The sequence below is a fragment of the Tenrec ecaudatus genome, chromosome 1 (assembly GCF_050624435.1).
Source record: "Tenrec ecaudatus isolate mTenEca1 chromosome 1, mTenEca1.hap1, whole genome shotgun sequence".
Taxonomy (NCBI): domain Eukaryota; kingdom Metazoa; phylum Chordata; class Mammalia; order Afrosoricida; family Tenrecidae; genus Tenrec; species Tenrec ecaudatus.
This window is the reverse complement of record NC_134530.1, coordinates 35,135,636-35,419,234: the sequence shown is the minus strand read 5'-3', so window position 1 is coordinate 35,419,234 and position 283,599 is coordinate 35,135,636. Positions and strand designations below refer to the sequence as shown.

The window sequence follows — 283,599 nt, the reverse complement described above, 5'->3', positions numbered from 1 at the left end:
TTCAGCATACCGGTCAAGTTCATCCACATTAGGAGTCGTTTTGCAGATCCATCATTATGCTTAGCAGGGCAGAGGACTCCATCGTGTGCATGAACCAGAGTTGGTCTCTCTAGTCTTCCACCAAGAGGCACTTAGGCTGTCCCCATCTTTTGCTGTTGTGCATAGCGCTGCAATGATCAGGGCTGAGCACGCATCGATTCCTGTTGTGGCTTTTCTTTCTCTCGGCTATACACCAAGTAGAGGGTTGCTGGGTCAGATGGTCTGAGATGTCTCACACTTAAAGAAAGCACCGTGCCTTTTCCACAGTGGTTACACCAGTTACAGTCTGTGTCAGTCCGGGTTGACCATAGACACGCATATGTGTACAAGAAAGAGCTTTATATAAAAGAGTAATTGTATATTAAGAAAACATCCCAGCCCTGTCCAGGTCAAGTCCATAAGTCTAATATTAGCCCATATGTTTGATACCAGTTTGTAAATTCCTCGTCTGACTCACACAACACATGCAATAACACCAAATGCAGAAAGATCGCAGGCCAGTGGGTGGAAAGTCTTGCGGATCCAGTGGTGGACCCCACAGAAGGAGCTCTCCAGGTCTTTTTCCTCGTCTGTCTTAGTCTGGAAGCCCCACTGAAGCCGGTTGGACATCACGGTAAGACACCAGCTCCCGTCACATAGAGCAAGGGTTGTGTCACAGAAGGCAGGGTTGTACAGGAGGCGCATTGTCTGGGCATAGACCATTGGAAAATCCCAGAATTCTACCACTGAACACCATGCCTCCCTAGATATGTACTTATCCCTATTTTATAGGTGCGAAAACTGAGGCTTGGAAGGAGAAGTGACATCACCTTGGAAGTCCAGCAGAGTGGGAATTTGGACCCCAGCTGCCTAGTTCCAAAGTACATGATCCTCCCATCCCTACGGCCTCATAGGAGGCTGCAGAGAAGGCTCCCGGGAGAGGGCCCAGCGGCCATTATAGCCGCCTCCCCTCCCACACTGTCTGGAGTCTTCTGGAGAGAGAAGGAGCCAGTGAGACTGAGGGCGGATGTCTGTTCTTCCTTCCCCCGCGAGACCGCCGGTCCATAGCCAAGGGTCTGAGCATGCGCAGTCAATCGGGTCACTAACTAATGATCCCCCCTGGGAAGCGCAGGTCTTTTCATAAGACAGGCATGCTGACCTCTCCGCTCTCCCTCTGCCTTCCTGCCTGCTGGGACTCTGTGCCTGTATCCAGGGGGTCCCATGTGAGCCACCGAACCTCAAGAGCTGTCGGTGCCCTGCCGTGTTTCTACTGACCTTGGATGCATAAGACTGCACCCACCTGCCTGGATCTCCCTGCGCTCTGCTCCTCCTTTCTGCATCATGGCCCGCAACTTAGTGACTCCGAGGAGCGCTCCAGCTAGCAGTAATCCCCCCTCTCCCCCACCCTGATGGGGCTGGGCGGCTCTCTTGGCATCAGATGACTTCTGGATAGAAAGCTCTTTCTTGTACCTGGAAAGGGCCACTGGCTTCCTTTCTCCAGGCCACTCCTACTTTCACCACTCAGTTCTCAGCCCATGCCCTCAGATTTTGCCTCAGGTCACAGTTCCATGCAGTGGCCCTTGGTTTGGGGTGTAAACTGGGTGCTCCCTCCTCTCAGGACACCCTCATTCCGCTGTCTCCGGGGTGGTTGGGTCTCCTAGTCTACCAAGACCCAGACGCACACCAAAGCTAGTGTTCAAATAGAGTGTGCTTTTGCCTCTGCAGACGGCGTGGCTTTGTTCCAGAACTCTAGGGACCTCTGGGTCATTCTGTTGAGGCTTTGCCATGAACTCCTCACAGCATCCTTTCCCATCACAGATACGGCTGCTTGCAAAGTGTCCACGAGGTCACCCGACCCAAGCAGCCGGACTCATCGCTCACTGCCTGGATCTCCTGCAGAGGCCTTCCCTACTCTGGCCCCCTCCAAAGCTGCCAATCTTCCACGCCGCTTGGTAAAATAGGCTAGCGTCTCCAGTGTGGGGGACACTGTCTCAAAAACTCCCAAAGGCCTATCAGATGTTGTGTTTCCTTGTGCGCGGAAGGGGCAAGGTGCGATAGTTTGTCACTTGTCACTTTGCCAGGGATGTCCTGGCAGGCTTCAACCACGGGGCACCTATGAAGGTCACCGATCCCCTGAGTTAATGGCAACTCGTGGGGAACAGGGGTGTCGGTGTGGACCTGGGCTCCGTGGGGCTTTCGGTGGTGGTTGAAGGTGCTGACTGTTTGCACTGACCAGTGACTCCTCTCTCGCCCGCAGTCCCTACCTTGTAAAGCATGAGCAAAGGAAAGCTCAAGGTCATCTTAAAAAGGTGGGAAAGAACAAAAACACCAATGTGGATGTCAGAAGAGACTCAGAACCTTGCTGTTGAACACAGAATAGCTAAAGCTAATGAAAGAAGTGTGCTTTGTACGCCTATTTTGCACATGTTATCAGGGCAGACCAGTCCCTGGAAAAGGTCATCGTGCTTGCGAAAGCAGAGGGTCAACAGAAAAGAGGAACACTTTCAGTGAGACCACCCAACATGGTGGCTGCAACAAGGGGTTCCAACATGGCAGTTGTGGGGATGGCTCAGGGCTGGGCAGTTGTGCGTTCTGCTGTACGCAGGGCTGTTCTGAGTAGGGATTGACTCGATGGTACCTGTGTGAGTCCGGATGGACGAGAGAAGCAAATCCAGGGAGACTCATGCATATAAAGGAAGAACTTTCTATACAAGACCAATTGAATATTAAGAAAACAGCCCAGTCCGGTCCGGATCAAGTCATAAGTCTGATATTAGCCCATATGCCCGATACCAATCTATAAATTCCTTTTCGGATTCGCGAAACACATGCTATTATGCCAATTGCAGGAAAATCACAGGCCAATGAGTGGAAAGTCTTGTGGGGATCCAGTGGCAGTAGAGGCATCTCAGCACTGCAGGAGTCTCCATGTGGCGCCTTCAGCTCCAGGGCGCTAGAGTAGCTCCATGTGTCTTGTCTGCAGGAATGTCTCCCAGGGAATGAGCGTGTGTCCTGCTTCCAGTCAGCTATTTAGCTCCTTAGCACCTCCAAATAAGGTCATCAAGCTGTGAACTGATTGACAGGCTAAACTCCACCCCTTCACTCTGAAGTCTCAAATAGACAATAGATTATGTAACTACCACAGACCACCCCTTGTCAATTTGACACTTTCATACAACTGTTTAGCCATATATAACTTTCAAACAAACAATAATAAAACCATATCTGTATCTAACAGGATAAAACTAAAATGCATACTATTCAATATGTTCCCCCTCATTTTAACATAATATCCTATAAGTGAACAAAACAAAAATGTCCCGTGTCTACAATTCCAGTTAACACCTACCTACACCTCAATCCTCCAGCACCTATGAAAGTTTGTAAGCCAACCACTTCATGCCTTTATCCCCTCAATTTGGGGTATCCAATTTCTATTCTGCCCACTTACATCAACACAGTGCTCTGAGGAGACAATCATATTCTTTGACATGAAGAATCTTCATTCCAGTTGGAACCTTGTGAAATCCACAACCATAAGCAAAATCTGGACAGGCCATCCATAAAGTCAACAGCAGTATGCAGCAGTTCACAGGCTCAATAATCTTCTCTTCATCTGGTCAAGTGCTGGTCAACTCAATGTGGGCTGCCTCGCTTAGCCTCCTCACGGTGTCCATAGGTCGCCTCACCTTTACACCATGGGTCCCTTTCACAAATTCTCAACCACCCTAGCCCCTTGGCCTAGGTCATGAACTTTAGACCAGCCAACCTGCTCTCATCTTCTCTTTTCCTTATAAATCAAGTCCACAGGTGTCAGTGGCCAGACTCTACCTGTCTTTTTGTTGCTGCATTTCTCCCACTTCCACTCAATAAGCGGATCCAAGCGGTCACCTAGCAAGCATTTCAGCTTGCCCACAGGCGCTCTTAAATGTTCAGTCCTAGAGAGTTTTCTTCATGGTTCCAGATTTTTTCCAGCTTCTGACAAAATCCACTAGTTCAAGATTCAAAAACCCAAAAAGTTCCTTTTTCTTCAATCTGTCAACAGCCCCCAGGCAAGTCTCTTGGAATGCAAATGTCCTGAGTACTCCAAAGCACTGGGTGGGGCTTATCTTTTCAGAGTCTTCCTTGCAGGCATGTTCTAAAGCCATTCCTGTTCCTGGAGTCCATGTGTCTCTCTCATTTTAAAAAAAATCATTTTATTAGGATCTTGTACAACTCTTATCACAATCCATACATCCATCGTGTCAAGCACATTTGTACATTTGTTCCCCTATCATTCTCAAGTCATTTGCTTTCTGCATGATCCCTTGGTATCAGCTCCTTATTTTTCCCCTCTTCCCCTGACCCCACCACCCCATCTTATCTCTTATCTCTACCAGTGTACACGCTCGGGTCTACCCCGCAGTGAAAGACAGTGCTGGGGTCATGATAGTGGGGGGTGAGGTAGCCTCAAAGAACCAGAGGAATGTTGTGTTTTATCAGTGATACACTGTGCCGTGGTTGACTCATCCCTTCCTTGTGACCCTTCCATGAGGGGATGTCCTATTGTCTACAGATGGGCTTGGGGTCTCTGCTCCAACCTGGTTCTTAACAACATGGTTTTTTTGTTGGTTGGTTTGGGTCTTCTGATGCCTGTTACCAGATCCCTTCAACACCTCATCATTGCACAGGCTGGTGTGCTTCATCCATGGGCCTTGTTGCTTCTGAGCTAGATGGCTGCTTGTTTAACTTCAATCCTTTAAGACCCCAGATGCTCTATCTTTTGATAGCCAGGCACCATCTGCTTTCTTCGTCACATTTGCTTATACATCCACTTTGTCTTCAGTGATCGTGCCAGGAGGGTGAGCATCACAGAATGCCAGGTTGTTAGAACAAACTGTTGAGGCAGAACTTGAGCAGAGGCCCAGTGTTATGACAGAGGGTGGGGAAGTTGATGTCTGCCTGAGATAGCACTGTAACTATCTAGTGTTATCTATCTTAAGCAAATGCAAATTGCTCCTAAACCAACCTTCCTGTAGAAGTGAAGTGGGAGACTTGGCTGACCCTCCTGTGCAGAGATGCAACAGGTTGCACAGCAGCTGCAATGGAGGTTAATCAATGCCCCCTCGGTTGCATCTCTGCAGGTTGACTCGCCTTGAGGCAGTCACCTGGGGCTTTGTAGGAGCCACACCGGTGAAGTGAATGAGGGGCAGCTGGGGGCCACCACCCAGGCTTCTTAGGTCTTCCCGGGTGGCGCTGCCATTCTTCCTGGGTTGTAATTTTGTCTGTTTGGTTTTATTTGTTGTTGTTTTTTTTCACTTGGCCAGGGCAGGTGGTTCAAAGTCTTCCAATCGGCCTTCTCTACCACTGCAGCTCTCAGCCTGCGGGCCCAGCAAAAATGTGGGCGTTCTGCCAGCTAGCTATGCCCATTCCAGTTATGTATTCCAGAACCAGGGACCTGAGTGGGTTCATGGGCCCAGTGCACACAGGGTGGGCCAGCGTGGGCCAGGATTCTGTTTGCTTTCTTGTCCCCATCTACCCATGCACAATGAAACGCAGACCTTCAGTATCAATATCTTCTTAGACCCTGTGTCCAATCGCCTTTAAAATGTCCAGTTTTCCCTCTTTCCTTAGAGTCCATTTACCCAAGTAAATAGCCATAGGTCCCTTTACAGAAGAACTAGCATCGTCCTGTTACTATCTACCTTGATGTTACAGCATCCTTCCTCCGGGTAATTCAGCCTCCCCTTTATTGAAGAGGTTCTGGGTCTGAGCAATTTCCAGCTCAAGTCTGGAAACTCATGGCCTTTGCTGGAGGCAGCTGCTCCTGTGTTCTGGTCATTCATCCTCGATGCCTTTTGATTCTGTAATTATGTACCGCTCTTCTTGACTGCCCATCTGTCTTGCCCCTAGGAATGCGGTGTGTGGGACCCATCAGTAGAGTTCCCTGTGGGTCAGGCTACCTACTTACCAGTCGGACCTTGTTGCTCAGCACAATAATTTCGCCTGCTTTTCTGATGTCTCCCCCCGCGGCCTTTGTTGCTGTCCGGGAGCCCCGTTCCCTAACCGGTTCTCCCACCATCGAGGGAAGGCACCACTGAGCTTCTCAGCCATGTTGCTCCCCTTCTCCCCAGTGCACGTCCTGCCGTTTTCATAAGCAGACTTGCCCTAGCCCTTCCCAAGGCACACAGCCAGCCAGAGCGTCTCCTGCCTTTACATGATCTCTCCATGCCTCGCAGTCTTCTGACTCCTTCCTCCACCACCTGCCACGACAGTTCTATTTCACTTCCTGGGGGACTGGGGGACAGGGGGCATCGCTTGTCCCAAGCTCCCGAGAGTCCTCCTAACAAGGGGTTAGCCCCATCTCCCTGGGTCCTTTGTAGGATGTGAAACCCTATCCCTAGGAGGCTGCTCTCTTGATTCATGGATTCCTTACCTCATCTCGTGCCCCATCCCCTTTGATCTCAGCACCTGAAGATCTAAGGCCCTGTCTCCTCTTCTGATTTCCGCCAGTGCTCATTGGCTAGATCCTGCCATTGCTTCGGCAGATGTCTCCTTTGTTCCCTGGATTCTGGTGTAACTTGACCTTGGTTACTAGGCAGTGGGTAGAACGTGAGATGGAGGCAGTGCCTAAGGCAGGCATGTGCCTAGCCAGCCAGAAGGCTCTGCATCATCTTCAATCAAAGGGTGGAGGTGCTTGCCTCTAATAAGGAAATGTGGGCCACTCGTTCAGACGGAAGAAGGCGTAAGAGAATTTACAGATGCAAGATTCTCAAGTGCATCCACCCACACGGCCCCATTCCATATATCATCCCTTAACATCCCATAGACAATACATGAACATCCCACACCTAGCCTTGACCTTGGGGTAGCAAACTTGCCAGAGTTGCAAATTACACTTCTTCCAGAGCTCCACTGAGAATTCAGTCCTGGGCCTTGGCACAGAACCCTGTCTGTGCTCCAGCTGCAGGAAACGAGGGGCTCCTGGTCTCTGCTGCCAGTGCGGGCTGCTGGATCTCCCCATGAACTTAGAAATCCCTGACACCTCACCTTCTGCTCTCCATGGTCTTTCTTCTCTGCAGTGGTGCCCCCCGCCCCGCCCCCAGCAATAGCTTCTTGCCTCCACGGCCCTTAGAATGCCTACTTCCCCCAAACCTCTCAATGCTGTCGCCACCAACGCATTCGTTCCTGCCGATTGTCCGCTCCGGCTCGCCACCAGCAAGAAGTTTTTAACAATGGCACTGCTATGGCTGACCAGCTTCTCTGGGGACTGTGCCTGCCACGATTTACGAGGCCCCATTGCCCAATCCCGTTTTAAAGTCCCCTTCCTCGGACTTCTTCCAGCAGAACCTGCCTCCAGTCAGAACTCAGAGGGAGAAATGTCTGGGAAGGAAGATAGGGGCTGGGTCCAGGTTGTCACTGTGGGGGTGGAAGGGGCTGCAGACCACACTCCCTGACATTGTCAGAGGGGATGACACCAAAATGGCCCAGGCTCCCCCGCAGAAGCTAGAGAACCAGTGTTACAGGGGGAGGGGGCCACCAAACAGTGCCTCACTTGAATTGATATCACCCATCACCCAGTGATCAGATCCCTCCCCTCCCCCATCACCCACCATCAGGGAGCTGACCTGCCATGGTGCTGTCCATTGGACAGAGAGGCACAGGGGGTTTGGGGGGGGGCTCCTCATTGGCTGCTGGGGGAGGAGGGGAAGCTATGGGTAGCTGAGGGGCGGCCCTGCATGGGGCTGCATGAGACCAGGCTTCTCAGCCCACCAGCAGAGGTTCGATGGCCAATCTTGGCCCAGAGGTGGAGGGGAGTGAGTTATCACGTGAGTGAGCGATCACGAGTCATCCCAGCACGTGACACCCCCCTAACGCCATCACTCATCAAAGTCGTCTCTGAGTGGCAAGCCTGCAGGCCCTTGGACTGTCCAGAAAAGGAGCCAGCAAGCTGTCACTGACCCCACCTGCTTTGTCCCAGGCACCCTGTGAGGTTTGGGGGTCTGGCCGCAGCTTACCCCCTGTGGCAGTTATCTCCTGTCAGCTTGTGAAGGGTTGGAGTCTAGCCTGACAATCAGGTCATGGCCAAACAATGCCTCTGTGTGGGCATGGCCTTCGCCTGAGGATTCTGGGAACTCCCGTCTCCCTCCCTGGGACACAATCTCTGCTTCTTCGTGCTGAGAAACCACATGGAGCTATGCTGATGGAGCCACAGCCCTGGAGCTGGAGGAGCCACGTGGAGACCCTTGCCAGTGCTGAGATGCTTCCACCACCACCAAAGCTTTCCACCCACTGGCCTGTGATCTTCCATTACATGTGTTGCTTGAGTCTGAAGAGGGATTTATGGACTGGTATCAGACATATGATCTAATATCAGGCTTATGAACTTGATCTGGACGGGGCTGGGCTGGTTTCTTAATACACAATCACTCTTCATATAAAGCTCTTTCTTACACATATATGGGTGTCTATGAATTTGTTTTACTTTTCAACCCAGACTAGCACACCCCCCTAGGGTGCATTGCAATGAGGCTGCAGGCTTTCCAGAAGAAGCCAGCCCAGGCTCCCTTGGCTAGGTGTGGGAGGGAGGTCCTAATTGTCTCCCTCCAGAGCCTGGGGCCCCAGACCCTGCTGCTCCCTATTGCCTCGCCACAAAGATTCTTGATCCACACTAGTTTGCTACCAGCTCTGAGAAGCCCTGCACAAAGAAACTGGATTCCCCGCAGGGAACCGGTGTGTCCCCACCGTGCTTCCAAATTTCAAGATGGTGGTGTGGTTCAAAGAGCAAACCCAGAGGCAGGGTGACATGCCAAGCTGGATACTTACCATCTGGGTCCCCAGGGTACAGAGATCATGTGGGGAGAGATGGGCACACGGCAGGGACGTTTGCCGGCTATGGGAATGAACTCGGCTTGGCAAGAATGAACGTTCTGTCTGTGAAGGGAGTGAGCACTGGGCCTGCCAAGAGCAAGCGCGGGTCCCTAAGACAACAAGCCTGGTAACGGTCTCCACAGCCTGAGTGGACATCCGGAGCATTTGACAACGCCTCCACCGCAGAAGTAAGCGGAGATAAACCCCAAAGCACCCTGAACTGTGGCCTCAGATAAACGAGAAAGAATTATGTGGGAGACCCAAGGAGGAAGTCACTGACTAATGAGAACACGGCTGGACCATCTGTGGGGCTGCAGCCCCCACCCCTTTGAATGATTCCCGAAACAGAAGCATCTTCCCCCTAGACAGACGCCTCTCTCAACTTGAGAGGGGACCCACTGCATTTATGTTGAAGGTGTCTCTGTGCTTAAATAAAACTTTAAGTTTTTATTTGTACATATTTAAGCACATATGTACAAATGTGCTTGACACAATGGATGGATTGTGATAAGAGCTGTAAGAGCCCTCAATAAAATGATTTAGAAACAAAACACAACAAAAAAAAACCCTTTGACTTAACTCTGCTGTGGTGGGGAGGGCGTTGCGGGGGTGGGGGGCTGGGGCTTATCTCTGGCTCCTTACAAATCACATGAGTAGAGCTTGCTTGTCCCCCCCATGGTGCTCTCAGCTTCCGACCATGTGGGGCTAACGTGAGGGTTACAATACCCCCACCCCACACATACCCCAGAGGCAATGCCATCCGAACTTGGCAAGCTGCCACCTTTCAGGGACTGGACTGCTCAGTGTGGCTGATGTCTTAGGCATCGGATGACCGGGAGCTCAGAGTGAAGCGAGTCTCTCATCTCCTGCATCCCGAGGCTGGAAGCACGGCTGTCCCTGGTCTGCCAGCAGCCAGACCCTGCGCATCTGTTCCCATCTCTGGTCCCTCACTCACCCCCAGCGGTGCAGCCAGGAAGGTTGGCTTCTGCAGGCTTCCCGGGCTCCGGGACCTTATCGTGGTGGCTGCTGACAGTTTGATTACCGGAGACCTTCAGAGCAGTCTTGGTTAGGAACATGATTTATAACCAAATTACAGGGGATTCTACTGCAAGGAGGGCGGGGCGGGGTGGAGCTGTTGGCTGGAGGTGGGGGAAGAGGGAGAAGTGGAATGGAAGGTTCCCAAGCCTCATAGCCCTAGCTCCCCCACAGGGGGCTGGGAGACTGCAGACGGCTTGGGGGTGAATCTTGAGTTCTGACTCTTCTTGGCTGTGTGACCTTGGACAAGGGACACTGGGCTCTGTCTTCCATCTGTAAAATGGGGTGATCACAGTGACACCAGCCGCAGAGGGCCGTGTTGGTGTTTACATGAAGTCATGTGTCTCACCAGCCGTAGAGAGACTGTGGATCGTCCTGAGAAGGATGGATCCCGTGGTGGTTGTTAGTTAGGTGGTGGTGGTGATCAACTCCGTGCCGACTCGTGGCCACCCTGTGCACAACAGAACAAAGCACGGCCTGGTCCTGTGCCGTCCTCACACCTGGTGGCATGCGTGAGCCCTTGGTGCTGCGGCTGCTCGTGGTTTCCAGTGTCTGGCGGTGTTCGGCTGCCCTGCCCGGGGTTTTCCGAGGTGAAGTCCTCCGAAGTGGGCAGCTCGTTCCCTCTTGGGAGTCGTTTTTCGTCTGAAGGCTCTGCTGAAACCTTGTGCGCCTCGGGTGACCCTGCTGGCATTTGAAAAACGGGTGGCCTGGCCTCCAGCAGCACGGAACACACAAGTCACCACCGTGTGACGCACGGACGGACAAGTGAGGACAGTGAAGCTTCGTCTTGGTCGCTTTGGCGACATCATCAGGGAAGCCCGGTCACTGGAAAAGGATATTATGTTTGATAAAGTCACAGGTGGTGGAAATGACGGAAGCCCTCGCTGAGATGGACGGGCACACTCTGGAGCTCCGACTACCAATGGCCCAGCAGACTGGGCCGGATGGCGCTGCTGGACCCGACGGCGCCTGGGCTCGGCGTGTATCAGAACCGACTGCGTGACAGCTAAGGACAGTAACAAACGCCCTGCCATCGAGTCCATTCCAACTCACGGCCACCCTATAGGACAGGGTAGAATGTCCCTGTGGGTGTCCAAGCCTGTAGCTCTTTACAGGAGTAGAAAGCCCCATCTTTCTCACATGGAGCAGCTGGTGGTTTTGAACTGCTGACCTTGCAGGTAGCTGCCCAATTCGTAACTACTACGCCACCCCCTCCAACAGCATACATGTAAGGTGCTCGGCACGGGCCCTGGGCCAGGACACCATGTTCCTCGCTGACTCAATAAACGGGCATCATTATGACTCATTGAAAAGGCAAGGAAGCAGGGAGCACCAGGGACCATCCGGCTGCCCCTTCCCGTCTGTCCTTCCGCCTGGGTGTTTGGTGATGGGTCTCTGTGGTGGAAAGGAGGCTTTCCAGCAAACACAGGATCCATTCTGCTCAGTCAGCACAAATTGCTTGAGGATCATTTTGAAAGTCACCCTGCCCTGACGCCGGGGGCCCGCAAGCCCTGTCATCCCTGCTGCCATCTGTGGGCTAGGGCGTTCACCTCTTGCTGAAGCCTGGATTTGCACCCCAGCTCTGACCGCCTCTTGTGGAGGCCCAGCTTCTGCCCTTGGCCATAGAGGAACACCTGGGTAAGTGAGGCAGGGTGGCCGTGACCCCAATCACTGCCCTGGATGGAGGTAATGAGTCTTCCGCTGAGGGGACAGGAGTAGAACTGGAAGTGATTGCACCGGATCTTGAGGGTGGACTAGCAGACAGGACTAGCAGACAGGGTAGAAAGAGCTCAGAGCACCCCCTAACAGACAGTTGTGGGACGGGAGGGAAGCAGAAAGCACAGGAGGGGTGATGCATGGGGGCTGCTGCTGGCAGCTCTTGTACAGGGAAAACCTTGCTGAGACAGCCCAGGCTGACACACCTGTGCTGCCACGAGGCAGGGTGCAGGCGATGCCAGGTGCGTGAATACAGGCACACAGTCTCTCTCTCTCTCTATCTCTCTCTCTCTCTCTGTCACACACACACACACGTTTTCTCCACCCTCTCTCACTCCACCCCCACCCTACACTCCTATCCTGCTCCCCCTGGCATCCCCATGTGGCTGCCCACAGCCACCCACCCATACTTCCAATGTCCCCCGCACACTCATCCTCTTCGCCTTTGCCCTCACCCTCTCCTCCCACATTTACACAGACGCATGCATACACCCACTCCCATACGCACACGCACACCCACATCACCCAATCACAAAACAGACTCACTGCCACCGAGCCCATTCCAACTCACGGTGACCCTATCGGACAGGGCGGAACTGCCCCTGTGGGATTCCGAGGCTGTAAGTTTTATGGGAGTAGACAGCCTCATCTTGCCCCCGGGGAGCAGACAATGGTTTTGAACTTCAGCCCAAAGGTATAGTCCACCACACCGCCAGGATTCCTTTGCACGCACTCATGCATAACCAAATGTGTGCGCACGCGCACACACACACACTGTTACTTAGCCAAAGATGCGTCTATCACATCCTCTTCTCTAAAATCCTTCTATGTTGTTGCTGTTAGGGGTCTGCAGGTTTGTTCTGACCCACAGCAACCCCATCATGACAGAGTGAAACCCTCACAATGTGTATGTTTGAGCCCACTGTTGTGGCCACTGTGTCAGTCTATCTCCTGAACAGTCTTCAACTTGTTCACTGCCCTGCTCCTTTACCAAGCATAATATCCTTCTCCGGGGACTGGCCTCTCCTCATTCCATGCCCAAAGTACCCAAGACACGGTCTCCCCATCCTCTGTTCTAAGGTGCATCCTGGCTATACTTCTTCCGAGACAGATTTATTTCTCCTGGCGGTCCACAGTACTTTCAATGTCCTTTCCCAAGGCCGTCAGTCAAAGGCGTCATTTCTTTTGCTGTCTTCCTTGTTCGTGGCCCAGCTTCCACAGGCACATATTGTTGTTAGGAGCTGTCACGGCCCTTCCAACTTTTGCAGCCCTCTGCACAACAGAACAAAACGCTGCCCGGTCCTGCTCCGTTCGAGCCCATTGGTACAGCCACCTGTCGATCCTTCTCATTAAAGGCCTTCTGCTTTGTCACTGCCCCTCTACTTTACCAAGCATGATGTCCTTCTCCAGGGGCTGGTCTCCCTGATAACGGCTCAAAGTACATGAAACAGGGGCTCAGAGCCCTCACTCCTCAGGAGCATGCGGGCCTGGACGTCTTCCAAGACAGAGTTGTTTGTTCTTTTGGCAGTCCACAGTACTTCCAGTCTGCTGCACCGGCACCGTAATTCAAATGCATCCATTCTCCTCGGTCTTCCTTATTCAATATGCAACGTTCACATGCAAATGAAGCAACTGAAAAGATGCTGGTGCCAGCTGGGCACATCGTAGTCCTCAAAGTGAACCCTTACTCTTCGACATCTTAAAGAGGTCGCGGGCAGCAGATTGTCCGATGCAATGTGCCATTTGATTTCTCGACAGCTGCTGCTAAGAGCACTGATTTTGGATTCCAGCAAGTCTTTTCTCCACCTGTCATTACGTTGTCGACGTGGTCCCATGGTGACAATTCTGGCTCTCTTTTCCGTGCGTTGTAACCCATCGCAAAGGCTGCAGCCCTCAATCTGTCTCTCGATCTTCATCAGCAATTGCTTCAAGTCCTCCTCGCTTTCAGCCAGCAAGGTGGTGTCATCTACATATTCCAAGTTAATAAGCTTTCCGCCTATCCTGGCACCTCGGTCTCCCTCATCCAGGCCAGCTGCCCGGATTATTTACTCAGCACACACGTGGACCACGTATGGGGGAACGATACACCTCTGACACATACTTTTCCTACTTTAAACCACACCGTAGTCCCGTGTTCTGTTTCAGTGGCTGCATCCTTTGGTCTACGTGCCCCTTTGGCATAAGCGCAATGGAGTGGCCTCAGTTCCTGCTCTTCCCAATGTTCTCGCTTGTTTGTTGAGCTCCACACAGTCAAGTGCGTTTGCACAGTCAATGAAACACAAGCAAACATCTTCCGGGCACTCTCTGCTTTCGGCCAAGCACCATCTGACGTCCGCAAAGACAGCCCTCACGCCACGTCGTCTTCTGGACCCAGCTCCTGTCCATGCACAGCTGCATGATTTTCAGCAAAATTTTACTTGCCTGGGACACTAATTATCTTGTTTGATCATTATTACATTCTGTTGGGTCCCCTCCTTGCTTTGGAAGGGGCTCAAAAGTGCATCTCTGCCAATCATTCTATGACCAGGCCTGATTGGTCATCTCTCCCTCCTGGGTCTTTGGAAGCTTGATCTGGCTGGAAGCCAGGGACTCTGTTTTATTATTAATATTATTTTAATCACAGGAAGCTAGCAGGATGGCCTTAAGACTGAGCCCCCCTGGGCAGTGTGGCCGTGACCCCCATCTATGCCAGTGGTCCCTCGTTGGCCCCTCACTTGGCTGTCCAGAACCTGCCCCATTCATGACCTGTGAATCCAGCTAATCAGTCAGTAACCCTGCCAGGGAGGTGTTACGGTGCCCAGATGACTGAGACTCAGGATAGCTCACTCAGGGCCACTCAGCAGGTTGGCCTGGCGCTGGCCCTCAAACCAGCTCACTCCTGCTCCATTGCTCCTTCCATTCCTACGGCCTCGTGGGAGGCTGCAGGGAAGGCTCCCGGGAGAGGGACCAGCGGCCATTATAGGCGCCTCCCCTCCCACACTGTCTGGAGTCTTCTGGAGAGAGACGGAGCCAGTGAGACTGAGGGCAGATGTCTGTTCTTCCCTCCCCCGCGAGACCGCCGTTCCATAGCCAAGGGTCTGAATATGCGCAGTCAGAACTAGGCAGCTGGGGTCCAAATCCCCACTCTCTGCTGGACTTCCAGGGTGATGTCACTTCTCCTTCCAAGCCTCAGTTTTCGCGCATCTATAAAATAGGGATAAGTACATATCTAGGGAGGCATGGTATTCAGTGGTAGAATTCTGGGATTTTCCAATGGTCTATGCCCAGACAATGCACCTCCTGTACAACCCTGCCTTCTGTGACACAACCCTTGCTCTATGTGACGGGAGCTGGTGTCTTACCGTGATGTCCAACCGGCTTCAGTGGGGCTTCCAGACTAAGACAGACGAGGAAAAAGACCTGGAGAGCTACTTCTGGTTTGACTAGAGAAAAAAATTCATAGACACTCATATGTGTGTAAGAGAGAACTTTATCTCAAAGAGCAATTGTACATTAAGAAAACATCCCAGCCCAGTCCGGATCGAGTCTACACACCTGATATTACCCCATACGTTGATACTAGTCCATAAATTCCTCTTCAGACTCAAGCAGCCATGCAATGACGCCGAATGCAAGAAGATCACAGGCTAGTGGGTGGAAAGTCGTGTGGTCCAGTGGTGGTGGAAGCATCTCAGCACTGGCGTGGGTCTCCATGTGGCTCCTCCAGCTCCAGGGTTCTGGCTCTATCCGCATAGCTCCATGTGGCTTGTCAACAGGAACGTCTTGCAGGGAGTTGAAGCAGAGAGAGAGTGTGTATCTGGCCTCCAGTGAGCTATTTATCTCCTTTGTGCCTCCAAATGAGGATATCAAGCTATGAACTGATTGACAGGCTAGACTCCACCTCTCCGCAGTTGACAGGAAATTATGTAACTGCCACAAATCTATTTTAAAATCATTTTATTGGGGGCTCGTACAACCCTTATCACAATCTATACATCCATTCATGTGTCAAGCACATTTGTCCATTTGTTGCCATCATCAGTCTCAAAACATTTGCTTTCTACTGGAGCCCTTGTTATCAGCTCCTCATTTTCCCCCCTCTCTCCTTCACAAACCCTTGATAATTTATCAATTATTATTTTTTCATGCCTTACACTGTCCAATGTCTCCCTTCACCCATTTTTCTGTTGTCTGTCCCCCAGGGAGAGGGTTATATGTAGATCGTTGTGATCGGTTCCCCCTTTCTTCCCCCTACCCTCCTGGTATCTCTACTCTCATTATTGGTCCTGAGAGGTTTATCTGTCCTGGATTCCCTGTGTTTCCAGCTCTTATCTGTACCAGTGCACATCCTCTGGTCTAGCCAGATTTGTAAGGTAAAATTGAGATCATGATAGTGGGGGAGGGGGGAGGAAGCACTAAAGAACTAGAGGAAAGTTGCATGTTTCATCTTTGCTACACTGCACCCTGATTGGCTCGTCTCTTCCTTTTGACCCTTCTGTGAGGGGATATCCGATTGTTTACAGATGGGCTTTGTGTCTCCACTCCACACTCCCCCTCCTTCACAACGATATGATTTTTTTGTTCTTTGATGCATGATCCCTGATCCTATCAACACCTCGTGATCACACAGGCTGGTGTGTTTCTTCCATGTGTAACTGCCACAACTTTTTCAAAAAACAACCAATGATGACCTCATGGGTCACAATGGTGCGTGGGCCACCACGAGTCACCGAGAACAAATCAAGACCTCGCTGTGGGTTTCTTTGCTGACACAGGGCGCTAACACCCTGCTCGGCTCAGGAAAGCTGCTCAGCACACAGTCGCTATTATTAAACACATTAACAAAAGGAGTGATCACACTACCTGCTTACAATCCTTTCCAAATCTCCGAATTAAAAAATAAAACCAGCATTCATTAGCTCATGCCCAAATCCTCATCCTTACATTTTATATGGAAGCAGGAATAGTACACATGAATAAATGAAGAGCCACATCCGCCCTGAATGCCGATTTCCCTCTGAAACCCCACTGAGTTGACTAGAAGTTTAATAATGAAAGAAAAGCTGCCTTAGCAGGCCTCTTCCTCCTCCAGACGTGACCCTGGTGCCCCGATAACTGTGCCCACTTCCTCTCCAGCCCCGAGCCCGGCAGCCGTGGATACTGGCAGCCGTGACCTCTGTTCGGAACACACAAGTCCCGCTTCACAGAGGATGACTCGCCCAGCTTGCGTCCCTATTTTTATGCTGAGTCCCAACTTCATGTCATCACATCAAATTAAGAACTTCATTTTGGGCACGCCTTTGAGCCACGTGCTTCTCTTCCTCACCCACTCCCCAAATGCCAGGGACGATGCCCGCTCCCTCCGCCAACACCTGGTCTGCTTTCTGCTGCTAGCTCCTTCCAGCCCTCAACGAAGACTCCCACCAAGAACCTTCCTGGGTTGTTTTGTTGTTGTTGTTTAGTGTTTTCAAAATATTTCACAGAGGTCAGCTGCCCCCTGGCTAATTTTTAAGCCTAATGGAATCAGAAGAAAGGAACGTGTTAAAGGATGCAGAAATGGCTCCTATGTTAAAGACATGCAGAAATGGCTCCTATGTTAAAGACATGCAGAAATGGCTCCTATGTTAAAGACATGCAGAAATGGGTCCTATGTTAAAGACATGCAGAAATGGCTCCTATGTTAAACACATGCAGAAATGGCTCCTAAGTTAAACACATGCGGAAATGGCTCCTAAGTTAAACACATGCAGAAATGGCTCCTAAGTTAAAGACATGCGGAAATGGCTCCTATGTTAAAGACATGCGGAAATGGCTCCTATGTTAAACACATGCAGAAATGGCTCCTATGTTAAACACATGCAGAAATGGCTCCTATGTTAAACACATGTAAAATGGCTCCAAAGGGACTTCACCAACTGTGGGCGGCCATAGACAGCAAAGTGCAGTTGAAGACCTGCAGTTCCCAGTCCGACGCATGGAACCAAGCAGCTGCTATCACCGATCCCCAGCCGCATTTCCCCACAAACTAGAGTCTTGGATAATCCAAGCAATGTGTCAGCCGGGGGCTCTGAAAGCATTCTGTGCAAAGTCTTGCTGCCCTTGAAATGCCCTCTAGCTCAGCGCCCTTCTTCCTGCCCTCTTCTGCCAACATGACTAGGCCCCTTTGGCCTGTCTTTGAAGTGCCTGCTGTGTTGGCCACGTCCTCGTGCCGTAGCCACCAACTTGATGCAGAGGACGTCTGCTTCAGCCCCACCCACCCCAGTTGCTTGTTAGGTGCCATCAAGTCAGTTCCGACCCATAGCAACCGTACACACAACAGAACGAAACACTGCCCGGTCCTGTGCCCTCCTCACCATGGTTCCTGTGCCCATTGATGCAGACCTGGTGTCGATCCATCTCATCAGTGGCCCTCCTCTATTTTGCTATCCCTACACTTTAAACAGGTTATTCTTCTCCAGGGACTGGTCTCGCCTGACAACATGTCCAAGGTATGTGCGATGAAGTCGTGCCATCCTTACCTCTAAGGAGCACTTGGGCCTTACTTCTTCCAACACAGATTGGTTTGTCCTGTTAGCTGCCCGTGGTGCTTTCTTCTCCAGCACCACAGTTCAAAGGCATTGATTCTCCTACGGTCTTCCTTATTCAGTGTCCAACTTTCACATGCAGAGGAGGCGATGGAGAAGACCCTGGCTTTTTTCAATACTCTAAAGAGGTCTTCTGCAGCAGACTTACTGGATGCAATACGTCTTTTGATCTCTTGACTGCTGCTTCCACAAGCATTGATTGTGGATCCAAGTAAGACAAAGTCCTTGACAACTTCATCCTTTTCTCCATTGATCATGATGTTGCCTGTTACAGGTCCAGTCGTGAGGATTCTGGTCTTCCGTACATTGAGTTGGAATCCCGACAGAAGGCTACAATCCTTCATTTTCATCAGCACGTGCTTCAGGCCCTCCTCACTTCCAGCACTCAGGGTTGGGTCATCTGCATGCCACAGGTTGTTAATAAGCCTTCCTCCGATCCCGATGCCACACTCTTCTTCATCGAATCCAGCTTCTCTGATGATGTGCTCAGCATGCAGGGCTTACTTTGTGTAAATGTTTGATGACTGACCAAGTCAAGGAATGAATTAAGTCACTGAAACAAGGAATGGTAGGTAACTCAAGTCATGTGAGCATTACACCAATTAGATGTAATGCTCATGAGCCCAGCTGCCTGAGTTGATATCCTGGATCTACTAGCTACTGGGCTGTGTGGCCTTGGACAAGTCACTTAACTTCTCTGTGCCTCACTGATGAAATGTGCAATAACAATTATACTTGCACTCAGGCTATTTATCAGTGTGTTGGTCCTGGTAGGCAAGAGAAACAAATCCATAGAAACTCATATGTGTATAAGAGAGAGTTTTATATAAAGAGTAATTGTACATTAAGAAAGCATTCCAACCCAGTCCAGTCCAAGCCCATAAGTCCGATATTAGCCCATATGTCCGATACCAATCTATAGTCCTCTTCAGACTCACGAAACACATGCAATGATGCCAAATGTAAGACAATCACAGGCCAGTGGATAGAAAGTCTTTGGATCCATGGCATTGTAAGCATCTCAGTGCTGGCAGGGGTCTCTCTGTGGCTCCTCCAGTTCCCAGGACATGGGGTCTATCAGCATAGTATGATGTATCTTGTCAGTAGAGAGTCTCCAAGGGAGTGAGCTGAGAGAAAGAGAGACAGATAGAGATAGAGAGAGAGTGACTGTCTCCTGACTCCAAGGAAGAAATCCAAGAATTCCCAGAATCCTCAGGAGAAGGCCATGCCCACACAGAGGCCTCATTGGCTATGATCCAATTGACAGACTAGACTCCACTCCTTCACTCTTAATCCTCTCAAATCCCAAATTGACACCATATTATATAACTACCACAGTCTGTTTTTGCTGCATTAAAAACAACAACAATTCAAAATCTCCGTGTTGACTTGGATGAAGGCAACAAGAGGGAGGGGAGCAAAGATGTATAGCAGCAAGGCATTGGGAGGTTTGCAAGAGTTAACGGCAACAGAGGAAAAAGCTGTTATCTACACCATCCTGCAATCGGCAGGATCTACAGGCAGACGCTTGGACAGAAACAAACGCTGAGCAGGTGTGGGAGGGAGTGTGGGAGTCTGCTTATGAATCTTGAGAGATTTGACAGAGGATCTCTGTATGTGTGTGTTACCCTTCGCTACAAATATAACCATGACCATGTGGAGTGTACAGGAGGCAAAGTACTTCGCACATATGATCTATTGAGTGGCTAGGCCCCGGGGTTCAAGGCCATCATCTGGGGGGACACCAGAGTTCAATGGCATGACACGTTCACATCCTGCTGCGCTGAGCAGTGACTGGGATCTTCAAAACTCATGGGCAGCCAGCTAAGGTTCAACTATGGGCCTGTCCCCATCCAGAGGAAGAAGAATGCCGAAAACCAAAAGGCATTCGGGAATATTTCGTCCAACTAATGGACCACGCAGACACCGACCTGCATCCATGACTCTCAGACTGGAACAAGGCAGTGCTCTGAAAAGAACCACGTTCAGAGATCCCGGATGGAGTGGGAGAAGACTGTGGCACAAATCCCAAAATCATGAAAGAGACCTGGCGTCCTGGTTCAACTGAGACTGGGGAAAGCCCCAAGACTAAGGCCCTTAGTCCCTCCACCCACCTTTGTGTTAGAATCGTCAACCAAAGACCAAAAGGGGAGTATTACTCAAGGACAGAGGAGACAGGGAAACAGGAAGCCCAGGGAAGACGCGGTCAGTGAGAAAGTGAGGGCATCCAGGAATCAGACCCATGGCCCCCGTTGTGGGTTTCCGAGACTGTAACTGTTTACAGGAGTAGAGAGCCCAGCCTTTCTCTCGAGGAGCTGCCGGTGGTTTTGAACTGCCAACCATGCGGATTAAAGCCCAACACCTAACCACTACATGACCAGGACCCCAACGGATGAGTTGGGTGAAAAATGTATATGAACTAAATGTTGAGTGTAAAGCCTGCTCTGTAAACCTTCACCTAATTCACAATGAAAAGTTAAAAAAGAAAAGTACAACACGAAGATGAATAGGAGCGCTAGCAGAGCTGAGTGTTACGCACCAGGCCATTTCTCCGAAGGTTGGTGGTTTGAATCCACCAGCCACTCAGGGAAAGAAAGATGAGACATCTGCTTCTGTAAATCCTCTGGTAGTCTTTGGACTTTCAGCCAAAATCCAACTGACCTTAGCAGTGATATCCGTCCTCCCAGGTCCCCTTCGGAATCAGACTTTAATTGCCGGCAGTCCCTTGTTGACCGCCTGCTGCCACCATTTTCCATCATCTTCAGCGTTACACGTGCAATATCCAGGATGCTGCTCGGTCGTCTCCACGTGGCCTTTCCTTGGGGTGAGCACACATCTGGATCTCTTCCCGTCATTTGGCCAGGGAGCTGTCCTTCAGATGTCTTCACGTAGACATGTTGGTGCTTGTAGAAATATCCCACTGGGTAATGTTGTCCGTTCCTGGAGCCTTGATTTTGGACAAGGCCTTCAGTGCAGCTTGGATTCCTACCTTCAATACCCTCGGTGGCTGCTCACGAACCTCCGGAGAAGACCGGACACTGAGCAGTTCTTTTGGGGGCGGTGACTCCTGTGTACCCCTTCCACATTCATTCTTCCTCTTCTCTCGATACAAACGGCACCATTCACTAGTTTGTCCGCGGAATCCTTTGAAACGGCAGCTCGGGTTTGAATTCCGCCCGCGCCCCGCTTGGCTCCTTCCACTTGAGCTATCCAAGGATGTCCTTCGCGTTTGGTTTCAAACCCCAGGTCTCTGCACGTTTCATGATCCGGCGTTGCTGTGTCTTTGCCAGCAGCCTTTGGAGTTTTCTGCCCCGCTCTCTCACTGCGTTGTTCCTTGCATTTGGTTTAGCTGCTCTGTGTTCAAGAACAGGTTTCTGATACCCATTTGGTCTTTTCTTTCTTTTCTGTTTGTCTGTCTGTCTGTTTGTTTAATGACTTTTTTAATTCCTCTGGTAAGGTGCCCTGGATGCCACCTTACACCTTGTCTTCTCTTCAGTCGTTAGTGCTCCATGAGTCAATTCTACTCCCGAGGTGGTCTATAAATTCAGGTGTGATACACTCAAGGTCGTACTGTGGCTCTCACAGACCTGTTTTAATCTTCTTCAGCCTCCACTTGAACTTGCCTACGGGCCATGGATGGTGCCGTATTCAGCCCTGGCCTTCTGGTGACGGATAATATTGAGCAGCTCCGTCATCTGGTTCCACGGACACGTCAATCTGACTCCTGTGTACTTCACACAGTTGTGTCCCCGTGTCCCATCTCCATTCGTGCTATGAAGTCTGGGTTCGGCGCATAGCAAGCTGTACCACGCAGTTGTTGTTGCTGGGGGGCACTGAGGGGATGGCCACGCACGGAGAGTCAGGTGAGAGAATCGAACTTCCCCATAAGGTTTGCTAGGCTTTCATTTACAGTCGCTTCCTATGCCAGTGAAGACTGGACACGGAAGAAGGCAGACCAGAAGAGGCCGGGTGCCTTTGACGAACACTGAAAGTGCCACGGGCTGTCAGAACGAGCACGTCTGTCCTCGCAGAAGTCGAGCTAAAACATTCCTTCCTTTGAAGAGAGGCTGGTGAGACCGCGTTTCACGACCTTTGGACACGTTCTTGGGAGAGACCAGTCCCTGGAAAAGGAGATGGTGCTTGGTGAAGTCGAGGGTCCGCTGGACAGAGAAAGTCCTTCAATGAGGCGAGCCCACCGACACCTTGCCTCACGTGCTGTGGACACGCTGTCGGGAGAGGCCGGGCCCTGGGGCAGGACGCCGTGCTTGGTAAGCAGAGGGCGGTGAGGAAGAGGAAGGTCCTCGAGGAGGTGGACGGACACAGTGGCTGCCGCCGTGGGCTCAAACACGACAACTGTGAGGACAGCCGCCGCCTGGACTACGCATCCTTTATGATCTGTGCAGGGTCATTCGGAATGGAAACTGGCTCGGTGGCATCTTGCCGACAACAACCATCTTTACCGAAGCAGACCACCAACTCTTTCTCGGGTGGAGTCAACGGGTAGGTTCAGAGTGCCAATGTTTTTATTTGCTCCTGCCTACTGCACAGTTTGCACTTCGATTATGATATTACCCTTCAGCTAAAACGCCGACTTGACAGGTGTCACGTGTGCCAAGCGTATCACGCGCAGTTCATGGTACAGCAAGGATATCTTCGTTAAAGTGTTTCCCAATGCAATTCGTTTGTTAGTTAGTGGATTTCCTTGATTATAAAAGCAAAACAAACAAACAAAAAAAACCACAGTCCCCAAAGGCAATATAGCATCCTGGAAGCAAAAACAAAACAAACACCGTAGAGTAAAAGATGGTGAGAGGCCGGGGCTGTGGATTAGCTCCTGCACAGTACTCAGCGGACGCTCGTTTCTTACTTTTGACACACGAGCCATGCTTGTGGACGACACGCACATTAGGGGGACCTGGATGGAGGCCAAGTAGGAACTCTCTGCCCTGTCTTTGCAGCTTTTCTCAAAGTGTAAAATCGCTCAAAACCGACTGACGCCCGTTACCGCTCTCCTCTGCCCAACCCGAGAGTGGGAACTTCGCAGCTCCTGAAAATCACCTTCATTTCCAGAGCCCATGGGCGCATTTTATTTTTAAATTTCACGCCCAAGGTCAGGGGCACATGATACCACTTTAGAGAAAACAAGAGGCTCAAAGTTGCCTGCACCCCTGCGGGTCCCAGGCGACAACCTTCCACCAGGTGGTGCTGGCAGCTGCCCTGTCCAGTATGGTGGCCGCCAGCCCCCATGTGCCCACTGGATGGCTGAAATGTGGCTGGCAGAGTGGCACACACAGACATCCACGACGTAGAAAGCGGAATGCACCCTATCTTGTCCATTCGTATGGCGATCACGTGATACACAACTACTCTTTTGGATAGATTGGTTAAATAAAAAGTGTTCTGAAAGTGCATTTACATTGTTTCTATATGCTGTTTCTATTCCCATGTTCCACGTGGCCGCTAGGAAACTTCCTCATGACATCCTAGGCTCACATGATATTTCCAGTAGACAGAGCTGAGGTAGAGGAGAGAGGTGTGGGAAGGGCCAGAGGAGGGTCCCGCCAGGAATACTGGAAAGCAGGTGGGAGTCAGGCTCAAGCTCAAAGGAGCGGAGGAATCTAGGGCAGCCGGTATTTGAACCAGGCCCCGCTTAGTGACGTCAGAGGCGAGCCATGTTCACAGAAAAGGCGTGGGATTTACACAGGCTGCTTCATGCAAATCTAACCTTTCTACCTGCCAAACAGTCGGACTTTGTTGATGACGGCCAGGCTGCCTAAATCAGAGCGCCTTGACAAGCCAGAGCATCCCGAGTCAGCCACCAACGCCCTGGAGAGGAGGCTGCCCCAGATGAAGTCTCCCCATGGAAGGACTGGACTCTAGCCTGGTCTGCTCAGAAGCAGCAGACCATTGGGTGCCCAGGCTGCCCACCAGGAGCTTGCTCTCCCTTTCCCTTCTGTCTGGGAGGCCACCTCCCCTAAAAGGACATGGCCACTGCTATCCAAGAGGTCAAAACCCAAAGGGAAGGGGAAGGTGTCCATTTGGCAAGCATTCATGTGTATAGTCCCAGGGAAGGCTTCTGATTGGCCCAGATTAGGTCACATGCCCTTTCCTGACCCAATCCCTGGGACCTGGCCTGGATCACATGACCACAGGCTAAAGTGACAGGCAATCCTTCCAGAAACATGTGGAATGAGGGAGAAGTCAGTGAAGAGCAATCCTCTGAAAGACTATTGGAGGAGAAGGTATTGTCAGAACCAGAGGATTGGGGGGCTGGGGGGCTGGGGGTCGGTGAAAATCACAGATTACCCTCCACCCTTCTTCTGCTGTTGGGTCCACTCTGACCCATGGCGGCCCCATGTGGTACAGAGTAGGACTGCTGGGTGGGCAGCCCTGGGACGCACACCCCTTCTGTGGACCCAGCATCCACCGTAGCGTCCATGCACTGCATTCTCTTCACCCCTGCTTCCCAAGTGGACCACCAACACCCAGCGCCTGTCACCGCAGGATGCAAACTAAGACACAACCAGGTGCCAGGGGATGCACAGGTGGAAGAGCACATGGTCCCTGTCCTTGATCCAGCCAAGTATAAACATGCTGCAGAAAGACCCCCCCCCCACTGGGCAGCCAGCACTTCAAGGGGCTTCCAGAACCCTCCCCAATTCACCCCAACCCCTTGTGCGCACCTTGCTCCATGTCCTGCGCCTCCGGGGTGATTCCCTAGCCATGGACACACCGGCCTGGCCTCTGCAAGACCCTGCTGAAGCCTGGGAGGTGGGAGGTGGGGGAGGGGGTACCTGGCAAGGGGCCACTGCCAAAGCCACACTTGCAGGGACAGAGTCATTTCCCATTCCCCACTAATTGCTTTCCACAGCCTGGCCTGGTCCTCCCTCAGCCCCTCCCTTTCCCCTCCCCTTCTCCTTTCTCAGCCTCCCAAGGACAAGGACACAGAGATAGAGCCCCCCTGGGCCCAGCTTGTCGCTTGCAAAATGAGTTTCTGAAATGTAATCCCGGAGGCGACAGGTGGACTATGGTGGACATGGCCCCCAGGGGACCTCGGCACTCTGGTCTGGTTGAGAGGGCTCACTGGCTGAGAAACAAGTTCCAACGGGCCCCCCCACCCCCTCCACCTCTACCCTCCCACACAGTCCCTGTTCCCCTCATTCACGTCCTCCTTCCCTCGTTCTTTCACTCTGTCCTGCAATCGCTCGGTCAGTGTGGCCAAGATATGTGTGCCGTGTAAGCACTTGGCTGCTCACCAAAAGGTCACTGGTTCGAACCCACCAGCTGCTCCACAGGAGAAAGGCCTGGTGATCGCTCCTGTTAGGATCATGGCCTAGGAAGACCTCCGCCGGGGCACACCCTGCTACTCTGTGATATGGGGTTGCTCTGCGTCACAAACACCCACCTCCACTCCAAACGCACTTCCTCCTCCCTGTTTCCCAGGCCCCCCCGCCCCCCCCCCCCCCCCCGCCATCAGGCAGGCCCACGTGACTCGTTCTGGCCAAAAGGCAATGAGCAGACATACCGCGGTCACGTCCAGGTGGAAGCATGTGAAGGTCAGGGCGCAGCCCTCCCACCCCTCACCCCCACTGTGGTGACCGCCCAGGGCTCTTTTCCAGACGCTGCAGCTACCAGAGACTGGAACCTCAGCCGGGCGTCTGTCTTTCGATCTAAGCCACCCGGGAGAGAGACACCAGGCTTCGTTCTCTGAAGTCTACATCCACAAGCAATGCCTGTGGGTTGTGCTTGGCTGTTAGGCCAAAGGTTGCCGGTTTCCAAGCCTCCCAGTGGCTCCGTGGCAGAAAGTCTTGGCGAGCTGCCTCTGTGAAGATTTCCACAGTGGAGTTCTACTGTGCAGCACGTGGGGCCGTCAGAGATCAGGATCGGTTCACTGGGCAATGGATTTGTCTGTTGGGGTCTATTGGGTCTGGGGTCTGAGGCTGTGTGTTCCTGCACTGTCACTCCGTGGCCCCGGCTAATCCCCATACACTGGCTGCTCATCGCATCCCCATGCTCACGCATGCACTCGCCCCTCTCCCTTCTCTCTGCTCACACCCTGTGAAGTGACATCGTCTGTGGTCCAGTTGAGACTTCAGAGTGAGGGGGTGGAGTTTAGCCTGTCAATCAGGTCGCAGCTTGATGATCCCATTTGGAGGCGCTAAGGAGAGAAATAGCTCGATGGAGGCGGGACACACACTCACTCCCCGTGAGACATTCCTGTGGAGAAAACACAAGGAGCTATGCAGCCAGAGCCTTCGAACTGGAGGAACCACACGGAGACCCACACCAGCACGAAGATGTTTCCACTGCCGCTGGATCCATAAGACTTTCCACCACTGGCCTGTCCTCTTCCTACACTCGGTGCCATTACATGTATTGCATGTGTCTGAAGAGGAAGTTACAGACTGGTACTGGACATGTGGGCTAATATCACACTCATGGACTTGATCTCACTGGGCTGGGATGTTTTCTCAATATTCAATTGCTCTTGTAGATAAAGCTTTTTTTAAAGAAAAATCTGTGTGTGTGTGTGTGTGTGTGTACCTCTTTTATAGTTTTTTAAAAATCATTTTATTGGGGGCTCATACAGCTCTTACCAAAATCCATACATACATCAATTGTGTAAAGCACTTTTGTACATTCATTGCCCTCATCATTCTCAAAACATTTGCTCTCCACATAAGCCCCTGGCATCGGGTCCTCATTTTTTCTCCTCCCTCCCCGCTCCCCTCTCCCTCATGAATCGTAGGAAATTTATAAATTATTATTTTGTTAGATCTTGCACTTTCCGACATCTCCCTTCACCCACTTTTCTGTTGCCCATTCCCCAGGGAGGAGGTTATATGTAGATCTTTGTAATCGGTTCCCCTTTTCCACCCCACCCTCCCCACCCCTCGCCCGCTCACCACTGGTCCTGAAGGGATCATCTGCCCTGGATTCCGTGTCTCCAGTTCTTATCTGTACCCATGGATATGCTCCACTCCACACTCCCCCTCATTCACAATGATTTGATTTTTTGTTCTGATGATGCCTGATACCTGATTCCTTCGGCACCTCGTGATCGCACAGGCTGGTGTGCTTCTTCCATGTGGGCTTTGTTGCTTCTGAGCTAGATGGCCACTGTTTACCTGCCATCATCATTTTCAAAGCATTTTCTTTCTACTTGAGCCCTTGGTGTCAGCTCATTTTTCCCTCCCTCCCCCATCCTCCCCCCTCATGATCCCTTGATAATTTATAAGTTATTATTTCATGCCTTACACTGACCAATGTCTCCCTTCACCCACTTTTCTGTTGTCCCTCCCCCAGAAAGGGGGTAGATCATTGCAATCAGTTCCCCTTCTCTCGCCCCCACCTTCCTCTTACCCTCCTGGTATCAGTACTCTCAATATTGGCCCTGAGGGATTTATCTGTCCTGGATTCCCTATGTTTCCAGCTCTTATCTGTATCCATGTATACACTCTGGTCTAGCCAGGCTTGTAAGGTATACTTGTTATCATGATAATGGGGAGGAAGCATTAAAGAACTAGAGGAAAGTTGTATATTTCATCAGTGCTATACTGCACCCTGACTGGCTCAGCTCTTTCTTGTGACCCTTCTGTAAGGGGATGTCCTACTGTCTACAGATGGGCTTTGGGTCTCCACTCTGCACTCCCCTTCACTCACATTGATATGATTTTTTGTTCTGGGTCTTTCATGCCTGAAACCTGTTCCCACTGACACTTCATGATCACACAGGCTGGTGTGCTTCTTCCATGTGGACTTTGTTACTTCTCAGCTAGATGGTCGCTTGTTTATCTTCAAGTCTTTAAGACCCCAGACGCTATATCTTTTGATAGCTGGGCACCATCAGCTTTCTTCACCACATTTGCTATGCACCCATTTTGTCTTCAGGGATCTTGTCAGGAAGGTGAGCACCACGAATTGCAGGGTTATTAGAAGTGTCTTTGCATTGAGGGAGGACTTATGTGGAGGCCCAATGTCCATCTGCTACCTTGATACTTAACATATAAATATATGTACATAGATCTATTTCCCTATCATTATGTATAAGTATATTTACATAATTACATGTCTGTATTTAGACCTCTATAAATTCCCTTTGCCTCCTAGTTCTTTCCTCTATTTCCTTTTACTTTCCTCTTGTCCCCCTATCATATTTGGCCTTCATTCAGGTTTCAGTAATTCTTCTCAGTTACATTGCCCTTGATCAAGCCCTACCAGGTATCCTACTCCCTCCTTGTCCTCAATTTTAGATTATTTGTTCCCTTGTCCCTGGGTTTGTTTCCACCCACTTCCTTTACCCACATCCCCTCTTTCATGTTCCCCCCACCCCCCAGAACCATCAACCCTGTTGTTCTCTCCTCCCAGATTGTTTATCCCACCTATCTTATCTAGATAGATATGCAGAGCCAATAATACACACTATAACAAGGCAGAGCAAAACAAAACAACAATTGGAAAAAAAAGAAAAGCCTATAAATAGCTCCAGGTCTGTTTGTTGACCTTTAGAAGTGTTTTCTGGGTGATTCTGATGGGGTGTCATGCCCTGGGCCCAAAATCTATTTTTGCTATTCCCCAGGGACTTCACTGCTCTGCTCCCCTTGCTGCTCTGTTGCATGTCCTTAGTGTTTCCCTCGGTGTGCTGGGGTCAGATCGGACACAGTTCAAACACTGTGCCTACAGTGTTGTCCCTTGTAGGATCAGTGAGGGACATCTTGGTTCGTGGTGGGGCTGGCCCTATGGTCCTCTGTGCATTGGCTGCTCTGAGCAGGAATATCAGATTCCTCTGGGCTTGGTGGGCCAGGATGCACTTCACTCTCTCCTTCCCTCTTGGTTTGCTCCTGTGTGCTCTGATCAGACTCGCCCTCTCCCTGAGCTGTAGGTTTAGTGCTGGCCTCTGTAGTGCATTCTTCTGGGAGGGGAGGTGGGGGGTGTCCACGCAGTTAGGATTGAGATCAGCCCCTGGTAAAGCTCTTTCTTATACACATATGAGTATCCCTGAATTTGTTTCTCGAATCTATGCAGACTAACACATACTCCTTCCCCTCAGCCCAAGAAGCAGCCCCTATCTTCCTATGCCCCAACGCCTTCCCCAAGATGTGTTGGGTTACTACATTGGGCTGGTTGATGCTCATAGTTTCTGGAATCGTTCTGAGACCCACAGAGATTGGGGTATTGCCTGAGTGCATGAGTGTAGACAGGGCAACCTTAGCAACTACTCAGGATGCCATTGATGCCTCAGAAGAAAGCTCAAGACAGGGCATTGCATGTGAGCTGAGGTGTGGAAGGAGGGGCAGCTACAGAGCTCCCCAGCTCAAAGAGCCCACAGAAGCCCCTGTGTCCCCCAGCCCCCTGCCACACACGGGCCCCAGGGTTTCTTGAATCAACTCAAGCGTCCATGGTTAGGAGTCAGTGCCCCATAGTCCCACTACACCGCCAGCCTCCCGCTGTCAAGGGAGCCAGGCTTCCATTGAGAGGGCATCTCTGGGAAACAGGAATGTCAAGGCAGACTCTCGGGAACCCAACCAGAGCCCTGCACCGCAAAAAAAGGCATAATTTCTTAAGCATCTCCTATGTGCCAAGCCTGAATAGACTTGTCTTAAGAAAAACACAAGACAGAAGACCCGGGCCTTGCTCAGGAAGCTGACGAGTCAGCTGAGAGGGATTGAGGATCAGGGCCACAAGACGGGATTAGTGAGTGACCACACAATGAGAGATTGGCTTCTGACCTCAAGGTTGGTGCTTTGAACTCTCCCAGTGGCACTAAAGAAAGACCTGGTCATCTGCTTCTATGAGAATCATAGCCAACAAGACCCTTGCAGACAGACACACTTGCAGGGCACGTCTGCTCTGTAACACACCAGACTGCCACGTGTGGAATGGACTTGAGGCAATAGGCTGGGTTGGGAGAAATCCATACCTAAGGTGGATTGAATTGCATCCTCCCAAACTATGTGTCAACTTGGCTAGACCATGAATCTCCGTGGGATGTAATCACCCTGCAGTTTGTGACTTGATGTCAATACTCACGTCTACGATGTAAACGAGGCAGGATACAACCTGCAGGATTAACATGGGAGCAGAGATGACAGGGCCCTCCCTCCACCAGAAAGAAGAGCCGGGGGCAGAGCGCATCTTTTGGATCCAGGGTCCCTGCACTAGGAACCGCTGAGACTCAGTGGAAGGTCAATGTCAGGACACATGGTGATCTCCAAGGACGTGGAGAACCACTAGACTAGCACCCTGCTTCGGACTTCCGTCTTCTAAACAGCGAGAGTAGTTTTCTGTCTCTCGCGGACTCTGAGAGTGCTGTATCTGTTACAGCAGCTCTGGATTCCTCAGGCAACCCCAGAGTAAGGGAGCAGATTCAAAAAGGCATCTTTTGCCATAACGGATAGACAGAGTCGAATCCAGCACCTGCTTTGAAGTAGGTGCTTCAGGTGTTACCGTGGTTGCTGTCAGAGGACAGTGAGTCTGTCCTGACTTCAGCGGCCCCCTGTACAACCGACCGGCCGACATGTCACCCAACCCTGCCTGAGGCCATGGCGGCAGCCACTGTGTCCCTCCATCTCCTGGAGGACCTTCCTCTTCCTCACCGCCCCTCTGCTTTACCAAGCACGACGTCCTTCCCCAGGGCCTGGCCTCTGCCAACAACTTGTCCAAAGTATGTGAGACAAAGTCTGGCTGTGCTTGCCTCTGAGGAGCTTTGTGGCAGTACGCCTTCCAGACAACGTGCTTCATGGTGCTGGTGCTTGGCTTCCCCACCCCCACCCACCCTGTTCTCAGTCCTGCCCCCTTTCACTGTGCTTCCCAGACACTCACCCTGGTGAAGGGCAGCTAAAAGAACCAGGTACCAGAGACACTTTCACCACTTTACCCAGACTGCACCGCTGGCTAAAATCCCCCGCCCCGCCCTCTACCCTTTGCTGAGCTGACTCCTCCTCCCTAGCTAGGGCTCACCTGTGCCAGAGAGCCTGCCTGGCCCTCCATTCTCCTCAAGGCTGGCCCTGACCAGCATATGGCTGCCCCTCAGCAATGTCTAGTCCAGGGCTCGGCGCATTGACGGTGCTCCCCAGCGTTTCCGAAAGGCATCCACAGCTGCCAGGGAGCATGAATGTGTGAATAAACAATAGACAAAGGGTCCATTCTGACTCTGAAATTTCAGGCCTTGGAGATTGTGTGTTGGGGGGTTGGGGGTGCTGCTAGAAGCCAGTGCCTAAGAGGAGCGCGTCACCCAGGTTCCACCCCTCTGTGTCTGGAATTTCCGTGTCCACCCTGATATCCCGTCCTACTGCCAGATCGCGCACGGGACCATGTGCTCTGGTTCAGGTTCATAAACACCAGTCCCTGGGCTTGTAGGTAAATGAGCCTGATCGTGGCCTGCACCCCTGCAGCCAGCGCCTCTCAGAAGCCAGGAAATAACGCAGTGGGCGGAGAGAAGAGGGCAATATTAGGGGGGTCCCTGGGGTGGGGGAGACCTGCCCCCTCCCATCCATAGTTAACCAAGAAGCCATTAGGAGGCAGCTGGGACTTGTAGCATGCCCACTAACACCATGTGGTAAGGCTGTGTGGCGCTGTAGATTGTGCAGGGGAAATTAGCCACCTGCGTAACACCAGATACCTGCATGATCTGAGGGGCTTGGTGGAACAGCAATGCGCTCAGCCACACCACCCCCACTCCAGACAGGAAGGCTCCCAGCTCAGGGGAAGCCCCACCCCAGCCCCACCAGCCTCACCTTCCAAGAGGAAGCCAGTCTACCCCTCTTCTTGGAATGGGTGCTGGGCTATCTCTATAAATAGAACCGGCGGCCCTTTCCCTGGGGCTCACCCCTCCATCCCTTGCCACAGGTTCTGTTCACACCTCTGTCTCGTAGTCCCTGCATATTGATGTGTGTCTGTCCCCCTCACTGGCTTGCAAGTCCTTTGCTGTAAGAACCAAATCTTAATCACCGGTATGCCAGGAGTTTGGTCATCAAAGATGGATGATGGATGGATGGATGGACGGACAGATGGATGAAAGAGACCTGCCAGGAGACACACCACAGTCACAGCTAACAGTAGTGAGCTGACTGTGCACAGCTTCATCCTCTTCACAGACATTTTTCTCACCACATCCCTCCACCAACCCTATGAATTACATAACCATAAGCCCCCTTGTGGTAAGGAGACCGAGGGACAAACACAGTCAAGCAACTTGCTGGACATCACCCAGGCAGAAAGTGCCGAGGTGGGAAGTCAAAGCTAAGCAGCGTGACTGACTCTGGCTTCCAAACTCTTACCCGCTCTGCCCTATAACCCCTTAGTAGATGCACTGCGTATTCTCTGAGCCTCAGTTTACCCGTTCACAAAATGAGGAGGGTAGCACCCACCGGGATACTGCGGCTGCCCGGATTGTCTTTCTGGGTACTCTGCCACCTGCCTGTGATGTCAAGCTCTTGGCAGCTCCCCACCCTGCCAGAGACTCCTCACCTTTTCACCCCACCCCACTCATCTTCTCCAGAGCAGACTAGCACAGGTTTCCTTTGCTGTTCTCCTCGCCCTCCCTGGGACACAGCCCCTGCACATGCGGGAGGCTATTCAACCTGCCTGCCCAGCTTCCGAGGGCCAGCTGGGGTCCTCTCAGCGCCAGCACCCCTCCCGGGTGCCTTTTCTCCCCGCTTGCCTCCCTTGAACTCCACAGGCCAGAGGGTGCAATGCGGCCAACTCATGGCTCGGCCATCAGCAGCAGATGGTCTCACCAGCTGTGGGAGCAGCTCGGCCCCTGCACACTGACCTCGGTGCCGGGAGAACCCAACGACTCGGAGCCCAGAGCCCAAGCTCCCCCGTCTCTGACCACATGGGGTGCCGAGGGTGGATGGACTCTGACAGCCTTTCTGGAGAGGGAGGGTTGAGCAGGCAGGGGGTTTCCGGGAAGCTTCATTGCACCTAAGTGAGTGAAAACTCTCAGATGGGTCTCAGCCGTTCTGCTAGCATCGACCCAGTGGGAAGGAGAGAGATTCAGGCCGCCATTGAAATACATGGGGATCGTGGCAGGACCTTGGTCAGGGAGAAGCAGAGAGAATGGGGCATTTATTTGGAAGTGAGAGAAGGTGCTATGGAAAGAGGGAGAGAGACAAGGGGCGCCGGCAGGCTGAAGGGAGAAAGGAGAAGCCAGGAATTGGGGGGTGGGGGGCAGCAGAGATCACCAGGATGGTGCTCTCGACACACCTGGAGTCAAAGTCAAGGATGGCGGGGGACACGGGCAGGGGTTAGGGAGCCTCGGAGGCAGGCAGTTAACTGTGAGGCCAGCACGGTGCCCTAGACTCCTGCTCTCCAAAAAGAAACAGCCGAGACCTGGGGAATGAAGAGCCCTGCTAATTGGCCGTTTTGTTTTTTATGTATTTTCATTAGCGAGATAAAATAACAACTAATCATGGAACTGTCTCCTTGTTTGGGAAATAAACACTCATTAACCACCTGAGTATCATCAGCTGCAGCCTGAGGTCCTGCACCTCTGCCCAGGCCCACAACAGTAGGTTGCCTGGCCAGCCTCCTGAGCTCACACCCCACTCCAGGGGTCAGGGGCAGAAGGGGAAGTGTCAAGGGGTTCTGGCCTGCCTAGGGGTGGGAAAAGTCTGGAGAGGGGGTTGGCGGGCCAGCGAGAGTAACATCCTGAGGTCCCAGGGTGCCCGCGGCCGCCTCAGAAGTCAGCACCAGTCTGGAAAGGACTCCATCATTTCTCTCCTAACCCAGCAGACCCCTCATTCCCAGTCCCCTCGGACAGGCAACTTGAGACAGATGCCTTGCAAGGGGGACAGTGGGAGGGAAGTCGGGTCGCCATGGTGACCCCATCCACTCATCTCTCCCAGGACTGAGAGGGGGAAGGGCTGAGGAGGTTTGGTTGGTGGGGAAGTGGGGCAAGGGAGCCCGGTTACCCAGGCAACTCCCTGGAGGTCCTAGCCAAGGGCTCAGCTTCCACAGGTGGGGGCTGGGTTGTCATGGAGACTCCCTGGCAGCATCGCCAAGGCAGGAGGGCACTGGGCAGAGGAGGCAAAAGGGCGAAGGAGCGTCTTAGAATAATATGGGTGCCAGAGTGGCAGCTCGGGGAAAAGAAGGCTTCCAGAAGACAGCACACCCTCCTCTTACCCCGTCCCCTCCCTCACCCAGCATCCCGCCCAGGCTCCTGGTCCTGCCTATAGAGATTTGTGGGCAGCCTGCTCCCAGCCAGGGATGGTGGCTCTGCCTCTCCATCCCTGGCCCTTCCTTCTCAAGGATGCTGATCGGTTCAGGCAGAGAGCCTACCCAAGGGTAGCCATGACGACCAGCCAAGCCTTTCGTCTCCATGGTGACAAGCCCCAAAGTTATTTTTATTTATTTATTGGGAATTTCAAAGGATTCCTCGCCCCCTTGCTCAGGCCTGGCATTCCAGAGACCGAGGTGGGACCATCATCCTGAGAAGTAGGATCAGGTGGAGGGTGCTGAGCGACAGCGGAAAGGCGCCCGTGCCAGGCTCCTTGAGGCTGCGGAGGCAGAGGCTGGCTTGGCCAAACGAGTCCTTCTCGCCTCTCTCAGCCTGCCAAATGCCTGGGGAGGCTCTCAAGAGCCACTTGGCAGCCATCAACCTCTCTTGGGAGGGAGGTTCTGAGTGTAGCTTCAGGGGGAGGATGAATTGATTGAGGCCTATCCTGCTACCTTCTAAAACACCCTCGATGGAACTTCCAGAAACCAGCAGAGCCCAACAGAATAAAATCCGGGAGAAATAAGACCATGCCAGGTAAAGGGGTGGGGGAGGAAAGGAGAGGCGATGAAAGCACGCATGCTGCAAAGACCTGGTAAAGAGAGAACCTAACCAAACCTATTGCCATCGAGTCTGCTCCAACACAGAGCGGCCCTGTAGAGCAGAGAACTGCCCCACAGGGGCACCAAGGCTGCAGTCTAAGGGAGCCGACTGCCACCTCTTTCTCCCGTGCACGGGGTAGCCAGTGTGTTTGAACCCAGTGATCTTGTGGTTCACCCATCGAGCACCTGTGCCACCAGACTCCTTAATGAGTGAAAGAGGATACAAGTCTGAGCTTCCCAGGAGCCACAGCAAAGAAGGGAACAAGATTGCTAGAGGCCGTCATGCAGAAAGCAATGGCTCTGGAGAGTGTTGGCTACGGGGAGACTGTGAGGGCACGTTCCCAAGTGCTGTGACATTCTCCCTGCCAGCGTCGGACCCCAGGCTTTTCCTTTCAATGCCTGCCAGCCCTGCCTGGTTGGTTTTCTTTTTCTCCAAAAAGGCCATTCCTGAACCCAGGCCGTGAGACATGGTGCAATTCAACCAAACCCGAAGCACCTCAGAGGCCCACATGGGCTCAGTCTAGAAGATTCAGTGGAGATCAGGAAGGGACCCACCTGGCATGGCCGCGTGGCACCATCTAAAACTCCCACGGGGATGCTTCAAGTTCCAAGTTGGAGCAGGCCGTCCCCAGGTAAGGCTTCACCCACAAGAAATTCATCATTTCCGGGAGTAAAATGTCCTGAGCTGGAGTGGCTCTGGGCTGGTGAATTCTGACATCGTCCAGGACCCAGGACCTACGTGGGCTTTCCTCAGAGTGATCAGCAGAGTCTCAGTCACCACAGGGGGTTATGTCCTAGAGTGGAAGTAGATTCGTCATCCGGTCTCTCCTTAACAAAACTGTCCCCAAAGCCCCCCTCCCCCCGGCACGCATCCCCTCCTATGTCATTATCCAATATAGATCACCTGCGTGAGATCAATTCAGGACAAGGGGGGCACGCTGGGCACAGCTGGTCAGATGGAATGGTGTTGTTAGTCTCAGGGCAAGAGGGAGGAAGAACCCAGAACATCGTGAGGAGGGAGGGAGGAGGTGGGTTTAAGATGAACCCTTCAGCCAGGCCCCCCAGAGGTGTGTGAGTGGGCCTGGAAATGTGAAAACTGGCTCCTGGGAGAAGCTGATAAGTGAGTGGGGTGATCAGGACCGAGAAAGGGGTACAGGCAAGCAGGGATGCAAAGCCCCACAGCCTCCCCCTTTGAAGCGCTCAGAAGCTATGCCGGTGTGGCACCGGGCTGCGAAGACAAAGGTCAGGGTTCAAAGCCACCAGCTGCTCTGCAGGAGAACGATGTGGCAGGCTGTTTCTGGACAGACTGAAGGCCTGGAAACCCCATGAGGAAGTTCGGCCCTGTCCTGTAGGATTGGCATCAAGTGGGTGAGGAAAGGCAAAGGGGCTGTATCCAGAACTAAGGGGTCTGCGAACACTGGCTCCTGGAGGCCACCACAGGGGCGGAGGCGAGGCCCCAGCCCCTAGAGGATGAGCCCACATCGAGGATGAAAGCGGCACACGGGGTAACCAGGCAACCCTTGGTGCCCACCTCAAAATGTGCTCCACAGTTATGGTCTCTTCCTCCCCACTGGCAGGAAGGACAGCTGGCCTTTCTTGTTCGTCTGCCCCCAACTCCCCCGTACCACGCCGGCCCATGGTCGCAGTTGGCTGCCAGCAGATTGGCCCCAGGCTCAATGGACAGCATGAAGCCCAGTCCTGCATCCTGCCCACCATCAGCCTGCCCAGGGACACGCCAGCCAGAGTGTCTCCTGCAGGAGGCAGTCCACCCTCAGCCCACCCCAGAGCTTCCAGGAGGCATCTCTCTCTGTCTCACCCACACTGGGAGTGGCCCCTCGGCAAGCCCCAGCAGGCCGAGCCCACCAGGTAGAGCCCCTACTCAAGCACAGAAGGGGGGTGGGGGTGGGGGCGGGGCAGGGCTTCTCAGGAACAAAATGTACCCATGGGAAATGACTGTACCCTGCCATTCTTTAAAAGGTGTCAATTAATTCATCGTGAAAACCTCCCAAACGCTCTTACAGACATCACCCCATGTTCCTCTCCCCACCACCCCAGGAAGGGGCAGCAGTGTGTCAGCCTCCCCTTGAGAGAGCCCAGAAGTCAGACCCCCTAGTGCCAGGTCCCCAGTGCCGGGGTCCCCAGGGAGCAGGGTCAGCATGGGCTCGCTTGTGCTTGCCGACTAGTCACGAGGGAAAAATTCCCAGTTTTCATCACATCAAAGATTCTCCTTCTGGCTCGGGCTGGCATCTGTCTCTCTCCCAGCCCCCCAGCCCCTGCCTACAGCATCAGAGCCTCTTTCCAGGTTTCTAACTCACAACAGGGGCAGCAGGGCCAGTAAGAAATGTAAACACAGGCTCGCTTGTGATCCACATGGAAGCTGTTCACTACAGATTAGTAAGTAAAGTACAAGGAAGCCCATACCTACCTTGCCTACTGGGTACTCTGCCCATGCTGCTTCTCTTCAGCACCCTGGCTCCATGCGGTCCCAGGGACACCTCATTCCTGGTTCTGACCCCCCTGGGTCATCATCCCTTGGGCCTGCCTCTTCCATCTGCCTTCCCCATCTGCCTCAGCCTGTCTCGTCCATCTGCTCCTCACGCGGGACTGTGAGCTCACAGAAGAAAAAGTGCTTGGGGGAGAGTCATCAGGGGCTTCTTCCTTCCCCTCTGAGTACAGGAGAGGATTGGAGCCCCCTACCCACATGGAGTTAGGGGAGGTCAGGCACTGCTTTGGTTCATGGAATGAGAGTAGAAGTGGTACCTGTCACTCCAGAGTGGAAGCTTGAAGAGGAGGGGGGGTGATAGCAACATTCAAGGCTGTGGATGCTCCAATGGCCTGCCTGTGACACCGAGCAGAGCCCCACACAGACCCGTAAGAACAAGAAATGGGCCTTGGTAGAATATGTTACTGAAATCAGGGGGATGCTTGTTACTGCCGAATAACCTGCCATATCCTGACTGATCCAGTGTGGCACAGAGGGTAGGTAGGTGGCTAGGTAGGTAAGTAACTAAGTGGTGGGTAGGTAGGTGGGGAGGTAAGTAGTGGGGAGGTAGGTAGGTGGGGAGGTAGATAGGGAGATAGGTGGGTAGGGAGGTAAGTGGGTAAGTGGAGGGGTAGGTAAATAGGTAGGGAGGTAGAGAGGTAGGGAGGTAGTGGGTGGGTGAGTGGATAGATAGGTGGGCGGGTGGGTAGGTGGATAAATGGGTAGTTAGGTGGGTGGGTGGGTGGGTAGGTAAGCAAGTAGGTGGGTAGGTAGGTAAGTTGGGTAGATTGGTGGATGGGTAGGTAGGTGGGTAGGTAGGTGAGTAGGTCGGTAGGTGGGTGGGTAGTTAGGTATGTAAGTTGGGTACATGGGTGGGTGGGTAGGTAGACAGGTAAGTAGGTGGGTGGATGGGTAGGTGGGTAGGTTGGTAGATAGGTAAGTAGGTGGGTGGGTAGGTAGATAGGTAGGTAAGTAGGTGGGTGGGTAGTTAGGTATGTAAGTTGGGTACATGGGTGGGTGGGTAGGTAGACAGGTAAGTAGGTGGGTGGATGGGTAGGTGGGTAGGTTGGTAGATAGGTAAGTAGGTGGGTGGGTAGGTAGATAGGTAGGTAAGTAGGTGGGTGGTAGGTAGGTAAGTAGGTGGGTGGGTAGGTAGGTAAGTAGGTGGCTGGGTAGGTAGACAGGTAAGTAGGTGGCTGGGTGAGTAGGTGGGTAGGTAGGTAAGTAGGTGGGTGGGTAGGTAGACAGGTAAGTAGGTGAGTGGATGGTATGTAACTAAGTGGTGGGTAGGTGAGTAGGTAGGTGGGGGTGTAAGTAGGTAAGTAGGTGGGTGGGTAGGTAGGCAAGTAGATGAGTGGGTAGGTAGGTAAGTAGGTGGGTGGGTAGGTAGCCAGATAGGTAAGTAGGTGAGTGGATGGGTAGGTGGGTAGGTAGGTAAGTAGGTGGGTGGGTAGGTAGATAGGTAGGTAGGTAGGTAAGAGAAAGAAAGAGGCCATCCAGTTGACTCCAATTTATGGTGACATCATGAAAAACAGGGCAAAACTCTACCTGGTCTCACATCCTCCTAAAAATCACCACCCCATTGGAGTCCCCAATTGTGGTTGTGTGCCACGCAGCCCACTGGCATTCTCCTCACCCTCCTGGGCTCTCTACCTCGCCCAATCTAACCTCCTTCTCTAAGACTCAGGAGGTGGCCAAAGCAGGAAAGCTTGACGCTATTCTGTTGCAATACATCCAATTCTTGTTGGCTCATTTTTGGAAGTAGATCACCAGACCTTTCTTCCTAGTCTCTCAGGCTGGAAGCTCTGCTGAAACCTGTTCACCATGCGTGGCCCTGCTGGTGTTGAAAATACTAGTGGTGCAGTCTCCAGCATTGCAGCCCCATGCAAGCCACCATAGCACGACGAGCAGACGGCGGGTGGTGGTGGCACTGAGGACTTGATGATCCACGGTTGCCGAGGGGAAGAAGGCTGGAAGGACAGAGACATCACCTGCTGGAGCCCCTCTGAGGAGACCGATGGGACAGACAGGTCCACCAGGGTCCCAGCAATGCCCTCCAGAAACCCATGAAACCAAAAAGAGAAACCCAAGCTCAGCACTCTTGGGTAGATTCCAACTCACTGCGACCCCTGGAGTGGCAGGGAGGAAGTATGTGTTCCACAGGCGATGGGCCGGAATGCTCGTGGGAGGGGGTCGCTGGGCCTCTGGGCCCTGGCCTTACCAGGTGAGCTCAAATCATCGACTTTGCAGTTAGGACCAGATGCAAATAGCTAATAGGATCCAGGGGCCCAGAAACATATTAAGTCAGTGGAGTTCTACAGCTCAAACACTGCCCTCACTCTCTCCCCTACACACACAGACACACACACTCATACATGCTTCAGGATTCAGAGACCCAGCACGGGCCAAGAACAACCTGGATTTGCCGGGCCCAGGACCCCCGCCCCAGTCATGGAGGGGGCGGCCAGGCAGTAGAGGGCTATTTCCCCTCCATTGGAAGACTTTTTCAGGCAAATGAATAATTCATTGTAAATGACTTTGAGATGAGTCGAGTCTCCATGTTGCCACCCGATTATATGTACCATAAAAAGCAATGGCAATAATTTATCTCCTTTCTCTCACGGGGTGGGCCGTGGGGACGGGGAGGAAACACTCATGCCTGGCATGGCACTATGAATCATTCCTCTTAGCAGTTCAGCTGCAAACCGCTGACATTTTCACTGATTTTGCATTAAATAATCCCTGCCTTGATCTGGAAGCAGAGGGAGGGCCTGCCTTCCCGTTCTGAGGGCCAAGAGGCCATCAGGTGGGCCGGGAGGAGTGCTGGGGGTGGAGGGAAGAAGAGGTGGGTCGTTTGGCTTCATTAGTTACCCCTGAGTGTATCTTCACCACCACCACCACACCACCCCCCCGCCTCTTTGCTTCAGGGACTGAGCCTGCGGTCTAAGTGCAAGTGACACCTCTCACCTGAGCCATTTCAGCAGCACGGGCTGCAGTGGGAGACACACAGGGGGACCGGATGACCCTGGACCCCTCCCCAGCCTGTGTAACTCACAGGGCGCAGCAGCCTCCTTCAGAAGGATCTGACTCTTGGTCCTGGAAAAACCCCAAGAACGCCACAGCCACGGTGGCTCCCTTCTCCCTCCCAAGGATAGCAAAATGACAGGGGCAGGATGGGGTGCCCATCTTGCAGATGGGAAACTGAATCCCAGAAGGAAAGGCAATTATAAGATGAAATGCACCAAGAAATGCACAGTTTCCCCCAAATCCATACCAAACTTTCTCTCTACATTCAAATGGCCTTTCCTATTCATACATAAAGAGCATAGACGTAGCCCAGAGGCATTTGGGAGGGGCATACACAGTATGTATGTCATCATTGTGAACCACCCTGTCAGTGGTGATCCATTTCCCAGGTCCCACCCAGACCCACCACCATGTATGTCACCACCTCCAAGCCAGTTGAGCTCTTAAGAAGCTCCCTGAATAAGAGGGTGGGTTGTGTGGTGGTTGTGTGTGCGTATGGATGTGCGCATGTGTGTAAGAGTGTAAAACTAGAAACAAGCCAGGTAGCCTTCAACAGATGAAGAGTTAAATCCGTAGTGGGGCACCCATACTAAGGAGTTGTTGTTGTTGAGTGCCGTCCAGTCAGTTTGGATTCACAGAGACTCGCTCTACAACAGAGCAAAACACTGCTCCGTCCCCACCACCCTCACCATTGGTCTTTTGTTGCAGCCACTGGGTCGACCCCGTGTATCAAGGGCCTTCTTCGTCTTTGTCCAACTTCCTCCTTCCTTTGCTTTACCAACGCCATGGAGCACGGCTCAGCCATAAAAGGAATGACCTATGGTTACACACAACTTGGATTAATCTTCAGGGAAATATCCTGAAAGATTTTGTACTGCATACTCCCACCTAAATAACATTCTGGAAAGGGTAGAATTGAATAGAAGGAAGCAGATGATCAAGCACCGATGGTACTGAAGGAAGAGGTCCATACTGCACTGAAGGCATTAGCCAAAACCAAGGCTCCCAGAATTGATGGAACATCCATTGAAATGTTTCATCAAACTGGGACAACAGCACTGGAAGCCCTCCTTAGACTATGCCAAGGAATTTACAAAACCAGCCCCCTGGAAGAGATTCATACTGGTGCTGATTCTGAAGAAAGACGATCCCACAGATTGCAGAAATTGTCCAATAGCATCAAAGTCTTGCTGATGAAAATTCAACAATGGTTGCAGAAGTACATAGACAGACCCCTGTCAGAAATTCAAGTCCGAAGAGGATGTGGAACAAGGGGTATCGTGGCTGAGATCAGATAGATATGGCTGAACACAGAGAATCCCCACCCCACCCCCCAAAATGTAAGGATCATAGCAAACTATTGATAACATTTCAAAGAATGGGATTCTAGAAAACTAAGTTGTATTCAAGGAACCCTGTTGACACTGTAGGCTAGCCATTGGACTGTTGACTACAAGATCCATGGTTCAAACCCACCTGCTACTCAGAGAGAGAGGAGAGAAAGGGGAGAGAGAGAGAGAGAGAGAGAGAGAGAGAGAGAGAGAGAGAGAGAGAGAGAGAGAGACAGAGAGAGACAGAGAGAGAGAGAGAGAGATGAAGCTCCTGCAACTCCTGCAAAGACTCACAGTCTCAGAACACCTATCTGGTTAGAATGGACCAGACGGCAGTGCTGGGTTCATTGTGCTCGTGCAGAACCTCTACAGAAATCAAGAGGCAGCCATTTGACCAGGACAAGGAGGTGCTGTATGATTTAAAATCAGGAAAGGTGTGTGTCCTGATGATATCCTTTCACCATACTTGTTCAATCTGTCTACTGAGCAAATCATCTGGTCCCTGGACTGTGAAGAAGGACGTGGCCGCGAGATTAGAAGAAGCTCATTAACAACCTGCGACATGCAGATGACACAGCCTTGCTTGCTGAAAGCTCTTACTGATGAAGATCAAAGACTAAAGCCTGCCTGTGGATTTACAACTCAGTGGAAAGAAAACTCCAAACCTCACAACTAGGCCAATGACGAGAAACGATTGAAGTTGTCAAGGACTTCATTTTACCTGGATCCACAGCCAACACTCACCGAAGCGGCAGTCAAGAAATCCAACGACATACTGCATGGGTCACATTTGCTGCACAGGACTCATTTAAAGGGTTAAGGAGCAAAGGTGTCACTTTGAGGACTAAGGGTCCCCTGACCCATGCCATGGTATTTTCAATCACCTCTTATACACATGAAAGCTGGGCAGTGAATTGGGAAGACCAGAGGCGAACTGATGGCTTTGAATTATGGTGCTGGAGAAGAACAGTGAAAGTACCATAGACCGTCAGAGTGCAAACAAATCTGTCTTGGGGGAAGTACAACCAGAATGCAAGGACGGCGAGTTGTCTTCTCATATACTTTGGCTATGTTATCCGGGTGGACTCGTGCCTGGAAAAAGACCTCAGGCTTGGTAATGTGTCAGTGGAAAAGAGGACGACTCGGTGATGCATTGACACAGAGGCTGCGACGATGGCTGAAACACGGCAACTGACGATGGCACAGGACTGGCAGTGTACGGGAAGGTCGCTGTGAGTAGAAACTGACTTGGCAACACCTAAAAATTCAACAACACGTGCACATGCCTGCATATAAAAGAGGCAAAGCCCACATCAGACTGGTGGATTATCCAATGCCAGCCCCCTGGTTGTGATATGATACTACAGTTTTGCGGCATGTTAACCTTGGGGGAACCTGTGTGGAGGAAAAGGGGGCTCCCTCTGCACGAATTCTTACAGCTGCACGTGAATCTCTAATGATCTCAAAATAAAAGGTTTAATGAAAAAGCGAACTTTCTCTGGTGCTTCAGTTCAACAGTGGATGTGATTATGCATTCCTGTTTTCATTCAACTTTAGCGCACATGAACCTTTGATGTCCAGTCAATACAGAGCGCACACTCCCCCCTTTCGGTGACCTAGGAGAAGATGCGCCCTCTTTCTGGTGTGCTGCTTGCCAAATCCAGACAATTCCCTGATTGCAAAGCAAGGGGAAGGGCGTAGCAACTCTACAACTTTGAGCAGGTTGCTTAACCTCGCTAAGCATCTCTGTAAAAGGGCACTTTAATCGCACCTGCTTTGAAGGGTGGTTGTCAAGATTGGAGCTAATGAGTGTGAAGGGCCGGAACGTAGCGGTTACTCACTGGCAGACACTGTCACCCAGATTTGATGAGTGGGGAAGGGTTGGGTGCACAGGAAAGGACTGGACCTTGAGTCCCAGGCCTCCACTCCCCTTGGGTGCCACCCGGCCTTCATCTTGCCGAATCCAGAAGACTGAGAAACAGACTGTGTGGCACAGGGCACGGGGCACACAGTTGATTCAAGGCTTTCAGTGTCTCTGTAAGACCTGCTGCATATCTAATGGGGAAAACACACACACTCACTGCCATCGAGTCAATACTGACTCGTAATGACCTCATAGGATGGCAGAACTGCCCTGTGAGTTTCTAAGACTGTTTGTGGGAGTAAAAGGCCCTTCTTCCTCCCAAGGAGCTGTTGGTGGTTTCAAACTGCTGACCTTATGAATTGCAGCCCGCTGCATAACCACGACACCAAGGCTCTTCAGCACAGGAGCGACTCCATAAAAGTTTTGCACTTGTTCTTCCTGTTTCCTGCTGCTAACCTGGCCCCAGACTCATGGTAACCCCAGACACAGACTCGTGGAACCCCAGACACAGGAATGAGATGCTGCCTGGCCCTGCACTGCTTGCACTCTCAGTCCCAGCCCGGATGTACACACCCAGGGTTTTGTCACTGGCCGCCTTTAGGAAGTGCATTGTCAAGACTGTCTTCCTGGTTCATCTTAGTGTGTTTGGCATCATAACCACATGAAATGCACCACTGGCAGATAAAGGGTGGCTCTACTGGGGTGCACTGGCCAAGACTAGAAACCAGGGCTCCTGCATGGAGGGAGTCTTACTGGTGGGGCTGAATGCTGTATCTGTTAGAGGTCCTTGAGTAGGTTCTGACCTGCAGCAACCCTACGGACAACATACAACCCTACATACAACATACAACCCTACGGACAACATACAACCCTACATACCACATACAACCCAACATACAACAGAACAAAGACCAGCCCGGGCCTGCGCCATCATTGCTCTCTTTGCGGCCATCGTGGCACCAACCAGTGAGTCTGCCCATCTCCTAGAGGGTCTCCCTCTTTCTTCCCAACCCTCTACTTTGCCCAACATGATGTCCCTCTCTTGTGCGTAGGGCTTCCTTCTGTGCACAGAGTCACTATGGGTCGGAACCAACCCAATGGTTTAGCCCAGTGGTTCTCAACCTGTGGGTCATGACCCCTTTGGGGGTCAAACAATCCTTTCACGGGAGTCACCTGATTCATAGCAGTAGCAAAATGAGAGGGATGAAGTAGCAAGGAAAATAATTTTATGGTTGGGGGTCACCACCACATGAGTATTAAAAGGGTGAAGGCATGAGGAAGGTTGAGAACCACTGGTTTAACCACAACCAGCACTGACCCCTCGTGATAACATACCCAGCATGAGTGGAAGGGGGTCTTCTGGCTGGGCATCATCCAAGACAGATGTGCTGTCCTCTGGGAGCCCGTGAGGTAGACAATGCCATGACTCAAGGGCATCAATTCTCCTTCCCGCTCGCTTCGTCATCTTCCAGCTTTCACGTGTGAGAGGCCATTGAAGGCGCCATGACTGAGCCAGGCACAGCTTACTCCTCCAGGTGACAGCGGTGCTTTCTTAACACTTGAAGGAGGTCTCTTTTGCTTATTTTTTTTCTGGTTGTAATTTTTTTTTTAATGAAGGCGGTCTCTTGCAGCAGATTTCCCCAAGACAGTATGTCCTTTGGTTTCTTGTCTGCGGCTTGCACACACACCGGGGATGACTCCAAGGAAAAGGAAAGCTTCGACAACTTCAGTGTCTTCCCACGTATCGTGGTACTGCTTATTCCTGTCCACCCAGAACCTCCGAATGGGGCCTTATCTTAAAAGAGGGTCTTTACAGATGTGATTAGTTAGGTTGAAGTCATGCTGGAGGCCCGGCAGCCCAAACTCCAACGATTGATGTCTTCAGGAGAGGGCTGCCTCAAGACAGAAGGTGCAAGACCCATGAATCTGGACCTGGGTTCTCTAGAGACACAGTGCCAGGGAGGTGTGTGTTGGGGGGGGGGGCAGGGGGAGCAGAGGGGAGATGCAAAAAGAGAGAGAGCCTTATCTGGAGGAAAGAGCCCACAGGGTTGTAGAGATCGGCAAGTCTTAAGTCAGTGGTGGGACTCACATAGTTAATTCACATAGTTGCAGGGGCTGGCAAACCCACGGGCAGCAGGGCAGGCAGCAGAGTGTTGGCACACAGACTGCACAGGTGGATGGATCTCAAGTACCAGAGGTCAGATGACGGTGCGCTCGATGCAAAATGCAGAGCAAAGACAGCCTGACATAGTCCAGAATGCCTACAAATAGCGGAGCAGGCCATGCCCCTGAGGAGGAAACGTCTTTACAGCTGATTGGCTGATCACACTAGATTACTTCGTGGGGATGTGTACACCATTAAATAATTTCCAGACCCCTGAGACTCACACCCCAGCCAAGCCGACACACAACCATCCCACTCTTGAGGCAGAGATTGGACTGATCAGCCTGCAAACTAAGGGATGTCAAGGACTGCCGGCAGCCACAAGAAGCTTGGCGAGACGCATAAACCAGAGTCTCCCTCTGAGCCTCCAAAAGGAACCGGCCCTGCTGACACCTTGATTTCAGACTTGTAGCCTCCAGAAATGTGAGAGAATAAATCCCTGCTATTTCAAGCCACCAAATGTGTGGTAATTTGTTACAGTGGCCCTAGGACAGTCATACACCATCTTGAATCAGACACCCGTGTACACAAGCCAACAGCCCCAGTGGTGAGGCTGGACAGAATTAACTAGGGCGGTGCTTTCCCCAGCGCAGGACGAACACAACGCACGGCCTTCTCTTTGCCCACTGCGGACTTCGGGCAGAGTCTGCAACCCACTAGCCCGGTGCCTGAGGGTGGTGACCCCTCTCTAGGAATGCAAATAAGAACGCACACACACTGACACACCTCCACACATAGGCACACATGCCCATAACCCTGTACACACCCACGCTCACACACACACACACACACATTACATGCACATGCACACCCATACACATGCAAGCATGAGCTTTGCACATCTGTATACATACACGGGCACACACACATTCCCATGCCACCACGACACCGCCGTTCAATGAAGACTCAGATTCGCGGTCAGGGGCATGGGTTTGAGCACCAAGGTCGATGCCCACATTAATGCCAGCCCCTTGCGGAGCCCATGCCCTCACCTGGGCCAGCAGAGGGAAGCAGGAGGCACAGCTGGCAGGCAAGCCCTTTCATTATGCATGAAGCTTTCACTACTTCACGTATAAATAATCGACGACTGCAAAGTGTGGCTGGCACCACAGTGGAATATTCATGAGCCACGTTTGTGGGGTTTGCAGAGGCCGCCTAGGCCCCAGATGTGCATGCACATGCACACACACACACGCACACACACACACACACATCCTCATCAGAAATCTGTCAGCTGGGACTCGTCCATGGATGGAGATGATGGTTTAGACACGCTCCTCACTCAAGTCTGCTCGCTGGGGCGGAGGGCCGAGCTGGTTGTGGGGACAGGAGGCAGTCCCCCAATGAGGGAGATGTGACATTCCTGGGCTTGAGTCGCCCTGGTATTCAATCAGACACACCACCTGGTAGGGGCCAGTAATGCCCCCCGCTATCCCCACTGGCCTCCTGTAACCCTGGCCGGCCCTGCCTGGCTTGGTCAGTGTGCGGACAGGAAATCCTTTCAGCGGCTGATGGTAACTGCTGTCCTCTCTGTGTTGAGGACTTGCACTGTCCCTCCGTTTCCTCTCTGGCCGTCCAGACCTCCCGCAGTCTCAGGACTCCAAGGGGCAGAGGTGGACGGGAGCAGCATGGCACCCAGGCCCTGCCAGACTGGCCCTTCTTTATCCCTGCCACCCCCACTCTGCCTCCTTGCCACGTTGAGGCTCCTTGTTGTTCTCAGGGCTCACTCTCTCCCTCCAGGCCTTGCGCCTCTTCTTTGTGCTGGTGCCTTTTCTTGAAGCACTCTTCCTTGCACGGCTGCCTGCTCCCCCTTCAGGCCGATGGATGTGCCCCTGTGGTAGTTGCATAATCTCTGTCAACTTGAGGGTATGATGAGTAAAAGTCTGTCATTCAGAGCAGAGTCCATGATCCTCCTGTGAGGGCGTGGCCTTCTCCTGAGGATTCTGGAAGCTTCCTCTCTAGTGATTCTGCCATCAGAAGAGGCAGGCCACACCCTCTCTCTCTGCTCCACCTTCCTGATGACAAGCCACGTGGAGCCACGCTGATGGCAGCCAGAGTCCTGGAGATGCGTCCACTGCCATTGGATCCACAAGACTCTGCACCCACCAGCCTGTGCTCTTCCTGCTTTCTGCATCATTGTGAGTCTGAAGAGGAAGCTAAGGACTAGTATTGGACATATGGGCTAATATTGGACTTATGGACTTGCTCTGGACTGGGCAGGGATGTTTCCTCACTGTTCAATTGCTCTTGGATATAAAGCTCTCTTGCACACACATGAGTGTCTCTGAAGTTGTTTCTTTAGTCAACGCAGACTGACACAGCCCCCTTCTCTGGAGAGTCTTTCCAGCCCTGAGTGGACCACTCCCAGGCCCCTGTCACAGCTCACAGTCCATCATGTTGATGATGTCCTCGCTAATCTCATCCCCCGCCCCCACACACTCACACTGGACTGTAAGATCTGGTGTCCAGCCTCCTTCAGTGTGGATCCAGGCTCTGCCATATAGTGGCTGTGTGTTCTCGGGTAAGCGACTTAACCTCTCTGTGCCTGGAGTTCTTATTCTGCAGATCTGGAATGCTTATCCTAGAACTGACTCCACAGGGCTGCCAATGAGGGTCTCATATAGCAATTCACTAGCGTGCTTGGCCTAGCGCCTGCCAGAGCCCACCATCCCTACTCCATGGTTCCAGCATCTCCAAAGCCCTGGACGCTTTTAAAACCCAACTGGTAGCAAAACTTGAACGGAACTGACCTTGGAGCTCCTTATAAACCAGCAAACAGACCCACTGCCATCGAGTCCGTGAGTGACCCCACGGGACGCAGTCGCGCGGCTTCTTGGGGTCTCTGAGCAGGCAACCTCATCCCCCCCACCCCACCACCACCAGAGCAACTGGGATGTTCGAACAGCCAGCCTGGGGTGAGCAGTCCAACGCCTCACCCACTGTGCCACCACGGCGCTGTTGTTGTTGTTGTAGTTGCTGGGTGCTGTCAGGTCAGCTCTGACACCTAGCGATCCTCGGTACCACAGAAGGCCACACCACCCGGTCCTGCGCCCCCCCCCGCCCCCCCACTGGTTGTTCCATTTGAGCCCTTTGTGGCAGCCGGGTGTCAGTCCATCTCGTCAAGAGTCTTCCCCTCATTCACTTCCTCTCGACTTCACTGTGTCCTTACAGTCTTCATTTATCCCGCTTCGGAACGATCCATGGGAATCGTGCTACAGAAATATTCATGTCACAGTGTTCCATAATGCATAATCGACCTGTGTAAACGCCGGCAAACGTGGAAATCTGAAGTGCAGCTGGCCCCGGAGGCTTCCCTCTCCTCTCCCTCCTCGCGGCTCTGCTTCTGTCCCCCTGCTCCTCTGTCAGATCGCCATCCAGCTGGCCCCCATGCTCCATGGCTCATCCGCATGCACGAGCAAGGAAAGGTCTTGCTAATAGGAGCCACCTCCATCTCCAGCTCATTAAACAGCCGGGACCCTGATCTGCCTTCACCCGTCTCAAGCCTGATCCTTGTCAGGCAGCTGGGACTCACCCCACCGAAGATTCAGCCCCAGCCACTCTGAGCACCCAGGCCAGAGAAAGCAGAGCACTAGAGACTGCAAAGTTGAGTCCATTTCTAAGTCAGGCAGAGAAGCCCAACCAGGATTCAGAGATTAGCGCCCCAAGTCCAGCAACAGCTACCCCAAGTCCAGCCTCATGTGGCAACACCATGTACAACTGAGAGAGCTGTCGTCTGCTCCTGCCCCGTCCCCGCGATCGGTTACAGACTGGACCATTGTGACCCATGGGATGTTGTGAAAGAGATCACCAGGCCCGGGCGCTCCACCTGCACCTGTTCAGCCTCAGTGCCCACAAAAGCCTCCACTGACAGTTGGGTGGTGGTTGCAGATGAGGTGCAGTGACCCTGGATCTCCCACATGCTCTAGTGCTGAACCCCTAATGCCTCATTGCTATTTCCTGCCCCTTAGGAAAGGGTCCCCAGGACAGCCGCCCTGCAGCAAAAATGACAAATATGTTTCCATTTATGAACCAACCCCGATGGACTTCCCAGTCATCTGAATTTGCATCTGAGCTCAGCGTGAAGGAGCCCTGTGATTGATTAGTGATGTCTGCCGTGGCTGTGGCCTGGAAGATGATGGCACGCCTGCCATGTGTTCACTTCCCTGGCATTTGTGATACACTGACAACGGCCCTTTAGGGAAGGGGCCTATAGTTATGTCACTCTGGAACTGAGAGCTGTGTGTGTGTGTGTGTGTGTGTGTGCGTGCATGATTTTGAAAGAGCTAAATTAACAATGCTGCCCATAAATGGATGGTCAGCTCCACTTTTCCTTCTGCACCATATGGGCCACGTGACCTCCATCAAGCGCAGACCCTCCCTAGAGCCTCATGCCGTATTTACAAAATGGAGATGCAGCTGCCAGTTGGGGCAAGGTTGCATATGTTAAATTTCTCCCTCTACTTTCAACAACAAAGGATTTTTTTTTCATTAAAAAGCCATACCAGCTCTCTGCGGACCAGAAACAAGCGATGTCCGCCAGAGGCGGCGCCTCAGACTTGCTGGTCTCCAGGTTTTGCGCAGGAACCGATACAGCAGGGGATCGATGCCACCATGATGCTGAGAATCTAAGGGCCTCCCTTGCAGGTGGCTTCCACTCCCCAAATCCCTCGAGAACACCCCATCTACTCAGGGCAAGGATGGAGTACTTAAAGCAGACTGTGGGGGTGTCTCTCCTACTGCCTGCCGCCTCACCTCCTCAAACAACCCCAGGGCCATGGCGCACACAGTTTCCTCTGCCTGCCTGCTCTTGCCTGCATGTTCTGCCGCTCACCCCCTCACCTCCTGCAGGTTCAAATACTACCTGCGCCAAAAGGCCTGTGCTGACCACCTTGTAGGAAATACCCTCCCCACCCGCCCTGCCCCCCACTCCCACTGCTTTTCATCCTCCTGTTGTACTTTGTTCAGGGCACAGTACACACAGCTGTGTCTTGCCGAGCCCCAGTCGGACCATTAGCCCCGTGAGGACAGAAACAGCAAAGCCTGCATGTGGTGAATGCTTCCAGGAACAAAGCGTTGAATGGGTGCGTGAGGACTAGCCATTCAGTCCAATGAAGGAGAAGACCACGTTCAGAACGGATGCGTGCTTCAGGAGAAGGTGCTCTGCCCAGCACTGTGCAGGGCCATGGAAGCCAAGGTCGTGTCAACCTCACCGCAAACCACTCACAAAGGACCAACCCCATTTCACAGAGGAAGGCCAGCAAGGCTGGGGGCTTTCTCAAGGTCACAGGTCCCTTCTTTGTAACCTCTTTGCTCCAGAGCCAGCCAGCCTGGAGTCAGCTCTGCCGGCAAACAACACAAAAGCATCTTCATTGACTGTGTGGAATGGTGCAATCCATCTCTTTGTCTCCAGGCAGCACCACAGCAAAGCCACCACAGAGGATCCACCCAAATCAACGATCTCCTTGGCAAGGAATTTCACCATTCCCTGTGTCTCCCCTTTCCATTGCTAATCCTCACCACAGGCAGTTCTTCTTGCAGCCTAACCTAACTCCGTCTTGCTGCTCATTCGTCTAGTTTCTTCTTGTCCCATCCTGCAGTGGCCAACATGTGTAGTATAACAGGTCTCACTGAGTGGGTGAAGGCTTTGAGCCCCCCACCCCTGCCCCCCATTCACTGCAAACCCTAGAACCCAGCACACTGAGACGGGTGCTGTGCCAGCACTTTGTCGAGTGCTCCTCTCCCAGGGCCCTGCCTGGCTACAGTGATTTATGGGCCCTGTCAATCTGCAGGCTAAGCTGCAGAGACAGCTGGAGAGGCAACAGGCGCAGGCGGAGCCGGCCATCAGTCCCGGTGGCTGAGGCAGGAGGGGAGGTCAGGCGTGGGGCTGACTTGGGACAGGGAGTCGAGACCCAGACACCCTAGATGACAGAGTGGCAGAAACTCAGATAGGCCTGGCCCACTGGGTCAGCGAGGCCACTGGCCACGGGCCAGCAGCTGGGGGGCAGAGTGGAGACAAACGAAGAGCAAAGCGGGAGGAGGGCGGAAGAGAGGCGGAGAGCTCACTTTGTAAAATTCCACCTCAGGACTTTCTGATTCTCTTTATTCAGGAGACAAAGGCGAGATGCAGATGACAGACGGGAGAGACGCTTAGCGGGTTTGTTTTTCAGCAGCTGCTCCGAGGCCCCGGTGAAATCACAAATTAGCACACCTTCCCCACCAGCACGGAGCCTGCAGGCATGGCTGGCTTGCCAGGCGCTTCTCGCCATCTCTATCTCTGGCCCCGTGGCGGGCTCCCCCGCCCCCTTGCTTCTGGGCCTCTCTCCCCGCTTGAATCTTTCTAGGTTGGTACTCTGTGGCCCTGCCTCCCTCTCTGGCTGCTGGGTCACCCAGTCCGCCCCTTGGTGCTCATCTGTCTGGCGGCCCCCATGGCACCATCTAGCCTCAGGATGTCTTTCTAGGGCATCTCCCCGGGCCTCCCTCTCACGTGGCCATAACCCCCCCCACCACCACCACCACCATCTCTCAACTGGCAATGGGCTTCAGTCTCTCATATCCACTGCTGCTGCGGTCGGTCCAGGTGGCCAACAGAGCAGGAGAGGGGGCTCTGCTGTGGGAGGTCCTGCGGCTCCAGAGGAAGCTGGGCGTCGCTCAGACACTCCCGTAGCTAGGGGAGACGGACGGGCAGGCAGCAGGTCCCTGTCTCTGGAGTGGATGTGATGTTCCACTCAGGCCACGCGGAAGGCTCGGGCACGTGCACACACTCACTCTCACACACATGCGTGCGCAGGTTCACAAACAGAAGCACAAACGCCCATCTCTCCCCGGGCACCCAGGAACCAGCTCCCCAACCCTGACTCCCTACAGCAGAGAACTACCTCACAGAGCACTGGGAACACTGCGGGAGGGGGAAGGTACCCCTGCGCGTGCCCACTGCCCACAGGAGGAGGATGGGGGTCCTGGGGTGAAGCCCACTCGCCCGACAGAGGTGCCAGACCCAGCCCAGCAGATGGTGACGGAGAGGGCAGTGGCTTTCTGGACCAGCGGCTTTCTGCTGGAGGAAAGGGGTGAAGACACCTTCTCCATACCCCCTGTCAAACCAGAAGCCCATCCCCATCTCCCAGCAGGGATTCAGGGCCAAGCCACCAGCCCATCTGTTCCCAGACTTCTGCAATCTCTGTCTCCCTCTTTCTGTGTCTCCTCCTTGATTTATGAGATTAGAGGTGAAGATTTCTTCTCATTTAACTCACTTTGAAGCTGATTCAAGTTGTTTCAACAATAAATCCATCTCAATAAAAAGCCAAGGTTCCACCTGCTCCCAGGCGTGGCGGCTCCTGGGACTGTGTGCAGGCAGGAGAGGTGGCACGCCCCTAGGAGCCGGTGTGGAGATGGTAGGGCCTCCTCGGGGGCCTGACTGGAGGAGCACCGTGGCTGGAGCTAGTTGCTGGAAAGCACGCTGGCTCCGGGCAACCCCCCTGTGTGACAGCGTAGATGAGTCTTCAAGGCTGGGGCTTTCTGGAAGCAGATGGTCAGGGCTGCCTCCTGAGGCGACTCTGGATGGGTGTGTCTCTTGGGCTAGCAGTTGAATCATGCATAATCATTTGTGTCACCCAGAGACTCCCAGTGCACCCTTGGGGAGCAATGTGCATGCACTATGCCCAGAAGCCTCATACCTGTTGCCATCAATCCGATTCCAACTCATGGCGACCCCACTGCTCCCGAGAAGAACCGCTCCACACGGTTGCCTTGGCTGCAATCTTTACAGAAGCAGATCACCAGGACTTTCTTCCGTGCTACCTCCCAGTGAGTTCGAACCACCAACTTCTAGGTGAGTAGTCAAGGGTCAACTGCTTGAACCACCCTATAGGTACATACAGTATCGGGCAGTGTCATGGCTTACACATTAGGCTTCCAGGTCTATGGTTCAAACCCACCAGGTGCTCTGTGGGGGAAAGGTGAGGCTGTCTGTTTCCATAGACGTTGTCTCAGGACTCTACGTAGGGTTGCGATTGTCTCAGTAGCAGGTGAGGTTTTCTTTAATAGTATACTTGTATCATGCACAGATAGCATGCATACAGAATTATACCACAGATACACGTATGTATACTGTGCGTGCACGAGAATGCATTATGCAGGTGCTGCACCTGTATTCACCAGACCAGGAGTCCCTGACTTACAATGCTATCCGGTTACAGTGAACCAGACTAACACACATCTGGGTTTGGGGTTCTTTGTGTTTGTCTGTGTTACCGTCCTGTTATTAGTACCGCTGATGTTATCATTCGCCCATGTCCACTAGTAGATGTTCCACGCTATTGCTTTTTAAATAAACTGATCATAAAAGGCAATAGCAATGAGAGGCTTTTTAAAAGCAGGTGTTCGACTTTGGTCAGAACCAGCCTCGCTTCCCGGCCATCTCATTGTCGAGCATTTCACACTTAGAACAACAGCAAACATGGACCCGCGTGCTATTTGTCACATGAACAATGAACAGTGGGCAGTAGTGAGGGCCACGTCGCCAAGGGGAGCAGCACCGGCTGCGACGTGTCAACGCGGCTGTGGGAACAAAGCCGGCCGGGCACGCATGTCACGACGTAGTCCTCCTCCATGTGGTGATAGAAGGTGGTCCCCCCCGAGCCTGCAGGGGGCCGTTTTTCACATCACCAGCCTGGTCTTTGGAACACAGCCATGTGGATCAGTGAGGAATGGGTGTGGATGTGCCGTCTAGACACGGTATGAACTATGGGGCTGGCCCTGATACGCTCCATTCACACCCCTTCACAAAAGGGTTCACTCTGTCTTTCCAAAGACCACCACTCCAGAGAGATGCAGTTTCTCAATGCCCACCTGCCCACAGCCTCCAAAACTACCGAGGAAGCCCGAAGTCCCCTGGGCCACCAGAGGAGACCGCCTAGCCTACCCCTGGCTCATAGACCAAGCAACCAGCTCCCCTACTCCACTGCTCGCTCACCCCTTCCCAAACTCACAGCCTTCGGGGCTAGGTAGGAGGACTGGTCCAGGGACACCCACGAAGCCCACTCCTGCATCAGGCCAGTCCTGCTGCGCCAAGAGCGCTGCCTGATGCAGTCTAAAAAGGAAGAGAAGCATGGCCACATCTGAACTTGGGAATGAATTCAGGGATCCATTAGTCTTGTCTGACACGAGTAGACCTAGACATTGATCGGCTGCGCTTCACACCTGTTATCTCGAGTAGATTTCTCGCGCTACTCCCTCCATTTGCAAGAACAGGCTCGGAGAGGACAATGGAGGAGATCATGAGGGCTACAGCTGCCTTTCAGCCACACGGTCGACACCCGCCCCCCATACACACACACACACACACACACACACACACACACACGACCCTGACCGAAACGAAGCTGGGGCTACCACTCTGCCTGCTGGCCTTCTTGGGACTGCTCCGGCTGTGCCTGCTCTATCCAGGGGAAGGGAGGACCGCACAGGCTCCTTGTGCCCCACCCAGGCCCCGCTCTGCCTTCTGCCCAATTTTCTTCCTTTGCGGGGTGACTTTTTCTTTCCTTGTGAATCGATGTTTAGAGCCCGTGGTTGAATTCTCTCTTACGTCAAAGGGCGGCCTGCAGAGCCCGGCCTCAGATGGTTCCAGACCCGCACCTCTGCCTACACCCCCACCCAGCTCCATCACCTAGAAGTGCACCCGCCCAAAACTACTCACTGCCATAGGGGCCATTGTGACCCTAACGACCCCAAGGATGCCCCTTCTTGGGGGCCAAGACTGTAAAATCTCCACAGGAGTAAAAGCCTCATCTTTCTCCGGCATGCCCCCTCAGAACCTCCTAACCAGATGGGGGAGGGGGTCTAGGGGCCCAGGCCACTCATCGCTCCAACACCATGTGGCTGTGACCTCACACAGGTCGTTTGACATCTCGGAACCTCCCTTCCCAGCCAATCAGGAGGCTTCCACCTTGTGAGGGTATAAAGACAAACATCATCCAGTGCTGGAGGCCAGGGATTTGCTTAGGAAATGGTGGCCCGGGCCTCCCAGGAAACCTCCCAGAGTTGGGGGAGGCATGGAAGGGGAAGCTGGGGGCCTCAGAGCAGAACTCTCAACCACAGGAAGGGCCTGAGAGCTGCCAGTCCTAACTCATCGCTGGAAGGAGCCGGCTGAGACAGTTCCCAAGTACTCTCTGTACTCTCTGAGCCTCAGTACCACCAGCCTAACTAAGGCTGCAAGGTGTGATAGTTCGCTGCTCCAACCTCACAGACGGCAGTGCAGTATGGCCCAGATAGGAACCCACTAATGCGATCCTGGACCAGCCCTCACCCGGTTCTTTCAGGGGCCCCACCAGCGAGGGAGGGCTGCCTGGGCTTTGGAGATGAGGGCAGGGCTGAGTGCACTGGGGAGGGGAACTTACCCCACCCTTACCCCACCCCTTCATGGAAGTTTGGATGTGTCCGGCGATGAGGCTGAAGCAGGAAGCTGAGTCCCACAGCCTCGCAGTTCGAGGACAGAGACCCAGCTGGAGGTCAGCACCCAGGGAGGCAGGCCAGGGAGAGGGGGAGACTCTGGTGGAGCTCCAAGCAGGCTGCAGAGAGGGAAGATAGGACTGGGTTACCAGGGACACCTCGGAGGTCCTGGGGGGTGAGTAGAGAGGGTGTGAAATTGTCCCCACCTTCCCCACTGGCAGTTACAAGGAGCCTCCAATCTGCCGACAACAGAAGTGTCTCGGGAGGTGACAGGGTGATATGTTCTTCCTAAAAATCATGGTGACAAAGATTCTTTTCTTAGAGGGAGAGAGAACAGCCCACTCTGCCCCCCACCGGCAGCTCCATCTTCTTCTGGAAACTCCACCTGCCACCTGCTCTGGGCCAGGGTTAAGCCTGGAAGCTCAGGCACTCCGCTCTGAGTTAGGCCTTCCTACCCAGGTCCTGGATGTCCCCAGCCACCCCACCCCACCTCCAGCATCTTCCTGTTTCCCCCTCCCCTTCTCCTCCCCCACTCTCATACTCACCTAGATGTGGGGGGCGATATCTCTGAAACTAACAGGGGCAGTTCTGTCCTGTCCTATAAGGTCACTGTGAGTCAGCATCGACTCCATGGCAGAGAGCTTGGTTTGGGGTTTTGCTCCCTGAATTCAAAGCCCTGGTGGCGTAGTGGTTTATGAGTTGGGCTGCTAATTGCAAGATCAGCAGTTCAAACCCACCAGCCACTCAATGGGAAAACGATGAGGCTTCTTGCTCCCGGAAAGAGCTACAGCCTTGGAAACCAACAAGGGCAGGTCTGCTCTGTCCTCTAGGGTCGCTAGGAGCAGGCATCCAGTCGGCGACAGTGAGTTTGGATTTGGGTTTTGAGGCCCTGAATTCCCACCCCAGAAGACAGAAACCAAGAGGAGTTTGGAGACAGGCCTTCTAGCCCACCCCAGCTCGGGGGCCCAGATTGTTCTCTGCAGGCGGCCAGGCCAGCAGAGGACTGCACTGGCTGATCCGGGCGGGGGTCCTGAGCTGGGGCAGAACTCTCCAGGGAGGGGGCCATCCGCAGGGAGGGCCCAGGAACAGCCACAGCCCATTTACATGCCCAGGCCTAATACAAAGTGGCATTCCCGTCCTCTAGAAAATATGGTGTCATTTCCCCATCCGAGCCAGGCCCGGCTCCCCTGCGCTGCCTGGCATGTGCTATTGCTGTTATTAATGGGGAGCTACATCCCAGGGCAGCCGCCCGCACAGGGACATCCATCTCTCTCCACAGCAGCCATCACTCCTTTGGCTCTGCTCCCCCCCACCCCGTATTCACCCCCTACCCCCCCGCAGCCCTCAGCTTTCCCCTCCTCCCCACACTGGCAGGCCCAGGTCTTACAGGTAAGGGCTGGCCAAGGCTTTCAGAAGGGGCAGAAGGGAGCTGAGCTCTCCAACAGGGATGCCAGGGGTGAAGAAGTATCTCCCCTAGGAGATTCACTCATTCTCTCATTCATTCATTTATTCAGCCAGCAAGCAAGCATTTATTAAACACCTACGACTCACTGGCAGTGAGTTTGGTTTGGTTTTTGTTTGTGGTTTTTTTTTAATGGTAGCCGAAGGAGCCCTGGTGGCAGGGTGGGTTACATGCTGGCCTGCTAACCACAGGGTCAGCCCTTTGAAATGGCCAGCTGCTCCCCAGGAGAAGGGTGAGCCTTTCTACTCCCATAAAGAGTTACAACCTCAGAAATCCACAGGGGGAACTTCTACTCCATCTTAGAGGGTCACCCTAAGTCAGCATTGACTCGATGGCAGGGAGCTCTTTATGAGAGACAGGCAGGGCTGGTGGCGCCGTGGAGAAGCACTCAGCGGAAAGGTTGGTGGTTCAAACCCACCAGCCACTGGGAGGTTGGCTGCTTTCATCGGTCTGACGGGGTTGGGAAGCATCTGGGGCAGTCGGGCTCTGCCCCACATGGTTGCTATGAGTCAGAATCTACTCAATGACCACCAGTTTGGGTTTGGGGTGGTAGGTGCCACTGGCAGCGCCATATTCCACTGCTATGGGGTCCATGCCAACGCACAGCGAGTCTATAGAGGGCTTCCAAGACTTTGTAAGTCTTTGTGGGAGCCGACAGTTTCATCTGCTCCCACAGAGCAGATGGTGGGTTTGAACTGCCAGCCTTGTGGCGAGCAGTCCAACCCTTACCCAACGCACCACCAGGGCTCCGCACTGGTGCCACACCCAAAACCAAACTCACTGCCCTCGAGTCCATTCGGAGTCCTCTTGATCCTACAGCACAGGATGGGACTGTCCCTGTGGGTTTCGAAGACGGCAACTCTTTCCAGGAGTAGAGAGCCTCCTCATCTTCCGCCCTCAGAACAGTGGGTGGTCTCGAACTGCAGCCCAACGCATACCAACCACGCCCAAACGGGTGTTGAACGAGGGACTCATTCTCTTCTGGAGGGAGATGGTCGCTTCCTCATGCCTGAAGCCATTGGGGGGTAGCATTCTCCAGTCATGCAGGAGAGCCGGGTCTGATTCCCAGCCAATGCACCTCCTGGGCAGCCATCAGTCAGTGGAGGCTGTGTGTTGCTATGACCCTGAACAAGTTTCCGCAGAGCTTCCAGACTAAGACAAGGAAGACAGGGCTGGCAATCAACTTCCAAAAAGCATCCAGTGAGAACCCAATGGACCAAACAGCCGGGTCTCCACCAATCAAGAGGTGGTGCAGGACCGGGCAGCATTTGGCTCCATGGTGCACAGTTCCGCCACAGTCAGGGGCCAAGTTGAAGGCAGCCCTAGCATCAGCAATTGGGACACCAACTCTGGGTTCCAGAGTCAGCCCTGTGAAGAAGTCAACATTCTTGCCCTCCGGGAGCCGACCTTCTAATGGGGGTGACAGATGGGACATGAATCAGCTACAAATACTAAACCAGATCAGTGTAGGTTTCAGACCTACGAGTCCTAAACCAGATCAGTGTAGGTTTCAGACCTACGAGTCCTAAACCAGATCAGTGTAGGTTTCTGGAAGAAGTCAAGTGAAGCAAGCTAACAGCACGCTCAGAAAGAGCAGAGAAGGTGGGGGGGGCATGTGGTTGGGGGCACAGTGGGGAGAGGTGGAAGAGGCTGCATAGGACACCTCAAGAGTTGATACTGGGGGGTGCCATTGATTGAAGGTGCAAAGCAGTGCTCTGCCTGGACACGGGATGGAAGGCAGAAGCAGGCCTTGGCTGAGCAGGTAAGAGTGCTGAGGACGGCACAGTGGGGTGGGGGCGGGGATAACACCCTTGTCCCCACAGATGCAGTGGGACCTCCTGCTCCCACCTCTCCCAGCAAGGAGAGGGATGTTATTCCGGGAGCAACCCACCTGGGGGCGCGGCATCTTCCCCGGCTCTTTCTCACTGCCAGCAAGAGCATGAAAACCTGGTGGGAGGGACCTGCATGGTAGCCAGCGGCCAGGCCTCCAGCTCAGGGGACACCCCACCTCTGCCTCCCCCCACCCATCCCCGCATCCTGATGGGGCGCACAGAGCCACCGGCTGTGCTGGTAGGGCAGCGGGTAAGGCACTTGGCGCGTGCAATCAGCCGGCTGGGGTCCGGTCCAGCTCCATCAGATGCACGCTGCGGAACCCTGAGGAAATGACTTCGCCCTCGGAGCCTGTTCACTTGATTAAGTCCTTCATTGACTCTGCAAATATTTAGTGAGCTCCTGGCCCTCCACGAGGAGTCCTGGTGGGTATGGATTTACCGCCTCAGAAACCCCAGAGCGCTTGTCTGCGCTACAGGGTCCGCGAGCGGCGCATTGGACTCAGGGCCAGTGGACAGGGAGGCCTTCCCTGGGGACTCCGAGGTGAGCCCTCCTGAAGAATGTGCAGTCCCGGGGAGGGGGACGGACGACGAGTGGGCACACAGGTGAGCCGCATGTCGGGACCCGAGCTGGGAAGCGGCGGCAAGAGGAGGGGCTCTCAGGGAAGGTGGTTATAAGTCTTTGAGTGAGTTAATGGTCCCAAGGCCCATTCAGCACTGGCTAGCCAGCACCTGTGAATTGCTGCGACCCAGGACCCAGGAGGGATGAGCATTATTGGACTTCCTCAAAAGACATGGAACGACTTTGCAAGAAGCAAACACAAGAAACCCCAGTGTGGAGAAGAAATAGAGCGTGACATTTAGGCCCCGCTGAAAAGCTGAGCCACTGTCAAGAGCCAACAGATGATCTGAAGAGCCACCCCAGAAAGTCTGGAGGACCCCGCTAAGACCAGAGTGACCTCAAGGAGCCGGCTGAACTATCGCTATAAACCCGGGTAGAGACACTGACCTTCAGACACACCCACTCCTGCTCTCTCCAGCTCTACCCAGGTGAGCACACCGACGAAGGCCATGCTTACTGGGACGATGACGCTGAAATAATCATGTGGCGTGTTGCCCCTGTACCTGGTATTTGTCTGAAATGATATTATCGTTTGAGTTTAAATTAGGATTGTTAGATTGTGTGACGTGTGTTTGCAGTGAATAAACCGAGCATTCAAAAATGTCAAAGAGCGTTTACTAATTATTGATGGCGCAGGCAGGGGTGAGGGTCTCCAGGCCCCAAGCCAGTGCCCACTTCCTCCCTTCTCCCCCATCAGAACCTAAGAAGAGACCCTCTCCTGGAGAAGCTGGAATAGCCCACTCTGCTTCCAGAAGGGGGAGGAGGAAAGTGGACTCTGAGCCCCTCCTCCATGAACTGCCCCCACCACTTCCCCCAGGGTGGAACTAGGTGGGCCTGTCTCACCACCAGCACCTCATCTTCCTGGGCTCCAGCCATGCTGGCTACCGCTGGGCACCCCGGCTGACCGCCTCCAGGACCACCCTGGGGACAGGTGGAGGGAGCTGCCAAGCACCTGCTGGGTGAGAGCCGGCTCCTCCTCCTCCTTTCTCCCCTCCACTGCTCTTTGCTGCCACTGGTCAAGGCAGTTTATGAGCTTCGACCACCCTGCCCTTCTCCTGGCCCAGGGGGAGTTGGGGCATCTTTCAGGGGTGGGGCAGTTGGAGCCAGAGGGGGGTAGTTCAATGCTAGTGTGATCTGGCCCTTCTCCCTGGACATCCTGCCCACCGCCCAGAGAGCAGACATCACATCGAGGTCAGCCTCCAGTCCTAAGGGGCTCCTCCCACCTTCTCAGGACACTGGGCTCCCAGACCCAGCCCAGCTTCCACCCCGCTCTACCTCTATGGCTTTGCTCCTGTGGACAGGAGAGAGGAGGTACGCTGACTCTTCAAAGCCACTCAACCCATCCTTGTCTGTTGCCCACTGGAGGCCCTATGCTTCTGCTGCTTTCTCCCTGTTTCAGAAGAATCTGTGAATCCAGCACTCCCTGCCAGCCTGATGACCAGGTAGCTGGTGTGGGCCCTGCCCCTTCTGCCCCTCGCCCTGCTTTGTCCCCCGCGTGCCGCTGGCCTGCCAGCCCCTACACACCTGGAAGGTGGGTGGATGAGGGCATGCAAAGAAGAGGCACTGGTGGATTGGGTGGGGCTCCCCATCTACCCACGGTCCCTAAGATCCCCCAGATGACTTCTCCTCCGATCCCAGCAAGGTGAGGGACAGTGCCGGGACCGAGCAGGACAGCACACAGGAAACCCAGGCCTCCTGCTGCTCCTCTGACTTCTCGTAAGAAGTTAATAAAATTGCAGGCGAGGATGACCCATAGGACATGATTTACTCAGGCTGGGGAAAAGCTTTCAATAAGGTCCCTCCATAAAAGGCCATTAAGGGAGTGAAATAACCACAGGCTAAGGGGCAAGTGTTATGGATTCCAGAGTGGTTTAGGCAGAGGAATTAAAGAGGCATTCGGAGCCAGTGATGTTATTAATAACACAGTGGCCACCGGGAAAGGCTTTTCATCTTGCCAGGCTCGCAGACACTCGCTGCTCAGCTTGCCGGCCACCAGAAGCGGCTCCACCACACTTGCCAGTTGGGCTGGGGTCTTGGATCCTGGGAGTCCCTGGAGGATCCTGAGGACACACTTTCTAGAGCTGGAAGCAGGGTCTCCAGGGAGGAGAGCCACCCCCCGGTGGGGGTAGGGGTAGGGGACCAGTGGCAAGAGCCTCCTCCTCGCCCGTGCCATCTTGGGGCACTTCTTACCCTGAGGGCTCAGGCAAAGAGTGTGCCTCAAGGAGAGGCTGCTCCCCACCTCTCACCAGGATCCTTTGGAGCCTGAACTCAGGTCTGTAGAAGCCTGGCCCTTACCGCCGTCTTCCACAGTGCACCTCCCTCCCCCAGCTTGGTGACAGAGCATCAATCTCTCAATGTCTATATGGTCCCACCCCTCATTCCAAGTCTGGTGTGAGTGACCGCTCCCCTGTGACCAACCTTTCCGGCCTGGCTTCGCCTGTCTGAGCCCCTCCTCCACGTCCTACGTTATGTCATGCAGACAAGGACACTGGGTTGGGCTGGGTGGACTAGAGAAACAAATCCAAGGACACTCGTGTGTATAAGAAAAAGGTTGTGCACTGGAACAGATAGGAACTGGAAACACAGGGAATCCAGGGCCGATGATCCCTTCAGGACCAGTGCTGAGAGTGGCGATACCTGGAGGGTGGAGGGAGGTTGGGGTGGAAAGGGGGAACCGATTATGAGGATCTACATATAACCTCCTCCCTGGGGGATGGACAACAGAAAAGTGGGTGAAGGGAGATGTCGGACAGTATAAGATATGATAAAATAATAACTTATAAATTATCAAGAGTTCTTGAGGGAGGAGGGAGCAGGGAGGGAGGGGGTAAATGAGCTGATATTAAGGGCTCAAGTAGGAAGCAAGTATTTTGCGAATGATGATGGCAACAAATGTACAAAAAATATGGTTGACACAATGGATGGATGTATGGATTGTGATAAGAGTTGTATGAGCCCCCAATAAAATGGGTTTTTTTTAAAGAAGAATGAGGGTTTTTTAAATCAAAGAGTAGCTGTGTATTAAGAAAACATGACAGTCCAGTCCAGATCAAGTCTAGAAATCTGATATTAGCCCATAAGTCTGATAGTAGTCCATAAATCACTCTTCAGCCTCGCGCAGTCACATGCAACGATACAGGCCGGTGGGTGCAAAGTCCTGTGGATACAATGGTGGTAGATTCATCTCCAGGGCTCTGGCTGCCATCAGCTTGGCTCTGTGTGGTTTGTCTAAAGGAAGGTGAAGCACAGAGAGAGGAAGTTCCCAGAATCCTGATGAGAAGGCCACGCCCACAAGGAGGCATCATCAGGCCATGACCGGATTGACAGGCTAGACTCCACCCTACACTTATTCATCAAGTCGACATGAAATTGTGTAACGGCCACAGATCCCACCTTGGCTAGGTTCCACCCTAGTTCATCCAAACCTAGGTGCTGGGTCACCCACTCTACCTCACACTCTGCTTTGGGTCTTCCTAGACACCTGGGCTCCCTGAGTTAGTGCGGGACCCTGGACCCAGAGCCCCTGGACAACCACTTCTGTGTCTGCATTCCTGGCCAGGGACGCCTGGCAGCTTGTCATCGGCCCCCTCCCACCGCCCTCACCCCCAGGCTCTGTCCTGCCCTCTAAGTTCTCTTTGCCAGAATTTATCTCTCCTGATGAAATTAGCATGACTTTTCAATGTTTTCACACTCTCAAATAGTTCCTTAAATGTGCATATTAACTGGCGAAATGACTTGCCTTGCTACTTCACCCAGCCTCACATTAATCTCTGCACAAGCCCATTTCACTTAGTATGCCATCCCCTCGGCTCAGCCTCGGGAACCCAGGGGAATTTCTGAACAGTGTCTGGTGCCAAAGATTTGGCCTTTCCAAGAGCCAGGTGCCACCTGAATGATCCCTGAACTTGGCCACCACAGGCAAGGAGAGGCATGGGGTGAGAGACCCCCAAGGGGGGAGCAGCCCACCTTGGCTGCCCCATCTGGAGTGGCTAAAAGTAATCACAGGTATCTAGAGCCAAACCCAGGGCTGTCAAGTGGGTTCTCATTCCCAGGGACCCCGGAGGAGCCAAGTGGGACTGCTCCACAAGGTGCCACGGCTGTAAGTCTGGATGGAAGCAGATTGGCACCTCCTCCTCAGGGACAAGGGCTGCTGGGTTCCAACCCCAACCATGCACCGACCAGGGTTCCACAGCAGCAGGTCCCTAAGCCAAGAGTCACCCTATGGCGACACAAATGGTTTGCACTTGACCACTAACCTCAGAGTTGGGTGTTCAAACCCCACGCAGAGGTAGCAACGAAGAAGAGGCCTGGTGGTGTTTACCTTATGGTGACAGGCAAGACAGCCCTCTGGAGCAGTCCTGCTCTCCCGTGTGGCGTTTGCCCTCAACCAGAATCGACTCAGAGTCCCAGCAGCTTCCCCTTGGACGGGTGACTCCCAGTCCTGCCAGGGAGGGAGCTCATTCTGTGAGAACAGAAGCAATGAGCTTAAGCTGAAGCTAGGAGCTGAACCCCAGGCATTGTGGTCTCCAAAGCCCACGTCCATGGTCACCGCTTCACTCTCCCCAGTGAGCGGCTAGCAGAAGGAAGGTGAAGGGCAGAGTGGCCTACTAGCTGTGTGGCCTTCATCAAGGGCAGTTGGGAGATAGAAGAGTGGGTCTTTTGAGTACACCATGTGTTTTCATCTCCATGCCATCCTCAAACCACTGCTCTATCAGGGAGATGCCACCACCTCCACCGACAAGATGCCAACAGTGACTGTGGCCATTACATACTCTGTTGCCAAGGTGAGACTTAAGAGTGAAGGGTTGGAGTTCAGCCTGTCAATCAGGTCTCAAGTTGACTTCATTTGGAGGCACTAAGGAGATAAATAGCTTGCTGAAGGTGGGACACAGCTCACTCCCTGGGAGACATTCCAACTGACAAGACACATGGAGCTACGCTAGCGCCCTGAACTGGAGGAGCCAAGTGGAGACCCCTGCCAGTGCCGAGATGCTTCCACTGCCACTGGATCCACAAGACTGTCCACCCACTGACCTGTGATCTCCCTGCATTCGGCATCACTGCATGTGTTTTGTGAGTCTGCAGAGGACTTTAGAGCTTGGGATGGGACATATGAGCTAATATTGGACTTATGGACTTGATCTGGACTGGGATGGGATATTTTCTCAATATCCAATTGCTCTTTATACAAAGCCCTTCTTATACACATGAGTCTCCCTGGAGTTGTTTCTCTAGTCTTCCCGGACTAACCCAGGGAGGCGCAGAGCTGTTATGCAATTTGCCCAAGAACGTCAGTCCAGCTTCTGACTGTAAGGAGAGCTCGGTTCTGCTCAGAGACACCGGGTTGCCGCGAGTCAGAACCTGCTCCACAGTTAACTGTTTGGGTGTGTGTTTTGTTGTCCCATAATGACGGGAAAACCAACCAACTAACCAACCCCGTGGCCATTGAGCCCACTCTGATCCACAGCCACTCTGGAGGACAGGGCAGACCTGCCGCTGCGGGTTTCCAAAGCTGCACATCTTTACGGAGTGATTTCAAACTCCCCAAGGGCTTTCACCGCAGCGCCATGTGGCCTCCCAACTGTGAGCAGCTCATCCCTTTTTGCCTGGAGTTCAAGGTGACCTTCTGGACCAGACTGCACCTTGACCCCTAGTACGGCCTCTTCGTGTTTGGCCCCCAGCCAGTCTCTAGGTGGTGAGAGCCAAGGTCACCTGGCACCTGGGAGTTCCACCAGGGCTGGGGCTCCTCACTGATCAAATGGGGTACCCTCTCAGAAGTGGCCTGCCTGCTGAGGCTGAATCAACAGTTCAGGTCCTGGTATCCTCTTCCCCACCAGGCCAGGTGACCCACAAACGCCTCCTTCCACGCCCCCCAGTGTTGGGTGGGTGTTCTAGCCTGCCATCGGGATGGACTGAAAGGGTGCCTGGGGCACAGTCCTCTGTCCACCCCCTTCCCCGGGGATCTGTGGACGACTGTCCCCCTGCTGTTCCTCTTGTGAGTGCTCAGCCCAGCTCTGACTCCCAAGGACCGCCTGCCGCCTGAGTTGGTCCCCTACCTGCCTGTTTTACAGCCCTCTAGGCGAGAGGGAGGCAGATGTCCACCGTGGGCAAGATGCGGGGTGGGCGAGTGTGTGGCCGGACAGAACCTGGTCATTGCTCTCTCAACGGGATAGAGCAGTTTGGGGCCTCCCTGATGTGGTTTACCAGACAATGACAACCTTTAATGTCCCCTCAGTGATAATCTCCTTTATCTTCATACAATCTTTTCCTGCTGAACTCTTCAGAGACCCAATGGAGACTAGTTTCAATGGAGGGATTTTTTTATTATTATTATTACGACTTGATACTGTGATTACTGTCAAACTCTCCATCTTGGTGGAGGGGAAATTAATAAGTTTTTTCTGAAGCACAGGGCATGGGCACTGCATACTGATGCAGCCGCCAGCTCTCTCACAGCGAGAGGCAATTAACAGCCAGGCGTCTCACCAGGCGGGCATCCGACAGGTGGATTCTGGTGCACCCCCCTGATGAAGGTAGCTCTCTCCAGCCCAGATAGACTGAGCCAGAATCTCATTGGAAGATTGGGGTGCAGAGCGTCAGCATGGGGCTGAGCTGGAATGGACCCTTGGGAAGCCGGGGTCCTCACATCCGGGGGAGCCGGTCATGAGGTGCCAGTGTCTCTAGTCAGAGCTGGGCATCCCGGGAGGTTTGGGAGCCCAGCCTGTTTCGGTCCCAGCTGCGTGTCTCAGGTCATACGAACAAGAAGAGATGGTTGCCAGATCTTTCCCGACATCCCAGAAGGAGGAATTGAGGCTGAAAAGCAGGGAGCCTGCCTGAGTCACAGAGAGCTAGTGGCAGGGCGGGACGGTCTCCCTCATGTGTCTTTGCCTTGTTCTAATTGTGTTGCAGGTGGGACCCCTCACCCCACAGGGAGAGTGAGTAGAGCCATAACCGCCCCTCCAAACCTGCTCTCTGCTCCCGGAAGCTCGGGCTGGGCTTGGTGGCAAAGGTCTCCCTTGGACAACGTGCCAGCTGCTGCCTACTTGGGTGAGTGTGGCAGAACACACACACCCTCATCCGGCCATGCCATCCAGCCTGCCAAGCTTGTCATAGCTTCCCCAGGAGACAGTAGGCTAAGGCGAGGCATGGGCAACAGGGTGTGGAGGCACAGGCAACAGTGGCAGAGGACCAGAGACCTGCAGGTGGTTCCAGGTGGAACACGGCTCCAAGTTTGTCCCTGAGAGGAGATTCCTCCCTGGGGCCTCCCCCAGCTACACGGAAGGGAGTCGTGTGGACAAAGAGGCACAGATCTGGTTAGACACCAGGAAGACTCCGTCCCAGGGATGGTCTGCCCCTCTCGGGGTCACAGAAAGAGCCAAAGGGAACTCAGTGGGAGGCTTAGAGCTGTCCCCGGAGCTCGGAGCCCGGCTTCCCTGGCTGGGGGCAACATGCCCTGGTCTTGTCGCCTTTGCTCCAGTGGCCAGGGTGGTGGATTCCGATCTTCTGGGCTCAATTTCCGGCCACACGGTGCTGTGTGAGCCTCCGTCTCTCTGCTGTGGAACACAGGCACGGGGCAACTTGTCATCTCTGGGCACCACCTGAGAGAAGACGGAGGCTCATGAGATGTGGGGAGAAAGAAGCACCAAGATACAAAGGCAGCGTCATCCTGTGATAAGGACTGAGGCTCACAGAACGGGGCAGTGAGGCGCGCGTTCATTCAATTCATTCATTCACAAAAGATTGGCAGAGTGCCTGGGAAGGTGGTTGCCTGGTGGGTGCTCTCCTTCCAGAGGGGTACGGTAACCATGAGACGGAGAATCAAACAATGACTTCCTCCCCAGGTGAACACTACAAGGGTGTGAGAGAGTGATGGGGGGGAGCATAGGGGGAGGTCGTGGGGGGCGGTGTCCAGAGGTGACAGAGGGTCTGTTCAACAAAGACTTTTCAGCCCATGGGAGAGAGGAACCCTGGTGTGCAGGGATGAAGCAAAGCACTCAACCCTCAAGGTTGGTGGTCTGAACTCCAGAGTCACTCCAGGGGAGAGAAGACATGCCCTGACCCCGAGCCTGTAAAGACAGCAACCTGGGAGGCCTCCAGATCAGTGCTACCCTGTCCTGTAGGGTCGCCCTGAGTCAGAGCACAATGACAGCTGTTACTGCAGATAACCAAAGCATGCTCGGATATTGGGGGGTGGGGATGGACAAAATGGTCCCTCCCTCCAAATGCTTACCTGCAATGCATGACTCTTCCTTCAGGGCACCCAAAGGAGTGGCAAGGCCAGAGGGAGGGACCTGGGGAGAACGGAAGAGGGAACCGACGTCTCCCTTCCCTGTCCAGTGGCAGCCCCACAGCCTCTCCAGCAGGGAAGGGGTACTCGCCCGCCTCCTCTTGCCACCAGGGAGGCAGCAGATGAGAGACGGGCCCCAAACTGGCCTGGCAATGCGGAGGCAGGGACCTGGTCTCTAGGGAGTCAAAGCCACCAGTGGGAAGGCAGCAAGAGCTTGGTTGAGTTCCAGAGGGGTGGAGGGCGGGGTGGGGGGAGGGAGCAGACACTGGGCTGAGCTCTGGCAGCACTGTGATGACATATTCCTCTTTCAGAGTAAATGATGCCCATTAATCACTGTAATTAGCGGAGCTACCCAGCAGGCCTTTGGCCAGGCGATTAATCTATTACCACCAGGGACCGAGTGACCTCCTCACAGCTGGTGGGCACAGGAAGACTTGAGGCTAGTTGCCAGGCTCATCAGGAAAAGGATGGAGGATGGAGACAAGGGGACTCTGGGTCAGCGAGAAGCCACTGGCCTCTCCGAGTGTCTCCCTCTGACTCAAGACTTCCTTGTTTTTGTTACATGCCACCACGTCCATTCTGATGCATAGTGACCTGCAGGACCACAGAGAATGCCCGGAGGGTCTCCTGGGCTGTGATCCCTTATGGCCTTTGGTCCTGTGGAGCCACCGGTTGCGCTGGAACCACCAAACTTTCCGCTGGCAGCCATGTGCTTGATGGTGGTGCCACCGAAGCTCCTGGCAATCTTTGGCTGGCCTGGATGGAGCCTTGCTCACCTTGCTTACACCTTCAGCTGGAGCATTAAAACGGCGGTTCTCAACCTGTGGGTCATGACCCCTTCGGGGGATCGAACGACCCTTTCGCAGGGGTCACCCAATTCATCACAATAGCAAAATGACAGTAATGAAGTAGCAACAAAAATGTTATGGTTGGAGGGTCACCACCACGTGAGGAACTGTATGAAAGGGTCACAGCATGAAGCAGGTTGAGAACCGCTGATCTAGAGGAAGGCCCGGTGCATCCTGGGCACTGGGGGAGCATGTGTTGAATGGATGAAAAATGCATGGCCCGTCTCTGGGCATTTAGTATATAATGAAGAAACAAAATACAGAAGGAAGAAGTCCGGGCTGTACTAAAAGCATTACACAAAACAAGACTCCAGGAAGGGACAGAACACAATGAAGCGTTCCAACAAGCTGAAGGCGCATGCACTGTAAGCACTTACTCTTCTAGGCCAAGAAATGTGGAAGACAGCTACTCGGCCAACTGACTGGAAGATCCATATTTGTACCCGTTCTCAAAAAAGGTGATCCAACAGAATCCACACCCTATAGAACACTGTCGTCGATACCACGTGCAAGTAAAAGGTTGCTGAAGATCATTCAACAATGGTCGCAATAGTACATGGACAGGGAGCTGCCAGAAAGTCAGGCTGGATTCAGAAGAGGATGTGGAGCAAGGGATAGCATTGCTGATATCAGGTGGGTCTTGGCTGAAAGTAGAGAATAACAGAAAGATGTTTACTTGTGCTTCATTGACTAGGCAAAAACATTCAACCGTGTGGCTCATAACAAACTATGGCTAGCCTTGAAAAGCATGGGCCTTCCAGAACCCTGCATTGTGCTCATGCAGAAGCTGTACAGGTCCAAAGGGCAAGCGTACAAATGGTTTAAAATCGGGAAAGGTGCGCTTCAGGGCCCTATCCTCTCACCACACTCATTCAATCTGCAGGCTGAGCAGCTGGCTATAGGAAGAAGAATGCGACATCAGGATTGGAGGAAGGCTTCGTGACAACCTGTGATATGCAGGTGACACATCCCTGCTTGCTGAAAGGGAGGAGGACTTGAAACACTGGCTGATGAAGATCAAGGACTGCAGCCTTCAGTCTGGCTCACAACTTCATGTATAAAAACAAACAAAGAACACAAATTCCTCACAATCGGATCAGTAAGTAATGGCATGATAAACAGCGAAACGACAGAAGTTGTCTCATCTTGCTTGGATCTGCAATCAATGACCATGGAAGCAGCAGTCCAGAAATCAAATGACACACTGCACTGGGCAAATCTACTGCACAACGCCTCTTTAAAGTGTTGAAAAGAAAGGGTGTTACTTTGAGAACTAAGGTGCGCTTGACCCAAGCCGTGGTATTTTCAATTGCCTCATAGGCATGTGAAAGCTAGACATTGAAGAGGGAAGACTCAGTGTGTTTGAATTATGGCACTGGTAAAGAACCTTGAAAGTGCCATGGACTGCCAAAGAATGAGCCAATCTGTCTTAGAGGAAGTACAAGCAGAAGGTGTGTTAGTCTGGGTACATTAGAGAAACAAGTCCACAGAAACTCATATGTATAAGAGAGAGTTTTATATAAAGGTTAAGAGCACATCAAGAAAACATCCCAACCCAGTGGTGTCCAAACCCACAAGTCCAACATTAACCCATATGTCCGACACCAATCCACAAAGTCCTCCTCCATCTCACAAAACACATTCAGTGATGCCAACTATAGGAGGAAAGCCAAATCAGTGAGCATGTAAGCATCTCAGCACTGGCAGGGGTCTCCACACGGCTGCTCCAGCACCCAGGGCTGCACTGGAGTTGGTCCATGTGGCTTCTCCTAGGGGATGTCTTGCAGGAAGTGAGCCTTGTCAGCTGAAGCAGAGAACTGGCTAAAGCAGCTGCACCCTGGTCGACCATCAGAGATCAAGAGATAAGAGAACTGGAAAAGTGAGGCACACTGAGCCATTTAATCTTTCTGCCCTTCAATTAACCCCACATGTGTTTATCAGCCATTGGCACAATAAGCTCACTAACTCAGAAGGCTTCTTAGAAATGAGGATGGCAAGACTTCGTCTCACATACTTTGGACATGTGATCAGGAGAGACCAGTGCCTGGCAAAGAACATCATGCTTGGTATTGTATAGAGTCAAAGAAGAGGAAGATCCTTAACCGGATGGATTGACACTGGCTGTAACGACAGGCTCAAATATAAGAACGGACTATGAGGATGTCACAGGACCTGGCATGATCCTGTTCTGTGGTACGTAGGGTTATTATGCATCAGAGCCAACTCTGACAACACCTAACCATAATAACAACCGGCCGGTGCTGCCCTGTACCCGGGCACAGAGCTGGTCAGTGAGCTAGGTTTATTACAGTGTCCACTGAGCCTCTGGCGGCACCCCAACTGCCAACATGCGCAGGCCCTTCCCTGCCGACCATGAGAAGAGAAGAAAGGACAGGTAGTGAATGCTGCCAAGGGAGAGACCAACGAACAGGAAATGTCCTGATGCTATCATCCGATCCCAGTGTTACCCTTAAGCTACTGACATTGAATGACTCACTTATGACTGACATGTCCTGATTAAGGTAGATAGTCAAATCATGGTCCTGTGGTTCCTGAATCCTTTCCAAAATTCACTGTCATTGAATTGACTCTGATTCATAGCGATCCTATAGGACAGGGTAGAGCTGTCCCTGTGGGTCTGCAAGATGTTAAATCTTCACAGGGGAAGACAGCCTCATCTTTCTCCCTTGAAGTAGCTGGTGGGTTTGAGCCACTGGCCTCAGGATGAACAGCTCAGTGTGACGTCCACTTCCAGGACTCCCTTAGGTACCTGTACACAATCCCTCTATACCCTAACGCTCCCATCAGCATGAAGGACTTCAAACTACAAATAACACTGTGGGTTCCACGAACCAGGAGCCCTGATGGGGTAGTAGGTTGCAAATCAGACTGCTGACCTCCAGAGCAGCAGTTCAAAACCACCATCTGCTCCATGGAAGAAAAATGAGACTTTCTGCTCCTGTAAAGATTTGTAGTCTCAGAGAAGTTATAGGGACACTGTGAGTCAGAATCTCCTCTAGTGCTGGGAGTTGGGTTTCCCCCCCCCCCCCGGAACTGGGCTGTAAGTCTGAATACCTGGAGCAGACTTCAGCTTCTTGGCCACAGATGCTTGTCCCCTGTAGCACAGGACCTGCCCGTGCGTACTAGCTCTGTCTCTCACAGTTCCTGTGAGGTGGGCAGCTACTTAACCCCACTGGGTTTTACCTTCATCATCTGCAAAATGGGGGTGAGGGGCTGTACCATAGGCATGTGATGAGAATTCAGTTATTTAAGATGTGTAAAGCCCATGAATAATACTTCCAACTCAGACCAAACGCACTCCCATAGAGCCGATTCAGGCTCCTAGTGATCTGTAGGACAGAGTAGAACTGCTCCTGTGGGTTTCCTGGGCTATCCATCTTTATAGGAGCACAAAGCCTCATCTTTCTCCCTCAGAGCCGCTGGTGGATTTGAACTGCCAAACATCTGGTAGGCAGTCCAGAGCCTATAAGCCATTCTGCCATTCTCGAGTAGCAGCTAGTGCGTGACAAATAAGCACAAGAAAGAAACATCAGCTTGTGGTGTTGTTAGTGTGTGCTGTGCAAAAGGAGCTATGGGGGGTTCGGAGGGAGAATTCTCACCTTGAATGCAGGAGACCCAGGCTCCGTTCCCACTCACCACCTCCCGAACAGCCACCACCTGACTGTCAGTAGAGACCTGTGTGTTCCTATGATGCGGAACAGACTTCAGCTGAGCTTCCAACTTAAGTTCAACTAGGAAGAAAGGCTTGGTGATCTACTTGTGAAATCCAGCCAATGAAAGTCTGATGGATCCCAACAATCCTGCCTGCAACTGATGAGGAGGATGGCACAGGACTGGGCATCGCTTTATTCCAGTACATGCAGGGTGATCACGGGCCTGGGGCGGACTCCGGGTAGCTAACCACCACCACCCTGGACTAAGTCACTCACCTCGCCTGGGCGATGGGAATCATAATCCCAAGTCCAGAAGGTTAAATAGGAGGGTGGCAGAACTGTGGGCACGGGACCCCCCACACAGTAGGTGCTCACGAAGGGCTAGCTGAACCCAAATCTTCAGCTGCTTTGCGGAAACCTTTGAGCTGGCTTCTCCTCCGGCCAGAGCCAAAGTCAAGACCTGGCTGCACTTCAGCTGAAAGTCCAGCAATGCGGAAATAAATCCTCATGCATATTATTCGAGAGTAAAAGTCCTCCTGGGACCCTTCCTGCTAGGGGCCTTCTCACTGCATAGGCAGCTCGCTCGCTCGGAGATTGCAGCAGCACACCTCTGCTCACTCTCTCTGCGGCTCATCCTCCAGGGGCCAGAGGAGGCGAGAGGGAAGGAAATGGAAAGGTCTGTGCTCTCTAGAGGTGTCTGGAGCCACTGGACGAACATCACCAAGTCCCGAGGCCCCTTCTGCTAAATCAGCAGCCCTCTGCTTAATAGCTCCTCTCAGCTGGGGTGGTGCCTGAGACTGGGGCTGCAGAGCAGAAGGGACTCGCTGAGAAGATCCAGGAGAAGTGGGCAGAGGAGAGCTGGTGTGGCAAGGTCATACAGACACAGGAAGCTCCTGGGGAATTGGAGAGAATGTCTCCCTTGATGGTGTAGTTACACACTCTCGGGTCAACTTGATAAAAGAGTGAAGGGGTGGAGTCTAGTCTGCCAATCCGATCATAGCCTGGTGATCCCTCCTTGTGGGTGTGGCCTTCTCATGAGGATTCTGGGAACTTCCGCTCTTCCTCACGGGAGGTGGGACACACTTTCTCTCTGGCACATATATGTGTGTCAATGAATTTATTTCTCTAGTTAACCCAGATTGACACATTATGGTACCAGGAGTGGGGTACTAGCAAAACCAATCATGAAGATGGAGAGTGGATGCTTGTTTGACCTCTAACTTAGGGTAGTGTTTCTTTGGCTAGCTGGAGGTCAGATAGGCCCACACTGCTTATTCAATTGTTTTCTAGAAAGGACGTGGGAAGTTAAAATTTGATTCTTAGAAGTTGCCTTTGGTTAATCCTCTCTGAAATATCAGAAATGAATGGGACAAATGTAAATTTTGAGCTAAAATGGCTGAGAGAAGGTCTAGATGACTGGCATCAGACCCAAGCCCTGGCTTAATGCAATCAGAGGCCTATGGCCTTATTTTGTATCAATGGAATAGTATGACTGTTTTAAGATTGAGTTTAGGATCTGACTCTACTAGGTTTATATGGTTTTCTTCTGCCTATTGTTATTGATAAAATGATTGATAGAAATGATTATTAGGAAGCATAAATAGAGTTTGTAAGTTCACTGTTTCATGCATCAATTTGAATCTTTAAAAGGGTTAGGTTCTGCCTGCAAAGAAAGCTCTGAACAGATAAGCCCCACCCAGTGCTTTGGAGTACTCAGGACATTTGCCAGACTGAAGAAAAAAAGGAACTCTGGCTTTTTGAATTTTGAGTTAGTGGTTTGTGCCTGAAGCTGGAAAAATTTGAAGCCATAAACTCTCCTCTCTAGGACTGAACGTTAGAGGGAGCCTGTGGGCAAGCTGAAAGGCTTGCTAGGTGACCACCTGGATCCACTTGTTGAGTGAATGTGGGAGGAACGCAGCAATAAAGAGATGGGGGAAAAATTTTTTTTAAAAAGAGAGATGGGTTGAGTCTAGTCACTGACACCTGTGGACCTGGTTTCCAGGGACTAGAAAAGAAGATGAGAGCAGGTTGGATGCTCTGAAGTTCATGACCTAGCTCAAGGGGGCTAGGGTTATTGAGAATTTGTGATTTGTGATGGGGCCAAGGTGATGTGGCAGTGGGCACCCTGAAGGCTAAGCAAGGCAGTGGCCCACTTTTAGTTGATCAGAACCCGACCCGGTGAAGAGAAAAATATTTGAGCCTGTGAATTGGTGCATATTGCTGCTGACTTTCTGGCTAGCCTGTCCTGATTTGACTTTGCTTATGGATGAGGATTCATAAGGTTCAACTAGAATGAAGATTCTTCACATCAAAGAACATGCTTGTCTTCTCAGAGCACTGGATTTATGTAAGTGGGCAGTATAGAAATTGGATACACAAAATGGGGCGGGAAAAGGCATGAAGTGGCTGGCTTACAAACTTTCATAGGTGGGGGAATATATTCATAGGATTGTGGTGTAGGTGTTCACTTGGCTTCAATTGTTTTGTTCACTTATAGAATACTACGTTAAATGAGGCTGACACATTTTGGATTGTATGCATTTTAGTTTTATCTGTTAAGTACAGATAAGATTTTATTATTGTTTTGTTTAAAAATTATGTATAACTAAAGAGTTGTATAAAGGTGTCAAGTTGACAAGGGATGGTGTGTGATAGTTACAAATTTTCATGTTAACTTGATAAAAGAATGAAGGGGTGGAGTCTAGCCTGTCAATCAGATCACAGCCTGATGATCCCTCCCTTTGGGTGTGGCCTTCTCATGAGATTCTGGGAACTTTCTCTCTTCCACCTGGGAGGTGGGACACACACTCTCTCTCTGCTATACATATATGTCAATGTATTTGTGTCAATGTATTTGTTTCTCTAGTCCACCAGACTAACACAAGACTCAAAACTCATCATCAGAAAACTACCACGAGCTCATACCTTCTCCATCTCTCCCACCAGCTCTGCTCACTCTCAACCATGCAGATTCACAGGGCAACTCTTTTCCTCCCAGTCTGCTTTCAATGGTTCCTCCTTCCCTCCCTCTCCCTCCCTCTTTCACTTCCTCGCTTCCTTCCTCCTTTCCTCCCTCCCTCCCTTACCCATTCACTCTCTCCCTCTCTCCCTCCCTCTTCCTCCCTCCATCACTTCCTCCCTCCTTCTCTCCTTCCATCCCTCATTCACTCACTCACTCAACTTAACTTCCTGACTAGCCTATCAGTACTGGCTCGACAGTCTCCTGGTCTGACACTATAGTGCAAGCGTAGACCCGGCTTCAACCTACCTGGGGCATGTACTACCTGTGTAACTGAACTCGTGGCAAAAGGTAAATGTCCACTTCTACAAAATGGGAACATGTGGTATTTTCCAGGTTCAATGGATGACCCTTTGGGTGGATTACAATTCAATATAAAGAAAACCAAAACCCTCACAACTCAACCAGGAGGTAACTTCATGATAAACAAAGAAAAAAATATTGTAATTCTCAAGGATTTCATCTTGCTTGGCTCCACAATCAATACTCATGGAAGCCCTAGTCAAGAGATGAAATGACGCTGAGTCTGGGTAGACTAGACTAACAGATCCACAGAAATTCATGTATGTATAAGAGAGAGTTTTCTATAAAGGGTACGAGTACTTTCAGAAAGCATCCCAACCCCATCGAGTCCAAGTCCATAAGTCCAACTTAGTCTGTATGTCTGACACCAATCTACAAAGTCCTCCTCAAACTCAGAAAACACACACACAATGATGTAGGAGGATCACAAGCCAGTGGGTAGAAAGCCTTTGAATCCAATGGTGTTGTAAGCATCTCAGCGCTGGCAGGGGTCTCCAAGCATCTGCTCCAGCACCCAGGGTGCATCAGAGTAGGTCCATATGGCTTCTCCTCGGGGATGTTTTGCAGGATGTGAAGCAGGGAATTGGCTAAGGCAGTTGCACCCTGGTCCAACTATCAGAGAGCAAGATACCAGAGAACCAAGAAGGTGAGGCTCACTGAGCCATTTATCTCTCCACCCTTCAGTTAATCCCACATGTGTTTATCGGCCAGGTTGGCACAATAAGCCTTAACTATCTCAGACACATTGTATTGGGCAGATCTGCTGCAGAAGACCACATTAGACTATTGAAAAGCAAGGATGCTACTTTGAGAACTGAGGTGCGTCTGACCCAAACCATGGTATTTTCCGTTGCCTAAGATGCCTGTGAAAGTTGGACATTAGGTAAGGAAGACCAAAGAAGAATCGACACATTTGAATGCTGATGCTGGGAAGGAATATTGAAAATACCACGGACTTCCCAAAGGCCCAAAGAATAAACAAATCTTTCTTGGAACAAGTACAGCCAGAATGCTCCTTAGAGGTAAGGATGCATGGCTTCTCCATCTCCTGTACTTCGGACAGGGGAGACCAGTCCCGGGAGAAGGGCATCGTGCTTGGCAAACTGGAGGAGCAGCTAAAAAGAGGAAGGCCCTCGACAAAAGAACTGACGCATGGCTGCGGCAACAGGTGCAGACGGCGCAGGACCAGGCAGTGCTGTGTTCTGTTGGACATCGGGTCGCTAGGAGCCGGAGCACCTGATGAAGACTGCAGGAGAGCAAAGGTGCGACACTGCCCCAAGACGGACTCAGGAGGCTTGTCATCACCAAGAGCTCTAAGCATCGCCCCTCCTGGCCGGTGGGTCTCTCACTCATCTTAAGGGAGGGACTGCGGGGAGTGCTGAAGGTGATTCTCTAGTTTAGAGATGAGGAAACTGAGGCTCAGCGAGGAACAGGTGGCCTAGTCAAAGCTAAACCAAAAAAGAGGTCGCTTCTGGGATGAGGGCAACAGGGTAGGGTAGGAGGCAAGAAGGCTGGGGTCAGATACCAGCCCTGCCACGCTCGACCTATGTCTGTTTCACCGTGGTACATACGTCACCTCCCTGCTGTCGCTCTCTGTCAGTGAGCCAATCCCGACTCGTGGCGGCCCATGTGTGTGTTTTCAAGGTCCTGACCTTTCAGGACCGGATCTCCAGGCTTATCTGCCACGGCACCTCTGGGCGGGCTCAAATGACCCACCTTTCAGTGATTCATGTCTGACCATTTGTGTGAGTCCGGGTTGACTCAAGAAACAAATCCAAAGATACTCATATGTGTGTGAGAGAGAACTGTACATCAAGAAGTAATTATGCATCAATAAGATGCCCCAGCCCAGTCCAGATCCAGTCCATAAATTTGACATTAGCCCATATGTCTGATATTAACCCATGAATTCCTCTTCAGACTCACGCAGCACGTGCAATGATGCCAAATGCAGGAAGATTGGAGGCCCATAGCTGGAAAGTCCCGTGGATCCAATGACAGTGGATGCATCTCCAGGGCTCCACGTGGCTTGTCACCAGGAATGTGAAGTACTAAGAGAGAGAGAGAGAGAGGCCCCCTTTTCTGATGACAGAATCAAGAGAAAGGAAATTCCCAGAATCCTCATGAGAAGGCCACACCCAGAAGGGGGGATATTTAGGCTTTTATCAAGTTGACATGAAATTGTGTCACTACCACACCATTTATGCCATCCAGCGACTCCCTTCACCTCCAGGGCCTCAGTTTCCTTATCTAGAGAAGCGGGCAGAGCTGCTGAAAAGAATAGATCAAGATAAACCATTAACAACATGCAAGACCCAAGAAATGCTCAAAATCGTCGCCAATGCGACTGACCAGTCAGTGGCGATGAGGCCGGCCTCGTTCTAAGAGCTGCCGTCACTAGACTCGCTGGCGTGCCAAGGCGGCCTCGTGCCCTCGCTTCTGGTGAGAGCTGGACTTGCACTAGCCACTCAGCCGGCTCTCCTGCAGACCCTGCTCTGCTTCTTTCTGTCACAGAAACACCTGCCATAGCGCTGCTTCCCCAGGCCCGCAGCAGATTGCAAATTGGCCCAAGTCAGGTCCCATCAGAGGGTCCAGGGTATATTGGAGATGCCTCTCCAGAGAAGGGAACTGCCTGGGGTCCTTTTGAAGCCCCCCCACCCAACCCAGCCCAAATGGCCTTCCTCTGCGCCTCCCATTGCGACCTCCGCCTGAGGAGCTGTGGGCCAGTGCAGGACAGGAGCAGGCACCCAAGCTCCCGAGTGAACTGCTGGGAAATCCTAGACAAAGTTTCACTCCATCCCCCCCATTTTCTGAGATGATGATTTATGGAGACATCCATCTTCCAGCCTAAATCTACTTCCTAGAACTTGAGCCATCGTCGATGTAAAACTAATGAAAGGTTTATGAGTTACTTGAGCTCCAGGTACTATTGATAAACTCCCTTTCATGCCACCGTTAAGGCTCGTCAGCCGCAGAGCGTCTTGGGCCTTTGAAGCAGAGAGCCAGCCTCCGAGGGGAATCCTGCAGATGCCTGTCCTCGGAAGAGGAAAGCGTGCTCCCTGCTCACCCCACCCGGGCAGCGGCTCAGTGCAAGTCCAGGGAGCCAGGGGGGCACCCAGATCTTGCATAAAGACCACAGCCCTTTAGCCTGGCAGCCTGGCTCAGCCCGGGCAATAGAAAAGAGCCCATTTTCTGAACGTTCTCAGAGGTCATGGCTGCGCTGAGCCTTGCGCTCTCCATCCTTGTCTGACCTCTGTCTTTCTTGCTGCCCTCTGAACCCCATGCTCGGTCTGATGAACTGCAGCTTCCTCGTGGAAGGAGAATTGAGTCTCACATCCCCAAAACTAACTCCCATCCAGTTGATCCTGACTCATAGAGACCCTGTAGGCCAGCGTAGAACTGCCTCTGTGGGTTTCCAAGACTGTAACACTTCATGAGAGTAGACAGCCCCCTCCCTCTCCAAAGTCCCCGCCTTGGAGTCAATCCTGACTCACAGCGACCCTATAGGACCGGGTAGAACGGCTCCTGTGGGTTGCTGAGTCTGTAAATCCTTACAGGAGCACAAAGCCTCATCTTTCTTCTGTGGAGCGGCTGGCGGTTTTGAACCCCTGGACTTGGGGTTAGCAGCCCACTGAGTAACCATTATGCCACCAAGATTCCTTCTCCTATCACAGAGGCAATAAAAATAAGATTCGGGCGGTGGAGAAAGATTCAAAACAAGCAAATAATAAGTAAACTCCTTTCCCTTGAGTGGATTCCTGTGCCTGGCGATCCCAGGGAGAGAGCAGAACTGCCCCATAGGGTTTCCTCACCCTAACCGCCAGACCGCCTCCCAAGGCGCTGCTGGGTGTGTTCAGACTGGAGGGTAGTTAGTAGTCCAGTGCCAACTGTCTGTGTCACCCAGGGTCTGGAGGCGGATCACTGGCATTTGAGTCCTAGCTGTGTCACTTATGAGCTGCCGTGTGGCCTCAGGGAGATGACTTACCTTTCTGTGCCTCAGACTCCTTATCTGTCAAACGGGAGGTCCCTACCTCATAGGAACACTCATCGAAGCCATCACTGTTGCTGCTCACCTAACGCACCTCACTGCTATGAGCTGGTGCTGACTCACAGTGACCTGATAGGAAAGGGCTTATGGGAGTCGAAAGCCCCATCTTTCTCCCGAGAAGCAGCTGGTGGGGTCAAGCTGCTGCCCACACAGATACTAGTCCAACAAGTAGCCACTATGTGCCAGGGCTCCTAACCCAACGCACAGCAAAACTCAAGACCGAACCCGCCGTCCTAGTCCATTCTGACTCAGAGTGGCCCTACGCCACAGAGCGGCACTGCTCCATGGGTTTCTGAGGCGGGATCTTCACAGAAGTAGACAGCATCCTTCTGAACAGCAGCTGTGGGTTCAAACTGCCAACCTTTCGGTTAGCAGTCCAAAGCTTAACCCACGGGCCATAAGGATCCCACCAAGGTTGTCCCCAAACCCTCCCTGCTGAGAGCATCATCTTTGGATACAAAGCACTCAGCCAGGGGCCGTTTGGGAGAAAGAGGGTGGGCTGGGCAGCGGGTCCAGAGCTGGTGTGCAGCTTCCAGACTGAAGTCACTCACAGCACGATTGCTGGAAAAGGGTGAAACGGGGAGCGAGAACAGCTACCTTACAGATGTGACTTCTGAAGCAAATTCTTTTATTTTTTTAAGTGGCTTCTGCCTCTTTCTTTCTTCTAGGGATGCCAGCCACCGTGTGTGGGGAGAACAAAGGTTTCCTGGCAACAATGGCATCCTGGGAGCACGCCAGCTTGCTATGGGGTCCTCCAGCCCCAGTTGAGCCTTCAGATGACTGCAGCCCTGACCACCACCTTGCCCGTGACCTCATGGAAGACCCTGAGCTCAGTGGCTCCCAAATTCCTGACCCACAAACACGGCGAGAGCTAAAGAGATGCTGAATTCTGGGAGAAGAAGTGATGCAGCAAAGATCAATCCGTGTTCGTGTGCAGGGCCCTGGGTCCTCCCACCCTGGGGTGTGGAGCCTGACACTTCTGCCCTCATTTTTATTCAGCTGAAGCCCATCTGTGTTTCTCTTTCCCACACCCACCTCGCCCCTGTCTCACCTCCATGCCTTGAATACGCAGCCGCTAGCTCAGGGACTCGGGGCGGCGGGGTGGGGGCCTCCCTGCCAGAGCTGGCAGCTGTCTAATAGAGAGATCGCAGAGCTGTTTCTGTGAGGGGTTCTGCAGAGCCCGGGAGCCCTGTAGATTTTAATCCTTTCCCTCTTTAATCTTTCTTTCTCCTATGGTTCACAAGCTTCTGCACGCATGAGAGTTGCAAGCGATAAGCCCAGAACCAGAGATTGGTAAACCGCCCCCTCCTCGGAGGCAGGAGTGGAATTGAGCCAGGCAGGAAGCCAGCGGATCTCTGCTTGGCTTCTGGGACCTCAAGGAGCCTTGGGTATGGGGGATCCAGGACCCTCGGCCCCACTCTGTCCGCTCTTCGGCCTCTGGCTCCTGTTAAACCGTTGCTATTACTTCCGACTCAGGGCGACCCTGTGTGTTCCAGGACAGAACTGCTCTGCAGTGCTTTTCTTGGCTGTGATTGTGATGGAGACAGATTACCAGGCCTTTCTTCTCTGGTGCCTCTGGGGAGGTTTGAACCCCCACCCTTTAGGTTAGGAGTCTAACACCGGCGGTGTGTGCTACTTGGGGACCTTGTATCTGGCTCAGTCTCAAGGCACCTGTATGGACTGAGGGATTTGAAGGCAGATGGGCGTGGGGGCAAATCTTAGCTCAGCTGCTTCCTACTGGGTGACCTCAGACAAATGCCTTAGTCTCTCTGGGTCAGCCAAGCACTCTAGCCCCAGCAGGGGCCAGCAGCTGACTTCTCCCTGCCCTCAGCTCCGAAACCTTCCTTTTGATAAACAAGCATCAGGCAGCCTTCTTGGGCTGAGCACCAGGCAGGCTGGAACACTGTGTGACATCAGGACATTAAGCCATCTTTCAGGCCAAAGAATCCCCACATAACACATTCATTCCAAGCAATAAAGAACTTGGCTGCACCCGTGCTCGGGGCATTTGAGATCTGAATTGCTGCCTTGGCACTTCGGAGATAGAGGAAGAAGAAATGAGCTCAGGGTCTCTGGGAGAAGCCCTTTAAACCTGTTTTAGAAATCAGATTTGTCCGGCTGCTGTTCATCTACCCTCCAGGTTTTGGAATGAAGGGGAGGGACGCCTACGGGGCAGGGAGGGAGGGTTCAGGGTGTGAGGGACACACAGACATGGCATGGTGTGTGTGTGTGTGGGGGGGGTACAGATACCTCGCCCTCTAGCCCACAGAAGATCCCAGGGTGGCAGGCGGGAAGCCCCACCACTGAGAACACCGCAGTGCAGTGAACTGCTTAGTGTGGCCCTTTGAGCCCTTGTAATGTCCACCGCATCACTGGGAGGGACTCTGCAAATGTGAGCTGCTTGCGACCCATCCAGTGATGGGACAGGTTGGTCATATCAGTAAGGTGCACGGCACTCTTGTGGGGGGTGGGGCTATGCAAATAAGGTGTAGGGGACCCTAAGGGGGAGTTGAGTCAGTTTGCCAACCCATCTGGTTCCAAATGAGCCATCCCAGAGGTGGAAGGGTGTCACTCATGACCTATAAGAAAGAAGAACCAGGAGTGGTCCACGTCTTCTGGACGCAGAGACTGCCCTGGGAGCCTCCTTGACCCGGGAGACAAACGGAAAGGATCATAACACTGAGATGGGGGAAGCAGCAGCAGAGAAACGGCAGCTGCAGACTCAGGAGACCAGCAGGAGGGGGTGCAGTGGGCCTCTCCTGAGTGGCTCTGGGCAGGAGGCTTGCTGGTTGAGGGGGGCATCTCTGAGCACTTGATGCAGGTAGGTGTGTCAACCCACAGAACTAGAGCTGATTGCTTGCGGGCCAAGGCTTGCTGGCAGAATGGGGTGCTTCTGGGCACTTACCAGCAGAATTAAAAGAGCTTTGTAGCACTTGCCCCACTAGGGCAGTGGTCACTGTGTTGGGGGCAAAAAGGCTGGAGGGCAGAGAGAGGCCTGGCTGTGGGCATGGCTGAGAAGAGACTTGAATAACTGTACCCTGAGTCATTTCTAATCCTGAATTGTAACTTGTTACTTCCCTAATAAGCCCATCATTGTGAGCATGGGTCTGTGTGGCCTCGCAATGAACTATGGAAACCCACCAGGACAGTAGAGTGCTGGGAAAGGGAGAACTAGCGTCAGGATTGGTTGGAAAGGTTGGAGAGAAGAGATGTACCTGGCCTCTGTCCGCGTTGGGCTGTTGATCTTGACTCTCCTTCTCCCTGTGAAGCGAGAGGTCGGGGGCCCCTGTCGTGCCATTCAGGTACGGACCACCACCAACCCGCACCCTCCTCCGTTGGTCTTGCTCAACACTAAGTGCCTTCAAGTTGCTTCCGACCCATAGCAACCTTATCCTCACGATCCCCGGAATGTGTGATGCCAGGGCTGCAGCCACTGTGTCAGTCAGCTTATTGAGGGTCTCCCACTAGCCGCCACATGACAACGCATGCTGGCCTTCTGCCGTGATGGGTCCTTCGTGATGTCGTGTGCACAGTAAGAGATGAAGCCTCCCAGGCCTCCAATCTCAGGAGCATCTGGCTGTAATTCCTCCAGGGCCAGGCAGGCCTGTTCTTCTGGAAGTCTGGGGTACATTCAGATGGTTCCCTTGTTTGTTTGTTTGTTTGTTTGTTTGTTTGTTTGTTTTTCCTTCCCAGTTGCCTTGGGTGGTTTCTCTTTCATTTGCTCACTCACTTGGTCGTTTACCGCATGTCCTGACACTGAGCATCATGTGGGTGCCAGGGAGCAGGGAGAAAGAGGGAGGGTGAAGCTGATACATGAGATGAGCCATTCTCAACCCCAGAGCTCAACATCCTCGGGTTTCCACAGAAGGAAGGGAGTCTCAGAGGGGTGCCAAGAAGATAACCAAAACAACCAAGTGACCACCTTGAGGTGTGTGGTGGAGGGGTTTGGCAAAGGGCAGTGAAAACGATCGCACAACTAGTATCTCACCAAAGTCATAGAATTTTTCACGACACAACCTGTTGTCTGCCTTGTGATACTTAATGTTACGACAACAAAATATTTTGTTCTTTCTTTATTATTAAATAATTTTATTGGGGGCTTGAACAACTCCTATCACAATCCATACATATATCCATTGTGTCAAGCACATTTGTACATTTGTTTCCCTCACCATTCTCAAAACATTTGCTTTCTACTTGAGTCCTTGATATCAGCTCATTTTCCCCCCTCCCTCCCCTCAGGAACCCTTGATAATGTATAAGTTATTATTGTTTTGTCATATCTTACACTGTCCAATATCTCCCTTCACCCACTTTTCTGTTGTCCATCCCCCAAGGGAGGAGGTCATATGTAGATCCTTGTAATCAGTTCCTCCTTTCTACCCCACCTTCCCACCACCCTCCCGGTATCGCCACTCTCACCACTGGCCCTGAAGGGATCATCCGTCCTGGATTCTCTGCATTTTCAGTTCCTATCTGTACCCGTGTACATCCTGTGGTCTAGCCAGATTTGTAAAGTAGTAGGGGGAGGAAGCATTTAAGAACTAGAGGAAAGTTGTATGTTTCATCGTTGCTACCCTACACCCTGACTGGCTCCTCTCCTCCCCGCAACCTTTCTGTAAGGGGATGTCAAGTTGCCTACAGATGGGCTTTGGGTCTCCACTCTGCACTCACCTTCATTCACAATGATATGATTTTTTGTTCTTTGATGCCTGATAATACCTGATCTCTTCAACACCTCGTAATCACAGGCTGGTGTGCTTCTTCCATGAGGGCTTTGTTGCTTCTGAGTTAGATGGCCGCTTGTTTATCTTCAAGCCTCTAAGACCCCAGACGCTATATCTTTTGATAGCCGGGCACCATCAGTTTTCTTCACCACGTTTGCTTATGCACCCTCTTTGTCTTCAGTGATCATATCAGGAAAGTGGGCCCCCACTGATATGAGACGGTTCAGAAGATACTAAGAAGCCCTTTACAAAAGAGGGGACATTCGAGCTGTGTCTTCAGGGCTGAGTAGGAGTTCATCAAAGGAGATGGAAATGAGGAAGAGAAAGAAGGCCGGGACAAAGAAATTATTTCAGGCAGCAGAGAGTAAGGAGGTGGGCAGGGCAGGGTGTGCTTTGGAAGGAGAGAAACACAAGAAGTGGGGATCACATGAATAAAAATGAGGGCAGAAATGTCAGGGAGAGGCCTGGGACTGCCTCCAGCTGCCCCGCTCTCCAGCGCCCTGCCCACTTGCGTTAGTTGTCTCTGCTGCAGTGCACATTATTCCACAACTCTGCAGCTGTTGTTAGGTGCAGCGCGGTCCGTGGCCCTATCCACAACAGAGCGAAACCCTTCCTGGTCCTCCACGAGCTTCCTATTGTTTTTATGCTGAGCCCATTGTAGCAGCCACTGTGTCAGTCCGTCTCCTGAGGACCTTCCTCTTTTTGTTGCTGCTCCTCCCCTTCACCAAGCACGATGTCCTTCTCCAGGGACTGGTCTCTCCTGGCAACATGCCCAAATTACGTGAGACGAAGTCTCGCCATCCTTGCCTTTAAGGAGCACTCTGGCCGTACTGCTTGCAAGAGAGATCGATTTGCTCTTTGGGCAGCCTGTGATGCTCTCAATATTGTCCTTCAGTCTTCCTGATTCAATGCCCAACTTCCACAGGCACATGAGGTCAAGTGCACCCGAACCCTCAAAGTGACATCCTGGCTTTGCAACGCTGTAGAGAGGTCTTGTGGAGCACATTCACCCGATGCAATGCATCCTTTGATCTCTTGGCCATTGCCTCCGTGAGCACTGATGGTGGATCCAAGCAAGATAAAATTCTTGAGCAGTTCGGTCTGTCCTCTGTTTACCGTGTGCTACCTACTAGTCCAGTGGTGAGGACTTTGGTCTTCTTTACATTGAGCCGCCATCCAAACTGAAGTTCAGTCGCGGTCAGCAGAGCTGTGCAACCATCAGTCTCAGGACATTTTCTTCTTTTTCGTGTTCGTGGTTCTTAGCCCCTCACTTCCCCAACCTCCCTTGCCGTGTGGATAGGTAATTATTAATCCAGTTACCAACTCTATAGATTTACCTATCCTGGATTTCACACACTGAAAAGACATACAAAACAACATCAAGAAACAAAACGAACACAGTTTTTTAAATCTCACAACAATGACAATGTAAAACAGAGACCTCATAAAATATTTTAAAACTGGAACAAATTTTAAATGGGTCAAGAGGGAGATCTAACGATAAGAGGCTACCTTTAACTAACTCTGTCTGCAATAACTGACTTCACAATGTTCTGTCGGACAGCTTGGCTAGTCACATCTTCAGACTACAGTCAGAGACTTAATCCTCTCGGGGACCCTGTAAGTGGATTTGGGGCTTCTGGCATCCACAGGCTTCAGAAAACTGAGTGTTCAGGCTCACAGTTCTTGTGGGTCTGAGTTTGGGGTCCACTGTGCTCAGTCTTCCATGAGGTCACCGTCAAGGTGGTGGTCAGGGCTGCAGCTACCGGAGGCTTGACTGGGGCTGGAGCACCTGTTGGAAGCCGGCTCACTCCCACGCTGCTGCTGTTGTAGTGGCCTTTGTTCTTCCCCACGTGGTGTCTGGCTCCCCACCCACGCGGCGTAAGTGATACAACACCCACCATGCTTGCTTTTAGCTTTATTTGGTTATTATGAGTTAACCTCAGACGCAGTACAAACATTGCTCTAAGGTCTCCTTGAGACTCAGATGAGCCTGTAGCAGAGACCTACACATTGGTGTGAACAGCAGGCGCTGGAGGTCCCCGGCTATCTTGGACGCTGGTTGCGACACCACCTCATGGGTCTCCTGAGGACACACTGGGTCTGCAGACTCAGCGGTGCCAGCCAGCCCTCTGACTCCGAAGCACTCTTCCATCGGCTCCCATGATGCTTTTCTTCTTTCTTTTTAAAAATCATTTTATTGGGGGCTCGTACAACTCATCACAATCCATATATCCATCCATTGTGTCAAGCACTTTTGTACATGTGTTGCCATCATCGTCAAAACATTTGCTTTCTATTAGAGCCGTTGGTATCAGCTTCTCATTTTCCCTTCCCTCCCTCATGATAATTTATAAAAACTTTGATAATTTATTTAAAAAAACGTTTTATGTCTTACACTGACTGATGTCTCCCTTCACCCACTTTTCTGTCATCCATCCCCCTGGGAGGGGGTTATGAGATCATTGTGATCGGTTGCCCTTTTCTCCCCCACCTTCCCCTTCCCCTCCTGGTATCACTACTCTCATTATTGGTCCTGAGGGGTTTATCTGTCCTGCATTCCCTGTTTCCAGCTCTTATCTGTACCCATGTACATGCTCCGGTGTAGCCAGATTTGTACGGTAGAATTGGGATCATGATAGTGGGAGTGGGGGGGAGCATTAAAGAACAAGAGGAAAATTGTATGTTTCATCAGTGCCACACTGTACTCTGACTGGCTCGTCTCCTCCCCACAGCCCTTCTGTAAGGGGGTGTCCAGTTGCCTACAGATGGGCTTTGGGTCCCATGACACTTTTCAAGGCAGCCTCCCAATAGTGCCTGGTCAGGGGCAGTGACTTATAAAGTGACACAGTGACTTTTCCTGGGAAAGAGCTAGGATTCAAGAGGGACAACCGTGTCCCTCCAGCCGTGGGCTCGGTCCGCACATAGAGTAAAACCAGCAACTGACCATCGCTCAGCTTCTCCCAGGGATTCGTCTGCTCACCCTTGAATTGGGCCCATAGCTGTGCCCTCCAGCAATCTGTGAGACACCGAGTTGGGACCAGCCACCAGGCCAAGGAGACCCAGATAGGGGCCAGGGACCTGCTCAGAGGAGAGTATGGCATTTGGGAGTCCCCAGTGAGTCTCTCTCTGCCCAGCTGAGTTGTGGACAGCTGAGATCCGGCTGCCCCTCGGGCCATGCAGGCCTGGTATAATTGGAATGCCAGGCAGCACCTGCAGACAATTTTATCACACTCTGTATAATGTGTAAATACCATTAAGTTAGACAGATTTTCTCATTAATTCTCGGTCCCAGTGACAGACCAGGAATTAACACAATTGATTTTCCAGTCCCTACTCATTATCAATCATCCCCCGGAACTTAGTCACATTTCATCTGTTCCACCTGGGCCCCAGCATCTATTTGGAGGCTTCAACATATATTAAACTAATAAAGAGCAATGGGCACTGCCATGGCAGCCCTGGAAACTGATGGGGATGTGTGAGGGAACAAACCTTGGGCAGAAAGTTGGTTCTGGGGCTTGTAGGTGCAAAGAAGGGGCTGGGCGTTGGGCCGACCTTCCTAGAATGCTTTGATCAGCCAACGGAGACTCAGGCAAGGGCGTCCATAACTGTGTCAGTTACTGTTATGTGAAAAGCCATCCCCAAACTTAGCAGCTTTTTTGAAAACAACTGTGTATTTGCTCAGGATTCTGCAAGTCAACCATGTGGGTGGAGGCTGTGTTGGGAAGTTCTTCTGCTGGTCTCTCCTGGGCTTCTTCAGATGGTTCCAAACCATCCAGCCTTCAGCTGGTGGCCAGAATAGCTGGATGGTTTAAAAACAGCCTCCCGTGACTAGCTGCTGGTTTGGATGGTTTAGGGAGGGCAGCCGGAACGGCTCACCTCTGCTTCACGAGGCTTCTCATCCTCCAGTGGGCTGGACCAGTCTCCTTCCCACGGCAGTCTCAGGACGGCACTCTGAACAGGGGCAGAACAAAGATGTCCGAAGCCTTTTGAAGTCCACGCAGGCACGTTGTGCAGCATCCTCTTGGTCAGCCTAAGAGAAAAGGCCAAGCCTGCAGGTTCTGGTGGGAGGAGAGACTTTGCCGCGTGAGGAGAAGCGTGCCGGCGTTCCGTTGCGAAGCCACGTGCCACAGAAATCGGGGAAAGCGGTGCCACCATCCCTGCAGTCATCAATCTGGAATAAGACGCTTGGCTCCTCTAGTGGCCAACTTCCTTCTGCGTTTTCCTGCCCAGAGGAGGTGGTTCGCATTCTTCAAGACCCAGCTTCGGTACCCACGAAGGAACGAGAGGAGTAAGGGTTTGAGTATGGGACAGTGAGCCGATCCATTCAACATGGAGGGAAAGTGGGGAGACGGAGCAGCGTGATGGCTACGTCAAATTCTGAGTCCTGCCTCCTCTGACGTCCCTGCCACCCACACTGTTTTGGGGGGCCACAGGTGTTCCGAAGCTGCCAGTTCGTGCTTGTATTAGCAAGAGCCCCACACACTTACCAAAGCACATTGTTGCAAGTAAGTGTATTGTACGTGGCCCACTGATTGTCCAAATCCAAGTAGAAAATGGTTCGGGAGTTACCCACTGTTTTCTAGTTCCTGAGCCCTCCCACCCTAAGAGAGAGACTTCGACGCTGATGATCTCATTATGGAATAATTGCTACTTGACACACAGACTGTTCTTGTTTTGTGTTGGTAAAGTGTTCACTGAGGTGTAACATACATACCCAAATAACCCCCCACCCCAAAGTGCAGAGTGTAAGCATGTAATGAAGCGTTCCGTGAGTGTTCCCAACAGTTGAACAGTTAATATACCTCTCACCGGCACCCAGAAGAGCCCCTCTCCGGCCCCTCCCCTCCACAAGGAAGCGCGTCACAATCTTGACTTCTGACCCCATAAACTATCCTGGCAAAGAAAGCTTGTGACCACATAGGGAACAAGCTTTCAGGAGGCTGTGGTGCCAGCCTTTGGGTTAGAAGTCCCTGCTCGGAGGCAAGGATATGGCCAGCCCATTTCGAAGCGTTCTCTTCAACTTCCTGCCATCGAGTCGGTGCCGACTCAGAGCGGCCCTACAGGACAGAAGAGAACTGCCCCTTTGGGTTTCTGAGACTGTCACTCTTGACAGGAGTAGGAAGCCCCGATGTTCTCCCCAAAATATATTTTGAAGGCCTGGCCCCTGCCGCAGTACCTGGAATCATGACCTTGTGTAGCAATAAGGTGTATAAAGATGTCATCGGTTAACATGAGCACAGCAGGAGAGTTAGGTGACTGAGTGTCAGCCTAGGAAAAGAGAAGGGAGCCCCAGGGAAGATGGCCAGGTGATAACCCAGGTACACTGCAGCTGCAAGCCGAGGAAGCTCTGGTCTACCAGAAGCCAGAAGAGACCCGAAAGGTCCTACAGTCACCCTAATCTTGGATTCGGAGCCTCCAGAACTGTGAGACAATCAGCTTTTCTTTTTTTTTTTAACTGAAGGATTTATTTATTTATTAAAGGTATATACCTTTAACCAACCATATAACCCCACTTATGTTAACCACCTATCCTGTCCAAATCCCCACTGCTGGATATCCCACCTTCATTTTCTCTGATTTTTTAAAAATCATTTCATACAACTCTTATCACAATCCATCCATCTATCCATTCTGTAAAGCACTTTTGTACATTCGTTGCCCTCATCATGTTCAAAGCATTTGCTTTCCACGTAAGCCCCTGGCATCAGTTCCTCATTTCCCCCTCCCTCCCCGCTCCCCCTCCCTCACGAACCCTGGATAATTTATCAATTATTTTGTCATACCTTACATTGTCCAACGTCTCCCCTCACCTACTTTTCTGTTGTCCGTCCCCCAGGGAGGAGGTTATATGTAGATCCCTGTAACTGCTTCCCCCTTTCCACGAGACAATCAATTTCTATTCTTATAAGCCACCCTATTTACAGCCCTTGGTTAGGACAGGCCTCTGCAACCAGACGTCCCCAGCTGCAGACCTGCGCGACTTCCACAGGGCAGAAGCCCACTGGCCCCGAGAGCACCTCTGCCACAGCAGCTCTGGGCTTGGGGCAGGGTGCTCGGTGGGTAGAAGAGAAGCGGGAGGGAAGAAAGTGACCTTCAAGGTAAGCAAGCCTTTGGGGGCCCGGGCTGTTTCCTTCCATATTCTCCTGGAACAAGAGTCCTCATCCAACAGCCCCTTGTCACTCAGGCGTGTAGGGCAAGGCGCCGGAGGCAGCGCTGCCATTGGGATGGCTGACAGGAGAGCTGGTGGGCATGCAGTGAGGAGCCTCCGATCTTTCCAGAATGCTTCCTAGAACAGGAATCGGGAGCAGAGGCAGGTGGGGGCTGGGAGGAGGGCACAGGCTGGAGATGCTCCCTCATCCCCTAAGCATCAGCATGCAGCACGTCCTTGGCCCGCTTAGAATTATCACTAGATAGTAATAATGGTCTTTACGGAAACCACTTAACATGAATTCTAATGTGCTTTATGATGTGACTTTCTTAAAGAAGTTTTGCTACAAAGGAGGTGAAATAGGTTCTGAATATTAAACAGTAAGAGGGTATAAAGGGCATCTCTGCCTGATGGGCACCTCCCCAGTTAATTAGCTCCCCAATGTCTCCAGGTGATGGGGGGGTGGCGGGAACAGGGCCCTTCTTGCCCCACTTTCCACCCATTGGCTGGGTTCTCTCTTCTCATCAACTATCTGGGGTACCAGGGCACTCTCTGCCCTTGGGAAGTCCCCAGCTCATCTGCAATCAGCCCTCATGCCAACGAGGTGTGGCAGCACCTGCTTCATCTGTAGCTTCAATTGTCCAGTCCACTCCGATCACGGAAGTGGCACAGGGCTGACGGGGCAGCATCGCACTGCATCACCTGCAGGCTCTCCAGGAGCTGGGGACCGACTGGATGGATAAAAGTAGCCCGTGGAGGTGCAAACGGTTAATGTGCTTGGGTGCTAATCAGAGGTTGGAGGTTCAAGTCTACCCAGAGGCACTTAATGACAAAGGCCTGGCGACAAAAACAAACCAGCCACTGAAAACTCTCTGGACGCACTTCTGCCGAGACACCATGAGTCAGCGTCGATGGCAGCTGGCATGTGGGGGTTTTCTGGAGAGCATGAACATAACCCACACCCTCTCCGTCCAGAGGCAGACAGGCCCGGGCTCAGTTTACATCGGTTAGTTCTTATACTGCCCGACAGGGCAGCCCAGGACGTGAGGGGTTGGATCCCTCTCGCATCAACCAGGAAATCCAACTGTTGCCCACTTGATTGCCACTCATGCCCACCCATGGGTGTCAGGTAGAACTGTGCTCTGTAGTGCTCAATGGCTAGGTGTCTGGAACTCACTCACGGGCCCTTCTTCTGAGGTGCCTCGGAGTAGACTCTTAACTTCTCAGTTAGCAGCCAGGCCCCAGCCACTCTCTGCCCCACGTCAGGACTTCCTCTCAGAGCTTCTCCCCTAAAGTCTCAATTCTCATGCCCAGCCCTGCAGGCCTTTCCTCCAGGGAATGTCTCCTCCCTCCCTCCCTCCTCCCATCAAAACTTACCCAACTTGGATGGTATCCTATTGGGTCCTGATTCTCTGCTCTCTGTGGTGATAAAGCCAACCCCCCCTGCCATCGAGTCACTTCTGACTCCAGTAACCCTATGAGGCAGAGCCGAACTGCCTCTGTACAGAGCCTCATCTTTCTCCTGCAGAGGGGCTGGGTGGTTTTGAACTATCAACCTTCCAGTCCACGGCCCAAAGCGTAATCACTATACCACCAGGGTTCTATGTGGATAGATAGGTTTTTTTTTCCCTGTTAGCCCTCCTCAGTTATAGCTATGTTTCAGTAAGGGCCTTTGGGAATCAGAGGCTTTCACTGAGAACGGGCTGAAGGTGGCACTGAAGGCCCCCAAGCAGGCTGATGCAGACTCTTCCAGGTGCCAGAGGACCCCCAAGTCCCCATTAGTGCAAGCCTTGGTGCGCTGGTGTACCGCGTGCAAGGATGCATGGTCCTCTGCACCTAGACCCTTCACTGCAAACCAGACTTCGCCGTCAGGGAGGGGCTCCAAGAATGCGCAGACTAGCAGGTCCTAGAAGGACAAATGAAGCCCCAATAAGGACGGTCACCTCCCCGGTCCCTGACCTCATCCAACCTTCCAAACCTGCGCGCACGTCCAGGCAGAAGCCAGAGGTCTCCAGCATCCCTTCCTTCCAACGCCAGCTTAGTGTCCAGGTGATGGGTCTAAGAGAGCAGGAGGTAGCCCCTCCAGAACCAGGCCCCAGCACCCACTCCCCAAGGGCCCACCTGAGGGGCTTCTCCTCAAGGCAGGGACAAGGGGTCCCTCCCTGCACCCCTTCCGTCCAAAGCCGTAGCTGTAGGAAGAAGCTTGAAGTAGCCACACACAAACCCCACTTTCTCTCATCCCTCGCCTCCCGCGTTTAAGTGCCTATTAGGGACAAAGGGATGGGAACAGAGGACAGCAACATCTGTTTTCCCAACAAGCCGGCGACAATGCGGATCTGGGGGCGGAGCCCACGTCAGCCCTGGGCCCAGATGCAGCCTGGCAGCTGCAGAGGCAACCAGCACTCCATCATTTCTCGGGGAGATGATAGCCAATCAGCGGCTCCTCACTCGTTGGCATTTATCCTCACCAGGGGAGCCATGCTGTTCTCCGCAGGAGCAGGGTGACCTCCGCTGGCTTGTTATCTCTGGTGTGTGTGTAGGGGGGGGGGGGCGGGGAGGCCTGGTGCTCAAGTCCTCCATCCTCAGTCCTGCTTTTCCGAGGCAGGGACCAAGGACGGGGACGCTGAGCCGTACTGCAGCGCGTGGGGAGGCCTGGCTTCTAAGCCCACCTAGACTGGCCTGGGCTGTGGCCATCAGGGGACCCTGAGAGCAAGGTGCTGAACCTCGTGGAAGGAGCCTCAGTTTCCTTGCCCGTCAGCATTCCATCGTGGACTTGCTCTGAATCAGGTCAGGAAGCAGCAGAACCAGGGGAAGGCCCTGCAAGATGTGTTCCAACAGGGGTTTGGTCCGAGGTAGCTCGTGCCCGAGGAAGATGGAGGGGCACTTCTGGGCTCTGAAGGAGGCCAGGGTGGCCCCAGGGGTCAGACTGAGCACACCCCCTCTGTGACACTGTGCTTGTGGTACTGTGGTGGCTGGCGTCACTGTGATGCTGGAAGCTACGCCTCTGGCTTTTCCAGTTCTAGCTGGGTGGCCCCTGGTGGACAGAGTGCAGGCGAGCTTCCAGTCTAAGACAGACTAGGGACAAAGGCCTGGTTAGCAACTTACTTCCAAAAATCCATCTGTGAAAAGCCCACAGAGGACCATGGGATACCGTCCAGGAGAGCCCGGGAAGATGCACTGCTGGTGAGTGCACAGGGGCGGAAACCACAGACTTGCGCCATGCCCGGTTGTACACAGTGTCGACACGGGGCTGAGCCAACTCAACCCACAACACAGCCCCGCTCAGACAGTGGGAGCTCTGGGGTCCCCAATCTGATGGACAGCCCCACCCACCTCCACCCCTACCTCTTCTCCGGCCCTCCAACACCCAGGATGACGTATGGATGGCCCAGTGGCCATGCACTGGGGGAAGCAAGAAAGGGTTAAGGGAGGGAAACAGGGAAGCAGGAGAGAGGGGGGAGGAGGAGGGGCCAGGAAGACAATGGCGAGAGCAAGCGTGGCAGCTGGGGTTCTTTCAACATTTTAAAGATTTAAATTGAAGATGAGATTTATAAAATACAAGCCACTCCGCCTCCTCCCCACGCCCACCTCTTTCCCAAGAGAGGAGGGGAGATGTTGAAAATGGAAACTATGTCTAGCGGAGTGAATGGTGCGCCCAGAATCAGCAGACAGTTGAGGCGGGTCGCTGCCCTGGGAGCACAGGGCAGCTGGGGGACGTGATGGACGAGGGCTGGGAGGCTAGTACATGGTGATCGAGTCCCCAGGCTGTGACTCTGGTTGCTACTGCCTTACGTGGCTGCTCTGTTGTCCCTCTGCTTCTCCTGAGTGAGCTGCAGGCCCCTGCTGGCAGCAGGCCTGGCCTCCTCCAGGACAGAGCACCCAGGCCAGGCCTCCTAGGGACTGGAGAGTGAGGGCCCCCTCCTCCAGCAGGCAGCAGCGCTGCAGGCCTCCTCGGGCGCTCAGATGGTGGAGAGGAGCTGGCTCCAAACCCGGATGGCCCGGAGCACAGATTACAGGGCATAAGTCCCCACTTGACTAATTCTGTTATCTCTGCTCTTCACCACCCTCACCATCCCCCCTGGGGAAGCGGGTATTTTTCCCAGCAGAGCAGCCTGCTCCCCATGCCATTGAGCAGATAACAAACGGCCCCTGGGCTCTGTTTGCCTTTTCTCCTCCTCGGATTGCTGGAGCGGGCCATCTGGTCATTGAGATGGTTTGACGCAGGCCGCTTGTTGCAGTGGCTTCCAGAAATACTGGCTCCCATCGAGGGCCCAGAGCAACTGTCCTGTTGCAAGCTCGAGGGCACGCCTGTGCCCACACTAGCACCTGGGTAGTTTGTTCAAGAAATTATATAACAACAACTCTGGGAAAACAGACTCCAAGTATTTTCCAGGCGTTCTTATTGAACTTGTGACGGCAGCCCCTGGGAGATGATGGTCTCATGGGGGAACAGTGAATTGTCCTAAGGTTGACTCTGATGCATAACCACTCCATGTGCACTGAGTCGAACGGGGCTCCCCAGCTTTGTCGAAGCCAGGGTGTTTGGGGAGCACAGGGACAGACCTGTCTTCTGAGGTGCCTCTGGGTGGGTTCAAGCCACCAGCCTTGCAGGCAGGCATCAGGGCGTCACCATTTCGGCCATCTAGGGCTGGGGACTAGGAGATTCATCAGACTCCCTTAGCCTGGAGTCCTGAAGGCTCTCTGAATGGCAGACCCCCCAACCCCGTGCGGAACCCTCGATCCCCCCCTGAAAATCTGTGATGGCTTACAGAGAGGACAGAAGCACTGCACAGCCTCCGGTCCTAGAGCCTCCGGTCCCAGAGGAGGAGTCGGGGCTCACAGAGGTGAAATAGCTGGTGCAAGCATCCAAGAGCAGGTGAGAACGGCAGAATGCAAACCCAATGTTCTCCGACATCGAAGCCCAAGCTCTTTGGTTTTACCAGTCAGGGTTCCAGGGTGGGATGAGGCTTGCCTGCTGTAGTCTCTCTGCTCTGAAACTAAGTTCCCTAGGGACAGGGCGCAGGTCTTAGTCACCGATATTGCCCTTAGCCAAGTGTCTGGAACCTGCTCGCCCGATAACTGGCCCGATAAGTGGCCTTGCCTCCATCCACCAGAAAAAGGCTCTAGAGAGTGAAAGGATGGGGATGTGGAGCAGGAGGAAATTAACCGTTGCCTTCCTCCTCCTCCCCCCACAGCTCTGTGCGGCACTCGAGAAAGCCTTCCACGGGTCAACACAGGGATGGCGGTGTGCTTTATCAGCTCGTGGACTCCTTCGAGGGCAGAGGTATGTCTCATGAAGACCCCGGGTCAGTGGGCCAGGGGAACTGTCAGCTGGAAGGCCCCAGTTGGTGAGTGTGCCCTCTGACCACCATGGCATCTCCCCAGAATCGGGGCTCCTCGGAGCCTAGTGGTCCTCTGGCTGCCTCGAGCGGAGGGGGCGTGTCTGATCCACAGAGACTGGACTCGATGTTCCTGCTTAACCCAGCGCTTCCCCTGGGCCTGTTTCTCATGGCCATTCATCTTGATTAGATATTGCCAGCCTGGGCTGATGAAAGGCCCACGATCACCTCCTGGTTGTTTTTTCGCAGCAAATAGGTGTCGGGGTTTTTCATTCTGAACAAGACTTTGACCTTGGCGGTGGTGAGAGAGCCTTTGGCACACCTGCCTCGACACTCTGGCTGTCTTCCTGTGCAGAGTGGTTGATAAAGGGAAACTCCATGGCATCACTCACTATAGCAGCAAGCAGGTGAGTAGAAAGTCCACCAGCCGAGGGGCTGCTAAGCACACGGTCACTTCTCATGGCCGCCTCTTTCTTGGTGAGTGACATCCAGTGACCCCATCTCTCCCCTCAATACACCATGGTAGTTGGTGTCTATTCAATAGTTGACACATGTCAACTGCTTCGCTCTTAGCAAAGCACCCGGAACCCAAAGTCTGGCTCTTGTGTGTCCAGACAACTGTTTGTCCATCAGCTTCAGGTGGTGCCTGCCATGAAGGGGATGGGGGGTGTCCTTTCCAATCTCCTGCTTCTCACAGGCAGAGTCACTGGGAAGTTTCTAGCTTGGCCAGTATGGCTCCCACATTGGCCATGTGAGCACTCCGAGTCTGGGGCAGGGTGGAAGACAGGGGACAGCCCACTTACCTTGAGAATGGGCTGCCCTGTGTCGTCACAGGTAGGCAGTAGTCATGCCTCATTCTGCAGCCTATGACCTGACACCATGGCCCAACAAGGCCGAGCATGCCCTCCAGGGGTGTTGGAGAGTGTAGGGCAGAGGCCTTTAGTGGCTCTCACCCTGAAGACAAGAGGGCGGAGAACTAGTGGCCACGAAGTCTCCTCTTCTTCCTCCTCCATGCCCCTGGCTCTCCTCCTCTGTGCCTTGTCCTGCCACGGGGGCCCTCATGCAGGCCCTAGGCCACGGCTGGGAGCTTGCAACCCACCTAGTTCTTCACACAGTCTTGGGAACACTCAACTTATAAGCTTAGTGGAGCCAGAGAAGCCAGAGGTGTGGGGGGTTGTGTGTCCTTCGGGGGGCCCCTCTCAAGCACCCATCCCCACAGCCTTGTTCCCCTTCATCAGAACCTCCCACTCCTCAGGGGTCAGGCCTGACCTGCAAGGAGCCACCATGCACACAAGACAGGGCCTGGCGTCAAACACCAAGGTTTGCGTCGTGGCACCATCACCCACAGCGAGGTCATCCTGGCAAACATCCAAGTCCCCCTGCACCTCAGTTTGCTCTCTCCTGAAAAAGAGATCCGAGGCCTATCCACGGGGCTGTGATGAGGACGGAAGGAGGCCGGGTACTTTAAGTTTTGTCACAGTGGCTGGCGTGCAGTGGGCCCTCCGAAACGGACAGCTTGTTTGTGATCGCGTGCTCAGCCATTCACCCAACCCTTATGGATCCAGACTTCTGTTACCAAGACCATGAGCTGGATCTTAAAGGACAAGACGTGCCACTGCCATATTTCTCTTCCACTCAACGCCAGCCATCCAAACTCTCACACCTGCTGGTCAGCCCCAAGGGCCCAGCTACTGACACATAACTGAATCAACACCTAGTCACTGAGCACCTGCCTGCTCTGCTATGCCGAGCACCGTGCCGTCTGCTGAGAAAGGCTGGAAACAAACAAGCAGCAGCCGGCAGTCCCGGGACTTATCAAATAATGGGGGAGATGACAATAAAGATGCTGACCAACTAACTGCGGTGTTCAAATCTAAAGGGGGAGGGCGGGCTAAGGCAGGCTAGGGGAGAGGGCCAAGGACACGGCAGAAGGGCAGACTGTGTGGTGTCCCTGAATCACACCAGAGGCCTGCCCACCTGCTCAAGCACTGCCTCACTGGGTGCATTAACATCATCAGTAGCCCCTGGGCCAAACCCAAATCTCAGTTCATGGCCATTGAGTCCATTCTAACTGCTAGCAACCATCTGGGACCGGGCGGAACTGCTCCTGTGGGTTTCTGAGACAGTAACTCCTAACAGGATTAGAAAACCTAGTCTTTCTCCTGAGGAGCAGACGGTGGTTTTGAACTCTTGACCTTGGAAGAAGCAGCCTAATACATAATCGCTATGCCGGCAGCAGGGCTCCTTAGGACCCACAGCCAGGGTGGGGACATGTTATCAGGACCCTCAGGGAGCTGCTGTTACCTTGTAAGCCGCGAGGGTGTCGGAGGTTAGGGGCACTGGAGTCCATGCCTTGCAACTGTAGCCTGTCCCTGTTGGGAGCCCATTGGGCAGCCCCACAGGAGAGCTGGACTCTTACGCCTTGTCACCTCCACAGGCAGGGAGCCCTGAGGTGCAGCCACCATTTGGCTTCCTGGGTTAAGAGGACCGGGCCAGTCCGAAGAAGGGCAGATCACAGATGTCCACTGGCTTGAGACCCACGTGGCAGACGTTTGCCAGAGGCACAGCTGTGACCCCGCCAGCAGCGCCTGGAGCCCCTCGAGGGAGAGCCATGGTCCCACTCTCAGTGGACGGGCCGTCCAGGGGGGAGAGTCTACTGGGTGAGCGAGTGTGACCTTAGAAGAGGAAGCGGGGAGATCACAACCTTCCCCCTGCCTGTTAAACAGGCACCCAGACAGCATCTGACTTCATGAGACGTGTCCCGTCCCCCCAGCCCCTGGAGGCAGGACCGAGAAACAATTCCGTATTAACAGAACAGCGTCTTCTCAGCCCACTCTCTATAGTGTGTGGTTCCTCACGTCAGTGCTCCTGACAGGGAATCCTCCTTTCGCTGGGGCGCTTCCAACATTCCACTTGCGGACTCCTCTCCCGGTTAGAAAGAGAACCTTCCAGGTCTAAGAGCCTCAGCTTAGGGCCGCATAACTGACGTCAGACTTGAGACAAATTCACCACCGAGAGCAGAGTGCCTGCCCGCCCTGCCTCCACCACGTCCCAATGCCCTCGTCCTGCTCTTCCCGGGGGTTGAGCCAGCGTTCACCACTGGGCAACAACAAAAATTGGAGGAAAGTCAAAATTAAAAGCTAGACCATTGTGTAGTATTTTTTCTGCTTTTATTAACAAGTCTAAAGAAAGCCTTCATTGAGAGAATGTACAAGTTATGGGGACCTGTGTATAAAACCTGGCACCGCATACGGCCTCTGGGGCACATGTACATAGAAAAATCTGCATGACCAGACACCGTGCGAGGCTAACTACTGGTCCAGACCAGAGTAGCTACAACGGTGGGCCTGGCCGGGGACTCAGGACGCTGTGGGCCCTGCTGCCTCAAGGTTGACCGGATGTGAGAATGACCTGGCCAGCAGAGCTGGGCGAGGCAGGGTCCCTGTAGCACTCAGAGGCCCAGCATGACACAGAGCCACAGTGGTGCTGGGGAGGCAGCGGACAAGGGGTCACTCTCTGTTCCCTGGGTTCCTGGGCTCTGACTACGTATTGCTCAAGGACTTGGGTCTCCGGCAGACAGACCTTTCATTTCAGAGGAACTTGCAATGTTCAACTACGTTTTCTCCAAGTGAGACAACCAATTCTAACTCAAGTAGCCAAATCACGAGTAGCTTGAGCTGAAAGATTAAAAAGTAGTTCTTATGTCACGTTCTGCAGGTGAAGACCTTGAAAGGCAGCGCAGCTGTAGCCTCAGCAGAAACGTACAATGATCATGATCTCAACCTGTTCGTCTTGGACCGGACACGACTTGGCACTCCCGGTGTGGAGCTGACACTGGATAGGCAAGGAAATGAAAAGCCACTTGGGTCAGCGCTGGAAGGCCCCTCTCGTGTGCCCTGACACCCTTAGCTTTCTTTGCGCCTGGCAGGTGGCGGCAGCCTCTGGGGAGGGGAGCCAATAGTGTGAGTTCATCGGGGCAGGTGTCGGTGTCCCTGGTCTGCCTATCCTGTCTCAGCTCCAGAGATGTGGCTCAGAGTCTGGCTCCACACCCCACCCCCTGCCCCAAGGGCTAAGAGTGAGGTGGGAGGGGGAGCATTAGATAGCGAGGTTGGGAAAAAGGCTCCATAGGCTTTTAAGCCACCAACAAGGATGGTGGTGACACCTTGAAATTTCAGGGTCCCTAACAGTTCATCAAAGGGCATTCCAGCAGCTGCCACAAAGGGAAGCCAGCCGCCCTCCCAATTCCTAGCTAAAAACAGAGTGACTCCAGGAGGGGTGATTTCCCCCTCCCAGTCCCCGCCTGGCTCGTGGGGCCTGCGGCAGAGGGCTCTGGGCTGTCTCCTCAGCCATGGCGATGAGGGAGCAGAGATGAAGGACAAAAGCTCCTGACAGGCACGCCAGGGTAGATCTGGGAGCCACGCTGCACCAGGCTGTTAATGAGGGCCTCTCTCTCAAGCAGCCTGCGCCAGGCCCAGGGGCTGAGTGAGAGGCGGGGGCTACCCATGCTAATGGGCCCTGGCGGCACTCCACGGCATCTTCTGCAAGACCAAGTGAACAAAAAGCTACTCTGCCAGGTGGCTGTGCCCCTTCAGGATAGGACACCAACCCAGCAGCCCCTTCACAAAATCTTAGACCAATGATATCAAGGGGAGCCTGCCCATTTTAAAGTGACCTGACAACACCCTCTAGTGGAAATAATAAATAAAACAGATTGTGCACCTAATTCACCTTCGTCCAGAACACAGTGGTTCCAAGATTCCCCCCAAATGGGAAAACTCAGCTCGTTCAGAATAAGCAAAAAAAGGGGCAGTGCGTCACAGTGCAGCCCTCACCTTCCCTGTGGGGCGGTCTGTCTTCAATAAGATCCCCCAAAGAGGCCGTGTGGTCGGGGCAGCCACATCCTCCTACAGCTTGGGCAGACTGCCCGGAGGTGCCAGGATGATGCCACAGACGTAGAAAAGGCCCAGCAGGAGGTTGAGCTTGGCGGTCCTCTGGGGCAGTTTGTTGAAGGTCTGGCTCCGGAACTGTCTCTCCAGGGAGAAGGCCATGGGAATGGTGAGCATAGGGAGGGCCAGGCTGACACTGCAGCGTGTGGCCAAGATGCTGAAGGTGAGGTAGGGCAGGAAGAGGAGCGCGGCATAGAGCACGTAGGAGAGGGCGGGGCCGATGAGGATGGCCAGCGTGACGATGCCCGCCTGCTGGTCGGACTCCATGTCCCTGGTGTTGTTGCAATGGAGAATGGCCTCGGTGCTGAGGGCCAGGGGGATGGCGTAGACCAGGGGGAAGACCGCCAGGGATCCCACCTGGACGGCGTAGGCGAACATCACAGCCAGAGGGCCAAAAGTGATGAGGATGACGAGGTCTCCCAGCGCCACGTACTTGAGGCCAATTCCTACGACCAGAAAACCAGAGAGCTGGTGTGAGATCAATCACGGGAGTCAGGGACCGTCCATCCGTCACAAGGCCGGGAGGCGGGGACTTCTGAGACTATGGACCCAGAGGCAGCGAGAGAAGAGCTTAAAGCTAAGTCTCACCGTCCGCCTTCCACGGTTCCCCTCTTTAAGCTTCTCAATGGAGTTCTGTACCAGGGACACTGGGTAATCTGACGGGAGAGCAGGGAAGGCCAGGAGAGGTCTGACACTCCAGTGCTCTTGTTTTTCCCCACGAGATCAATCCCTCGGGATACCCACCCAGCCTCTTACCTTTCCGCCTCCTTAGCAACCCTACAAACCCTGCAGGCATCCTCCTGCTGTAAAACTCCCGGGTGTCAGTGAAATGTCAGGAGCCAGCCCCCGGAAGTGCAGACAGGAAGGCAGCCACGTTGCATGGCGGCCGGCTGCCTCACGCTGGTCCCTAGGACATTTCGACTAGAAATCAGCCAATGTCGGCTCCTGCATTGCTTGGCTGCTTCAAAATCTGTCTCGGCCACTCGGTGACATCTTTCCCACCGGCCCGATTCTTTCTCCACCCCAGGGACACAGCTCAGCCCACCCCCTCCCCATCAAATACAGGTCATGATGGTCTTATGCCTGAAGTACTGCTTGGGTCCCAGGGCGACCGTTCTTGTGATGACACCTCCTTGTTTAGGAGTGAACCGTGTTTCCCAAAATGCCCACGGAGGCCCGAACCTCTGTCCCTCTAACTATGAGCCTGCCTGCAGAGCAGCGCTGCTGTCTTGTTACGTTCACAAGCGCGTGCTCCCGCAGGACGGGCCTCCAGTCACCTCTGAGTTACAGACAGAGCAGAGCAGACGCCCGCACAGACGCAGAGATGGCAGACAAGGCCGTGTGAGAAAATCTCACTGCCATCAGCCCCACGTCGAGCTTTGAAGACTAACTTTTTTCCCCCAAACAGTTCCATTGGCACTTAATCCACGTATCATACAATTCAATAGTTCCATCAAGACAAGAAGAGTTGTACAATCATTACCACAATCAATTTTAGAACATTTTCTACCCCTGTCCCCCGGTTAGATCCCTTTTGAATTGTGCAATATCATCAGTTCGAGAGCGTGCTCTTCCCCCTCCCATATACATTCCTTGCTCCCTCTACCCCTCACCTCCCTATCTCCCACCCGCCACCCCCACCAGCTCTGCCTGCCCTGTAAGCCCTGCACCAGCTCTTACCTCTGTGCCACTACTCCTGTGCTTCAAGCCAGGACCCAACAGAAACAATGAACAAACAAAGTGGTAAGGATAAAATAATAATAACACAGAGATAAAAATACAAATAGTGGGTAAGAAAGAAAAGACCACTGTGAATATGTAAAAGGTCAGAGAACAAATTTTGGTCACGGAACAAGCAAGTAACACTCGCATCTAGAAGCATCCCATGGGAATCTGCCAGTGGCTTGAGCAGGCTAGGTCCTGCAGATGGCTCTGGGCTCCCTCTGTCCTCCACATCCTTCTACAATTGGGCGTTCACAATTTAGGCTCTGATACTTGTTCCTCTGTCATATTTGATTTTGTGTCTGATACGTTCCCGACTTTGTCATATTTGAATTTTGTGTTATCTTTGGATTACACAAGCTGGTGTGCTTCTTCCAAGTGGACTTAGCTGACTCCTCACTTAGATGGCTGCTGGTTTGAATACATGCCTTTAAGACCCCCCAAATACTATTCCGATTGGTAGCCGGGCACCATCTGCTCTCTTGACCACCTTTGCTGTAGCACCCTTATCTTCAGTGATCCTTTCATGAAGGTGAGTATGGAGCAGGGCCATGGGATCAGAACGAACTGTCCTTGGATTGGGGATGGAGTTCAGTGGGGGCCCAAACCTGTCTACTTGTCCCTGGCAATATGCCTGACTCCGGTCTACTTTGGCGGTTGTATTATGACAAATTCAAAACCCCACAAGACCAACTACCCCAACAACAGCAACAAGAGACAGACAAACAAAAACAAGCAAACTAAAGCAAGGAAATAAAAACCCCAGCGAAACAAAAGTAAGTCATTGTCAATCATCCCCCGGGCTATCAGGTGACTGCACCTGTAACCTCATCCTTTGTCCCAGTGACACTGTGGATGTGAGGAGCTTGTCCAGAGCAGCTCTGCCGGGAGCCGCAACCCCGAGGTGTTGCTCCAAACAGTTGAAGCTCCCATTCGATGGAGTGTTCGTTTGCCCTAATAATGGGTTTATAACTCTATGAGAACAGCTGGTGGGTTTGAACCGCTGGCTCCGCTTTAGCAGTCCAATGCCAACACCCACAGGGACCCCAGACTCACCCACAAGCTACGGAACACCAAGGACCGCTGGGAGACACCACGAGAGAGATGCAGAGAGGAACCAACACAGACAGGGCCCTGGGAGACACCACAGGAGGTGCAGAGAGGAACCAACACAGACAGGGCCCTGGGAGACACCACGAGAGAGATGCAGTGAGGCACCAACACAGACAGGGCCCTGGGAGACACCACGAGAGAGATGCAGAGAGGAACCAACACAGACAGGGCCCTGGGAGACACCACAGGAGGTGCAGAGAGGAACCAACACAGACAGGGCCCTGGGAGACACCACGAGAGAGATGCAGTGAGGCACCAACACAGACAGGGCCCTGGGAGACACCACGAGAGAGATGCAGAGAGGAACCAACACAGACAGGGCCCTGGTTGAAATGTCCAGCCTCCTGGGTTACGAGCCATTAAATGTCTGTCCCTTACAGCAGCCCCTGGCGGCATCTCTGATTCCGACGTTATTACATAACGAAGACGCTCCCTGCACCCCTATCTCTTCTTACTGGTCAGACTGGTCTTCCAGAAACACTGGCCTGACCCGCGTCACCGCAGCACGCGCCCCCACCCACCCCCAGAGACCTTAAACCTGTATAAACAACCGGCCTCGGCTAAAGGTCCCAAATCCAGAGCTAGGGCAGTGCCGAGCCCACAAGCAGCTGCGCGGGAGCGAGCCCTGGCACGCGTCTGCCACGGAGAGGGTGAAAAGATAGCCATCGCTGACGGTGCTGCCATGAGCTGACACCGACGTGGCCACACCTAATGGGAGCAAACACTCCCTGGGCTTGTGGGCACTTGAATGGCCCCACGGCCTCACTAGGCTCGCTCTCTCCCAGGCAGCTCTGAAGCTCCCTTCGCTCCTCCAGAGCCGAGCCGTGTACTTCTCCGAGTTCCTGGGGACCTTCGGACACCCACTTCCCCACCCCAGCCCCTCTGGCTGAGCCCTGCTGGCCCATCAAGACTTGAAGGGCCATCCTCTCTCACGGCGGCTTTCCCTCACCAGCTACACCATGCCTGGCCACCACGTACTGTGCTCCCACCGCAGCCGGACGTCCTCTTCCATAACGTCCACCACACTTTGACTGGGTCGATTTCTGCCCCTCCTACGACTCCACAGTGCCACAGGGGTGAGGAGGTGCAAGGCAAAGAGACGGAACCGAGCATGGGGCTCTACCAAGGAGCCTCTGGAACTGAGACCGAGCAGCCCCGGGCCATCCATGACAAACACCACTCCTCCCCTAGGATGCTCCCGAGCTACCAAGCCACCACCGTGCGGCCGCGGGGGCAGAAAAGGCAGCAAACCCTGTGCACACCGGGCCAGAGTTGCGTTGCCTGGCATTCTGGAACAATAGAGGCTCTGAGCATACGGGCATCAGCAAGAGGTAGCTCCGGACACTAGGAGCTGGGGTGCTTTGGAGCTAAATGACCCGCTTGGTTCTTTAGAAGGAAGCATCCCCTGGGAAAGGAATCAGACATGGCCTCCACAGCGGATCAGGGTTCCCCAGTCTCCTGATTAATACTCTGGTTGACTGAGGACATGCCCCCGAGGGGTCAGCGCCCTAAAGGAGAACACCAGCTCCACTTCTGAATCCGTAAGCCGATGTCTCATGTAATAGCTCACACACGTCCGGGTTACCCTTGCCCAGAGAGGGCAGAGGGCCAGAATCCTCTGAGCACAGACTCACAAGGCTGCTCCAACAGCCTCCCGCTCCAGTCTGTGTCCTCAGCTCCCCAAACCCGCTTCAGGGAAACCCCGTCACACTCGAGCCACGGCCCTGCACTGGCTTCTCAAGAACAGCTCACGGAATCACTTGTCCCAAAATGGTCTGAGCCAGGTGGAACAGAGCCCTCCCTGTGTCTGCAAGGATAACCCCCCACCGTAAATAGAGCTTTGTCCAAAAGGCAGCCACGAGCCCACCGTAAAGATGGGAAACTCCCGATTCACTGCCACTGAGTCACTCCCGACTCTTAGCGCCCGGGGAGGACGTTGCAGAGTCGCCCTGGGGGTTCCCGAGACGGAGACTCCTCATGCAATTGGAAGGCTCCGCTCTCTCCTGCAGAGCCCTGGTGGCTTCACACAGCACAGATCTCAGCACGCCACCAGGGCTCCGCAGGAGTCTGGAATCTTCTCGAGGTTACCCGACACAGAGAAAATGGCAGGCCCTCTGGGAGAAAGCCCGGTTCACCCAAGTGCCCTCCACAGGGCCTGACCCTGAGATCCATCCGCCACTCCTCCCCCTCAGGAGGTTGTTTTTAGGGATCTCACCCCTCCCAACACTGGTTTTGGATTTGCAGCAGAGTGAAATATTAGGACGGCGTCCACCCAGCAGCAACTGGAAGGCCAATATTGCTGGTGGGAATTTAAAACCAGACAATCACTGTATAAAACAGCTCGGAAACATCTCGTATAAATTGAACATCTCCTACTGAGTCGATTCTGATCCACGTATGGTTTCCAAGGCTGTACATCTTCATGGAAGAAGCAGCCCCCGTGCTCCTCCTTCAGAGTGGCTGGTGGGCTTGAACTACCAACCTGGGAGTTAGCAGTCCAACGCCTAACCCACAGTGCCACGCCTAGGCATGTACCCAAGAGAAATGAAAACATGTCTCTACAAACTGACTTGAATGTGAATGTTCAGAGCAGCTTTGGTCAAGAACGGTGAAAATTTGAAAACAATTTAAATGCTGGTGAACTGGGGGAAAGGATGCAGCACTTGTGCAAATATATAAGTGAGATATTTACTCACCAATTTAAGAAAAGCTCAGTGCCACTGAGTCAATTCCTGCTCTGAGGGAGCCTCTCAGACAGGGTGGAACTGCCCCGGGGAGTTCTGAGACGGTCACTTCTTATGTGCAGAAAACCTCATCTTTCTCCCAAGGAGCCTCTTGGTTAGTGGCTCCCTGCGCCCCCAGGGCTTCTTCAGCAACAAAAAGGGACTAATAAGACACAGTATGCCGGTTCCTAGGAACACTCTAAAAAAGAAGCCAAGCAGGTTTTGTCATGCCACAAATGTCCATTTATAGGAGTTCTAACCCGGCACAACGGTTGTCTTGCCTCTAGGCAGGGGTGGGGAGAGTGAGAAGGAAGCTTTGGGGGGTGGGTGGGGGAATGGAAACACTGCATGGCAATAGCTGTATACACAACTGTATGCATTTGTCAAAACTCATAGCTCCTCCTCCACCCTGAGAGCAGAAGAACAAGATACCCAGCTCCCACTACCAACTGTTCAGACTGGGGCCAATAGATACATTTTTTACAGAAGAGGGGAGAAATGTGGAACAGAATTCAAATTCTTTCTAGTTGAGACTGGAGGACTCCCTAAGACGAAATCACCCTGCAATGCTCTCCAAAGGCTTAAAATGAAATTATCCCTTGAGGTCACCTTTTAGGTACATAACAGATTGGCTCATGAAAGTATATCACCTGTGGGCAAGGTGCTTCAAGAAATATCATCCACAGGAAACCCAACAGTTCAAAACTACTCCAAAGCAAAGACGAGAAGTTAAGGGGGCAGTGAAACCACAGGCCTGGACACGATCCTCCCAGAACAAATGAATGAGAATAAAGACACACTGTGAACCATATAACCACTATCACCGAATCATTTGCGTGGAAGGAAAAAACATAGCCATCAAGTCAATCCTACTCCCTAGACAACAGAGTAAAACTGCCCCTTTGCGTTTCTGAGACTGCGCAAGGCCAGAGGGACAGAGAGCCTCGACTATCTCCAGCAGAGTGGCTGCTGGGCTTGAACTGCTTACCTCCCAGTTAGACACCAAAGGTGTGACCCACAAAGCCCCAGGGCTCCTTCAGACAAGTTGTGGAGAAACTGTTTAAGGGGAACCTAATTGACCTAAGTTTTCACCCTGAATACAAGAAAATATCAATTTTTAAAACGTATTTTAAAATTAAAATAAAACTTGTCAGCTGTAAGATTTTTGCATTTCAGAAGGACATTGGGCCTCCACTCAAGTACTCCCTCAATGCAAGAATATTTTCTTCTATTAAATTGCTTTCTATGACGCTCACCTTCCCAACACAACTGCTGAAGACAAATGGGTGAATAAGCAAATGTGGTGAAGAAAGCTGGTGGTGCCAGGCTATCAAAAGATATAACGTCTGGGGCCTTAAAAGCTTGAAGGTAAACATGCGGCCATCTAGCTCAGAAGCAACAAAGCCCACATGGATGAAGCACACCAGCCGGTGTGATCATGAGGTGCTGAAGAGATCAGGTATCAGGCATCATCAGCACAAAAAAATCTTACCATAGTGAATGAGGGGGGAGTGCAGAGTGGAGATCCAAAGCCCATTTGTAGGTCACTGGAGATCCCCTTGCAGAGGGGTCTCAGGGAGGAGACCAGCCAGACAGGGTGCAATGTAATGTTGAAAAATACAACTTTCCTCTAGTTCCTAAATGCTTCCTCCCCCTGCCCTATCATGATCCCATTTCTACCTTGTAAGTCTGGCTAGACCAGAGGATGTACACTGGTACAGATAGGAACCAGAAACACAGGGAATCCAGGGCGGATGATCCCCTCAGGACCATTGGTGTGAGTGGCGATACTGGGAGGGTAGAGGGAGAGTGGGTTGGAAAGGGGGAACCGATGACAAGGATCTACATGTGACCTCCTCCCTGGGGGACAGACAACAGAAAAGTGGGTGAAGGAAGACGCCAGACAGGGCAAGATATGACAAAATAATAATTTATAAATTATCAAGGGCTAATGAGGGAGGAGGGAGCAGGGAGGGCGGGGAAAATGAGGACCTGATGCCAGGGGCTTAAGTGGAGAGCAAATGTTTTGAGGACGAGGGCAATTAATGTACAAACGTGCTTTACATAATTGATGTATGGATTGTGATAAGAGTAGTAAGAGCCCCTAATAAAACGATTTTAAAAAATGAAGTGCTTATACCAAGGGCTCAAGTAGAAAGAAAATGTTTTGAAAATGGTGATGGCAACAAATGTACAGATGTGCTTGACACAATGGATGGATGTATGGATTGTGGTAAGAGTTGTACATGCCCCCAATAAAGTGATTTTACAAAATTTGTGCATTTCACTGTATGTCAATTATACCTCAGAGTTGATGTTTGAAAAAAATATAAACCAGGTTGCAATGCCTCTGATCAATACATTTCAATATTAAATAAAAATTACAGATAACATTGTGAAGGAGAAGTTTTCATTGTGCACATGCAGAACCCGTACACAGACCAAGAAGCAGCGAGTCCATCAGCATAGGGGTGTACTGCACGGCTTAAAATCAAGAAAGATGTTATATATTTTCAATCTGTGTGTTGAACAAATAAGCTAAGAAGCTGACTAAATGAAAATGAAATCCATTATCAGTACTGGAAGAAAGCTCATTAGCCACCAGAGATAGGCAGATGCCACAACTTTGCTTGTAGAAAGCAAGGACTCAAAGCATTTGCTGATGAGGATCAAGAAACACAGCTTCAGTGGGGATTGTACCTCAATGCAACGCAAACAAAATCCTCACAACGGGATCAATAGAGGGCACTATGATAAGTGGAGAGAATATTGAAGTTGTCAATTCCATTTTTCTTGGATTCCAGTCAACAACTATAGAAGCAGCAATTAAGAAATCAAACAAGATATTGGACAAACCGGTTGCAAAAGATCTCTTTAAAGTGTTAATGAGCAAAGAAGTCACTTTGAGAACGAAAGGTGGCCTGATTCAAACCAAGGCAATTTCAATTCCCTCCTATGCAAGGGAAGCTGGACAGTGAATAACCAAGACAGGAGAATGTTGAAAGTACCAGGGACTGCCAGAAAAAAGCCACCAAATCCTTCTTGAAAGAAGTACAGCTGCCAGAACGCTCCTCAGAAGTGAAGATGGCGGGGCTGTCTCCAGTACTTTGGGTGTGTTATCAGGAGAGACCAGAGCCTGGGAAGAAACACAGCATGCTCAGTGAACAACAGGCAGGCCCTCAATGAGATGGACGGACACGGGCTGCAACAATGGGCTCACGTGAGTCTGACGACCATTGTGAGGACGCTGCTGGACCAGGCAGTGCTCCGTTCCGTTGTACACAGGGGCTGAGTCGGAACCAACTGCATGTAGCGCACTACAGAGTTCGGCAGAGAACAAAGAGTAAAATCTCTAGCCCAAGAGCCTAGCTTCTAAAAGGACATGGCAATAAACAAAGTAACTGCTGGATGAGCTGTCTTAGGAAAATGAGGCTGGACGCTGCTTGGATCGACAGCCTCAGGACCCCCCCATAAAGGCCCACTGTGAGCTGGAATCCACTCGATGGCAGTGGGTCCACGCTACGAGGAAAATGCAGAAAGCAGCCACAGAGAAAGAAGTACAGGGGCATGGGGACAGGCATGTAGTAGTCAGTAGAGGACAAATGTGCAAAGGTCAGAGTGGGCAAAATGCTCTGAGGGCCCGGCATCTCTGAGGACGCTGGGCAGAATCAAGTCTGGTGTGCTCAGGGATGGCGAGGAGGATGGCGTGGCTGGAGCACAGGGAGAGCCAGGCACATCAGAGAGCAGCACACAAGGTTGAGCCGGGGGAGGGGGTGGGGGTGAAGACCTTGGCCTTTACACTGAGAGTTTGACCTAGCTGCCTCATTTTCCACATGATTATTCTAGCTGCTGATTTGGGAAGAGTTAGTGTGTGCGTGTTGTGTGTTGGTGAATGGTTTTTTCCTCCATCTCACTTAAAGACATCAATACCTGTTCTTCAAACTGCTCAGGCTGAAAAAGGTGGTTTGCTGAATCCCTGTTTCCCTCTGTCTACCTGGTGCACTTCATGCCCTCTGCTGCTACAACCCTGATTCAGGCCACCGACCATGTCTCTTACCTGGATGACTCCATCATCTCCTGCTGCCCTTGCCCCAGTCCCACTAGGCATTCTCAACAGACCAGCAGGGGTCCTTTTCAGTCAGTCAGAACATGCCATTCCTCTGCTCAAACTTGGCAGGCTTCTTCATTTCGAAATGCAGACCAATGTTTACAAGGCCTCCTCACTTCTCCCTCCAGCTTTGATGTGCCCCAAACTCTCCAGGAATGTGCCTGTCCAAAAGACCTTTGTACTAGGGAGTGCCTCCTCTGCCTGGCCTCCTGCTGTCTTTGCTTAGCTGTTGCCTTGTTCATGAGGCCTAAGCAGATCAGACCACTTCGTATAGGAAGTAAACTGAGTCCTCTCTTGTTCTCCTTTCTGCCTCCAAAGCATCTCTCTCTCTACTACAGCCTGGGTGGCTGCACCGGCTCGATGGCACTGAGTCTGGGTTAGTTTTGTGGTGCGCTGCAACACGGCCCTCGGCCATGCAACAGGATGAAGCTCTCTACTCCCCGAGAGCGTTCCAGTCTTCGAAACCCACGGGGGCAGTTTTACCCTGTCCTGCGGGGTCTCCATGAGTCGGAATTGACTCAGTGGCGTGAGCTGAGTTTGAGAGCTAGTAACCAAATGACTGGGTAGGACTATGCAAATGAGGTGCCTGTACACCTGCTCCACTCTACCCTTGCCAAGGGGATTGGACAGCTTGTGTGTAATATACATAAGGTCCGTGGCACCCACGTGAGGGTGAGACCGTGCAAATGAGGCGTATGGAATCCTGCCAGGCTTCACATGAATGACCCCTGAGGCGCAGAGGGGGACGTGACTACACCCAAGAAGAGGAGGGAAGCATGTCCTTTGGACCCAGGTTCATGTGCTGGGCAGAGATGTCTGAGACCCAGGAGGCTTAGAGCAAAAGACCAGACACGGTGCGCATAAGAGGCACAAGACTCAGCAGGCAGCCACGAGGGACTTCTCGGCCAACAGAGTGGGGCTTTCTTCAAGCAGAGGCTTGCTGGCAACGTGGAGTGCCTCTGGACCTCCCCGACTTCCCCTACTAAGCCAAGGGTTATTGGCAGAGCTTTGTAAAAAGCCTTTCTGTGAGGGGGAACCCCCCCCCCCAAAAAAACAGACTTTCTTCCCCTCACAGCTATGTATTTACAAAATTTTTTTTACAAAACAGTTTTATCACCTTCAAAGTATTCCCCATGACATTAACTTCATTTGTCAAATCTGAGATTCCATTCTTGGAAACATTTTTCAAACTCAGCTGTTTGGATGGCTGACAGCGCCTCCCTCGGTTTTTGTCTTCACCTCTTGTCATCAAATCGTGTCCTTCTTTGTTCAAGGAAACAAAAATAAGTCCCACAGAGTGAGGTCAGGTGAGTAAGGTCCATGAGGCAAGAAAGGCACGCTGTTTTTGCCAAAAACTGGTGCACTGGTACAGCTGCGTGCGCAGGTGCACTGTCATGATGGCAAAACCAGTCCCCCGCCTGCCACAAATCAGGCCTTTTTTGTCACACACTGTTATGCAATCTTTTCAGAATCTCTAAATAGAAAGCTTGATGAATAGTCTCACCTGGTGGAACAAACTCCAAATGCACTGTCCCCCTCACATCAGCAGAGCCTTTTTTGTTTTGTGGGGGGAGAACCCCCTCATAAGAGCTCTATGAAAATTTAATTATCAAAAAAAAATTTTTTTAAAGAAAATTTAATTATCGGAGTTGTATGATGAGGTAAAATGTATGCAGACAAAGGGTGTAGAGCAGTGGTTCTCAACCTTCCTCATGCCACGACCATTTTATACAGTTCCTCATGTTGTAGTGATCCCCCACCATAAAATTATTTTCATTGCTACATCATCACTGTCATTTTGCCATTGTTATGAATCGGGTGACCCTGTGAAAGGGTCATTTGACCCCCAAAGGGGTTGAGACCCACAGGTTGAGAACTGCTGGTGTAGAGGGAAAGAAACTGAATAAAAACGTTCTTACTGAGGCCAAAAGAAGGGGGGGGGGGACTTTGTGACATTCAGCCTACGCAGAGCAGAGGGCAGAGATAAAGCTGTCCTAATTGAAGAACTGTATTCTGGGCTATTTCTGATCCTGAGTACACCTCCTAAACTTCCCGACTAAACCCTGCAATGGCCAGTGACGTCTGTGAGCTTTCTGTAGCCATGGCCGCAAAATATCAAACCCAAACTGGTAAAAGTCTGAGAATCAGCCTAAGGTCGTTGATGCTGACGATGGCCCTCCTCTCATCCAGTGAAGTTAGAGGCCAAACGCCTCCCCCATCACAGGAGGCAGTGCCTTTTTCTACAGAGGCCAATTCCTATCATTTTACTCAGGACTTTCCTAGCTTTAAGGCCCTCGTGGTGTAGTGGTTACGAGCTGTGCCACTCACCGCCAGGTCTGCAGTTCCAAAGCACCAGCCTTTCTGTGAGAGAGAGACGAGGCTCTGGACTCCATGGAACCCACAGGGGCAGTTCTACCCGGGAGGGGCTGCTGTGTTGGCTTCCACTCAACGGCATAGCAGCGAGGTTTTGGGTTTGGAAGCACAGTGGGTTCAGGACTGGGCTACTGGCAAGGTCAGTGGTTCAGCCCTGCCACTCTGGGAGAAGAGGTGTCCACTTCCAACAGCCTAGTCTCAGAAACCCTATGGAACAGTTGGGCGTTCTCTCAAAGGATCGCTACTGCGCTTTAAATGACTCCACGGCCGTGGTTGGGTTTTTCGGCAGCGCAGCAATTAAGCACTTAGCTACTAATCAAAAGGTTGGGGGTCCAATCGCACCAGTCATTCCGTCAGAGAAAGCTTGGGTACTAAGCTTCCTTCAAGATTTAGAGCCTTGGAAGCCCCGTGGCGCAGCCCTCCTCCTACAGGGTCACTACACGTCCTGATGGATGCGATGGCAGTGGGGCTTCCTAGCTGTCACACTGGACCTCCATGCCCTGGGCACCTCAACTCTGGGCAAACCAGGACACGGATCGGATCACCCTATCCCTAAGTTGGGATGACTTTGTTTCCCTTCACTACAGCCTTGTCAGAAGTGCAGGAGCAGGGCGGGCTCTCTGCTGTGCTCATCTAGAGCAGCACCTGGGACACAACGGGGGGCTTGCTAAGGAGGTCTTCCCCACTGGCTCGGCACTGCCTTCACCTGCAGCAGGAAATCACACTAGCAAGCCAGGTACCTGTTGTTGGCTGCCTAATTTTCAGAGCTCCACATTTCATCCCACTGAAATTGCATCTTGAAAGTATGAAACTAGATCGCAACCCCCCCCAAACCACCCTCTCCCTGCAACACATGCTCCCCGAGGACATGCACATCTCCATGGCAGGAGCCCTGGTGGTGCAGTGGGGTATAGGCTGGGTTGTTAACCACAAGGTCAGCGGTTCAAACCCACCAGCCTCTTCACAGCATGAGGCGGCTTTTTCTGCTCGAGTAAAGATTTACCACCTCTGGTAAAACGAGTTGATACCAAGGGCTTGAGTAGAAGGAAAGTGTTTTGAAAATATGGCAACCTATATAAAAATGGGCCTGACACCAGGGAAGGATGGATGGACTGTGATAAGAGCTGTAAGAGGCCCCCAACAAAATGATTTAAAATGCAAAAAAAAAAAAAAAAAAAGATGTACAGCCTGAGAAACCCACAGGGGCAGTTCTACCAAGTCCTCCAGTGAAGCTCTGACTGGAAATCGTCTCGATCACAGTTTGTTGTTTTAGGCTCTGTAAGCAAGCTGGGGTCTTAGCTCACGGATGCTAGGATATGTTGCTGGTTTTAGAACAAGTCCACGTGGCCCATTACTCATCCAGAATTTCACTTAGTGTGACTCAAACGTAAGGACAACTGGGAGGAAGGTGCAGGATCAGGCAGTGTTTTGTTCCGTTGAGTACAGGGTCACTGTGAGTTGGAACCAACTCCTCAAGACGACACCTAACAACAATTCAGAAATAAACTTGGATAACCTCGCCCTAACCCCAACCCCTGTGCAAAGGAGCAGTTTCCGACACAGGTGACAGCCCTGTCGCACCCCAGGCAAGCCCATTCTTACCTCCGGTGTAGAGAAAGGAGCTGGACAGGCCTCCAAAGTAGATGAGAGCTAAGTGCTCCAGTTTCAGGGGGGACAAGCAGTAGAGGCAAGCTGCACAGACACAGCCCAAGGTGTAGAGGAAGACTCCGAACCAGACAACATCCTGGGGCTCCAAGATCCGGTCCACCAGAGTCCTATCGTCACTCTTTTTATGGTCAATGCCCTTGGAAAAGTCATAATAAGTGTTGACCAAATTGCCAGCCCCGTGCACAGCCAGGACGGCCACGGCACAGCCCACCAGGAGCCTGGGATCCAGGTCGCCCTGGGATCTGTATGCCAGGGCACTGCCCAGGGCCACCGGGGTGAGGGACGCACTGAAACTCCAGGGCCGCAGGGCCAACACGTAAGAGGCGCACTTCTGCTTCCACGAGCGCTGGGGCGGCCTGTCCTGCCCGGGACAGTCGTTCCCAAGGGGCTGCCTGTCCCCCGCTTTGGCCGTCTCCCCCGCGTGGATGCTAATCTTGTCGCCCGGGACCTCCGTGGCCGCCATGGGCCCCGCACGTGCCGCACCAGGGCTCTAAAGGGAGCCTCCCGCGGTGCCGCGACTGCCCCGGGGCCAGCAGGGAAGGGGCGGGGCGGAGCGGCGGGGCCTGACCTTCCTCCGGTTGCGCCCCGGGGCAGAGGCCAAGGACTGGGGCGAGCGGGCCTTGCACCCCACGAAGGCCAGCGGCACTGCCCTGACCACGAGCCACCGGGGAGAGGACTGTCTCCAGTCCACGGCTCCGCGTCGGAGTCAAAGGCCCAGCCGCGCCCGCCTCCCCCTGGCCACCGGGGCCACCATCTTGTGCGCCGGTCTCGGGAGGCTCGCCCGGAAACCGGGGCCCGGAGCGCGAGGCGGGCCGGGCCGGCCGGGGCGGGGGCGGGGGCGGGGGCGGGGCCTGCCGGGGCGGGGGCGGGCGGAGGCGGGCGGGGGCGGGGCCGACTGGGGCAGGGCAGGATGGGCGGGGCCTGCCGGGGCGGGGGCGGGCGGAGGCGGGCGGGGGCGGGTACGGGCGGGGGCGGGGCCGACTGGGGCAGGGCAGGATGGGCGGAGCCGGCCGGGGCGGGGGCGGGGCCGGCCGGGGCAGGATGGGCGGGGCCGGCCGGCCAGGGGCGGGGCGACTACCCCCGAGAGTCACGCCCTCCCGGGCGGAAGCTACCGCGTCCCGGGGCTGGTACAGCCTCCCTGAGCATCAAAAGGAGTGCGAGAGCGCGTGGCCGTATGATTGGTTCGTTCTCAGAAATCAAATTCATTCATACGCTCATTCAAGAAACACTTTGGGTGCCTACTGGGTGCAGACCCTGGTCTAGATGCTAGGGACGCAGTGACTAAAACAGAAATCAAGGAGCAAATTGAAGGCAATAGAAAGGTATAATAATTCCTAGGAACGGTCCCCAAGTATATGGGGACAACTGTCGCTGTGGGATGGTAAGTGGTGTCTAAGAATTAACAGCTCTGTAAGAATCGCCTAGGAGCCCTAGCAGCGTGGAGCTTGCTGCGCTTGGTTTCAAACGGATAGGACCCCAGGTGGGACCACCAGAGGTTCCTGGGGAGAAAGATGTGGCAGTCGGCTTCATCAAGTTTACAGCCTTCGCAACCCTTTGGGGAAAGTTCGGTGCCCTGTAGGTCTCTGTGTGTCGGAATGCCCATGACAGCAATGGGTTTGGGTCAGTGATCACAAAAGCGAAAATCCCTCCTTTCCATCGTGCAATTAACATACTTTGTTCGCCCCTCCCTTCTCTAGCTTATTCACTAATTCACGCAAGAAAACGCCTTCTCCGGTCCCCCACCAGATGTCCAAGTGTCCTCATCACCCCACCTTCTGGGAGCTTTTGACCCCTATGGTTCCACGCAGGCTCTGGCTCTGTTAAATGTCCAGGAATGCATTGGTTCATGAAAGCACTGCCATTATTAGAAATTAAATTACCCAAACTTACAATTAATTAAATTGTATTAAAAACCAAGGTAACAAACCCTCAGAACTCATCACCCCCTCCTCAGTGTACTATCTACATCTGTCATATCTGAATGATGGGAATGCCAGGTCAGGGAGTACGACTGCATCTCCTTTCCCTGTGCAGCGACATTCATTGGCAACTAGAAACCTGCCCTGCTGTGTAAGTACTTACAACACACACATCAACAAAAACAGAGTCATTGTTTTCTCAACTATCTGAACTTGGAAAAGGGACAGAGAAAAATGTTCATAATGCTGATTAAATGTTAAAGTGAGCCAAGTCTACAGCCATTACGCTGTGAATATTGTGGTTGTGTGCCTTTGAGTTGATTCTGACACACAGTCACTCTATGTGACCGAGTAGAATTGCCTCTTGGGGGTATTCGAGGCTGTAATCCCTCTGGGAGCAAGTTTCAAGGTTTTTGCTCCCTGGAAGCTGCTAAGTGGGTTTGAACTGCCAACATGTGGTGAGCAGCCAAGTGTTTAACCATTGTGCAATCAGGGCTTAGGAGCAGTGAATAGAAGCAAAGATTTGAGGAAAGATTCTTCCAGTAGCTGAAACCTATGCAGCAAAGAGGCTGGGAAAGTCACTGACATGTCAGGTTTAGCCGTCTCTCTTGATGTGTCAGACTGCCCACCAATGTTCATTTGGGAACTACACACTAGTCAATTGCAGCCAGAGGTAGGCTAGACAGAACCAGTGAGAGCATTCCATGACATCAATTAGCTATTTGGAATTTGAAAAAACAAAAAAAGCACACTATTGACTAGTATTGTTTGTAAATTGTGATATACATCTTTTGTATTGGTAAAGTTTACCATACATATCTTGTCAGTCTGTAAGTATGACTGACTACGTAATTTGCATGGCTCAGTGCGAGATAAAAACTGAGGGTCCTTTTTCAAAATCATTCAAAAGTTCAAGACAGAGTCGGCATATAATTATGACTTCATGGCACACCCCAGCCCAGGCTGTTGTGAAATAGGAGGGAACTTCCAAAGTTCATGGGAAAATGGAATTAAGAGATACAAAACTTAAAACATAAGCTCTATCAAGGTTAAGATGCTCTTTTGTAAGCAATACCAGCCATTTAGTCCATTCCTAAAGAACTGAGGGTCCTGCAGTCTTTTTCCCATTGTTAACTGACCCCCAAATGGCTTCAACACTCACTGACATCAAGTCGATGCTGACTCGTAGCGACTCTAACTGCCTCTGTGGGTTTCTGAGACTGTAACTCTTTACAGGGCAGAAAGCCCTTTCTCCTGCGGACTCTCCCTCTTCCAGCTGCTGACCTCTGGGTCGCAGCCCAACAAGTAACCACAACACCACCAGGGCTCTTTTTTGTAAGGCTTGGCGGGAGCGGTGGGGGGGGGGGGCGGTCACACAGAGATAAAGTCAGAAGGAGCCAAATCAGAACTGAAAGTGGATATCTAGTGGTTTTGTTAAAACCCTGGGAAACGCCGTCATCCTTGCTTGATGAGAACAGTGAGCAGGGGCGCTGGTGAGGCAGAGAAGGACCCTCCGGTGAAGTTTTCTCAGGTGTTTTTCTGCTAAAGCTTTACCTAGTTTTCTCTATACATCTTCATCTGTTATTGTTCGTGAACCTTCCAGAAAGACAACAAGCGACATTTTATCTAGAGGGGAATTTGACAGAATCTACCAAGGTTATACATTATTTGGGCATCTGACCCTGCAATTCCATTTCTAAAATGGGGCCTTGGTATACCTGCACCAGGACACAAGGATGTGCACACCAGAGCGTTCACCGCAGCATTTCTTTAATGTCAAAACGCTGGAAACAAGAGGAGTCTATTAGCCAAGGCTACTGAATGGCAAATTCAAACCCACCAGCAGCTCTGTGGGACAAAGATATAGCAATCTGCTTCCAGAAAGATTTTAAACCAAAAATCCCAAACCCACTTCCATTGAGTTAATTCTAGCTGAGAGTGAGCCATAGGACAGAGCACACTGCACCCATCGTTTCTGAGGTGAGCAGTAATCTTTTACAGAAGTGGTTGCCTAAATTTCCTCCTGCAGAGCAGCTGAACACTGACCTCTCCATTATTGACTCAGTACCTAACCCACGGGGCCACCAAGGTTACCCCATGCATGGATTACTGCAAGGGATATTGAAACTCTGTGAGTTTCAATTTTTCTAAATTTTTTTTCAAAATTTCTATTTTTTTCCCATGGGGTCAAGTTGGAATTGACACAATGGCAACGCAGGGGCTGGTGGGTTTGAACAGCAGACCTTGTGTAAGATGACCAATGTGTAGCCCACAGCATCATCAAGAATTCTACACACACACACACACACACACACACACACACCAAAAAAAAAAGTTTGTGGGAAAATTCCGTTACCTTTTCTTTTTTTTTTTTTTGGTGACTCTGGCGGGACACGAACCGTTACCTTTTCAATGAACTTTTTTTTTTCAATGAACTTTTATGAAGATCCCTTCTCTGTGTGTGTGGGTGTGTATAAAAATTTATTTTGAAGTCTGAATGGTAAACATATTATCTATTTGGAAATGTTTTATAATTAAGCTTAGCGTTGCGGTGAAATTCCATTTTTGCTATTGTTTGGAGAATTTAAGACGTAATATCGCTTTTACAATTACGAAGAGCTTGCGGAATAAAATACTGGCTATGATTTCTTGGGAATGATTTTGTGAGCTAAAAACTTCTTGGAAAGTGCCAAACATAACTAAAACACCTGCAAATGCACATGAAACTTAACGTCCCATAACTGCAAGACGCCGGCAAGCTCGGATCCCGCCTCCTGGGCCCAGGCACCAGGAGAACCGCGCGGCGCAGCCCGAGCCCCGCGGCCGAGGGGAAGGAAAGCAGCGGCACACCGGAAGTGTACGTGGAAACGACTAGCGTCAACTCACCACCGATTGGCTTTGCTCGGAGGCCCTCAGCCTCCCTTCGCTCGCCACTGGCCATGTGGTTTGTCTATTTGAACAGTCCCCGCCCCCTAGAGAAGCCGGGTTCCGAAGCTTCACTTCTTCATGCCTATTGGTCGGTGTGCAAGCCAATCTTCTTCTCCCGCCTGCCTATTGGCCCTTAGGACTGGGAGCCCGCCCTCCCCGCCGCCCGGCTTAGAGGACAGTGGGGAAGGCGGGCGGCGGGTCCTGGGGCCTGAAGTGGTGGCACCGGCGCTGGTGGCGGCAGCGGAGGCCTCGGCCGAGGCAGCGCGGTGAGTTGAGTCTGCGGCTTGGCGCCGACCCTTCTGAGGCAGCGGAATGTCCCGACCCACCGCCAGCCTGGCCCGTGGGGCCCCGGAAAGCCGCCAGTCGGGGACGTCCGGGGAGTCCTCTCAGTACCGGTCCCACGCGCCGACTGGGCCCGTGAACCCCACCCCGCGGCAACGCCCACCTCCTCCGGAACCCCCAGGACCCTTCAGCCGCCGGGCGACCCAGGCGACCGGCCCAGCAGCTCCGGCCCGGCCGGGAGCCCTGAGGGGACTCCCTGCTGGCCACACTGCCCGCTTCTTTGAAGCCACCTACAAACCGGGGGTTCCGGCCCGGAGAAGACCGACCCAAGTGTCAGCCCCTTGCGTGCCACGAGTTCGGATCCATCCCTGGGTTTCATCTTCTCGGCCTCTCCCCCGCCCCCAGTCCTAGTTTCCAAACACCCCAAACCCCCCCCCCCCAACTTTCTCGGACTTCCTGACGCCCTCACCAGGACCCTGTGGACCGCTGACTTCAGAGTAGTTGAATCCCCGCCGGAGCGGATGGCCGGAGGGCCGCAACCATATCCAGCTACACTGGTTCTTTCCTGCCAATACCCCCACCCCACCCCACCCCGTGGCAGTTTTCTCATTCGGGATCCCTGAGTTTCCTGCAAGGAAACAAGGGCATAGCCGTCTGCAGTCCCATTTGGCCCTGCTACTTTGGAAAGTTTTTCCATAACTAACTCTTCCCTGGTTTCTTCTCCGTGGCTCACAGTTGCCCTTCAAATAAGACCTTTGAGAAACTGCCTTTATAATAAATACAGCCTGGGCATACCTAGGACAGGTCTGTGTTACTCCCTGGGCAATCCGCACCCAGCCACTCGTTGCGTTGTATTTCCCATTGGATTGTGCATTCGGTTGAGGGAAAGGGACAGTGAGGGGATGAGTGAATGACTTCATCCACCTAGGTTAGCTCCCATCTATGGAACAGCACTGTTCCAAAGTGCATGTGGCTCTCGAGTGCTTGAAATAGGGCTAGTCCAAACTGTGATCGGAAAATACGCACAAGGTTTCCCAGACTTTGTGCCAAGAGAGAATGGAACATATGTAATTTTAAAAATATTGATAACATTGAAATATTTCATATGCTTTATGTAAGTTTTGATTCACCTTTTTAAACCTTTTTTTAAAATGTGCTTACTTCCAGGAAGTTTTCAATTACTTTGGTGGCATGTATTATATTTTGGCATAGGGGTTACGAATTGGGCTGCGATCCACAAGGTCTGCGGTTCAAAACTGTCAGCCACTTCGTGGGAGAAAGATGGGGCTTTCTACTCTCTTAAAGAGTTAGAGTCTTGGAAACTCACAGGGGCAGTTCTACCCTGTCCTATAGGATGGCTCTGTGTTGGCATTGATTCTAGGGCGGCTGGTTTTAAGTTTATTATATTTCGTCAGTGCTGTAGCATAATAATCAGTCTTTAGATGGAACTCCTAAAGGAAAGGGCAGCAGTCTTTGTTTTTATTCTCACCCCCCCACACACACCAGTATCTGGCACTGAGTCATAGACATAGTTGTTGTGTATCACTTTTGAATTGTGCCTGACTCATAGGGGCCCGTGTGACAGTAGGACTGCCCCTTAGGGTGTTCTTGGCAAAAATCTTGATGGGTCAGAAATAGATAGTTAGGTCTTTATCCCCTGGAGCTGACTAGAGTTTAGAACTGCCGTTTGTTTAGAAAATGAACAATGGACTTTGGCACCGTCAGGGCTTCTTATGATTAATAACTAATAATAAATAACCATTATTGAAAACTCACTGAGTGCCATGCTAACTCATTTGCTCTAACTCATTTCATCCTCACACCAAACCATTAGGTCTTGTTATCCTCCTATTTATTGTAGTGAGGAAAGTTAGACAGAGGTGTTAGGTACCTTTGCAGTCTGGCTGGCCCATTCTTTTGTGCTGCCTCTTTTAAAAGCCAGTCCCTGTTGAAAGGAAGTTTTCTAGGCTTTTTACATCTTCCTCAGTGGATCTCCCAGCTTGTTTCACGCTCCCCGCCTGATACCTAATACGGACAGGTTAGAGGTCTGTGTTGAGGAACCATGGTCAGTGCATTCTTTATAGTTCATTGTCCAGCTACTAAAGGAAGCTTCTCTCCAAAGAACCCCAGGACAAGATGCTCGGAACCGGGCCTACCGCCGCCACCACAGCTACCACCACGTCCAGCAACGTGAGCGTCTTGCAGCAGTTTGCCAGTGGCCTGAAGAGCCGCAATGAGGAGACCCGGGCCAAGGCCGCCAAGGAGCTCCAGCACTATGTCACCATGGAGCTCCGAGAGGTTGGGGCTTCTGCGACTTTGGGGCAGGTCACTGGGAGGTATCTGGGCTAAACGCACCAGCGCTGCTCGGGATTCCTTCTGACAGCTAAATGAGCATGTGAGAAACAGTGGTTCTGTTGCCGACTTTCGCCTGGCTGCCAATGTCCATACAAGGTGGAGGTCCTTTTGCAGCCGTTTCCAATGTCTGTGGCATGTCATGGGTTTGTGTTGACATTTGGGGGTCAGGGTGAAAACTCTTATTAATATTTTCTTTTTCCCATCATACCCCAGACTTAGTCTGTCCATGTGACTACAGTGTTTGAGTTAGGTGTGGAAAGTTGGTAACCTGGAATCTTAGAAGCTGAGAGCAAACATGAGGTCAAAGACAAAGCTTTGGTCATTCTTGTCCTGCAGGTACTAGGTAGAATGTAGGGTACGGCATTGCCAGCTGTGAGTGGGAAATCTGTACATCTCTGTTTAGTGAACAGATGAATTGTGACTTTACTTGCTTTGCTATTTAAAAGAATAGAAGTAGGACTTTTGCCCTCTGGTTTGAACTAGACCTACTGTGAGGTGCTTGGGTCCTGTCTTTGGAAGTTTCACCCCGCTCCCACTAAGGTGATGTCAGAACTTGGTCTGAGCATATCTTCTTTTGTAGATGAGTCAAGAGGAGTCTACTCGCTTCTATGATCAACTAAACCATCACATTTTTGAGTTGGTCTCCAGTTCCGATGCCAACGAGAGGAAAGGCGGCATCTTGGCCATAGGTAAGGGCAGAATCTCTGGGAACACAAACAGGCGGGAATGAGCATCTGCTCCTGTTTGCGTTCACTGCACCCATGTCTGCCAAGCATCGTATGTGTTTAATGAGTGTGTAGCTTTCGGTGAACTTGCACAGACACTCATTTTAGCAGCAGACACGAGAAACAGGAAAAGAAAGACTCTCAACGATGGAAGCTGAGTCTCCGCACCATCAGGTGCCTTTTCTAGGGCCAGTTTGCTGGAGCCAAGAGTAGATGACCACTTTCTTCTACTCCTGCGTGTGGCTTCTTGCCGTATCTGTTTTGGTATGTTGGCAGGGCTAGGCAGAGCGGGGCTCACAAGTGGAAGAATTGAGTTGGGGCTCAGTTCATAAAAGGCAGGTCATTTTTTACTCTGCAGAGCTGAGGGTCCACAGTGGGCTGTTAGCCAGTTCCTGTTTGAAAGAAATGACAGGATTCTAAAATGCAGCCGATTTGCTTTCTGTGAGTAAATAATGACTCTTGGTTGTAGCGAAGACTATTGCATTCTGGAAAGTGGTCTGTCCTTCACTTGAGCAGTCAGCACAAGGAAGTTGAGGTGAAACGACAGCCCCCCCCCCCCTTTGATTGTAAGGCAGCACGTTTTCCTGGCTAGTGTGCGCCCCATCCTCACCTTGGCCTTCTTCTCTTCCAGCCAGCCTCATCGGTGTGGAAGGCGGCAATGCAACCCGAATCGGCCGGTTTGCTAACTATCTTCGGAACCTCCTTCCCTCCAACGACCCAGTTGTCATGGAAATGGCATCCAAGGCCATTGGGCGCCTGGCCATGGCAGGGGACACTTTCACTGCTGAATATGTGGAGTTTGAGGTCAAGCGAGCCCTGGAATGGCTTGGTGCTGACCGCAATGAGGGCCGAAGGCATGCAGCGGTAAGCGCCTGGGAGGGAGCAGCACTGCTAGGTTAGGGAAGCAATGGTGACCTCTCAGGGTCACCCTGTGATGTGCTCAGGACCCTAAAAGGTAAAGAATAGCGGGAACATAACTGGGCAAAGGTGCTGGGTTTCTGCCAAGACTTCAGTTCTTTCCTAAATTCTTAGCTCTCAGCCTTTGAACTCAAAATGTGAAAAGGAAGCTTAAAGGTCTCCAAACTCCAGACTCACAGTTGCCTCCTAAGCAACTGCTTTCAAGCCATCAGGAAGAGAAGGCCACAGCCAAGAAGCTTCCCAAGCCCCTGCTGGCCGTGCCATCTCTGGTGCCTGCTGTACCTTTGTTAAGGGCTCTCTTGTATGCCCCGCGGGAGGATGGAAGTGCTGGCTTAAGAGAGATCAGGGCGAGCGGGACCTTATCTGCTGCTGTTGGAGAGGGGGTCTGCCTATTCCTCGCTGCTCCCTATTTCTTTTACAGACATTGTTGGTCATTTGGTTCCTTGGAAAATGTCTCCTTTTCCTCAGTGGCCCGTCCGCATTTGGCAGGGTGGGGCAGTGGTTGCTTACCCTCTTCTTTCAGTGGCACCTTTTGCTGCTTTTTCAGGCTCATCGAGGAAAAGGTTGCTTTGTTGGGTTGGGATTCCAGGCCTTGAGATGGGGCAGACTCCATGCTGGAGAGGGATAACCTAGGAGCGAGTGCGCACCTGTCAGCTCTTCCCTGGGCAGTGTCCTCTTTAGGAGGCAGCACTTGGGGGAAGGACCACGGAGCAGGAGGAAGGACACACACTTGCAGACCCTTAGTTCTGGTCTTGCTTTGCTACTTACTAATTGTCACCCGGTCAACCTTTCCCACTTTTATCACATGGAAAGAATAATAGGATTAAACATTAAACTGGATTCACTCAACACATGTTTATTGAACATTTAACTGTATTCCAGGCACAGTTCTAGGCTGTCGGTATCCAAAAAACCCAAGCCCACAGCCATGGAGCTGCTTCTGATTCTTAGTGACCCTTTAGGGCAAAGTGAAACTTCCCCACAGGGCTTCTTTTGTCTTTGTAAACATTGTGTTGTGCTTGGGGTGAAAGTTTATCTAGCAAATGCGTTTTCCTATCCAGACTGCATACATAGACCCCTGCAGTGTGTCCGCAGGTTCCCTTTTCCTCCCTGGTTCCTCCATCTCCACCCACTGCATTTCCCTGTTGTCCGGTGGGTCTCAGAGAGTTGGTTGTTCCGAGGAGCACATGCTTCCTGTTACTTGGCTAGACGGTAGCCTCTGGAAGCATCTGCAGTTTCAGCTTGAAGAGTTTCTTCCGACAGTAGTTTCAGGGTTCCTCTAGTCCCTTCCCGACCTGTAAGCCTGGTTTTGTCCCACCCCGTCCCCTGACCCCTTTTGAGTTTTGTTACTCATTCTAACAAGGACTTTCTATTGTGGTCTTGGTCAGAGTGGTCAGTAGCGGCAGCTGGGCACCATCTAGTTCTTCTGATCTCAAGTTAGCGGATGCTGTGGTTCCTGTGGGCCACTCGTACTTTGGGTGGCTGGTGCCCTTGAGTTGTCGTTTTTCTTCCATCGCCTGTGCTTGAGCGGGAAAGAGGTCACTAACTGCCTTCTTAGACGGTTGCTTACAGCTTTTAAGGATGTAGGTGCAACTCGTCAGACTAGGATTTGGAGTTGTGTTTTACCACTTGACCTCCATGTCCCCTGAACCCATCAGGTTTCCAAGGCTGTAATCTATGTGGACGTAAACTGCCATGTCTTTCTCCCGCAGAGTGACTGCTGGGTTCAGACTGCCAACCTTCCCGTTAGTAGCTAAGCACTTAATCATCCTGCCACCAGGGCTCCTTTCTGTCAGTATGTTGTTTCCTTTGACTTAGTTCTGAACCATAGTGACCGGTACAGTATGCCCAACAGAACGAAACACTGCCGGTACGGCACCGTCTTCACAATTGTTGCTGCAGCCACTGTGTCCATCCATCTCATCAGTGGCCTTCCTCTTTGTTCGCTGCCCCTCCACTTTACCAAACCTGACGTCCTTCTCCGGGGATGTGTGGGTATCTCTGACAATATGTCCAAAGTGTGTGAGATGAAGTCTCGCCATCTTTGCCTCTCAGGAGCACTCTGGCCTGACTTCTTGCGAGACAGACGGGTCTGTCCTCGTAGCAGTCCGTGGGGCTGTCCATATTCTTCTCCAGCCCCACCGTGCCCATGCACTGATTCGTCATCGATCTTCCTTATCCGATGCACAACTTTCTTTTTTGTAACTCATTTTACTGGGAGTTATTATCATTATTAGGGGCTCTTACAGCTCTTATCACAATTCTTACATGCATCCATTGTGTCAACCCAGTGTGCAACTTTCACATGCATATTGTGAAATGATTGAAAATACCTTGGCTTGAGTCACCTGCACCTGAGTCCTCAAAGTGACATCCTCACTTTGGCTTTTCAATATTCTGAAGAGGTCTGTGCAGCAGATTGACTTAATGCAGTGTGTCTTTGGATCTCTTGACTGCTGCTGCCATGAACCTTGATTATGAGTCCAAGCTAGACAAGATTCTTGACAACTTCAGCCTTCTCTCCATTCATCATGATGTACCTATTGGTCCAGTTGTATTTGGGTCTTCTTACATTGATCCATAATCTATACGTAAGGCTTCAATCCTTGAAGTGCTTCCGCACTTTAGCAAGCAAGATGGTGTAATGTGCATAACGTCGGTTGTGAGTAAGCCTTCCTCCCATCCTGATGCCATAGTCCTCTTCACATAGCCAGCCCCTCTGTCAGTATAGTCCTATGCAAAATATCTTTAAAGTGACCACCTCTCCAGAGCTCCTGTTTTAGTATTGTAAGGACTCTGTGTTTGTAAGTAGCCTAGGATAGTGACTACGGAGATGGTTGGTCAATGTTGTTTTCCTTCCTCGATCTCCAGAATTTCTCCAAGGTGGAAGGTAAGAGCTAACCCTAGCAGAGCAGGCAAGTCTTGCCTTTTCCTGTTATTCACAGGCCCTTAGCTGACTGACATGGGGTACAGTTCTGAGTTTGCCTTTGTCTCCCAGGTTCTGGTTCTTCGCGAGCTGGCCATCAGCGTCCCCACCTTCTTCTTCCAACAAGTACAACCCTTCTTTGACAACATATTTGTGGCTGTGTGGGACCCCAAACAGGCTATCCGGGAAGGCGCCGTGGCAGCCCTCCGCGCCTGTCTGATTCTCACCACCCAGCGCGAGCCGAAGGAGATGCAGAAGCCTCAGTGGTACAGGGTAAGGAGTGGGTCCCGTGCCAGCCCCCGCAGAGTGTTACTTGATCTGTAGGCCACAGTAGGTCCCTTGCCAGAGAACACATATGACCTGTGATTTCCTACGCTCATATGTGTCAATACTTATTATGTGTGACCTATGGTCGCTGCACTATTCTTCTCTGTGCCCCCAAGAGTAAGACTACGGTGCCAGTGAAACGGTGACTGCTTATTGGCATTTATGGGGCCTCTCCTTCTGTGGAGATGTTAAAATATGGAAACCGGTGTCTCTGAATCCGTGGACTATGCTTGATGCTCACGAAAGTGCCTGTCCCTGCCCTCCAAGAGGACTGTCCTCTAAGAGCTGCTGCCGCCGAGGGGACACGCTGATGGCGCTGTGCGCTACAAAAAGAGCTCTGAACCGGAGGCTGGGAGCCCTGGATCGCAGTCTTCGCTTGGCTGTGTGGCCGGAGGCAATTTGCTTAATTTATTTAAACTCCATTTCCTTTTTAAATCTATGGATTGGGCACGACAATGGTATCCACCTCGGGGTTGCTGTGAGAGTTGATGCTAAATTAATTGAGAAACGTGTTGGCTGCTGCCGAGTCTGTGCCGACTCCTGGCGACCCCCCATGTGCAGTCAGACCACTGCAGATTTGGGCCAGCTGTGACCTCTGGGAAGCACAGTGCTGAGCCTGCCTTTTCCTACGCCATCTCTGAGTGGGTTTGAGCCACCATCCTTTCAGCTAATAGCGCAGTCCTCAGCCGCTTGCACCCCCAGGGGCTCCATAATCGAACCAGCAAGCTCAATACATTAGCATGGTGGACGATCCTGGCAAAGGCAGCGGCCAGCGTGCCAGGAGAAGGCCAGCCCCAGGCACTGAGCAGTCAGGGTAACAGGCGGCTGGAGTGAGGCTGCTCACTGTCTGGTTTTGGATCCAGGGTGATGAAGGTTTTCTGATATCTCTCTGTAGCACACGTTTGAAGAAGCAGAGAAAGGGTTTGATGAGACCTTGGCCAAGGAGAAGGGCATGAACCGGGATGACCGGATCCATGGAGCCTTGCTGATCCTCAACGAGCTGGTCCGAATCAGCAGCATGGAGGGAGAGGTGAGGAGCTTTGTCAGGGCCCGGCTATTGCTGCTGGGGTCAGCCATGTGCAGTTCTGTGTGCCAGACCCTTGCTCGGCCAGAGCTTGGTCCTCACGGAGCTGACATTTTGTAGAGGGGGCAGACAGTAAATACGTATTAAAAAAACAAACTCAGATTGGAAAAGTGAAATTGACAGTGGGCTAGGAGGGAGCTGAGGTGGAGTGACGACTGAGGCGGTCCCATTGGCGCTGAGACCTGCATGGCCGAAGGAGCCCGGATTGTGTTCTGAGCTGGGCTATGGCTGTTTCAGGAACGGGGAGCGTGGCTGGTGCTCCGTGGGAGAGGCCGATCCGGGGAGGGAAGCACTAGACGAATAGGCCTGCTTGTCCCTGAGCACACTGGCTTTCTCCTTTGGTGGGAGAAGCACTGGCCGGTGTACTGTCACTGGCTGCTCATGCAGGAAGGGTTTTGGAGTGGGTGGGGACCGTGTGTGGCTGTGTTCTTCCAACAGGCAGATTCCAGCGTGGCTTTAAAGGGGCAAGGATTTTAGAAAGGGAATCAACTTTCTAAATCAACTGAGAGAAAGCAGGGAGGGAGCTGGTCGACATGGGGGGCATGAAGGAAATGTGAGAAGCCATGTGAGAGGGGAATAGATAAGGGTCCCGGCTCAGACCACATTATACTGGCTACTTTCAGTGAAAAGAGAGTGGGGGGAAATTAAGCGGAAGTGCCCTAGTCGAACTGTAAGGCCTTTGGGGGGCCTCAAACCAAAGTCAGCTCTCAAATGAGTCCCGTGTCACCCCAGAGTAGGCCTGCCTTCGTTTCCCTACGCTTTGCTTTTCTGTCATGGAAGTCTGGTCTGGAACCAATAGGCGGTGAACTTCCGAGTGGGGCTCCTGGAGTCTGTGGTCAGTTACGTTTCTCATACTGGGAGGCTGTGTCCTCGCAGGCTCTGCACGGGGCCTGCCACTGCCGCTTCTGAGAAGCAGGCCTTCAGGATGTCATGGAGAGCTGGTTGGCATGGGATTTTCCCCCACGTGTCTGGATTTACCAAGCACAACTGTGCCCTACATGTGGGACTGCAAGCCTAAGCAAGTGCAGGAGCAGGACTCTGACTTCTGAATCCTGGCCCCCGCATCTCCTGTATCCCCACTTCTCTATCTCCTTTGTCTGGCCTTACCCTGATTGTGGGGAAACACAGGCCAATGTGCAAGGATAGGATGTCATGCAGCCCCACCACTCTGCCTCCTCTGCCTCTACCCTTTGTCCCATGTCCTCTGTTTGCCCTTCCCCCCTCTGTCACGTGTTCCTTTCTTTCTCCTTTGCCCCCACCCCTTGCTCCTGTGATCCCCATCCCTCGGCCTCCATCCTTACTCTGGGATGTAGACAAATTACTTCACTCCCTTTCGCCTCATTTTCCTTCTAACACAAAGACTTTACTTCGGTCTTGGGACTCTAAGAGCCTTCTAAAGCTACATGGCGTGCCCCTCATCAGTGCCTCCTACGTGGCGGGCATCCCCCAAACCAACCGAGTTTAGCACGGAGCTTTCCAAGGTCCCCCAGGAGGTGGCTCTGCAGGCTGGTTCCTCCTAGGAAAACAGGACAGTGTCACCTAACTCTTAGGGCTGCTGTGGGGTTGAAATGAAATGGTGCTCATGAGGGTGCTTTCTGCGTGAAAAAGCACTCTACAAATGTAAGGTATTTTCATTTCATGCCGCATTCACTTCATGAGTGTTAAACGAGTCCCCACTGTGCACCAGCCACAGTGTGTCTAAAGAGGTAGAATGGCACAGCAGGGAGGCAAGCTGGGATGACATTGTAGCAGTGGGGGGACAGACAATGCACAGAGAAGTAAACGTACGGAGTGTGTCATGTGGTGACAAGGCTCGGAGGGAACCTGGAGCAGGGACGAGACGGGGGGTGGCCGCACGGATTGAGGAGTGCGTGTTCAAACACGGTGCTCGGGAAAGCCTCGCTGAAAAGTTGATGTTTGAGCAGACGTGGAAGCAAGGGAGACATAAGCTATGCTCCTCTCTGGGCAAGAGCATTCCAGGAAGCTGGTCCTGGCGAGTGCAGAGGCTCCAAGGGGTGTGTTTGAGGAGCAGCAGCAGGTTAGCGTGGCTGAGCTGAGTGGGCAGGAGACTGGTGGCGGGATTGGGGTCAGGCGATCATCGGGCCAGGGAAGGGCTACCTGACAGCGGACCTCGATGGCCGTCCCATAGATTCTCGTTGGAATGGGAAGCTACTCACAAGTTTGGGGCAACAGGTGACAACTGGTGTTGCAGAAGGATAGCTTGGACTGCCGTGCTGAGCATAGACTGTCGGAGGGCCAAGGCTGGGCCTGACGCCCAGGCAGCAATCCTAGCAAGGGGCTTTGGCAGCTGAGGCCTCAGTGGCTACTTTGGAGAGCTGTGAAGTGGCTGGATCCTGAATTGGGAATTTGTTTACAATTGGAGGTGGGTGGATGAGAATGAAGAGTCATATGTTTGGCCTGAGCAACTGGAAAGATGGAGATGCCTTTTACCATGCCGAAGGAGGAGCAGGTTTGGGAGAGACGGTCAGGGACTTGGTTTTGAGCACGGTAGGTTTGGGAAGGCTGATTGGCATCGGCATGTAGGTGGTAATGTTGTGGAGGTGCGGAGGAAGAGGTCTTGGCTAACGATTCACATGTCGAATCGGTAGCTTGTGTTCCTTCAAGCCTGAGGCCGAATGAGAGCCACAAAGGAACTGTGTAGTCAGAGGAGAAAAGGGATCTGAGAACCTGTGGTTCAGAGCTGAGAAGGAACCAGAGAAGGCGGCCAGGGAGGGGGGCGGTGAGAGGACAGGAGAATTCTTGGTCCAAGAAGCCAAGAGAAGGAATGGTTTCAAGGAAGAGAAAGCTTAGTCAGTGCATCAAGTACGGAGAAATCCGATGCAGTAAAGACTGGGGATTGACATTGGGGCTTCCTAGCATAGACGTTATTAGTCACCTTGACGAGAGTAGCGTTCAAGATTTTCCCCCAAGATGAAAATACTCTGTGTTGCGACAAGTTCGGGAACAAAGACCTGTTAGCTGCTTCGGAAGATGAACTATCAAGCAGTTCTTTGGAAAGGGAATTGATGTGCATTCCCAACCAGTCGGCGCGTTCCTGAACTCCTGAGAATCCTGGGATTCTGAGAAAATGTGCCCAAGTTGTTTCTAAACGGGTTTCCAGGAAGAAGAGGCCAGAGAGTCCGTAATCGGATGCTGTCGTGGGGCTGCCCTTTGCCAGATGGGCCATTGCTGTGATTGTTGGTAGCCTCCACTCAGGGCAGCATCTAAGTCTGTTCTTAATCCAGGCTAAAGCCTTGAAGGTGGGAGCCCCTGGCAGCCAGACCCCTGCTGTTTCTCCATTGCTCAGTAGGTGGTGCTCTTCTGTCAGCATGGGAACAAAACCAGGCCCTTCTGCCTAGTGTCAGGGAAAAACTCAGGGTAATCCTGGAAATGAGGATCGACTACCCTCCACCTTAGAAGTCGTTGCATTTCAGGATTGAGCAAACCCATCCCTTGTAGACGTCACGGGACCCAAGTGGATGCCGCTCGTGAGTAAAGGTGGTTTTTCCTCCACGTTTGTAGCGCCTGAGAGAAGAGATGGAAGAGATCACCCAGCAGCAGCTGGTCCACGACAAGTACTGCAAAGATCTCATGGGCTTCGGGACGAAACCGCGGCACATCACGTCTTTCGCCAGTTTCCAGGTTATCCAGCCCCAGCAGTCAAACGCCTTGGTGGGGCTGCTGGGGTACAGCTCTCATCAAGGCCTCATGGGGTTCGGGGCTTCTCCCAGCCCAGTGAAGTCCACCCTGGTGGAGAGCCGGTGTTGCAGGGACTTGATGGAGGAGAAATTTGATCAGGTGAGTGTGCAGGTCCTCTCCCTCTCCTTCCCAGCTGCACACCTCACTTGCCTCCACCAACCCTTTACCCTTCCTCCCTCAGGTGTGCCAGTGGGTGCTGAAGTGCAGGAATAGCAAGAACTCGCTGATCCAAATGACAATCCTTAATTTGCTGCCCCGTTTGGCTGCATTCCGACCTTCTGCCTTCACAGGTGAGGATGGCCGTGGGAGACATGGTGACCCATTTAAGTTTATACTTCAGCAACCAAGAGGTGTTTGAGAAGATTGTGTCTGCTTCTCATGTGAAGCAACACACCTTAAGGGGATTGTTTTTGTTGTGTTGTTGGTTTGGGGGCCTCACGTTTAGATGTTTGACTGCTCTCTGAGGAGGCAGACAGAGGGTGTATAGACACAGGCTGTTCTAGGTCTACCAAGTTTGTGGGTGAACTGACAAAAACCTGTAGGTGGGGCAGTGTAGAGACTGTCTCGCTGTAGGGCAGAAGCGATCTAGGGATTACTCTGCTTCTGTTCTTGAGGGGTACACGCGGTAGCCTAGCCACTCACCTGGAGAAAGGACTGGATGTTCCGGAGGCAGGTCCCTTTGGTGACAGACGTGAGTTCCTCCACTCCTGCCCTGCCCTCCTCAGTGGGCAGTGGGAAGTCTGGCTCTTGGAACTGGCCCAACTTGGATCTAACTTCTCCTGAGGCCTGTCTGGGTTACTCCAGCTGGGAACATACTTTCCTCTTCCATTAGCACCGTCAGCTGTGGAAGGGCTCTGAGGGGAATCCCATCTGGCACTCACCGCGAGCTTTTGAACAGCCAGTTACTTGCTCTTCCTGGGCTACACTTCCTCCCCTGTAAAATTAGAAAACCAGTCCCTTGTTTTACAAAATGAACCACATGGGGGCCTGGCCTCCTGCTGTAGGGCCCTGGCCCTGCATAGGGCCGCCCTTATGCTCTCGCTGCCTCCGATAGGTCAGATCTATTTTACGTAAAAGATAGAAGTAAACGTGACAGCAAAATGGCAGTTGCCTTTTCACAGGTAATGTCCTGGGCTTAACCACTCCATGTTCGTTGAGTACAGAGCCCTGCCTCCGGCTCCCCATGTCCTTTATTCTGGTGCACGAGTCCTGTGTCCTTGGGAAGCATTTACTCCCGGGTGTGAGCCAGGAGCCTAAGCGAGAGGCCAACCGTATCCTCAGGGACTGCCATTCCCTAGCACAGACTCAGACAGAGCGGCGAGATAAATAAAACTGGTGAAGTAAGTGTTACATACGCTGTGTGTATGAAGTAGAACGCGACGGATAAGGACGAGACATTTAGCCACATGAAAGCATTACGCCAGAGAGAAATGATAAATGAAAATCACCCACGTCGCTTCAGTTTTTCCTTCTGCCTGCTTGGCACTCGGGAATTTTTCTCCTTCTTAATGACCAGACACAGGACTGTTCAGAAGACCTTTAAATGACCTTGAGCTGCAAGCCTGCCATTCAAAGGAAATGAATAAGTAGGCCAAATTTGATCAAAGTCTGGCATGTGGTAGGCAGAGTTTCCTTAGTAAGCTCAAAGGGCTGCCTCGCAGCAAGACAAAGCTCAAAGGGCCCCTAGGTATAGTCTTTTGAAGTGAGTTTTTGTTGTTTTATTAAGAAATATAATAAAATGTGTGAGTGAAATTCAGCCTGGGCAGTTCCCGTGAGCACACACCTCACTGGGAAGTGCCACTTCTGTAAAGCTTGCACTTGGAAGCCAGCGCTTGAACTTCCCGATGATGCAAGCTTTGGGAATGTGAAAAGTACCCTGGGACAGGATTGGAATCTTTAACAATGTGAGGTTCCTAATCCCTTAGGATGCTAAATCTAGAAAAGGAAATGACACCCTTGGTTTAAGCTCATTTCTTGCTAAAATGCTGACTCCGTGTGTGAAAGCTTTCCTCTTCAATTTTGTCATTCCTGACAGGGAAGGCCATGTGCTGAGCTGTTTCAGGCTGGTATTGGCTGCTTGCTCTCAGCTCTCTAATGGCTCCCTTGAAATGGTCCGTTTTCCGTTCTGATGACTTCCACTTCCATACTTTGAACATTCCACATTCCGGTTATTAATGCATGTTTGCAGCTTTTTGATTCTCAATTTTCAGTCATGCACATCAGCAAAGAAAAAAAACCCAAACAACCTCTTGGACTCTTTGCTCCCTCAACATCATTAAACTCAATTCTACTTGAGGAGGCAACTCTTTCCCAGTTGTGCTTTGAGTGCCTTCCAACTCGAGGGACTCGTTTTCTGGCCCTGTATTAGCCAGTGTTCCATTGTTATTCAGATTTCCACTCGCCACATGTTTTAGAAGGAGATTGCCAGGCCTCTTCCTTGTCTGTCTCAGTCCGGAGGCTTCACTGAAATCTTTCTACTATGGATGATCCTGCTGGCATTTAAAATACTGTTGGTATCACTTTCAACATCACAGGAACATACAAGCCACCATACCAGGGCATATTGACAGGTGAATTGTCAAGGAGAACTTTTCAGGATCTATCCTGTCAGTGATAAGATGGATAGACTAATTGCTGATGAAGATCAAGAATTGCAGCCTTCAGATTAACAAGTCAATGTAAGGAAGACCAAAATCCTCATCACTGGACCAGTAGATAGCATCATGATAAATGGAAACAAGGTAGAAGTTGTCAGTGGTTTTTGTCTGTCTTGGATCCACAATCAAAGCTCATGGGAGCAGCAGTCAAGAGATCAAAAAGACATGATGATGTATTAGGTACATCTGCTGCACAAGACCTCTTTAGAGTATCGAAGAACATGGATGCTTCTTTGAGGACTAAGGTGCGCCTGACCCACGCCATGGTATTTTCGTTTGCCTCCTGCATGTGGGAGTTGCCCATTGGATAAGGAAGATCGAGGCCCATAATCCAGGACAAAGTGTAAGTGTTGGCTTTTGCAGTGTCCCCCCACGTTGTTGTAGTCTCCTTCCCAGGGGTGTGGTGTCACCAACTTTGGGAAACACTGCTTTATAGCATCAGTCAGAACAAGACCAGAGGCCAGCTACGGAACAGACCAGCCGTTGATTCTGTGATGCTGCTGAAGAAAATTTAAACAAGTCCATGAGAAACAAAGTACAACCTTGAGCATATTGCACCTGAATTTAGAGACCATCTCAAGAACAGATTTGACACATTGAACACGAATGACTCGTGACTGAACGAGTTCTGGAGATGGCATGAGGGACCCTATGCAGGAGGAAAGCAAACGTCATGAGAGACATTTGGGGGGAAGAAAATACCAAAGTGAATGTCAGAGGGGACTCTGAAGCTTGCATTTAAATGCAGAGAGGCTAAAGTGACTGGAGGAACCGATGATGCGAAACCGGGGGTTAAGGAGGGTGAAGCTCAAGAAGGCAGGGTGAAATATTATAATGAATGTGCAGAGTCCTAGCGCTAGAAACCCCGACGGGAGGACCATGCTTGGTATTTGTTGAGCTGAGAGAACTAGAATAATGCACGCCCCAAGGTGCAGTATCGCAGAAATACTGAACAGCACAGGAAACCTCAAAAGATGACTGCATCTCGTCATGGTGGATGCCCAGCCGCCCCATGAAGCAGCAGATGAGCAAACCCTGCTGGGGCTGCAGGAACAGTGCGAGTGTCGTGCGCTGAAGGCATTGGCCAAAACGGCTCCAGAACAGAATGCCACTTGAGTGCTTAGTAAGCCTGCAGTGCCGGCAGCACTCCCTCCCCGTGTGTACCAAGACCTCTGGCCAGCTCCCTGGTCGAGACTCCTATTTGTGCCCGTTCCAAAGAGAGGTGATCTAACAATGCAGAGATTATAAAACTGGACCGTACTCGAGGACGACCCAGTTTCATTCTCCAGTAAAATGTCACTGAACGCTCTTGTTTCAGTCCCTGACAGGCCGCTGTAGAAATTCCAGGCGAGACTCAGAAGAGGATATGAAACAAGGGATAGCAAAGTTGTGGATCGTGACTGAGAAGACCCCAAAGATGTTTACCTGTGTTTTATGGACCATGCCAAGGCATGACTCCATATGAATAATTTATTCTAGATGGATAAGCACTAACTTGGTTTGTATGAGACAGAGTTAAAAGATACCCAAAGAAGCCATCTTTTCCAAACTGCACCATCATTCCATATCAGCCACTCTCCTTAGTACGCTCCCTCCCATCTCTGTCTTTGGGCTCTGTAATATACTGCAGCGTGTCACCCAACTCACAAACCAGCAGGGAAATGGCTTCTTGGTTGGGTGGGCTGGAAAGTCTCAAACTTGTGGTTGAAGCTTCAGTCTCCCAACCCACGTGGCTACCTGGGCTGATAAACCTAAGTCAGCAGGTCATTCAGTATGTCATCAGCTCCTAAAGCTGGGGTGCATAGTCAGTGGTAAAATAGAAGGCTGTGGCTAGAAGGACGATATCAGGCAGCTCCCTGCCTTGCAGTATCTTCACAAATTGTGGATAAGTGACTGTGAAGGACATGGATTCCAGACCACTTCATGGCACTCATGGCAGACCCTGCATGAGTCAAGAGGCAGTCATTGGAATCGAACAAAGGGACACTGTTTGAGTGATTAGGGCCAAAACCCAGGAAAGGTCTGAAACAGGGTTACACTGTTGACCATATTTAGTGTCTGCTGAGCAGATAACGGGAAAAACTGAACTGTGTGAAGAAGCCCGGCATCAGAATTGGGGAAACCTCATTAACAGCCTTCAGCTGTGCTCATAGCTCAGTCTTGTTTGCTGACAGTGAAGAGGACTTGAAACACTGATGAAGATCAAAGACTACAGTCTTTATTTTTAATCCTTTTACTGGGGGCTCGTACAGCTTTTATCACAATCCATACATCCATCCATTGTCAAGCACAGTTGTACATTGGTTGCCATCATCATTCTCAAAACATTAGCTTTCTACTTGAGGCCTTGGTATCAGTTCCTCATTTTTCCCCCTCCTTCATGAACCCTTGATAATTTATAAATTATTGTTTTGTCATATCTTACGCTGTCCGACATCTCCCTTCACCCACTTTTCTGTTGTCCGTCCCCCAGGGAGGAGGTTATATGTAGATCCTTGTAATCTCTTCCCCTTTCCACCCCACCTTCCCTCCACCCTCTCGGTATCACCACTCTCACCACTGGCCCTGAAGGGATCATCTGCCCTGGATTCCCTGTGTTTCCAGTTCCTGTCTGTACCAGTGTACATCCTCTAGTTTAGCCGGATTTGTAAACTAGAATTGGGATCATGATAGTGGGTGGGAGGAAGCATTTAGGAACTAGAGGAAAGATGTATGTTTCGTTGTTGCTACACTGCTGCATCCTGACTGGCTCGTCTCCTCCCTGCGACCCTTCAGTAAGGGGATGCCCAGTTGCCTACAGATGGCCTTTGGATCGCCTCTCTGCACTCCCCTTCATTCACAATGATTTAAATTTTTATTCTTTGATGCTTGATACCTGATCCCTTCAACACCTCGTAATCACACAGGCTGGTGTGCTTCCATGTGGCCTTTGTTGCTTCTGAGCTAGATGGCCGCTTGTTTATCTTCAAGCCTTTAAGACCCCAAACACTATTACCTTTGGATAGCCGGGCACCATCAGCTTTCTTCACATTTGCTTATGTACCTACTTTGTCTTCAGCGATCATGCAAAGACTATAATCTTTAGTATGAATTACACTTCAACATAAAATTTAAATCATTACAAATGGACCAATAAGCAACCTCATGATAAATTGAGGCTGTCAAGATTTTTATGTTACGTGTTGGCATGTTGTCAGGAGAGACCAGCCCCTGAAGAAGGACAATCACGTCTGGTAAAGTAGAGGGGCAGTAAAAAAGAGGAAGGCCCTGGACAAAATGGATGGACCACAGTGGCTGCAACAATGAGGTCAACGACAAGAACAGTAGTGCGGATGGCCAGGACCAGTGTTTTGTTCTCTGGGACGGAGGCCCCTGGGAGTTGGAACTGACCCCATGACCTCTACCAGCAACCTGATCTACTTACTGTCTCCACGTGCTTTTGACACCCTCAGCACCCTGACCCCTGCTCCCTGTGTGCTGCTGGCGCACTGATTTGGACCCTTCGTTGGTGGAGGAGCTGAAATGGAAACGAGGGAAGGATCAGGAAGTCCCAACCTTCAGAGGGATAACAACACTGTAACTTCGTTTCTCTCAGAATGGCTTACCCACACATATTGGCTTACATAAACTTAATGAAATTGCACATGTGGCTTTCCAAATTACAGACTAAATCTTGTTCCATCAAATATAACTATAGCAAAAGAAATCTCTAGACAATAGCAAAGTGATTTCCGGACCGAAGCTGAATGTCTATTGCAAAGTAGTACTCTAAATTTCAATAAAACAAAATAATTTAGATCATTCTCTCTTTGTTTTTAAACAAACTCGAATATATTTCTTAAACAAAATCAGGCAATGGATTTTTGCACAAATAGTGTGTGCTAGATTTTGTGTTACAAATCATGCAGCCCCCTTCTGCCTCAGTTTCCTGTGCATACTATACATATTTTCATATGAACATGCACTTTATTTAAGGGGCTCTTTGTATGTGAAAACTACAATAATCTTTGTAAATAACACTAATGGGAACAATTATGTGATGAAATTTTGGAGATGCTTTTATTTTAATTAAAGGAAATCTTAAATTTCTACTATTTCCAAAAGATGTGTCTGAGGAGCGGTGATAAAGCATGAGAATTTGGATAGTGCACCCTCTGAACTCTTAGCATCTTTCCAATCTGCTTCCTGAATTTATTCTTAAATGTAAGTGCTTTCGCAGAGCTCTGTGCTGGGACCGCGAGAGCCTATGCTTTGTCTCTTCCATGCTCAGACACCCAGTACCTTCAAGACGCCATGAGCCACGTCCTAAGCTGTGTGAAAAAGGAGAAGGAGCGCACAGCGGCCTTCCAGGCCTTGGGATTGCTTTCTGTGGCCGTGAGATCCGAGTTTAAGGTCTACTTACCTCGAGTGCTGGACATCATCCGGGCAGCACTGCCCCCTAAGGACTTCGCCCATAAGTAAGCACCTCTGTGCTGTTTGCCCAGGGAGGGAGGGTGCACGTCCCACTCTCCCTCTTCGGTGTGTCACTAACTTCCAGGGTGTAAGGAGGCAGATCAAAGACAGCTTTTCATCAGTGGCGTTTAGCCTGTCTAAAGGAAGGAGCGTGTCAATGTGTCGGGAAGGTGAATAGCCTGTGAACATGTTACACGCCACTGCTGTTTTCAGTATTCCTATTTGCTGGAAATCCCCGGGCTTTCGTTTTTCTCTAGCGTTCTCTTGATAAGGCACCTCAAGCAAAGAGTCCCAGACTGGCACAGAGGGGCCCTACCAGCCATCTCTTATCACTGGGGTTCCATCAGCCCTTTCACCTCGCCAGGAGAACCCCTCAGCCCCCTGCAAGAGGGAGAGGCCAGAGGGCCTTTGTCTAAGGCTCAGGTGTCATTGTTCATTGGCTGTAGCCTGATAGTTGGCCTTTTTACTCCCTGGATTTAGCAGCTAGAGTTGCTCTGATGAGTTAATGAGCCCTGCCCATTCTAACGCTCATCAATCTCATCATCTTTTCATTCCCTCTGAATAAGAGCAAGCACTGGGATAGTTGGAGGTTGCGCTCTGCGTCCTGACAAACACAGTGTTCAGTGTGCTTCCTAAATGGGTCGGTACGCTGGGCCTTTGTGTGGATTCGGGAAAGGGGACCCTTCCTCAAAACGCTTTACTGCCACCTGCTGGATCGTCAGACACAGAGACATTGCCGACGATTTGTGCCCTCTGAGACTGTGCAGTAGCCAGCCTGCACGCGTACGAGTGGTGGCCTTGTCCTCCTTACCCCAAGGCGATTTTGAGGGAGAACATTACAAGAGGTTGTCATGTCTAACTAGCCGCTCTCTGTTCCATTGCAGGAGGCAGAAGGCGATGCAGGTGGATGCTACAGTGTTCACCTGCATCAGCATGCTGGCTCGGGCGATGGGGCCTGGCATCCAGCAAGACATAAAGGAGCTGCTGGAGCCCATGCTGGCAGTGGGTCTGAGGTGGGTGCGGCTGTGTGAAAGGGAGGGCGTGTCTTTTGTGCGTCAGATTGGACAGGCCGGGGAGAGCAGGCCCCACAGGCAGGCTGGTTCCAGACCCTTGCTCCTTCCGTAACTAGAGGTGTGATCTTGGCTAAGTTACTGAACTTCTTGAGCCTTAGTTTTTGGATCTGAAAAGTGGGTATAATAGCAATTTTTATAGCTTCTGTTCTGGTGAGGATTTAAGTGAGAGGGTCCATGAAATAGTGACTCTTACCATAATGCTGTGCACACAGGAATTGCTTTAAACATATTTGCAACTATTATATTAATATTAAGCCAATTGTTGCAGCATCTTAGCTTTATTCTCAATAAGGACAGGGTTCTCAATCGGCCTTCTGGATGATTTATTGAAACTCAGCCTTCTGCATTGTGCTGAATAATATTAAGCAAGTGCTACCGTAACACAAACCAGACACTTCTTGATTGATCTGAAATCTGAGGGTCAGGCCACGAGACTTTAGGGAATTAACTCCATTTCCTAGTATTCTCTCTAAAGTAAGGTGACCAGATTTTAACATTGGTAAAGTGGGACAGCATTGATAAAACTCATACCCTGGCGAAATAGCCACATGGCAGCCGAAAACTGTTTACCCTAGCTTGTCGTGCATTCTTTACAAAAATTGGGACTTTTTAAAAACGCCGCAGGACGCGGGAATAATTGTTAGAAATCGGACGTCTGGTCACCTTACTCTAAAGGCCCCCTTGCTGGGCAAGAACAGCGCACATGTCCTGTGCCCAGCCCCACATGTGACTGGTCTCCTTCCCCCAGCCCCGCTCTCACGGCAGTGCTCTATGACCTGAGCCGCCAGATCCCACAGCTGAAGAAGGACATTCAGGATGGACTGCTCAAAATGCTCTCCTTGGTCCTCATGCACAAGCCCCTGCGTCACCCAGGCATGCCCAAGGGCCTGGCCCATCAGCTGGCCTCTCCTGGCCTCACAGCCCTCCCCGAGGCCAGCGACGTGGGCAGCATTACTCTTGCCCTTCGAACTCTCGGCAGCTTTGAATTTGAAGGTAAGAAATTGCGGTGCCCTCTGCCAGGTGTTGAGGGCTGCGGGCACCCGGGATGAGGAATGTGGTGCCCTCTGCCAGGTGTTGAGGGCTGCGGGGCGCCTGGGATAAGGAATGCGGTGCCCTCTGCCAGGTGTTGAGGGCTGCGGGCACCCGGGGTAAGGAATGCGGTGGCTGGGTTTCCGGGATCTTGCCAAGACTCCAGGAGACAACCTAGTTGAACCTGGAGCAACTCATTCTTAGACCCTTTGTTTATTTCTGAGTCCCATATGGAGTTTTGGAGAAGATAGTACTCAGAAGTATCTGGTGAAATCATACTTCAGAAAAAGGAAGTTAGAGATGCCTCCCCAGTTCCACAGTGCTGAGGCAGATTTTAAGAAGTGGCTTCTTGCGTGTTTCCATTCCTATGGAAGTGTGATCTCCAAGAGTGGTGAGGCCTGTATCCTTCAGTTTAGAAACCTAAGCCTCAGAGAAACCCCCATCAATACATACCCCAGAGAGAGAGATTTCAAGGGGTGGGGGGAGATCCTTTTGAAATTGAAACTTAAGGTCCTGTCAGTAGTATTAGTCAAGACTACAGGAGAGCAAGAAGGTGTAAAAAACCTCAACATATTGTCTAAAGCAGTGGTTCTCAACCTTCCTAATGCCACAGCCCTTTCATACAGCCCCTCGTGTGGTGGTGACCCCCCAACCATAACATTATGTTCGTTGCTACTTCATCACTGTCATTCTGCTACTGTGATGAATCGGTCGACCCCTGTGAAAGGGTCGTTGAGAATCGCTGGTCTTAAGACTGGACTTGTAGCCGCCTGGGTTCCACTATTGCAGTTACTCCGCTTGCACTGATTAACACCTAGGATAACTTATTTCCCATCCATAGGAATGAGCTGTGTTTTAAGCATAACCTGCATCAGGCTTTCTTTGGTCCTTTAATCTGGGAACTAAGACAGATGGGAATACTGCTCAGGAATTGCCATACCCTCTCAGAACATCAGGGCTTGAATCATAACAACACACGAATGGCTTACTCTGTGACAGGAGTGGAGAAGGCTTGAGTGGGGAGGAGGACCTTGTTCCTGTCTCCCTGCTCTCTTACCTCCCTCTATTGCCTTTCTGCTGACCCAAAGCCCAAGGGCTACCCTTTTAAGGGGAGAGTTCTGGGTCAATATTGTGTTGATCAGTATCCCGCAGGAAATGGAATTGGTTGTGGAGGAATGGAAAATGCATCTAGTGAGTTGCAGAGCTACATTTCCGAAGCACCTGTGTTGATGGTTTCCTCTCTGCACTTGTACCCAGGCCACTCGCTGACCCAGTTTGTCCGCCACTGTGCAGATCACTTCCTGAACAGCGAGCACAAGGAGATCCGCGTGGAAGCCGCCCGCACCTGCTCCCGCCTACTCACGCCCTCCATCCACCTCATCAGTGGCCATGCTCACGTGGTCAGCCAGACTGCCGTGCAAGTGGTGGCGGATGTGCTCAGCAAACTGCTCGTGGTTGGGATCACAGATCCTGGTAACGCCGCCGCGACAGACGCCTTCTAGAGATGTGTAGGACCTTGGGGCAGTTGGGAAGTAGCGAATTTTATGACTTGGCCGGCTTTTTCTCTGCCAAGGCGGCAGTCCTGGCTACTCCCCTCTATGGTGTAAGATGATGAGCCTTTAGTGCTATTCCTTTTTTTCCATGAGTGGAGGGAAAACGGTGGAAGGTTCGATGAGAAAAGGTCTATGGGACTCAGCCAGGTGGTTCTGATATTGAAAGGAGGGTGAGGTGACTGAAGAGATTTTTCAAAGGCCCAATTGCTTTTACAGACCCTGACATCCGCTACTGTGTCTTGGCATCCTTGGATGAGCGCTTCGATGCGCACCTGGCCCAGGCAGAGAACTTACAGGCGCTGTTTGTGGCCCTGAATGACCAGGTGTTTGAGATCCGGGAGCTGGCTATCTGCACCGTGGGCCGCCTCAGTAGCATGAACCCAGCCTTTGTCATGCCTTTTCTGCGCAAGATGCTCATCCAGGTAATGAGGACCGTCCAACCTGGAGGCACTCGAGTGGGTACTCTTGCTCTGAGGGCTGCAGGGGAGAGAGTTGAAGACAGAAGGCGTGGGGGAGGGAGGGGGCGAGCCATTGAGATTGCTGGTAAATACCATCTTTGACCCCAAGAATCCACCTCTTCTCCAGGTTTGACAGTTGAGGTCCTCGTGGCTGTTGGAAGCTTCTGGCCAGTGCGGCTCCAGGGTGCTGCTTAGGTCCAAGCTAACGACATCCCCTGTCGTTGAGTCCGTGCCAGTGATTGGACAGCACCAGACCACCCCCACCACCCCCCATCTGCGGCTGTTTTCTTCCTGCCTGGTCAGCAGCTCTCCCATTTCAGGCTGCTGCAGATGTTACTGTCTCCCCAGCACCTTGCTCGCTCTCGTGCCTCTCTCCTGGTTCTCTTGCTGATGCCAGGTCAAGCACAGATGCCATGGTTCTTAGCAAAAATAACAAATAGGAGCATGGTTCCAACATGTCTCATTGACACTGCCCCCAGTCCATGGTTCCTGGCTTTCTCTCTGAAATACCACGAGATGCCAAGCTAAACTGTACCCTACTGTAGATTCAGGTTGGCATGGTTGCGAGATCTAGTAGGATTTCCAGTTCGGCTGAAGCTCGGCCCCTCAGGTTTGTCTTCACCTGCCGTTACTTCTCCGGCCTCACGGAGGATGATGCATGGTCCAGTCCTTCCTGTCGCCAGTTACTTCTGCCCGCCTCTTCTGGGTCTTGATGTGACTGGACTCTCAGTCCTCTCCCTTCCCCTGCCCTCCCTACCTCTCTCTGTGCGTCCTGACCCTCGCCATACCTTACAGCATGTAAAGAGCATACGCAGAGAGAAGCATTAGTACATGTAACCTTTCCCTTAGAGTAATGTCATTTCTAAGTAATTTATCATAATTAGAGTAGCTATAAACTATATTATCAGTCAACAAATTGGAATACCATGCATATATTAGTACTTCTCTTTGTAGCCTAAGTATTTCTTTCTTTAACTGTTGGCCACATTTAGGGTTTCCATCATTTTAAGTCTTTTAAAAGTACCTAGCACTTTGGACAGAAAAAGAAATCATTGTTGGGCCTGCCAGCTCAAATCATATTGCACGGATACAGAACTAGTCATAATCACATCAGTCTGTCCATCCGGCCAGCATTCTGTTTTGAGTATCTGCTCTGTCCTGGGCACTGCTGAGTGTCTGGCATCTACTCAGTGCACAGCTCAGACTGGGCTCCGGTCTGAAACAGACGCAAGCCCTCGGGCCATCGTAGTTTTCTGGCATTGCAGAGTGTGAAACATCATTGAGTAAATCTTCCGAGTCCTGAGACTAACTTTGAAACACCAAAGTTTTGAAAATACTTTAAAAATTCATTCCTAACCTTCGATACCATTTTCCTCGATGGACCTACACATCTTCAGGCCTTGGTAAGGGAAATAAACTAAATGCACATTGGGATTTCCTTGATGTCTTGGTTCTCGGATTGTTATTAGGGCGCAACAATGCTTCGGACTCTGGAACTAATTTGAGGCGCTCAAATTTGGCCCTGCTCCATCCCAGACTGTGCTCCCCTCGTCTCCCAGCCAGCTATCTCTTCCGCTGCTGCGGGTCTGTTCTCTGTACCCTCACCATCCCCTCTTGCTGCTGTCTGCTAGCAAGGGAACCCAGAAAGGCCTGGTTACTTGATCAAAGTAATCCTGTTGATCTAAGTCCTGGTTACTTGATCGAAGTAATCCTGGTGATTGCCACTAAGTCTCTTGATGGCCCGTCATCGCTTCTCAGTACCCTGGGCTTGTGACATTCACTTGCCTCTCTGCTGAGAGAGTTCGTGCTGCCAGCCTCGGCTATCCAGCGGTCTGTCTATAGCAAGTGTCTAGGTCCAAAAGTCTCTTGTCACCAGGAGCACAATGCCCGGATGTTTGAAGGGTGTCAGAACAAGCATGTTACTTACCTCTGTTGATTCAGGTTCAGGAGGATGCTCTAGATAGGCTCTCTGATCGTTGGGTTTGGTCTAGATGTGCCTGAAACTGCTGAGCATCGACACTTCTTTCATCATAGTTATTTGTTAGGGAATCTCCTGTTTGCCTTTGTTGTTCAGCTCTTGTCTTTGTACTTGCCCTTGCCCACTTGGGCCAAGATTTTCCTCCCTGAGAGCTCTGCCCTGCTTTCTGCTCACAGCCTTCCCTGTTGCTCTCCTCCATCTGCCACCACGGTGCAGCACTTTTCAAATCTGCACCCCGGAGAAGATTGTAAGCCCCTGGGGGAGAGGGTGTGATTGAAAGCGAGGTGACTAGTTTCTGACCAGGTCTCCAGGGGCGGCATATTTTGAGACTGTCTTATTAGGTGCACGGGGGTCCTTTGCTGTGGTGTGACTAGCAGCTACATGCCCCGCAGTGGAGGCCTGGCTCCCACGTTCCCCCTTTGGCACATGGGCCTCCTCAAGCCTTTCCGCTGCAGTAATGAGCCCTTCGTCCTGGCAGATCTTGACAGAGCTTGAGCACAGTGGCATAGGAAGGATCAAAGAGCAGAGTGCCCGCATGCTGGGGCACCTCGTCTCCAACGCCCCCCGACTCATCCGCCCCTACATGGAGCCAATTCTGAAGGTAATGCCCAGCAGAGGCTGGAACTGGCACTTCCTCTCCAGGTTGCCTGTGTCGCTGTGCGTGGCGAGATGGGAGGGATGAGTGCTCACGGCCGTGGTGGATCACCTGGGTAATGTCTGTGGTTCCCGGCTTGGCGACAAGGGCCACCTCAAGCACTTTCGATGGGAAGTCTCACACTTACAGGAAAGTGGTCTTACGAGGGGTAAGATGGATGTTGAAAGCATATCATCAGATGTGTTTGGCAAGAAGAAAGAGATGGATAGTGGTGTATAATAGCTCCCCGAAATGACGAAAACACGAGGTCTAACATGTAAATCAGCCTTGAAGTTTGAATGTACCAAAGTTGTGTGAGTCATTACTATTGTGGGGGAGTAAATGATCTCACAGATGCACAGGAAGTGTTCCTTAGTCCTGGGACTGCCCACCTCTCGACTATGTCAGACACGTGCCTGGGGTGAGAAAAGTTGGAGAAGCACCATTCCAGAGAAAGCTTGGATTCATGCAGCTGAGAAGTACTGTGTGTGTGTGTGTGTGTGTGTGAGAGAGAGAGAGAGAGAGAGAGAGACTGACTCGGGTACATTTTTTTTAAGTTAAAAAACAGTTTATAGTATATTGTAATCTCTATTCACCATCTCCTGCCATCTTTCCATAGGCTTTAATTTTGAAACTGAAAGACCCGGACCCAGACCCAAACCCTGGTGTCATCAATAATGTCTTGGCTACAATAGGAGAATTAGCTCAGGTGAGCGGAACAACTGCTTTTCCAAAGCATGGGAGAAGTTAACTTGAAGATGCCAAATTATCTTATCACCCATTTTACATATTATATATATAATATGTATGTGTAAATATGTATGGGTCGTAACTTCTAATCCTATCTATCACTTGTGACTAAATTTTGTAGGTTAGTGGCCTAGAAATGAGGAAATGGGTTGACGAGCTTTTTATTATCATCATGGACATGCTCCAGGACTCTTCTCTTTTGGCCAAAAGGCAGGTGAGTTCCACCACTTTCTGGCTGAGAGGGCAGGACCTCATGAGGCCAGAGACCTAGTCCCTCTCGTTCCCCGCCAGTGGAGTGGGCCCCGTTCGGTGCTCAGAAGTATTGGTTGAATGAGTAAACACAAGAAAGACTTCAAACCAGAACTGGCTGTGCTCCTAGCCTGGGTCACTTCCAATGCGTATCAGGGCCAATTCGGGCCATGTCCTCCAGACAAAAGAGAATGAGGCCGTCTCAGAGCTGCAGTCCTCCAGGGTGCGGGCACATTGAGGAAGCCACCTGCACAGGCTCGGCAGGCAGGCACAGCCTCACCTCGCCCTCACCCAGCGTGGTTCACTGTAGTCATGCGAGGTCTTTAGCTGATTAAATGGAAATTGAGAACATTTTAATTTTCCTTGGTATCAGACTTCTGCTGTTAGTCATTGTAAGTGTAGAAGGACCATGTCTTTGCATGAGGCGCCCTGGTGGTGTGGTGGTTATGAGTCGGGCTGCTAACCATGAGGTCAGTAGTTCGAAACTACTAGTTACTCCAAGAGGGAGAAAGGCAGGGCTTTCTGTTCTTGCAACCTGTTTGCCGTCTCAGAAACGCACATGAGTAGTGTTACCCTGTCCTAAAGAGTCACTATGGGTGGTGTAGTAGTTATTAGCCTTCAACCCGCATGGTTGGCCATTTGAAACCACCAGCAGCTCCGCGGGAGAAAGACTTGACTTTGTACTCCCATAAGTAGTGACAGTCTTGACAACCCACAGGGCGTCACTAAGTCAGCATTGGCTCGACTGCAGTGAGCGCGTGATGCGTTTCCTCGGAGAACCGTGTGTTTACTCTTCAGTCCAGCGGTGCTTGCACAGTTGTCTTTGAGTAGCCTTGTGTTCATGTGCTGCCTTTCAGGCTTTCTATTCAGAGTTGGTTAGCGAAGCGGACAGGCCGTTTCCTTTGCTGTCCCTGGCTCATTGTACCTTGTGATCCCTGTCCTATCTAGGTGGCTCTGTGGACCCTGGGACAGTTGGTGGCCAGCACAGGCTATGTGGTGGAGCCCTACAGAAAGTACCCCACTCTGCTTGAGGTGCTGCTGAATTTTCTGAAGACTGAGCAGAACCAGGGTACACGCAGAGAGGTAGAGGACATGGCTGCAAACTTGGTCTTCACGGGTTTGTTGGGGAAATGGCGAGCGAGAGAAGGTAGCAGTGGTAATATGCTCTGACAGCCTTGAGCTCTGGGTCTCTCCCGTGCCTCGGGTGCGCACCGGGTAACGCAGAGCATAAAGAAAGGACGCGAAGCCTGTTGCGAGCAGACGAGGTAGTGATGAGTGTTGTCTCTGTGTCTACCCCCCTTGACCCTCAGGCCATTCGCGTGTTAGGGCTCCTGGGGGCTTTGGACCCCTACAAGCACAAAGTGAACATCGGCATGATTGACCAGTCCCGGGACGCCTCTGCCGTCAGCCTGTCAGAATCAAAGTCAAGCCAGGACTCTTGTAAGTGGTCCCTGAGCCGCACAGCTGACCGGGTCTGGGAAGCACCTTGAATAGATCATGAGGACATGATGGGTTCTCGCCTCACGTAGCAGCTTCGGACGACAAAGCCAGTTGTTTCCTCTTGCACCCTCGCAGCGGTGCTGCCTCTCGGCGTGTTCAGCTTCCGTGTCCACAGGCCAAGTCTGTACACCTGGGACAGCCCATGTTCTCCTCCCATTCTTTGCTACTTCTTCTTTGGGGTTCTTTTAATCTCCTGACACCCAAGGAGGAAGGGAGTGGAATGTATTTTTTCCTCCTCTCATTGACTGGAAATCGAAGGCAGATCAAGACAAGGGCCTAGAGGAACTAGTGAGTCAGAAACCCTCGGTTCTTTGGTCTGTCGAGAGGGCCAGCCCAGCGCTGCTGCCTTTTGACCCATTGCCCGCGAGCTGGAGAGGACCGTAAACATGGGCTGCAGGAACCCTGTAGCGTGTTCCAGACGCAACCCTATTGTCCACCTGGGGAAGCGAATGTCAAAGAGCGGGTCTGCTCCCGAGTGAGTGAGTTCAACCACGGGTTCCCTCCCACCTCTCCCAGCCAAGTGTTGTTCTCAAACCAACTGTAGAGACAGACGCGTGCTGCTTGCCATTTCCCCTTCCTCACATTTAGCTGAGAAGGGTTACCTGCTGCCCCCGGAGCTGCCAGGCCCTGAGCCTGGGCCACATCCTCGCAGCTGGTCCTCCTTTACTCAGCACCACTGGCAGCCCCCAGTCCTTGACCTGTTAGTGCTTCCCTTCCTCGCTGTACCTCAGGGACCCTCAGAGCCCTTGAGGTCCCACGTGCTCGGGTCAGGTTCATCTGCCCACTCACTGGTCTAAATCCCCTCAGGGGCACCAAGCAGCTGCTGAGCAGATGTTTGCCTAATTTAATTCCCTTTACTTTCATTTGAGAAAGTCATTATTTTTATTGATGGTTTCAGCTGCGCAGTGGGGAACCGTAATGGTAAGAAGCAAGTTAAACATCATGTGTAAAGAAACCCCATCCTACCCTTTCGGGCCTTTTCTGACATGGGTAGTAAAGAAAACCAAAGTTTTGGTTTTCTGATGGGTTTTGAGTCTTGAATGTGAGGGTGTGTTCAGGGGCTCCTAACAAGCCCCCACATTCCCAAATGATTCAGCACACACCTGGGAGAAAGATTAGCAAGCTACCGTGACTGAGGGTGCTTTTTATTGTTGGCTGTTCTGCCTCCACTCAGAGTGTAGCCACACCGTTGTTGTTAGATGCCATTGAGACCACTCTGACCCATAGGGACCTTGTGTACAACAGAGGAAACACCACCCACCCTGCGCCATCCTCACAATTGTTGCGTGCCCCTCATGAATGTCCTCTCTCCCTTTGCCCTAGCTGACTACAGCACCAGTGAAATGCTGGTCAACATGGGAAACCTGCCTCTGGATGAGTTCTACCCCGCCGTCTCCATGGTGGCCCTAATGCGGATCTTCCGGGACCAATCCCTCTCTCAGCATCACACCATGGTGGTCCAGGCCATCACCTTCATCTTCAAGTCCCTGGGGCTCAAGTGTGTGCAGTTCCTGCCCCAGGTCATGCCCACATTCCTTAATGTCATTCGGGTCTGTGATGGGGCCATCCGGGAGGTAAGTAGCTAAAACCCCAATGCTGCTCCTCTGCTGTTACCACACACATCCACCGAAGACTTATCCCCTGGCCTCAGCCTCCTAATAATGCCCACTGCTTATTCTTGAACTTAATGCCTTTCTCCCTCTTGAATTCTGTCACTTAAGATAAGTCAAAAAGTACAATCAGCTCGGTCCAGTTTTCTTGGCTTATTCCCTCAAATTGTGTCTAAGATGAATAGCCTGAGGGGAAGGATGGAATTCAGTTCAGCCTTCTCTTAAATGTCCCACTGTCTGGGTCTCTGATTGCTTCTTTCGTGGTTAGATTTAAATCAGACAGTGGTGAGAATACCATATAGCTGAGATTGTGAATTTCTTACTACTACAGCTCATAAGTCATTATTGCTGATGGGAAGTTTGAACATGTGGTTTAGTTGATGTCCAGCTAATTGCACTATTGGAAAGTTAGGGGTTTTCTATTGTCATTAAGAACAACTTTGTGGGCTGATACTTTGAGACTATTGTCGTCTGGTGCCATCGAGTCAGTTCCGACCCATAATGACGCTGTGCACAACAGAACCACGCTCTGCCTGGTCCTGCGCCAGCCTCGCGATTGTTCCTGTTGGAGCCCACTGTTGCAGCCACGGTGTCCGTCCACCTCATGGGAGGCCTTCCTCTTTTCTGCTGTCCCTCTGCTTTACCTCCCTTTGTTCACCTGCTGGCGGCAGCATCCATGTCCCAGGCCAGGATCACACTGATGGCACTCCTGCTTCCGTTAGTGGACATTTTTATGCAAAGGAGAGCTTGCCCCTTTCTCCCCTCGCACACTCTCTCTCTTTTTTTTGGTTAAATATCATTGTGGACTTAAGTATGCTTTTTTTTTTCTTCAGTGTATTGTGTTCTGTAACTTTAATTTCTTATTTGGAAATAAATTTAAACTTTCCAAAAAAAATTATAGTCGTATAAAGGTCACTTACATAAGCTTTACTCAGATTCACCTCTTGCTAACATTTTATACCCCGTTTGCTTCATCTCCCTCCTCCCCTCTCTGGTTTTCCCCTTTGGACGCCAGGAAAGGGAATTACATATGTTCTTGACCTTTATCCACCAATACTTCACGCTTTACTTTGTATTTCCCAAGAATAAGGAAATTTTAGAGCCACAAGACAGTTATCAACCTTCCTGGCTTTAAATAAGGAGGGCATCGCCCCTCAGAAGAATGTTCTTCAGAGAACAGCACTGGGGCTACCACTTGGGGAGGGGGTGTGTTTGATTAGCGCGCACTGGAGAAATGGAAAGGGATGGAGAGGGAGGGGAGCTCATCTGGCACACCAAGTCCCGAGAATTGATTCCTGCTCGGAGCAGACAGTGCAGAGAGGACCATAGGGCCAGCCCCACCACGAGAGTGACGTCCCTCACTAAACCATAATGCTGTGGAGACAACACTGGAGACACTGCAGGAATTGTGCACAAGCTGACCCCATCACGCTGGGGTGAAACACTAAGGGCATGCAACAGAGCAGCAAGGGTCGCAAAGTGATGAAATTCCCGGGGAACACCAAAAATAGACTGTGGAGGCAGAGTGGGGCACCCCATCAGACTCGACTGGAAAACACTCGTAAAGGCCAATAAACAGACCTTGAACTATTTATAGGCTTTTCCATTGTTGTCAGTGACTTTCTTTTTGTTGTTGTTATTGTTTTGTTGGTCTTGACTTCCTTTGTTGTCTTATTTGACTTTGCCTGTTTTTTGCGTTTGTCAGTGTATCTGCATGTCTATCTAGATAAGCTAGGCGGGATAAATAATTCAGAGATGAAAAGAACAGACCAATGGTTCCGAGGGGATACAGGAGAAGGGGAGATGGGAGAAAGAAAGGTGTGGGGGGCAGCCAACCCAGGGACAAGTGAACTAAAATCAATGGAGAGAAGGGCATAGGATGCCTAGTGGGGCTTAATCAAGGGCAATGTAGCAGTGAGTTACTAAACCCGAATGAAGGCCAAACATGATGGTGGGACAAGAGGAAAGTAAAAGAAAATAGAGGAAAGAACCAGGAAGCAAAGGATATATATATATATATTATATATATATATATATATATATATATATATATATATATATATATATGTATATATATAATGAGGGGAATAGAACTATTAACTCATATCTATATGTTAAGAGTTAAGGTTGCAAATGGACACTGGGCCTCGACTCGAGTACTCTCTTAACACAGGAACACTTTGTTCTAACAATCCGGCATTCTGTGATGCTCACCTTCCCGACAAGATCCCTGAAGACAAAATGGGTGTACAAGCAAATGTGGTGAAGAAAGCTAATGGTGCCTGGCTATGAAAAGATATAGCATCTGGGGTCTTAAAAGGCTTGAAGATAAACAAGCAACCCTCTAGCTGAGAAGCAATAAATCCCACATGGAAGAAGCACACCAGCCTGTGTGATCATGAGGTGTCAATGGGATCAGGTATCAGGCATCTAAGACCCAGAACAAAATCATACCCAAGGTGAAGGTTGGGGGTGATGTGCATGGAATGGAGACCCAATGCCCATCTGTAGACAACTGGACATCCCCTCACAGAGGGGTCACAGGGAAAAGATGAACCAGTCAGGGTGCAGCATAGCACCAATACAACACACAACTTTCCTCCAGTTCTTTGGTGCTTCCTTCTCCCACTATCATGACCTCAATTCTACCTTACAGATCGGATTAGACCAGAGCATGCACCCTGCTACAGATAAGAGCCCGACACACAGGGAATCCAGGGTAGATAAACCCCTCAGGGCCAACAATGAGAGCAGAGATAAAAGGAGGATTAGGGGAGGGTGGGGGGAGAAAGGGGGATTCGATCACAAGGATCAACCTATACCCCCTCCAGGGGGGATTAAATAATGGAAAAGTGGGCGAGGGGCAGTGGAGGATGATATAAGATATGAAAATAATAATCATTTATCAAGGGTTCGTGAGGGAAGGTGGGCGGGGGAGGTAGGGAGGGGAAAGAAATGGGAGCTGATATCAGGGGCTCAGGTGGGAAGAGACTGCTTTAAAAATGATGATGGCGGCATATGTGCAAATGTGCTTGACACCCTGGATGAATGTGTGGATTGTGGTGAGATGTAAGAACCCCTAATAAAAGTATTTTTAAAAATAAATAGGGAGGGCTTGAAGCACTTGTTAATGAAAGGCAGCAGCTGCAGCCTTCAGCGCGGATTGTAACTCAATGTAAGATAACCAAAATCCATACAACTTGGCCAATAGACATGTGAAAGCTGGATAATGAATAAATAAGACTGAAAAACAATCGATGCTTTCAAATTATGATGTTAGCGGAGAGTATTGAATAAACTATGGACTGCATGGAAGAATGGGCAAATCTGTTTTGGAAGAAGTATGGCCAAAGTGCTCCTCATGAGTAGAATTTGTATCATGTGCTTGGACATGTTATCAGTCCTTGAAAAGGGGCATCGTGCTTGGTAAAGCAGGTCAGCACAAAGGGATTCCGATCAACAAGATGGATTGGCACTGGTGGCAACAGTGAGAATGGCACAGGGCTGGACAGTGCGTGGTATCTGTACTCAGCGCCAGACAACATCTTAGTGTTTTCTCTTTTTGCTGCACTTTCTGGAGATTCTAGGGAGGTATGGTCCTTTTTTAAAACTTTTAGAAACAACTTACATTCCTTGGTTCCAACCCTCCATCCTCAAGAGAAGCAATATTGTATCTCCCTGCCGTGACACATAGCTTTCTCTCTGGCTACACAGTGTTCTGCTTTTAAGGATTCATGTGATTAGATTGAGTCTCCTATATGATTAAGCTCATTTTAGGAAAATTTCTTCATGAGATCTCAAACCATAAAATCCCTTCATCTTGTAAAATAGCGTTTTCACAGGTCCTAAGGTTAAAACATGAACATCGTCCCAAACCCATTGCCCTTATGTCAGCGTCAGCTCATAGACGTGGAATGACCCATACTGTCTCTAAAGCTGTACTTCCTGATGGAGCAGCCATGGCCTCCTCCTACAGGACAAACCGCTTGTGGGTCAAGCTGCCCACCTTGCAGTTAGCACTTGCACTTAACCCCTGCACCACCATGTCTCCTTGAACATTGTGAGAGGGTCATTGTTCTGCCTGAGACCCATTGTGTGATCATACCACAGATTATTTCATCTCTCCCGATTGTTGGACACTTGTATTTTTTCTAGTCTTCTGTTACGTAAAATTATGTTACAATGAAATTCTTTGTGCACATACTTTATTTTTGCCCAGTATATCCTTGGGATCAATTCTTTGAAGTGGGATTTCTGAGTGTAAGGTTCGCCGACATAATCTCGCTTCATTCTAACCAGAAGACTGCCTAAGTCTCATCCCATTTCACCTCTGACCAGCCCCGCGGGAGCACCTCTTTCCCACCCATGCACTCAAGTGTATTGTCAGACTTGAGAATCTGGTGATTTGATCAGTGAGAAACAGTGCCTCAGGATCATCTTAATCTCATATTGTGAGTGCGTGCTTTCATGTATGGAAGAGTAGATATCCCTTTGGGGGCGCCTCAACTTTTAAAATCTCCTTATTCACAATACTAACTCCTTATGATGGAAGCTGCAAATATTTTCCCGTTTGCCAGTTATTTTGCTGTTTTGCAAATGTTACCTCCTATAAGTTTCAAACTTATTTGGCCAACCCAGCCTCCTTTCATAAAACACACTCTTCAGTGCTCTTACGGCAGTGAACAACTTTTGTATAGTAACCCATTACCCAGGATCGAGTAGTGCAGGCGTCTGCTTCTGCAGCCCACCTGCATCGTCCCCGTGCTTCACTTTGGGAAACACTGCTTTATGTCATGTAACCACATTTTATTCTTGTAGTCAGATATGTCGATACTTTCCCTTACTGTGTCCGGATTTGGGGACCTATGTGGAAAAGGCAGCTCCATTCCCAGATTATAAAGAATTAATCTATTTTTCTTCTTGTATGTTATTGGCTTCATTTTTTACATTTAGATTGTTCGAGCTCTTTGGAATCCATCCCAGTGTGCAGTATGAGGAATGATTCCAATTTTATCTTTTTCACCCTGAAAATTTTCACTTGCCTCCCCAATTTACCAATGTCTAAAGTTAATCAATATCATGTGTCTTCCCCTGAACAATATATTAAACTTAGAGTAATTGCTCAAGCCACCTCTCTTTTCCCTTAAATTATTATATTCTATTTTACTATTTTTAACCACCAAATTAGACATTATTACTTTTGTTTTATGCAGCGTTTGTCTATACTCATCCACATTTGCCGTTTCATTTCTTATTATTCTTCCGTCTCAGGACTTCGTCCTGGGATTCCTCTCCTAAAACAGATTCCTCTTGGAGCGTCTGTCAAAGTCAAGCGTGCTTGTGTTTCTCCAAACAAGTCTTCATTCAACCCTCGTTTTAAAGTCTTGCTTCAGTTGCACATCCACGTGTGGGTTCTTCCACAGCTTTGTAGCTGTTACCTCGTGTGTTGCTGGTGACAAGTCACTGTGCCTTTTCCCTTCAGCTCTGGTCTCTGTGGCTCCTTGGCGGCCTTCTCGTTGCCCTCCTGGTTTAGCCATGCTGCATTCAGAAGTGAGGTTCGTTTCCTATCCTGCTTGAGATTTGTTGAGCTTCCTGAACTTCAGGATTGGTTTTTTTTTACACTTTTTCTTTCTCTCTTCCAAAATTCTGCTTAGACTTGTCACTTACACTCGTTCACACCCTGCCATCAAGTCTTTACTGACTCACAGTGACCCCCTGTGGGTTTCCTAGAATAACTTTATGGAAGTAGAAAGCCCAGTCTTTCCTCCTCAGAGCTGCTGGTGGTTTCAAACTGCCAACCATGTGTATTGCAGTCCAACATGTAACCACTACATCACCAGAGCCCTTTCGGTTAGACATGTCAGCGCTCCTCCTCATTCAGCTTTTAATATAGCTCAGTTTTTTCTTCCTTATTTCAAATCTCTCAAAGATGCATGGTGGGTGTTTCTTCGTATCCATTTCCTATTTGCCCATCCCTCAGCTAAGGTAAGTGATCAGCTGCTAACCGAGAGATGCATGGTGTGGACCTTCCAACAGAAAACAACTTGATGGTCAACTCCCACCGAGACTGTGAGGCTGTTCTGTATTGCTGTGAGCTGAAAAATCATACGCCTTTTTTCTCTAAAATGTGTACTTGGTTCTTTCAGATATGCCTTTGTATATAAAGCTCGTGAGAACAGACACAGCAAAACACACGCCAGGTTCAACAGTTTCTACATGTATAATGCAGGGACATCCATCCACTTGAGTTGTGCTACTATTTCACCCTCCTTTTCTGAGTTGTTCCTCCATCATGAACGAGCTAACCTGATCGACCCCTGCCCCTAAGGATTTTGTCTAGTCTTCCCAGTTGCTGGTGTCAGTTTCAGGTCTCATGATTGTTAAAAGAACATTATGTGCAAGGCAGACCTTTTTTTTAACTAGTTAGGTTAAACTCTTGTTTGGTTTTAAGATGACTTCGGGGCTATTTTTAGTTTAAGATTTAAAAATTATCTTAGGACACTAGTCTCGGGTTCATTCATCTTCCATGGATGGCACCAGTAAGCTTAGAAATTCATCAGAATTTGAAATTCTGATCTGCATCTTCCCTCTTTCGATCAGGATTCTAATGTGAAAGCATTGACCATCTACATGTTCAGTGGTAGCCGGGCACCATCCAGTTCTTCTGGTCTTGTGACAGAGGAGGCAGTTAGCCACATACTTCATATCCTCCTCCTGTCCCTGACTCTTCCTCCCTCTGTTGCTTCAGGTGACTAGTAACCGTTTATTACCCCTGCATGGCCCCATGTCATCTTTCAAGCCCTAGACACTATGCCATAAACTAGGAGGTAGCTACTCTTTCCTTGTTTGTTTTTACCACTTTGTAAATATTTCTATCACATAGCTTCCAGTTCAGCTTTTTCCAAGTGTGCAACTTATTAACAGCGGCTGTAATCATCAGCTGTGCAGCTCTGACTTGTTACTCACCTTCCCCTTCCTCCCTCCCCACCTTGGTGTAACCACTAAGAAACTTTGGTCTCCATAGGAGGCCTTTTGTGATTGGTTTCTTTCAGCAAATGTCTTTAAACTTCATCCATATTATAGCATGTATTAATGCTTTATTTCTCACTGGTTGAGTAGCTCCATTGTATGAGTGTCACATTTTGTTTATCAGTTGATGAACCTTTCAGTTGTTTCCATGTTTGGGCTATTGTGAATAATACTGCAATGAACATGGTGACAAGTCGTCTTTGCTTCTCTGCTTTTCAGTCCTGGGTATATAGCTACGAGTACAATTGGTAGGTCATATGATAGTAATCTTTTTATTTTTTTGAAGAATGCCAGACTGTTTTCTACAACGACTATACCATTTTGCATTTGACATTGTGGAGCATTCATTGAACTGTAAAACACAAGGTCAGCGTTTCAAACCTGCCAGTCAGTGCTCAAGAGAAAAATGAGGCTTTCTGCTCCCATAAAGATTTGTAGCCACGGAAACCCAAAGGAGCACTCTGTTCTGCTCTGTTGGGTTGGGATGAGTCAGAATTGACTCAATGGCTATGAGTGTGGTAGGTTGGTTGTTTACCAGCAGTAGATACAAGTTCCAATTTCCCCTGCCTCATCAATATTTAATTTTCCTTGTACACTTAAATATTTTTTGGTCATATCTTGTTTGTTACCCATATTTTTAATTTTTTCCCACTTTTATTTACATACTTGCTCTGATCTATTCCTGTTGTTTTTTTTTCCAATCAATTTATTGGGGCTCGTATAACTCTTGTCACAATCCACACATACATCCATTGTGTCAAGCACATTTGTACATTTGTTGCCCTCATCATTCTCAAAACATTTGCTCTCCATTTCAAGGCCCGGGCATCAGCTCCTCATTTTTCCCCTCCCTCCCTGCTCCCCTCTCCCTCATGAACCCTTGATAAGTTATAAATTAATATTTTTGTCAAATCTTACACTGTCTCCCTTCACCCACTTTTCTGTTGTCCATCCCTCAGGGAGGAGGTTATATGTAGATCCTTGTAATCTGTCCCCCTTTCCACCCCACCTTCCCTCCACCCTCCTGGTATTGCCACTCACACCACTGGTCCTAAAGGGATCATCTGTCCTGGATTCCCTGTGTTTCCAGTTCCTATCTGTACCAGTGCACATCCTCTGGTCTAGCCAGATTTGTGAGGTAGAATTGGGATCTTGATAGTGGGGAGGGGTGAGGGGAGGAAGCATTTAAGAACTAGAGGAAAGTTGTTTCATGTGTGATCTATTTCTGTATATAACTTCAATATATAGAAAATTCTTGATGATTATAATTCCAGTGTTTATTATTTGTGCTGAATTATATCTGAAGTGGTTTATTCCTGTGTGTGTGTGTGTGTGTGTGTGTGTGTTTAATTTCGGATCATGGTGATCATATTCAGCCAGACTTTGCCTGTGATCGTGCTATAAAATCTGCCATGACATCACATCCCTCCAGAGAAGATTTGCATTTACTTCTGCCAGATGATTCAAGATAGCTTGTGCTCTGGAGAATTTTAAGTAATATCTTGCCTTTGAACTTCCCAGGCCAGACAGATAGTTAATATTCCCCCAAATCTGTCTGTAATATAAAGAGAGGCCTGCATTATGAATTCTAACTGGAAAGTTTTTCTTACCTAGTGTCCTCATCAAGATCCATAGATTTTAGAACATCACTAACTAGATAGTAAACATGTATGAACTTTTGGTGAAGGCACAGACGATGCACAATAAAGAGGGGGTGACAACATAACCAAAGCAAAGGAGACTGGGAGGTAGGCAAGAATAAACGATAGCAGTGGAAAATATTATTCCATACATGATCTTGCAATAACAGTAGCTACAAATTAATTTGTGAATGGACACATAGATATGCCAGCTGACCAGGTATGGGACAGCATGTGGGAGTACACCCAGGAACATATAGAGATTTGGCAGAGGCTTCTCTACGTATGTATTTGTATATATTACAAATACACCCTGGCATGTAGTAAAGCAGGAGAAAGATGGGGCTTTCTGATCCTGCAACGAGTTTGTCTTGGCGACTCACAGGGGCCGTTCTATTCTGTCCTGTAGGGTCTCCATGAGATGAAATCCACGCCACGGCAGTGAGTTTTTTGTTATACAGGGGGCAGAGTTCTACAAACGTCTTAGAAAGAACCAAACACTTTGCGGGTCTGAGTCAGTGGGCTTGAAGGCCTAAGACCTTAGTTCTGGGGGACATGTAGATCAGTTGGCATGCAAGCTATAAAACCAGTGTTCATCCTATTTTGATGGGTAGCAACCTGGGTCTTAAAAGACTGCAAGTGTTTAGGATACAATAATTGGTCTCTTCCTGTCTGGAGTAAAGACAATCACAGACTCAGGAAGCACTTAGTTCGGAGGACTACTGGACCGCATGAACCAGTCCCGTGAGCCTAAGACCAGAAAGAAGTACCACGTGGGGCCGGCAGCCCCTACGAACTGCTCCGATCAGGGTCACGATAGAAAGCCCTGGACAGAGGGGGTAAAGTGTGCATCAAAAGTCACCATTATAACAGAAACATCAGGCTTACAGGTCTGACAGACTAGTGTGACCCCAGAGACTGCCGCCCTTACATACCCTTCAACCCTGGAGCTACACCCACCCTCGGTGATCACCTTTCAGCTCCACCACGTGCAGCACGCCAGGGAGGAACGTGCATCTCAGAACAAACCCTCGTAGGAGGCTTGCCGCATTTGTCCCAAAACAAAGTTCAGAAGGCAGGAAGAAGCAGGAGAGATGGGAAAATGGAAACCAGAAGCGGGGGGAGGAAGTGGGAAGAGTGTGTTACACTAAGGGAGTTGGGGAAAGGGGTGGGACCCGATTACAAACACATTTCTGTCTCCTGCTGCCAGGGGACATGTGGGGCTGGTGTTGGCAGTCTACTTGTCTCTCGAGTGTATCTTTGTGAAGAACTGACTTCACAGAGAGACCGCAGGTTTAGTAATGGTGGTGGTATTTTTGATGTATAATTTTGGGGTGTTTTCACAGCAGGAGAGTATAGGAGGCTATCTAGTGTACCATATTTTCAGTAGCAAAATGAAATATTCTTGTGAAATGCTAGTGTTCAGGGAAAGAAAATCTGCAACAGTGGTTCTCAGACTTCCTCAGGCCACACAACCCTTTCATACAGTTGCTCATGTGGTGGGGACCCCCAACCATAATATTATTTTCGTTGCTACTTTATAACTAGTTTTGCTACTGTTATGAATTGGGCAACCCCGCTGAAAGGTCGTTCAACCCCCCCCTCCAAAGAAGTCGCGACCCACAGGTTGAGAACCGCTGCTTTAAGGAGAAGAAAGGGGTGACTGCTTGAGCTACTTCATTATGAAGGAGGCTTCCCTGTGCCACTCCTTGCTCATCACCCAGCCGAGAGGCCTCTCTCACTGTGCCCAGTGAGAGGCAGTCAGGGTCAAATGGTGCTTTCCCTCTGTGGTTTTCCCTGCCCTCCCTGCTCTCTCAGCTGCCCTGCTTTTCCACCAGCGTGAAGCGGTCTGCCCTGTCTTAGGCTTTGCATTCTGAGAGTTTAGCTAGAGAGCAATATACTTAGAATCCCATGTTTCTTGATCTCTCATGTATTTTAGGGACTATCTCACCAAAGCTATCAGTGCTTCACTGGCGGGCCTAGGAGATTGGTAGGGATGGCTCTACTGTGCCTTCCCGTGTCCAGCGTCTAACCGCCCTCGACGCCATTGGCGCCGTGTCATTACTGAATTGGTCCAAACTCGTGCATCCAATTATGTCCTGCTAATCTCACCTCTTAGATAATGAGTACTGTTAAGTCCGTTACTCTTTGAAACAAAACACTTTCTTTATCCCTCAATTTATCTGAATTACAAAGTGCGGATTGGTGTAAATTATTTTTTAATAGAGGAAAGGAGAAGCTTAGAGTGCTGTACATTTTTCATGCTTTGGAATACTACTTACTATTTACTACTTACTATCGATATGTAGTGCTAATAAAAACGCTACCCTGAATAACAGGAAGCTCATAATGGGCACAAGAATAAGAAAATATTCTAAAATTGATTGTGGTGATGACTGCACAACCTTTAGAATGTACATAAACTATTGAATTGTTCGCTACATGGATTATATGCCAATAAATAGTTTTTTTTAATGTCTAGCATGGAAAGTAATTGGCATTTCCCATCTAGCCCCACCCTCTTGCCCCCACCAACCCAAGTTTCCTTTCTTTAATGGATAGCATCTCTTCTTAAAATACCACTCTAAATAGACTCTATTCCTCCTTAAGTTTGTTTGCTATTTTTGCTCATCATTTCCCAGAAACAGTTAACGAATTCTTTGCGGTTTCTGTCATTTTTGTTGTTGTTAATAGGAATATCAGACCTCTAGAGACAAGTATTTAATTAATGAGAAGAAATTGTACTATCATTAAAATGTTGAAAAGTGAGAGTACTTAAATGAGTTCTAATATTATCCATAAGAAAGAGTTAACTGTATTTATTTTGGAAAGTAAGTGGTATTGAGTCAGGGCCAAGTAAGTAAACAGATACATTTATATGTGAACTTTTCATATTTACTTCTAAATACTAGCTACTCCAGAAATTCTTCTTAAGCCCTACAGGAAATAAGTACATCTTGATAAGAGCTGATATTTGTTGCCTCCCTCCTCCCCACCATTTCAGTACTTTGCTGTGTATTCTCCCATTTAGTCCTTAAAACAAGCCTGGGGGATAAGTACCCTCAACTCCATTTTCCCAGTGAAGAAGCTGAGCATAGGGTTGTTAAATGAAGATCACAGTGCTAGTAGGTGACCAGGTAATTAAAAAACAGTGGACTGACACAGGGTCACTTCGATGCAGGAGCTGGCTCAGGTGTTATGGGATCCAGGCCCCATGCAGAGGCCAGGTTTCCAGTGCAGCTCTTTGTAGCAAGGTCTCAGTAGCTCAGGTCCTGTGGAAACTGGATGCCATGGCCGCCTCCTTTGTCCACACGCACTTAGGATTCTGCTCCCTTCATGGTTCCAACTTGCTGCCTTCTTTTCTCTCTTAGTTTCTGTTCCAGCAGCTGGGAATGTTGGTGTCCTTCGTGAAGAGCCACATCAGACCGTACATGGATGAAATCGTCACCCTCATGAGAGTGAGTGGAGGTCATGCTTGGCTTGTTCATCAGGATTTGGTTCAAGGAAAACTCAGAAACGGGTTTGATAGCGTGGTCATTTTTCCCGTGGTGCAATGTAAGCTGAGCATAAAAGCAAACAATCAAAAAACTAAGTGTGTTTGTTACTGGATTAGGACAGAGAGGAAGGCACAAGAGTGTAAGGTGGGGAGTCTTAGAAGGCACCCTGAAGTATGTGTTCTACAAGAAATAGACTCATGAGTCAGACAAGCAAGCAGTTTCACTTTAATATTGCACCAGTGCTTTACGAGCCCCACTCAAGCCCCCTTTCCTACTGCCCATAAACCCACGGCCTTCCAAGGGGCCGGGATATTAGGTTTTCCTTGGACTATTAAATGTAATGGACTCCTGTCAGGCACGGAGGAAGAAGGCCTGCGCCTCAGGAGCATAGCTGTCACCTTCTGCTTGCAGTGGCATAAGAGAAAAGGCTCCCTGCGCAGGGTTTTATGGCGTGCAGTAAGCAGGGACCAGAGGAGCCCCCGTTGATGGCAGTATCGTTTTTCTCTTGGAGAGGGAGGCTTGCTTCCTACTGTTCTCTAATTTAAATGTCTCTGTTGGAAAGGTTGCTTTGCAGAGGTCGCTGGGCCTTCAGAGTGGGAAGATGGTTTCTTTTCTTCTACACCACACCTTTGTAGTCCGCTGGGAAAACCAGCAGGATAAAAATCCAAATGGCTGGCTTCAAAAATGTGACTTTCCAACAACTGAGTCTCAGAGCTGGGGAAAGATGAAAAGAAACGGGGCGGCTCAGGGGAAATGACATGTATTTTTTAACGTGTGCATAGACATTTTTCTTTATTTTTTAATTCCGTTTCATAGTGTTTTCAAGCCCATCATGTGACATGACCAGCGCCTCTCCTCCTTGCTTCTGCCGCAGGTGTGAGGCCTGTGTCCAAGGAACACACAGACAGGCGCGGCCCGGGGGCTCTGGGGGAGTAGGAAGGGAGTGATCTCATGGTAGGAAGTGAAGTAATCCCGGACTTTTCCCCTTCAAGGAAGACTGATGACCGAACCGTAGGGATTTGAGGCAGGGAGCCTCCTGGAAAACACAGCTTTCATTTTATCCACGATAGAAAAGGTGCAACGGGACTTTTCTCTTGGCTGTTGATCTTGGGCATTTTAACGAGCTCCCTCCAGCTGGGAAGAGAACAGTCTGTGAACAGTGACCAGCTGGTGCCCTGTAAAGAGTGGGTATACGTACGGCGGGAAGTTAGGTGTGTTTTCTCTTAGGAAGGCTCAGTGTGGAACTCAAGACAAACTGGAGGCCAGGGAATCCACAGTGCTTCCTTGCTCAGGCTTTTTATCCAGCGCCATCTCACCAGGCAGGAAAAAAACGCATTTTCTAGGACGGTTTTCATTGTCTACGATGCTGTGGTTTAAAAAAAAAAAAAACACAATAGAAAGATCTAAGGCTTTCCACCTGAGGGGTTTGCTTATTTTTTCATTGACCCCCTAGGGTATGGTGCGGCATGTATTGCCGTCATCAGGGGTTTTCTGTATCATTAAGTCTCCCCCTTTGGCGATCTTTAAGACTGTGCTGGAGAACTATCTTTTAAAGCAGATCAGAGACATAATGGTTTGGATGTAGAGGAAGATGAATGGATTTTCAGAAACCATTGAGGCTGCAATGAGAATCCTCCTGCCTATATAAAGATTGTGTTTTAATGCTTGAACTTACCCAAAATGGTGTCACTCGGTCACCAGAAATGTAGCATTGTGTTTTTGAAGTCCTTGCCCGGTACTTATCTCACGCAAGGTTAGAAAGTCAGCTGTCTTACACAACTCTTTGTACTGTCTTTACCATTGAATCGTATGGTACATGAGTGACATGTCCGTAAAGCTGATTTTCAGAAATTAAAAGAAAGGTGTCATCGCCATTTTACAGATGAGGCCGTTGTAACCTAGAGTAAAGCCATTGATCCCTGGCGCATCACCTCATAAGTACGAGAGCCAGAGCTAGAGCGCCAAGCATCGGCCGTAGTCTAAGGATGCAGTCAGTAGCCCCTGCCATGGCTAGCCTGACTTCGTGGAAGCAGTGAGTGCTTCCCCAGTGTCCTGCCTCCCACACATCCTTGGTGGGTGCTTGCAGAGAGGCGAGGGCCTCCTCATGACATAGATGAACAGTGATAGACAAGGGTCAGAGGAGCCTGAGACATGGCGTTCCACGGATATGGCTCACTTACCATCACTGGTCTTCCTAACCCATTGGGAAAGATGCCAAATTCTGTCGGGTAGAGTCTTCAGAGCGGAAACCTGCTGACAGCGGAGTTCTCCTGTAGTTTCAGAAGTCAGAGTACCCAGAGCAAAGTATCTACCCTGGACCACTTCAAGGCTCTTGGAGTGATTTAGATTCTGTCATTTGTTTTAATAATCATAATGTGCCAGAGGGATTCTGGGATACAACGGTGGGACAGAGGAATGTTTGGCCCTTGATCGCTTATAATCTCGCCGAGGAGCTTGAAAACCTATTGTCTGTCGATTCTAACTCAGAGCGGTCCTGTAGGACAGAGTGAAATTGCCTCGTAGTGTTTCCTGGGCTGTGGGCCGGCCACATCTGTTTCCTGCAGAGCAGACAACCAACCGTTCCGTGACCAGCCGAGTGCCTCGCCCCTGCACCGCCAGGACTCCTCAGAGGAGATTAGTGTGACAGGTGCTCGAGGGGATGTAAAGGAACCCAAAGCATCTGATAGGAGAACGGGAAAGCCTGCATAGGAAAAGTGGGTCTGGAGACTAGAAAGTTACTGGGCTTAGCTAAGCAGGAACCTGGCGCTCCAGGCAAAGGCAGAACGACGCATGAGCAAAGCATGAGAGTCGCCTCATGCACTGGGTGAAGGGCCATTTCCTTTGTTCCATTTAGCTGTGCCACAGCCTACAAGAAGGGGCCCAGCGAGAAGAGGCTGGCGAAGGAGGCCATCTTGGGGCAGGCCGTGCCCACTGCACTACCTTTTTGCTTCTCTGTGGCCTTCTCAATGCCTGGTTTTATATTTCAGCCAAAGGGGCCTTACCTTTGCCTTCTCGTTCTCCCTTACAGGAATTTTGGGTCATGAACACCTCCATCCAAAGCACCATCATTCTTCTCATTGAACAAATTGTGGTCGCGCTTGGAGGCGAGTTTAAGCTCTACCTGCCCCAGCTGATCCCGCACATGCTGCGAGTCTTCATGCATGACAACAGCCCGGGCCGCATCGTCTCTATCAAGGTGAAAGACATGTCCGACTCTTCAGAGTCGCTCTCAGTACCCCGCTGGCATAGTGGTTAACTGGGCTGCAGTTTGAAACCACCATGAACGCGTGGGAGAAAGAGCAGTAAACTCGTGGAAAGCCGCGGGGGGCGTTTGCTGTACTTGTCCTGTGGGCTCACTGTGAATCGGGAGCACTCAAGGGCGGTGAATTGGTATTTTTGGTCAGGGCCCGTGAGGATCCGAGGCAGAGAACCAGTCAGGTTCCTGGATGGTCACAGGTCGATGCCCTGCCCACAAGACCAGACCCAATGACAACTAGTGGCTGATGTATACAATTTGCAGGATATTTTCAATCCTCTGTCTGTTCCTGTATTTTATCCCCTTTTGTGGATTACTCTTAGCGAGTGTTTTATTCCAGACCAACTCTCTCCATTATACAGCGCTAATTCCCTAACAAATGAAATAAGCCTACAAAGAGCTAAGAACCACATGAAACCAGGAAATCCAGCGTACTCCCAGAAAATGTAGTTCAGAGGTACTTAACCAGGCTTTCAGAATGCGTCAGGCTTGGAAGTATCTACCCTGCGGCCATTCTCTACGCTCTTAGATACCTGGTGGCAGGCTGCTTTGCTCACCGGCCTTGCTTTTGCTCACTCTGGTAGTTGCTGGCTGCAATCCAGCTGTTTGGCGCCAACCTGGATGACTACCTGCATTTGTTGTTGCCGCCTATTGTGAAGCTCTTTGATGCCCCAGAAGTCCCACTGCCGTCTCGAAAGTAAGTACCTGCCCTTTGAGACTACCGACCATCCAGCTTGTCGCGCTTTGTGAAAAATGTCCTTAGTTCCTAGGCCAGCTGTGTCTTTCTTTGTTTTTTAAATTTATACTCCCATTGTCTAGTCCAGAATGTTCCCAGGTTTATGGAAAGTTTAAGTGTCCCGCATCCCACTGGAATATATGTTGGATCCATGTCACCCAACATAGCTCAGACGCCATTTCTTCCCATTTGCTGCTGCTTGTTAAGGTGCCCCTCGCCCGCTTCTCTCACTTTGGCTTGTCGGTTAGCAATGACTGTATGGTAGTGATTGTTGTAGGGCAGCCTTAGAGACAGTAGACCGCCTGACCGAGGCCTTGGATTTCACCGACTATGCTTCCCGCATCATACACCCGATTGTCCGAACCCTGGACCAGAGCCCAGAACTGCGCGCCACAGCCATGGACACCCTGTCTTCGCTTGTCTTTCAGCTGGGGAAGAAGGTAAAGAAAGAGCCCTGCACACACAGGCAGTCCCATGCCTGCCTTTCGGCATGGTTAAGAACTCGTCTAAGAACTTCTCCGCTTATTAGCAGGTTTCAACACCCCTCAGGGAGCACAGAACAATTTGCTTTTCTTCTCCTTCATGTATTCAGCACCTGTGAGGGCTAAACGCCATGCTGGGGGTAATAGCATAAGCAGCCTAAAGTCCCTGCTCTCTGAGAGCAAAGCAAATAGAGGCAGCTTGTCCCATAAGAGTGACAGGTGTAAGCAGAGAGAGAGGCTGTTAAGGTAGACTGGAAAGATGTCCGTGATACGTTGGCGTGTGATCACAGGCCTGCAGAATCCAGGAGACATCCAAACCCGGAGAGGAATAAGCCGGCAGAAAGGACTGCAAATGAGATAGGCGCCTGCCTTGAGTTCCGAGACGTGCTGGAGAGCTGTGTGACTGCAGAGGAAGTACTTGAGACTGAGGTCATAGGAACAAGGAGGGGACGAGACTAGGTCTCCTAGGCCCGTGGTCCACAGAGTGTGACCCCTGGACAAGCAGTGTCCGCACCATCAGAAACACTGTCAGAGATGCACATGCGTGGCCGCTTCTCAGACATGATTCAGAAGTGCCCACTGTGGTGTCTAGCAGTGGGTGCAAATCTCAGATAGAGGCTCTCACAAATGTCTTGACTTTTACTCTGAGCAAGACTAAACGTCTCTGGAACATTTTAAGCAAAGGGCTAATATGCTCTTATTGAAAATGATTATTTTCGATGTCTGGCAAAAAAATAGATCATAGGAACAAAGACGGAAACTGAGAAACCCGTTCATTGGCCATTGGCACAATCTGCGTAAATGATGCAGGGCTATAGTGGGCGGAGTGCCAGGTGAACCTCTGGATACCTCACAGCTAACCACAACAAAGAATAGCTAAAAGGTGGCTGTGGTGGGAGCTTTTTCTCTGCTTTTCACTTTCCAAAGTGATGGGTTCTGGTCTCTTCTCCCTCCCGCGGTAGTACCAGATTTTCATTCCAATGGTGAACAAAGTCCTGGTGCGACACCGAATCAATCATCAGCGCTATGATGTGCTCATCTGCAGGATTGTCAAGGTGAGCTCCCCCTGCGGTGTTTCTCTTCCAGAGACCCACGGTCTTGCCCACTTGGTGTTATTCTCGTGACTGTGGGAGTGCCCATGGGAGTAAATCTAAAGTTTGTAGCTCTGATCCGGACGTCATTTCTCAGAAAAGGATCTGATAGTAAATACTTCTTGCCCTGTGAGCTCCTCTGTCTCTGTCTCTGGACGTCTGGAGCCTGACACCAGCCACAACAGCATTTAAACCACTGAGCCTGGCTGCACTCCCATGTAACTGTATTTGTGGACACCAAAATCGCAGTCTCATATCATTTTCACATGTGAATTACTCATCTTCCTTTGACTCTTGTTTCTCCAGCCATTTGAAATAGAACTCCCATTCTTAGCTAGCTCCGGGCCCAGTGGCAGTCTGTCGGCTGTCTCCCAACCCTGCTGTGCACGCGTCTCCAGTGCCCTCGCTGCTCACAGTCGCTGCGCGCCCATCCTGAGCCAGCGCTTGTCAGGGACCAGCAGAGGAGTCTGGACGGCAGTGGGGAATACAGCCCACCCGCCATCCAGCTCCCGCAGACACGTTCTTGTGGAAATGCAGGCTCTTCGGGTGGTCTGAACCAACCTCCCAAGAAGATTCTCAGCAGGGAGGGTCCTGTGCCAGATGTTTCCTGTCACCTCTGCTTGCAGGGATACACCCTGGCGGATGAAGAGGAGGACCCTTTGATTTACCAGCACCGGATGCTGAGGAGCGGCCAAGGGGATGCGCTGGCCAGCGGACCAGTAGAGACGGGACCCATGAAGAAACTGCATGTCAGCACCATCAACCTCCAAAAGGCAGGTCCATTTGCCCCTGGCTGGGTCCTGGGAAGGGAAGCCCTGCTCTTCTTTCACGTCCAGAACATTCAACGCTTGTTACTTTCTGCTTAAAATGGCAAAAACCCAGCCCCAGAGGTGTTCCTGGAAATCTAGGTGATGGCCTGAGGCCATTCTCTCTCTGCATGTATTTGCACTGTCCTTGTTCTTTGTAGAGAACAGTGTCTTCTGTGTTCCCTGGAAGCTTGCTGCGGATACATTCTCATTTTCATGGGTTGGGACAAAACGGGTGAGGCCCCTGTTAACACCGAGGTTGGTGCAGGCTCGTGGAAGTGGTGCTTCTCAGACGTGGGCGGGCTGGTGAGTCGCAGCTGCTCCTGTTAAAATGCGGGTCTCGGAGGTGGTTTGAGGTGTGCCTGGTAGTCGCCATTTCTCACAAGCTCCTGCTCCGCATCCACGAACCACACTTTGAACAGCCGGGCTGGAGCGCTGAGGCTGAGTGTGGAGTTCTCTAGGCTGACCACACCTCACCAGCTCGCCACTTCAAAACAAGCCACCGAAACGTTGCTGACTGACCTAAATCCGTATGCAAGGCTGCGTATTTGCCACACTTTACGTTCCTCTTCAGTATTTCTAGTACTTGTCGACAGCCCTCCGCTTGGATTTCAGCCTGGTACTGATCTCCTCTCACCAGCAGCGGACACTTCTGTGCCCACACGGAAAGCCGGAGCTGGTTGAGGGCTAGGACCCAGCCCGCTGGCTCTCTCTGGGCCTCAAGATTAGAGCAGCGCTATGTGCTCGCACACTCAGACACAGCTTCAGCGCTTGGGGCTGCTTCCCGGCTCGCATGCCCACTTGTACCCGCACAGAGCTGGAAGTGACCCCTGCTGAGGGTGCCCGGTGCGCCAGAGGGAAGGACTGTAAAAGGCCCTGGGGTGCAGAGCAAAGCTGCTTTCCCTCGGCGGGCTTCCCTCTGGAGACGTCAGGAGGAAGAAGAGGTCATTAGTCGCCTGGCATTTCTGGGCAGTAACTGAAGCACCCTCACCCTGGCAGAGTGTGAGGGTGGGGCCAGGCAAGGAGGCCAGAAGCACATTTCCTCCCAGATGTGTTTTTCCCACCTAGGATCAGAATGTCCTTCCAAGCAGGCAGCTGGCCACCCTGCTGAAGAGCTTTGTTCTCTCGCTCAGGAAATTCCCAGGAGTCCAGTTTGCTCTCTGCTCCGAGCTGGGGAAAATAGCATGCCCTCCCCACACAGAGAGCAGGCTCCCTCGTGCATCTCACCCAAGGCCGTCGTTACAGCTGACTGTGTTCTTCCCCTATTCGCGCCATAATTAGATATTGGTACTTTTATCCATTTTTACCAAATAACAACTTACCATCTCTGTGATGTTTCTTGTGGTTAGAACTCCTTCATGCCGCCCCAGATTTCCTGTAGTTTCACAGTTGTGTGACACCTAGTGGGCTTATCTTCAGAATAATCTGGCATGCCCTGAGCATGTTCCCACGGCACAGACAGCCCTGTGCCCGAGGGTGGGAATGCCTTTCCGAGGGCCCCAGAGAACCGAAAAGTTGATTTACAGCAAAGGCCCGTTCCTGCCGCTTATCAAATAATAGCCTTAGTAAGGCTAGCTATGAGAGCAGCCGGCGTTGTGGAGCCCTTCCCGTGTGTTCTGAGCATCTCCTCTGCACTCATCCAATCTTCTGAGTCAGGCCCAGTGCCAGGTGGTCAGTGAGTAATGGAGCCAGGATTATTGAGCACCGTAGAGTGACTCTAGCGCCCACTGTGCATCGCCCCCCCCTCGCCCCCGGTTACCCAGACTCAACTTCACCTCACTAGAGAACAAGAGACATTAGGAAGACTGTGTGCTTCCAGTGGTGTCATGAAAACGTAGGTAGGAAGCCAGAAACCAACGTCTAGAAAAGGACCTGATGTCTCCATTTAGGCGAGTCTTTCTGGCTAGTATAGTTTCTTGTAATGTAAAGTCTTTGGCTTAGATCACAGCTCTACTTTGGTTTGAGTAAATTTCCAGGTTGTCTCAGGAGGTGACGAGTCGAGTCTTTGGTGACTCGATGGTGTTGCATGGGACAGTCTCTTTCATTCTCTCCATCGCTTGCTTGGTCCAAAGTTCAAGAGCTGTTTTATTTTCCTGTTTGAAATGAACTTGTAAGTTATTAGACTCCAAGTCTACTTCAGTTTTACTTTTCCTTCTTTTTCAGCCACTCAGACCAATATTTATTTCTCAGGGACAAGGAATCCGAAGGGCTTCAAGAGCTTTTTTTTTTTTTTTTTGATAATAATTTTTTTTAACAATTTATTGGGGCTCATACAATTCTTATCACAGTTCATACATATACATACATCAATTGTATAAAGCACATCTGTACAGTCTTTGCCCTAATCATTTTTTTCTCCTCTTTTCTTTTTTTACATTTTATTAGGGACTCATACAACTCTTATCACCACCCATACATATACATACATCAATTGTATAAAGCACATCCGTACATTCCCTGCCCCAATCATTCTCAAAGCATTTGCTCTCCACTTAAGCCCCTCTCATCAGGTCCTCTTTTTTTTTTTTCCCCTCCCTCCCCTTTCCCCCATCCCTCATGTGTCCTTGGTAATTTATACCTCGTTATTTTGTCATATCTTGCCCTATCCGGAGTCTCCCTTCCCCCCTTCTCTGCCGTCCCTCTCCCAGGGAAGAGGTCACATGTGGATCCTTGTAATCAGTTCCCCCTTTCCAACCCACTCACCCTCCACTCTCCCAGCATCGTCCCTCACACCCTTGGTCCTGAAGGTATCATCCACCCTGGATTCCCTGTACCTCCAGCCCTCATATGTACCAGTGTACAGCCTTCAAGAGCTTTTTTTAACTTACATGAATGATGCCCTGGTTTAAGGAAGATTGGCATGTCCATTCTACTAGAAAATCTGTTTTTGGTTTGATCACTATGTTTAATTAATTTATTTTTAAATTGTTTTATTGGGGCTCATACAACTCCTATCACAATCCATACACACATGAATTGTGTAAAGCACATTTGTGCATTCATTGCCCTCATCATTCTCAAAACATTTGTTCTCTACGTAAGCCCCTGGCATCAGCTCCTCATTTTCCCCTCCCACCCCGCTCCCCTCTCCCTCATGAACCCTTGATAATTTATAAATTATTGTTTTGTCACATTTTGCACTATCCGACGTCCTCCTTCACCCACTTTTCTGTAGTCTGTCCCCAAGGGAGGAGGTCACATGTAGATCCTTGTAATCGGTTCACTCTTTCCGACCCACTCTCCCTCTACGCTCCCAGTATCGCCACTGACAGCACTGGTCCTGAAGGGATCATCCGCCCTGGATTCCCTGTGTTTCCAGTTCCTATCTGTACCAGTGTACATCCTCTGGTCTAGCCCAACTTGCAAGGTAGAATTGGGATCATGATATTGGGGGATGGGAGGAAGCATTTAGGAACTAGAGGAAAGTTGTATTTTCCATCGTTGCTACATCGCACCCTGACTGACTCATCTCCTCCCTGAGACCCTTCTGTAAGGGGATGTCCAGTGCCCTACAAATCGGTTTTGGGTCTCCACTCTGCATTCCCCCCTCATTCACTATGATAAGATTTTTTGTTCTGATGATGCCTGATACCTGATCCCTTTGACACCTCGTGATCACACAGACTGGTGAGCTTCTTCCATGTGGGCTTTGTTGCTTCTGAGCTAGATGGCAGCTTGTTTACATTCAAGCCTTTCAGACCCCAGACACTATATCTTTTGATAGCCAGGCACCATCAGCTTTCTTCACCACATTTGCTTATGCACCTATTTGTCTTCAGCGGTTGTGTCGGGAAGGTGAGCACACCGTGATACGGTTTTTTGTTCTTTGATGCCTGATAACTGATCCCTTTGGCACTTCGTGATCACACAGGCTAGTGTGCTTCTTCCATGTGGGCTTTGTTGCTTCTGAGCTAGATAGCCACTTGTTTACCTTCAAGCCTTTAAGACCCCAGACGCTATCTCTTTTGATAGCCGGGCACCATCAGCTTTCTTCACCACGTTTGCTTATGCACCTGCTTTGTCTTCAGCGATTGTGTCAGGAAAGTGAGCATCATAGGATGTCAATTTAATAGAAGAAAGTATTTTTGCATTGAGGGAGTACTTGAGTGGAGGCCCAATGTCCTTCTGCTACCTTAATACTAAACCTATAAATATATGCACATAGATCTATATCCCCATCCACATATATAAATATATTTGCATATATATATGTCTTTATCTAGACCTCTATAAATGCCTTTTGCCTCCTAGCTCTTTCCTCTATTTCTTTTGACTTTCCTCCTGCCCCACTATCATTCTCAGTCCCCACCAGGGTTTCAGCAATTCCTCTTGGTTACATTACCCTGGATCATGCCCTGCCAGGCCTCCCACACCCTCCTCAACACCGATTTGGATCACTTGTTGTTACCTTGTCCCTGGGTTTGTTAATTCCACTGCCTTTCTCCCCACCTCCCCCTCTCCCATGTCCCCCTGTAACTGTCAGTCCCATTGTTTTCTCCTCCAGGTTGTTCATCCATCCTGTCTTAGACAGACTTGCGGAGATAATAACATGCACAAAAACAAGACAGAGCAAAACCAAGCAACGATATACAACAAAACAATGACCAAAAAAAAAAACACAACAAGAAAGAAAAGCTTGTAGTTAATTCAAGGATTGTTGGTTGGGTTGGTCTGTAGGAGTGTTTTCCCATCCAGTCTGTTGGGCACCACACCCTGGCCCCAAAGTCCACCCTTCAGCATTCCCTGGGGACCTTGCCACGCCATTCCCTTGCTGTTCTGTTGCACCCCCTTATTGTTTTGCTTCAGTGTGACAGGATCAGATCGGGCACAGTTCCCAGTGTGTCTCCGGTGTTGTCCCCTGTAGAGCTATGGGTCACTGAGGGGCATCATGTCTCTTAGTGGGGCGGCCATGTGGTCCTCTCTATGGACTGGCTGCTCTAATCAGGAACATCGTCCTCAAGGCCTGCTGGGCCAGGATGTGCTCCAGTCTCTCCTCCTCCCCCTTCATCTGCTCCCGTGTGTTCCGATCAGGTATGTCCCTTTCCCGGAGCTACAGATCCAGTGCCGTCCTTTGAAATACATTCTTCTTGGGGTAGGGGCAGGTGTCCACTTAGTAGTTGGGATTGGGGCCGGCCCTAGAAAATCTTTTAAGAACATGCTAAAGGTTCGGGATTTAATAGGGTTAGGCCAGTTCATACAGCTATCCTGTTGGTGATAGCAGCAACCATTCTCTGCTCATCCGCTCCAGCCAAGTCCTCTAGGTAGAGCACAAGTAGATGCGAAAATGGAGTCCAAGCACCGCATACAGGTAGCCCAGCCGGGGGATTATAGCTGCTCAGTGGGAGAGCCAAGATGCCAGCCTGGTGGTTCTAGCTTTAGAGTAATAGGACAGACAGTAATTTTGTGGCAAGCACTGTTGTAAAGTCATTACCCAGATTAATACTTGAAATACCCTCTGAGGTGAGAGCTGTATCGTTATTTCACAAGCAAGAAACTGAAGCACAGTTTCTAACTTAACTAAGGTCAGAGAGCTAGTAAACTTCATACGTGGGATTTGAACTCTTCACAATTGAGCTTCAGAGTGTAGCTCTTAACCCTTTCTTATACTGCCTCTCTCCAGACCCTGTGTTCTGTCCATCCACAACCCAGTGACTCCTGATCCCTGAATAGTTCAAAGTTTTGAGGAAAGCTGGAAGGGACAAACTTGAAAATCAAAGCTGAGTGTGTTCGACGACTTTTGTTCCGGTTGCGTTCGCTCTCACTGCCTCTGACATGAGTGGTGAGGCTGTGAACCTGAGCACTGCCCCTCTCCCCAGGGAGCTGTACTGTGTCCTAACGCAAGGGAGCCAGGGCCCTGTCCCTCCACGCCCCACAGGAGGTCCTTCTGGGAGGACTGGACTGCACTCTGCATGCCGTGGTCATCCCATGCTTCTGGATCTGTGGAGGGAGCTTGTTCCTTTGCCAGGACTGAGGATTCAGCATAAATGACTTGTGAGATCAGACTTTGCCAGAGCTTGCTGCTCTTGTTTTATGACTTTTAATGAAATACTGCTCTTTTGTCTTGGCTCTCTGGGAGGATTTGATCATGAGCTACGTCAGACTAGAAGGATCACTAAACAGACAAGGGTCTGTATAATTGGCCCTTGAAGCTGATGGCTTTCCGTTGTTGCCTCTGGGATTACAGGCTTGGGGAGCTGCCAGGAGGGTCTCCAAAGATGACTGGCTGGAATGGCTAAGGCGACTGAGCCTGGAGCTGCTGAAGGACTCCTCTTCGCCCTCGCTGCGCTCCTGCTGGGCTCTGGCCCAGGCCTACAACCCGATGGCCAGGTATAGTGGGCTTTGCCCCCCAGCCCCAGATTGTAATAATGTTGTAAATAATGAGTCGGCTTTATATTAGAAGTAATAGTAGAAGGGTTAGTGTTTTTAATTTTGCTAAATGTGGAACAAAAGAAAGGAAAAAATACTCATAGGAAAAGCAGCCATCTTGGCCTTGCCAACAGATGAAAAGTAAAACGTTTCCTTAATAGATTTACGGTGGATCCAAAATGTACCTGAGTTGTATGTAACTCTGAAAACAACTAGCAAACAGTTGAATCGTACCTGGTTTACAGTAGCCATATTCTAAGGACCTAGTGGTGCTTCTTCCCTGCTATGAGTTGGAACAGACTCAACAACAGTATTTATCGCTGCATCGCAAACAGCCCAACATAGTGCCTGTTCTGACTGCTCAGAGATGCCATGGAGCAGCAAAGAGGTACAGCATGACACACCTGGAGCCACCACGGACCCTCTGGCTGGTGACGGGAGAAACCACTTTTACGATGGCTCATTCACCTGTCTGACAAGTTGAAGCTGACTGTTGGCAAGGGTCTGAGGGCCATACTTCTCCGGGGGCTGCTTGGCTTGTGGCTGGGTTCACGTGTCAATGTCCCAAGGGAACAAGATGGAAATGATGGTGCTTTTATGACCTAGCCTCGGGAGTCACATAGTGTCACTTCTGCTATGTTCTGTTGTCTAAGACAGTCACAAAGGCCCACTGCGGTTGTGGATGTTACCTCTTGATGGGGGAGTAACGGATTTCTGAAAGAACATTTGGAATAGGAGACATGGTTGCAGCCCTCTTTGGAAAATGCAATTTCCCACCCAAAAAAAAAAAAACATCTGAAAGTAACACCTTTAAGTGCATATAAGAACTTAGCGTTTCATGGAAATGGATTAAGTAGAATTCATAAATGTATGATGGTGTGGCTTCAGCTAATGAAGGTACATGTGTGTAGGAACACCACAAACAACTAGTGTAACTGTGACGACCTCCAGGAAGGTTTGAAGAGTGATACATTTCTTCACTCCTCGTCCATTTCTGCGTGATTCACTTAATAAGCAGTCCTCCTTAGCAGCATGCGGAAAACAAGGCATCTCTCCAGTCCCTTTCTCCCAGCACAGCTGGTCGGCTGGTATTTAGAAGGAGTGCTCCTGGAGAGGGCTGCACCAGTGACATGATTTGGCTCATCTCACTTCATTCAAGTATGTTTTGATGCTGTAAAAATTACTTCTAGGGAAAAAATCCATTTCAAGGACTCCCTGTTTCCGTCATGTGACGATTTTAGGTGCCCAGCTGGTACACCATATGGGACCCTCCTCTGCTCCATGTCGCCTCTGCGCACAACGTCCGCCAAATAGGCCTGTGGTAGATAGCCGTGTATCTACAGGCTCTAAGAAGGGCCTGGAAGCTTGTCTTTACCTTTCACTTCCATTTTCCTGTCATTTTTTTAAATCATTTATTAGGGGCTCATATAACTCTTATCACAATCCTTACATACATCCATGTGTAAAGCACATTTGTACATTCATTGCCCTCATCATTCGCAAAACATTTGCTCTCCACGTAAGCCCCTGGCAGCAGCTCCTCATTTTTCCCTTCCCTCCCCGCTCCCACTTCCCTCATGAACCCTTGATAATTTATAAATTATTAATTTGTCATATCTTGCCCTGTCCAACGTCTCCCTTCACTCACTTTTCTGTTTTCCTTCCCCTAGGGAGGAGGTCACATGTAGATCCTTGTAATAGGTTCCCCTTTTCCAGCCCACCCTCCCTCTATGTTCCCAGTATCGCCACTCTCACCACTGGTCCTGAGGGGATCACCCGCCCTGGATTCCCTGTGTTTCTGGCTCCTATCTGTACCAGTGTACATCCTCTGGTCTAGCCAGACTTGCAAGGTGGAATTGGGATCATGATAGTGATGGGGGGAGGGGAGGGGAAGAAGCATTTAGGAACTAGAGAAAAGATGTATTTTCCATTGTTGCTACATTACACCCTGTCTGGCTCGTCTCCTCCCGAGACCCCTCCCTCTGCAAAGGGGATCTCCAGTGGCCAACAGATGGGCTTTGGGTCTCCACTCTACATTCCCCCCTCATTCACTCTGGTAAGATTTTTTGTTCTGATGATGCCTGATACCTGATCCCTTGACACCTTGTGATCGCACAGGCTGGTGTGCTTCTTCCATGTGGGCTTTGTTGCTTTTGAGCTAGATGGCTGCCTGTTCACCTTTAAGCCTTTAAGACCCCAGACGCTATATCTTTTGATAACTGGGCACCATCAGCTTTCTTCACCACATTTGCTTATGCACCCATTTGTCTTCAGCATTTGTGTCAGGAAGGTGAGTCACCATAGAATGCCAATGTAAGGACATTGAGCTTCCTCAGAGCAAGAATGCTTTCTCCTATGAGCTTTTTGAAGCTCCATTGTCATTAGCCCCCTGTTTCCAGACATGCTGCTTGATCTGACCTAGATCAGAGAGTTGCTTTCATCATTTAAACAAGAGTTCTTCCTGTTTTCTTGGAATCCTTTGCATGTTGAATTTTATTTTTCTATCAGAGTCCTTAACTGGTCTTCCTGTCCCTTCCCAGCATTTAACAAACGGTAGAGTTAGGGATATCAAATGCTAGACCCAGACATTATAGCCATTTCCTCTAGTTTGAACTCCTTTCAGCTCACAAGAAAATGGGGTGCAGGGAGGGGGAATAAGATTAAAATTCAGATATCACAGGTAGCAAATTCCATTTATGTGAGACTATAGCGATTTCAAACCGTCTCTGTGCTCTTAGGAATGGCGGCTCTGGTTCCATTCTTGGCAAGGCCCAGCTGTTAGAGACTGACTGGGGGGATCTTTGAAGATCCCCTTTGGCCTTGCTTTCTAGTGTAGAAACTAGAGTGTTTCTTAACTCCTCCTGCCATGTTGTTGCCGACCAGCCAGCCAAGAGCTCTTGCAGTGTGTATTTATAAAAGCAACCGGCGGTGCTGCCTCTGATCTGCGGCATTTGGATATCGCCCAGGAAATGGCCTGAAGGGTCCTCAGGACGGTTGTTTTCCGAATCGGCTAATGTTGACCTCTGTGTTATAAGTCCTCTCTCTGTCCATCCGAGGTGAAGAGAAATGATGCAAAAGCTGCCCAGTGAGGGATCAGTTGAGACAAGTCCTTCTCCACTCCTCTGCCCCTCTTGCGCGCAGGCATGCACACGGCCCCAGGTTCCCTGCCTCCCCCTGTCAGATACCCTCCCCCTGCTAGCTACCTCTGGTTGTTTTAATTGAAATGAAAATCAGATTGAAGTTTCAGTCCCTCAGTCGCACTCAAGAGCCACATAGGTGTGACTAGACCTGCTGCATTTGACAAGGCAGGGGTCGACCCTTTCCAGCCTCACTGGACAAGTTCTGTGTCAGCAAAGTCAGTGAGGCCAGGAGGAGATTGCTAGGTGGGACTTTGTGCACCAGGCAGAGGGGAGGGGATAGGTAGGACGGGGTGCCTCCAGCTTTCTCCACTCTCCTCTGCCTCAGGGACCTCTTCAATGCCGCTTTTGTGTCCTGCTGGTCTGAACTGAATGAAGACCAGCAGGATGAGCTCATCCGAAGCATCGAGTTGGCCCTCACCTCACAAGACATCGCAGAAGTCACGCAGACCCTCCTAAACTTGGCCGAATTCATGGAACACAGTGACAAGGTGAGACTTGTCCCCAGCCTCTCGACCAGCGGTTCTCAACCTGTGGGTCGTGACCCCTTGAGAGTTCAAACAACCCTTTCACAGGGGTTGCCCAATTTATAACCATAGCAAAATCACAGTGATGAGGTAGCAATGAAATTGATTTTATGGTTGGGGAGGGGTCACCACAATACAAGGAACTGTATGAAAGGGCTGCGGCATTGGGAAGGTTGAGATCCACTGCTCTAGATGGAGGCTGACAGGTAACCAGCTGGTGGGAGGGGAGAACCCTCCCATCTGCCATTTCCCTGTGTGTGACATTCTGCCCTTCCTCCAGGGCCCACTGCCATTGAGAGATGACAATGGCATTGTCTTACTGGGTGAGAGAGCTGCCAAGTGCCGAGCCTACGCCAAAGCACTACACTACAAAGAGCTGGAGTTCCAGAAGGGCCCCACCCCCGCCATCCTGGAGTCGCTCATCAGGTAGGCTGCCCTCATCCAACGTGACCCCTCTGCCCCCGGTGTGATGTCAATTCACTGGAGTCCCAGGGAGGCTTCTGCTCTGAAGCCTGCCTTCAGGTCGGGCCGGCATGTTGGCGTGAGTTGCAGTTGCAGATGGCTCTCCCCTGGAGTCTGGCCATGCTTGTCAGTGTTTGTTGAGCCTTCCCACCTGTCATCCTATTGTTTTCCAACCTGATCCCGAAGAAGTGAGCAGCCCTGTGGCCATAGCTGCCCAGGAGAGATAGGTTTTGCATGCAGTTAGATAACAGCCTGAAGTGCATCTCAGAGGCCACCTGAAGTCCGGCTTAGGGCCGTGGGGGGTGAGGCGGTATTGCCTGGTATTATGGTATTGTACTGGTGCTGAGTAGAAGAAGGAGAGCAAACTCGGGGACTTGACGGTCTTTCCCCTGATTTGGTATGTCCTTCACTCTTGAAAGCCTCTCAAAGATGGCTTTAGGTCTCTGCACACTGGGTTTGGAAAACAAGTTGTTCTACTAGTTTTCTGCCATTAGGAAATCACAAGCCACCGAGGCATTGGCTCCAGCTCTGGGGAAGTATTCGTTTCCTCCAAAGATGATCAGGGCACCTTAACCCTCAGATCTAATGACCTCCTTGGAAACGCCGGCACTTTGGCTCGTTTGAGTACACAGTTCGGGAAAATCCCCCAGCTAATCAGCAGTGGCTGGAAGAACCAGCGGTGTGTCCAGTGCTTCCGTCATCTGAGAGGACTGTCCCAGCTGCCACGCTCTCCACCAGTTCTGCCTTCTGGCGGATGCTACAAAGTATTCCCCCTACATGCTTTAAAACGGAGCCACAAAGGTAGACAGAGCCGCCTGCTGACCAGGATAAGGTGGGCTCCGAGAGAACGGCGATTTCCAAAACCACGTCTTGGAGCAGCTGTCAAGGGTGTGTTGGGAGACTCGCTCTTGTTTTAGTTTAGGAATAGCATCTCTGGCTGGGGCAGGCATCTGGTGTTTGCCTTTTATAACCTCCACACCACATAATTCATTTTGCACGTGAGTGTTCTTGTTCAATCTTCTTCTGTTTCATATCTACTAGAAGCCCCTCTCAGTCCCACCTGGATCTCTCTGCTCGTGTTGGAGGTGATTGTAGGAGGAGAGTCCACGCGAGTCCTAGGCAGTGTTAGGGCCCTTTGGCAGCTCAGGCTAAATGTGCCTGAAATGGCCCACAGATCTTTATCACATTCACCTTCTTTTCAGTCTGCTCCAAACGCTGCAGGCACATTCCTGGTCTGACTCTTGAAGCTGGACTCCCATGTCCTCCTGACCTGTCTTTTTTGTGTCCTTCTTCAACCGTTACTTCTGATTTTGGAAAATGTCTTGTCCTAATTACCCGTGGCAGTGCATGCCATCAGTTGTGCTGAAGAAAGCTTCAGAAACAGCCCACGGCAGGGCTGCTGAGCTAACAGCAGCCCCCTCCGGGCTCTGGAGGAATCTTGGAAAACCTCTCCTCTGGTCGGGAGCAGTGGAGGGTCTGTGTCCCTGAGCCTCTTCTCTTCCGTGATGATTGAATTTCCTCCCTCCGTGGCCCCAGAGCCCACCTCCAACAAACTCCAAAATCTGACATAGTTTGACCATGAATCTGCAACCCTGCATTATTTTATACTTCGTATTCTTCGTTTCCTTCACCATTTTGTCTACTATTTTTAAAAATGGTTGTACTGTGTATATTTGAATCCGTTATATACATACTGTACCTACAATAAAACAGGCTGTGCTTTAGCCTTAAACTTAAGAACCTGGGGATATTGTAGACATGTAATATATACATGTGTGTATGTATATGTATATATTTAAATCAGCCTTAAATTCTTTTTGAAACAACTTGGGACAGACCTACACAAAGACATCTTTGTACAGTTATTTCTTAGTTTTCATTTTTGTTTTCAGAAGCAGTGCTCTGTTGACAATATTGTTTTCTTGCTGCTGAGTCAATCCATCTGTCTTCCTTCTGCCCCAGGACACATTAAATCCCACCTACACGCCTCAAACAAGGCCAACGTTGAGGCCAGTCCCACCTCTCAAAGCTCATAGAGATAAGTGACTGCAGTTGCTTCTAAAGGGAACAGAAGAGTAAATGGGTGTTCAGTTAAGTGGAAACACACGCGCTGTGGGCCTTTTACTAAGTTAGCACTCGCATAAGGGTGCAATGTGATGGCCTGCTTTTGTGCCCCTTCCCTACCACGGCCCCACCCTTGCGGTAATCCCCTTTGTTAAATTTTTTCTGACTGACCAAATAATGAAACTCACTGCCATCAAGTCAGTTCCAACTCAGGGGATCCTGTAGGACAGAGAAGAACTGCCCCCGTGGGCATCCTACACGCCAATTCTTTACAAAAGTAGAAAGCCTCGTCGTTCTTCCTCATGGTGGCTGCCCGTTCCGAATGGTCGGTGTTGTGACTCGCCGCCCAAAGCATGACCCTGAGACAGCTGTCAACTTGACATTGAAAGCAGGCCGGTGCCCTCTCGGTGCTTATACCACGCTGATACCCACTTGTCAGGCCTGATGGGGCCAGCTTTCCTGCACAGCTCTGTGCTGGGCTGTGTGCTCACCTGCCTTCAAGGGTCTGATCAGAACAAAGTGGTGCCTGCCTTTGGAGGCTCCAGCCTTGTCAAGGTGAGAGACGGCGCTGGGCTTGAATCTCTGCATCCGCGGTGCCCATTATCCCGCTCCCACCGAACAGGTACCTTACGTGCTTGAGAGGCATCCCTATCAGCAACTGCACTGAGACCTTTCTCCCAAGAGTGAAGTGTAAACCAGAGAGAGGGATGAACTACGAGCCTTGGCTTTTTTTGTTGTTGTTGGAAATGTAGGGTGTGGAGGAAGAGAGAAAGCCCCTCCTTGTCCCGGAGGCATGCCGAGGAGCAGGAGCTGCTTGACACAGCCAGTCCCTGCGTGTGTTCTTGCTCTGCTCCTCTTTCAGCCCCTGACCTGTTGTCCGCTCTGGCCAACCATGCTGTGCTGGCTGAGAATCATCTCTGATCCCTCTGCTTACCTGAGAAAGCTTCTGTCTGAACACCTGCCTCCCCCACTGTAGTTCTGCTCTTGTCATTGTGTTTCTGCTCTGAAATTCCCCAGGTTCGTAACTGTAAGACTGAAGTCGGGCCTGTTTTATAGTAGGGACAGTAGTAAATCTACACTTGCCTTACACTGACTGGCTCAAGGGAACGGTCCTTTTTGGAAAAGGAGATATGACTTCCTGCCGGTCAGAATCAGTTGATGTCAATTACGGTGAAAGAAGCTTTCCTCTCTGTGTTTCCGTTGGATCGGGTAGGAAGTCGGAGTGCCCGTGTGCACAGAACTTTGACCCTTTATCTGAAAGCTGTGGCAGTGGCAGTGGCTGGGCTGGAGTCATGGCCCAGGGACTGGTCTCCCTCCCCCGCCCCTGGCCTTTTCTCACTCGTGTCCCTGTGTTCCCGAAGACTGAGACGAACTGCTTCTTCACTGCTCCCCTGCTCTTACTTAAGACAGTGATAAGAATGTTCAAAGAAAAGCTGAAAAAAGAAATTATTGTGGAAGGGAAAGAAACTTTGAACGTTTAGACCACAAACTGTCGTATTTTATTTTTATAAAGCAAGATGCGTATGTACAGCCTGAACATCAACCGTAGCACATCTACCTTGATTTTGTAGCTGTTTCTTATAGGAAGCCCATCGAGCCCTTTTCTGACTACGTAAATAAAGCCAAAGAAATGTGCGCTAACTAGGCATGGGTAGTTTAAGGCTGTTTTGTGTGACTGTCCACGAGGGACTCGGGCCCACACCTTGTTACTCCCTTGAAAGCGCTGGCCACTGGCCCTAGAGTGCTGTGTTGTGATTAATGGCAACTGGAGGCCAGTGCCCACCTGTCAGCTCCTCTTCAACAGAACATCTTTTGTAGTTTGATTAAAATGTTGACTAGCGGTCGTCTGACTGGATGTAAACATAGACATTCCCCTCCTCCACCACGCGCTTTCAGTCCTTTCTCTTAGACCCGAGGCCTCTCCCTTGAGAATAGACATCACACAGGTTCTCTTAGCAAAGGGATTTGTTTTCTGCCCCTCACATAATCTGGGCCTCAGAGAACATGGGTGAAGTGACCTCACAATTACATTTTGTCATAGAAAAGACAAGTTGCAGCACTGTTAGGGATCCAGTCAGAGAGCCCCTCCCTCCAGCCCCGGAGGAATTGGTCTCAGGACCCACCGTAGTTAAGCGCCTGGTCCCGTTGCTGTAGCATCCGTGGGACATGGCGTTCTAGCGTGCCAGTCTAGCATGGAGATGTACTCTTTGTGGGAGTGCAGGTCCTTGTCCAGCCCCACCCCCTCCGCATCATCCACTCTTCCTCCCACCCCGGCTGCTGCCCAGCCTCCATGTGTCTCCATCTCGGCAGCCCTGTTCCCCGCAGGCCTCCTCCTAGGGCTTGTAGTCTTCGGGGCGGATCTTCAGCTCCACCCGTTTGAGGGAGTAGTTAGCCCCATGCCAGCCATACCAGCTGATGCCATCCAGGTGCTTGTTGTGCTCCCCGAGGCGGTAGTAGACTCCATTGAGGTTAGAGTCTGTGCAGCAGTTGTACCAGTAGCCACCTGGCACAAGAAACCAAATGAGCTAAGAATGCCCTCCCCGTGGGAAGTGCCGACCACCTCGAGCTAGCATAGGGCTTTGATGTCATCCTTCCGTGAGCAGCAATAACAGAGGTGCCCACTCCACTCCACGGTGCCTGCTGGACAGCTGACCTTGCACCGTTTCTACGCAAGTGGCATTGTGTCCTGAAGGGAACTTCCCTTCCCCACCCCCAGCTCTCACCTTTGCGGAGCTGTGCGCAGTGGTCCAAGCAGTTGTCATTGTCCTTGTCCTTGGTGCTGAAGACTGTGTTGTTGTGGTAGAAGAGGGCGTTGTTCTCCACATTGCCACTGAAGTTCCCCAGGAAGAGGCGGTAGCTGTTGAGTTCATTGCCCAAAACGAAGTGGCTGTACTCGGCGTAGCGCGTGTTGCCCTCCCAGTCCTGTTGGAGGAGACGGCCTGTGAGGGGCCACAGCCAGGCTTCGTTTCAGAGCAGCCCTGCCCCCCTGTCCCGTCTGTGTAGTGCTGGGAATCCCGGGAGCTCTGCACCATACTCATTCCGGGACGTGCGACACCCCTCTCCTGATTCACCCTGTGCGGTGTGGATGGCCGTCTTGCCTCCACCTCCCTCAGGGGGCTCATGGAGGAGCGTGAGAACATAAAGTGTGTGCTGCCAGGCCTGTGACTGAGCCCCCACAGTACCAGGAAGGCTGGCCAGAGCAGGCATAACGTATCCCAGCTCACTGGTGGTCTTGCTCTGCCTCGCCTGGGCCAGGCCTCCTCTCACACCTCCTCCAGCCCTAGCTCTCCTTTTGTGCAAAACGGAAAACAAAAAGCCTATGTCCTCTCCACTTTGCGAGCCATTACAGGAAATGCACACATCTGTAGTAAGAAAGAATAGGAGTGATAGCAGAGTGGGGTGGGGTGACCCTGCTCCAGGCTCAGGCTCACCTCCATTTCCACGCGGAGCCGAGTTGGCCGCTGGGAGAGCCGGTGGATGTGCTCGTTCCCCAGCCAGAAGTCCCCGCGGATGCTGCCAAAGCCCAGCTTGTACTGCTTCCAGTCCTGGAAGAAGGACACCAGGCCGCTCCGCCGCCTCTGAATGATGGTCCAGCCGCCTCCTGACGTCTCCATGTCACAGAACACCTGGCACCGACAGGGCTGGGTCAGGGGCTATCAGAGACCCGCGCAGGCACGCGTGGGCAGACTCCCCTCCCCCGCCTCTCCCCACTGCACAGCCAGTGGGTGCACACTGGCACACCTTGCCAGCCATTCCAGCGCAGCCTCAGTGAGCCGGGGCAACAGTGATGGTTTGCTATGGGAGACTGTCTGAACTGGTGGGAAAGGCTCTGGGGTGTGCAGCCGTACATAGGGGCCTGCCTCGCTTTACACTGAGCTGATACTTTGTTTTTCACAACTGGAAGCTGTGTGGCGATCCTGCGTTGAGTAAGTGTACGTGTGCCATTTTCCCCAAAGCACGTGCTCCCTCTGTGTGTCTGTCACATTGTGGCAATCCTCACAGTGTTTCAGATTTTATAATGCTATTTATTGCATATGTAATAGATTGCTGTAGAGTAGTTTTCATAAGCCCTGGAAAGCCGAGGGATTCCTCTGACTTGCTTTGTGAAGGTATTCATTTTATTGCGGTGGTCTAGAACCAAGCACCCAGGATCTACGAGGGGTCCTGGTATGGTTTGCAGGGGAGAGAATTGGGTTCATCTGCTAGCTAGCTTCTTGTGCTCTGCTTTCTCCCCAAAGAATAGCTACTCCCGGGCAGAGCAGAAGACTGAAGCCAGTGATGTGGAGGTTAGAAGAATTCGCTAAATGTGCGTTTGGCTAGCTCTCTAGGATTTGCTATGTTTGCTTTCCTGGTTCTGAGTTCCTCGTTCTGTGGACTATGGGTAACTCCTGTCTCGAGCCCTTTGAGGGGCCCAGGCAGACGGAACATCTGTGTGCTGAAGCAGTGTGCCGAAGTGGGCCTCACCTCCAGCTCTGGGCTGCCCAGGAAGTCGTCAGGGGGAAGCTTGTAAACTCCGGTGATGTGGTAGTTCTTCTGATGGAGGGAGGAGCAGTCGTAGACAGCGTCTGTAAGGGAGCAGACCACAGCGTGAGCATCCAGACTCGGCCCTGCGGCGCTGTGCTGGATGTATTTAAACCGCAGCTGCTTTCCTGCCCTGGGGAGATGGCGAAAGGAGCTATTTTGGGACTTCCGGGAATGCAGGGCAGGGCGCTGGGAAGGCCTTCACCTTGTAGCATCAATGGGACAGCCCAAAGGGGCTATAGGTTCCTCTGAAATGAATTATTCTGCTGTACTTTGGAACTCTGAATCCCAGAAATGTTACCGTTCCTGGCATTTTCTTGGTAGCAGATGCCCCTGTTTGACAGAGTACCATGTCTTAGACGGCGATCAGGCAGGAGTGGTACTGTTGGTTGGTTGGTTTTTGTTGCTGTTTTCCAGAGGGTCATGGCTACTGCCAACCAGGGAAATAGATTATTACAGTTTTATCTGAGATCCTCCCACTCCCCAGTCTAGCCATGCCAGTGTCTCAAAAGAAAAGGAAAGGCCCGTGGAACCCTCTGGGGCCCGCCCCGGCAGTGATACGGAAGCACAGAGGGCAGGTGGGCAGGCGCCTTTTCACTCGGGCTGCTTTTGAACGTGCCCTGGGCTGCCTTTGGGGCCACTGCTATACACCAGGGTTTAAATCCGTGTTCTGAATATTAAAGAGCATTAAGAGAAAGACAGCCTTTCCTGGTGGGATTCAGCAAGCAGGAAGTCTTACTGTCCAGGAGGTGGACTGCCCTGTCTTGGGATTCTTTGTCTTGGGACCACTACACTGGGCCTTAGTAAAGAGCACAAAGGTGGCAGAAATTCCACATCCGCCCCAGGAATTGCAGAACACACTGGGGGAGGGGAACGGGGGCCAGCCTGCCTTGGCAACCGAGTTCTTCCTTTCCTTTTACTGAGGAAAACACCCCACTTACTGCTTTGCCCAGGCATCTGGCACTGAGGAGAAAAAGGAGGCCCTGGCCCTGGGCAAGGAGAGTAAGATGCCTGGGAGGAGAGATGCAGTTGATCCCACAGGAAACTCCCTGCTGGGTAGAGAGGTAGTCGGTCAGATGGTTCTGTCCACTTTCATCTCGCAGAGCAAATCCAGACTCATTTGTTTGGAAAATGGCCTGAGGACACCTTTCCAGCCCAAACTAAGGGTCCAGAAGTCAATGCTAGAAAAATGATTTATACACGTGAGTGTGCACGGTACAGTTTTCAAGTTTATTTAATGCTAACACACTTCTTCAACTGAGCAGAGGGCATGGTGATCGGTGACTTCCTCAGTAGAGCCTTTCGCTTCCAAGAACCTTGCCATTGCTTCATTCTTGACTTGGTTTCCAGTGCAACCACCGGGTTTTTTGTTTTGTTTTTGTTTTAAACCGTTTCATCGGCACTTCATGCACATATATACAATTCAATAGTTCAATCATATCTAACCATCAGTTTTTCATGTCAGCAAAAAAAACACAAACTGACCTATCTATGGGCTCTGCTCCTGAGGACTAGTCATCTTCTGACAATTTCAGGAAACAATCTGTGAATCATAAACTCACCTCAGAGCCCATCTGAACCAAGCCAACTAGAAGTTATTGTGGAGACGAAAAGGAACTGTATCTTATTTCTTACTCATAAGGATGCCCGTTTTTGCATAGCATTTTATTATTTTCTGTAGGATTTGGGAGACTTGTATCTGAGACCAGAAGGAAAAAGCAGATGCTAGAATTGAAGAGGCCTGACGAGCCTGCCCTGTCCCCACCCCCACAGCATCCATCCCTCTCATGTCCGCGGGCTTCACTCACTCATTAAGACCAGGGCAAGTTGCAGAGAGAGGACCCTAAATTCCATCACCACCCATGCTGACTCAATCCTGGGGCACCAGAAACAGCAGGTTTCGTTGCTCCTTCCTGCTCTCTTGGTGTGGAGGGTGGTAGCCCGGCAGCTCGCGGGAAGGGAGCAGTATAAGGAGACCTGTGTCGGAAGACGTTGTTTCTAAGGCTGGCCGTGTGACTGAGCAAACTGCTAAATCCTCTGTGCCTCGGGGTGCTCGGGCCCCCTCTCTAATGTGAAAGCATGTACGTAAGAGAGGCCTGTGACGGTCGTCCAGGTATGTTTATAGGGCATGAAGTATCCAGATAAACCCCTCCTGAAAGCTGTACTAACAGGAGCATGCACCCAGCAACTCCGACATCCCCCAAGTGATCGTGGTCACTAGTGATAGGGAGCAGCCGAGTGAGGAGACGCCCTCCTTACCTGCCGAGGTTTGCGTGACCGTCTGTGCCGCCGCCTGCAGCTGCATGATGTCGATCTGGTTGGTCATCTCCGAGTACTTGCCCTCGGCCTCTGTGAGGCGCCCCTCCAGGCGCTTGCTGCCGCTCTCCAGCTCCATCACCTGCATGACCACGCTGACCCAGTCCCGCTCCTGCTTCTGGCTCAGCTCACCCAGCAGGCCACTTAGGTTGGCAATTTGGGCCTTGAGCTCCTTCACCTCCTCACAGCAGGCGGCCACTTTGAGCTGTCCAGGTGTCTTACGCTTCGGGGGCTTCTGGGGCCACACTGGGGGGCTGACAAAGGCCACGGTGAAAACACAGAGCCAGGTCACAGCTGCGAGAGACCATTTCAGCATTGTTCTTGGACTTGGGTGGGAGAGGACCTTCCTTTGCTTGGGGGAATTGGGATATGCTCAGTTACAGCTTGCAAAGCCGCAAGGAATGGTCTAAAGCCTTCCCCTCACTCTAGACGGACTTGCACTTGGTCGGGTTCTTTCTTTCCTTGCTCTTGGGTAGCCTTCTCAGAGCTTGAGTTGTTGAAAGAAGACCTGGAGTGGGTGTCCTGTAGCCCTCCTTCCGAAGCCTGGGTGCTCTACCAACTCCACGTCTTAAATAGTGTTTGTTGCCTGCACCTCCACCCCACCAAGGCTCTGCTTTGGCCCCTCCCAGCTCCTCTGGGAGGGTCAGGTGCCTGCTGGGTGAAGTCAGCTCAAGCTTAGGCCAGGAAGCGGGGGTGCAGGGGTGCGTCCTTCTTTCCTTGCCTGTGCAGTCTCTGGGCAGAGACCAGAGGACTTTTAAGTTGTGGGTTTCCCGGTTCGCCTATTATATTAGGGCCCTGCCAGCCACTGTTCTATCAGCAAGCAGGACGGGGTCGAGAATTTCCAAATTCCATTTGCTCAGGTTATGTAACAATGGGGTTGGGAATAAGACTCTTACTCAGCCAAGGAGACCTGTTAATGTGATCCGTGCTGTTTATAGGAGGCTCTGCTGTACTCTGAATGTGCTTGAACTAAGCTGGTCATTCCTTTCTCTAACCACAGCCAGTGTTCAACAGAACACTCCTTCTACCTGGACTTAACACCGTCTCCCAGTCAAAAGTGGCCACCTTAGAAAAAGGGTAGGAATCGAAGGATAAACGAAAACCCTCCAGAAGGAAACCGGAAAGGCTGTGTCGTTTTAGCCGCAGGGAAGCTTTGCTGGCTTCATTTCTTCTGAAATGCTTTACCTTCAGCACTAAGTGGGCTTCTCACACTGGCCGGCTGGCAAGGTAGACAGGACAGCACAGCAGAGATGAAAATCCAGGAGTGCCGGGCAGGGTCTGGCATTGATCCCCTGAACCTCCAACAGAGTTTGGGCAGAACAAAGACCAAGCCTCTCTTTGAGAGAAGAGGATACTGTTATTCTGCCTCCCCTCCAAGATTATAAAGATAATATAGGCCCAGGGTTCTCTCTCTATCAAAACATAAAGAGTCCCCATCACCAAATAAATCCATAGGTAGAGCCCCATCACCCTCCTCCTATCCAGTGTTTTATCACTGGAAATTATTGTCTGCACAGAGGTATACTTTTGTATCTGAAAATAGGACTATTTTACTTTCTTATGTACATATTTGAAACACAGCCCTCCTTTTTACAAATGTACAAAAACCCTTCAATTCCAGCAAAGTAAGCTTTTCACTAAGAAGGTACACAGAGGCCTGGGCCCTCTGTCCCTAACACAGACTGTGCCTTTGGAGCACATCTGATGGAGCCGTGGAAACAGTGTTACACGACACGTTGGTGATTGTTGGGTTTGAGCCCTTCACGCCCAGGCTGACAGCCTCCTTCCAGCCATACTCCTCTAGAACCCTTCCCCAGTGACCGCGGAGGGGGGTGGGGGGGGGGCTTCTGGTGTAAGAAAGTAGTTTCTATTCAGGCAGCTGGAGTTACCAAACCTTTTTTTTCCTCTAAGTCAGTGCTTTGACCCAACCATAAGATTATTTTCGTTGCTACTTCATCACTGTCATTTTGCTACTGTTATGAATTGGGCGACCCCTGTGAAAGGGTCATTTGACCCCCAATGGGGTCACAACCCACAGGTTGAGAACCACTGCTCTGAGTCAAAGAGCAATAGAGGACCCAAGGGGACCAGGGTCCATTTTCTTTGAGCCTTTGTCAGCCTGGTCTGTTAGGAAACAGCAGCTTCTCGCTCGCTGCCACGGGGTCGACTCTGACACATGGCGGCCCTGTGGAACAGGGGAGAACCGCCCCGTGAGTTTCCCAGACTAACTGTCCAGGAGCAGAAAGCGGCGTCTTCCTCCCAGAGAGTGGCTGCTGACTTTGTGGTTAGCAACCCAACGTGGAGCCACTTGGCCCACCCGCCAGGAGATTCTAAACTGTCTGATGGGCCCTGCTCTCTCTTTGCAAATACAGGCCCAACCCAGAGATAGTGTGGGTTTGGTTCCAGACTGCCCCAATAAAAGGAGCCCCAGTGTATATGAAAGTTTACACTGTAGTCTAATAAGTGTCTAATAAATAGCATTATGAGAAAGTCTGAAATATTATGAGGATTACCAAAATTTAGACACAGAAACACAAAATAGCACATGTTGTTGGGAAAATGGCACCAATTGGCTTACTCTGTGCATAATTGCCACAAACCTTCCATTTGGCAAAAACACACTATCCGACATAGGCATTAAAGCAAAGCTCAATAAAATGAGGTATGCCTGTATTGAGCCCAGCTGGGCACCGTAGCCCCATAGAGTTCCTTTCACTAATGAAAGCCAGGCCCTAAGCTGTCAGCAGCTCACAGGGATGGTCATTCAGTGCCACATGGGTCTTCAGAGTGAGGCTGAGCTGGAAGCACCGTGGGCCGTGGAGTGGGCCACACTCCCAGTTGGTAGCACAGTGGAGAAAGCACAAAGGAGAATGGAGCTTTGTGGGTTCCCAGCCCGTCTGTCTGTGCTTCCTGTAGCTGCCCCCCTGCCCACACAGGAACACTTGATGACTAGATGTTCCTAGCTGGACAGGGAGTGACTCCGTCGTTCATATCAGCAGCCCATGTAGCTTCCTTTCACGGAAAGGAAGGGGGTTAGAGGGGGTGCTTCATAAATGTGGAGCAGAAGCATCAGTGTGAATGCCTCGTCTCTGGCATTTATTTTCTGGAAACTTCTAACATAAGGCATAAGCTGAAGACAGAAATTTTTCTTTAGCTGTATGAAGATTTTTTTTTTAAGTTGCCTAAGCTGCCCAAATGTCAATAATCTTTCCAAGATTTTGAGAGAGAAAAAAAAATAGCTGATTGGGGGACTATCCCATGCCAAGAGGTTATCTGTACTCTACCAATGGCCCCAGGACGTCTTAGATTCTGAATTTCTAAAAGAAGCGAGAGTGAGCCCTTATTTGTGCAGAACGAAGCCAGTAGAGGAAATCATGAAGAATGTACAGGGCTCCGGTGGGCTTTCCTTCTCAGAGAGGCACTTAAACGACTCTGCCTTTCAGTAAACAGACTGAAAAGAATGGGAGACCTGGTTGGGTAGCTGACAGTGTATCCTTTTCCCCATTTTAATGATGAACAAGGGTTAGCTTGGTTTCTCTGGGAAGATATTTGTAAAAATAAAACTTATCTCCTTATCGATTAAAGTCAATTACCTTTTGGTTAGCCTGAAAGTTCTCAAAGCTTCCACCATGTTTATGCTCGCTTGGGGCTGCTATCCCGCAAGGTCGCCAGTTTGAACCTACCAGCCACTCGAGGAGAGAAGAATGGGCGTTGGTAAAACCACCTGGGGGAACAAGGCAGCCACTAGCTTCCGACGCTGAATCTACCCTGTGTCCCAGCAATTCTTCTAGCTGTTGTATTCGCAGCGGACATTTGAGCCCGCCTCATGAAAGATGTACAAAAGTGTTCTTGGTAGCACCACTCAAAGTAGCCCAAAACGGAACATGCCGAAACACTCATCGGCAATAATCTGGATAGATTGTGGTACTTAGGTGTGATGAGGAAGGGGGCACAAACCACTGATTGCAACCAGGATGCCCTCCCAGACCGTGGTGAGCCCCATTGTGTAGGGGTCAGGCGGTGGTCCACTCCCAGAATGAGGGCTGGGAGGAAGCGCCAGTGTTTCTGAGCTGCCAGCAGGGTGTTGGGTCCCGTTTCTTTGGGTGGGCGGTGGTTACAGCTGTGCTTTTACTTTGTGCTAATTTACCAAGCTGTGCCCTGATGTATATACTTTCCTGTTTATGTTTACCTTAATTAGCTTATTTTTAAAACAAGTAGTGCACGTAAAACACTTGGAATAGTGTCTGAGATGTAGTCAGCAGCCAGCTAATAGTATATAATATTACATAGGTGCACAGTCATCAACTCACTAACCAACTCAAATCTAAAATAAGTCCCCTGTGTGACTTTTTGCTTCATGGTATTTCCCTCTACTGTGTTTTTCTCAAAATCCTTGGGTGGCTGCTAAGCAAAAGTTAGCCGTTCCAACCCACCCAGAGGCGCCTCAGAACGTGACCTGGTGCTGTTTCCCAGAGAGTCAGCCATTGAAAGCCCTGTGGAACACAGCCCTGCCCTGCTCTGCTCTGCCACCAGGGGGTCACCAGACTCCGAAGCCATTTTAGAGCAGCTGGTTCTGTCTTCCATTGTGTTTTCCATGTTCCTCGTGAACTCTTCAGCCCTGCGAAGGCGAGCACCTTGTCTGTCCTGTGGACCGTGGTCCCCGACCGCCTAGCGTTTAGCACCTTCCTGAGACAGCCCAGATTCCTAACTGAATGAGTAGATTCCAAACCAAAGGCTCTCCTCGGCCTGTGACTCCAGTCTCCCCACACGTACAGGGTCTTCGTTGTAAAGTATCCCCTTCCGTCCTGCCCTGAACCTGTCCATCCCTTAGGTCTTCGTCATAGAACCAAGGAGAGTGAGGCGTGAAAGAGTGAAGATGGCTTGGTTCAGCAACAATGTCACGGTATCCTTGTTGTGCAAACCTTCACATCCCTGGAAGCCATTCTTTTCTGTCTCCCTCTCCCTACCATGAGAAATGGAGAGAGGACTGCCGGGGCTTTGTCCCACGCTGTTCCACAGGCTCGACAGAATGGCGTATCCGATCACTCCCGGGTGGCCTAGCAGTTAGCTTGCATCACAGCCTGAGGGCCACAGGCAGTTGGAGACAGATCACAGTAACAGAGCACCCCATAAACAGCCTTGTTTTGAGCAGCTGTATCCCAATAATGTGCCCAGGAACCTAACAACTCTGCTATGTCCCCAAAGGGGAGTCACGTGTCATTGCATTGCAATGTTCGTGCAACCCTCCGCTCTGAGCTCCGCAGTGCAGGCCCCAGCCACCCTGTGCACTGTAGGGCTACCCTGGGGCTGGCTCCCTGCCGCACAGACCAGGACAGCACGACTGGGAAACAGCCCTGTCATCCTTTAAGAATGTTAGCGAATTCAAGCCAGTTGTGCCCCCAGCAGCCAGTTAGTGGCCAGGGGACCTGGACTGTGCAGACCCTGGACGAGGGCTTCCGCGGGCGAACAAAACCCCCCTCAACTCTTAATTCTAAACACATGTCTCCAGGATGTTGCTGACTGCTTAGGAGGCTGGGGCCTGTTTTTATCACTGTTTGCTGGCTTCCAGAAAAGGTACACAGTTCTCTTCCCGCACCTCTGCTGGAACCAAAAAAAAAAAAAAAAAAGCCGTAGGCCAGAGAGGTAAGGATCTGCCCAATATTACTCACTTCTCAGCAAAAACACATTCCAAGCCTCTGGGCTCATGCTGGCTTCACCAGTGCCCGGGTAACTCTAGTAATCCGGACCCCTCGGGGGAAAGGCCAGGCAGCCATTGGGGTAAAATAAAGGAGACCCCTTGTGAACAAAAGCGCAAGCGCAGTGTGTCTTTGTGGTTCGTTTCTAGTCTGCTCCGTCCCCCTCTCTGTTCAAGTCTCTCCTCAATACCCCATACAGAGTAGATGTGGCCCTTCTCCTGTCCCCCATACAGAGTAGATGTGGCCCTTCTCCTGTCCCCCATACAGAGTAGATGTGGCCCTTCTCCTGTCGGCTTTCGCTGTCCAAGTCCCTCTTTGAGAGCGTGGTACAAACCTCAAGGGAGGTGGTGTTTCCGTGCAGGCAGCTGGCCATCCACGGGGAGGAGTTCTGGGGTTTCTACCATGGCTGGCCAAAAGGCCGGGGGGGAGGGGTCTTTGCTGCCCAAGACCTTCCTACAGGGGGAAGGAAGCTGCTGTGTTTCGGTGGTTTGTAGCCTGTCCTGAGGAAGACCTTAGAATGAACGGTGCCACTCTCAAGAGACTGCTTCTGAAGCAAAAGGCCACATGGGGGACTTCATTTAGATTTGAGTTGGTTAGTGAGGTGACGATTGTGTACCTATGTAATATTGGATATTTGCTGGCTGCCGACTACATCTCAGACACTGTTCCAAGTGTTTTACATGCGTTACTTGTTATAAAAATAAGCTAAAGTGGCAGCTGGCAGTTCCGCCGTGTGAGCTGTCCAAGGATGAAAAACGTACACATCACAGAACTCAGGAAATAGGGAAGGCCCTGTCCTTCCCCATTGCCACCTCTCGCACAGCCTGCCCCAGCAAAGAGTAAACGTGTCAGTGGTGACAACCCTGTTCTCTCCAGAGTCTGAACCTTGTCTCAGCCCTCTTCCATAAGCTTTTCCTCACCAAGAAGACGGGCCTATTGCTTCTCCCTCCTCTGACCCGGAGTGGGCATCAGTCGTCCGGCGATGTGGCATGACTCCTTCATGGAGTAGAAGGGCAGCTCGCATCTGTGGATACAATGAAATGTGGAGCATTCGAAGCGGCCAGAACACTGGGTGCCAGCACATTCAGCATGTTTCCCAACTTCATCCCCAAAACAGACTGAGTCAGAGCTCTCGGGCATTCAGAGGCCAAGAAATCAGGATTTCACCCAAATTTCAACTCCCCTCAGAGTCAAGGTAAATAAAGATCAGCTGTGGGTTCCAGCTGCCAGCCCCCTCCTCCACCTTTTGTTCCTTTCTCGCTCTCTTTTCCTGACAGCTTCTGTGTAATAACCTTCTCAAAGCACTTCATTTCTCAGGGGATGTGAAGAAGCGGAAAGGGAGCGAAAACCTCCAGGCATCCCCAGAAAAGGAGCAGTGCTCACTCCGTTGTTGTAGAATAAAAGATAATGGCCAATTTGTCAAGAAGTGTTGACAAGAAAGATAGAGTTGGAAGTAATTAACTAGCTGACATGCTGGGAGTGATGCTCTTGCCAATAGCTCCCTAAATCAGCCAGCACCCTGGAAATGTGACAGTCATTCGTCAGTTTTACAGCCCGCCTCTGACAGGCCTCTTGGGTGGAAACTCAGCCAGCACAAACTGTGCGCCTTACGCTGCGTGGCACCAGCCAGGGGAACCCTGGAGGAGGTGAGGGTTGTGGGACCACTGACCTGGCTTACCACGGTACCCTTGCTCAGCCTTGGGTCAGCACCGTAACTGTGCTCCCAGAGCCGACTTTGTCCTCTTCACCAGAGCACCTAACCAGCACTCCAGCCAGCCGGCTTATCCAGCCAGGGTATGACAAGAGATTGGCATCTTTCAGCGGGAGGAGATGATTATGCAGCCATTAGAAGCAATTAGAAGTGAATAAAGTCAGAAGTGCCTTTGTTAGGTAAATAAGCACATTAGAGACTTGTATTTGTGGTTCCGCCCCTGCTGTTTACCTGCATAGATGAAAATAACACTGATAGCCAGAGGGGAAAAATGGGATTAAGAGGTAATGGCATATTCCCACAAGGTTTTGAAGCTTCTGCATTCCCATTTTCTATTTAAAATTTTTTGTGGTAGCCTTGTGTTTTCAGTAGTGGAAGGCATTTTGAATGAAATAAGGAACAAACTTTTTAAGTGATTAAAAAAAAAATACAGATAGTGGGACACATACGTCCCAAGGAATCTCTAGTGCTGGAGTTGGCAGAGTGGAAACCTTTTTCTTCAGATCCACCAGGTGGCAGCACACACCAAAAGTGACATCGCAGTTTCTCAGTAAACGCTGGCGCTCACTGCCTTCCTGTGGATTCTGACCATAGAGGAGGATAAGGTAGAACGGCCTCAGTGAGTTTGAGACTGTGACCTACAGCAGGGTGGAAAATCCCATCTTGCAGCTGGTGATTTTGAGCTGCAGGCCTTGAGGTTAGCACCACTATGCCATGGGACGGCCTTCAGGAAATTTCTCCCGAGAGGCAGAAAATGTAGGTGGTTGCTGTGTGCCCCACAGATCAAGAAAGGGTTCAGTTGCCTAGCCCAAGCCTCCCGCTCCGCCTTTGCTGCTGCTTTCCCTGTAGCCGCTCACCACCCTTCTCTTGTCACATTTCAGAGGCCTTGCCTGGCAAGGGGAACCATGGTTCTGTGTGTAATAGGACACTGAGCACAGCACTGAGACCCTGGGGGCTCGGAACAGGGCTGGGTCTACAGAAGAGCCCTGCCGGGCATTGCCGTGACTGGGGAGCAGCCCACGCAGGCCTGTCACAGTCCCCTGTGGACTGTGCAGCATATGTCGCAGCTTCACCCCAAGGGGATTCCGGGACTGTGTACTTTGACAGGGAATTAAATGGGATGCAGACCATGGTCGACACCAGTAACTGACAGGAGAAGGCAGGCCCGGGGTTAGTTGGGCAGCAACTGGGTGATGTTCTCATGAACTAATGGGAGCACTAGACGAACCCAAGTGCTCCCCCAGATGTGGCTGCAGATGCTCGGTGTGTGCAGACTTACCGACAGGGTCGAGATCTGTGTGCAGCGGTCTGGCCTCACTGTGCTTGTCACAGCCTGTAGGTCACCGAGGTGACAGGCTGCGAGCTGGGCTTGGGAGCCAATGAGCTGTACAGAGGAATTGCCAAGGCACATCACGTCCCCTGGATTTGACCCCAGACCGGGGCCTGCGGCGCCAGGGCTGAGAACACAGCACTGTTCTTCAGGTGCCACATCTGAGCCCCTCTAACTGCTTTGCTGTTTTTGCTGCGGGTCAGCCTTAAAACCTTGATCAGTTCAGGACTCTGTCTCTCTCCTCAAAACAGGCATGACATGCCCATGAATTGCTTTGAGGAGCTGCATGAGAGACAGGTCCTGGGGGCAGGTGTGAATAGGCCCCAGCATTAGCCTCCCGGGCCACTCTGGATGGACACTTGCCAAGGCCAGGAGAGCCTTCTCGCTGGACCTGCATACTGAGATGCCTCCTACCTATTTTTGAAGAAGAGAGGGCAAGGTGATTGGTGTGACCTGTGTGGTACACATGGCTTTGAGGCCATTTCTTATCTTTTGTTCATTTCCCTCAACTCTGGAATAAATTTTCCTTGAATGCTCCTGGTTGCAAGCTTTTCAACATGGCTTTCTCGAATGACAAGTCAGTCTTGGGGTGGAAGGAAGTGGGCATTAGGGCGGGAGTCCGTCTGGTTGCCTCCCTGCTAGACTGCGGGCGGATCCACTGACTTGTCTGTTGCTCCTCGCTGTCTTCCCTCGTTCCAACACCAGCTTCCGCTGCAGTTCTCGCCTTTGCACTGCACCAGGCCGTTTCTGCTCGCTCTTTCTAGAGCACAGCTCACAGGAGGAGGAAACTGGACGTTCTCACTGGGTAAGGACATGGAATACGAACATCCCCCTGCCCACCCAGGTTGAGAATCAGCCTCTATTAACTTAGATTCACTTGCTGTACTGTTTTCCTCTCCTTGGGGGAGAGAGAGAGAGAGAGAGAGAGAGAGAGAGAGAGAGAGTGTGTGTGTGTGTGTGTGTGTGTGGCTCAACACTTCCTTGGACAGTTTGCCCTTTGGAAGCCGCCAGCACTGAAGAGGGCCTTGGGCAAAGGTGATTTCTTCACTCCCTTCCGTCTCATCAAACCACATGTGGGTTTAAAAGGAAAATATTTCAAAGGGCAGCCTTGCGACTGGGGGCCTGGGAGCCAGCACCCCTAAACTCTCGGCTTATTTATCCCATACTTTTCCATCTGGGCTTTGTCTATAACGGTGGTCTCAACCTTCCTAAGGCCAAGACCTGTTAATACAGTTCCTCATGTGGTGGTGACCCCCCCTCCCCAACCATAAAATTATTTCGTTGCTACGTCATTTTGCTTCTGTGATGAATCAGGCGACCCCTGTGAAAGGGTCATTCAACCCCTGAAGGGGTCGAGGCCCACAGGTTGAGAACCGCTGGTCTGTATGCTCACAGTCACAAGGAAGCTGCATTAGACGGACCTGCAGAGGCTGCCTTCATGTGGCAGAGCCTGACAGTGTCATTGGAGCTCCCGAGAGGAAAGTAGACATGAGGCCTGGGACACTTAGAGTCCCCACAGAGTGTCGGCACAGGCTCCACGAGGACGTGTAAACAAAGGTGCAGTGGCTCCGTTGGCCCGCACAGTGAATTATAAAGAGCTAACTGAAAACAGCCCAGCCACTGCATTTCCCCGGGAGCCTCCTGAGGCTGCCGGTGGAGAGCGAAGCCATTGTCCTTGCCGCCACAAAGCATGTGGTATGCTTCAACCATCGTGAACGAGCTCTCTAAATGGTAAGGTGTCTCAAGGGGAAGGAGAACATCCTACAGCGCGTCACCTCCACGCTCCCCTTCCCTACAGGATCTGTGCACTGGTGGCGAGTCAGGGAGCTGCCCCACAGGGATGGGATGGCACAGTGCCTGGCAGGCACCCAGCGTAAACCCAACTGAACCCACTGCCGTAGCGTAGCTTCCAACTCAGACGGTCAGTCTTCACGGGGACAGACAGCCACACTGTGCTCGCTCTCTCCGAGTGGCTAGTGGGTTTGAACTGCTGACCTCTTGGGTTCGGCAGCCCAGTGCCTCACCCACAGAGCACAGAGGATACGCTCAGGAGATCTCAGCAATGCATTGTCATCGTCATTGCAATGCACTGCCTCCCAGAATGGGGTGCCAGAGTCACGGGGAAAGGAGAGACAGTGACGGTCCTAAAATTGAACCTTTCGTTGACGTTCACCCGCAGCTACAGCCCCCGTTCTGGGAGGCTTCCCTCGAAAGAAGAGACACTTGTAGTCAAGGAGAAAGCTCTAGAGGGAATTAAGATGGAAAAGGGGTGGAAGGAGAATGGAGACTGTTCAGCTCGACCTTTCTTGGTCTCTGAACTAAAGAGAGCGGGTGTAGAAAATCTTCTTTCCTCCCGGGCCACCCTGCCGTCGGGGATGCAGTTTCTCTTCCTCTTTGTCCCACCGATTGGCTGTTAAAGTCTTTGTCTCGGTGCCTATTGCTTCCCAGCGACAGACTCATCTGTCCACCTCTCCAGTTTCTGACCTGGACCTGATCCTTAATCACTCTCCCACCCAGGAAGAAACTACTTTTTCCTCCTAGAGACAGCCTTTGCCAGGGCACATGGCCCAGCCCAGAGGTGCACAGCTGTGTGAACCCCAGGTGGGAGAAGCCACTTGGGGGCAGTGTGCAGCCCTGTACGTTGTGCCCACAGGCGGCCGGAATCTCCTCTTCCCACAGAGAGAGGCCACAGGGCAGGTGTGGGGTTGGTGGGCAGAGAAGGGGCATCGTCCCTTGCTTGGACAAGATGAGTGTGACTGGCCATCTAGGGGTCCCCCACTATTGTCTGGCTTCATGCAGGGTCAGCACACCCTGACCCAAGCTCAATGCTCAGGCTGTGGCCACCCACTGCCCACCCCTCCTCTGGCTTCCTGACTGCAGGGACTGCACCCTGCTCAGGCCTGGCCACCAACTGCCCCAGAGCCAGCATGTCCGTTAGGTCCTCCTCCATGGCTTCTGGACCGTGGCGCCTGCCCTAACGGTGCAAGTGGGATCAAAAGTAACAGTTTCTGACTCTTGAATGCGGGCGAATGAGACCAGAAACCACTTCTGCAAGTGTCATGAGACCCACAGCGGCATAGGTGTGGCCACACTGTACCATAGCTTTTCACTCAGTCTTTCCTGCTCATTGCATGTGGGTGCTGTTTGTGAGAGAAAAATACAGTCGTTCCTGAAGGATCAGCTTAGTGTACAATTGTCTTTCTGTGTATAATGAGTGGGGAAAGGCTTTTGTTTGTTTGTATCCCCAGAATGAGGCAGTGTGTATCCTTGGTGATGTTTATAATGTGTTCATAAAAATAGAATATGAGCCAGATCCTACCCTTACCACCTTGGTGTTCATTGTTTTGTGTGGGGCTTCCCAGCTGAGGCGCACAGGAGCGCATGTATGATGACGATAATTGAGACCAAGTGTTACAGGGGCTGCAGCGGCGGGGGATGGGCAATAGGCAGGATTTCGGGAGTTTAAAATGAAGTGGGAAGGGGAGGGAGCTCTAGAACTGATCGTGACTGCACAATTTATTTTAAAGGCAATTCAACCACTGGGGGGGGGGGGTGTAGGAGGAGGGAATGCTCTCAGATCGATGTGCTGGTTGTAAAATTCCCCTTGATGTGATTGAACAATTCAATTGTATGATATGTAAATTATGTGCCAATAAAGCTGTTGGGGGGAAAATTAGAGGGAGACGTTACTAGAACTCCTGGACTTTCTTGTCTGATTCCTAGAGTTGGTGGCGTCTTTTCAGACCAAAGCACCAGCCACCTTATCTCTCTCCCTCCTCCGAACAGTTCTCCTATTTGGGCCGTCCCAATAGTCCTGTTAGGACCACTGTTTAGAGCAGGGGTCCTCAAACTACGGCCCGCGGGCCACATGCGGCCCACCGAGGACATTTATCCAGCTCTCTGGGTGTTTTTGCCCGTTTTGTGTTTTTACTTCAAAATAAGATATGTATAGTGTGCATAGGAATTTGTTCACAGTTGGTTTTTTTTAAAAAAAAAACTATAGTACAGCCCTCCATCGGTCTGAGGGACAGTAAACTAGCCCCCTGTTTTAAAAGTTTGAGGACCCCTGGTTTAGAAGAAGGTTCCCTCCTGGGGTTTTCCTTTCTGTCTTCTTGATGCTTCTAAAATCTGTGTTTGGGTTCAAAGAACCAGATAAGCATAGATCTATTATCAGTAATAATTATCAGTAGAGCTCACCCAGCCTCATGTGCACGTGAGGCCACTTCCAGTTCCTCACTGATGGAACCCGCCGACCCAGGAACAATTCACCCAAACTTGCCGTGGGCTTAGTTCCTCTAGACTTGCCTCTCAGTCTCAGTTTGGAAAACACTCTCTGGGGACACGCCGATGCCGAGAACATTTCTGAATCCCACCGCAGACTCGTTTCACAGCATATCCCAGCTGAGTGCTTTACTGAAGAACCGCTCAGAAGCACCATGGGCTGCCCAGGAGGTTCCATGAGGGGTCTCCTCTCTCCCTATAAAGACAGGAGCGCCCGGGGGCAGCCCTCTAGGGAGCCCGGACATCAACTCAAGCAGTCCTACGCAGGGAGGGCGAGGAACTGCCGCCAGTGGTGTCTCAGCACCGACCCAAGTCCCAACCTGAGCTGGACATCTTCCCGGCCACTGTGCAGAACAATACTTGTGACACCTTTTCTCCTTGGACAGATGAAGGAAGAAACAAACATTCGTAAGGACATCCTCAGCAATTTCATGTAATGCCCAAACCCTGTGAGGGAGGTTACGTTTTACAGGCGAGGAATTTAAAAAATCAAAAAAGGTGACGTATGGCCATGCAGCTTTTAAGTGGCAAAACTGGAATTCCAGAAACTCCGCATCCAAAGCTGCTTCACGCCGCCCTCCGCCCCCCACCTCCCTTCACAGACCGATTCAGGTTGTAATGTGGGCAGTTCAGATTGGTGGTGGGTCTTAGAGAAGGCCGTTGCCCTCCCATGGGCTGTAGTCTCCACATTCACCAACCCTCACTACCCTCGGTCTTAGGACGCGGGCCGCCAAAGGCATGATACGTTGCAAAGATTATTTGGAAAGTGCTTTGTAAACATGATGCGTTAGATTATTACTTTCACAAATGTTAACTTCTCTAGTTCATCAGAATTCTGGGCAATGCCATCTCAGTTTAATTGGAAGAAATGTGGAATTTGAATTTTAAAATATTGTGACAGCAAGCTCTTGCCATATTACCACATTGAACCCAGATCCTGGAATCTCCCCAAACCATTGAAAATCCACTCTAGTCCAGCAGACATTTTGTACTTGGCATTAAACTTGATCTTCTCTCGTTAAACTAGTCTAGACTCCCAAGTTGATGTGTCCCCTTTGGCTCCCTACCTGTGGCAAAACACAGGTGCACCTGGTGTCCCTGACTTCCTCACGCCTGCTGCTTTCCCCAGCCCCTCTCCTTCTGACTGTGACTCGGGCTGTGTTGAGAGTGTTGAGTTGCTGTTTGTTTTCATGCCCCACCCCGAGGCCCCGCTAGAAGGAGAGTCTCGGCCCCAGGGGACCTCCGCAGCCTCACTGAGGAGCTCCTCTGGCACCACGCCTCCCAGGGGCGCTCGGCCTCCTTAACGGACCAGGGACAGTCCTTCAGCCCCAATGGGACAAACGTCAAAGCAGTGAATGCTGTGAGTGAGAGGCATCATTGAGCCCAAGAGGCCAGGCCAAGTAGCTCTGGACACGCCCTACTGCCTGCTACCGATGGAGGGAGTGGCCCCTGAGGAAGTCGGGGTAGGTTAGGGGATCTGTAAGGAGCAGCAGATGGATTCTGCCCGAGGAGCAGTGGGCATGATTGGATAGTGTGTCCTTGGCATAGATGGCCCAGTCTCATTGCTCACATCTTAGAGTCAGGCGATTTTCATTCATTTTTGTGACCCTTATTGCTGAGGGCAGCTGAGAGGAAAAAATAGGAATTAAACCTCACAGACCCATAATTTATCTCAGTTTGTTAAAAACACACCGGTGCTGTTGGCTCACACTCTCTGAGAGCAACCTGGTGTGTGTTGGTTAGAGGGAAAGTCCTAGAGCAAGCAAAGCGTTGTGTCTCCCAAATATTAACTCTCTCTTTACTGCACCACCACCCTACACACACACCCCAGATATCAGGAGTAGGAGATCAAAAATCTTTTCTCAGATAAAATCATCCAAGCGAACTTTCTGGATGGCGGTAAATAACTGTTGCTCCCTCTGCATCTGCGAGACACCTTACCCAGTGTGGTGGTGAGCCCTCTACCTACAAATGATCCCCGCTGCGCCCGCCCTCAGATGTGCTGAGTGTAACCACCTCTCCCTTTTGTTTTTCCAGCATTAATAATAAGCTCCAGCAGCCCGAGGCAGCCGCCGGGGTGTTAGAATACGCCATGAAACACTTTGGAGAGCTGGTAAGTGCCTGGTTCCCCTGCAAAAGCACAGAGCCAAAGAATTGGCTTGGGAGGCACCCACCCCCCACTCCCCCAGCCACGGCCTTGAGAAAGTTCTTTCCTTTTCTGGGATTTTCTCACTCTTAACAGCCTGATGGACCTGCCGATGAAGGATAAAGGAGCCAGTGGCTACATGGACTTCTGAAGTGGGGCATAGCTCATGCGGGCAGAGTGTCGTAATAAAAGGGCTCGTATTCGTCTAACCCTCAGATGTGCCTAGCACTGAGCATGTGCTTTATGTGCTTCATCTGCTCAGTCTTCACGAGAACCCTGTGCAGTACGGACTGTTGTTCATTGCACTTTACAGATGAGGAATCTGCAGCCCCAACAGGTCCAGAAGCTCCTTCTAGCTCACAGACTGAATAAGTGGGGAAACCAAGGCTCAAGCCCAGGCAGTCTGGCCTCAGAGCCCAGGCTCTGAGCCTGAGCTGAGTTGCCTTGGTGGTCTGTGGAAGCTGGCATTGTGCATGGCCCGCAGCTATCACTCAGGACATACTTAGAAAGAAGCCAGGGCCAACCCTCCAGAAAATAAGAGTAGCAGCTACAGTCTGCATGCTCCTGGGAGCCTGGGTGGCGCTGTGGGTAAAGCGCTCGGCTGCAAAACAAAAGGCCCGTGGTTCCAATCGACCCACCATTCTATGCGAGAAAGATGGAGCATTTGGCTTCCTTACAGATTTGTAGGCTTTCGAATCCTCTGGGGCAGTTCTAGCCTGTCCATCAGAGTTACAACTCAATGACAGTAGACTATTGAGGGATACAGAGCCCTGGTGGGACTTTGAGTTAAGCATTGGACTGCTAGCCTCGGGGTCAGCGGTTCAACCCCATCAGCCGCCCCCAGGAGAAAGGTGAAGCTTTCTGTTCCCATTAGGAGATAGAGAGCTGGGAACCCTACGTAGGGTCACAATGAGTTGGCCGTGAGCTTAGGTGGGAATTGAAGGGTTTGCCATTTCATCATTGCTTACATAGCTTCTGCCTTCCTCCCATCTTTGACCACCATTATTAAAATGTTTCCATTACTCTTTGTGGCCGGGGAGAGGGGCTCTGGTAACTCCCAACCATCTATAAAACACTGACTTAATCAGCTTAGCATTGAGCGCTCTGCAGGTCCGGAAGCGGTGGGCCATGTATTTGCTGAGGAAGGAACCTTCCATTCGCCATGTACGTTGCTCCCTGGGGCTTGCTCTCTGCAGAGCACTGGGTCTGGGCGAAGGGCAGTGGGGGGCCTTCGCAGGCTGTTGTGCTGGGTGGCCTGCAGTCTGCCTTCTGGAAGGACTGGTGAGATACTGAAGGAGAGCTTTCTCCACCTTTACCCCACATTTCTGTAACTAGACTGAAAAGGCATCTCTCCAGGTGCTGACAACGTAGCAAGGACTCCCGCAGCCATCTTTGCCACAGTCCTTGTTGGCACTGGGAGGAAGGGTGCCGAATGTCCTCCGCCTGGATAGAGCTAGTGGCCACAGGGCTTAGACCTCGGTACGTGCTGACTGGAGCGGACAGTCTGCACACATTTGGCTACGGGTGCTCTGCCGATGCAGAGTACGTACCCGATATCTGCCTGCAATGGAAGTGCCACAGTCTCCAGGTACTGAAGGTGGCCGCCGGCTCCCAGGTCGCTGCTCAGACCCCCATTGGCTTTTCTGGTGTATGTAGGTAGCTGAGTTCCTCTTCAGCTGGACAATAGTTTGCTTTTTCTTGGCAGAGCCTGCACTTCTCAGCACAATTTATGTAACTGCAATCTCATTAGAACTGGGTGTGATTCATTGCTTCAGCCTCAGAGGTTCAGCAGTCTATTGCAATTCAAGATACCCTGGCCCCTGCTTGACCTGCTCCCTCTGCTGTCTGCTGACTCAGACTGAGTGGGTGCCATGCCTGCATCAAGCACTCGCCTCCCTGTTCTCTCAAATTTAAATTCTTAATTTGAGTCTTTACTTTCATACCATCTCCGTAATTTAAGTGGCCACTTTCATTTTTAGACATACTAGAGAGGTATGATTGTGGAAAGCCGTGGAAAATGCTGCTTAGGGGGTTTTTCTATCCACGGAGTCAGCTCTGTCCAACTTTGGCCAACTCTACTGTGCACAGACATGGGGGAAGGACCATTGGGCAGCAGAACAGGGGCAGAGGCAGCACAGGGGTTTGCTCTACAACCTGAGCAATAGCACCAGGACGCTATCCGAACCATGAAAGACCTTTGAACAGAAGATGGGAGGAAACAGTTTCCCTCAGACAGCTTAGCAGACTAGCTCTTGATGTTTATCCGATTCAAACATCGTTTTATTTAGAAAGGGAATAGAGAGATGGGTGAAACTAGCGTGGACCGCACATCATATCCTACACATTCCACTGCAGAATCTTACTGTTGTTGAAGGAAGCCCTGGAGAGGCCCCACCGTGGGCTGGGAGCGTGATTGTTTTTGACTGTGTGGTCATGGAGACAAACCAAGGTGGAGGGCAGATGGGGGTGGGGCAGACATGAAGACACATCAAACCGTCCCCTGGGTGTTGAAAGGCTGTTGAAAGGACTGCAGCACTTCTGACGTGGACAACACTGGGCATCAGCGGGGTGCTCCATCTGCCTATAATTATAGGATGCATCCCTGGCCCCTGGCACCGGTAAAGCTGCCAAGGGCTGAGCAGGAGAGAACTTTGGATGGGGGACCCTGGGAGAAGGGGGAAAAGGTTTCCAAAAGCATTTTCAGTGTGGTCCTAGAGTGTGTCTTACATAATTATTTCCTGAGAGTTTAAAAATACATTAAGAAATGCAGAGAATCAGGGACTTTTAAAAAGTGAGTTGTTTTCTTCCAGCTAATTTGCAAATGGTGTTTGGGCCTTCTGGCCCCATCAGAAAGCAGCTGTCACCTCCTGCCATGTGGTCCAAGGACAACATTCCACAGATGGAGCATTAACCTCCCTGCAGGCTCTCTTGGGGCTTCCTGTTGTCCCCAACAGATTACCCCAGTCCTCATATGCCCCATGGTGGGGTGTGGTGACCCCCTTGTCCATGGAGGGATCATGGCTTGACAGGTGCTCTCAGACTGTCCTAGGATCGTGCCGGCAATATACCAAAAGACCATCACTTCCACCTTCACCAAACGGCATAGCAAAGTCAGGACATAGCAACGCAGCACCTTAGGGAAAAGAATGTGCGCTATTGAAACCGCGTGGCCCCTTGTGCTCTGTGCCTCACAAAGGCTCTCTTTCTTCTCCACATGGCAGGAGATCCAAGCTACCTGGTATGAGAAGCTGCACGAGTGGGAAGATGCTCTGGTGGCCTATGACAAGAAAGTCGACACCAACAAGGATGACCCTGAGCTGATGCTGGGCCGGATGCGCTGCCTAGAAGCCTTAGGGGAATGGTGAGCTTCTCTGAGACCATCTGGATAGAGACCTTTGACCTCTGAAAGGCTTGGACAAGCAGTCCTCTCTTCCCTTAGAGTCTGGGCTTTGATGAGATACTGGGGTTTGCTAAGGTGTCTTTACCTCTCGGTCTGGCTTGGCTGTCAGGTGGCAAAGCTTTCGTTTTCCCTCCTTTCTCTCTTTTTTCCTCCCTCCCTTCCTCTATATTTCTTTCTTTCTCTCTTTCTCTCTCTCTCTCTCTCTCTCTCTCTCTCTCTCTCTCTCTCTCTCTCTCCCTCCCTCCCTCCCTCCCTCCCTCCCTCTTTCTCTCAGTGCTGGAGGATACAGCTTGGATCTGCTCCTGGGTTCCCCGCGCCTTTCCTTCTGTCTGCCTCTATTGCCCATGACCCGGTGAAGACCACGTGTTCTTGCTCGACGGTGTTGACTTGGTCATTGGCTCTGGCTAATGGCTCTTAGGAAAGAGGCGGGAGTGCCTTCCTTTTCCAGCTGCTTTGCCTTGTGATTGCTATCTGATACTTACTCCGTGTCCAGCACCATCCCACGCCCCAGCGGTAAGAAAGAAACTGTGTATCCTAAGAGCCTCGCTGAAAGGTCCATGAGACAAGCACATAGACAGCTATGAAAACATGAGCATGCGTTGATCGCGATTTAAGCAAACTACTGTGGGGTCCGAAAGGAGAGGCATTGAACCCCGTTGGGAGCAGGGTGATGTCGCCATGCCACCTGAAGGAAGAATTAGGACTTAGGAAGCAGGTGAAGGAGACGGGAGAGAGGTTAAGAGGGTAAGCTAGGCAGAAGCAACAGCAGTGCTTCGTTGAAACCATTTGACTAGGTTTGGGTTTGGGGAGTTGTTAGGGGAAAGATCTTGTTTCTCCAGCATCTATGCACTTTTTTCCTTGACAGTTTAAACAAAACACCGTCTTAAAGTCATTACCTCCCCTTTAGATTAATCTGACTCTCCCTTGGAGATAATCTCCCTTAATCATTCGTTCAACCGGAAATTATCTAGTCTTATTCGTTTCACTCTGTAATAGGCCCCAAGGCCACAGCAGTGACCAAGCAGACTCAGTTCTGACAGAATTCACAGGCCAGACAGGTAGGCAGATGTAATGCCGTGTGGACGCAGCTAGGAAGCAGAAGCACGGGGCCACTGGGGACTAGGAAAGGCCCTAGCCCAGGTGGGGGGTCATGGGACCCTGTCTCCCTTGGCCCGGGCAGTGAGGGGAGCAAGCACGAGTGCTCAGGATTCGGAGAGTCCATGGAGGGGGTCAGAGGTAAAGCAGGAGCCAGATCCCACATGGCTGACAGACTGTCTTTGGAATTTTGACCGTAAGTAAAGACAACTGAAAGGCCATGAAAGTATTCAGACAGCTGTTGGGGTCAGGTTTGCAATGAAAGAAGACCCCGTTGGGGCCACTTTAGAGCGCGGAGTGAAGGGAGGGCAGAGAGGAGATGACAAGACCCGTTCAGAGGGAAGTGAGGGCAGTGGGGGCGAAGAGTGGGGCTGGACTAAGGGCTGTGTAGGGAGAGACACAGACAGGACTCCAAGACTGGTGAAGTGGACAGGAGGGGGGATTACAGTCTGAGCCTCCAGAATGAGGGGAGCCGGGACACCAGAGCTCTTTAAGGCCAGGTCATTCTGAAGCCCTAGGTTTCCCTGAAACCCTGTCTCTGCAGGCAGAACTCAGCCAACTGCGCCCTTGCCTTTGAACCCGTCTCTGAAGGCTATTTCTTTAGAAAATCTATCGGTTTGTGTTCCTTTTTAATTTGTAAGTATTACTTTTTGGAAAAGGTATTATGCACTGGTGGTCTAGTGTTTGGCTGCTGAAAAAAACAAGGTTTGCAGTTCAAACCCACCCGCTTTACCCCGGAGAGGGCCCTGACGGTCTGCTCCCAGGAAAGACTGCGGCTGCGGCCACATAGCCAATGTCCCCGTGGGCACTGGAGCCAGACAAGGGTCTGCCTGTCACCACGCTCTCAGCAGTGTGCTGAAAGTCCTACCCTGCGGTGCTGGGCAACAAAAACGATGCCGGAGCCATCCACTTTGGCAGTGAGACGTAAAGCTCCATTTGTAGGTGATAATGCTGCTGTAAGTAGAAAACCCCAAAGTCTCGACAAGAAAATTGTTGGCAATAATTGAAGTTTGGCAACATGACCAGGCATAAGGTCAACATACACAAATCTGTTTGTTTCCTGTATACAATGAAGAGGGCGCTGAACGGGAAATCAAGAAAATATCATTTACAGGATGGGGAGGGTGAGGGGAAGTGGGGAGCAAATAATGTGGGGGGGGGAGCACTAGAACTGATGGTGATGATGTGTGTACAACTCTTTCTAAAAGTGACTATGGGAGTGTGATACGTGAACTTTATATCAGTACAACTTTTTAAAAGAAAGAGAATATCATTTACAGTAGCCACCCACAAGATGAAATACTTAGAAATAAAACTAACCAGAGAAACAAAAGATTTGTACAAAGAAAACTACAAAACACTGCTTTAGGAAACTGTAAGAGACTTACATAAATGGAAGAATGTTTCATGTTCATGGATAGGAAGACCTTTTAACATTGTGAAAATATCAATACTACCCAAAGCAATCTATAAATATAATGTATTTCCAATCTTGATCCTATCATCGTTCTTTGAAGATAGGGAAAAACTAATCACTAACTCTATATGGAAATTAAAGAGACCCAGGATAAGAAAAAAGTAGGCATTCTCTCACTTCCTAATGCCAAAACCTACTACAGAGAGAGAGAGCGCGCGCACAGTCAGGACCACCAGAAGAGCAGGTTCCACATTTCTGTCTGAAGTGGCAGAAACCAAGACCAGAAGCACCAAGGACTGGCACAGAACAAGAGGAGCAATGCTGAGACTGTGGGGCTGAGACGGACCAAGAGTAGCAAGGCTGAGATATGGGACTGGGACAGAGCAAGAGGCGGGCTTCCTGGTCCACACAGCTAGAAAACCCTATAGCGTACTGTGTCAACATGGGGCTACTATGGATCAAAAATCCGCTCAGTGACAACAAAATTCAACAGCACAAAGCAAGAACAAACAGAAAAGCAAGTCTCCTTGTCTCCATCCACCCAGACCTCCAAGTTGTTAACAGGCTTTTGTATGTACTTCCAGGGATAATCCATGTATGTAAGTATGTACGTTAATGATGATACACTGCATACAGTTTTTCACCTCGATTTCTTCACTTAACAAGTATAGGCCATGGTCCCAATAGTACCTTGAGAGCTACTGCCCATGTATTGTTTTTAACAGCTGCATAGTAGTCCTTTGTTTTGATAAGCCCATTTATTTAATATAGGTAAATTTTATTTCCTTGGAGTTTTTTATCTTTAGTAAATTTAAAGGATATTATTAAAAAATAAAATTAAGTCTTCTAAAGAATTCTATTAAAAAAAAGAATTCTGGTTCATAACACATAATCTTTCTGTGCCTAACTATGTAGCTATTCTTTTGGTAGGCTGACTTTTTTTTTCATGTAAAGATAATGCCACATTCCCGCGATAGAAAATGTTATAATGTTTTGCATGAAAATTTAGTAGCAATGAGTTCAGCCTTTTGTTGGGTATCAGAGAGATAGATACATAGATAGATGATCGTCTAAAAGTATTGGAAACTGGCTGAATTACCGGAGTCAACCATTCTTTGGGAGATGGAGAGTATTACTGTTTGCGTAAATCAGGACTCTATAATCACTCCCCACAGCAAGTTGAGGAGGTATAGTCTACCAAAACTGCCACGCTAGTCTGTAAGGTCCAACAGAGTCTGAAGCTGTATGGTTCAGCCTGGTAGCCACTAGCCATATAGGACTACTATGTTAAGATTAAAATTAAATCCATCTCACTAGAAATGCTCAAGTGCCTGGTGCAGACATAGACCATTTCCATCATTGCAGAATGTTCTATAGACAGCACAGATCCAAAGCAAAGAAACAGATGAGATGGTAACAAGCTTTCAAGCCCAAGCCTACTGCCATCGACGGAGTCCAACGCAGAGGCTTTCTAAGACTGAGTGTGTATGGGAACACCAGACCCGTCTTTCTGCTGCTGCTGAGGACTTGCTGGGTTGGAAGTGCCAAGCGGACTGCCCTCTAACAGCGTTAGGCAGGGTGGTCTAAAACAGCAAAACCAGTGACACTCACTGTGTGTAAGAAGGAGCGTTCCTCAAGGAGCAATTCTTTATCAAGTTCAACTCAAGGCCATGAGCCCAGTGCTAGCCTAAGCATCCTTCAGACTCGCGCCTGCAGACGCAGAAAGATGAAGCGGGGTGCAGAGGTCACGGGCCGGTGCGTGGGTACAGCGCCCAACGTTGGGCAGCCCCGTGTGGAGGCCAACAGTCGCAGCGAGGAGGAAAGCAAGGAAGAGGACTTCTCAGTCCTTCTGATACCACGGGCCACACCCCACCCCCATGGAAGCATCATCGCTGTGAAGTGATGGCTGCGTTGGACTCCACCCCCTACTTTCTCACAGGGTCAAGCTGACATAAAACCTAACTGCCACACATAATTAAGAGAACTATAAAACAAGGTTTAAGTGTTCCTAAAAGCACGCCTCTTTTCCGTTCCTGCGGAGACCCTGGTGGCACAGTGAGTGATGCGCTGGGCTGCGACCGCAAGACCAGCCATTCAGAACCACTGACGGTAAAGATTGACCGTCTCACACACCTCCCAGGTGGTTTCCTGCTGCTTGTTCCTAAAGGGCTGGCTGTATGAATAGGAGTTGACTCCGTGGCAGTTTGGTTGTGTTTTGGTTTTGTTATTTGGGGGTTAATCAATTCCTGAAATGCTTGAGCATCTCCCTGTTATCTTTGGATTTGCATGTAGCTATCACAGCCCAGCATTCAAACCCTTCCATGTGTTGGCTCTGCCCCCTTCATCGGCCCAGTTCTCCCTGCCCCCAGCCTCATCATCTGAGTCCCTCTGGCCAGGCGATCCACTCGTCTCCTACCCCACAGAACTCTTCTCGTGTGCGCCCGTTCATTCTGCGGCCTGCACTGGCTTTCTCTTCCCTTCCTCTCCAACTTTCCAGATCCACCTGAACCCTCCCCCGTCCCCCGAGACAGCCCCTGGCCTTGCCCCTTTTCAGAACGAGACACAGCCACTTTTCGTTGATGGACTAAGAAGGGCCACAGGAAGCCAAACCGGCTACTACCAAGTCCATTCGGGCTCACGGCAGCCCACCATGTGGCTGAGCAGAGCTGCTCCATAGGGTCCTCGCAGCTGCGGCCTTTGGCAGCAGATAGCTAGACCTCTTCTCCCGGGAGCCTCGGCTGGGTTTGAACCATCAGTGAGTAGCCCAGCACATGCCGTGTCCTGCTACTAAGGCACTGCTGAGTAGATTCAGCATGGGTGCATTAAGACTTCAGATGGGGTTTTGTGCAGTCCCATCATGTTGCCGTTGAAGAAACGGAGACTTATACAAGTTGGCACCGCCTGCCTGAGAATTTCCAAGAGCGGCATGAGCCCATCCCTAACTTTGCAGCGCTCGGTCCCTTGGGTGCTTTCCAATTTTCTAATTACCTACCCAGTGTAAGTGGCTCGTGGTGCTGACCAAGGACCCTCGGATGCGGGAGGCTAAAAGAGGTGTTCAAAAGAGATGACAGCAGCAGAATCCTTCTGATTAGAATGCAGGTTTTTGTTAGGATTTATTCCATCGACTTTATTTAGTGGCATGTCTAAATGTCTTTTGCTGTGCACATGTATCCTGAGCCTGCCTGTGGCAGGTGTTCACCCGAGGTGGCAGCAGGAATGATCCTAGTTCTTCTCCTGCGCTCCTGTGCTTTCTGGGCAGACACACCCAGCCCAGCTGCAGCCACCCCTTCCCCATGCTGTCTCTGGCCAGCAGCCAGAGCTGTGAGAGCAGAGTCTTTAGAGGAAGAGGGAGCTCACTGTCAGCCAATCATGTGAGGTTCCCCAAATGGAAGCGCATTTCCTAAACCGTGTTGTGGGTGGTGGAAAATCGGAGCCCTCAAAGACAGGCTTTTTACCCAGGCCTCCCTGGTATGCAGGGGCAGTTGTCAAAAAACTTATCCCCTACCAGCTATTTCATAGGATTTGAGGGCGTTGTTCCCCTGGAGAGCTAGAACATGGTTCACTTTTTGAAGTAAATGTTTGTGGAGAGGAGAGCCCTGGCTCTGGGTCCCCCAGGACCTCTGCGGGGCTCGGGCAGCTCTTCCCAGAGCCTCGGCCTGCAGGCTGAGCCCCGGTTCCTTGTCGGGGTGTTGCTCCTACTCTGCTCCCTTTACCGTCTCTTAAGGGAGCCTGGGAGGGAGGGACTGGACTGCGTGTGCCCCCTGCATCTGGCAGAAAAGAAAAGCTACAACCCCAGGTTTGTCCCACCGATGCTGGTGGTCCTGAGGCCACCAGCTGGAGGCTTTTGGATTCTAGGGTAGAGGGACCATTCAGTAGTCATGTCCCTTTCGCCGTACCTCCTGCCAGGGGCCCTAACAAAACTATTCATCCTCCAGTTGTGGACTTGGGCCCGTGGTTCTCGTCTGGACCAGCAGATCTACCTAGAAACTTGTCAGAAATGCACTGTCCTGAGGTCCCTCCCAGAGCTGAAGAATTAGAAATTTAGGGTGGAGCCTAGTGATCTGGGTTCGAATGAGCCTCTAGGGAATTGTAATGCTCATGACTCCCATCCATCAGGCGACCCAGGCGTGAAGGTAGCAAGGTTAGCCAACAAGAGAACATGCAGAGCTCGGTCCTGCTTCTATACTGAGTGAGCACATAGTGGGCAGTTCCTCTGACCAGTTCCTTTTTGATCTCTACTTTGTATGGAGCCAGTGCATGTGTGCCCGTGGCTCCCCTGAAGTGTGTGTCCTGCAGGCCTTGCTGTTGGCCAGTGGTGTTGACCTGGCCACCAGTCAGCACTCAGCCAAGATCCCGGCAGCACTGACTGCTTCGGCGACTCCCCCAGCCCCACCTTCTAGGACAGTGCAGCTGGTGCCCCATGCTGCTGCTAAGCTGACCTTACCTCTTGAATCCCCTCCCAGTGCCATGTTCAAGCGTCCGCAGAAAGCTGGAAAGATTACAGCATTCTCAAGTCGCGCCCCAAAGCTCACTTGGCAGCCGTGGTTTGGTTTCCTATCCCTCCCAAGTGGAGCATGGGAGGGCAGCCGGTGGAGCATCAAGTCTGTTCCGACTCACAGCGGCCCCAGGGTAGAACTACCCTGGGGGGGGGCGGTGTCTGAGACCCTAGGAAGCCCCTGTTCTTGAAAGAGCTTCTGCTCCCTTTGTGGATTAGAGCCTGGTAAGCACTGTTCACGTCTCAGGAGCCTAGTCTTCACCCACGTAACTGGCAATGGCGCAGAGTTCTGAAAATGAGCACCATCTGGACTTCGGCTGGATCTGACCATTGCCTGACCATGCCTGCCTTCTGTGCTGATTGATCTCATTTCAAACTGAAGCCACGGCGTAATATGTGGGAGAGCCAGCTTTCCCTGGAGCTTAGAGATCAGCATGAATGCAGGCCATTGTACTGGCTCATTCCAGCTCAACCCCCTGCTCAGAACCTGCCGTCTCAGATGCACAGAATCGCCCTGACCCAATGTCCAGATGTGTCTGTCTTTTCAGATGCTTTCTCCGTAGGTCTGCCAAAGGGAAAGAGCCCCGAGTCCACCAGCTTAAGAGAGCCCTCGTTTCATCTTTATGAAGGGACCAGATGTTCGGGCTAGCTCACATCCCACAGAGTTAAACATGGTCTCTGTCCTTGACAAACTCACCCACAGGCAGATGAGAATCACCAGGCCACGGCAAGGCAGATAGCCTGGGTGCTTCTCCATCCGGTGACTCAGTAGGATATGCTTTTGACTTACAGGCAGACCCCTCTCATGCCAGTTCCTCTGTAGCCCCAGTGACTTAAGGAGCTAGAGATGGAAATTGGCAGAGGACGGTGGTGGTTGTGATGAATCTGACGGTGTGGTTTCTCTGCAGGGGGCAGCTCCACCAGCAGTGCTGCGAAAAGTGGACCCTGGTTAATGATGAGACTCAGGCCAAGATGGCCCGGATGGCTGCTGCAGCGGCATGGGGTTTAGGTGAGTGAGCCTGGGGCGTGCATTCCAAGAGTAAGGCACTGTGTCAGAGATGGCGGTATCTGGCATATGGTAAGTAAAGGCAGTCTCTGTCCACCTGCTTCTGCAGCTTCCATCTGTCTTCACTACCCAATTGTTTTGACTAACTTCACCTGAAGGCCAAGCAAAACAATAGACATCAAACCGAGATTTAGCGGTCTTGGTTTGGTTTGGCTTCAATGAGTTGCTGGTTCAGCGTTCGCCCTTGTAACTGAAATCCAGAGCTAGGTTGTCCCAGACTGTATCCTGGGTTCTATCCCCAGTCGCCTTTCTCCATGTGTCTGCTTTCTTCATTCACGGGGCTCCGTTTTCAAGCCGCTCATGCAATAGCACGGGGGTAGAGCTCCATCCTCGTGCCATTCTCCCAAGCAGGAGGAGAGGAAGAAGACCGCCGTCTCTCTTCCTTTGTCTAACAGCTTGTCTTCTGGGACTTCTTTACATGTAAAGGCACCCCTCTACCCTTCACGGTCTTCAACCTCTACCAATGTTTTCTGCACAGTTTTGTTTCCTCGGTTCCCATCCCGGTCACTCCAGCCCTTCCTCCGCCTCCCTCACTCTCAGAGTCATTGGTAACACAGACTTCCCATGACCCCAGGAGGCACGTGGGGCTCCTGACACCAGGACCCCGCTGACGAGGCTTAGCAAGGTTTCAGAGTCCTGCTTGAAAAGAGATCGAGGGAGGGGAGTGCGTGATGGGGACCCAATGCCCATCTGTAGACAACTGGACATCCCTTGCAGAGGGGTAGTCGGGAGGAGATGAGTCACTCAGAGTTCAATGTAGCAACAATGAAACTCAAAACCTTCCTCTAGTTCTTAAACGTGTCCTCCCCCCAACTATCATGGTCCCAATTCTACCTTGCAAACCTGGTTAGACCAGAGGATGCACAGCGGTACAGTTGGGATCTGGAAACACAGGGAATCTAGGACAGATGAACCCCTCAGGACCAGCGGTGAGAGTGGCGATACTGGGAGGAAACGGGGTGTAGAAAGGGTGAACCGATCTTGGGGATCTGCATAACATATAACCTCCTCTCTGTGGGATGGGCAACAGGAAAGTGGGTGAAGGGAGACTCCAGGCAGTGTAAGATAAGATAAAATGATAATTTATAAATTATTAAGGGTTCATGAGGGAGGGTGAAGGAAAAAAGGAAAATGAGCTGATTCCAGGAACCCAAGTGGAAGGTGAATTTTGAGACTGATGAGGGCAACGAATGTATAAGGATACTTTACTCAATTGATGTATGTGTGGATTGTGATAAGAGTTGTATGAGCCCCAATAAAATGATTTATAAAAATAAAATAATAATAATTCACTTTTAAAAAGAGAGAGATCGAGGGTCCATAGAATGCCCCAGGCGGAAACGAAAGCTGGGGAGTCTAGAGAAGGGTCATGTAACTGCCCGCCCCCATCCTAGCACACTTGAATGGCAGAGCTTACAGCTTTTCCTCACAGCCCCGGGCTTACACGGAAACACTTTTCAAAACAAATTGCTTCCTGAGGAGTCATCTTTGCTATTTGCTTCTGCCCAAAGGCACACAGAGCGGATGAGCAATGTTGTGGAGAGAAAGGCAGGAAAGTGCCCTGCAGGTTGCAGCAAATGAAGCTGATCTCTTTTCGGCAGATGGTCTTGGGAGTCCTGGTGGTGGATCCATGCTTACCCCACCAGGTGAAGTGAATCTGTCTTCCTGGACACGACCAAGCCCCCGGTGTAGCATGACACGGGCCACTGTGCTGTGACACAGCCCATACTGCTGTTAACACAGAGCCTCTTAAAACATGTATCTCTTCCCTCCTGGGGCAAAGAGGAGGGCTGTCTGTCTAATCCCATCCCCTGTTTGCGTGATGGCCGTTTTCAATTGTTCAGAGGCAAGTGTGATCTCCCAGTACAGCTCTGACTGTGAGATGCTGCACTGGGGAAGCAGAAAGCCATTCCATCTCACGTGAGAACCCCACGTGAGCTCGCTGGGTTAAGGAGGAGCTACACCACAACCCTCGATGGCTAGACGTGTGCCACCCCTCCGGGATTCCCTGGGCGGCAGCAGCGCCCGTGTTCATAAGAGAGACGGGGCCGGTGTTTGACAGGGGCTGGTTCCACCCCACACCGCAGTGCAGAAAGGGTCTGTGCAGAATTGGGGTACATTCAGGCTCAAGCTGATTTGTTGCCTTTGAACTCCAAACTAATTGAAAGAGCCCGGCGGCCTCCTTTGAGGTGTTGCCTGTAGTTTAGCAGGCCGAGCACCCTCATGTGCTTCTCCTCTCAGGTCAGTGGGACAGCATGGAGGAGTACACCTGCATGATCCCTCGGGACACGCACGACGGGGCGTTTTATCGAGCCGTGCTGGCGCTCCATCAGGACCTCTTCTCCCTGGCGCAGCAGGTGAGCGTCCGCGTGGGCCTAGAGCCTCTGCCGGGAGAAGGTTCTCCTACACGGCCCCTCCCTCGCCTCCTGCGCACACACGACCTGTACTCCCGGCTCGCATGTGCCTTAAAGCAGCTTTGGAGCCCGTCAGCCAGGGCTCATGTCTGCCCTGAGCGGGACGAATATGTCCTGGAAATTACATTCAGACTGCTTTGGGAGTCATCATTACCTGCTGTCCATCACCTCGCCGCAGAGACAAGATGTTCCTTGTCAGAGGAAGGCTTCTCAGGTTCCCCAAAGGCGGATTCAGGGAGCAGCCAGTGCCCCGCTAGCAACAGCAGTTAATCTCCAGGCTCTCGGCGGTGCAGGTGTCACACCTTGAGGACTTCCCAGGAAGCTGGCAGTTTATTTGGAAATCCTGTGCTGGCAGGCAGCATGAACTAACAAAGCATTCATGTCTGCCCTTCAGGCTGCTGACTGCCCTGGATAGTGCCAGGGAAATGGTCCCCTATAAGGGATGGGGCTCAGTAAGCACCTAAGCCACAAGAAAGTTCCCAGTGAGGGCCTGCCAGTGGGTTTCACAGAGCTTCTCAAACTGCAGTCTGTCTGCCGTGTGTGGGTTCCAAGTAGGTGAGGGGAAAGACGCAGCTGTCCAGTCTCAACAGACCCTTGCTGGGTGGCTTTAGGAAAACCGACTCTGCACCCCCCACTGGATTGGAGCACCTCTGAAGTCTGCATGAGAGGCATCCGCTGGGGTGCCAGCACACCAGTCCCCGTCCTTCACCTCTGCCATCAAAGGGCCTGCATATGATCTGAGATGGATGCTCAGCTTTGGGGGTCAAGCATACATTTCCACCTCTGTTGAGAAATCGTGTACTGCGTTTCTCTAGCCACGCAGGCCTGGGCAACGTTTCTCCCCTTCCTCAGTGAATGGCTCTCTTCATCACTGGGATGGAAATGAAACAAATCCTTTCAGAAGCCAGCTAGGAAACCCAAAAACAGTATCACGACCTGACACTCCCAAACCTTGACTCAGCCCGGGGCCTCTGTCTCTTGTAGTGCATCGACAAAGCCCGGGACCTGCTAGACGCTGAGCTGACCGCCATGGCTGGCGAGAGCTACAGTCGGGCCTATGGGGTAAGCGAATCCCTTCCTGCACGGTGAGCAGCTCCTCTGGCCCTTTTCTCAGAGTGGGCTGTGGAGGGCTCTCTGCCAGAGGGAACATGTTACCTGAACCCTTTTGGACGCTGCGTGCCCTGATTGAGTTGGATGTGCTTTGCTCCCTGCAGGCCATGGTGTCTTGCCACATGCTGTCCGAGCTGGAGGAGGTTATCCAGTACAAACTCGTCCCTGAGCGGCGTGAGATCATCCGCCAGATCTGGTGGGAGAGACTGCAGGTGAGCCTGAGGGGAAGCAAGCCTGAGCTAGTTGCCTGGCTCCCTACCTGCAGAGGCAGGTGTGAGCACTTACACACACCCTCCACCCCGCACTCACTCAGCCCACTTCCTGTCTCCTCCACAAAGGCCCCAGTTTGTCTCAGAGCAAAACACGCCAGGGCTTCCCACCCCAGCCGTGATAGGATGACCAAGTTTACTGCTTCCGCTTATCCTTCGCTGGGAATAGAGGAAAAGACATCTAGATAAGTGGTACCTATGAAAGCCAGTTAAGGATCAGAACCTCAAATATTTTTTATAACCTCAAAATCTTTTCAACCTTAGCTGCATGATAGAATGCACTAGAAAGCTTTAGAAATCCTGACGTCCGGCCCTCTCCCCAGTCCAACTGAATTGACCCTCTTTAGGGTTTACCCAGCATTTGCCAGCTCCGGAGGGTTCACGAAAATGACCAGGGCTGCGAGCCCCTGCGAGAGAGGCCTGCTGCCCACTCTCTCAGCGAGGCTGCCTAGGGACCTTGTTACAGCCCCTGGGGCCATCCTGGCCTCTGTTGAGACTTTTTTTCCATGGAAGTTTCCCCTTTAGAGAAACATTTCCAGGTTCTCCATTACCATTTTCATTGCAACTGCCAGGTCATTTTAGCAAGAGAAGCTGTCCATTGCAGGCCTGGGAGTCAACGAGCTTAAGTGTCCTTGGAAAGGACTGTTTTCCCATTCCTTGGGTAGGTGTGTGGAGAAATTCACCAGTACAGAAGAGGAAGGCTTCCCCATCCAGAAACTTCTCGTCCCCCTGCTAGTCCTCATTGACCCTCAACTACTATCCCTTTCCTCTCGGCGAGATCCACACCTACTTCCAGAGTCTCTCCAGACCAGGCCAGCTCTGTGCTCACAGGCCTCTCCATAGTGGGGCTGCATTCCTGTCTGGGAGCTCAGACGCATTCCCCTGGACGCGAAGGAGCAGTGGGCAAAGGCAGGTCCGTGGATGCAGAAGTTTATGGCTCGGAAAGGAGCACACACAGTCCTCTCCCGGGTTTTATTAGTAATTATGAAATGCCCACTGAATGTTTTGGTGGAAAATTGTCTCTTGGGCACCAGTAGCAAGCATTCCACAAAGCAAGCGTTTCCCAGTTATCCACAGCCTGATCTGTTCAGTGCCTGTTATGGGGTCAGAGAGCTGACGACCCCCCCCCGACAGTGTGGAGCAGGGCCTTGCTTCATCTCGAGCTTGACTTGGCATTGGGATGGGTCGACTGAGGCTCAGGGAGGGGAGGAGGCGCCTGTCTGACTTGCCTCTGCCCGGGACACCGTCGTCACCTCAGGCCTTCATGATTCTCCTATCTGGAAACAGCCATCTGCTGCTTGGCTGAAGGAGACAAATAATTTCAACATCTGGAAGGACCTAGCGTTTGGTGAGAAGTATCCAAAACAATCACTTTAATGGACTTTTTTGTTTTTCTAACTTTCCAAACCATTGTGGTCCCACTTCATGGGATCAAAAGGACTGAAAATAAAGCGTAGCTTTGGTGGTGGGATTTGGCCCACGTGGATGTCCTGCTGATAAGGCACTCAGTGAACAGGCCAGCCTGGAAAACTGCCACCCACCTGGGCGGGAGGTGGGGGGGTGGGGGATGGGTGCGGTGTCTTGGCAGGAGGTAAAGTCCCTGCGCTGCGCCCCCTGTGGGGCAGACTCACTCACCTTGATCTCTTCTTGCCTTGGGTTCTCTATTCAGGCTTCACTGAGTCCTATCCTTTTGAAAAGCCTGGGCATTAAGTGGTCTCTGGAGGACGGCCCCCTTGGTTTCGTGGAATCACGATAAAGGGACAGTGCTGGGAAGTTGTCCTCCCTTGGTTAAGCTCCGCCGGGAGGCCTCCTGAGTCCGACTCTTGGTGGAGGAGGTGTGAGGTGGGAGGCCCACTTGACCCTTGTCAGCCTTTGGATAGAAAATGAGTTTAGCCCTCTTGATAACAATTAATTAATGAAAAATAATTTATATGTACGCACTACCGAGACACTTAGCAGTGTCTGTGCAGGTTTTGATCCGAGACAAGACTGAAGCTTCCAAACAAGACCAATGTCAGTATCCCACAGTCTTAGTGTAGGCCTAGGCTTGAATAATTTCAGAAGTATCCATGCTGCCAGCGTGTAAACTCTTAGTTATTTAACTTGCCTTTACACTTTGTTTCCTTTAGAAACTCACTTTGAATGACACATTTTCAATTTAATTTGTCAGTGATAGCCATCTTCAACCAGAGAAGAAAGCAGAAACTGAATGTACGATTCACAAAAGAGATGTGAATCATTTCATTCACGTAATCCTCACAGTAGCCCCATGAAGCTAGCTGTGTTTATCCACCTTCCGGATGAGTCCCAGCCAGGTTAGGTAGCTCATCCAGAGGGCACAGAGATGGCAGGTGACCACCAGGACTCCAGCCCTGGGCCGCATGCTCTGCCGCCTCTCGCACGGTTAAGAAATGTGGGGTCTCCACAGCTTCTGTCAGTGAGGTGAAGCTCCAGCAGAGAGTGCATCCTCACCCTGCGCCCCACCTCTCCCAGGGCTGCCAGCGCATTGTGGAGGACTGGCAGAAAATCCTCATGGTGCGCTCCCTTGTGGTCAGCCCTCATGAGGACATGAGCACGTGGCTCAAGTACGCAAGCCTGTGTGGCAAGAGCGGCAGACTGGTGAGTAGCCCCCTCGCCCGGCGAGTGACACGCCTGCTCCTCCCTGTCTGCTGCTGACCTGACCGCTCCTGTGTTTAAGGCCCTTGCGCATAAGACCTTAGTGCTGCTCCTGGGAGTGGACCCATCACGGCAGCTGGACCACCCGCTGCCGACCGTGCACCCTCAGGTGACCTACGCGTACATGAAGAACATGTGGAAGAGCGCACGCAAGGTGAGTAGCCCCCTCCGCTCCGCAGGCTCCGCCAGACTCCCTGCCCCCAGTGTCACGGGGTTCCTTTCTGTTGGTAAACTCATTGGCTCCGTTCCGAAAAGTGACGCTCTCGCAGGAGATGCACGTACACTGTTGATCAGAACAGTGAGCGAGGTCACAGTTGTGTTTAGTGGCGTCAGTGTGGCGGTTAGAGGAAGCACCCGTGTCTGCCCTCAGAGAAGATGAAGGAGACCTTGTGACGCAGCGGTTAAGCGCACCCACAGGAGAAAGGCCTGGCAGTGGCTCCTGTAAAGACAACAGCTGTGGACACCCCGGGAGGCGGCCGGCTCACTATTTGTGCCGTCCACTCAACAGCATTGGGTTTGGTTTTAGTTTACGAGGAGATGGGTTGTTTGGTACAAAAGTAGCACATTTTGAAAACCCAGTGGCCCTTTCATAAGACCAGACTTCTAGACTCCTTTCCTATCGCCAAATTGGAATGCAAAAGCAGCACCACCCAGAGTGGAATACTGCCGAAACCAGGAGGGAAAGTAATCTTGAAGCCAATGTAGGATCCTTCTTTCTTTACAGGGAGAGCCAGTCTCTCTAAATGGTGATGATTAACAAAAAGAATAGGCCCTGAAGGGAAAGTAGCACTGGTGTGGGCTCCCCCTCATTCTCATTACCAAAAGAATAGAGTCCCAACTGCCCTCTCCCTGTGGTGGCCGTGCCCACCAGTGATGCCTGAGAGGGGCAAGGGATGCAAGCCACCGTTGGAGGCTCTCGGATACAATAGCACAGTGTCTTTGCCAAGCGCGTGCCTGGGGACCTTGGACGAGGTCTAGAAAGTGCCTGGTGCAGGGGTTTGACTAAGTGTGACCTTAGTAAATGCCCACCCAAGTCGGGGGAGCAGCCCCGCACCCAGGCCCTTCATCTGTGACGTGGGTTTGTCTCCAGGTGCGTGATTTCTGTGGGTGTTTTGTTCTTCATTTTTAGTCTCTGTGAACCTCCCAGGCCAGGGCCATTCTCAGTCAAAGCCTGATGGTCCTCCAGACAAATGAGGAAAACAGAAGGGGCTGGGCCTGAGTAGTCTGGTTTCCTTCCCATGTCTGTGGAGGCCTCCAAGTCTGTGGAGGCCTCGATGGAGGCAGGCGGAGAGTCGCTTGGGTGGTAGCCCAACCAGGCAGTGGTTTCCTTGAACTGCTCCGTGGACATGCCTTTTTCTTAGGAGCCCAAGTTTACGGTAGAACCCTAAAACCACAGAGATTAAAGAGTGCCGGCCACTAAGTGAAGAGCCTGCCGGTCAAACCTACCAGCTGCTCCACGGGAGATAGGTGTGGCCATGAAGATGACAGCTTTGGGGAGAGACCGATGGGACAGTTCTCTCTGACCGAGTCAGAACACCCAGCAGCAGCGGGTCTGCGTTATTTGAAGTGGGGTGCCAGACTTCAAGCCCAATGCCAAAAAGGCCCCGTCCTCATAGTTGAGGAGCTGCCCAAGAACACTTGGCTCCGTAATCGTCAGTGCACTGCTGCCCGGCTCGCTCCCGCTCTCTGCGCTTCCACTGCCGTCGCTGTAGACAGGACTGCAGCCTGCCCCTGCCGAGACAGATGGAAGATGCTCAAGGACGAGCAGGCTGTCTTTTGTAGGAAGGCACCAGGTAACACATATGTAGACTGTGCTTTCCTAGACAGGGCACTGATTCTGAAGTGAAAGGTCCCCAAACTGGGGGCATTGCTGTTGCTCTCAGACCACCCAAGCAGTCAAGAACCAGGAGTTTCATGCCCAGTTTCACAGGCTTTGGAGAAGCGCGCGCGCACACACACACACACCCCCCCGCGACTGGCCCTTCATCTGTGTTGTTGTTGTTAGGTACAGAGTGGCCCCGTCGGTGCACAGCAGTGACGCCATCCTCTTCACTGTTCCCACTGTGTCTGTCCATCTCTGACGAGCCCCCCCTTTTTGGCTGACCCTCTTTACCAAGCATGGCGTCCTCCAGGAACTGACCTCTCCTGATACATGTCGCCACCCTCGGGTCTAAGGGTTCCGGCTGGGCTGTACTTCTTCCAGAACACACTTGTTCACTCTCCTGGCACTTGGTGGCATAGGCAATCTTTGCCGATACCATAACTGAAAGGCATCAGTTCTTTGGCCAGATTTCACACACTTATGACATAATGGAAAATACTATGACTTGTAAGAGGGAAAAATCCTATCTTCTTCTTCCTCACTTCCTAGGAATGGAGAAAATAGGAATTTTTAATAGAACATTTTCACTTCCTTGAAAATAAGTTGCTTCCATGCTGTACAGTAGAGAATTCTAGGATCACTCCTACCGGATAAACTCAGTACTGTCGCCAAGTTGATTGTGACTCCTAGCAACCCTGTAGAACTGCCCTTTGGGTGGGTTTGAATAGCTGACCTGGTGTGAAACCCATATGTCACCAGGGCTCATTGGGTAAACTCATAGCCAGCCTCCTCCAGGTTGGGCAGTTTCATTAGTTTGGTTCCTGCCAGCTTTGAGGTGAGTTATCAATCACCTTTTTAGTGGTAGATTTTATTTGTAGTAGTACTAGTAGTGTGTGTGTGTGTGTGTGTGTGTATTCAATGTAGCTCTCAAAAAGAACATCACTTGCCAGGTGTAGTGTGCCAATGTCGCTCATTTCTCAGAGCCTGTGGTGAGTAATGGAACTCTATGAAAGCAGATGTCGGGGAGACAGGTTTCTGGGTAACTGCCCCTCCCTGGCTGTGGATTAGCCAGCCGCCTGATGAAGTCTGGCACTAAGGGAAGCCCCGTCTCTTAATGCCAATTAATTCCTGTGTTAAACAAAGTATCTCGAGCCTGAGCCAGGGCCTGGCCCCGAGCTAGGGACCTTGTCGTGCATCATGATGCCATCGTCATTCAGCCTATTTAAACAAGGAGCCCTGGAAGACTCCTTTTGTGACTCACTGCACGGACGCCATCACCACCTTGTTTGTTGGAAGTCTTGGGTTTTCCTCCTTTTTCAGCAAAGGAAACACTTGCACACTCGCATGAGAGCTCAGCTACTGCTCAGGCTGGTTTGTTTGCTTTTTCCTTTTTGTCGGTTGTCTTGATATCTGTAGCCTGCCTCCATCCCTCAAGGGCCCAGCTAATCAAGACGTTGGGCTTATACAGAGGGCTTTCCAGGTGTTCCCTCATCGATGATTCTGTTTCTGCTCCTCGTGCGTGCAGTCCTGTGTTGTAACTCCATCTTTCTGCTTGAGGGTGCATTGAAGCGTTTGCCCTGCGTCATCCAGTTCAACTGGGTGCTTGCTTTGTGCCCTCCCTGCTCCTCTGGGCTGCACGCGAGCCTTCACGGGCCCATCTCGGCTCTGCTAGGGTGTGGGAGAGTTTTATCTGATTTTCAATCTCTAGTTTTTGCCATGCCAAGTACATCAGATCTCATAGTGCTTGAAACTAATACAAAGTCTGACTGGCCTGAAACAATTCCTCACAAGCCTAATTTCCTCCAGGGCAATACACTGGTAGAGAAGGAAGCCGCCGCTTCAGATTACTTCATGGGGACTGTTTGTTATTGCGAGTAGCCAAGGCTTATCAAAATAACCGATAATTACAGTTGGCAAAGGAGAGTTAAGACTAGAGTTGAACTAATAAACCTTGAATCTTCTTGAAAAGCCTAGCCCTCCACTGGCCCCATGCCCCATGACTGGTCTTGTCTCTGGTGGGATCCTCGCCCTGGGTTCCAGGGTGTGCTGTGTCTGGAGAGGGGTTGGCGCCCTTGTCTGTGGCGTGAGTGCCCTTGCCTTTGTGTGACTCCCCTGGGTCCCCTGCAGATCGATGCCTTTCAGCACATGCAGCACTTCGTCCAGACCATGCAGCAGCAGGCGCAGCACGCCATCGCCACCGAGGACCAGCAGCACAAGCAAGAGCTGCACAAGCTTATGGCGAGGTGAGGGGCCCCGCCACGTCGGCCCTGCCATCCCTGCAGCCCCTCAGACGGAGGACTGTCACTGCTCCGCAGGCAGCTACTGCCGTAGGCCCTCCCACCCTTACCAGGACAGTCGCATGCCAGGCCAGAGACTCAGGCTGCCTCATGGCGTCTCTGTTCCCAGGGCTCAGCAGCCCCGAGCGTCTTTGTGACCGTCCCTCAGCCCCTAGAGTGCTGGCCCCGAGTAGGGCAGTGAGTCTGAGTTCTGGCGTTGGAGTGCCGTAGGCTCCTTAGTTGAGCCTCCATACTGCTGGTTGGTGTGTGACCCTCCACGCGTTAGTGTCCTCACTGGCGAACGAGCACAAGGGTAGTAAGTAAGAGTCCCTCCCTCCGAGGGTGGCCTAAGCTATTGATGAGGATTTACGGCAGCAGTGCAGTGTCAGACACGTAGAGCAGCAACAGCCAGGCTGCGAGTCACAGATGCTCGTGAGAAGGGAAGGGCGCGTGCACAAGAGTCCATAGAGCCGTCTGTGGTGCTCAGCCGTTGCCCCAACACCGGATTTGAGCTGGGTACCCAGCGTCTACTATCACGCAAACACTCAAGAAGAAGAGCCGTCCTTGGGAAATGTTCTCCCCGGACTGTCTCTTGCCTTCTGTGGGGTTGAACATTCGGCTGCTTCTGCCGTTTTGCTTCCAGAGGGCAAGCGTGAAGACCAACCAGACCTTTGGTGGTGGTCCTTGGGGTGGGCTCTTTGGAGGGGGGCCACGTGGGGCTTGTTTCTCCGTGGTTACCTATGGATTTTTGTTTCTCTAAGATGCTTCTTGAAGCTTGGGGAATGGCAGCTGAACCTGCAGGGCATCAACGAGAGCACCATCCCCAAGGTCCTGCAGTACTACAGCGCCGCCACGGAGCACGACCGCAGCTGGTACAAGGTAAGCCCGGGTCCAATCATGGCCCGGCCTCGCTCCCCAAGCCCAGTCTGTGTCCTTCTGTACTGTTCTCATCTTTGGGCAAGCCTAGGTGGAGCTGGTCTGTGTGTACCCTGCACCTGCCCCATCCCAACCCCACCAGTCAAGGTCAGTTGACTCAGGAAGAGGGTTCGCTCGTACACGGGGTTCATCCGTGGAACGTTAGCTCCCCTTGGGCCTGTCATCTGTTTCTTCCTGGCTTCTTTCTGCTTTCCCGCCCTGCCTGCTCCTCAGCCTAAGAACTTGATGTTGTTTTTATTGGAAAGGCCTGGGTAACATCCTGTTATGTCATGAACTTGTGTAACAGACACACAGGGAGATTAGAAATGGACTGGAGAGGCTGTTGACGTCAGGGACCACCTCTGGTGATAGCACATGGTCCCAAGGTTGGGTGTCTTTTTGGAAGAGTCTTCTGGTAGTAGCTGCTGGATCTAGCAGATGTCATCCGTTTCTTCCCGGTCGACCTTTGAGTTCCTAACACCTTTGTGAACAAAGCCCTCTGGGTTTAAACATGCGCCTGGAGACCACAGGAACCGTGCAGTCAAAGCCCCCAAGCGCCCATTTCATCACGCTGTTGCTAGGCGCCATGACGTCCCTTCTCACGCACTGCAGCCCCGTGTGCGGACCAACGAGCCTCTGCCCGGCCTGGCACCACTTTCACACTGGCTCCATCGCAGTCCGAGGCCGGGGTGGCAGCCAGGTGGCAGCTCATCTTACTGAAGGCCTTCTTCTTTTTCGCCTCTCCAGAGCCTGACCCCAGCTAATAACCTGTCCGAGATATGTGAACCGTAGTGAGGCCGTCCTTGTTTCTGAGGAGTGCGGTGGGCTGCACTTGTCTAAGAGAGATGAGTGTGTTCTAGCAGTCTGGTAGACACACTCCGCGTCCATTTCTCTCCAGGCCCCTTGTGATTGCCCACCGTTCGCATGTAGATGAGGCCGTGGGAAATTCCATGGCTTGGGTTGGGTGCACCTTCGTCCTCAAAAAAGTGCCTTTGAACACGTGAAAGGCACGTGAACACGTGAATGTTTGCAGGATCCGTCCAAGGCGGTACATCACTTGACTTCCTGACCCAAGTGAAATAGAACCCCTGACAAGTTTAGTATTCGCTCTTTTGACCGGATGTTGTAATCACATCAGTCATTGCCCTTTCTGGGTCACCTGCGTGTCCGGGAATCGAGTCCATTCGTGATTAGCGGGACCCTGACTCCTCAGAACCTCCTTCCTGACCAGGAAGGTCGCCAAGCGCTGTCGCACGTGTTGTCTTGGACATGTGTCTCGATTCCATGTAAGGAATGAAGCAAAGGACAAGGAAAACGCTGGTTCTGTGACGTTTAGTTTCTGTTTTCTAAAACATTTCTTTTCGTAGGTCTTTTTGGGTAGCTAGTGTCTTCGCCCGTCTGTCTTAGTCCCGTGTGTGTGTGTGTGTGCGCGCGCGCGCGCTGTCACAGTTTCAGCCTTGCTCACTAGGCCCACAGCTCAGGGCCGGCACATCGCAGATGTACAGGACGTACTTGTTGACTAAACAAGGTCCCCAGAAAACGGAGCCATCACCGATGGAGCATGCCACTGTCACGCAGAGGCAGAGCCGACATGGCCCCTGACAGCTCGGTCACTGCTCTGCTTAGACGGGAAGCGGGCACATCTATGCTATGGAAAGACCTCCAGCAAGAGGCACACAGGAGTTTGCCCAGTGATGGTGGATTGCGCAATGCTCCACCATTGCTGTAGGTGTCCAAGGCCCCTGACCAGGCTTTTCATAGTGACCCTGTACTGGAGGGGGCCTGGGGGTGGGGGGGCTGTGCAGGGACTGCAGCTCAAAGCCTCAGCAGATGAATGGATAGCTCCTCGTACATCCCAGTAAACACCAAGGCTGCTTCCCGCCAGTCAGGTGTAGTCAGATGGGATTCACCCTCTGTAATGTCCCACTTATCCAACTCCTGCCTTCCCCACTGCCCTACCGCTTAGTTCAGACCTGCATCACTGTCACGACTGCCTGCTGGCCCCCAGTCTCTGCTGTCGTAAACCGTGTGTGATACACTGAAGCTTTGGTTCCTGCCCGGGAGGTATAATCTCCTAGGCCTGGCGTGCCTGGCCCTCCATAGTCCAGCTGAGCCACTCTGCCCGTGTCCTCAGCCCTGACCATCGCATTAGCCCCTGACTTCCCTTCGGAGCCATCTCCTTCGTATTGCCCAGGAGCTGCCCTGGGCTTCCCCTGCCAGGATGTCCTCAGTTCTGCCCTCGCCCTCTGTGCTTTCCTTGCCCCTTCAGAGCCACTCCAAGTCCTGGAAGACAGCTTCCTGCCCCTTGTCCGCACTGGCCGTCTCACTGCCCACTCTCACTCTGCCTTGTCTACTAGGTAGACCTTTAGGTTTGCTTATGAACCCTCCTGCCAGACTCTACCATTCCGTGAGGCAAGGAGTATGTCTCGCACATCTTGCTGTGCCGCGTCCCACAGGACACTTAGTTCTGTCGTGAGTACTCCTGAGAACGAGGCATCGCATCGGCCATCGTGAAACACCCCCTTCCTCGGGTCTCCTGTACCTGGCCTCACTGGCAGTCACCGAGCTCTTCCTCCGCGCCACCTCGTGCTGCTCTGGGCCACAGTCTGTTGTTGATCTTTGACCCTCTCCCCTGCAGGCCTGGCACGCGTGGGCAGTGATGAACTTTGAAGCTGTGCTGCACTACAAGCATCAGAACCAAGCCCGTGATGAGAAGAAGAAACTGCGTCACGCTAGTGGGGCCAACATTACCAACACCACCACAGCCGCCACCACAGCGGCCACCTCCACCGCCACTGCCACCAGCACCGAGGGCAGCAACAGCGAAAGCGAAGCCGAGAGCACCGAGAACAGCCCCACCCCGTCTCCCCTGCAGAAGAAAGTCACAGAGGTACACTTCCCTCCCGCTTCTGGGCCGTTAAAACCAGCCTCGGTGCCCGTAGCCGAGTTATTTGCTAAGCTGGCGTGCCAGATGAGCCTGGAAAGTACTGTCTTTTGCCCGTCCAGCCTTGCTGGGGATGGCGTCTGGTACGCACGTGCGTTTCAGGAGCCAGCACAGCCCCTACACTGAAGAAGGCGCCCCACGAGCCCTTCCTCATGAGAAAACGCCCGCTCGCAGTGCGCTGCGCCTGGGCTGGCTGGGCCTGCTCATCCTGGGTCTCCCCGTGAGAATGCTCGGGGCAGCTCCATCCCTTCCCACCCACTGAGGACGTTGGTTCGCGCTAACGACAGTTAAGGCACAGTTACCCTTCCCTTCCTGCGTGCCAGGGACTGACCAAAGACTTTGGTCCTGACTGACTCAGCCCTCAGACCACCCTTTCTCAGTGGGCACTTCTAGCATGCTACTGTGAGCGTTCTGCAGCAGAGAAAGTGTTTGTCTCAACAGGACTTGTCCAAGACCCTCTTGATGTACACCGTCCCCGCCGTCCAGGGCTTCTTCCGCTCTATCTCCCTGTCTCGGGGCAACAACCTCCAGGACACACTCAGGTACCAGAGCGAAGGGGAGGAGCCCTGCCGAGCCACACAGAAGCTGCACAGGAGGCTCCCCTTTCCCTCGCTCCCCCATAACACTCCTCCTCGGCGGGGGCGGGGTCTGAGGAGATGTGCCAGACGAGGGAAAGCAGAAGAGCGCTGAGTGGGCTTTGTCATGTGGAGAAAATCAGTCCCTCCATGTGTCTGAGCTCCCTCTAGCTCTCACAGGTAGCTTTTGGAGGCCCAAGTCGGTAAGAACAGCCCCTCCCCTTGGGAGGGCTCTCAGGATGGCCAATTGCCAAGTCTTTGGTCACTTTACCGACGGCCGAGTCTTCTGTGTGTGCAGCAAACATTTGTGGTTCTGAAAGGGTTATCCGTGGTCTCATCTCTTCAGTATCTGGGTTTACACCTTGGTGATCCCTCTCCACTCTCTGGAATGAAATAATCTGGTAGGATGAGCCTCCAGGTGTTCGCTCAGGAGCACTGCGGCTCAGCACCAGCTCCCCACACTCAGGTAGTCCAGGTCCCCAACACATTTGGCGACCACCGATTCACAGCCTAGCTAAGTCCCAAGAACCTTACAGATGAAAAGCAAACAAACTCACCCTGGGAAATGAGATGGTCTGTTTTTCTCATTGTTCTCTTCCAGAGTGCTGACTTTATGGTTTGATTATGGTCACTGGCCGGACGTCAATGAAGCGTTAGTCGAAGGGGTGAAAGCAATCCAGATTGATACCTGGTTACAGGTAAGGAGGGGCAGCTTCTCTCTTCTCATCTCACCTCCTGGCATCAGGCAACATCCAGAGTGCACCTCAGGAGAGGGGCGCACGGATGAGGGAGTAGGTGGGAGGATAAGGAAGGTCAAGATTCCAGAGTCGCGTCAATTTCTTTTAGCAGCCAGAAGGGCATGGACCCTTTCCCAGCCTAGCAGTGCCAACCAAGGCAAGCAGCAGGGCAGTCTGTGTCCAGGAGGGCTCGCTCACACTGTCTCCCTACCTCACATGTCTCTGCTGTGTCTCTGTGAATGCCAGGTCATACCTCAGCTCATTGCGAGAATAGACACACCCAGGCCCTTGGTGGGACGTCTCATTCACCAGCTTCTCACCGACATTGGGAGATACCACCCCCAGGTATGTAGAGGCCCTGGGCCCGCCATCCAGCGTGTCCTAACGCTGTGTTAAGAGACACGTGTGCAGGCACCGGGGGCCCAGGTTCTGCCCCCAGGAGAGCCTGCCTAGGCAGGAGTCCCAGCGGTCACTCCCTTCACAATTCAGGATGTTTTTATCATCGTCCCCATCAGACTCCTCCGACACCTCGATTTCCTTTGCCGTAGGCCCTCATCTACCCCCTGACTGTGGCTTCTAAGTCAACCACCACAGCCCGTCACAACGCAGCCAACAAGATTCTGAAGAACATGTGTGAGCACAGCAACACCCTGGTGCAGCAGGCCATGATGGTGAGTGGGCTCTGGGGGACCGTCCACACTGCAGGCACCTCCCGCACACAGCTCTGGTCTTCCTCAAGACCGTGTGACTGGCGCCCTCTGGCGGCCAGGAAGAGCACCACTGATTTCTCCGTGAGAGACCTGTCTGAGTGCTTATCCTGGGGCTTCTCTCCCTCCCCTCTGGCCCAGGTGAGCGAGGAGCTGATCCGAGTGGCCATCCTCTGGCATGAGATGTGGCACGAAGGCTTGGAAGAGGCGTCTCGCTTGTATTTTGGGGAGAGAAACGTGAAAGGCATGTTTGAGGTGCTGGAGCCCCTGCATGCTATGATGGAACGGGGGCCCCAGACCCTGAAGGAGACATCCTTCAACCAGGTATGGGGTGAAACCCTACAGCCTTTGTCAGACTCCTGTCTCATCTGGAGCCTCTCTTCTGATTTGCAGAAGAGGAACTCCCAATGGGGGGTGGGAGGGGGGCTGTTTTAGAAGCGCACCAGCAGTATTGTGGGCATTAAGTCATAAGAACCCTCCTAAAAGTTTTACCTCTAGAACCACTCCCTGCCTCCTGTCTTCTTAGTTGCCATCTGGCGGCTCTGACTGAGACCCCTCCTGTGTGTAGTAGAACCGCCGAGCTCCACGCCTGCCTTCTGAGGCGCCTCTGGGTGGGATTGAACTGTGTTAGCGTACCTAAAATAGGACTTCAGGGCCCAGCAGCTGCACTGCAAGAGAAAAGTGCCGCCGTCTGCTTCCGTGGAGATGCCAGAGCCGGGAGCCCTCTAGGGCAATCTGTCGTGCCACAGTGGGTTTCACGGCTCAGAAGCTCTTTCCCTCCAGCGTGAGAGGGCTAGGAACCTCCCAATAGCCGGTCCTCTGTGCATGGCCCCCGTCAGAGTGCACCAAGGGGGTTCTGCATGCGACCTAATGGGCACCTGCGTGGCTTCCCTCTCAGGCATACGGCCGGGACCTAATGGAGGCCCAAGAGTGGTGCAGGAAGTACATGAAGTCGGGCAACGTCAAGGACCTCACCCAAGCCTGGGACCTCTATTACCACGTGTTCCGACGGATCTCAAAGCAGCTGCCTCAGGTAGGCTCTTCCAAATGGAGTGACGTGAGAATCCCTTCTGCCCCCCCAACTCCCCACCGCTGAGCCGTCTAACACTCACGCAGGCCTCTGGTTTCCCTCCTACCCGCAGACTCTGGGACAAGTAGTTGTTAGTCACAGTCTGCTTAGATTGCCTTTAAATCCCCGCCCCCGGGAGGCAGAAAATTAAATCCTCTGGCAATCATCCACAGCTCACCTCCTTAGAGCTGCAGTACGTCTCCCCCAAACTTCTGATGTGCCGGGACCTGGAGTTAGCCGTGCCAGGAACGTACGACCCCAACCAGCCCATCATTCGGATTCAGTCCATAGCACCGTCCTTGCAAGTCATCACATCCAAGCAGAGGCCCCGGAAGTTGACACTCATGGGTAAGTGCACCTTGTGCACTCCTCCCTCCTGCTCCCCCAGCCCTCCCCTTCTGAAAAGGCGGCTGGCTCACCGCTCACACTAGCCTCCCACAGGCCCCGGCTCCCGGGCTCACTAAGGGAGACATAGAGGGCAGTGCGTTGGCCTTCACTCTGCCTCTAGTTGAAGTGTGATGATAACGCCGCCCAAGCAGGTGGAGGCACCCAGAAAGGCCTTCGTCATGGGGAGCTGACTGTGGAGGAGGCAGGCGGGGAGGGAACTGAGGAGGCCCACAGCAAGGCTTCTGGGTGCAAACGAGCTACGCCGAGCACAGAACCTCTCTCACCATCCTTCTCTCTCTCTGTGGAAAAGCATGTGCCACATTGGACATGAAGGTGAGACGCTCTCACCACTAGCTTTGTTACGCGGCCAGCCTCTCGCATTATGTGTAGCGGCAGAGTGGTGCCTGCGGACTCTGGTAGCACCTTGAGGTCTAAATCAGTGAGCATCCAGCTGAGCTGTGGCCCTCGGCGATGCTCTCACCGCAGGCTGGGACCTCCTCACACTAACGCACGCCAGCCAGTCCTCGGCACTGTTCACATACAGAGAGTGTAATGGAGGCGCTGTCCTCAGGAGAGCCCATCTCAGAGTCCCAACCCCTCACCCACACTCTAGGCCTGGAAGGCAGAGAGAGATTGGTGCTACTGGAACCCAGGGAGACCGGACCCTGAAGAGGGGCGTGCCTCCCGAACTGGGCCAAGCCATTGTGGAGAAACAAAATCCTGACCATTTCCCTCTTCTTGCCGTCTCTCCTCCCACCTTTGCCCCCTTGGGGCCAAGCCCTGCAGGGAGTCCGGCTGGATGATGTGTGTGTCGGGCCAGGCTTCTCGGCTGGAACAGGGCAGGAAGGCAGAGAGGGCATCTGAGAACCCCAGGAGGATGCAGAAGCCTGTGCGGAGATTATTAGTCCTCAGAGACAGAGGCGGTCTGGTTTTAGGGTTCCAACATGAGCAGCATCTCTTTGGAAGACTGTCCAAAGCAGGGCCATTCTTCATGTCCATTCTAGATTGTTTCTGTCTAGAGAAATGGGGTTCTGTGACGTGTTCCTGGGGAAATAGGCCGGTGTTCTCAGATGAGTTGCGGTGGTGATCACCCAGCTCTTTCTAGCAGAGCTGAGCCACTGACTTGCATGGTATGTGAATTACACGTCAACCCGCTTTGGGAAGCGGCCTCATACGTGGCCTGTGAGGGAGCCGCTGGCTGTTCAAGCTAATAGCTGAAAGATGGCCAGTTCAAGCTCACCAGCTCCTCCTGGCAGGAACATGTCAGTCTGCTTCCCTGGGAGATGTACAGCCTTGGCAGCGGCGGGCAGTTCAGCAAGGTGGCCGAGTCGACTAGACACAAGGGTGTGCTCGGTGGGGGTGTTGAGGAGGGTGGTGGCCCGACACTAACTGCTCCCACCGTGCCTCACAGGCAGCAACGGGCACGAGTTTGTCTTCCTCCTCAAGGGCCATGAAGACCTGCGGCAGGATGAGCGGGTGATGCAGCTCTTTGGCCTGGTGAACACCCTGCTGGCCAACGACCCAACCTCTCTCCGGAAAAACCTCAGGTATTCAGAATGCCGTCAAGACAGCTACAAGCCGAGAAGGCTGCCTGGGTCCCACTCTCTCTCTTCTATGAAGTATGGAGCTCTGTGTCATAGGCAGTATTAAAAAACTATACACCTGGCAGGATTATAATGTACACGCTCCAGAAAATGACCTAACAATATCCAGAGCCTTCAGCAGGAAACACTTTGTGCCGCTGGGACTGAAGGTTCGGCTTTAACCCCGTGTGGGCTGAGAACCCAGACAAGCCTTCCGCTCCTCAGCAGCGGTGCCAGGTGCCGTCGAGTGGGTTCTGGCTCGGAGCAGCTCTGTGCGCACCGCACCAGACACTCCCTGGTCCTGCACCGTCCACAGCAGTCACGTTGTTGCAGTCGCTGTGTCGGTCTGTCTCGTGAGGGGCTCCCTCTTTTTTGCTGACCCTTCACCAAGCATGCTGTCCTTCTCCAGGGACGGAGGGAGCCCTCCTTATCACATGTCTAACGTCCATGAGAAGGAGAGCCTTTCTTCCAAGGTGCTTCTGAGTGGGCTCCAACCTCTGACCTTCCCGTTCTCCTCCCTGGGCATTCCCCACTTGCACCACGCCCAGCTTTGTTGATGGGCAGGCTCCGTTATCTGCATGGTCCCTGTGTGTTGGGCCAGTTACAGAGGCTGCTTCTCTGCCCTCAGCTCCCTTTCTTTGTACGACGCTCTGCCCTGCACCAGGTGCTCACATGGGCCCCACATCACACACCTCGCCACAGCCTTGTGCGTGTGCCCTGGTCCCGGGAAATAACCGTGCCTTCCTGTGGGCTCTAGCATCCAGAGGTACGCCGTCATCCCCTTATCAACCAACTCGGGCCTGATCGGCTGGGTCCCTCACTGTGACACGCTGCACGCCCTCATCCGGGACTACCGGGAGAAAAAGAAGATCCTCCTCAACATTGAGCATCGCATCATGTTGCGGGTATGTGCGGACACTGCCAGCCCCACACGTCAGGGGCATGAGCAGGCTGCCTAGTTCTGGGTGCATGTCTGGCAAGTCCTCTTGGAGCAGTCACCATGGAGGAAAGCCCTCTGAACTGGCAGCTCCTCGAGTCGCTGCCTTCCCTCAGAGACCCAGAAGCCCAGGCCTTGGTCTTCAGTCTTCCTAGGTGAGGCTGGAGGTAGATTCCCGAGCCCCGACACAGACAGCAGTGGCCCTATGGGGAAGCGATGGTTAGGAGATGTGTAAGCGTGAAAGGAAAGAAAACTGCCGTTGCCCTAAGCCACGCAGCTACCGCTGCCTCCTCGACGCTGCCCTGAGGCCAGACGCATGTTAAAGCTTCTGTCCGCTCTGTCCTCGTCCCCTCTCCTGGCTGGGTGGGGGATTCAAACCCAGCTCTGCCTGACCTTTGTGTCGGCGCGACGCGAGCTAGCTTGTCTCGGCGGCTGGCTCACGTGTGGTGTGTCCTGAGGTAGATGGCTCCAGACTACGACCACTTGACGCTGATGCAGAAGGTGGAGGTGTTTGAGCACGCTGTCAACAACACCGCTGGAGACGACCTGGCCAAGCTGCTGTGGCTGAAGAGCCCCAGCTCAGAGGTAGGGCACGCTCCACCGCCCCTGCCCGCCGCGCCCTGTGGGCACCCCCAGCCTCGCCTGCTGCAACCTCCCACTTGTCCCAGCACACTGCTGGGGCCCTCTGGGTCGGCTAAGGAAAGGTAAATGGGCGAGCCATTCCATTGAGCAGACTTGGATTTAGGAGGTTAAAGATTGTAAGTCTTTGTCATATGTCTGGTACATTTCCTGTTCGTTTGGTTTTATTTTGTTAATGTATGTTCTTTGGTTTGGGATTTGTTTTGGTTTGGATATACAGGGTTTTGTTTGTTTTTTTTGTCAGATGCTGTCAGTGTTTTTTTTCCCCTTGGTTGTTTTTAACTTTTTGTTGGGAATTGGGTGAAGGTTTGCAGAGGAAACCAGTTTTCCATCCAGTCATTCATGCCCATCCTGCTTCCCTTACCCACCTTTTCCCTGCGCTCATTGCTCATTCTTTGCTCTCCTCTCCTGACTTGGGAACGCGGTCCCTGGACAAATGGCGCCCATTTGACCCTGCCAAGAAGGGCCTGCCACCCTGTGTTCTTGTTCCTCTCAGAGGGGGCTAAGGGCCGGAGCCCTGGGGGTTCCACCAGTCTCCCTTCAGCCAGGAAGCCACCGCTGTTAGAGTGCTGAGTGGCCTGCCACGCTTGTCTCCCCCCGAATCCAGGACCTTCTAATGGGACCCTTCGTCTCACGCTGGCCTCGGAGTCAGAGAGACTGTCAGGTCCTAACCCTTTTCTGTCAAGTTTTACCTCTGACTTTTTATTTAGAAAGCCTTTCTCCTTCTCAAGCACACGTTTTATCGGTCCTTTCTTGAACTAATTAAAAGATTGCATTTTTTACATTTAAATCCATAACCCCATTTGGAATCTTTTTTCGCTCGCTGTCATCACTGTTAGCAGCCACTGACTGACTCGACTCCAACTCGGGATGGCCTGTGTGTGCGGAGAACGGGGCCCCAGCGTTTTCAAGGCTGGGCCTGTGAGGAGCAGATCCCGGCTGCCGCCCAGGGGGTTTCTCGATGGGTCTGAACTGCCAACGGGCTGCTTTCTAGTTCAGCATGGGACCATTCGTGCCCGCCGGGGACTCTGGGTTAGACCGAGGCGGTGGTGACTAGCCAGTGCTACACTGCTGACCACGTCCTCCATCCTTGGCTCGTTCTTTACAGGACTCCATTTGGACTGCGCAGCAAGTTGTCCTGTCTCCTTGGGTTTCTTCCTGAAGCCTTCATTCAGCTTCCTCGAGCTCTCTTCCTGTGGCCTGTCACGGCGCAGACTACTAAAGCATGCCCCTTTGCCTTGGCTGTTTGGTTTTTCCCTTCTCCCAAGAGGATTTGGGATTATTTTCCCCAAAAATGACCCCCAACGTGAACCATCGGCTTTCTGCTGGGATAGCATAAAATGTGCCAAATAATTTGGAAGAACTCACATCTTTACAATCTCAAACGGCCGTCGTTTCAGTTACTCGTGTCTTTGTTTTTAAGCAGTTTAATTTATTCATCTGAGTACTTCACATTTCTAGTTGGGCTTATCTTTAGGCATAGTTCTTTGTGCATAGGAGTTTCATTTCGTCATGAGTCCTGATGGATGGCTGGCGGAACCGTGGGCACAGCTGCTTTGGACGGAGTTACATGGAAGCCGGCTGAGGTTTTCAGAGCTTGCTTCTCCCGCTCTCCCATGTTGTAGGTGTGGTTTGACCGAAGAACCAATTACACCCGCTCGCTGGCAGTCATGTCGATGGTCGGGTACATCTTGGGCCTGGGAGACCGGTGAGTGAAGTCCCTCTCCATTGTACTTTTCTCCAGTATGACCATGTGGTGAATGAATATTTGTATTTTGTACTTTCGGCCTCTTTTGCGGCATCAACTTTAGTCCCTATTTATTTTCCATGCCAACAGAGCCACACTCCAAACTAAAGAGAAGGAAGCCATAGTTCAAGGATACTACTTTCTCCATAGGTTGGTTTAATTTACTAAGAACGGCGTTAAATCTGATTGATGGTATTCATTCAATAAACATGTATCAATCACCACTATGTTGAGATGAATAAATCCATTTCTGTAATTGAAACCAACCAAAGTAGATCCTTCTGACATTTTTGCATAATAAATTTCATCCAAATGTTCTGGGTGTAAAGGTAATTTAGGAATGCTCAGAAATTGACACAAAAGACCTTTAGAAATACAGTTCTCTGATGTGTACTGTTTTTCTCATGGGCTCCTGTACCATGCTGTTCTTTGGAAATGAAAGTCATTTTATGAAAAGAATAATAATTTCTTGTTTTAAGAAACAGATAAAGCTAGTCAACGAGGAGCAGAATGTCTGTTGACAAAGGCCAGGTGATTGTCCTGGGATTGGCTAAGGGCTCCACGAGACAAAGCCCTGGGAGGGAGAGCTGCTGAGTGACAGGAAGGACCGTGTCCCTCTGAGATGCCAGCACTGTGACCAGAGACCTCAGAGAGCCACTTACCGTGTCACAGAGAGAGCTCCTCATTGTGCACTTAGAGCAGGGGTCAGCAAACATGCTCTGTGAACGGCCAAATGTCTCTTTTCGGCTTTGCAGACCACCTGGTCTCTGGCACAGCAAGTCACTTCTGCATGAAATCAGCCATGGAGAGCTGATAAACCAACAAGCATGGCTGTGTTCCCATAAAGCGGTATCGACAGAAGCAAGGGGAGGGCTGGATTTCGCCTGACGGTTGAAGTTTGCTGACCCCTGGCCTACAGTATCACCTCCCTGGATGGCTTAGTCCTCAGTCCCGCCTTGTTAAGCCCCCCTCGTCTCTCTTTTGCTGCCCCAAGGCACCCATCGAACCTGATGCTGGACCGACTGAGTGGAAAGATCTTACACATTGACTTTGGGGACTGCTTTGAGGTGAACACATGTTCTAGAAAGCTCACCTTCCTGGATAATCGCTTCTCAGCCTTCTCTGAACAGCTTAGACAAACTACGCCCAAAATGCATGATCCTCACCCTGCCTCTACCACCAAAGGGATAGGAAAGCAGACTGAGAAATGGGACCCAGGCTCTCTGACTTTGGCCTTAGTTGTCCTCTCGTCACCCCCCCCCCCCCTTTGACCAGAGCCATGACCGTGCCCTCACTAAGTGGAGCCCTTCAGCCTGAGCACTGTGTGCCGTGCCCTTCTTTGCTCTCTTGCTTCTTTCAGACCCGAGTGGCCCCTGCACTCACTCTGAGCCACGTCGTTTCCCTCCGCCCCTGAGAGCAATGCTAGGGAAAGCCACCTGCGCTCCCGCTTGGATTTCAGCAGTGTAATCTAAGCAGTGGGTCCAAGTGTTTCCCTTTTCACGCTGTAGGTTGCCATGACCAGGGAGAAATTCCCGGAGAAGATCCCCTTTAGACTAACGAGAATGCTGACCAATGCAATGGAGGTGAGTGAGTATGGGAAACCAGACAGACTTGCTGGGGAGACTCTCATTGGTTCCCAGCAGAACCCATGCACTCCTTTCTGTCACGTGTCCTGTTCTTCCTCATGGTGGACATCTGTGCCAGCCTCACCCCTCCTCACGTGTGACCCACGCTCTGTACGCGCCCCCGTCCTGACCTGAGCCTGACTCCCCAGATACCCGACCTGATGGCTCAGGAATGCCCTGGGTTGCTCGTGTCCCCCTGCAGGTGACGGGCCTGGATGGCCACTACAGGATCACGTGCCACACGGTGATGGAAGTGCTTCGAGAGCACAAGGACAGTGTCATGGCCGTGCTGGAGGCCTTCGTCTACGACCCCTTGCTGAACTGGAGGCTGATGGACAGTAAGAGCAGTCAGTGCACTTCCCTCCCAAATGTAGAACGCCCCGTCCAGCCTATTGAGCTTGCACCTCCACTGAGCCCAATGCCAGCGAAGGCCTTCACTAACACAGGCGGCCTTGCTTGTTAGACTCTCCTTGGAATTGACTAATTGTGCACAGAAAGCTCACCGTCGATGTAGGCATAAAGTAAAATACTTTTTCAAGGTAAACTGAGTGCCCGGGAAGTGTAGTTTGTTTGGGTCCGTGTAGAGCAGGGGTTGGGAACCTTCTTTCCCGGGTCATTGGGGTCTTTATAACTTCATTCTCAGGCTATCCAAAATGACCAACTTAAAATGTGGCCTGCCCTGTTGGGGCAGACGTTTGGCTTGCGTCTGATGCGCTGGCTGGGACTGCTTCTCTCTGGTGCGTGCGTGGCGGGAGCTGGTCTGGGTGGTTTGTGAGCCTTCTGTGGCCTCCTCCTCTGACACAGAGTAGCCAGTGGCATTTTGAAAGGAAATGTAGATAGGTGTGTGTTGGGACAGACATATCTCAATGCACCCTTTGTACCTTTAAGGAAGTTTACTGATAGGTAATTCATGCTTTCAGCCAGATTGTTCATATTCGTATCTAAATCCAGTGTGGGAATGTAGAGGGGCCCTTGACGGGGTGACCTGTGCTAGCCCACCCATCTTTTGGAATAATAGAGTAGTGGCCCTCTCTCAGGAGGGGTAGCTTTTTATGCCTGCATTTCCATGATTAAAATATATGTATATCAACTGTATTTTTTAAGGAAAGGTTTCAGATTTTTTTTTAATATCCTTGTTATTTTTTTCCTTAGCAAATACCAAAGGCAACAAGCGATCCCGAACGAGGACAGACTCCTACTCGGCCAGCCAGTCAGTAGGTGGGTGTACGCCACACGGTTGTCGTGGGCCCGGGTGCTTCTGGAGCAGGGTGAGCGTGGGTGGAGTCGCATGACCTAGAGCAGGACGTGAGCGTGGCATCGGTGGTGCAGTGGGCAGACGTCAGCCCCTCGGCTAGAGAAGACGACAGAGCAGGCTGAGGCTGAGAGACCCGAGGGGGCAGCTCTTGTCTGTCCGTTAGCGTCCTGTCACTCAGAATTGTCTCCGCAGCAGTGCATTTTGGGTTTGGGGTTTGGTTTGTGGTTTTAGTGGCTGCCATGAAGTTGTGGGGGAGACCCTGGTGGCTCAAATGGGGAACACTCTTGAAGCCCAAGTCTACCCAGAGGTAACTCGGGAGAAGGGCCTGCAGATCCTCCTCCAAAAGGTCACAGGCTTTGCAAACGCTCCGCAGCACAGTCAGCGTGGACGCAGGGGGAACTGCTTTTTCAGTCGTTCTGGTGGGTAGAAAATTCATGTTTCCATTCAGATATGCACCATGCTCTCCAACAGCAGTAACAATTCACCCTTGAGAATGGCACTGCCTAAAGAGAGCAACGTAGCATCTCCGAGCTTCTTTCCCCTTGGAAGTGGGTAGAAGCAAAGTTGCAAGGGAATGTCGTATGTAAATTAGAAGCTAATATCATGAAACAATGCCTTCTTAGGGTTTGAATTTCTGCTAACTGATTTTTTTTTTCCCGCCTAGAAATTTTGGATGGAGTGGAGCTGGGGGAGCCAGCCCATAAGAAAACGGGGACCACGGTCCCAGAATCCATTCATTCTTTCAGTAAGTCCAAAACAGCAGCTGGGCGGTCCCAGGGGAGGCGGTCAGTAAGAGGAAGCAACCAGCACAGCTGCCTTTGAGCAGAAAAGGGTCCGTGACCGTCTCACTCTATTCTGAGAGCAAGGAAAGACCCGGAGGAAGGCTGGCTCGAGCAGATGCTGGGGAGCGGACCGCAGGCAGGAGGCAGGTGGCCGTGGAAGCCGCCACGCTCCCTGTGCTTCTGTGTGTTGCAGTTGGAGACGGTTTGGTGAAGCCCGAGGCCCTAAACAAGAAAGCCATTCAGATCATTAACAGGGTCCGCGACAAGCTCACTGGTGAGTGTTCACAAGCGCGCCGCCCTTCCCGGGTGGTGAGGGTGCTGGCGGCTGAATTCCCGCCCAGCCAGCTGGAGTCTCTTCCCGGTGACCAGTGTCCTTGTTCACCAAGGGCTTGCTCGTCTCGTTTCCTCAACGGTAAGTCGGTCCCTTTGGGAGGAATGTGGTTTGTCGTCATCATGACTTGGCTTTCGAGTACACTGGCTCTCCGAGCCCCTCTATGCCGATCTAGCTTGGGGTGGAGGTTGCAGTGGAGAAGGGAGAAGGCATCATATTGCTGTTACTAATGAAAGGGAGAGGGGGTGACATGGAGAAGCGGGGTCAGGGACCAGAGACCCCAGCTTCACTGCCTGCTTCCTGGGTAGCCTCTGGGCTTGTGCCCCACCCTCTGGAGGGCAGCACGCAGGGCGCACGGCTGAGAGCCAGCCAGCCCGGGTTTGTAGTCAGGCTTCTGTGTTGCGCACCTGTGCGTGCTGGGTGCTGAACAAACAGTGGTGGCTGAGACAGGCTAAGAGGGAAAGGACAGCTGGAGGGGTGGAGGGTGGGGTGAGGCCACGATGCCCATCATTGAGGGGTTTGCTTCCGCTCAGGGGGCTCAGGAGACACTTCCTTAAGGAAACAATCCATGAGCTGAAATCTGACAGAGAAGTTAGCCAAGGATACTCTGCCCCTGGCTGGGGACTAGCATGTGCAAGGGCCCTATGGTAAGAGGGTGTCGAAGGAACTTGTCCAGAGGAAGGCTAGCTGGGGGGAGCCGAGAGGGGCAGGTTTTGAAAGCAGGCTCCACCTGTGAAGAGATGCTTGAAGAGCCAAGGGAGGGACCATCATCTTGTAAGAGGAGGGGCCCAGAGCAGGAGTGAAGAGGTAGCCCTCACCAACAGGTGGGAGCTAGAGTGAAGAGGAGGGGCTTCCTGTGGAGAGGGTCCAGCACCCAGGACACCAGTTTGTACATCATCAGGCTCAAGCACGGGCCAGTCACTTTTGCATGAGAGTGAGAAAGCAGAGGTCGTTCTGGATGTTTGAGGAAGCAGAGAAAACTTGACATTGTTCTTGTGGAGACAGACGGGCAAGTGGACCCGAGAAGCATCCTAAATTCTCCAGGCCGTGCTGCAGGCCCCTTTGAAGTTGGAGACTGTGAATGTGGAATGGCATGAAGCTGCCCTGGGAGCAGAATAGGATTTCTTGCCCACAGATCCCATTCAAAGGTGATTTGGCAACGCAGGAAGGTGGCATTGTAAATGCACCCGTCAGAAGTTTGCCACTCTGGAACTTAACCAACCATCTTTGGACCAACTCTGTGTTACAAGCAGGAGAGTAGGGTTTATTTAAACCATCTGGGGCTGATTTTTAAGACCCAACGATCTTCTGTCCTTCCTACTCACGGATAAAGGAAATCCCCTTGGGCTGTACAGACATGACCCACGGGTGGCCAGGAGCGAGAACACGCCGAGGCAGATCCAGGGTTCTTGTTTCTCGTGCCCTAGGTCGGGACTTCTCTCATGATGACACTCTGGATGTCCCAACCCAAGTAGAGCTGCTCATCAAGCAAGCCACGTCGCATGAGAACCTCTGCCAGTGCTACATTGGATGGTGAGTGAGCGTCAGGGCCCCTGTACCCCAAGCCCAGGAATAGCAGAGATGGATTCAGTGAGCTCACCCCAAAGGGCAGCACAGGTGCAGCATTTTAAAATTGAGAAATAGGAATGTCTGTTTGAAAGACCAACACTGAAATAAATTACAATTACACTAAGAGAAGTAATTTGGGGTAGTAGGTGAGGCACTTTTTTTTTTTGAGAGACATTCGTTTTGCACTTTTGCATTTGCTGCCAATTCAGATGGGGGTGGGGTGGGGATTGTAAAGGAGAACGAAGCCAGCATGTGACAGCGAAGCTGAAAAGACAAAGCTCTGAACCGGGATTGTAACCTCGAGGACCACTCTGGGCAGGGCTCTGACTAATTGCCCGGGGCAGACCTGAAGGCAGAGGCAGGAGGCGGGAGGGCAGTGGCGGAGGTATCCTGCTGGGACCTGCCAAGAAATGTCAGCCCTTTTCTGGAAAGGATGGGTGTGTTGCACACCATGTGTGGTGGGAGATCTCAGGGAGTGTCCTGGGGAGTCAGACCTTGGTCTTCAGTGGGTCTGGGTCAAGCTCTGAAGAAGCTCACGTTATCCCACCCTCCTCTGTCCGTCTGTCTGCTTAGGTGTCCTTTCTGGTAAGCAGAGACCCACACCTGCGTTTCTCTGGAGGCTTTTGTGCTTTGGTGTGATACTTGCACTAAGCTGAAAATGTGGTCAGAAAGCCGGACTATGTTAAATATTTGGAATTGTAAATGAAAAGAACTACTGTATATTATTAAAAGTTGGTTTGTGCCAACTTCCTTGCTGCTGTTGAAAACTATATTCTCAGAAACACAAGGCTTGACTTGGTTCCCAAGACAGTTGAAACACAGTAATCAAGCCATTGACTTGGGGGAACAGAAAATCCATAACTCTAGAAATACGGGTTTTGACTGAACTCAGAAGTGAACTCCTGCACGTTTGCTGATGGAAGAATGACCCACTGGTCCCTCTTTGCACCGACACTGCAAACTCGGTGATGCCAAGAAGCCTCGGGTCAGGGAGGAATCACTGACGTAGGTCCTGGTCTGTCAGGTGAGAGGCAGACGCCGTGGCCATCACCATCCCAGTACCTCATCGGTCCATGGACAGCAGCAGCAACCTTTGCAAGCTGGGCCAAAATGGGGTGAAGAGTCGTATCTTCTGCCTGACCCAGTGATGCTGTGGCTCACACACACAGCAATTCAAGACCTGATCCAGATGGCGGGGCAGACGCACGGCGAAGATCCTGGTACAGCAGTATGGCCCGCCTCAGCACAGTCCTGGGCCGTTTCCAGACAGGGCAGAATGCTCTTCATGGAGAGCAAAGGCTTGGGAAGCCAACGCTGTCAAGCAGGTGCTGAACACAGAGGGACAGCCTAATACATGTTGGGAATTATGAGCAAAATAAATATTAAACTCAATGCACAAAGTATAAAATGTAGCCATGTCTAGATACCATGTTGTACCTGAATAATTTTTGTGCCAATAAATGCCATCAGAATTTTAAAACAGGTGTACAAGTGGCTTTTTATTCACACTTGATAAAGAAGACATTAATTCCTTCCACATTCAACTTTCATTAAGCGCTTGGTGCCACTTGATCGCCAAGACCCAGACATACATGACACAGCCCTCCACTCAGCGTCCTTCCAAGACTGAGAAGGCAGGGACAGCAGCACAGACGTGAGCCGGTCAGCTCCACCACAGCTACACGTGCGACAGGAGCCTGCGATGGGCCTTTAACGATGAAGCAGGTAAGGACATTCTCAGCAGGAAAAAGTGTGGGGCACCATGGCGAGTACTCGCACGACCCAGGTGAACCGCAGGTACTGCAGCATTGTGGTAGGAAGAGGAAATCGGAGACTGGGGACCGCCTCTTCATTCCTGTACCCCAGAATCCAGCCCACAGTGGTGCGTTTACGTTCCAATCATGATACAGATGGGGTTTGTAAAAGCCATTTATGCAGTCGCTCAGCCCTGTTAGCTGCTGTAGAGTTCGCTCCAGCATCAGGTTTACAACATTTCCGTCTTTCTTGTTCTCGTTGTTAGCCGTTCCCCATCCCCCACCCTCCCCTGACAAGAAATCATCTCTGTGGTCACTGTCTCCTATAGCTTTACCTGTCTTGGATTTCCCATACAGAAAAAAATATTCCAAAATATACGGAAAAACCTCAATCGAAAAGAAAGCAAGTAGAACTTTTAACACAGGAAGTCTCGCTCCTGTTAGGTTCTCTGAGACAATTCTCAGTCCTGCATCGTGTACTCTGTCCCCCACAGGGTGGTCCTGCTCAGATCACATCTGCGGATGCTCAGACTTCTTGGTGCTAGCTGCAGTAACCAGCCCTGACTATGGAGATGCTACTTTTCGTGAACGAGAGCATGGGAATGAACGGTCACTTTTGGCGAGAGACAAATCCCAAACTCCAGTTAGAGGCATTGGGATTGAGACCTTTGGTAAAGCCAGTGGGTTTGAAGTTGTGTCTCAGCAGCAGAATGTTCTGGCTATGTTGAGATGAGTCATCAGAGCCCGGGGAGGGCTTGATGGAGCCCTGTAAGGACAGCCCAGTTAAGCCTTCTGAATTCTGAATGATTCCTTGTTACCCTTGTAAAGGCAAGGAGGGATGTGACCAAGGATGGCATTCAGGATCCTTCTATTCCTAGGGTTATCCAGAGAAGGGGCATAAAGTAAGAGCCAAGGTTCTAGTGTCCAATTGGGGGCAGGGCAACAATGCCACCCAGCTGGTTGAGCCCATGTGCTTTGGAGTAGAATTGCACCATGACAGATCACCAGGCATTGCTTCCACAGCACTCAGTAGATGCAAGACGCTTAAACGTTAGAAGCTGAGAGCAAATTGAATGACCTAATTTCAGATCACAACTCTACTCAAGTTGCTTCATCTCTCTGTGCTCGCTTCCTCCTCTGAAAATGTTCTACCGCGCACGTTGTGAGACTGAGACACTCCAGGTAAAGTAGCTAGCATGGCCTGGCATCTGGTATTAGGCTGTCCGACTTTTAACAGAAAGGCCACCAGGAGATGTCCTTGTTGTTAGTGCCTGTAGTCGGTTCCGTCCAATAGGAACCTCACACCACCGCACGTGACACTGCCCGGTCCTGCGCCATCCTCAGCTGTTTGAGCCCATTGTCGAAGCCACTGTGTCAGCCCATCTCTTCAAAGACTTCTTTTCACTGCCCCTCTACCAAGTGCAGTGTCCTTCCACAGAAACTAGTCTCTCCTGACGTGTCCAAAATGTCTAAGACTAAGTCTCAACATCTCTGCTTCTCACAAGTAGACAGCTTTAACAGAAATGTATGCCTCCCGTTTTAAGAGACTGAAAGTCTGAATTCAGTGTGGGAGCTAGGAGAAAATGTCTTCACCGGGCAGGGTCACACTCAGCAACAAAGTCTTCCCCGGGTCAGCCTCTGTGGGCCCGCATTGTGGGGAAATCTCCAGTCTCGGCATCCATCTTCCCCTGGCTCCAGGAGGTTCCCTGCTCACAGACGCTGAGCCCAAAGGACACACTTCCGCTGCTGGCTCTTCTTTCTTGGTAAATTAATACATTGTGTCAATCCCCCCTCAGGGAAAGTGCCCTTAGATTAGGGCTGTGATCCACTGAAGGGTGTTGCCGCCCACCCTACTGCCTTCACAAGTAGTGAGCTGATGGGATCTCACCAAGGGGATCACTCAAAACTACCAAATCACGTCATCCCGTAAGTGCCAAGCCAGAGAATCACGGCCTCGTCCAGGGACCCAGACTTGAGGTTGGGAAGGTCATAATCCGGTCCAGGGCATGGATTGACTATGGGCTGTAACAATTAAGACCTTTGTGCAAGCAGGCTACCTGTGTACCTTACTGCAATGGTAAAGAAAAGATGAAAAGCAAGTGGGGTGCTCACACGATATTCTGAATCAAGCTAGCAACTAATGCCCTTGGACAGTTGGACTAGGGCACACCTGCCGCCTGCGCGCTCAGGAGCTCGGCCCAGTGAGGCTCCTGGAGACGGTACAAGGCGCTCCTTCACTCATCCATTTAGGGGGTGTTTGCGGCGCATTAACAGGAGGGGTACCTGGGGTTCCAGGAGGCGGACCACGTCTGACGGGGGGGGGAGGGGGCTCAGGAGACACGGGGGTCGGAAGCACACTGGGCGCCGTGGGTAACGCCTGCCACGGAGTCACCGCCGACTCCCAGGCTTCCTCCCAAGCGCAAGGGAAAAGGCGGCGGTGGCTGGAAGCGATCTTTAGTGGCAAGGGATTTCAGCAAATGGATCAACCGGTCAGGAGGGGAAAGGGCAGTGCCGGCGAGCGGAGCGAGAATTCTGAGGCCGAGTCCCGCAGTGGGCCGGGGGCACCGTGGCAGAGCCCGGGAACCGAGGAGGGTTGGCAGCGGGACGCGGGAGAGGCCAAGCCAAACGGCGCCACCGCGAGGGGGCGCTCCGACGCCGCCCTCGCCCCCGGCCCTGCACCGCCCCCGCGCGGCGGCCGCGGCTCGCGCGTCACGGGCACCGCCCCCACGTGGCGGCCGTGACTCGCGCGTCGCGGCGACGTCCGCACACTCTCGCGAGAAGAGCCGGCCAGCCGCAAGATGGCGCCTCCCAGTCCCCGAGCGGCCGGAGCCCCGCCGGCGACGAGTGCGGCGCAGGCCGGCGCGGAGATGGTGCTGCCCGGCTTCGCAGACGCAGACAGCTTCGTGAAGGTGAGTCCGCGCGGGCCCGGCGCGCCGCAGCCGCCCGTCCGGGGTCCTCTCGGCGGCCGGCGCCGCCGCGGCCTCGGGAGCGGGGCGAGGGGCTGCCGCCGCTCCGGGCTGGCTCTCTGGTGTCTGATTGCCGGGAAGGGGCCCGGAACGCGGGACCCGAGGGACGCCCCGCTTCCCAGATCCCTGGTGCTCCCATCTGAGCCCACCGTGCGGAGGCGCTCCGCGTCCTGGGAAGGACTCCTGCGTGAGCCGGACCCACCGCGAGCCCCCCTCCCCCGAGCTGCTTGAGGCGCCCCACGTCGCCAGCGGCCCCCTCCCGTGACACGACGGCCGTCGCGCCCCGAGGTCCTCTCCCCGCTCGCTGCCGTCAGCCACCCGCTCCCGCACAGCGACCCCCAGCAGGCCCTTCCTTCCCAAGCGCTTGGTGAAGTCAGTCCCAGCCTCCGTGTGCGCCCCTCCTTGGCACACTCAAGCCTCCACCGAGGCTGAAAGCCCCTCCAGGGAACCCAGGGGGCTCGCTTAAGTTCCTGTCCTCGTTGCTAGGTAGCAGGAGGAGGTTGGGGACCACTGGCCCTGCGCCCTCCCCGTCTGGTTGATTGCCTCCCACCAACGCGGTGGTCACGGCCGCTTTCGGTTCCCCCTCCTCCTCCGGGCCTACCCTTTCTGAGCTGTGTACACCTCCTTAATGGCATTGCGCCCCTTGGACTATAAATTGTCTGAAAATTGAACCACGGGAGCGAGTTCATTTCCAGACCCGGTGGGTAACTAGGGCCCATAGTCTCGGGTCATCCCCATTTCTCAGAGGAGGAAAATAAGGTCCAAAAACAGGTCATTATTTGCCCAAGATCGCCGTCATAAGGAGCAGATTTGAATACCCATTAAATATGGATTGCTTCTGCCTCTCCCTACTCTAACCAAGATGGAAGAGTCAAAACTGGGTTTGTGTTTGCCGTTGCTGATCAGGGCCTAGAAAGGCGCCTGGGGTAGAGTTAGCACTTGGTGGATTTGACTTTAGCACTAATATCTAGTACAAGGCCTTATGTATAGTAGATATGGGACAGATTGCTGAATGAGTGGGGCCATCTTTCAAACCTGCCTTTGTTTCTGGTGTTTGACAGTTTGCTCTCGGGTCGGTGGTAGCAGTTACCAAGGCATCTGGGGGCTTGCCACAGTTTGGCGACGAGTATGATTTTTACCGGAGTTTTCCTGGCTTTCAAACATTTTGTGAAACACAGGGAGACAGACTGCTGCAATGGTATGTACTATAAAAGGTATTCTTATGTTAAAGAAATGAACTTAACGCGCGAGGTCATTTTTCCTGAGTTTAGTTTTCCTTGTTATACTTGTGTGTTATACAGTGCTAGAAAATAAGGACACGAGACAGTGGGATTAAGGAAATGTCACTTGGCGTATTTTGAGCCTGACTGTTCAAAACCTGTCACTTCGGCCCCTGTAGGTAATCGATCTCATTTGACTGAGCATGATCCTAGAAAACTAAGCTCCAAGATTCTCGCACAACGACTTGTAAAGTCATCACTCTGTATTAGAACAGTTGACACCTAAACACTGGTTATGTGTAACTGTTGTGAGAGAATTAAGGAGGCTATTTTAGGTTGGCCACGTTACTGTTTACACAATGTGATTTCAGAAATTCTATTCTCTTTCAAATCCATCTTTCCACAAATTTTTTGAAGCTCCCTTGTATACTTTTTAGAATTCAAAGACACCTTTCTGGTTCAAAGTTTAAAGAAACCCCTTCAATTGACACATGAAAAAAGTGAGTCTCGGAGATTTAGTGAGTTGCCTAAGACCAAGCAATTAACATGGCATGTTTGACAGTGATAAGGGCGCGCGATTTATTCATTTGATCAGAAAATAGCAAGAGCGTGGGAGCCTTGGATCATGACTGTCAGGAACGTAAAGTGCCACTTCTGTGGAAGACAGTGTGGCAGCTCCTTCACAGGGAACCATGGATTACCATTGTTGCTAGGTCCCATCGAGTCAGTGCCAACCCGTAGGGCCCCTGGAGGCAGCAGAACAAGACGCTGTCCTCGTCACAGTCACTGTCACAGCGAAGGCTGTGTCAGTCTGTCTCTCCGAGGGACCGAACTTTACCAGCCTTTCTCGTGATAACGTGGTCACCCTCACGTCTGAGGGGCTGTCGGGTGTCCTCCCGAGGCAGGTGGGTTTGTTCCCCTGCGACCCATGGTACAGTCCAACGGTACCAATTCACCTGTGGATGTCCTTGCTTATTGTCTGCCTCTCCCGTGCCGATGAGGCCATTGAAAATACTGTGACTTGAGTCTGGGACACCATAGTGAGATCTTTGCTTTTTAACCCTTTAAAGAAGTCTTTTGCTACAAGTTTACCCCACGGTATATATGGTTTGTGTGTTTTCCCAGTTTCAGGTTAATTATATTTTTTTAAAACTTCTGTGCTTTGGATGAACATTACACAGCTAATTAATGAATAATTCACATACAAATTGTTCCATGGCGTTGGTTTCCATCCCCATAATGTGTCAACACTCTCCCCATTTTCACCTTGGGTTTCCCATTTCCATTCATCTGGCTTCCCCGCCTTCTGAGCTGCGATGGGGAGAAAGGCCGCTTGCCCTCTGGTCTCCTCGGAGTCTCTCTTCTTGAGTGTCGGTGTTGCTTGAGAGGCAGTTGTTCAGGAGAGGCCGGTCTGTTACTGGCTGAAAGGTGGCCTCCAGGAGTGGCTTCATGTACGGGGTAGAAGCTTCTCGGGGGCCCCTCCAGTAGCCTGGCCTTTTCAATGAATGTGAGTGATGTTCTGTATTCCTAACCAGGACTTTTGATCATGTTCTTAGACTAAGCAGTTGGTAGTGGTAGCTGGATACCATCTGGCTCAGGTCAGAAGAGCCTGGGGCTAGGGGGGGCCTTTAGACCTGTGAGCTAATTGGTTCCTTGAGTCTTCAGTTTTCTTCATTGTCCTGAAGGGGGACCAGTGGAGGTAGCTTAGATTGCTGCTCATGAGCTCTTAGGATCCCAGATGCTGCTTACCAAACGAGGATCTGTAGGTCCTGTATCATGCTAACTGACGTAGCTATGACCGTATGACCGAAGACGATGGTCCTTAGCCTGCACGCTCAGTAGGTCAGTCCTGTGAGGTGTTAGCTTATGTCTAAGAAGTGTCCATAACTGTGCCCACTGTGCGCTGTACTCGATGCACAAATATACATGTAACACATAGGCTTGCATGCAGACGTAGCCACAGCCACACCTGTGTATAAAAGGGCTTCAAAAGGTTTATGGAAAAAATCCCATTATCTTTTTTTAATAGTTTTATTGGCATATACTTCTCATCATACAATTTAAGCACTCTGTCATATTAAGATTTCTCCAGTCTTCACCACAATCAGTTTTGAACATTTTGTTCTCATACTCAACTGTTATTAGCTCTCCATCACCTCCCCCCCCCCATTTATCTTTCATTTCATTTTTCCACAAACTTTTTGAAATCACCCATGTGCATTTGGATGAAACATAGTTTAACGCAAACAGCACTCACATTATGCAGATTAGAGGGCAGACCACACAGCCCGGCATTGGTTTCCTCCGCATGCGATGTGCAGTGTACATTGTAGGGATGTTACTTGCCTGTGTGCCATTCGTGTGGGCCCTGCCTGACTGCCCATCCCTATGGAGCATACCTGTACACTTGTGCCTGGACTGAGGGCTTCCATGGGCGTTGAGTGTGGGTCCAAGTAAAATTAAATCCTTGTTAACGTCCCTCTCTTCTCCGTTTACCACGACGCTGTATGATGGCCCCGTGTGAGGAGCCTGTCTTCACACGGAGTGCCAGCCATGCTCAAGACTGAAATCCCCTTCGGTTTCAGCAAGCCGGGCTCTGTCATCTGCTTATCACCTGCTATGAATGAGTCTTCCTCTAATCCTGATGCTAAATTCTTCTTCGTGTAGCCCGGTTTCCTGGGTTATTTGAATAAGTAAGGTGAAAGGAGAAATTACTATGTGGCCCAGCGAGTCCAGTCCTAGAAATAAACCCTAAAAACGTGGATGCGGAGCCTCGGACAGCTACTTGTACATTAATGTTCGTTGCGTATTCACAGGAGCCCAAGGTAGAGGCAGCCCCAGTAGCCATCAGCAGATAGGGGCCCCGGTGACAGGACAGGCAGCTCTGGTAAAGTGAACGGAGGTTTGGCACCTGCCGCTCCACGGTGCCCCTCGGAACGGCTGCTGTGCAAAGTTACCACCGACCACTGAGAACAAAAGCACTCGGATGGGGTCCGGGGCAGGTGGGACAGGGAGAAGAACGAGGAGTTACTCTGTAAGGGACACAGAATTTTGAATTGGGTGATGTTAGAATTTGGGGACTGAGTAGCGCAGTGCATCTTTGAAATACAGCGTGTCATGTTAGTGGTTGGGTTGCACCATACACACGTGTGCGTGTGTGTGTCTATAGGGGGGTGTGTGTCGGGGGGGGGTGTCAGCCCAAGCCAAACCCTGCATGTGTCCCAGAGGCGGGCAGAGGGCTCCGTGCGCGCACTGACTGCCTGGTCCCCTGTCCTCAGCATGAGCAAGGTGATGCAGTACCATGGATGTCGCAGCAACCTTAAGGACCGAAACAAAGTGACTGAGGTGGAAGACAAGTTTGATTTAGTCGTGGAGACCAATGATGTTATTCTGGAAAGAGTGGTGAGTGTTTTTTCTTACTCTTAAAGTAGTAAGCAAATGTGCTATTCAAGTAGAAACCCAAGCACCTTGGAAAATAAGGCACCACATTAAGCATTTCTTACTGGTCCTAACACTCCCTTTCTTTGATAGTTGGTTTCTTCTTTCCCAAAGAGAGCTATACAGTTGTCTTCGAATATAGTTCCTTCTCAACAGTAAAATGAATTTCACTTTGGACATCGGTAGCTGCCCCGTGGAAGCCTGTTGGTAACACACTCTATTAACCGTCCACCCCAGGTCTGCAAATGTCAGAAAAGGCACCTCTGTCTCAGTCCAAAGTGCATTCAGCTCAGGTCCGCTGTGACGGAGCCTTCAGACTGGAGCCTTTGCCCAGCTTCTTAGCTGTGGACAGCTAACGCTACGCTAGAACGTCGTTTGCAGCCATGCAGAGGTCACCCAAGCCGAGCCCTCGGCCCGCAACCCCGCGACAGTCCTGGAGATAGTTAAATCCTGGTGTAACCTCCCATACTCTCACTGTCCCCATGCTTTTCCGTGGTTTCTCATACTCTGTTCTGTCACACTACCGGTCGTGCGCCTCCCCCCGCCCCACCGTGTGCCGTGGTACCACACCCACGTGGACAACGCGAGGGAGCTCAGCATCCTCCTTCTAGAGACTGTCTGTCTACTCCAGCGGCTTTTCCAAAACTCAGTGCCTTTAAGCAAAGAATTTCTTAAGAACTTGGCATCGCTTCTTCATTACGCATGCCTTACTGATTGCTAGATTCTCGCCTACGTGCATGTCCTCCCACAGATAACTGCTGGAATCTGCTTCTTAAAATTTGTAGGTAATTAGCATTGTCCCTCGTTAGACTTGTAACCACCTGGTCAGCCGTTCAAGCCCCCAGCATCTCTGCGGGAGGAAGATGAGACCCAGCTCCCGTGATGTTGTGCCCCCTGGGAAAGCCTACCGAAGGTCCCTTGGAGCCAGACCCAACTCGACAGCAGTGGGTCTAATGAAGAACACTGATTGCATCTCTGGGACCCTTTCACTTTGTACCGTCTGCCACCCACAGGGCATCTTACTGGATGAAGCATCGGGCGTGAACAAGAATCAACAGCCTGTCCTCCCCGCAGGACTGCAGGTCCCCAAAACCATCGTGTCCAGCTGGAACCGGAAGGTGGGGCTTCTTGTCCCCTTTCTAAGAGGGCTCCCGCACGTGCTGATTTACATGTCCGTGCTAACGTACTGTGTACAGAAGCGGCCACCGCAACCCCCTACCACCCTCTCTGTGCCGTGCCCACCTCACCCCCTGCCTCACATGCCACACACGATTCTTCAGTGAATTGTGTTGTTTTCTTGGGAAACCAGCCCCATGAGTTGGGATTGAGGTTTCTATCGTAACTCATTACTGTGTTATAAAATATTGGCATTCTTGGACCACAGGCAGGAGAATATAGCAAAAAAACAAAATCTGAAACTTTCCGGCTGCTTCACGCAAAAAACATCATCCGACCTCAGCTCAAATTTCGAGAGAAGATCGACAATTCCAACACCCCGTTTCTCCCCAAAATCTTCATCAAGCCCAATGCTCAAAAGCCCCTCCCTCAGGGTAAGTCGGGTGAAGTCGGTCAGCCTTCTTGGCTGCTCTTGGGCCGTCCTTTCCTCAGAGGGGCCCAGAACCGGAAAAGGTGTGAGTGTGTGCATGGCTTTCGTGATGGTGTTTTTGTCACTGCTTGGATATCTAGCACTTTCCAAAGAGAGGCGGGAGCGCCCACAGGATCGTCCTGAAGACTTGGATGTCCCACCTGCCCTGGCGGATTTCATCCATCAGCAGAGAACCCAGCAGGTTGAGCAAGACATGTGAGTGTGGGCCTGTGTCTTCACGCCGCGTTCCCATGCCCCTTTCGCCTTGCAGGGTGTGTACACGAAAACAAGGACTCGGGGGGGGGGGGCGGGACGGGGGGAGCTAACCTGGCTCTCCTGTTTGTGTGGACGGAGGGCTGTGTCGCGCTCCTCCATCTAAAGGTGTGAAAACAGGATCAGAGACTCTGAATTGCTGGGTCCTCCACCTCTCAAACAGCCTTTCTCTCCGCCGTGCGAGTCTGCCGTGCTTGCTGGGGGCACAGCAGGAGTGTGAGGCAGGGAGGAAAAGGCACTTTTCACTGGCACACTAGGCTTCTAGAAGCAAAGGCCCACTTTGGATGGATAAGTGGACCTCATTCTCATGTCCTGGGGGAGACGAGGACAAGCCCCTGTAGTATCGGTCCTTTTCTCACCAGTGTAGCGGGTCTCTGAGCATGTCTTCCTGCTGCACCACCTGCCTGTGAGGCTGAAGAAGTAAAGGAACTAGATGGGCCGGCCCTCAAGAAGCTCCCAGGCGTACGGGTTCTGTGCCAGTGTATGATAAAGCAGCGGGGAGGATGGGCCACTGGCTACTCAAACAACTGCAGTATTCGCCTCACCCTCTCGCACATCACAGATTGCTGTTGGCTTCCAACTATTAGAAGTACCCTTTCTCGCCGGCAGCATAGGTAGACAGGTGTTCAGTGAGTGAGGAGCTTTGTGGTGATGGAGTTTTAATGCTGAGCAGAAGTCACCAGTTGGTTTAATGCATGGACCTACTGAACTAATCATGCATTATTTTGCAAAGAAAATCATTTCACAGTAATCGCTCTTCTTGTCTTAACAAACCAGATCCAAGTCATTGGTTTTCCTTGGAATGATGAAATTAACCTAAAAAAGTTCCTCTTTTGTTTCATTCAGGTTTGCACACCCTTATCAGTATGAGCTAGATCACTTTACACCCCCCGAGTCAGCCCTGCAGAGGCCACAGCCCCAGGTGAGTGCCCAGCCTTCGGGTAAGCAGCCCAGCCAAGCTCACTCACTGTCATTGAGGTCCCGACATGTAGCCGCAGTCAAGGACACGGGAGCACTGCCCCGTGGATTTCTGAGACAGTCCGTCTTTCCAGGGGTAGAGAGTCTCATCTTTCTCCCATGGAATGAATTCAAACTGCTGACCTTGTGGTTAGCAACCCAAGGCATAACCCACTGTGTTACCAGGGCTGAGCAGCCCGGAAAGGCTCACATAAGTGACGTTGACCTTCTTTAACTAAGTTTTCAGTCACAGTTAGCTACCTTGGTGGTTTCTCCCCCTCGGAATCATGTTTTGCTTTCTGAAGGGTGACGATTCCGACCCCCCTTTTCCTCACTACAACTTCTGTACCCAGCTGTACAGACCCGTGGAAGAAACACCCTGCCACTTCATCTCCTCCCTGGACGAGCTTGTCGAGCTCAACGAGAAGCTTTTACGCTGTAAAGAATTTGCTGTCGACTTGGAGGTAACTTACAATAACCTTGAGTGAACTTGCCCGTTTCTACAGGTTCATTACTTGAGAAGTATTGAGTTTGTGTGTTCGGTAATAATTCAGTCATTGTACACCTTCTCTCTGTAGGTGACTTTTCAAAACCAGTACAAGAAAGCCTAGTAATACTGCTAACTTCCACTCCCCCCGCCCCCCTTCCATCTCTCTGTGTTAGCACCATTCGTACAGGAGCTTCCTGGGACTCACCTGCCTGATGCAAATCTCCACTCGCTCGGAAGACTTCATCGTGGACACCCTGGAGCTCCGCAGTGACATGTACATCCTCAACGAGAGCCTCACAGATCCCGCCATCGTGAAGGTCAGCCAGCCTTTCCCCGCTCTCGCCTGTGAGTGCAAGATGGAAGTGCTTTTCAGTTGCCTGCTTCGTGATTTCTGCACGGACCCAGTCAGGTTGAGACGGAGGACTCGCACCAGGGGGCCGCAGGCTGAACTGCTTTTGTGTGTGAGCTCCTGATAAAACAGCCAAGACTTGGCTCTTTACCAGCCTGGGACATGTTCCCTTGTTTCCGTCCCTGCTGCTCGGGGTCGTGTGACCCTCATGACCAGAGGCTGCTTTCTCGGTGTCAGAGTGTGCTATGCGGTTAGGAGAGGAGTAGGCCGCAGCCCCGCTGCAGGAAGCATGTCAGCTGAGCACCTCTCCAGAGGGAGAGTCTGCATGCGGGAGCCGCCTTTCACCAGAGAAGGGCATGCATTTGGTTTGCTTTCCAGGTCTTCCATGGTGCTGATTCGGACATTGAGTGGCTGCAGAAGGACTTCGGGCTGTACGTAGTCAACATGTTTGATACCCACCAGGCAGCGCGCCTGCTGAACCTGGGCAGGCACTCGCTGGATCATCTGCTGAAACACTACTGCAGTGTGCAGTCGAACAAGCAGTACCAGCTGGCGGACTGGAGAATACGGTCAGTGAGCTCGGGCGCCAGGGGACAGCAGCGAGGGTGGTACTGCCCCTCTTGTCTTCCGAGACCTGCGCTCTGGCGCTGTGCGGGCAGTGGGAAGTTGAGGGATGGCTTCCAGGGTTTACATTACACTCGACCTCAGGGAAGAGCAGTTAACAGGATGTGACCTGCCAGAAACCCACCCATGCCAGTCTCTAGTCTTGCCCTCCGGTCTTGCTGGCAGAGGGCTGACTGTGTGAGATGATGGCCCTGGGGCATAGAGAAACTCCTCGGGAATCCGTAGTGGCGGGGGGTTGTCCTACAACATAAGAGTGTATGGAACTCAGCCACCCTTCCCGGAAACCGTACTCCTTTTGCAAATGACTGTCCACCCCGCCACGAGGAGACGCCACCGACCCTTCCTGCTGGAATGTCTGAGGAGACGCTCAGATAAAGTCTGGGCATAAAGTGAAAGGACATTGGTCCATCCTCAAGCCACTGCCTTTTGAGCCCTTGACCATGTGCCAAACACTGAAACCCTGGGCATTTCGGGGTGCCATTCTGTGCAGTCTGTACGTCGTGTTCCCATCTCCCGGGTAAGGACCGTGAGCTGAGAGAGGTTAGGTAGCCTGTCCAAGGACCGACTTTACAGCTGCCATTCAGTCTCTCAAGGACAGGGCTGCTGTTTTGTCATCGCCCCCTTCCCCAGCTGTGAAAACCCTGGTCTGTCACGCCGAGATGCAGGCAGGGTGGCCGTCCCCGTATCCTGCCCGCGGGGACCGTCTCCATGTCAGGAAAAGCTAGAGCGTTCCCGAGGAGAAAGTCGGTGAGAGCGGGTCCCGTGTGTGTCTCTAGACCTCTGCCTGAGGAGATGCTGTACTACGCCCGTGACGACACGCATTACCTCCTCTACATCTACGACAAGATGCGCCTGGAGCTGTGGGAGCGGGGCAATGAGCGCCCCGTGCACTTGCAGGTGGTGTGGCAGCGGAGCAGGGACATCTGCCTCAAGGTATGACACGGCCACATCCGGGCCCTCCTGAGCTCTCTTTCCAGTGGTGACTGGAGCCACACCTTCGCAGGAGCAGGGGCACAGTTGGCATGCCCACTGACCGTGAACCTGCTGGCTGCTTTGCAGAGATTCACCAAGCCCATTTACACGGATGAGTCCTACCTCGACCTGTACCGGAAGCAAAAGAAACACCTCAACACGCAGCAGTTGACGGCCTTCCAGCTGCTGTTTGCCTGGCGGGACAGAACGGCGCGCAGGGAGGATGAGAGTTACGGGTGAGCGAGCAGAACCCCGGAGGCTTGCTGCCAGACTGACTGGCCGTGTCGCCTGGAGGCTTCTGTGCCGTGAAAGCCAGTTGTCTCCCCCGGCCGTCACAGCACCCCGGGGCTGCATCGAACGTGGTCCTTTGTCTCTGTTCCAGATACGTCCTGCCGAACCACATGATGCTGAAGATATCCGAGGAACTGCCAAAGTGAGTCGCGTACCCAGCCCTGCTCACTCCGCACAGGTGTGGGTCCAAGGAAGTTAGCACAGCCCAGGAACCAAGTTCAGGTGCTTCCGCCCTCGGGCTGCCAGGGAACCACGAATCGAGTGTGCTGGAACCCTTTCCCGCATTTTGGTTTTGACTGAGGCCAGTGGGAGGCGTTGGTTCAGGCCACGGCCTCTGCTTTCCAGGGAAGAGTGACTCTCGTCTGTACTGTCTTCCAAAGGACGGCATCTCGTGGTCTGAAATGTGCTAGCATAACTGTCGTGGGGCTGAAGCACAAGCCAAGAATCAAGCAGGCATCCTTGCAGGCCTCTCAGCAGGCCGGGGGTGGCTGAAGCTTTTCCTGTGGGCAGGAGACAGCGCTGAGAGCAAGCCACTGAGAGGTTGTGTGGCTCTGTGGACTCTGCTCTCATGGAGGACCGTGTCTCCCTCGTCTTCAGCTCCGCTCTGCTTCTCCCTTGTACACAGGGAACCGCAGGGCATCATAGCGTGCTGTAACCCAGTGCCACCTCTTGTCCGGCAGCAGATCAATGAAATGCACCTGCTCATCCAGCAGGCTCGAGAAATGCCCTTGCTCAAGGTAAGAAGCCTTCTTGCTCCAGGCCCCTGCCCAGCATCTGGCTGCACGCATTCTCCAGCACCGGAGAGGGCTTCAGAAAGTCGGTGGGGAAACGTCGACGTTCTTTCACCCCGTTTTCCCATGAACCTTTTGAAGGCCACTCGAGCGTGAGCTGCTCTCCAGTCTTGAAAAGTCCTCATGGGACGATGAGTTGCCAGCAGTGGAAGTTGGAGTGGGGTGTCTTTTGGAGTTCAGCTGTCTTTTGTCTGTACTCATGAACTAGAGCGTGGCTTTACCTTTTGTTTGTAATAATTTCATTGATGCAAAATTCACATGCACTTCCACAGTCCAGTCTCGTACGTCATCACCCACGGTTCTGGTGCTCCCTCTCCGACGGCTGCCCTCATTGTTTACTCCCTAACTGCCCTCACTCGCCCCGCCCCGCGCCAGGTGAACCAGTGCGTCGGTCACGGTCTCTACTGGGAGACGTAACAAACTAACACCAGGAAGGAAGCGGAGAGAAAAGATTCAGGTTGGGGCGAGAGGGAGGTCAGCTGACCAAGCGTCACGTCATCTTCAGTGACAGTCGAGCCACCGTGCCCAAGGTGACAGTGGTTTCTCGCAGTCAGGCTGCTGATGGAGGGGCTGTGCCAGGGCTTCCTCAGACTAGACACCCTGCAGATGGGTGTGGGGCTCCCGCTCCTCCACAGCCTTCCATAAATTTGTTCAGAATTGAAACTCGGATACTTTCCCCTTCGTTGTAATTGGATTTTGTTTTCATCTTTGTGTGGACTGAGCTGTCGTCTCACTTAGATGGCAGTTGGTTTGAATACAAGCCCTAAAAGACCCTATTCCAATCGATAGCCGGGCACCATCTGCTTTCTTCACCCTGCGCTGTAGCACCCCTCGTTTCCAGTGATCCCGTCACGAAGGCAGGTAGCGCGTATCGAGCAGGGCTGTTATAAGGACTCGCCGTTCTTGGACTGAGGCGAGAACCAGTGGGGCCAGTCCATCTGCTTGTCCATGGGTTCTGAACAACTGCTTTACGACCCCAAACACCCAGATGACATGGGCAATTTATCCAGTAGCATAGAAGTTAAGGTTCTGTCCAGTCCAGTCAGTCCAGCTTCGAGCTGCAGTCCATGAGTTGTTGCCCTGTACAGATTGAATTCTTCAAGGAGGGAGCGCTGTTACATTGAGCATGGGCGTTGGGGCAGATGCTTGCCTCTCAGATTGACGCCTGTCAGATTTCTGTAAAAAGAGCACCGCGGCAGTAATGATATGTCCTTTCATTGCACACACGGCATCATCAGGAATGTCTGGTGCCTGGGGGCTGAGCTGTTCTGAGGCGGTTGGTCTGGTGGCAGACGTAGCGTGGGGTCACAGCCGTGGGAAGCTGTCAGGAAGCTTAGTAGTGAGCACCATGGGAGGCTGCTTTGGGGGAAAGTGGATCACCAGGACATTCTTCCAAGGTGCCTCTAAGTCAGCCGCACCCTCCAACCTTTGCATGCGCAGGTGAGTGTGAGCAAGCTGAAGCTCTCCAAGACGTCCCGGGGTGCACACAGGTGAAGGAAGAGCTCACTAACCTGTTCCAAGCATCTGTGCAAGTCCGTAGGCAGTGCAGTGTGCGCAGTCTCACTTTTGTTTTCTCCCAGCTATTGCAGAGTGGTTGACTCAGTAGTCTTAGCAGCATATGGTAAATGAATTTGAAAGAAAGCTTATTGATCATGGGAGACTCAACTCTGGAAGTAGAGGAAAAAAGAAAAATCTGGAATTGAGGACATTTTCAGTTTTTACCTAAACATTTCTCAGATCTACACGAGTGAAATTGTTGTAACTAAGGACAATTTTCTTGTAGCTCACTGGAATCCCCTAAGATTAAACTTTTTTGTCGTTGGGGACCCTCAAGTGGTCGGCTCTGACCCATAGGGACGGTGTGCACAGTAGAGCGAAAGACTGCCCAGCCCCCTTTCACTTGCCCTAATGTGGTGTCCTCCAGGGCCTGGTCTCTCCTGACGACATGGCCAACATAGTTAGGAAAATGTCTTACCGCCCTTGCCTCTAAGGAGCACTCTGGCCTTATTTTTCCCCGCTCAGATTGGTCTGTCTTTAAGCAGTTGATGGTACGTCCCATATTTTTCTCCAGCACGACACTCCGAACGCAGACTGTCCATTCTTCGCTGGTCTTCCGTAGTCAGTGTCCAATGTTCACCGTCCCTGCTTTTGACCAATCTAAAAAGGTCTCGTGCAGATTTACTGAATGCAATTCCTCTTTTGATCTCTTGACCTGCACCTGTGAGCATTGATTGTGGATCCAAGAAAGACAGTCCTTGACAGCTCAACCTTTCCTCCGTTGGTCATGATGCTACCTACTGGTCCAGGTGTGAGGCTTTGGGGCTTCTTGACACGGAGTTGTCATCCACACTGAAGGCTGCAATCCGTGATCTTCCTCCTCAAGGGCTTCAATCCGTCCTCACTTTGAGCAAGCAAGGCCGTGTTATCTGCCTATCACAGGTTGTTAATAAGCCTTCCTCCCATCCTGATTCCACGTCTTTATGTAATCCAGCTTCTCTGATGACTTGCTCAGCTTACAGATTGACTGAGTCTTACGAGAGATGCACACTTTTCCTGATCTTGAACCCAAGAAAGTCTCCTGGAATTCCCATTCCTTTCAAGGTCCCCACAGTTGATGACGGGCCGCACAGTCGAACGCCTTTGCAGAGTCCATGAAACACAGGCCGACATCTTTGTGCTCTTCTCTGCTCTGAGCCAGGATCCACCCGGCATCAGCAGTGATCCCCCCTTGTAACACATCCTCTTCTGAATCTGCCCCGAACCTCTGGCCAGTGCCCTGCTAATGTACAGCTACAACCGTCGTTGGGTGGTCTTCAGCACAGTTTTACTTGCGTGTGATCTTGATCTCTTTCTATCATTTGAGCATCTGTTGGGCCATCTTTCTTTGGGATGGGCACAGCTCTCCATCTCTTGCAGTCAGTTGGCCAGGGAGCTGTCTTCCAGACAGACATGGGAGTGCTTCCGGTGCTCCTTCATCTTCCTGAACATTTCAGCTGGTGTTCCGCCCACTGCTGGGCCCTTGTGTATCGCTGATGCCTCCCGCACCAGTGGTTCTGGCCTCCTCAGATGGTGGCATGCTGCCTCCTCAGATGGTGGCATGGTGACTAGATGGGCCTGTTTTTCCGACTTTGCACAACCAAATGCCGAAGCCCTGAAGATGAACTAGACCCTGCAACAGGTGCCCTGTGTCCTTCACGTAACATGCCTGACTCTGGGGTGGACGGCTGCTAGGTGTCCAGCCGACCAGTACCACTGGTGCTGTGTCCTCTGGCCTCGGCCCTCTTGCCCTTGGCAGGGAAGCGTCTGCAGCTGTAGATGGTAGGCCGGGAGCCACCGTGGCAGCATTGCAGCTCTTTGGCAACACATGATGTCATGCCCTTCTTCTCCCTTCTGCAGCTGAGACCAGAGAGCCCCACTAATTCTGCTGGGTGCAGTGATCCTGTATCCCCCAAAATGTTCTGCTTTTTTTGTCCAGGAAGTCAGTATTTGAAACGTTTTCAGCGGCTCCTTCCTCCAACGTGGGGAGCCAAGTCCTTCTCTGGTCTGTCTTTAGGCTGGAGGCTCCACTGAAGCCTATTCCCTCTGGGTGACCCTGCTGGCCTTTGAAATGCCAGTGACAGCTTCCTGCAGCACAGCGACACGCAGGCCACCGCATGATGAGGGGCTTTGCTCTTATTCAGCATAGAATGACTGAGCCCCTGCACGTGCCAGGCCGCATAGAGAGGAGGGGTGCTCCATAGTGCCAGGGAAGGTGTGTGGCATCGTGTGTGAGATCGTCCTCACTTTCTCTTCGCTCTTCCTCTTTAGTCTGAAGTTGCAGCTGGCCTGAAGAAGAGTGGACCGCAGCCCCACCCTGAGGTAGCGTGTGGGGCTGGCTGTGGGGGATGGACCTGCAGGGGGACGCTCCCGGCTCACGCCCACCCCTTGCTTTCATTTGTGATGCAGAGGGTGGAGAATGTTCTTTTTGGACCTCATGACTGCTCCCATGCCCCTCCGGATGGCTGTCCCCTCCTCCCACCCACAGGTAAGAGAGGCCGAGCCTGCAAAGGCTGCTGCCTGGAGCCTCGGCCAGCTGGCTGCCTCTGGCCTGATCGCCCTCTCTGCCCACAGGACCTGTGCCCGTTCAGAAACAGACTGGCCTCTTCCCTGAGCAGCAGCAGGAGGAGGAGGAGGAGGCGGCGGCGGCTTCCCTGGATGCCACATGCCTGCTTGCCGCAGCTGTCATCACCGTGTTTAATGTGAGCCATCCAGAAACCACTCGGCGGTGATGCCCCTTCACAGGGATTTGTTGGGTTGTCTGTCTGCCCGGTGTGTTGCGTGCACCGCTGAGGCTAACGCCAGAAGGAAGAGCCCACAGGCGAGAGCCTGGCCAGACGGTGTTTGTTCCTCCAGAGGAGGAGCTCTGTGTGGGAAGGGGCCTCTCTGTCTGCCAGGCGCAAGGGGACCTGGGAGGTTTAGTTGGCTGTGAGTCAGCGTCGTGATTCAGCAGCCTGCGGAGGCACTGTGCACAGTCAGGAGAAGGGCCGCGTCTGGTCAAGGTGGGAGCTGGTCTTCCTGACCAGTGTGGTCAGGGGCAGTTCTTCCCAGCAGGCCCTGAGTGAGTGCCGCTGGTGGTGCACTGTGGTGTGGGAGGCGCCCTCACGCTTGCTTGCACCCTCACCTTTAACTTGGCCCCGAGGGGAGAAGAGGAGCGTGTCTTGGAGCCTTGCCTCCGCAGGGAAGTGAAGAGCAGGTGTGCAGGGCCGAGGCGGGAGGGAAACCTGTTTTCCCTCCCTGAAGGAGACTGAGTCATGGTGGGTGGCGGCCCAGGGCGGCCGGCTGGAGTACATATTGGACTCCGAGAAGGCCTTGCAGGCTGCCCTGCCGATGAAACGCCTTGTTTCTGCTGGTCATTGGCCCGGGGGGCCTTCCACGAGGAAGCCCGGGAGTGTTTGTCGGTCAGAACTGCTGAGTGCCGAACGCCAGACACGAGAACAGACTGCTGGAACACTGACTGCCGCAGAGAACCACCAGGGTGGGAGACCAGACAGATGCTAGGAAGAGAAAGTGACAGTGCATCAGGCGGCCGGATCCTCGGACTTGCCTGTGTCATCTGAGTGCTGTAAATTCTGCGTGGGCCTTGCCTTAGCCAATGTGAGAGAGCAGCCTAGGGGGGTTAACAGAGCACAGAGTTGGTGTCACAGTGATTCAGCGGCTTCTTGAATCACTTCAGTACCTGACAACATCACCATCAGATGCAAGCACATCTCACCTACTGTCTCCATGAGCACTGATTGTGTATCCGAGCCCCACTCTGACAGCGTCAGCCTTTTCTCTGTTTATCACGATGGTGACCGTTGTTGGTCCAGTGTGAGGATTCTTGTTTTCTTTGCACTGAGTTGTAATCCATGATGAAGGCTACAATCCTTGATCTTCATCAGCAAGCACTTCAAATCTCTCATTTTCAGCAAGTCGTCTTCCTGTTGCATCTTATTGATGAGACTCCCTCTGCCTAATGTCCACTCTTCTTCATAGTGCCCTGCTTCTCGGGCTGTTTGCTCGGCCCGTGGTGCGTTTTTGTGTGACTTAAGAAATGTCTCTGAAATCCTAAAACACAAAACTCATATAATTGTTGAAATATCGGTAGTCTACATTAACGGCATTTAAGTAAAGACTCCTTTTGCTATTAGAAAAGACGCAAGTGCCTGGTCTGCGTCTCGAGCAGCCTGTCGTCTCCCTGCACTCTGTGTGTCCAGGGAAGGGAGGTGAGGAGCCCAGCAGTCTGGGTGGAGAGTGCTGGCTCGCGGAGAGGCATTTTTCTCGGTCAGCTCTTGGGGAGATTCTGTGTCTCGTGGACCTGCATCTGCTCCTGCATGATCTTCATAAAAGACTGCCCTGAATCCTCCCCTCCACGGAGCCTGCCTCACTAATGTAACCACAGCCACCCGCCCGTCCCCAGATTGCCATGGGCAGAGTGGTTGCCATTAACTATCCGTAATTGGAGGCGGTGGGGACAATTCTGCCTTTGACAAGCACTCTGTTGCCGGTGAACCCCTCCTGGCTCCTGGCCGCCCCGTGTGGACAGACAGCACCTTCTCCAATGGGTTCCCAATGCAGATCGCAGGCCTATCTTCTGAGGTGCCTCTAGGTGGGTGCATACTCCTGATCTCGGGGACACGCCGTGAGGCACCCAGCCAAAGCAACAAGCAAGCTCACTACCCGCAACGTTGACGTCCCACCCCTGCGGCTCCTGACGCTGTGCGTTTTCATGGGTCCAGAAAGCTTATCTCTCCCTCCAAGTGGCTGGTGTATTTGAACTGCTGGCCTTGCGGTTCGCCCAGCGAGTAACCCACTACACCACCAGGGCTCCTTTCTTTGCCACCCGGTCTGTGCTTTCCCAGGGCTGATCTAGAGGAGCGAGTTAGGAAAACGGGCCAGCAGTCTTGCTGTGAGTAGTGAGCAACCTCTCGCGTCTTGTTGGCTAGAAGTGACCTTTTCCCATCTGCTCTGCCTGCGCAGGAGCCTAGTGCCGAGGAAAATGGGAAGTGTCCCCTAACACTTGCCCAGAAAAAGGCCCAGAGCATAATGGAGTCCTTTGAAAATCCGTTTCGAATGGTGAGTAACAGTGAGGTGCCTCAAGGCTGACGGAATTCACCCGGGGAGTCGGGCGTTGGGGGGAAGGGGGTTCTGTAGGCACAGCCACCTTGGACCCGGAAAAGAAGGCAGCGGGTCTTTAGAGAGAGGAGGCCTCTCAGGGTCTCCCACCGAGACGTCAAGCTGAGCTTGTAAAGGAAGCCAAGAAGGAGGCCAGGCTCCTTGCTGGGTCAGCTCTAATACGCCGTCTCCGCTTCCTCCAGTATCTGCCCTCATACCATCGCCGGGCCCACATCTCGCAGGCAGCCAAGTTTGACCCATCCTCCAAAATCTACGAAGTAAGTGGATTGGTCACCTGTCCCCAAAATGTCCCGAGTCCTTTCGTCTTAGTTTCTTAGGCTCCCGTGGTGGCTGATGACCAGACATTTGCCTTGCTACAGTGTAAGAGGGGAGAAGTCTAACCTGGGGCTGCCAGCTTGGGGGAATCTTTGCCCCACCCTCTCCCTCCCCATGTCCCTTGGAGACCTCCACGGGCAGCTGTCTTGCCCACATTTGTGTGTGTCTCTCTGATCTCAGGAGCCCTGGTGGCGCACTGGTTCAGCACTCACTTGGTAATTACAGTGACAGTGGCAAAGATGATGGCCTTAGGGTCCCGGTGGGGCTGTCCTACTTTGTCCCCTAGGAGGGTCCCTGCTTCGGAGCAACTCAACAGGCCCAGGTGTTAGGGAAAAGGTGTGGGTGATGAGCTGGAAGCCCCGCCCCACACCATGTGGCTCATTAATGTAACCAAAGCCTTGCCCAGGCATGTGGGGGAGGGGTGCAGCTGAATCAGGAACCCCCCTGAGGGAAGGGCAGTGCCGGGTTTCCTTTCTGGCCAAGCTCCCCCTGTCTCCCTGAAAGTTGGGGGAGACAGAAAGGCCATTTCCTCAAGGCCCGGCCCAGAGCCAGCGCCAGTCTCCAAAGCTTTGGGAACCTTGTCTCTGTGAGGTTTGAGGTTCCCTTTACACAGAGCAGCAGGCTCAGCTATCACATGAGCTGCTTGGTGCGTGTTACTGGCAGCTCCGATTTTCAATTCCGCGGGGGAAGACCACCTGCCTCTGAGTCCCTGGAGCAGCTGGTGCTTGTCAGTGGAAAGCCCTTCTCTGCCCTGCAGATGAGGGGAGACGGGAGGCTCAAGCCAGACACTGCCTGCCCGAAGCCCTGTCGCCAAGGGTCATCCTGTTTCTGGAAATGGGCACTTTGCCTTGTCCCCTCCTGTCTCCCTGGCTGTGGCTCATGAGGCAGACTGGTCTCTCTCACCACCCGTGACGTGCAGAAGCCCTGACGGGGACCTTAGCTCTGTCTTGTGCCAGCTGTGTACCCCTCGGACAATGAGCCTGCCGCCTCCTCTCTGAGAGTGACCGTTGTGCATTCGTCCCAGGGAACTTGGGGGATGGGGCCAGCGGACAGCTGCGGCCGGAGAAGCGAGCGGTTGTAGTGTTGACTGCCCACAGCATCTCTCTGGGGTGGCCTCTGACCTTCCCACTTGTGGTTGCGCGAGCCCGCTCTGCTACAGCGCAGTAAGAACTAGGGTACTCTTAAGGTGCCTGGGAGCCCCTGGCGTGGCTCCATGGGTTATGCGCTGGGCTGCTAACCTGCCAGCCACACGGAACAAAAAAGATGAGGCTGTCTGTTCCCATGGGCGCGCCAGCCAGGGGCTCTGTTCCGCCCCACAGTGTGACTATGAGCCAAGTGGACTTGGCGGTGGGTTGGTTTGTTTGTTGCTGTTTTAAGAATGAATTTGGGGATTTGAAATTTTATATCCATTGTAGATTAGCAGCCGCTGGAAGCTGGCAAGCCAGGTACAGGCACCAAAAGACTCTAAAGAAACTGTGAAGAAGGCAGCCGAGCAGACAGGTAAGACCCCCTTCCTTGTTAGCTCGACCCGTCAGTGTGCCTCCAGTCAAGCCACCCAGTGAAGCGGCAGGTGGAGCGGCCTCCCCTGCCCAGCTCGCCCTCGCTTTGCTTGGGGAGGTTTGGCCCTGAGCAGCTGGGGAGTGTTGCTGTCGTTGCCCGAGATTGTCGACAGCTGGTTTAAGGAGCAGTGGGGGGTTGGAACCTTGACACTGAGGCCCTCCCTACTGAGCATCCTTGGCGTGATGGGACCTTGGCCACTGGGTCTCTGGTTGGGAGGGTAACAAGTAGGCCTGAGGAGGTCTGTCCTGGGAGGGGAGCCGAGCAGTCAGAGGCCAGGGAAGGGAGGGCGCAGCTGTAGGGACTCCGGCTCGGGAGTCTGGTAAGAGCACCTCCATAGCAGTTCTCTCTTGCAGCCGCCCGGGAGCAGGCGAAGGAAGAGTACAAAGCCACCATGGAGCAGGCTGTGTCTGTGCGACAGCAGGCCGCGGTACGTGGACCTCCTCTGCTGGGTCGGCTGAGAAAGTGGGCCCCTGGAGCCAGCTGGGATTGCTCTCGTATCTGGGGAGGAAGCGGGGGCATGCCCCCCACTTCTGTGACGTGCTTTTCCTCAAGTGCTCACCTTTTCCCTGACACCGTGATCCTGCTACCTGTGCACACCATACACCTGTCTGCCCAGTACAAGCCCCTGAAGCCCCATCTGCGTCCTCTTCTGCCCGCTTCAGGTCCCTCCTGCACCCTCATCCCCACCCCGAGGGCCTGGGATTCTTAGCTTAACCCTGGCCTTCTTAAGTGGCCTGATCCCACCTTCCAGGTAAGAATGCAGAGTTCCAAGCAGAACGAGCCTAAGTGTGCTTGTCCTCCGGTCCCAGAGCCACTTGGGACCGCAGTTCCCGTCCACACCACAGAGGCAGCCGATTGGCGGCGGTCTGCAGTCCCTGGGGCAGCTGGACTCACCACTCTCTCACACGCTCTGCCACTTTCCCCCGTGCACTGACCATGCAGCTGGAGAGCGCGGTCAAAAAGAGAGAGCGCGCGGCGAGCGACCCGAAGACCATGGAGCAGAAGCAAGGCAAGAAGCGGCTCAGAGTCTCCAAGCAGCCCAAGCGCCCAGACGCCGTGGAGAAAGAGTTCACCCCTTACGATTACAGCAAGTCGGATTTCAAGGCTTTTGCAGGTGAGAAGGGAGCAGGTGGCCTGGGGGAAAGACTGATCGCTGTGCTGGAAGTGGCCTGGCCCAGACTCAGATCGAGCCTGCCCAAGACCTGCACCAACAAGAGCAGTGAGGACAGCCCACAGAAACGGAGACAGGCAGAAGCCCACCCCCCTTCCCCCACAGAAGCCAGCTAGGCGTCCAGGGAGGAGGCGCCTCCATCATTTGGTCTGTGGGCCAGCTCCTCACAAGGACTTGTGCCAGGGAACACTGTCTGTCCCTGCCTGCCCCTCTCTCTCTCGCTCTCTCTGTCTCTGCCTGCCTCTCTCTCTCTCTCTCTCTCTCTCTCTCACACACACACACACACACACACACACACACACACAGAGTTTGGTTGGGAAACGGTGATGTCTGTGAGTCACAGTTCTCTCGGGGGTCTGTTCCCTTTGGAGGGGCTTCACTGGCTCCCAGCTACTGCTGTGGGCCCAGAGGAACACGTTCCTCTGGGAGAAAGAGAAAGGGGGCTTCTTGGAGGAACCGCCCCTGTACCCTCCGTGGCATCATCAAGTTCACACAGATCTTCCCAGGAAAGTGAACGGGGCATTAGCACCTGGCGCCTGCTCTGAGGTCACTGTCAGCCATGAGCCACTCCATGCACCTGTGGCTTACTGACTGGGGGCCAGCCACGAGGGAGGGAACCCCCACGTGATACCTGCCGCCTCTCTTCCAGGAAACAGCAAATCCAAGCCTTCCCAATTTGATCCGAATCAGCAGACGCCATCTGGCAAGGTAAGAAAGGCCCCAGGTTAGGGGCCCATCTTTCCCCTGCTCATTTCTTCCCACATACCTGCACGACCCCGAGGGTCAGTGCCATCCAAGAGTCCAGTGGCATGACACCGAGTCGGCAGGGGCACTCCCTATGTCTCACGGAGGTCCTTGTCAGCTGCTTCAGTAGTTTCTTACCTTTCAGAAATGCATCGCAGCCAAAAAACGGAAGCAGGCAACAGGAAACAAAAGCATGTCCTTCCCCACGGGAACATCGGACAGGTATGTCACGCGTACCCCGCCACCCTGCTGCCCAGACAGGGAGCACCTCCCCTGCTGTGTACCTGCCAGCAAGCCACAGCAGGCCCAGCGCCAGGGGAGCTGAGCTGAGCCCAAAGGCCCTGACTTAGCGTGTAGAAAACGAGGATGGGGAAACGATTGCCTGAAGCCACATGTCTGTGGTTTGTGGCTGCCTCCATGGCTGAGATGTCAGTGGTCCCTTGCTCTCACCAGCTGCCAGGCGTTTCCCTGTGGCGCCTCAGAGCCCAGAGCTGGAGGCTTCCTAGATCTCATGGTGCCTGGGCGGAGGGAAAGGGCAGGTGGTTGCTGACAAACTTGGTGGTTAAAAGCCTGAGTCTTCATGCTTTAAGGGTGGCCAGGGTTGAGGGGCGGCCCTGGGACTTACATTCTGGAGCCGGCTCTGTGGCTTCGGCCCAGAGCCTCGCTCAGCCCTCACCATCCGTCCTGCACCAGCATGCCGACCGACAGTTTTGGGAAGCCCCAGGGGAGCAGACGGAACGGGCCTGGGTAACCCTGTGCTCACGCTTTCGTTGCAGAGGTTTCAGACACAATTGGCCAAAGAGATAGTGTTGGACGAGACCTTGGAGAGACCCCTGTGGACTGGAAGTATCAAATGGGGGTGCTGGTTTTGTACAGACTTATTTTTAAACCATTAAAAATAATTCCTCCTGGAAGAGAACTGCTTCCTGGGTTTTCCTTTGCTGCCACCAGACTCGGGCCCATGGTGCCTGACCCCTCCTGCTGAGGCGACCTTCTGCCACTGGCTGTGGGCAGGGGCAAGTGGCTGGCATCTGCCTGCCCCCATAGCCCGCTGGTGAGGCTGTCATGGCCGCTCTCCACCCCGTAGTTTTGACTCTGCTTTGCTCTCGTCATGTAAGTGGCACACTGGGACACGCACTGCTCACCCGGGTCCTCACCACACAGCGGTGGCCTTGGGCCTGTCTCCCGAGGAGCTGCTAGATGCGTCCAGTCCACCAGCCCTCGGGCCGCTCTGTAGTGGAGCCCATCCCCCGACCACTACCCCAGGCCGCCTCAACTAGGACAGACTCACTGCCTACCTTGTTTTTTATGTTAAAAAGTTTGGTTTTTGTTTTTAAGGTGTTTTGATGTTTATGAAACTTCTCATCCCACTACTTTTAAACATTCTAGTTTTCATTTTTATACTATTCTAAATGCAACACTAAATGTCTTTTGTACATCTTTACCCTAGCCTCTGCTTATATCCTAAGAATTGTCTGCTTTCCCTAACCCTCGATGGGCTAGTGGGGTGCACAGAAGGATGCCATGCGTTTTGTTGTCACCAACCCAGTCTGGGTGTGATGCCTGTCCAGAGCTCCCAGCCAAGCAAAAGGGCAGCAGCGGCCACGGCCTGCTTCAGAGCAGGCTGCTGGATACTGACAAATGCCAGACCGGCAGTGGCAGAGCCAGAGAGGCAACCTTTCTCCCAGCCACTCAACTCGGACACAGACATGCTAGTCTCCTCCTCTTGGTCCAGGGTGGTACCCCAGCTCCAGCCATTAGCTCTTTTTTTTTGAGGGGGGGGTAGGGGTGTGGGTGGGGGGGAGGAGCCATGATGTCTATAACCCAGCCAGCCCACTTCCACCTCCACCTCCTGTTGGCCAGAACTTAAGTCACATGACCATAGCAGAGGCTGCTGGGAAATGTCATGCTGTCAGTCATGCCTGTGTCCAACTGAAAACCACCATTCTGTTGTCATATAAATTTGAAAGCCCAGACTTTGAAGGACAAAGAACAAGTCGCCTTTGGCAAATGCTCTTTGACAAGCAGGTGAATGAGGGGACACCGGCCCTTGCGTCAGAAGCAGGTCAGAGCACCTTGTAAGCCATCACTGCTGGGGGATGGGGTGGGGGCGCTCCTCCCAGGGTCCCCCCCTGGGAGCGTGTTAAAAACCCAAAATAAATAATCAACTCACTCACTGCCATTGAGGCGATTCCAATTCTGGGAGCCCTGATCTTGTGGGTTAAGAGTTTTTGACTGCTAACCGCAGCTATCAACAGTTTGAAACTATCGGCCGAGCCACAAGGATAAGTTGAGGCTTTCTATTCCCACAGAGATTGAATCCAGAGCCCAGAGCAGTTCCTTCCCCATCCTCCCTCTGAGTGAGACCTGTGTTAGATAGGCCTACGCCCAGAGCTTGGGGTGGGGCCTGGACCCTATTTGGAGCCAGCAGTCCAGGCTTCTCAGACATGCTTGGGCCGCAGTGGGGCAAGTCCTCCTGTGTCCTTTATTGGGAAGTTAACCTTACTAGTTTTCCCTGTGTGCCTTTTTATTACTAATTTTAAAAGATGATGGCCAAGGGTAGTTTAAAGTCTTCTTAAACATCTTTTCTTGATGAATAAAAGTTGGCATTAGTCAGCAAGTGTGTTTGAAAGTTCATTTGGTCAGTGGGCCCTAAAGCCGAGTCCTGGCCTCAGGTGGAGACAGCAGGCCCCGGGGTTTGGAGAGCAGCCCAGGCTGCGTGGCTTGGCATTGAGTCCACTCAGGGAGCAGGAGGCCATGAGCTCACCGAGGGCTTGTGTGAGCCAGTCAGGAGCTGCTCTCGAGTACCTCCCAGCCCCGGTGCAGAGGGAAGAGGAATCTGGCAGTCGGCTCAGTTGTAGGCGGAAGAGAGAATGTGTGAGCAGAAGGGTTCTTTGTTGAAGGAGTCCAGTGCTGCTGTTTGTGGTGCCGTTCCACCAAGCAGTACCCCATAATGGCCAAATTTGTTCCCACTCATAACCACAGCTGTCTGCCTGGCTGAACCCAGTGCTTGACACATGACTCAGAAGCAACAACTGCCAAACAATTCTTCCCAGTAGCCAAGGGAGCGAATCAGACCAAGTGGCAGCCCCGCACAGATCGCCCCATACTGCCTTCATAGCCTCAATGGCACCTCACAACGTCGTCTCTAGGCTCAAACATCCATTGCAATGGCGACACAGATCTGCTCATAGACAGAGCTCACGGTGAAAGGGGTCATTAAGGACGTTAACAAGTAATGGTGGCAATGAGAAATGCTCAGTTATTTTATGGGGACATGTCACAAAGTTACTTCAGGTCTGCTAATAAATGTCCAAAGGCCAGCCCCTCCTCTATAAGCCTCAACTCCATGGGTCAGCACACCCAGCTCCCTGAATTAAGTGTCAGAGGCACTTCATTCCAGTAAGCTTCAGCCCAAAGGCATTCATCTCCACTTTCATGGGTCGGCAATCAGGGTCCAACTTCCCCAAATTAAGTGCCCAGAGCCGCCCTACTCCGCAAGCCCGCCTCCTGCACAAACACAGTTCTACTTGCTCTGTGAGTTGGGAAGTCCACCACCTTAGTCCATGTTCTGAGACTCCAGGTTCTCCTGCTGCTCCTGTGATGATGTAGCTGTCACCTGGTCCCAGGGGGTTCCCTGTGCAGGGACATCAGGCCCAGAGGTTGAGCTCCACTCCTCAGAGGACTCATTTTAACGATGGCACTTCAGGGAATCACATCAGTATCTTCCCCCACCTTCTTACCAGAGGCACGCAGGGCAGGGTCACTGGGTGGCTGTTAGAGACTGGCTGGGAGAGCCCCATTCAATAGCTACACACTCCATGCTCACCTCTACCCTTCCCCACTTCCGTGACGGCTCTGCATTCACTAGGTGTTCTAGGTGAGGCTGCTGTCCAGGCACTTCAGCACTAGGGGCTCGCACCCACTTCCAGACCCTCTGGGTCAGCCGAGGGGCTGGTTCACCTGACTTGCACCTGTGATGCCAGTTTTCTCCTTGGTGTGGTCTTGAGTTCGCAGCCTTTGGGAGCTCTTGGGGCTGCACCTTCAAGAACTTCTTTGGGACCTTGGTGCTCTGTGCACCCGAGGTGTGAGTCAATGCAGTACACACTGGCCTGGCGGCCGCGTGTATCACCAATACAAGAGACTGACTTCTCTTCTACAGGAGGCAGAGGCTGTGTGCTGTGATCCCTCCCATGGGAGGATACAGGTACTGGAGCCCAGCTTGGTTCAAGGTGTAGGAGGGATGGAGGGACATGACTGAGCCTCCTACTTCCTTCCCCCAGGCAGACCTCCAGGCAGCCGCGTGGTGCTGAGAAGAGAGCCAGGAAGGCTGGCCCACTGGGTGCCTGGGCCCTGGCCTTCCCCAAGCGGCATCTGCTGCCCACAGACACCATCTCTAGCCTCACTGGACACGTGGATGGGAATTGTCCATCTTTCAGTCCTACTGAAGAGGGTCTTGGCTCTATGACCCCGTCTCCTAGCAGTTACCGTGTACACTCAAGGATAAATCAGCCGAGGCACCTAATTTTACCACAAAAACTGCATTACAAATGTGCTGAAAACTCGGCTTCTACCAGAGTATGTAGGGCATGTCACTGCACGGGCCTCACCCTGCCTTTGAAAGGAGCAGAAAGCCAGCCAAGGCACAAGACCAACTGGTGTTTTCATCTCATTCGGTGGGGAAAGCCTTCCCCCACCTCAGGCAAGAGCTGCAAAACGCCAGTCAAAACTGAAAGGCAAGGAAAGCGTCCCTGCCCTGTCGCTAGCTCGCACCAGGGCTCATCTCCCTGCCTTGGCGATCATCTCAACTGCCTGTAGCGCAATTAGCATTTGATATTTGGTAATTAACATGCTTGATGTGATTCTGAGAAGTTCCTTGACATTTTATAAAAACCGCACGTTCCCGCCCACCCTTCAAGGAGCAAAGCCCAATTTGTCAAAGAAAGAAAAAAACGTGCCAGTCTTTCGGTACTGAGTGTGCACGTGTTGGCCTCTTCTGGGCCACTGCGGGTAAATTTAGAAACGCGTTTAGAAAAAGAGCTCTTTCTTATTCAACAGCCACAGGCTCCTGGCTCAGCGAACGCAAGGGGAAATGACTCCGTGGAGCTTGTCAAGTCGCGGGGCTGGGGCGGTGATTCGCGCGGAGAATAAAGACCCTCAGTGCGCCCTGACACGCCGCGCAATCTCATCAAACCCAACGAGGAGAGGGGGCAGCGCCGGACGCGGCGGGCGAGCATCCTCCTCCCGTCGCCCACGGTGTAGCCCGGAGATCCGCTCGGCCGGGCCGCGTCGGCGGCCGCTCCCCTCCTGCAGCCCGGCCCGCGAGCACGGCCCTCGGTGCCGCCCTGACCCGGGTAAGCGGAAAGGACCCGGTCTCGGAAGCGGGAGGGGCTGCACCGCCCCCGCCGGCGTGGGGTCGCGGGGCGGGACCAGGGAGCCGGCCCCGCCGCCCGGCCCGGCCCAGCCCCACGTGGCCCCCCGAGCCGGCCTGACTACCCTGCTGCCGCCGACAGACAGCCCGCCTTAGCCAATCGGCACCGCGAGGCGCGCAGGCGGCCAATCAGCGCCCTCTGAGCCCTGCCGAGGGCCTCATCTCCGATTGGGTCCAGGCAGGCTGCCGTGCCGCTATTGGCGGACATGGGCACCGCCCCCTGGCTTCACACCCCGCCCCGCCGACCAGGTTAGGTTGCGGCGCGGGCGGCGGGCGGAGCAGGTCCCGTTGTGCTGCGGCTCCGCGCGGCCTCCAGTCCCGGGCCCGCGCCCCGCGCCGCCCGCCCGCCCGCCCGCCATGGAGTCCAGCCCGGCCAGCCCCGCCGCCCCCGGCCCCGCTGCTATCCGCGAGGGCTGGTTCCGCGAGACCTGCAGCCTGTGGCCCGGCCAGGCCCTGTCGCTGCAGGTGGAGCAGCTGCTGCACCACCAGCGCTCGCGGTACCAGGACATCCTTGTCTTCCGCAGGTACTGCCTCCGACCCCTCGGCCCCAGAGCCGCCGCCCTCCGAGCGGTTCCGCAGCCGGGACCCCGTCCGGCCCCGGTGCGCCCAGCCTTAGCCTGCGGGCACCCCAGGAGCCGCGCGGTGCCCGCGCCTTCCCCTGCAAAACTGTCAGAAGTTGCTGTGAGCTAGGCCCGCGCCGCGCGCCGTCCCCGCCCCAGCCCGCAGCCCTTCTCCTGTGCTGGGGGGCTGAGCCACGCTCCCCAGAGCCCGGATCCCCACGTGTCAGCCTGGGACACGTCAGAGCCCAACCCCCACCCAGCTGGCCGGCCCGGTGATCCTCGCCACGTGTCACCCCTGCTCTCAGCCCCAGGACCCCTTGGCGGGTGGAGGGAGACCCGACCCCCCCAGGTCAGATCTGGTCATTGCTCCTGGTGGCCCCGCCCACAGTAAGACCTACGGCAACGTGCTGGTGCTGGACGGCGTCATCCAGTGCACGGAGAGGGACGAGTTCTCCTACCAGGAGATGATCGCCAACCTGCCCCTCTGCAGCCACCCCAACCCACGCAAGGTACTCGCCACCTCCGGGCGCTGCCTACTGCCAGGCCAGGGTCAGCAAGCCCCGGGAGGTTGCCTCGACCTTGAGCCCGGGACCAGCGTCCCACCGAACCGGGCCGGCTTCATGGGGTCAGCCCAACGTGCCACCGAGTCAGATGGCCCTGCCAAGGACTCGGAGGGTGGTGGGTGAGGTTGACAGTATGAGGAACCTGAGGCAGGTGAACTCTGAAGCGCTGGAGACCTTGTTCCAGATGGTTCTGTGTGCATACACATCTGAGCAGCCTTGCGGAGCCCCTGCCCCTCACTCTCCCCACCGCCCACCAGGTGCTGATCATCGGGGGTGGGGATGGAGGCGTCCTGCGGGAAGTCGTGAAGCACCCCTCCGTGGAGGCCGTGGTCCAGTGTGAGATTGACGAGGTTTGTGTACAAAGCAAGAGGCGGGTGATGGGTTGTGTTCTGTGTCCCCCACGCCCACCCCCCTGCGGTCAATAGACTTGTCTCTGCCCTGATGGCCACGCGCCCTCAGGTGAGCTGTTTATGCGAACAGCAGGGGGTGGGAAGATTTGGTTGGGAAGCTGAGCGGGTCATGCACCCAGTGCCTGGTGGGCCCACCATCTGAAGGACTGTTCGGCTTTTCGGGGGGAAGAAATGGCAGGAAATGCGGCAGGGGAGCCTGCTCACAATGAGATGTTGAGAGGGGTGCCAGCGTTCTCCCCACTTTACTGACTGGTGTGGAAACTGAAGTTCCCACAGCCGCTCCCAAAGTGACCTGACTTTGCAGGGTCTGCCCGGGGCACCCACTCAGCTCGGACTCCGGAGCCCTCCATCATCATGGCCCAGCCTGGTACTGAGCCTCTGTCCCCTCCTTCCGATGTCCCCCAGGATGTCATCCAGGTCTCTAAGAAGTTCCTACCGGGCATGGCTGTGGGCTACTCCAGCCCGAAACTGACCCTCCACGTCGGCGACGGTTTCGAGTTCATGAAGCAGAACCAGGATGCCTTTGACGTCATCATCACGGACTCCTCGGACCCCATGGGTAAGCGCGCTGCCCCGTCCCCCTTCTGACGCCGCCCACTGAGGCCCCGGTTTCCTCTTCGACCCTGACAAGCCAGCACTGGGGCGACAGTGGGCTCGAGGCCTCAGTGAGGGTGTCAGTACCCCCGCTGTGATGGGGAATTAAACTGCGGGCCCCCCCCCCACCTCCCAGACACCATCTTCGGGGTCGGGTTGCTTTCTAGGGTTCACAGAGCTGGGTTCAAATCCAGGCTCCGCAGGGGTGACGGTGAGCGGCCCACCTCACCTGCCCCCTCTCCCCATCCCACGCAGGCCCTGCAGAGAGCCTCTTCAAGGAGTCCTACTACCAGCTCATGAAGACGGCGCTCAAGGAGGACGGCATTCTCTGTTGCCAAGGCGAGCACCCTTCTGGGAGGGGAGGGCAGGCTGGCCCCACGCCCACCCCGGCTGAGCCCCGGTCTCCTCCGCCCCACCAGGCGAGTGCCAGTGGCTGCACCTGGACTTGATCAAGGAGATGCGGCAGTTCTGTAAGTCCCTCTTCCCCGTGGTGGCGTACGCCTACTGCACCATCCCCACCTACCCCGGCGGCCAGATCGGCTTCATGCTGTGCAGCAAGAACCCCAGCACCGACTTCCGGGCGCCCGTGCAGCCGCTGACGCAGGCGCAGGTGGAGCAGCGGCAGCTGAAGTACTACAACGCGGACGTGCACCGCGCAGCCTTCGTGCTGCCCGAGTTTGCCCGCAAGGTGAGCGGCCCTGGGCTCCGAGTGGGGACCCCGGCTCCCGAGGGGCGCTCGTGATCCCCTACAACCTGTGTCTTCTGCCCCTCCAGGCCCTGAATGATGTGAGCTGAGCCCGGAGCTGCTGCTCCTGCCGCCACCCAAAACCTCAGACCAGGGAGCCTCAGGGTGCCGGGACCCCCCCCTGCCCCACACAGGACCCTCTGAGGGCTCTCACCCACCGACCAAGTGTTACTGGCCCCAGAATGCTGCCCGGCCTGCCCTGCTGGGCGGACTGTCTGTCTGTCTGCTCTTTGTGGTGTCCAGCCTCGACCAGCTGTGTCCAGCGCCTTCTCTGCCTTGTCACCCCTTGCTCACCAAACACGTGTATTTATAACAAATGCCTGCTTCCTGTGTCCTTGGTCTTGGGCGGCCTCCAGCGTGGCAGAGGGTTCAGACAGGGCCCAGTCCGTATTGCCGTGGCCCGGCTTCTGACCCCGTGGGGCACATGGCCCAGATCTGGGAGATGAAGTTCACAGCTTTGATGGATCCCTCCCTCCATGGAGAATCCAGACAGGGCAACACTTCAAGTCCCCTCCTGGGGTGGGTTTGGGGCTGATAAGGGGCCAGCCTGAAGGCTTTTCCTTGAAGGCATTTGAGGACCAGGAAGTAGATAGCACTTAGCACAAGTACTCCTGTCACCCTGCCCACACCCTCTGGCAAATTCCTCGGCACTCCCAAGCACTCAGAAAAAACTAGGAGAGAGGGTGTGGGCTGCTGTCCCAAGGACTTCCAGGCCCAGGGCTGCCCCCTTCCCACACCGCCCCCAAGCCTAGTTCCTCTTCCAAGATGCTAACGTGCCCACCTTGGACACCCCACTGACGTGAACTGGCACTGGGGAGGCAGGGAGTGCCCACACACTGCTGGTCCATAAAGAACATCCTGATGCTGGGGTCCTTGGCCCCCCCAGCTGGACAGGGGCAAGCCCTGGCATCCCAGGGGGCAGCAGAAGTGGTACTAGGGCAACGGTATCAGGAGGAGAGAGCAAGGGTCCTGCCTTGTGAGCATTCAGGGTTTGCCACCCTCCTCAGCTCCACAGTCCCCAGCCTGTGCACACACCAAGTAATCGCGACCACCACTCACCCGAACCACTTCCCATTCTGCTATGCCCTGGGAGCTGGCTGCTACCCCGGGCACCCCTCCCGCAGGGTGCTGAGGCTGCAGCCAGGGCCTGGAGTCCATCCCCGGCGCCCTGCACTAACTTTACCTCAAAGGTGGGGTTCCAGCCACCCTGGTAGCAAGAGGTGAAGAACAGCATAGGCAGCTGACCTTGGGTGCTGCGGCTCCCTGGGCTTCCCTGCACACTTGTCTTGGGACCTCTAACCTCAGCCCCGCTGCCCCCCAAGGCGCACCTCTGACCAGGAAAGCCCAACGCAAGAGGAGGTTGGTTCCCCAGAAAGTCTTTGAGTGAATCTCAGCTCAGACCTTGCCCTTAGCCACCTACATCCCTCACGTGGGAGCAACCAGGAGTCCCTGCTCAGTGCTTCGCTCCCAGACCTGGGCAGCAGGTGACCAGGATACTCTGCACCAGAATGGGGCCTGGGGGCTAGAGGGTCACCCGGACACCAAAGTCTGGGACCCATAGGAGGAAGAGCGCTGAGCCCACAACTGTGGACAAGGCTCAGGGGCTTCATGAAGCTGTGGCCCGCGGGGGTCCCCAGGTCTGGAAGAGGGCCTGTGGGTTGCCTGTGGCCATGGGGGGGGGGGGTCTGACCCCACATGTACTGGGTTTCCAGGCCGTGCCCCTTCAAAGGCAGAACAGGCCTGTTCTCTGGGCAAGTTGAGTCTTTCCTGGTTTATCAAGAATAGGGAAACATTCACTATAGCCATGTGGCTTGTTATAAAACAGGTGTGCCTGTCCCTAGAGGCCGTCCTCTTGTCTTGGGTGTAGTGTTCACCTCTGGCCTCTGGACATCTTGACTTGGGAGCTTTGGTCATAATCTCTTGACTTGCCCCTGAGGAAGAGAAGGGTCAGCTCTCCTCCCTTGTCAACCATTCAACAATTGAATGGTAATCTTGATTAGCTCAATAGACTGTTTACACAATTGTGAAGTCCATTCCTGGTGACCACCCATATAGCAAAGCAATGTCTACTCTGGCTGCATCTCTGGTGTAGTGAGGGACACCATCGCAGCTACCCCACCACAGGTCTAGTTTGCCGTACTGGGGGGCGTGGGCGTGGCTGTGATACTGGAAGCAGTGTCACTTACTTTAAATGCCAGCAGGGTCCCCCAGTGGGAACTTTCGGCAGAACTTCAGACTGCAAAGAAGGAATTGCCCACTTCGAAGGACGTGGCCACTGAAAACCTCGCGCATCGCACTGAAGCCTAATGAATGCGGGCAGGACGCTACTGGAGGTGCCTCCAGAGATGGGCCCTGCCCGTCGAGACACTCAGAATAGGACTGAGGAGCAGGGCCATCACCCAGGGTGACGGGGAGGGGCGCCTTCAGGGTCTTCATTTGCCAGTGGGCACAGCTCAGGAGGTAAGCAGAAGCAGTTCCAAAACCTAATCTTGGAAAAACAAATTCCCAGCTTCATATGGAGAGGGAAGAGCCCCGGGATGAGCTAGGAACTTCTTAAAAAGGACAAAGTCGGGGGCCTCACACTCCCTGTATTCAAAACAACCTGGGAGTGGTGCAAAGATGGGTCAATGGAACAGAATAGGAAACCCAGAAGTAAATGCATCCACCTATAAGCAACTGAGAGGGACAGCTTCCCCAACACGGTGCTGGATAAACTGGACCTCCATCTGCAGAAGAAGAAACAGGACCCATATCTCTCCCGATCCCGAAAACGAGCTGAAGATGGATCAGAGCGCTAAAGGGACGCCCCAGAGCTCTAAGGGCCATGACTGAGAACACGGACAAGCGTAAGGGCCCTGCTGCAGTACACCCTGACGACCAAGCACAATAAAGGAAGCTCACTCAGCGGAAGACAAAATAGATGACGGGGACCTGCTGAAAATAAATCACTTGAGCAAATCAAGAGAGAAATGAGAGCCTGCTCATGGGCCAAAATTTCTAGCGATAATACATCAGACAAGGGTCCGGTTACCAACATCTACGAACTCTGCAAAGACCTCAATAAGGACAGATGACCTAAGTAAACACTGGGCAAAAGATGAACAGATACTTCACCACAAATGACTGAATAATGTACGCGTGGTGAAGGGAGATGCTGGACAGTGTAAGATATGACAAAATAATCATTTATAAATTATCAAGGGTTCATGAGGGGGAGGTGGGAAGGGAGGGGAAAAATGAGCTGATACCAAGAGCTCAAGCAGAAAGCAAATGTTTTGAGAATGACGATGGCAGTAAATGTGCTTGGCACAATGGGTGGATGGATGGTGGTAGGGCTGTAGGAGCCCCCAATAAAATGATTTGGGGGGAAAAATACAGTCATGAAAAAATGGCTCATAAGCACTATCCATCGGGAGATGCAAATTAATGCTCCTACGACATATCACTTTACACCCCAATGTTGACCCAGTTCAAAGAGAAGACAAGAGATGCTAGAGACCAGGTTTAGAAAGGGGGGCCCTCGTACGTAGCAGAGCAGCTCCCTCGCTGCGATCTATTGAAAGTCAGCCCTCGACACAAGGGTTTGTAAAAAAAAAAGAAAAGAAAAAAAAAAAAAAGAAAGGGGGGCCCGCACGCACTGTTGGGAGACTGGAAACGTGCAGTCACGATGGAAAGTGACAAGATGCCGCCTAAAACTGCTGGGAAGGGGGATCCCATAGGATCCAGCACTACCGCTACAGGGCATGTACCCCAAAGAAGTCAGAGACACAGACACCGGCTCCCCCATGTTCAGCGCAGCACTGTTCACCACAGCAAGAAGCCGGAAACAGCCCAAGTGGCCATCAGTGGAAGGAAGGATAAAGAAATGGTGGTACGTACACACAAAGGGACGCTACGCAGGCATTAAAAACAGTGACGAACGCATGAAGCACCTCATGATGTGGAAGCCCTTATGTGGGAGACGCCCGTCAAGTGCAAAAGGGCAGCTAGGAGTCCACCACGATAAGGAATAAGTACGAGGAAGGCAGACGTCTGCTCTCAGGACACGTCAACTTCGTCCCAGTCTCCCCGTCCACGCCTTCAGACAGGCATCTTCAAAAACCACTTCCTCAGAAACCTCCTCCGCTCAGGCTCAGGTCACGTCTTCAAGGAGAGGGGAGGGGGAAAGACCATTTGCTGCCAGACAGCAGAAAACTCCAAGAGTGATAAGGGAACCTGGAGGGGAAGGGGAATCTGCATGTTTTGGAAAAGATATGCATGTATGTTTACATTTCTATTGGTTGATAATCAGGGAGGAGCAATCTCCCATGGGGAAAAATCACAACACTTTCATGGAACCCACAGGGGGAATAAGCCCAGTCCCGTGGACCTAAGTAGACACTTGCGACTTGGTTTCTAGCCCAGGAGCCCTGGTCGAATGGTGGTTCCATGCTGGGCTGCAATCAGCCAGGTCTGCAGTTCCAAACCACCAGCCACTGCGGGAGAACGACGAGGCTTTCTACTCCTATAAAGAGTGAGTCTCAGAAACCCAGACAGTCCTACCCCGTCCTGTAGGGTCACTGTGAGTTCAGAATCAAGCCGGTGGGAGTGGAGTTTGGTTTGGGTTGTTTTTGTCCATCCAGCCCTTGGTGACCCAAGCTGTAAGCTACGAACCACTGGACCTTTAGACGCTGTCCTTTCAAGAACATAACATCCTACAAAGGCCACACCCAAAGGACTCGATACGGAAGCCCCACAGAGTGAATGGAGCATTGCCACAAACTCGCCTGTAGCCCTTGGACTTAATGCGAAGCTTCCTTGTGTGAGGAGACGCAGGTTTTGGAATTGGCAGTCTTCGGACTGTGGTTTAGATCCCTTGCTTTGCAGGTGCCCCGTTAAGGTGGCCCAGGACGACCATCTAGTTGCTCTTCTAATGCCACCCTTGTCTTACTATGGCAGAGACATCTGACAGGCATGGCTCTGCCTTTGTGAAGGAATGTTGTTGGGAAATGTGCCCTATGATCAACCCCCATTAGTGTAGTGTAATAATGCCCAGTCAGTTAAGAGTTTATTGTGCACAAACTAATCATCCATGAAGTGCAGTTTGGAGCTGGCCTATACTTGTATCATTTTTGTTCTCAACAGTGTGTTAAACTCTATACCAGTGGATAAATTAAGGACACTGCCAGCAGAAGTACTTTACGACAATGTTCTCTATCACAAAACAACGATGAAACTGCTAAAGTGAACTAGAGACAGATGCTAACCATAGACACGTGGATGATGTTGGCCTCGTACTGCTAGCCCCAATTTAAGAACAATTAGTCCCTATGATTTGGCCCTGCTTGAGGTGCATCCTCGTGAAGAACTCGCTGAAGAGATGGGTGCTACGGAAAATTGTGGGGAAGAAAGCTGATGGTGCCTGGTCATCAAAAAGAAAAGCATCCGGGCCTTCAAGGTTTCTCCCCGAATAAATAGCCATCTAAGTGATGCATCCACATCGTCCACATGGGAGAAGCACATCAGCCTGTGTGATCCAAGAATTATAAATAGTAAAATCCAAACCCGCAGAAGGGAATGATAGCAGAGCTTAAATTGTGCGCATATGGTTTGCAGAAGGCGTTGGATGAGAGTGGAAGCCTGCCCAAGCTTCCAGTGAACCCCTTCTGACTGGAGTGGAGGGGTGAGAGGGTCCTTGCTATTAGAGGGCATGTTGAAGTCGATGATGGCAGATGGAGTTAGGTTAAAATGTGATACCTTATAACTTGATCTCCCTTTGGATTCATTTACCATTATTTCATATTTAATTAAAAAAATTTTAAGGGAAAGGGCAATGAATGTGGAT

At 52.0% G+C, this 283,599-nt stretch overlaps 5 protein-coding genes across 7 annotated transcripts; 3 read left to right on the top strand and 2 right to left on the bottom strand.

Annotated features, from left to right (window-relative positions):
• Positions 1–99,786: 99,786 nt before the first annotated feature.
• Positions 99,787–116,103, bottom strand: UBIAD1 (UbiA prenyltransferase domain containing 1). Of its 2 annotated transcripts, XR_012784542.1 has the most exons (3): positions 115,211–116,103; positions 101,456–102,015; positions 99,787–100,457 (listed from the first exon to the last, which is right to left on the bottom strand). XR_012784542.1 is itself a non-coding variant. In XM_075550859.1 (2 exons), exons 1-2 carry the CDS (start codon positions 115,737–115,739, stop codon positions 101,528–101,530), a joined length of 1,017 nt encoding a protein of 338 aa, XP_075406974.1. In that variant the 5' UTR covers positions 115,740–116,103; the 3' UTR covers positions 99,787–101,527. The 2 variants fall into 2 exon arrangements, 1 of the variants encoding a protein (XP_075406974.1); XM_075550859.1 differs by having other exon boundaries at positions 99,787–102,015.
• Positions 116,104–120,274: 4,171 nt separating this feature from the next.
• MTOR (mechanistic target of rapamycin kinase) lies at positions 120,275–244,798 on the top strand. Of its 2 annotated transcripts, none has more exons than XM_075550856.1 (58): positions 120,275–120,389; positions 122,528–122,703; positions 123,341–123,449; positions 124,117–124,349; positions 127,402–127,602; positions 128,552–128,686; positions 132,263–132,538; positions 132,621–132,729; positions 139,367–139,553; positions 140,433–140,561; positions 141,370–141,614; positions 142,908–143,123; positions 143,420–143,625; positions 146,118–146,240; positions 146,893–146,982; positions 147,145–147,237; positions 148,221–148,355; positions 148,583–148,712; positions 150,096–150,346; positions 162,423–162,509; positions 165,577–165,744; positions 166,389–166,501; positions 166,818–166,980; positions 167,985–168,077; positions 168,740–168,886; positions 175,104–175,246; positions 178,751–178,913; positions 179,230–179,375; positions 203,368–203,443; positions 206,698–206,837; positions 214,792–214,892; positions 217,191–217,306; positions 218,348–218,425; positions 218,578–218,685; positions 221,236–221,361; positions 221,441–221,572; positions 225,368–225,483; positions 226,278–226,395; positions 229,070–229,321; positions 229,817–229,917; positions 230,552–230,648; positions 230,934–231,032; positions 231,236–231,358; positions 231,536–231,718; positions 232,293–232,427; positions 232,637–232,811; positions 234,262–234,397; positions 235,191–235,338; positions 235,833–235,955; positions 237,635–237,717; positions 238,751–238,823; positions 239,265–239,339; positions 239,584–239,719; positions 240,534–240,599; positions 241,301–241,381; positions 241,612–241,692; positions 243,177–243,282; positions 243,892–244,798. In XM_075550856.1, exons 2-58 carry the CDS (start codon positions 122,542–122,544, stop codon positions 243,905–243,907), a joined length of 7,653 nt encoding a protein of 2,550 aa, XP_075406971.1. In that variant the 5' UTR covers positions 120,275–120,389; positions 122,528–122,541; the 3' UTR covers positions 243,908–244,798. The 2 variants fall into 2 exon arrangements, with proteins under 2 accessions (XP_075406971.1, XP_075406968.1); XM_075550853.1 differs by having other exon boundaries at positions 166,806–166,980.
• Positions 183,809–188,628, bottom strand: ANGPTL7 (angiopoietin like 7). Its single transcript, XM_075538285.1, has 5 exons — positions 188,256–188,628; positions 185,940–186,040; positions 184,907–185,101; positions 184,199–184,397; positions 183,809–183,978 (listed from the first exon to the last, which is right to left on the bottom strand). Exons 1-5 carry the CDS (start codon positions 188,626–188,628, stop codon positions 183,809–183,811), a joined length of 1,038 nt encoding a protein of 345 aa, XP_075394400.1.
• Positions 244,799–247,830: 3,032 nt separating the features above from the next.
• On the top strand, positions 247,831–270,391 carry EXOSC10 (exosome component 10). The gene is made up of 25 exons (XM_075550850.1): positions 247,831–247,981; positions 249,100–249,236; positions 252,537–252,660; positions 253,710–253,814; positions 254,081–254,246; positions 254,383–254,497; positions 255,401–255,476; positions 255,865–255,975; positions 256,175–256,318; positions 256,729–256,919; positions 257,751–257,907; positions 258,034–258,182; positions 258,329–258,379; positions 258,863–258,974; positions 262,836–262,886; positions 262,974–263,052; positions 263,139–263,266; positions 265,527–265,622; positions 265,865–265,939; positions 267,413–267,497; positions 267,911–267,984; positions 268,500–268,671; positions 269,378–269,436; positions 269,618–269,694; positions 270,249–270,391. The coding sequence occupies exons 1-25, from the start codon at positions 247,871–247,873 to the stop codon at positions 270,277–270,279; spliced, it is 2,676 nt and encodes an 891-aa protein (XP_075406965.1). The 5' UTR covers positions 247,831–247,870; the 3' UTR covers positions 270,280–270,391.
• A 4,818-nt stretch (positions 270,392–275,209) lies between these two features.
• On the top strand, positions 275,210–278,092 carry SRM (spermidine synthase). The gene is made up of 7 exons (XM_075550849.1): positions 275,210–275,427; positions 275,852–275,972; positions 276,284–276,376; positions 276,842–276,995; positions 277,286–277,369; positions 277,450–277,718; positions 277,805–278,092. The coding sequence occupies exons 1-7, from the start codon at positions 275,261–275,263 to the stop codon at positions 277,823–277,825; spliced, it is 909 nt and encodes a 302-aa protein (XP_075406964.1). The 5' UTR covers positions 275,210–275,260; the 3' UTR covers positions 277,826–278,092.
• Positions 278,093–283,599: the final 5,507 nt, after the last annotated feature.

Coding starts and splice junctions, on each gene's coding strand:
- UBIAD1 (XM_075550859.1), bottom strand. CDS start 115,739: ATGGCGGCCACGGAGGTCCCGGGCGACAAGATTAGCATCCACGCGGGG. Junction 102,016..115,210: donor CTCCTTTCTCTACACCGGAG/GTAAGAATGGGC, acceptor TTCTGGTCGTAG/GAATTGGCCTCAAGTACGTG.
- MTOR (XM_075550853.1), top strand. CDS start 122,542: ATGCTCGGAACCGGGCCTACCGCCGCCACCACAGCTACCACCACGTCC. Junction 168,078..168,739: donor TCATCTGCAGGATTGTCAAG/GTGAGCTCCCCC, acceptor CTCTGCTTGCAG/GGATACACCCTGGCGGATGA. Junction 226,396..229,069: donor ACGACCGCAGCTGGTACAAG/GTAAGCCCGGGT, acceptor TCTCCCCTGCAG/GCCTGGCACGCGTGGGCAGT.
- ANGPTL7 (XM_075538285.1), bottom strand. CDS start 188,628: ATGCTGAAATGGTCTCTCGCAGCTGTGACCTGGCTCTGTGTTTTCACC. Junction 184,398..184,906: donor GGCTCCGCGTGGAAATGGAG/GTGAGCCTGAGC, acceptor CTCCTCCAACAG/GACTGGGAGGGCAACACGCG. Junction 183,979..184,198: donor CTGCGCACAGCTCCGCAAAG/GTGAGAGCTGGG, acceptor TTCTTGTGCCAG/GTGGCTACTGGTACAACTGC.
- EXOSC10 (XM_075550850.1), top strand. CDS start 247,871: ATGGCGCCTCCCAGTCCCCGAGCGGCCGGAGCCCCGCCGGCGACGAGT. Junction 254,247..254,382: donor TCAAAAGCCCCTCCCTCAGG/GTAAGTCGGGTG, acceptor TTGGATATCTAG/CACTTTCCAAAGAGAGGCGG. Junction 265,623..265,864: donor TTGAAAATCCGTTTCGAATG/GTGAGTAACAGT, acceptor CGCTTCCTCCAG/TATCTGCCCTCATACCATCG.
- SRM (XM_075550849.1), top strand. CDS start 275,261: ATGGAGTCCAGCCCGGCCAGCCCCGCCGCCCCCGGCCCCGCTGCTATC. Junction 275,973..276,283: donor GCCACCCCAACCCACGCAAG/GTACTCGCCACC, acceptor ACCGCCCACCAG/GTGCTGATCATCGGGGGTGG. Junction 277,370..277,449: donor CGGCATTCTCTGTTGCCAAG/GCGAGCACCCTT, acceptor CCGCCCCACCAG/GCGAGTGCCAGTGGCTGCAC.